This window comes from Gambusia affinis, linkage group LG12 (assembly GCF_019740435.1).
Source record: "Gambusia affinis linkage group LG12, SWU_Gaff_1.0, whole genome shotgun sequence".
Lineage (NCBI taxonomy): Eukaryota > Metazoa > Chordata > Actinopteri > Cyprinodontiformes > Poeciliidae > Gambusia > Gambusia affinis.
Window position 1 is genome coordinate 10,631,786 of NC_057879.1, and position 262,013 is coordinate 10,893,798.

A 262,013-nucleotide genomic window follows, 5' to 3' on the forward strand; every position below is an offset into this window, starting at 1 on the left:
TTAACTTTTATATGGAGATTTACCTTTGGAGAGGAGGAAGTTGGGAGTTATGTTGTCTGACAGGAGACCTACCAGACCAGCACCCTATGAGGGAATCTAAAAATGCTCGGTCATGAACCACAAGCACAAGCAAACGACTCCTTCTGACAACAAATATGACTCAAAACATTCAAATTCTTGTCAGATTCATAAACCTGTTTTCTTCAATTCGGATCTCATGTGAACAAGTTTTCACCAACAGCGCTGCCAGAATAGCCCACTTTCTAATAGTATTTCAAGGGTTGTGAGGACTCGATTTTCTCCTTATGATCAGCATCAGCATCCATTTAACTTGTTGTGGATTAACTTCAACACAATAATTATCTGTCAACATATTTTTCCAAACTATGTCTGCAGTTAGTTCACCCACAACTGGACAATGAAGTCAATTTAAGGTAATTATATTAAAGTACTGGTGCGCAATCAAACAATGTACTTAAGGATGTAGAAAATATCTATTGGAGAGAGCATATTAATCTTGAACTGATAGAAGCAAGATTTATATATATATTCAATTACTTTGTTTTTGAAAGGTTTTGCTACTAGGGCTTTAATTAATTTAATTGTGGAGTAAATGCTCAGCAAATTACTTATGTGCTTGGAAAAATGGCAATTATTTTATGATTTTATGATTCATGCTTTCAATATGTGTAGGTTTTCTACCTCTGCAATGTGACGCTTGCCTCTTATGCTCTGTGGGGCCATCGTTCACTTCTATGTGTATGCATGCAAATCTGCTCTTTTGTCCATTTCTCCTTGAGTTTCCACTGTATGAGCACATTGTGGAATACGCCATTCACGTCTGTTCTATGGTATTCATCTAATTTATGTATGGTTATGCCTTCGAGTGCATGAGGGGATTCATATTAGTGCCTGTAGATTTCTTTTTTTTTTCTTGTGTTGACTTTTAATTGTTCTGTTCTTTTGAGGCAGCATGTTTAGTTTAGTCTACAGCAATTGATCTGGAGAATATTGATTGGAAGAGAATCCCATGTCTCCAGAACCACTGTCTGAAACTCCTTGTAATTACCTTAGGGAACACGGGCAATGAAGGCAGAATAAGAGGAATAGCAATAATATGTGAGCAGATTATGAGGCCTAATTCTTGGCAGTGAAAAATACCGCTAGTTTCAAAGAGGAAAAGAGGGCTTCATTTGCCGTCATAGATAAAGCACCATTTTATTTTCCTGAATGAAAAAATGCACAGGTTTTGTTCATTGCTAAGTATTTAGTGTTTTAGTTACAGTGGACAAACTCAGTTTTGAGAATCAGATTGGCTTCAATACGACCAAACCAAGAAAAAAAAACACCAAACCTCATTCCATAAAATACAGTATTTGAATAATATTTAAACTTTTTCAAATTCCAACTACCTGTAATTAGGCTGCAAGTGATAATCTACCATCTCAATGCCCAAATGGAGAGCTCATCGTAAAAAAATATCAGTAAATTTGTTATTCCTTCTTGCATTATTCTGTCTCAACTACCCTTTAATGAGAAAACTTTGCATATCAAAACAATGAGATAAAGCAAATACATTCTCAGTGACAGCACTCTATAAAATAGGCAAATAAAGCCAGTCACCAATTCAAGCTGGGGGACTGAAGCTCCTCCAAGGTGGAGCTTTAAGTAAATAAGATGGACATGTGAACATTTTAAGAATATATTTTTATTGTCTCATATAATATTTGAATTTTTAGAGAAAATGAATTTAGGGGTTTTCATTGATACAAGGCAACAAAAAAAATCCCAGCTGACAAGAAAAAATATTTGAATTATGTTGTTATGCATTTGATGAAGCTGTGCAATAAAGTGTTACATTTTGGTTACATCAACTATTCTGCAGTGCCTGATAAGCAAGTATAATTTGTGTGTCATCCTGTTTCATATAGAACCCCTTAGTTTACATTATTGACTTACAGATTTATTCTGTATATGAATAGAGACTGGAAGACAAAACAATTTAAAGATTTGGAGTCCTTCCCATTAGTTGTTAAGCTGTTAGCAGAAGATCAGCCCAGCTGGTGTTCGTGTGGCCGTGTGTGTGTGTGTGTGTGTGTGTGCGTTGGTATATGTGATTTAGCAGGACATTTCGTCAGAATACACACCACACTAGAAGGACATTTTGAATTAGCAGGACAGGAGCGGTGTCCTGCTAAAACAGAGAAAAATCTAAAAACGTAGAAAGGTTTCTATTGGTCTATTAACCCCAAAAATGCAAAAAAAACGAGATGTCCGCTTAATACACATAAACCTGATTTTGTGTATAATCTGTGTATCACCACAGTGCCCCCTATGGCAGGTTTGTGTAATAGCAGGACCTCATGAATATTCACACAAGGTCTTAATCTGATTGGTTGTTTACCGGAAGGTCCTGCTAATTATTACAGTGTCCTTCTAATTCACGTCTTGCAATTTACACTGGGGATGAGTTGGCAATATGATTACTCTGTGCTATAAGATACAGAAATGAATATATATTTTGGTCAAATATTGTTTATTTAAAATATTATGACTAATAAATGTGTGACATAAGTGCATGGATTAAAAGAAATATAAACCATAAGAGAGCCATTTTTCACCAAACTATTTATACACTCCACTGCTAACATTTTGTTGATTCTGGCTTGCTCTGCATCCATAGAACCAGAACCAAGCATTTTGAAGCAGAATTTAGCTTCAATGCACCACAAATCTTGAATAAAGCTTGAAAACAGCTGAAACAATAAATTCCTTTAAATCAAGGCAAAAACACAACTATTTACAATTGTTTCTGAATCTTAATCAAAGGTACATGTATCATTATATTTGATGTATATGATTTTAATTTTGATTTTACTTTGAATTTAATTTCTTTGTTTTTCTTTCTTAAGGTGAATGCACACCATGTTCTAAATTATTATGCAAATTGGATTTAACTGTTATAAAGATTACAATTTTTGTTGTGCTATTAAATTTATAGATGGTATTGTGTGTCAGGGCTCTTTTAATCACTATAATTAATTTCGGATTAGTTTGTCTGGTGAGCTTAATTAAAGGAAATCTACTTAAGAAGGATGTTCCACATTATTAAGCAGGCCACAGCTTTCAAGCAATATGGGAAAGAGAAAGGATCTCTTTGCTGACCAAAATCATCAGATAGTGTAGTGCTATATGACAAGATATGAAAACATCAAATATTTTAACTGAAACTGAAGCATTATTGTACTGTGAAGAGATTTGTGGCTGATTTAGAACAAAGATGGGTTTGTATAGATAAAGGCAGAATGAGGAAGGTTTCTATTAGACAAATTCATCAAATTAAGAGAGCAGCTGTTAAAATGCCCTTGCATAGCAGCAAGCAGTTACTTGAAGCTGGAACCACAAGGTGAAGGGTCCTCCAGAGGCTTGCAGTGCATGAATCTACTATTTGGCAGCTCCTAACCAGAGCTCACAAGCAGAACTGGTCGCAGTGGGCCCAACTGTACATGAAGATTGATTTTCAAACAGATTAGTTCACTGATGACTGATGTGCAACCCTGGATAGTCCAGTTGTTCGCAGTAGTGGATTGATGATGGATGGCCACCAAATTCCAAAACAGCTGTGACATCAACAAGGAGGTAGTGGAGGCTGAAATCATGTGGAGAGAGCTGGTCAGCCCCTTCAGAGTCCCTGAAGGCTTGAAAATGACCTCAGCAAAGTATATGGACTTTCTGACTGATCACTTTCTTTCATGGTTCAGAAAGAAGAGCCATACCTTCCATACCAAAATCATCTCCATGCATGACAATGCATCATCTTATGCTGCAAGGCCACTGTGTATAGGCATGAAAGGGGAAAAACTCATGGTGAGGTCACCATCCTCCTCTGATCTCTGACCTCAACCCTACTGAGAACCTTTGGCGTTTCCTCAAACAGAAGATCTAAGGGTGGGATGCAGTTGATATCAAAACAGCAACTCTGGGAAGGTATTCTGACATCCTGCAATGAAATTCAAGCAGAAACTATCCACAAGCTCACAAGTTCAATGAATGCAAGAATTGTGATGGTGATATCAAAGAAGGGTCCTATGTGAACACGTAACTCAGTCTATTAAGAGGTTTTTGATTGAATTAGGTTTTGATTTTAGTACTTGTGATGCTGCACATTCAAATATTGATTAGTTCAGAGAACTGTTTGCAGTTCTTTATAATCCATAAAATGTTTAGAAAATCTGCTGTGCATATTAATTTGGAACAGTGCATTTTGAGTTTCTTTTTGAAAAAATACTGTTCTCCTTGGGAGCTTTGTTCAGTAAAATTTTATTTATACTGTAGTAGTTCTTGACTTGACAATCATACTGACCATCATTTCCATTGACCATTTAATACAATCTGAGAAGATATCAGTTACATAATAATTTGGAACACAGTGTATGTTACTTGTATGACTTCTTAGTTCTGTGTTTCTTTGATGTAAAGCACTTTCAACTGCCTTCCAGCTGAAATGTGCTATACAAATAAACTTGACTTGACAGCAGTTTTCAGATCTTGCCAAAGATTCTCTGTTGAATTTATGTCTAGACTTTGACCTTGCCACTCTAACATGAATGTTTTTTAAACCGTTCCATTGTAGATCTGGCTTAATGTTTAGGGTCATTGTCTTGCTGGAAAGTGAACCTCCGCCCCAGCCTCAAGTCGTTTGCAGACTCCGGCAGGTTTTCTTCCAAGATTGACCTGTATTTGGCTCAATCCATCTTACAATCAAGAATGAAGAAAAGAAATGTTTGTCAGTGGGGAAGGTGTGTTCAGAGTGATGTGCAGTGTCCATTCTCCACCACAAGTAATGCTTTGCGTTTTTGCCAAAAAGTTCAATTTTGGTCTCGTCTTATTGTTTTTGCTGTATCCCAACATGGCTTCTGGCAAATTGCAAATGGGACTTTTTTATGTTTAGGTGGATGGCCTTGTCTTGGTAGGTTCACAGCTGTGCCATTCTCTTTCCATTTCCAGATGATTCGTGGAACCTGTTTATAACCTAAGCCTGCTTTAAGCTTCTCCACAACTTTGTCCCTGAGTTGTCTGGTGTGTCCCTTGGACTTTGTGATGCTGTTTGCTTCCCAATATTCTCTTAACTAACCTTTGAGGCAGTCTTAGAGGAGTTGAACTTATACTGAGATTAGATTACACACAGGTGGACTATTTAGTCATTAGCAGTCATCAGGCAACTTCTGAAGGCAATTGGTCGCACTTAGGGAAAGGGGGCTGAAGATTTTGTACACTGCACTTTTCAGCTTTTATTTGCAGAAAATGTTTTGAATCATGTATAGTTTTGTTTCTACTCCACAACTATATGCCACTTTGTGTTTGTCTTTCCCATAAAATTCTGTAAAAATATGTTTGCGGTTGTAATGTCAGAAAATATGGAAAAGTTCAAGGGCTATGGATACTTTTGCAAACTACTGTACCTACAATAAGTAAGGCAAGTCCAATGAGAGAAACAAGGTCCAGCAATCAACAGCTATGCATTGACAGTTATCAAATACCATGCTGGAATGATAAGATGGAAAAGGGAGGAAACTCAGTCCACTGATATAAGAATTCAAATGCTGCTGATGATGAATGGAAAATTGTGCCTCAAGGTTGTAGCACATTGGAGTAGCCCTGTTCTTTCATTGAGAATTTAACTTTTTAAACTTTCATTCCTGCCTTTCTGGGGGAAATATAGCTTTTGTTTGGACAAAAGTTCCTTCTTGTTTTGGATACTGTGTATTTGGACTGATTTTTGTAAATATTTTTTATACTTTGCTATTTTGTTATGATGCATAATCATAACAACAGGGTGTTTTACAATAGCGAGCAAACAATACTACCAATGGACAAAAAGGCTTAGACTGAAACACAGCACAGAGGTGGTATTTATGGTGGCACACAAGCAGGTGCCTAGTACCGTAGCAATAGAGGCCAATCCACATTAGTGGATGACTTATTTTGGGCTGTCTAGCCCACAATAATAAATTTAGCTCTACATGGGATTGGGTGTCCATATGTTAGGTCATTATTTTATGACTTAGTGGTAGTGGAAGATTATTACATATTACAGGCTAGACCCAAGATGTTCAGTGTTTATTGTTGTGGTGTAAGTTTACAAAAGTTGGCAACTGTAGAGATTTACCATGGTGCTAAACATGGTGATTTAAAAGGAATAAATATTTTTCTGAGAAGAATTATGTCCACATATCATGTAAACAGATAACTCTTTGTTTTTGGAATCATTAGGGCCCAATCAGCCCCAATATTAAAGATGAATTAATAATGCATGCCATGCAAAAGGTTAAAAAGAGTGTGGAAGGTGTGGGCAACAGTAGTGCCTGTGGTCACTGAAACCCTTGGGGTAATGACCCCTAAACTGGAAGAGTGGCTCAAACAATACATCATCAGACCTCTTGATACAGAGAAGCACACCTTTGGGAACTGTTAATATACTGTGAAGACCACTCACACTCCAAGGCCTGTGGTAGAGGACCCAAGCTATTTTTAAATTTAATTTCCTTTTTAGGATCAATAAAGTATTTTTGAATTTGAAAGAAGGATAACCACTCATGGAGTAATACAGAATTACAAATATAAATATAAAAAGCATTTATTTAAAAATATTTAAAGTGCCAAAAATATTATGATTACTTATGTTACTGTTAGCACAAAACTTTAGATTGATATTTTGTCATTATCTCAATGTCACTACTCTGCATACATGCAGATTGTCTAGGTAGTCTAATTTGTCTGTAGGCAGGTACATAAGACAACCTTTTTCTGCTGGTGTTGTCTGCCATTAGACAACAGTTTTGTTTTTATGATTTAAAGTGTTTTGAACACTTTATATCATAAAGTGATCTAGTGTGTATATATATATATATATATGTGTGTGTGTTGAAATGTGCTATAGAAGTAAACTTAAATAATTGATTGAACAGAAATGATTAAAAGAAGTGACCTTCCTGATAAAAGATTAAACATTGCTGGTGAGAGATACCATCTTACTGTTGTTTCCTAATTAAAGAAAGATGTATGATAAACTATTTAACTTTGAAATATTGAATGAAAGTTACAAAATATAACTCAAATAAATTTGTTTTCTTGTTTCTGAAAAAAAGTCTGACCTTGTGTGCTTCAGAAACAAAATGGATTTCTCCTTTGTTGTACCCTCCTACTCTATCAACATGGTACAGTCCATCAAGGCCAGGTGCAAGCCATTAGTATTAATTGAACTTCTTTTGCGTGGAAGAAGAGGTAAGACTCATACAGAATCTCTTAAGACATTTAAGTACATATTGATTTGTAATTCTGAAGAATGTTGTAGGTTACTTGATGTTTGGATGCACCAAAGCGTCTGATTTGCTTCAGTTTAGCTAGTTATCACCAACCATCTTAGTCAGTGTACCAGAGTTTAAAGGGAAGGTGGCTCACTCCAGAATTAGACAAAACTGTATTTGGACATTTTCTGTGCATCAGTGAGTGATATTCTTTCACAGGCACAAATTATCCTTTGTAATAATCATTACTATTAAGATAATGTTTTAATATTTGAAGGTTTGAGAACCTGTCAATAGAAAGTCAATTATGTAATACTGTGTACTTCAGTACAGGTTTTTTGCATACAATAAAATCAAATCATATTGTGTACAGCAGAGGTGTCAAACTCAAGGTCTTGAGGGCTTGTATACAATAACTTTTAGATGTGTCTGTGATGCCACATGGCTGGATCAAATGAGGTGGTCATCAGCAGGTCATCAACTTGACTGCACTTAGATTAGCTAATTCAGTCATATAATTCAGGTGTTTTGGACCAGAGGAACATCTAAAAGTTGCAGTACACTGCCCCTCGATGCCTGGAGTTTGACACTCCTGATGTACAGCATCATGTTGTTACTCAACAACAAATTACTCTGATCTTTGCAGGAGATGTCAGCAACAAGGTCTCAGAGAGCAAAAGAAATCCCAAACATGATGCCAGCTATTATTCTCGTTGGGTGAAGATAAAGAGGGATTTGATGTAAAATACATCAATTCATTTAAAGGTGAGTTGTGACTTTTTTACGTACAGGATTCCAGAGTTTATTAAAGGATTGTTTTTGTTTACTTTTGTCTTGCTTTTTGACTTTTAAACTATTTTTATACTGCACATTAGCATAGATCATATATATATATATATATATATATATATATATATATATATATATATATATATATATATATATATATATATATATATATATGTATAAAGGAGGACTGTGTTTTGAAATTCCAAGTATAAAAGAATGAGTGACATTTAGAAGCACCACTCAGCTGAAAAAACAAATGTTCAAGTAACACAGAAAGACCTCAAATTAGATCAATTAACTGATTTTGAAAAAATTTTAATAATCTCATTTGCTACTATTTGAAAGATATGCATTGTTTAAAGTTTATTCAACCTTACTCATTATGTTTACCTGCAGGTCGGGGTGTGTTCAGCTGCCAGTGCTTTCAAAAAGGAGATTTCCTTATTGAGTGCAGAGGGGAAGTCATAAGTAGGAAGGAACAAGAAAACCGATTGAAAATTTACCATGATGCACTCCAGGCTTTTATGTTTGATTTCAAGTTCAATGGACAACAGCTTTGGTATGTGACTGTTTTAATGTTGTTTTTTATTTTATATTTAATCAAAGTGATGTAAACATTTTCAGCTTCATCAGTAAAAGTAGTTTTAGTTGGAGGAGGAATATTCTTCTGACATGCAAACACCAAATATGCAAAATCATTTCCCTTGCATGGTATAATTATTCTTATAGCATACTTAATATTTTAGTGTTGATGCTGCCAGAGAACATGGATCATTGGGGAGGCTGGTAAATGATGAAGAGATGAACACAAACAACAAAATGAAAGTTACAAGGGTGGATGGAAGACGTCATCTCTGTTTGTTTGCACTCAAAGATATTGGTCCAGGGGAAGAAATGACTTATAATTGTAGTGATTCTGACTGGCTATGGAGAAGAAGGGTACTAGTAAGTGTGAAAATACTATCACAAGTCATTCTACTAGCATTGAAAATATTTTTGAAGGAAATGTCAAGTTGTAGTACAGAGTTTCATTATAGTTGAAAACAAGAAGTGATTAGCAGAGTGCCTAAAAACCAGATTTTGGTGAAAGACTTAACCAGACCACTATTTCAACTTTTTCAGTGCTATCCAAAATGCTAGAAACTGTCATATGTAAATTAATATATTTTGACCTTATATTAATGAACATTTTATAGCAGGAGACATATTTTGCAGTGTCAATACATAAAATGTCTGTTTAACAATCAGCTGGACAGGTTCATTAAATAGGTGGATTTTATTTTTCTATGGACTCATTCAGTATACATCTCTTCATTTCAGATTTCCAAAGATGAATTGTGTCAGGCTGGTGATGTGGAAACATGCGATCCTGTTCAACCAACCCTCCAGAGGTAATTTTGGTGTCCAACGACCAACATATTATCTAAAACTAAGTCATTGAAATGATATTAAGTACTGTTCAAACACACAGGTATTGTCTAGTACTTGATATGTAAAGCTGCATTAAAAGGGAGGACAGAGGTTTGAAATTACAAGTACAAAAGAATGAAAGTTACATGTAGAAACGCCCATACACAGAGGTCCTGTGTAATACTCATCATGTAAGGTGCCAGAATAAGGAGGACATAGTTTTGAAAGAATGAAAGTGACATGTAGAAATGCCTATACACGCAGGTCCTGTGTAATACTCAAAATGTAAGGTCCCTGAATAAGGAGGACTGTTTTCTACATTGGAACAAACTCGCATTCAATGAGTGTTCTTTACATTTCAGATTTCCAAAGATGAATTGTGTCAGGCTGGTGATGTGGAAACATGCAGATCCTGTTCAACCAACCCTCCAGAGGTAATTTTGGTGTCCAACAACCAACATATTTTCTAAAACTAAGTCATTGAAATGTTATTAAGTACTGTTCAAACACACAGGTATTGTCTAGAACTTGATATGTAAAGCTGCATTAAAAGGGAGGACAGAGGTTTGAAATTACAAGTACAAAAGAATGAAAGTTACATGTAAAACGCCCATACACAAAGGTCCTGTGTAATACTCATCATGTAAGGTGCCAGAATAAGGAGGACATAGCTTTAAAATTACAAATACAGACGAATGAAAGTGACATGTAGAAACGCCTATACACACAGGTCCTGTGTAATACTCAAAATGTAAGGTCCCTGAATAAGGAGGACTGTTTTCTACATTGGGAACAAACTCACATTCAATGAGTGTTCTTTACATTTCAGATTTCCAAAGATGAATTGTGTCAGGCTGGTGATGTGGAAACATGCGGATCCTGTTCAACCAACCCTCCAGAGGTAATTTTGGTGTCCAACAACCAACATATTTTCTAAAACTAAGTCATTGAAATGTTATTAAGTACTGTTCAAACACACAGGTATTGTCTAGAACTTGATATGTAAAGCTGCATTAAAAGGGAGGACAGAGGTTTGAAATTACAAGTACAAAAGAATGAAAGTTACATGTAAAAACGCCCATACACAAAGGTCCTGTGTAATACTCATCATGTAAGGTGCCAGAATAAGGAGGACATAGTTTTGAAAGAATGAAAGTGACATGTAGAAACGCCAATACACGCAGGTCCTGTGTAATACTCAAAATGTAAGGTCCCTGAATAAGGAGGACTGTTTTCTACATTGGGAACAAACTTGGATTCAATGAGTGTTCTTTACATTTCAGATTTCCAAAGATGAATTGTGTCAGGCTGGTGATGTGGAAACATGCGGATCCTGTTCAACCAACCCTCCAGAGGTAATTTTGGTGTCCAACGACCAACATATTTTCTAAAACTAAGTCATTGAAATGTTATTAAGTACTGTTCAAACACACAGGTATTGTCTAGAACTTGATATGTAAAGCTGCATTAAAAGGGAGGACAGAGGTTTGAAATTACAAGTACAAAAGAATGAAAGTTACATGTAAAAACGCCCATACACAAAGGTCCTGTGTAATACTCATCATGTAAGGTGCCAGAATAAGGAGGACATAGTTTTTAAAGAATGAAAGTGACATGTAGAAACGCCTATACACGCAGGTCCTGTGTAATACTCAAAATGTAAGGTCCCTGAATAAGGAGGACTGTTTTCTACATTGGGAACAAACTCGCATTCAATGAGTGTTCTTTACATTTCAGATTTCCAAAAGGAACCGTATCAGGCTGGTGACGTGGATGCATGGGGATCCTTTAACCAACCCTCCTGAGGTACTATTGGTCTCCAAAGACCAACTTATTTTCTAAATGAAGTCATTAAAATGGTATTAACTACTGTTCAAACAAACAGGTCTTGTGTAATATTCATCATGTAAGATGCAGGTATATAGAGGACTGAGTTTTGAAGTTACAAAAAAAACGAAAGTTACATGTAGAAGTGCACAGACACACAGGTCTTGTGTAATATTCAACATGTAATGTGCAGGAATATGGAGAACTGTTTTCTACATTGGGAAGAGACTCACCTTAAGCGAGTGTTCTTTACTTTTCAGTTGATTAACCCCATATTTTTTATATGTTCTTTTCAGCACAAAGTAAACACAGATGGTAAGGGGAAAGAGCTCAACAGAAAACTAAAACAGAAGGACATAGAGCCCCGCAGAAAAAGGAACACAAATAAAAATTCTGGTAAATCACCACACCTACACAAGTCTTGAAACACCAAGCTAGTTAAGCTCAAAAGCACAACTGAAGCATGGTCAAAAGTAATGATCTACACCACTGAAAGGCAATAGGGTGACCATGTTCTTCTTTATGCATGATATTTTGAGCAGACATTATCCAATATGTCATCTGGCTTAAATTACCACACACATACCATTTAACTGTGCCTTGTATTAAAATGATAAACTTTCACACAGCCAATGTTCAGATGCTAGAAAATCTAATTTGGTGATCAGTAATGGGACTGTTTATACTACTTTCTCTATCCCAATCTTAATCTGAAATACATTCACATATTTATATTTTTTTCAAAATATCAAAGCACCACAAAACTAATAAGCAAAGTAATCAGAGTATATCTTTAAATTTGGTTAATTTTAAGATATTAACCAAATTTAACATCTTAAATTTGATTAATCTCTGGTTTTAGGAAACCAGAGATCTCAATAAATGGCCCTTTGCTGATGCTGCACCTGTACAGAACCTGTATTTTGGTGGAGTCAGTGAGATGGTTCAGAGTGGGATCTCCTTCACTGGAAAAAAGACTAGGCACCAGCATTAGAAGGAGGAACAAGTCTTTTGGCTTTGGATGGTTCTTCACCAGCTGCTGAGGCCTGTTTGTCAAACAAATGCAATTTTAAATTATGAAAAAAAAATTTCTAGAATTCCCTCAAATAATTAATCATACATACCAAGCAACCATACCAAGTGTTAACCTGTTTGGCATTTGCAGAAATTAATTTTCATCGATGCAACCTACATGCTCATTTCTGTAGCTTCTCCCACTAATGTATGTTCTTTATGAATGCTTATTTGAAAACAGGCATTACATAATTTATAACCAAGAAAAATTAACAATTGGAGTTGGTTTTCACTAATGAATTATTTCTTTTTTCTAGCATCTATGGAAAGTGCTAGGAGAGCAAAAAAGCATCCATGATCTCCCTGGAGATTGCTGCGGTCATGAGGCACTTTGGCGAACACATCAAGAAAGGACAACTGGCCACTATAATAGAATGCCAGCATTATCTTTTTGATTTAACAATAGACCCGTAATTCATTTAACTTTGCCATTCACAGATTTTCCTTTATGTTCACAAACAGAATTGTTGCTCTAGTTCTTAGTGAAGGTGCTGTAAATAAAGTCCACTTTCTGTGTAGCCATATTCCATATTTCCATGTTTGGACTTAATACATATATATTTCATGTTTGTGTATGCTGTGGTCCTGATAAATAAAATTGGCCCTGACAATTACTGTTGGTATCATGGGCGGAGCCAAGCACCTCATTATCGTCTGTCCTTCTAATACAGCATTGCATCAGGTTCTTGTATTTTGAGTTCTGATGTGTGTATTGAAGTTTTCAAGTGAGATCTATGTTGTGTAGCTCAAACAAGATTTTTGACAACTTACTAGGTCTTTCTAGCACAAGTGGAAAGGGGTGACTGTTTAGTGTTGCAAAAAACTGGTTTGAAAAAATTGTCCCTCTAAACCACCAAAACCCGTATGTGTGTGTGTGTTTTGATTCAGCAATCAGGAAACATGTTCTTACAGAGCAAAGGCCAGACACAAATCCACATCCTTCAGACTCGCAGCGCTAACAAGAACAGGGGTGCAGTGAGCTCCCAGCAGACCAGCTTCTTTTGCAAATCATTTATGGCCATTATTTTCTTCTGACTCCCTGAACCTGTCATTTTGATTGAGCAGTACAATGTTGTATTGACCCAAATCTAAAAGATAAAGGAGAAAATTGAATCACTCTTTATGTGATTGTATTCTTTTTTTGGATAAATGCACTAAAAGGAACACGAGTGAACAAGCATGCACAAGTGAAGAAACATTTTCCTGAAAACAGAGAGATAAGCATAAACAGTTACTCCGTCAATGTAGTAAATAGCAGTGTGTCTTTGTTAAGGTTTCATCCCCTCTTCTTCTTCGCACATCCACAGAACGATTACGTCGGAAAGAGCGTGCTGATAGAACCAGGGAGCAAGAGAGCATGGGGAATAAGAGATGGAAGGAGGGACGATGGCACAATGAAAACAGGAGATTACTAATCAATGGGGAACTCAATGAATATTTGATTTAGCCTTTTGTGTTGTCTTCTTATCTGAAATCACACAGTATATTTCTATCTTGTGTTAGGGGAAAGCAGGGTTGGAGTTAAATGCTGGATTTCCAGGTGGAGCATTAAAGCCAGCTCCTGCCAATGTTATGGGGCGTTTTGGAGTTTTATCCTAAATGCATGATTTCATTAATGGAAAAACCTTATCGATTTCGGTGTCAGTTTCTACTAAATCCTTTGAAGTACAAGACATTATTCATATGTATTGGAATTTTTGCAGTAAGTGCAATGACTACCATAGTCCCATAAAAAAAAAAAAAAAGTTTAGCTCCTTTACACTTCTTCAGTAAAGAACTGAGTTTGGAGTTCTAGAGTTTGGTGCAGTTTCAGTACCATCCAATAATGATGAGTCACTGATTACTGCCTCGTCCAGGTGGGTATAAAAGAACCCACAACTCCAACTGAAGAACTGACGGCCTCTCTTGCATCAGTGTTCATTGACTTAACATTAAAGAAGACTGAGCAAAAATGGGAAAGTTTAAGCCAAAAAGTATTACTGACCTAATGCCTAAAAAAAAAAACAACTAAAGTTTGACAAGTGGTCAAGTTTGACAAGTCCATTCTTGAACCTGATCAAAATTTAGAAGGATCTCCTTAAACAAGTGACTCATGCTTCCAGTTGCACCAGTGAAGCTGAATTGTAAGTCTGCAAAGAAAAGTTGGTCAAAATAGCTTCACAGCAATAAATAAATAAATAAATAAATAAATAAATAAATAAATAAATAAATCATTGCTGATTGCACGGAGGCGGTCGTTGCTGCCAAGTGTGGCTCAAACAGTTAGGTTTTGGCTCCAATTATTTTTTTCACAGAAGGCTCGGTTGGCTCGGATAGCTTTTCCTTTTAATAAATAAAATCACATTTTCGGAATTGAGTTTTGTACTTACTCAAGCTGTGTTTGGTCGAAAAAAAAAAAAATGTTGTGATCTGAAACTTCAATTTCTGACAGCGCAGCAGAAAACTAAAGGGGACCAGCAGTCAACACTGTGTGTGATACTATTTCAGAAGAACTCTATCACCATTCATGTGAGTATTAAAGCACTAATGTTTTACAGGCTCCTAGATAAGGATTATGTCCTTGTTCTGAAGATCATCAGTAAGCAGTGGTGCATGTCCAAGGGGCGATAACATTTTAAAAATGGATGCGACTTTGAAAATAACACATTAGTAGTTTAATGGCTTTGAGAGGTAGAGGCTGGCAGGTGTGTTTGTGTACACACAAACACAACCACGCACACGCACACACACACACCAGCTAGTCATTCCTACCCTTGTAATTGCTCCTCATATTGCCCAGAAGCAACGTGATCTGGCATATAAGCTCCATAATAAAGCATATTATGGGGGCTGGTAATGCATTTCTGCCTCTTCGTGCCTGATGACAGGCCAAATTGAGCTCTGCATGTTGCAGAAGGTGATCCACACTAAATTCCTTCAGGCAGCTTGGAGCACCATGTCACATTGCTGACCTTCCTCTGACAACTAGTATAATGAGTTTTGGAATAGCACTGTCTTTTGTGAATGAACAGGGTTGCTGTTTTAGGTATTACTTTGAAGTCCTCACACTGGAGTCCTGGACTTCAGTCCATTGCTGCCTATTTATGTTCATGCAGCTTTTCCCTCTGTTCCCAAGTTACAACCAGTAATCTGAATATTATCTTTCAGCTATATTATGAAAAAGATGTGTAAGTTGGTAGAAGTCAAGCCGTCTCGAAATAGTGACAGCGTTTTATTTCATCCGCTCCATTTTTCATTTTCAGCCAACTTTATTCCAAAACGGATTTCAGGGTTGTGGTTGTCTCCAAAGCCATGGCAAATGTCCTGAGTTTTAGACTAAAATAAAGAAAACACTGTAGGAACCAGGCTGCTTGTGAATAACAATCTCTTGCAGCCTTTTTAGAGGAGCGATTGTAAAAAGCCTGTATTTTGTTGTTTTATGGGAAAGAATACTTTTTTTTTATGCCATTCAAGTTGAAACAAGTTTAGTCTATTTACTAATTCAATGACTTCTGAATGGAGTTCATTGTGCTGTATTTCTTTTTAAATAGAATAATACAGTAAAAAAAAACTGTTATTCTTTTTTATGCATGAGTTTTCTTTTTTGAACAGTTCTTGTGTTTGTTAGCGTCTTGACTGCATGCAGTAACAGAATGAAAACGAAGATCACCACGTTTATTCTTGTCGCACCACAGGTGTTGTGATAAAACTGCATATCGCCCATCTATAGTTCTCCTCTGTAGTTCTCAGTACATCCCACTTTCTGCATCAGTTGTCCTCATCAGTAGAAGGCGAAGCGGCGTCCTGACAAACATCTCCTTTCAGGGAAGTCTCGCTGTCTAGCTCATCCGCCACAGACAAATCAGCAGCTCGGTAGGCGAACGCAAACTTGCCATTGATTAGATCTGTTGCGCACAACATCTGCCCGAGAAACAAACAAATGCATTCCACTTCTCCTCTCATCTATGTTTTACCTAAGAATCCATATTTTTAAGTCGATAACGAAGCCAAAATGAAAATGTGCTGCCACTCATTCTGAACCCAGCCGCTTTCTTTGTTAGCAGATGTGCTTTGAAACAACTCAGGGCTCCTCCAGCTGAAACAGGGGTCTGCATTCTTTGATCTGAGTGAAGGATTGTGTTTTTTCTTTTCTTTATTTCTTTTTTTTTGTGACAGCTGGAGATGATTTGGGAGTGTTAAAACTGTGAGACAAGTGCTGCCAGAAACAATGCCAAACACCTGCAGCGGTGCCATTTTTCTGCCTTCGCTGTAATTACATGAAGCATCCATGCTGTAGGAAGCATTTGAGAACATTGTTATTTTAGTTTACCAGTAAATGGTAATTAAACGGCCCGATCTGCAAAATTTGTAATGGCACAGCGCCACATTGGTGTTGACTGAATTTCAGAGATAATGTCACTATTGCCAAGAGGTTTCTCAATTTAGATATATTGGTTTTCCATGGATAAAATTTAGAGGTCTTGACCTTAATATTTGTAAGTGAACAGAGAGGATTGTTGGATTAGATACTTAATACATGAATTTAATTTAATAATTTTAATAAAATCCACAGATTACACTGATGTATTGAATACACAACACACACTTTTTTAAAATTTGGTTTTGAAATTCTTGTTGATTTAGTTGTCAATGTTTATTGGTTTATATTATTTTCTTTGTTGTCTGGCCGAACAAAGATAAATAGTTGAGCTTATTTTTTTTTTGTCAATTCCAATTATATCAGGCCATTATTAACTATGGAAAAAGTGCAATAACTCTGCAAATGTAAGTTGTTTAGTCTTGTACATTTAATTTCCTTTATCACAAAACATGCTCAGTATGAAAAACGTTTACATCATTAACATCATGATGTCCAAAATCATCGAGTCGGAAGTACGTACGGGCCAAACAATTAATATAAAAAACAAAAATGAAGCAAATGTATTCCTTTCTTGTAGTAAAGAGATGTTGTTCATTGAATATCTAAAAATGTAAAAAAGATTTGGCAAGTTTGCTGTAATTGAGAGAAATGCATCCATTTTTTTGATCTAAACTCATTTTATACAGGTTTTGGGTCACTTTCTTTCAAAATGGTTATTTTCAAAGTGGTAAAAGTCTCTTTTACTGAAAAGGCAACTCTTCAGTAAAAGCTTGGTTATGAAAACACTTATACTTTGTCTTGTAGTTGGTGCTTTCCATTGTAAGAAAAGCATTATAATTTCACTCTTACCCCAAATAAAAAGCCTTCATCTGGATCAACCTCTAGTGCTGGACAGGACAAATGTGTATCATTCTCAAATTGCATTTTTGCACAAAATCAGTCCAAGGGTGACAAATGGCCACTGGGCTGCTCTTAAAACACCCCTGAACTAAGGAAACTCTGAAGCTGGTTTAATTAAAATGGCACAGGATAAAATATTCCTATCTCTACCTACTGCCAGATTAAGTGAAGAACAAAGTAGTTAATCACAGCATGCTCACATCTATACTGGTTCACCAGGCCTCATTATCATCAACTGGAACACAATAATGCATATTAAGTGTGAAAGGTGTAAAAAAAAGTGACATTAACTATACATATATAAGAAAAGCTGGTTAAAATCTTTTTTCCTTGTTGTTGGGAGAGTGTGTATTTATGTTCTGTGAGGGTTACCATTGCACCTTGTGTTAAACTGACCTGGAGGTGTATTGTCGGTGAATATAAGAGAGAGGCTTTGGGGGACTTGCAGAGAGAGAGAGAGAGAGAGAGAGACAGGATTGTAAAAGAGAGCAGAGGTTATTTAATGGTGAGAGCGGTGTAATTACCTCCCAGTGAGGTTCATCCTTTTAGATGGATGATTATTCAAGGAGAGAAATCTCATTTGCATCTTGTACAGTAATATATAAAAGTGTTCATTCTACACTAAATTAAATTGCCATGTAGGGTTTTTTTTTCTCTCATTACAAGAAGCCCTTTTTTTTTGTCAGGTGAATTATGGTTCCACATCTAGCTGAATTTAACTGTAACAACAAAGAACATGATAGTGTTTCCGTATCCAGCAGATTTTCTGCTTCCTCTTGTCTCTTGTGCTTAACTAGCAAATCATTAACAAGGTGCCAGACATTATGCTTTGCACTTTAAGAGCTGAGAGAAGAGATGCCACGGAGCGAGACCGTATCAAGGCCTTGTTGCAGCTCGCTAAAGAGAGGCATAGAGTATGACTGTGAATAAACCTGTTCTTGCCATAATTATCCAGATATCTGCTACACTTGCATGTGCAATCTGCTTACTTTAGTCTCTCTTTAATGTAGCAGTTACCGTTTCAGATTCCACGCCGCTCGCAGACTCGTGGCTCAGCTTGACGAGCGCCTCTGCTGGCTGTCAGTCTCTTCAAAGTATGAAATCAAGAACCTTACTTTCATTCCCCGCACTACCAATTACAGTAGGAGTGAAAATAGCATGGACTGAGTGTAATGATGGCAATCTAAGCTGCGTGGGGTGAGAAGCCAAAGTTTCCTCTTGTCACCCTGCTGTACAGCACAGAGAGACGAATAAAATGAAATAAAGTGTGTAAGAATACCAATAACTGAAAAATGACTAAGTAGAAGTAAAAGGGGCATGGTGAGAGATTGAAGTAAAAGAAAGAGGATGACTGACATACAGCCATCTGTTGGGCTTCATGCTTATTTGGCTTGCATTGAGCCTCTCTCCTCCCCGGTCCCCTTCCTGGGCCGACTGCGGGTCAGCTGGGACTGATAGTTCGCGCTGATGTTTTTTTGGCTGACAGATGGGCGCAGGTACTGACACTGGTGCAGCCTGGAAAAGGATTCTCCATGCCTCTGTGTGCTGCCACAGCCATTTTACCCGGCTGTCAGTCACAGACAGCACGGCTGACGTTATCAGTTGTACTGCGCTTAGCGGTGGAGGTCTGCTGCCGGGAAGGAGTCAGATGGCAAAAGAGAGTGAGAGAGGGAGGGGTGGTGGTGTTGGAGGGGCTGTGGGATAGAAATATAAATTGAATTGGAAAGAGTGAGGGCAAAGAAGATTTTAGGATGGACTAAAACACGATGACTGAGGACAGGGGAATAATAATGTGAGAATGAAAGTCAGCATGTACATTTGACTCATGTAGCGACTTATCAGATTAAATTACTTTAATGCTATCAAAATTAATTTGGGTTTCATGACCTGCCAATGAGAACAATGCTGTCTGAAGCTGAATCCTGAATTTTTCTGTGAGAAATTTGCACAGCATTCAGAAAGAAGAAAATACCTCTTGGGCTAATGTTAATCAAAGTCTTCCTATCACATAAAGCCAAGCTTGCTAAGTGAAAGGAAATGATAAAAAAACAAAGGCTGACTTAAACATGACACCGTGATTTATTGAAAGTCAAAGTGGAATTTAAGCTCCTTTTAAGTAAAAACTAAGCATTTTAAAACCCTAAAAGATAACACACATTTGTTTAATTTTCAAATATCCAGAGGAGAAATGCTTAGAAGGTCTAAGTAGGCAACTTAGCACAGACATTTTGAGGGAAAAGAACTTGAGAGAGTAAGTGGGAAAAGCTTTCATGCGATAAACACCCAAAGGATCTGCCCATATTCACATGTGCATCTACTCAGAACAAGGGAGAGTGGTGCCTGTTGGGTCCAACGCCTATTTCATTTTCAACTAAAGGGGCCACAGCCGTGTGTTTATGGAAGCATTTGTTCCTTCGGCTTGAATCGATTCAGATAAATACTTTTTAAAAAGGACAGTGGTGGTGGTCTACTTTTTTGGGGTTTGGATGTAGATTATTTTGGTCATTAGTGCATAGAGATTGTTCTTAGAAAAAGCTACTAAAGGTTTAAACTAGGGCCAGGACTTTAACACAATAATTACAAGAAATTAATTACACAGATTTTAACTCATTAAGAGTTTGTAGAAAATGAAACGCTTCTTTTCCACATTTTTTTCTGGCTGTATAAAAAGGCTCCAGCCAGAACCTTTGTACTTGCGTGTTTCTGATACGCCCATAAACCTGACACACAAGCGACCTGCTCACACACACAGGAAACAGGTGTTTAAAAAAACAGTCTGATGGGACGATGGAACGGTTATTTTTGTGTGCAGGTTTTGCAAAACGGAGTTAGTCTATCACTGAAGCTAGTCAAGTCTAAAATATCATTTCATTGCAAACTATATTGCAACAAGCGCAGACCTCCCCAACAATATGGTCAGCATCCACAGTCCACTATACTAAAGAAGTATTTTTTCAAAGAAGCTACATGAATAATCACTAGTTAATAAAACACTTCAAAGCTCCACAGGTAGGATACTTTGTGCCAATCTGATGGTTGGATAATCTGAATAACAGATTAAATACAATAAATATGTTTGTTGTTGAGATAACATGTCTATTTTTATTCAATAATTTAGCAGCAAACAGGAATTTTGATTTGATTATATTGTTTAAATATGATTGTTTTGATTAAAATTCAATTAATTGTGATTAATCAATTACAGACTTTGCAATTAACTCCCAACAATGGGCTAAAGGCAATCTGAAATAAGCTAATTAGTTATTCCTCTGTGATGCCCAGGACTCTCAAAGATTTGTGACTCTTTGAAATATTTCCTCTTTTAGCTGAATACCTTGAATATGCCTTCCAAGGTATTTTAAACACTTTTAATCTTTGATGAGAATTATTCAGGCATTGGATCGCCACAAGTTTTCTTTACGTCCCTGGTAAAAATAATAATAATAATAATAAAGAGTACATCCTGAAGATGGTTCCTAACTCTTTTCTTCTTCCTCTTCCTAAATCTCTTCATCTCAGAGAATTACAAGGCAAGTTACGACTGCACACAGTAATGACAGCCATCTATTACGCCTGCCAACGAACAGCAAGAATCGAATCAACCACAGAACAAAAATGCTATTTATAATCTTTTTGTGTGTGTGTGTGTGCGTGTGTGTGTGTGTGTGTGTGCATTGAAATCCGCTTGTCATTGCCAAATGTGATTGTGGTACAATAAGTCTATCTGCTCGATTTATTGCTGTCGGTGATAAGATCTTGAGGATGAGAAGACTTTTATTGGAAGCACATTAAGAAAATAAACATCCATAAAAGAAGTGGTTTCAATCACTCAGAGATGAATTGCATGGATTCATGATTAAGAGATATGTTCCTAAACAGAAACCGGAGAAAATAATGAAAGGAAAAGAAATAATAATAATAATAATAACAACAAAAAAGCTCCTTGAGCCTGAGCATATAAAAGAGAATGACAAGAAAAGAGAGGAAAAATGTAGATGTAAGAAAAAGCGCAGCAAAGAAGATACTTAAAACTGGATAAAAGTGTGCATGGATCAATAGATATGGATGTGAATAGGGAGTCTTAAATAAGGCTCTCACTTGTGTCCTCAGATCCTGTTTCACAAAGAAACTCAAACTCTGCAGATCAATAGCCAGCTCATCTCTCTCTGGCCCCTGTCCTGTACAGCCTTTAGCCACTGGCTCCTCTTGAATGTGGGCCTGTTTGTCTCTTGCTGGACTTGAAACCTAGTCAAACAGTCTCTTCATCTCTGAGCTCCCTGGCTCAGTCTACATCTGAAAAACCTTTGCTCAACCGATACTTGGTTATCCATGTTCCTAATAAAGCAGCCATCATTCCAATCTTACAGATTTTACACGTGTAAAGATTGTGTACACTTAAATAAATCTGCCATTTATAGACCTGCCTTAGATTCACTTTTTACTTTAAACTGATTTCTTTCTAAACTGTAGAGTAAAACAATAAAAGTGAATATGTCAAGTATTGTGCAACTGCTCTATTCGTATGCAAGGTGTGTAGCATTTAAAACAAATATTGCTATAAAATATAGACATCTAAAGAAATAAATAATCAAATAGATGATCTTCGCAAACCCTGGAAACTGGCAGTATGCTAAGTTTTACCAGTGGGATGACCAATGAACACCCTGTCTACATTTAATATCTAACTAAATACAATTAGGCTTTAGTATGTAAAATTAGAATCACTGATGTAGAACGGTTGGGTTAATCAGTGTGTTGATTTAGGCTGTTTTTCAGCTCCTCCACTGGGCAGACATGTATGTGGCTTTAATGGCTATTTAGGGTTGGCCTATCCACCATATTGAAAATGGTGGATAGGCCAGTATAAACCAGTATAAACCAGTAAAAACCAGTCAGAACCAGTAAAAATCAGCCCAAGCACAGAAAGTCAGACTCTAGAAGAGCTATTGTGAAACATTGCTTTCTTGCCAATTTTTGTACTTCTATTTTAGTTTCTACTGCTTCTTGACAGCAAAAGAGATGGATGGATGGATGGATGGATGGATGGATGGATGGATGGATGGATGGATGGATGGATGGATGGATGGATGGATGGATGGATCGGTTGCAGCACAGACTGTACACATATTGGAATGTTTTCATCTTATATTCTTCTCTTCTAAGGTATTTCTTAACCTTTTCATCAGTTAGTTAGAGTAAGATAATCATTGTGTGAAGCATATTGCTTCTTACACACAGTTTTAATATTCCTGACCACCTACAATAAATAATTGAAAGCCCAGGGACATCTGTTATTGACAGACGGCAAGACTGCCAACAGGCATACCAGACCGGGACAAAGCTCGAGCTTGAATGAGTTACAATAGCCTGTGGTCAAGACTGTGTCAACAGGCAGAGAATACTACACCAATCTTCGCTGATGAGATTTTTAAAAATTGGCAGGGAAAATGTGTGGAAAGCTTTGCATAAATACACAGCTATACTTACACATTTTTCTTTGTCTCTTCCTTTAAGTAATGATTCATTTTAATTTGTCAAATTTCTGTCGCAGACGAAGATTTCATCCCCAACTCTGGCAGACTCTGCTCACACCCTGCTTTTGTTTTTTTCAGTCGTAAAATGCTGTGACCAATGGTTCTGACTGTGCAAATGTCACCAAAGTCCTCTCTCTGTGTCGCCTCTTTGTGTTCCCCGCCGCTCCTTGTAACACCTCTGGGAGCCTCTCTGCCCTTTCTCTGACAAGGAACCATGGTGATCTGGGTACATGGTGACCTCCTCCCCCCAACACACACAAAACAAGAGTGTGTGCAGACAAAGAAGGCGGCCCACGAGGTACAGAGATTATCCTGATAGATGACAGAGTTGGATAAAATCAGTGCAGCTTTGGACTTTTGCACTGTGTAAATATATTGCAAACTCTCCACTGAGCAGTTATCCATATAATTCAGCACGATTCTTATTTTATTGTATTTGTTTTCTTTGTATTAGACTCAGCTGAATGTGTGGGTTTCAACAGGCAATATATTTTATTCACTATGTTTTAATCAGAAGTTAGCTTTTATGTCATCAAAGTGTCACATTTTATAAGGAACATGGAAAAAGCACCGACTGTCACGTTGCATACAGTGGAGAAAGTTATGTGCAAACATGCTTCTTTCTAATGGGGTTATTCTCATTTTATTCACACATAAACTAATATTCAACAGTTTTATCACGTAATCTGAAAATGTATCTAAGAGCCTTGAAACGCTCAAGGAAACATTAACAAAGGCATGGAATTAACACAGTTTTTCTCTAAAAATGAATGAAATCATTTGTTGCCAAATTTAATTTTGGCAAAGAAAGAACAAAATCACCACCTCTTTTGTTTTGTGCAAAAATAAATGCATAATTCCGTTTAGGCAAATTAATGACTTGGGTCATTATTTTAGGAAGGTGGCAAAAATATTAGAGAGAAAAAAATCTGTAAAAAATGAGAACTAATCAATGAAAAGATACATGCAATGTGCTATTAAACCTCTGTCATGTAGGAAGCATCAGAGAAAGCAGATTTGTCTATTTTCCAAATATAGTTTTATTTTTTTTAGTTATGAGGCTTGAAAGACTCAGAGCTTTATAACACCCACAGTAAATGAAAACGACACTCCTTATGTTGAATGGCAATAATAATGGAGACTCCCACAACAGCTTCTGAAAGGCATAACAGATCCTTTTAACAGGAAGTCTTATGCTTATGAAAAGGGCCGAATGGGAACAGAGAAGAATCACCTAAAAATGCTCTAAAATAACAAAACAAATGCATGCCTTTTTAGAGAACCTATTTTAGCTTTTTGCACATACGATACTTCAAAATGTGAAAAAAACAGAAGTTACTGAAAGCCTTTTTTATATATGACATATCTAAAGAAATATCAGTTTTTTGAAACTATGAAGTTGGATTTATCAAGAAGTATTACTAATGTTACGGAGCACAAGGCTTTGTACTCTGACATCTCCTACAAGCTGAAGATACATGTTTCATCCAGGGAGCAGATCAAAGACTGGCCGCTGGGCAGAATGGCGCTGCTGAAGTAGCCTGGATTTGCCTTCCATCTTGTTAGTAAGGCTGCTGCTCAGGGCGAAGTACAAAGGATGAGGAAGACTGTAGGGAAAACTAGCGAGAAGATTAAGACGTCAGCTGCAGTGAGTTAGGAAAGCATGGAAGAGCAGGAGGAGACTGGGTTTTTGGCTGGAAAATATGACGCGGGGCATTTTAAACGCATGTAAATGAACAGCAGGAACTATGACTTGAAGAACTTTTTTATTTTTTTCAGTTATAATTTGGCAAGGTCTAAAATGGCTAAAATATCTACCATATTAGGGACAGCAACTTGTCTTTTACCCTTTATTGTGCAGCATTTTGCAGTGCAGACTGTTTCAGTGGACAGAGGGAGTTTGAAGAGAGTTCAAGTGTGTGTTGTGGAGTAATTAGTCACGTCATCCCTCTCTATCAGGGACCTTTGTCGATAGTCTCTCACTTTGCTCTACCATGAGTGTTGGTTTGCGATGAAAAAAATACAATGTCCAGCCGTCATAGAGCTCTAAATTGTTTCTTTATATAACTCTTTGCACATCTCTCCACAAAACACAGCCTCACAAACATTTCAGACACTAGGAGGGAGCCACCCCTTAATTCCATACACCTGGCTTTTAAAACAGTGCCTGAACTGATTAAGGGGCGGAGACAATTACCTTACCAGGTAGGAAAGAAAAACCTTGGTGTTAAACAATATTTCCACACAAATACACACAAAATTACAAACAACAATTTAACAAAACAAAAACAAGCTGGGCCCAAACAAAAAATAAAACACACACAAAAAAACAACACCACCTGAGGGATAAATCCCTCACACTTCCCTCCCCTTCAAGGGACTCGCTGTTCACAGCGAGACAAAAAGTCTGCAACTGTATTCTCTTTTCCTGGAATGTAGCCTATCTTAAACCGATAAGGTTGGAGAGACAGGAACCATCGTGTTATGCGACTGTTCGTGTCTTTCATGGCTTCCAACCATTTCAGTGCCCGATGGTCAGTTTCAAGAGTGAACTCTCGCCCCAGAAGGTAATATCTGAAAGAGTCAATTGTCCATTTGATAGCCAGACACTCCAATTCCACTGCCGAATATCTGGTCTCTCGGAACAACTTCCTACTAATGTAGGCAACTGGTTTCTTCTCTTCTCCCTGCAAAAGAACCCCACCAATCCCCCTTGCAGAAGCATCAGTCTGAACAGTGAAGGGTAAAGTGAAGTTTGGGCTCTGGAGCACAGGTTCTTGGCACAGTGCCTGCTTCAAATCCTGGAAGGCCTTCTCCTGTGCTTCTCCCCAAACAATTTTTATTTTTGATGACCCAGTAAGGTCAGAAAGAGGAGCTGCTCTAGCAGAAAAGTTCCTGATAAATCGACGGTACCAACCTACCAGGCCCAAAAAGGACCTGACTTGTCTTCTGGTTGTTGGTCTCTCTGCTGCTTTAATTGCCTCCACCTTATCTTTCACTGGCTTTATGACTCCTCCACCCAGGATATGGCCTAAATACTGGAGCTCTTTCTTTGCCAATGAACATTTCTTGGGATGAACAGTCAGGCCGGCTTGCTTAATGGTCTGCAGCACCCGTCTCAGATGAATCAGGTGTTCTTGCCAAGAATTGCTGTAAATGACAATATCGTCAAGGTAAGCTGCAGTAAATGACTCCATACCTGACAGTACCTTATTCATCAGTCTTTGAAATGTGGCGGGTGCGCCATGGAGTCCAAAAGGCATCTTTGTAAACTGCCATAATCCCTGCGGGGTCCTGAAGGCAGTTACAGGCTTAGCAGCATCTGTTAAAGGAACCTGCCAGTATCCCTTGCAAAGGTCTAAAGTACTTATATATTTAGCCTGGCCAACACATTCAATGAGATCATCCAACCTTGGTAATGGGTAGGCATCAAAGTCTGATTGAGCATTTACCTTTCTAAAGTCAATGCAAAAGCGGATGCTCCCATCCTTCTTGATAACCAAAACCACCGGATTGCTCCATTCACTGGTGGATGGTTCAATCACGCCAAGCTTCAACATGACCTCAATTTCCTCTTTTAACACAGGAGCCATCTTCTCTGGGATACGAAACATTCGTTGCCGGATAGGGACACTGGTCTTCAAACGAATATCATGCTCCACCAAGTCTGTTGAACCTGGTTGTTCTTTGAAGAGATCTGAAGGAATAATGGCCTCCAATTCCTGTTGCTGGGTGAAGGTGAGATGAGAGATATCAAGTGAAATAACAGAGTCTTTTACAGTTGGCAACTCACCCTCATCATCATCTTCCTCTTCCACAGCACGCACAAAGCACTGCTGACTAAGGGGCGGAGCCCGGGATTTCCACTCCTTAAGCAGATTGATGTGAAAGGTTTGCTTGGTGTTTCTTCTCTCAGGCATCTCAATCTCATAGGTGGTAGCACTTAGCTTCTTTACAACCGTATATGGTCCCTGCCATTTTGCTAGAAGTTTATTGTCAGATGTTGGAAGTAATAAGAGAACCTTCTGACCTGGTTTGAAGGATCTGCATCTGGCAGTTTTATCATACCAGGTCTGTTGCTGCTGTTGAACCTTCTCCAGGTGCCTTCTGACGAGGTTGGTTGTCTCCTCCATCTTCTGTCTCATATTTAGAATGTAACTGATGACATTGTTCGATTGATCCTTCTTGCCGACCCAGGACTCTTGAAGAACATCCAGCGGACCCCTCAGCTGCCTGCCATAAAGAAGTTCAAATGGCGAAAAGCCAGTGGATGCCTGCGGAACTTCACGATAAGCAAACAGAAGATAGGGTAACCACTTATCCCAATCCTTGCCATTGACAGAGATAAACTTCTTCAGCATACTCTTTAATGTCCTGTTGTACCTCTCCACCAGCCCATCAGTCTGTGGGTGGTAGGGGGTGGTCCGAATACCCTTTATGCCCAACAATCTGTAGACCTGCTTAAGATTGTTAGACAGAAAGTTAGTACCTTGGTCAGTAAGTACCTCTGATGGAATCCCCACCCTAGAGAACAACTGGAGTAAAGCATATGCTATCTGTTTAGCTGTTATGTCTCTAAGGGGAAAAGCCTCTGGATAGCGAGTGCTATAGTCGCATACTACCAGGATAAACCGATTTCCTGCCTGGGTCCGTTCAAGTGGTCCCACAATATCCATACCTATTCTGCTGAAAGGAACATCAATAATAGGTAATGACTGCAGTGGATATTTTGGGACATTTTTTCCCCCTGACAGCTGACACACTGCACATGATTGGCAGTACTCTTTTATTTGATTAAAGAGACCTGGCCAATAAAACTTGGCATAAATCCTGTCATAGGTCTTTTTAAAACCCAAATGTCCTGCCCAGGGAGCACCATGACCCAAATTTAGCACTTGTTCCCTTAGACTTTGTGGAACCACCAGCTTCTCAGATCCTGTTTTCCCCCCATGAAGGTAAAGCAACCCATCTCTAAGGATATAATTCCCCCCATCAGGATGTTTACCAATTTCTCCCTCAGTGATAGGAATTGCTTGATCAAAAAGACCCTTCAGTGACTCATCAGACTGTTGTAACCTCTTGAAGTCAATTTGTGAACCCACAGTGTCCCCATCAAGATCTGGCAAACCCAATGATGTTTGCCTAACTGTGCCTGCCATTTTATGAAGCCTTCTTTGTTGTTGGTTTGCGATGAAAAAAATACAATGTCCAGCCGTCATAGAGCTCTAAATTGTTTCTTTATATAACTCTTTGCACATCTCTCCACAAAACACAGCCTCACAAACATTTCAGACACTAGCAGGGAGCCACCCCTTAATTCCATACACCTGGCTTTTAAAACAGTGCCTGAACTGATTAAGGGGCGGAGACAATTACCTTACCAGGTAGGAAAGAAAAACCTTGGTGTTAAACAATATTTCCACACAAATACACACAAAATTACAAACAACAATTTAACAAAACAAAAACAAGCTGGGCCCAAACAAAAAATAAAACACACACAAAAAAACAACACCACCTGAGGGATAAATCCCTCACACTTCCCTCCCCTTCAAGGGACTCGCTGTTCACAGCGAGACAAAAAGTCTGCAACTGTATTCTCTTTTCCTGGAATGTAGCCTATCTTAAACCGATAAGGTTGGAGAGACAGGAACCATCGTGTTATGCGACTGTTCGTGTCTTTCATGGCTTCCAACCATTTCAGTGCCCGATGGTCAGTTTCAAGAGTGAACTCTCGCCCCAGAAGGTAATATCTGAAAGAGTCAATTGTCCATTTGATAGCCAGACACTCCAATTCCACTGCCGAATATCTGGTCTCTCGCGGGAACAACTTCCTACTAATGTAGGCAACTGGTTTCTTCTCTTCTCCCTGCAAAAGAACCCCACCAATCCCCCTTGCAGAAGCATCAGTCTGAACAGTGAAGGGTAAAGTGAAGTTTGGGCTCTGGAGCACAGGTTCTTGGCACAGTGCCTGCTTCAAATCCTGGAAGGCCTTCTCCTGTGCTTCTCCCCAAACAATTTTTATTTTTGATGACCCAGTAAGGTCAGAAAGAGGAGCTGCTCTAGCAGAAAAGTTCCTGATAAATCGACGGTACCAACCTACCAGGCCCAAAAAGGACCTGACTTGTCTTCTGGTTGTTGGTCTCTCTGCTGCTTTAATTGCCTCCACCTTATCTTTCACTGGCTTTATGACTCCTCCACCCAGGATATGGCCTAAATACTGGAGCTCTTTCTTTGCCAATGAACATTTCTTGGGATGAACAGTCAGGCCGGCTTGCTTAATGGTCTGCAGCACCCGTCTCAGATGAATCAGGTGTTCTTGCCAAGAATTGCTGTAAATGACAATATCGTCAAGGTAAGCTGCAGTAAATGACTCCATACCTGACAGTACCTTATTCATCAGTCTTTGAAATGTGGCGGGTGCGCCATGGAGTCCAAAAGGCATCTTTGTAAACTGCCATAATCCCTGCGGGGTCCTGAAGGCAGTTACAGGCTTAGCAGCATCTGTTAAAGGAACCTGCCAGTATCCCTTGCAAAGGTCTAAAGTACTTATATATTTAGCCTGGCCAACACATTCAATGAGATCATCCAACCTTGGTAATGGGTAGGCATCAAAGTCTGATTGAGCATTTACCTTTCTAAAGTCAATGCAAAAGCGGATGCTCCCATCCTTCTTGATAACCAAAACCACCGGATTGCTCCATTCACTGGTGGATGGTTCAATCACGCCAAGCTTCAACATGACCTCAATTTCCTCTTTTAACACAGGAGCCATCTTCTCTGGGATACGAAACATTCGTTGCCGGATAGGGACACTGGTCTTCAAACGAATATCATGCTCCACCAAGTCTGTTGAACCTGGTTGTTCTTTGAAGAGATCTGAAGGAATAATGGCCTCCAATTCCTGTTGCTGGGTGAAGGTGAGATGAGAGATATCAAGTGAAATAACAGAGTCTTTTACAGTTGGCAACTCACCCTCATCATCATCTTCCTCTTCCACAGCACGCACAAAGCACTGCTGACTAAGGGGCGGAGCCCGGGATTTCCACTCCTTAAGCAGATTGATGTGAAAGGTTTGCTTGGTGTTTCTTCTCTCAGGCATCTCAATCTCATAGGTGGTAGCACTTAGCTTCTTTACAACCGTATATGGTCCCTGCCATTTTGCTAGAAGTTTATTGTCAGATGTTGGAAGTAATAAGAGAACCTTCTGACCTGGTTTGAAGGATCTGCATCTGGCAGTTTTATCATACCAGGTCTGTTGCTGCTGTTGAACCTTCTCCAGGTGCCTTCTGACGAGGTTGGTTGTCTCCTCCATCTTCTGTCTCATATTTAGAATGTAACTGATGACATTGTTCGATTGATCCTTCTTGCCGACCCAGGACTCTTGAAGAACATCCAGCGGACCCCTCAGCTGCCTGCCATAAAGAAGTTCAAATGGCGAAAAGCCAGTGGATGCCTGCGGAACTTCACGATAAGCAAACAGAAGATAGGGTAACCACTTATCCCAATCCTTGCCATTGACAGAGATAAACTTCTTCAGCATACTCTTTAATGTCCTGTTGTACCTCTCCACCAGCCCATCAGTCTGTGGGTGGTAGGGGGTGGTCCGAATACCCTTTATGCCCAACAATCTGTAGACCTGCTTAAGATTGTTAGACAGAAAGTTAGTACCTTGGTCAGTAAGTACCTCTGATGGAATCCCCACCCTAGAGAACAACTGGAGTAAAGCATATGCTATCTGTTTAGCTGTTATGTCTCTAAGGGGAAAAGCCTCTGGATAGCGAGTGCTATAGTCGCATACTACCAGGATAAACCGATTTCCTGCCTGGGTCCGTTCAAGTGGTCCCACAATATCCATACCTATTCTGCTGAAAGGAACATCAATAATAGGTAATGACTGCAGTGGATATTTTGGGACATTTTTTCCCCCTGACAGCTGACACACTGCACATGATTGGCAGTACTCTTTTATTTGATTAAAGAGACCTGGCCAATAAAACTTGGCATAAATCCTGTCATAGGTCTTTTTAAAACCCAAATGTCCTGCCCAGGGAGCACCATGACCCAAATTTAGCACTTGTTCCCTTAGACTTTGTGGAACCACCAGCTTCTCAGATCCTGTTTTCCCCCCATGAAGGTAAAGCAACCCATCTCTAAGGATATAATTCCCCCCATCAGGATGTTTACCAATTTCTCCCTCAGTGATAGGAATTGCTTGATCAAAAAGACCCTTCAGTGACTCATCAGACTGTTGTAACCTCTTGAAGTCAATTTGTGAACCCACAGTGTCCCCATCAAGATCTGGCAAACCCAATGATGTTTGCCTAACTGTGCCTGCCATTTTATGAAGCCTTCTTTGTTGTTTGCTTTTCCTCACTTTAACCACACTCTCAAAAGGGATATTAAAGAAAGGCAGTTCTTGCAGAGGATTTAACTCATCAGCAGTCTCAGAGTTTATATGCTGGCCTGTCTCCACAACCTCAGGTAAAGGCTTAGAATCCTCATCCCCAGTTAACTGTTTAGCTCGTGTTTGTGATCTGGTTACAATATACACTGGCTTACAGGCCTGAATCAGTTCTGGTAAAACTGGAATATCCTGACCCAAAATAACTTTATAGGCAAGACCTTCCACTACACCAACACTTAAAAGATAAGTTTGGTTTGCCACCTCTAAATAGACTGCTGCAGTGGGGTAAGTTTTATGATCACCATGCACACAGGAAATATCAAGACCTGGGCCCCCTAAATAGCATTGATTTTTCAGCATAGAAGGGTGGACTAAGGTCTGTACACTTCCCGTATCTAACAGAGCAATGGCTGGCTTTCCATTTACTCTAACCTCCATGACTTGTTTCTTACCCTGAAATTGGTCTTCTGCAAACACTGGCCTTGGTACAGTGCAAAAATATGCTGATTTGGCTTTTCTCAATGGGCACTCTGGTTTTATATGACCCTCTTGACCACAGAAATAGCAGACAATAGGTTTTGTTTCTGACTTAGGCTTAGCTAAGAATATTTTTCCCCTTTGCTTCTCTGCAACTGCTATCTGACCTGGACCACCAGCCATAGCTACCCACCCAGACTTACCCTGCAGTAAGCTGGACTTCTGTTGTAGGTTGTATCGGAAGGTTTTTGGTCCCCGCCTTGCAGCCAGGAAATTCTCAACAAGCTCTGCTGCTTCTTGTGCCGCTGCTGGGTTCCTCTCTTTGACCCATACTCTCAGCTCCGGTGACAAAGAACTGTAGAACTGTTCCAGGATGAGAATCTCTCCAATATCCTCCTTTCTTCTCCTCTGAGGTTGCATCCACTTCAAGTAAAGGTCCTTCAGACGGTTGTAGAACTCTCGAGGGGTTTCATTCACACGAACCTCCGGTTCTCTGAATCGTTGTCGGTAAACTTCTTCATTAATCTCATACTTTGTCAAGATTGCTGCTTTTACTTCAACATATTCACAGGAATCCTCTGCAGCCATGGCCACATATGCTGCTCGGGCCCTACCGGTGAGATGAGGCACCAATCTTACTGCCCAGTCCCTCTCGGGCCACTGGTATGCCGTTGCTAACCTTTCAAAGGTTGTCAGGTATTGTTCAATGTCATCTCCCTCCTCAAACTTTGGAATATCAGATTGAGTCCATGCTCTCTGTACTGGCTCACCTCTAGATTGAGGCCTAGGGGCTGGCTCAACATCTGCTTCTGATGAGGAGCCTGATTGTGCTCCATCTTTCTGCTGCTTCTCCAGATCATCTCTGAGATTGTTAATTTCAACCTGCATCTGGTGCCATCTCCTTTCTTGCTTACACTCTTCTTTGTCCCATCTGTCAACAAAGTCACTCTGGAACTGAAGACATCTTTCCAACATGGCAGCAATGCTGTTCATATCCACAGACGCAGTTTCATCACTGGACTGCAAAGTCGGCTGACCTGTAGTTCCCTCCTGCTCTGTACCCTCCACTGGAGCTGCTTCTGCCACTTTGAGGCCTTTTGCCTGCTGCTTTGGACCCATAATTAGCTCTTGGAAATCAGCGTCGCATCCCACTCCTGACATCAAAATGTTGGTTTGCGATGAAAAAAATACAATGTCCAGCCGTCATAGAGCTCTAAATTGTTTCTTTATATAACTCTTTGCACATCTCTCCACAAAACACAGCCTCACAAACATTTCAGACACTAGCAGGGAGCCACCCCTTAATTCCATACACCTGGCTTTTAAAACAGTGCCTGAACTGATTAAGGGGCGGAGACAATTACCTTACCAGGTAGGAAAGAAAAACCTTGGTGTTAAACAATATTTCCACACAAATACACACAAAATTACAAACAACAATTTAACAAAACAAAAACAAGCTGGGCCCAAACAAAAAATAAAACACACACAAAAAAACAACACCACCTGAGGGATAAATCCCTCACACTTCCCTCCCCTTCAAGGGACTCGCTGTTCACAGCGAGACAAAAAGTCTGCAACTGTATTCTCTTTTCCTGGAATGTAGCCTATCTTAAACCGATAAGGTTGGAGAGACAGGAACCATCGTGTTATGCGACTGTTCGTGTCTTTCATGGCTTCCAACCATTTCAGTGCCCGATGGTCAGTTTCAAGAGTGAACTCTCGCCCCAGAAGGTAATATCTGAAAGAGTCAATTGTCCATTTGATAGCCAGACACTCCAATTCCACTGCCGAATATCTGGTCTCTCGCGGGAACAACTTCCTACTAATGTAGGCAACTGGTTTCTTCTTCTCCCTGCAAAAGAACCCCACCAATCCCCCTTGCAGAAGCATCAGTCTGAACAGTGAAGGGTAAAGTGAAGTTTGGGCTCTGGAGCACAGGTTCTTGGCACAGTGCCTGCTTCAAATCCTGGAAGGCCTTCTCCTGTGCTTCTCCCCAAACAATTTTTATTTTTGATGACCCAGTAAGGTCAGAAAGAGGAGCTGCTCTAGCAGAAAAGTTCCTGATAAATCGACGGTACCAACCTACCAGGCCCAAAAAGGACCTGACTTGTCTTCTGGTTGTTGGTCTCTCTGCTGCTTTAATTGCCTCCACCTTATCTTTCACTGGCTTTATGACTCCTCCACCCAGGATATGGCCTAAATACTGGAGCTCTTTCTTTGCCAATGAACATTTCTTGGGATGAACAGTCAGGCCGGCTTGCTTAATGGTCTGCAGCACCCGTCTCAGATGAATCAGGTGTTCTTGCCAAGAATTGCTGTAAATGACAATATCGTCAAGGTAAGCTGCAGTAAATGACTCCATACCTGACAGTACCTTATTCATCAGTCTTTGAAATGTGGCGGGTGCGCCATGGAGTCCAAAAGGCATCTTTGTAAACTGCCATAATCCCTGCGGGGTCCTGAAGGCAGTTACAGGCTTAGCAGCATCTGTTAAAGGAACCTGCCAGTATCCCTTGCAAAGGTCTAAAGTACTTATATATTTAGCCTGGCCAACACATTCAATGAGATCATCCAACCTTGGTAATGGGTAGGCATCAAAGTCTGATTGAGCATTTACCTTTCTAAAGTCAATGCAAAAGCGGATAAATCCCTCACAATGAGGGAGAAAACCCATCTGCCTTTGGCAAAGCAGTGCAACCCTATCCATTTATATCACAGCATTCACACAGAAAAGCACTTTGGCAGGGATTTTACACTGATAGGTGATTGGAGTTTTATTTTGAGATCAATGAATATAAATTCTGAAATGACGAGTATTGAGGATAAAGAATCCTGATGGCCAAATTTCTGCTATAGATCCTTGTAAACATTTAGTATACCACTAAACAAAAACTGAAAAATCCCATAATAAGGTTGACATACCGAATAGTTTCATGAAAACTCACATTTCACTCTAGGAGCTATCACTCTTTAATCATTTTCTCTTATTGCGAACTGTCCATCCAACTGTCATATGTACGTCTAAGTTGTAATTAAAAATGACAGGTTCAAATTATTTTGTAAAAATACAAAGACTCTTCAACATGACAGAATGTGCATGGACATTGATTTTAGAGCTGTTACCATTTGCAAGCTAGGTACAATTCATCGTCTAGTGTCTGCAGATTTTGAAGAGCTTTGCTACGCACACTGTCCTGCATTCACTCCCCTTATGTCTGAATTTATCTTCATAAATTGTTTACTGAAGTTTTGAGAACTTTTCACCCAATCCAATCCAACACTGAGGAAATTATTTATGACATTACCAGGGCAAAGACTCACCAAACACAAATAATCAGCACTCCTGTTTTATATCATATTGTTACTCCAGGTAGTCAATACTTGACGTTCCCTCTTACTTCATCAATCTATTAGGCAATCACTTCTTATTGATTTCTCTCCTATGATTGAAGCTCCTGTGAAATTACCACTGTAAAAACATAAAAAAACTGGGAATTGTTGGTTGGTTGAAAAGAGGTCAATTGTCCTTTGAACGGTGAACATAAAGAAAAAGGGGACAAAAAGCGACTGAGCTATCAGGGTTTAATGGTGTATTAAGATTTTATATAAGTCATTTAACCTTTCACCTGCTCACAATTATGAATTTGCTTGCCATGTTTCATCAATGGCGTTGATCACTGTTATTAGTTTTCTGTTAACTGGACTTATCAAAAGCCATAATCCTGGTCACCACGTGGCCACATTTGAACAAGAGAGGTTATCATCAGCTATCAGCATGGAATAGTAATGAGGGTGAATGGACGCAGGAGATAAAACCAGAGGCTGTGTGTGCGCAGCTGGTGTGTTGTCCTTCCCGGTGTGTACGCGTGGCAGGTCAGGGTGTCTGGAATTTTAATGGTGACACCACAAACAATGGAGAAAACCTTTATTCACAACAACAGACCTTTTATTGTGTGCATGTTGACTAATTGCTCTGTGCAGAAATATTTTCAGACTTGTAAACAAGGAGATGATCACCGCAAGGTGAACCCCCAACAAAACGGACTGACAGAAAAGGCACTGAACAGTCAACATATACTTGTAATTTTTTCCTTGAAGATACATATCATCTTCCACGTAGACAGTTGTTTTTAGGCAAACTAGAAAGTTTTTATTAAGTATCATTATGACACGACCATTGACAATAGTGGAGCACTATGGATCAGAACTTGTTACTATTATTAGAAATGTTTAAAACTGAATTCCAGCTGGGCAAGCGATTTGAAATGTAAGTGTATTGTCCAAGACATTTTGAGGTAAATCTGCAGTATGTTAAGGCTGAGGAGACACAAAGAAAGACCCAGGACATGCTGGAGGGTTGGCATATTTAGCTGCCCTGGGATTCCCCTGGAGGAACTGGCTCAAGTGACTGGCAAGAGGGAAGTTGGTCTCCTATGCTTAAACTGCAGCCCCTACGAAATGAACCCAGATTAATTGAGACAAAGAAAGGAAGAAGAAAGAAAGAGGAAAAGAAGGAAGGAAAGAAAGAAAAAAATAAACAGAGAGAAAGAGGGAGAATAGACAGATAGATGGATAATAAAAACCGAAAAGAATGTATTTACAACTTTTTTCTAATATCTCCAAAAGTAGAATTGCATATTTTTTTAATTTAAACTTTGATTTAAAATAATTACATTATTTGTCAGCTACTTGCAGGTGCATTTGGATTAATCATCCCTAAGATGTGTCCAGATCTTTACTGGATCTCACCAATGTCAAACTGAATTGATTAGTCACGAAGTAGAAAGACTTCCCTAAAGGCAGATAAAACTGTGGTGGATCATGAATCACTGCATGAGTATAAAACCATTTTTAGAGCGCTGAGTGCTCCCTTGAGTCCTGTGGCCTCATTAATTGTTAAATGGAAGCATTTTCTAATTACAAGGTGTTGATTTGACCAAAGAGAGTAACTGGAGAAAAAGGAAATGTATGGCAGTGGGGTTTTAGTAGTGGAGCGTTTAAAAGGACACAATGCAAAAATAAGAGATTCGCTTAATATGAAGTAAATATTTTTTTTCCTGATGCTTTTTAGTGGCTAGGATGGAGAGAGAGAGAAGGAATGTAAACAAATATCAAATATTCCTCAAATTGCATGAAAGATGCAACAAACAAGGAGCCTCTGAATCCGTAGACGACACCTTTTAGACACGAGAGAGTCTTAGGATAAATGTGGCAGTTCGAGGTCTACAAAGCTTGCAGAAGCTGAAATCAACTGTGTGTCATTTCCTGCAGGTTGGACTTCAATTGCTAAAGTTTAGGATATGAGGAAATAAATGCATCCTTCCATGTGTAAAAACAAAAACATCTGAATATCTAGAGAAAATTCTTACATATGCTGACCAGATAAAATGTTGAATAGGAGGATGTATAGCCTGTTGTGTTATTGCCTCCACACTCATGCACAGCCTCCACTGCGGTGGAGGCACGGAAAGGAACATGAGCACAGACAATAAAACACATAAAAATGCCTGTAAATTGATTTTCTTGTCAGTTGATCTTAGTTATGAATGAGAACAGCACATGGAACAAATTCACGGCCAAATTTAGGCTCAGAGGAAATGCTTTTGTTGTTGTGAGTCTTATCAGTTAGATCAAAGTAAGTGTTTGATTTTTTTTCTAGTTTCCCTCCTACAAAGGAAGGAGATGCCCAGATAGACAGAATAAAAAGAAAAATCCAGAAAAAATTACAGAAGCAAGGAGAATTAAAGTTTTATTGCATGAAGTAAGTATTGGATCCCATACCAAGCATGAATTCCAGCGCTCAAAATCCAGCTTTTCTTTTTTAAAAAAAAAAAAGGTTTTCCTATCATCCACTCATTACCTTCATGAATAGCAGCTATTTCAACTCATTACCTGTATAAAAGACACCTTTCCACACATTCCATCAATCAGACCAAATTTCCTGCTACAGTGACAATTGTGAACAAAGCTTTCTAAACCAAATATTAAATAAATGTATTTATTGTATCAAATACCCATTTCATGTACTAAAATGCAAATTACCTGTTAAAATAATCAGACAATGTGATTTTATTTTTGATTTTTTTGATTTTGTGCCTGCAATGAAAATTACAAATCTCTCCATTCTTTTCATATGAGAAAACATGAAAAATTGGCAGTGCGTCAAATAGTTATTACTTTAATAAGTTAAATTACTCTAAAACAAATTAACTAAAGACATGGTAGTGTGAATTGTTCCTCTCTAAAACTGTTTTCTTTCATTAAGTAGATTTTGGCTGTTTTCTCCTTCCAGCTGATCGCCTCTTTGAACAATATCTCCAGGCTTTGGTTGAAAATATGTTGTAATCCTGTAAAAGTTTGAACATAACTAACCAATTACCTTCAGCTCTATTGTCGTACGCTCAACTATTCACATTTAATTTGAGAGGTGATAAAGAAACGTTTTCTAGCTGAAGTCTCTCTAATTTTCTGGAGCTGGATGTGGAGCACAGAAGGAATGCCAGTTATCCTCTTAGAGTTCAACATCGTAGTCTTTTGCTGTTTTAATTTGGGGGGCAAAAAAGTGAAAGAAGTTCAAGGGGTGTAAATACTATGAAGGCTTGATGTAAATTCAAACTGGAAGACTCTCTAGCCCCACCTGCATCAACCAATCGGGGCGTCTCGCTCATCGTCGTCGACCTATCAACGCTGGACCAAGCCACGTCACGGACAATCACCGACCAAGCCCCAGTTGATTAGGACCTCCATCCATGGCATCTTCCCCTTTCCAGCTGGGCTCAACCCACCTCCACCCCTTCTCCACCTCCACTCTCCTGGCTCTTCGTGCGCCCATCTTTCTCCGACCTCCACCACCCGTGTATGAGACCTGGGGGGATGACATTCCTAACCAGCATCAGGAATGCTCATCCGAACTTATTGCAATTCACAGCTTGATGTCCTCAGCCGAGCGCCAAAGAACTTTCATTCACACACGTCAACAAACCTTTTTAATCCCTCTCTTTCTCCGTCTGAGTCTCTCCAGATTGAATTCCTAGTACAGCCTACAGTCTTACCTACAAACACCTTCTTTTTTTTTTAAAGCTCTTAAATCCCCACATCCTGCTGTGAGAGGATCTAATGTCATCCTCAGTTCCTGTTGTGTGGCTCTGACATCAGCGCTCACCATTCATCAGGCTAAACAGCACATCACACCTTCCAGGCTCGCAGCAGAAAAATATGCAGATATGGCGGAAATTCTTTCTCAGCTGTGAAGGGCGGGAGAGTAATAAAAGCAGAAAATCATGAAGAGGAATGCAGGGAGGATGGGAGGTATAAAGGAGAAAAAACCAGGGTGAGGAGGGGGGAGGGAGGAGAGGAGAAAAAAAGCCTCAACCTTTTCTAATCAATATCCATTCCCTCGAGCTGTCATGTCGTTGCACAAATGGCTGTTGCATTACCAAACAGAGAGCGTCTGATCCTAAATAAAATATCACCTTCAGTCCTATCCATCTCATTCATCTTCATTTAACAAACGCTCAGCTTTTGGCAATACCTTTTATATTCCCGCTCCTCTACAGACAGGATGAATATGTCAGAATGACAAGTCCTGGCACCTGAATATGGGAGCATTTCTCCTCAGAAAGACACTTGTCTGTAAGCGTCATTGTTCCACTGAGCACTGCAGATGAGCAATTCCGCAGGGACGGATTGCGACGTGCAGTTTAATTTGCAGTTTATGACTCATGGCCTTGTGAGTTGTAAATTGCACGAGGAGCGATTTTAGAACACACAGACATGAAATAAATCTAAAGAGAACGAGCACAATGCAGTAACACTGTTTCTGTGTAGTACAGAGAGTGGGAGTGTGCTGGCATTATGTTCAGTGGAAACCCCCCCACCTTTCACTTCATTCCCCCCCTCCGGTTTGACACAAGCACACTTCCCTGTATTTGTGCTCATGTCTGCTGTAATCTTGCAAAATCAGCTTCACTATGAGGCTTCGCATTCAGCCGTGCATGTGTCTGTTTGTGCATATTCATCCCCTTAAACAAGTGTAGACTGACAGCTGACCTTATCAGCAGAAAGCAGCACCTAATTTGTGCAATGATAAGTCAGTGAAAAATATGTGAAGGCAGAAACCGGCCATCTTTTTGTCCTCCCTCGGTACATCCCCATTCTGGCTGTTTCTGTTATTATTTCCCTTTGGCTCTTCGTTTCATCCTCATCTTTGGGTCTGTCATGAGTAAACAGACAGCATTAATTAAATTACCTCTGTCCATGAAACAAAAAGAATAACAGGAATATCATTGCATCTGTTCTACTGGCTTCTAATGTCTCAATGCTGTCTGTCAGTGGACAGACATGCAAAAGAGCAGATGTCATGTAAAGAGGAAAATATTTAGCCTATAAGCAACACTGAGTGTCACATCTGTGGGGAAAAAATATTTTTTTTTTGCATCTGAGAAGGTCAGAAAAAAGTAATTTGGACCTTCTTATTACCTCTGTTTTCTTGCTGATTAATTATATAACAGTGAATTGCAAACCTATGAATTCTCAATTTTTCTCACATTTTGTCATGGTACAGTCACTTGTACTTAAGTCAAATTGTACATGATGGACCAATAACAAAGTAATGCATAGTTGTGAAGTGGAAAAACTAGAATGTTTTCTCCCTCCAGCCCCCAAATAACCATAAAAAAAAGTGTAGCATGTTTCTATTCAGCCACGTTTAGAAGAATTCCCCTAAATATTTTGGATTTCATTGCTGTCAGTATTCTACAAACTGGTAAAACTAACTATGCATTTAATTCACAAAATGCAATACAACAGTTCTCTGAAGGCTTTGGAGACTGTGAGAAGCTTGAGCCAAAAATTCAGCTTTTTTTTATAACAACTGAGGGTAAATAGTTATTTGATAGCACATTGTGATGAGGCTATGTGCCTGGGAAATAATACTGCCTCTTTAATTAAAAAAACAATGAGAAATTTTGTTTGTAGTTTGCCAGAGGTCATTGCAATTAGTTGAACTTGTTCCAATTCTGTCTGCTAGTGGGTCAAAACTGTGGACCAAAACTGTAAGAATTCAGCTAGAACATGGATGTAAAAGTTTGATCAGAGCTTGTTCATGTGTTTGAATGGTCTAGTTAAAGTTTAGAACAAAATCCAGTTAAGAATCTGTAGTGTGATTTACAAATTTGAATACATAGAAGTTCTATCTAACCTGTACATAAGTTAAGATGCATAAAACTTCTGTTTTGTGTCATGTCTCCATGCAGTTACAGCTTTAATGCATTCCTCCTTTATTGCAGTGTCTATCTCAGATTGTTCTGAATAAGCAGGCGATCTGTCACAGGGTCACACAGAGACGCATCGGACAAACTGTTTTCATGGAGAATCAAGTCAAATGAATAAACTAGGAAAGAAAAATGATATGAAAAGGAAGTGGGAAAGGTCTCTTGTCATCCCATTTGCCTGTCTTTGACCTTTCTTCTCATGGCTTTCTGTTGCTCGGCACTCTGATCAGCGGCGCAGTGACAGGATCCCGATCCTCAGAGCTGCTTCTCCACTTCAAGTGCCAAGCCAAATGACCCGATACCGCACCGGAACAGCGCGAGCCGAGCCATCATACGCATGCACACACGACAGCACACAAAGCTGCAGCCTGTGAGGGCTTGGGATGTCTCTGCTTCTCCTTTGGGTCCGCTTGAGATGTCATGTTTTTAAGCAGCTGCTAACAGTCTGCTCTGGCCACTAACCCTGCCTGTTTTGGGCCAACACCTTACAGAGGAGCACTAATGATCCCTCTTCTTCTTTCTGTCTCGTTCGCTCTTCCATTCATCTCTCACAGTTTCTTCCACTGCCTTTATTGCTGTTTATCTATCTCATTTACACTGCACCCTCTCCCTCGGTTTACTACGTTTCCTTCTGATTGCATGTATTTATAATCCCGCCCGTCAGCACCTGCACCTGCTCATTATTTCTGTTTGTGAACACGTGTTGCTCATAATCGCGCGTGCTACTTTGTATTCGCGGTTGGGCATATCTGTGTTAACCCACTGTCCATTAACATTGCGTTTACTGCCTCTGTATCATTAAGAAGCACAGACAAGTGTCCTAGTAAAAGCCTGGGACATAAACTGAAGTGATGCAGCTCCGGTCAGACTCACATTATTCTCTGTTCTATTTCCATGGCTGCCTGGAAGCCTAAAAGCCCTCATAAATTACACTGTTATTTGGGTCAAACCTCTGTTAGTAAGCCCGGGCTTGATTTAGAGGCTCGGCATCCACCCTTATTTTTGAATTTGTGCTGTACATGTGTATGACCTGCACACCACACACATGCGCCAGCCGATGCCTGTTTTGTGGTAAAATAAACAATAAACATTTATTCACATCCCACTGAGTGCAGCGTATAGATGCAGTCAAACAGAAAGGCTTAAATGGGTTTTATTATTTGCAGATAGACCACAAGAGGGGTTCCACACTCCTTTTAAAATGCGTCTAGTGTGGTCAAACATCAGCTATCACAGCATGTGCGCTAATTGCACGTGGTTCTCCTCTGCATGTTAGCAAGGACATTAGCATGTTGCTAAACCGCTAGAGCTAAAGTCAGTTTGCAGAGACATTTTAAAACCAAGTAAAAATGGAAAACATGGGAACCCTTTTTTGCCTCTAGCTTGTAAGCAAACAGATCAGCTGTCCTTTCATTCCATATCTCTCATGATTAGCCTTTCTTTTTCTCAGCCGAGTTCAATTAGTGTACAGAATATACATTTACTAGTTACGAGGACCAAGGTCAGATTAGTCTGATCTGAGTTCTTACTCAGTGAAGAACTGAGTAATTGGTCATAAAAATTTAGGAACACCAGAAGAAATGAAATATAAAAAGTTGCACATACTTATGTAAAAATACAGGCAGCATGACCCACTCATGAACTCTTGCTTTTTGCCATACAAAATAAAGAAACTGCAAAATTTCCTTAGGCCTCAGCCAGTCAATGTCAAGAAGCAACACCCACTAGTCAATGGCAGTCATTATGTGGGTGGTAGTTAAAGCTGGAGGAGGAAATGGTTGGTAGGAATTTCACATTCCTCCTTTAACATCGGGTAGGTGGGTTTGGAGGATGATCTGATGATGGTTGACCAACAATTTTTCTGACATTCCTTTCAAGAACAATTTGTGCTTTTAAAGAGGCTCTTCAGATATCTCCTCAAATAGCAATATGATGCGCTTTTGATGAATTCATTTGTCGTTAGGTACTTTCGAATACATTTTCTTTACAGTATTTGTCTCCACTTGCCGTGTCCCTCTCTGGCCATTAAAGTGCTGGGAAAACATTTGCACATTAAAGCACAATGTAAAGATAACATATTTTTGGAAGCAACTCCGTTCAAGTAAAACTTGTCTATCTTACATTCCTAAAATTCTTTAGCTGACATTTAATATTTGTTGTAAGTAGATAGTAGTGAGTGCCTAGATTTAAGCCAACTACAGTTAGTAAATAAGACAGCTGAGATCATTTCTGTTGAGAGAAGCAGAATCATTGTAAAAACAATTGCCTTTTTCATAATATTATAGTTAATACTGGAAATGGTTAAATATTTAAATGTAGCCAGGAGCTTCACACTAATTTGCAGTAAACCCCCCCTCCCCCCGCCCAAAAAACAAACAAAAATAAAACAATTATCTCTACTAGCCTTTGAAAAGATATCCTGAGACAAAATCAAGTAAAACTATAGTCAAAACCAACATTTTTAAAACGTGCTCACAAGATTGGTCGTAAAACTCAGACTGGCCTTGATTACCACACATGACCGTGATCAGATTAAATGCGAGTAAAATACATGCCACGCTTTTCAGGTTTTTATTTAGCAAATTGTCAAAAACTACGTAGCTTCTCTTAGGTTCACAAATATTTTTAACTCAGGGAAGTTTGTGCTTGTAATTGAACAAATTCCAGATTAGATCAAATTTGTTTCCTTTTGCGTAGCACTGTGAATATCTATATTTGTAAATGAGGGCAGAGATCTTCAAACGTGGACGGATTTGCACTGGGCAAAAAACAGCACTTTGCTTTTGAGGAATTTAGATTATATAGAGAAGGAAATTAAATTATTATATGCTTATCCTCCAATGGGGATCAGAACAGTTGTCATAAATATCCTCTTACTTTTTCATCGATGTAGGCTACAGACATTCTGAATAATGACACTGATGTCTTCATGTTGAGACATTTCTAATCCTAACCAAAAGTGGCTGTTTTTCTAACTCGGCGAAGGTTCTCCTTGCATTCACAATTGCAAAGTATAAATGGAAGAGCCAGAACACCATTGCAGTTTGTATATTAGGGTAATATAAAACAAGTAGTACACAAGCTTCTTAAAGGCATCATTCCAGTGGGAATTGGATTCCTCAAAGATAACTGGAATCTCCTCTTTCTGCCTTTATTTAGTTAACATTTTCAACACAGAGAGTTTGGATATTGGCTTCTGCTGCAAACACAATTTCTGTGTTTTTCCTATTTGTTTTTAATATTTTCACAAATGTGCGGGTCTAATCCGAAACGGGAACATTGGGAAGCCATCAGCAGTTCAACAGCGTTCCACTGCGGGAGAGTGCTTGAATATGGCGTCTTTACTTCTCATTCTCTGCAAATGAGAAACAAAAGAAGTTAAGATGACTGAAACACGAACAAAAATATGAAACAATCAGGCTGCAGCTTGTTTTTTATTGCATATACAATTGAGAAATGATAAGCCAATCAAACAAAACATTGCAAAGTAATGTCATAGATGTTACAGTTCTAAACCTGACCATTATACTTGTGGCTGCAGGTTTAGTCTCATGCTTAAGCTGGAATGGGTTTTCTTTATGCGAGGCTTATATTTAGTGATTATCCTATTGTGCTATCCAAAGCATGATACCTCTACCACCAAATTTTTCGCCATAGATGTGGTGAGGTACCGTATTAGCTTTACACCACATAGCAGTGAGCTGCTTTTCTTTGCTTCTGTTGATGCTGTCTTTTCAGTAATTTTCTCTAACCGGCCTCTGAGGCTTTCACAAAACAGTTGGGTTTACAGTTTTGTGAAATGCTCAAGATATCCTGTCCTGTTCTCTGCTAATTTAAAAACACAATATTTAATACACCCAGACCATCACTCGTCTACTTACCAGAGGCCTGCACTTGTAGGAGCCCACTTAGGATACTGTGATGAAATTCTAGGGTTTTTGGAGACATTTTTTGCAGCCTGTTGTCATGGTGAACTCAGGTGGGTTATTACTTATCTAGCATCCCAGAATTAGGGTAATATAAAACAAGATTGTACTTACCTATCAACCCTGACGAGAAGTGTCTAGTTTTTGTTACTTGAGAACAACATCATTAGCTTTTTCTTCTTTTTCTCTTTCCTTTGGTTTGTTATTTTGTTTGTATTTCCTTTTAATTCCCGTAAAGCACTTTGTATTTCCTTGTTGCTGGAAAAAGTGTTATATAAATAAAATTACCTACCTACCTACTAGGGTTAGGTGTGTTTCTGATCTCTTTTTATATACTTTTCATGTGTTTTTTAAGAGGCTGATTTCTCAAAAGAAATCAGCCTCTCAACTACGTTGTTCATTATTAACGTAGTTTTTGGCACTGGAACTGAAACACTTCACTTTTTTTTATTACTGAACCTGAATAAAACAGATTGTCCTACCTCTGCGGAATGGATAAAGGTGGTTTCTCTGGAAATAAAGCTCTTGCTTCTAAAAAAATAAACGTTTTTCTGATAACACTAAACAGATTATACACATAAACATGCGGTTTGTACAGAAGAACGCTCATGTCTCTCCACTGCTGGTGATGTGCACACACATAATCATAAAGGGAGTTGGTGCAGAGAACCCTGCAAACTAAAACAAATACAGTTTTCATAAAAGCTCCATGGTGTGATATAATTTATGTTGATTCTCTTTTTGTTAGCAATAACTGGCAATGAGTATTTCTCATCTCAATAAACACTTTTTGCAAAGATTAGTGGACCAGAACAAAAGACTCATTGTTAGTTATCTCAGAATCAAAGGATTCATTTCTGTCCACTTTTCTTTAAGGCCAGCTGGAAAGTTCTCAGGTTTTAACAGCATGTTTCAGATCTTGACACTCCACCTTTAGTGTATATAACTCCATTCATCAACAGAGGACACTCCAAACCCATTTTTCTTTGAGTTGTTCACATTTTTAAACAATATTTGTCTTGCAAAATGTTAATTATTTCATTTTGGAAACAGTTAGTAATATTAAGTCAGCAGGCTGTGAGGATCATAACTAACATTCTGACCATTTCTCTTACTCTATTCCTTTTTGTACTTATAAGATTTTTAAAATTATGTTGCAAAAACTATTATATTCCACATGTTCATTTTATCTATCATTGAGTCTCTGCCAGATTTCTGCCAGTCATTTGCTTACTCAGTGTTATGACAATATAAAACTTTAACTTATTCACTGGGGAAATGGAACCTGATTATCAGAAGTTTTCTGAGAAATTATTGTTCTTCTGAATCTACTGAACTGCTTTGTCCAAGGACACGGCTGCAGCCTGAGTTGTGAGAAAACTGTCCTTCCTTTGATGAGCTGATGGGAAGTCCCATGTTTATGTAACTGGCGAATATTAAAAGTGATGCACTTTATCTTTTCTTAACACTCTAGGACTAGCCAGGGAGTCTCGTTTTCTTTGCTTGACCATTGAATAAATAATAATCCAAATGCATTTTGATTCATTCTTGACTGACTCAGTGGTTCCCTCTAAATAGGATTTATTCATCTCCATAATATCAGTTAATTGATTTCTCAAACCAAATTGATCTTGGTCGGTATTGAGAGAATATTCAAGCTGCTGGTTGAATTAAAATTTGCTCAATCGTATTTTTTCCTGTTAGTGGCCCTGAATGATACTTTGTAATTAAAGCTGTGTTAAAAAATCTTAATATTAAACTTTTTTTTTTAAATTATGCAAATTAAGAAAAAAATGGTTTTTATTTCCAATAATTGAAAATTTCCCTCTGTATTTTATTTTATGCAACCTTCTGCAATGTGTTGAATTCTGTTAGATGCAGAAAATCTCTTCTCAGCCATTGTTCCATCAAGTTTCACAATCTGCTCTCTCAAGATTTCTGTTTTTATTTTTATTTTTTGGCTTTTTAACTATACACGACTCCACTAAACTCAACCAATCTGCTATCGATTTGACACTAAAACAAATGCCAGAAATTGCTTCCACACACAGTCGGACCCAGGCGTATTCCCTCTGATGCTATTTGAACATTCTTCGCCACTGTCTGACTTTTCTGCCCCAACAAAGAGAAAGAAAAAAAAATAATAACTTGCATGAATCAAATCTCAACCCTGTCAGCATCCATTTTCCCGTTCCTCCGCATCCTCAAGAGGACACACAGCGACCGCGATTCTGACATGCACCCAGGGTGGCGTCTCATTCCTGCGGCTGATGAGAGCCGGCATGATGGGAGTGAGGCATATAATGTGATTTATGGAGCTCGGCTCACTTTTCAAATTCAATCAGGAACTTTGATTACTGATGAAAATTTGAGACAGGAAATCGCTTTGATAGCAAACGAAAACCTCATGAGACACAAGAGTACCGATGTGTGCAAGTGTGCACAGCCAAACAAACACTGAGCCCATCTGAACCTGACCAAATTTGATTAGGGGGAACACACGCAATGTAATCATAATCGACAAAGCAGGAAATCCTGAAAATCTAGCCAATAACTGATGAAATCTCTCCTCTGCTTTGGATCAGGGTGTCGGTAGACACAAAGCCAAACTGAGATATTCAGATATTATATCTGAATATAAATCAAATCCAAGCTGATGTTTCCATTTTTGTATATGAAGGCATACATAAACGATGCCTCCATCAATTGTGATGAACTTTTCTGTCCCTGTTGAGGAAAAACATCCCCACACCATGACACTGCCACTACCAGCTGGTAGTTGATGTGGAATTTTCTGCCACACGCAGCATCTTGTAGTTTTCTCATGGGAAACATCTTTTCCTGTTTTAATCTTTTGTTCAGCCTGCACTCATCGGGATCAAGAAAGCTTCCTTTGTACAGTTTTTCTTCCGTCCAAGAAATTTCAGCTGCAGCGAGCCGAACCATGCGTCTTTCTCCCCAACCCAAACCCTCGGCAAGTATCAGAGGAAACGAAAAAAATGCGAGAAAAATGATTCAAGCTGATTTACTGATGCCAGTTTTCAGATAAAATCTATGGTTTTCAAATTTCTGCATAGGTAAAATGTAAATACCCTTACAAAAAAATCACATGAAAATCACATGTGATCACATGTGGTTCACACAAATTTTACATGTGAATGATGTGAATCACATGTGAAAGCACATGAATACGTGTGATTTTCACATGTGAAATCACACAAAAAATCATGTTTTCACATGTGATTTTCATGTGTTCACATGTGAATCACATGTGGAATGTGTGGAAATGTGTGGGATTTTCATGGGATTTTTTCGTAAGGGTAAAAGATGCCATGTTTGTGAATGAACTGCTGTAGGGCTGTTTGTACACTGATGCTACTGCGTGAAGCAGACACTGCAATGAGTGAGAGTGAAAATAAATAGTGAAACACTTGAGACTCGTCAGTCCACAGCAATTTAGTTAATAAAGATTAACCCATTATGTCACATTTGAGTTAAAATTGGTTCTGGACAAAGGCACAGTTTTATATGTTTTATTCTGAAGTGTATTAAGGTTTTCTATCTTTATTATTATTATTATTTTACTTAAAAACATTTCTAGCCACTGTTAAGATTCATTGCTGTCATGGCTGATATTTATATAACAGTGAGACTGTTAATTGTTTATGTGAACGTCAGAAAGTTACTGTCTTATTTAAAGGCAGTTATTAACGGTTTCTATGTGATGACACTTATCTTCAGAAAGTGTCCCACTCTGTCACGATGGATGTCGAAACGGCTTGTGCGTCCATTAACTCCTGCAAAGCTAAAAGCAGACAGTTGGTGGCCTGATACTGCTTTTGTTTTGTTGATTTCCCTGTGAAAGGGGTCAAATGGTGCTGTGTGGTCCAAACATAAAACATGAGTGCACAAGAAAGGAAATAGTAGCAGGGATTAACACATAGTAAAAGAAACAAAATGTATCTTTTGTAAAAGAGAAATCCTACTCAGTGATCATTGTTTGTTACTCAAACTGGCTCCTGATTGCCAAATATTCTGCAAAAACAAGCCATTCTTTACACTTACATTTTTAGCTTTTGCACTTTCTTGTATTTTTTTTTAAAGTGCATCTTTGCACACTTCAGTTTAGGAAATAAAATGTTCTGTTGAGAACACGTCTGTGATTTAACAGGCTCGCAGACGATACGTTCCGGCCCTGTAAATTGGAACTGGCGATGGGTCCGATTCAGATTCTGCTTCACTCGCTCTAACACGTGCAATAGTTTCAGAACCCCAAGCATCACAAGCACACCGATGTAACTATCACGCGTCTCGCAGATGTGCACATATATGCCCGACTCCATGACAGAAGTTCTGGCTGATCTATGGCTGTTTGGTCTCTTGTGTTATTATAATGACTGCACATGAGGGGGACACTCAAAAATACACCTGACAGCATGACAGAGGGGCCCAATTACCTTTCCCCAGAGAGAGTGTGTGTCACACATGGAGAAAGAGCAGAGCGGAGGAACAGATAGGAAAGTGAAGGTAGAAAATGAGAGGCACACTGCTTGTGCATGTATGAGGCAGAAACACGACAGGCTCATCAGTCACCAATGGCCTTTTAAAGTGTTTTCTGTGGGGACATCTGACCTTTTCACTTGATGTCAATAGCAGCTGCATGATGAATCAATCGCCTAAGCCTGTGGCTCCTGGAAGCCGCTGTTATCCAAAGTAAACATGTGAGATGACATTCCGCCTGTTGAGACACCGGCAGACAAAAGCCGGAGGTAATGGATCGGCTTTTAATGGAGAAAAGGATTGAAGTGGTGGCTGCGAGGAGATCGAACCATGTAGTAATCCTCGTAGAGTTAAAACCTTTGGATGTATGACTCAATGTAAAGAGCTAGAACTGTGTAGTGAGTATAAAGCGAGGTAAATGAGCTAATGACGTAGTCAAGGTCAGAGAAGACTCTGAAACCTTACTGTCTATCTGCACAGGATGGATAGGAAAGGGGAGGAAAACTGGAGCAGAACGCAGTCAGGGCAAAGACAAAGAGGAAGGCAAGGAGATGAGATAGATACTGGGGAAATGGAGAACAGGGCCTGGATTTTTTTGCATGTCAAGCTGCGTGTGTGCGCGCGCGTGTGTTTGCCGAGGAGCCTAGGAGTGAGCAATAGGGGAATATGAAGCCTAATATGATGGGCTAAATGAGGTGGAATGGCGGTAACATAGAGTGACAGCAACTGAGCCAGTGCATTAATGGGTTAACCAAGGCCAGGAGTCAATGACCTCCCTCCTCCCCTGAGACCGAATTATCTTTCAGTATGACACACGCATGCACACGCACACACTATACACACACTGATAATGAAGATGTGGTTGCCAGACCACTATATTTTATCAATCAAGACTACTATGCTATTTTCATCCTTGCTAAAGCTATTGATCCAGAAAACCCGTGACAATAGAAGGAACTGGTCATTGCTTCACTGAACAGTTGCACTTAAAATTATTCAAACTCAAAATAAGTTTTGCTGGTGAACTTGCAGATGTTTGCATTAAACAAATCAGGCAAGCTCAACATAAATGGCTAATCCTCAGAACTGGAGCACAAAGCAGTGGGAAAAGGTGGCCTGGTGTTATGAACCACATTTTGAACAATGTCTAGTGCCACTCATGTGACTGTTACTTTGACATGTCTCACCTGAGCAACAGTGTTGCAAATTATGCATACCATTTCATGGAAACAGTCATTTCTCTTCTAACAGGACATTGCTCCCTGTCAGGAATGCTTTGAGCAGGGGGTGCTGTGGTGGTGCAGGGGTGAAGCACAACCCACGCTAAGGAGGCCTTAGTCCTCCACGTGGCCGTCGCAGGTTCGATTCCCGGCCTGGTGATCTTTGCTGCATGTTTTCCCTCTCTCTCATTATCCTACTTTCCTGTCTTAGCACTTTCAAATAAAGGCCACGAAAGCCAAAGAAAAACAAAACAATAATAAAAATGGAATGCTTTGAGAAGCACAACAAGCTTGAGGTGTTTACCAGAGATGCAGCGATTTGATATTAATATCGGTCCAATGTTGAAAAAAATTTTAGATTGATTATCGGTGACACTGTGCCCAATCTTTAAGGGCAGATCTATCCACTCTAATTCTATGCTCTGTGGGCTGAGCAACATCATGCTTTATTTTACATCATATTTAAAATTCCTAATTGCACCTTCTGATCCATTTGAAAGGTTTGTTGCAGTTTCTTGTTTTTTTACATGTTTGACCAAGCTTGTGAAGCTAATGGTGTCTGTAAGTGTGTACTGGTTCAGAATTAACAAATGAAGTTGTAATTAAGTACGTTTATATCTGTGTGTTATAAAAAAGACACACTTTAGTCAACTCAGCACTGTTTTTCTCTGTTGATAGATGCTAAACCTCAGATATCTTCCCTGATATCAGTCCCGCCAAGGATTTGAGAGATGTGCTGAACAAAAAAGTCAGATAAATGGAGGCCCCATACTTGCATCTTCTAGGTCTGAAAGGATCTGCTGCAAACATCTTAGTGCCAGAATCCATGGCAGAGCTTTTATGGCCCACTGTAGTTTATACCCAGACGAGTCCTGACTATTACTGAAGTAGGACGGACAACTATTAAAGCGTCAGTCATAATGATGTATAAACTCGAATCTTTGTGTAGGAGTTTGCAGATACTCAATGAAAAAAAAAAAGAAAAGAAATGTTCTCCAAGAGCTCTTATGTTCCTCTCATTTGAAGAGACATTTGAGTTTTATATCACTATGACATTTAAATTACTGTTCTGCATTGATAGCTGTTCTGAGTAAGTGTTCCTAAGAGAGACAGAAAAAAGAAAAAAACATAGATGAGCAAATAATGTGTAAAAGAAGAAGACAGTGCAGGCTGCAGGTGAGAAATTAGAAATATTAGCATATTTATTACAGCAACATGAAGACACAAGAATGCCTACACTCTTTACAACAAGCAATGCAGAGCAAACTGGCATAGGAACAAATAACCTTTATTGGTGGGCAACAAAAGAGAGAAGAGAGATGACCAAGGGAGGAGAGAGAGAGAGAGAGAGAGATTCGACTGAAAACATCAACTGAGAATCTGATGAACATTTAACGTACGTACCTGGTGAGAAACAGAAACAAACACAGCATTTCAGATCAAGAGAACCAGCCCACATAGCTTTAATTGGCAAGGTGCGGATTGACAGTGATGTGGGATTTAAGAAAAGGACGTGGGTATGAATTGGAAGTGCTAGATAAGAATACAAAAAGCACGCTAATGATTTCCTTCATTTTTTGAGGGATTAATTGAAGACATCTTCCTTGTGGAGTTTTTCATTTTTAAAACAATTATGTAATGAAGACTTTAAAAAAAAAAAAAAAGTCAGCCAATTATTTGAGATATGAAAAGAAAAGCCACTTCCTACTTCCTTCATTTGCTTTTCAGATTCTCTAGCATTATTTTAGAAAACAGCTGCTGTTCTCTGCTTAAAGGAATCCAAGGGGTGGCTATGTGGAGGTTTCTGCAATGTTACACAAGAAGGGTGCTAATGTGAGGTCACCTTAAGTAATGCAAATAAATACAACCTCTATATACACTTTACTCTTAATATCACCTCTATATGACCATGGAAAGTATATAACTCAGTAAATAAGGCATCTAAAAGGCCAGCAGTCCCAGATAGGCCGCTAGAGTGTAATTATAGAGTCAGGAAGAGTAGAATGAACAGTTTTACTTAATCCCATTTTCTAGGACTTTGACTCATGTTGTAAAAGAGTTGTGAAAATTGTTTGAAATGGCAGGAAAAAAATTGAAAAATTATTTTCTTTTATGGTGGAAAATTTTTATGAGCAGAAAAAAATGGTCACTTCACTGCCCTTGAATCCTCCATCACATTACACAATTAACTTTTAGGATACAGCTGACAGGTTTTTTTTGTTTGTTTTTTTTTAAGTGAATTTCTAATTTCCATCATAAGGAAGACAGAATAAGCCTTTAATTTCAAACTAACAAGCTGAACTTACATGAAATGTCCTATTTTGTTTTATTTAAGTTAACCCCTGAACTGGTGGTGTCCCATCCATGGGACACCATGAATGGGACAAACTATATAACATAACAAGCCGCCTTAGCTGCCAGTTAAGGGGTTAACATTAACTTGGAAATCTGCATGTGGTTTTGTTATTTATACAGGAAGCTGCATTTAATTTTTCTGGTTTCAGTATAATCCATAAAGTTACAGCTCCTATAATATTTTAGCGATTGATATACTTTTAATACTTGATGTAGCATACTGTTGTGCAGCTAGCAGGATTCTAATACTTAGTCAAATTGTAGAAAAGAAACATGTTCTTCTGTGCTATTTTCTCAAAAATAAGATTACATTTTCTACTCTATATATTTTAAGTTTGTTTGCAAGGCTTTCCTATGTTTTAAATGTGAAGCTGTATTACCCGTTGTATGCAGGGAGCTTCAGCAATAAATTTAATTTGAAGTTTTCTTTTTCCTTTTCAATCCCCATCCATTTTCAAAAGTGGTGTTTTGTGCAGTAATTGAATGATTAACAGGAAATGCTTCAAGTTTAAAGTGGATATGCAAGTAAGACAAGCTTGAAAGTCCATTCTACTCATCCTAACGCCGTCATAAAAACTGCAGTCACTGTCTCCTGTCTTTCAAAGCGGACGCTTTTCTCCTTGCTACATTCCATAATGGTTCGCCTCACCTTCACTTTTCACCTGTAGGAGCCGCCCCTGAACGTAAACCTCGAAATCTCTTTATCATATTAAAAGCACATCAAAGTCATTGTCATTGTTGTCATTACAAACATTCTAGTATTGGAAATTAACACTGTACATATTTTACACTATGGTACAATCAAATACTATACTTCATGTCACTGTTGGTCCTATGGATTACCACATGTATTAAAACTGAGTTTTGGAAAACATTATATCCAGGCTCAGTGCTATTAACACAATGAGCATGAAAAGGGTCCCTTTGAATCTAATTGTGTAATTAATGTCATGAGCAAAAATATCAACAGACGTATTGGCTTATTCTTGTAAACATTGTATTGTAAATTTGTAAGCAATGGGTAGTGACTGAAAATAATGATGATATAAACAGCTCTGTAACCAGCAAATAAGAAAATACACATCAGACAAAAAAAAAAAAAGTTTTTTGTTTTTTTTTTATATGCAGGCTTTACCCTCTTGTGGTGGCACATCTGAAATTCAACACTTCACCTTGTCAATAAAGGGACAATTCTATCAAGCAATGATGTTGGAAAACACAACTCTGTAATCGTGGTGAGAGTACTGTGTAGCCATCCAGGCATAAGGACAGAGGAAATGAAAGTGCACAGCTAGAATTAAGGTATGTCATCGAGATTGACTTTTTCATATTTCTGTACATGGCACAAACCCGTAAAATCAAGTTAGACGTCCTCAACAGTGTCACTGGCTTGCATCGCCTTTGCTCCGCACAAACACTTTGACTGTCTAAACACACCTGAAACACTGGAAGGCTTCATCTTAAGATGAGTTATTCCTTAAAGTATGTTGTAAAACAAATATTCTTTGCACGCCTTTCAAAAGGACTCAGACCCTTTGAATTATTTTTTCACATTTTGCCACATTACAACCACAAACTGTAATTATTTTCATTGGGATCACCACAAAGTGTAAAGAAAAAGAATTGTGGTTTTCAATTTTTATTTTCACAAATAGAATATGAAAAGTATTGTGGACAACTGTATGTAGCCTGCTTTGTATTCTGGCAGCTCAAAGTAAAATCCAGTTCATGTCTGTGCACTGTAGGCTCAGTATGAATTAAGCCGAGAACAAAAAGCCTAAAGAAGACAAATACATAAGAGATATTTGGAAAAAAGTTGTTGAGAAAGCAGAATAGGCTTATAACACCTCTGGAGGACCCGTAGAGATCCACAACTCATGGAAGAATCTATCTACAGGACAACTACAAGTCATTCACTCCACAAATCTGCCATTTATGAAAGAGTGGAAGAAGAAAGCTGAAACAAGTTTTTAGTTTGCCACAAGGCATGTACAGGAAACAGCAGATGTGGAAAGAGGCGCTCACGAAAGATGAGACCAAAATTTTGCCTTTTAGCCTACATGCAAAAGGCTTTGTGTGGTGGAAATCTCAACGCCGCTAATCAACCTGAACACCGCATTTTCCATTTTTTTTTTGTCCAATCTATTCTGAAACCAAATGAGGAATACCTTCATATCTACAAGTGTAAGACTGAAAGAGACCTACTGAAGATGAGTCGGAGATATAATTTTAGCAAGAGCTGATTCCACTGAGTACGTACTCGGTGGGGCTGAAGACAAATCCAAACAAAGCTTTACATTTTTTTGTTTTGAAAAAAGTAAAAAACCTTGTATTGTTTTCCTTACACTTCACTATTATGCGTAACTTTGCAAAAATCCCAATGCAAGACTCTACGTTGTGCTTAATGTGAAAAAATTTGAGGTACGAATCCTTTTGCAAGGCTCTGTAAACTAGGTTTATTTTCTCAAAGATACTGGAAGAGTAACATTTCGTCACGTTCTGTTATTTCTTTGCAATCTGTAACATCATACAGTATGTGCACGTAAACAGGCATATGTATATTGGATCTACTTTCTATGGAAGTGTGTCAGTCTCTAAGGAAGCCCTTTTCCTGGCCAAATAAACTTATTAAAACGTACTTCCCTCCTACGTACACAGGCTACATCCCCCTTATATGTCTACAGGTCCATTTATTTATCTCCTCACTCCCCTCACATTCATGTCATCCATAATCTCTTAGCTTTCTTTGAGCAGACACCAGTGGAAGAGTTCATACATTTACAACAATTGCTGTTAGCGCTGTGCAACCACAGATACAAACGTTAGGTCCATCTCTATGCTCGTGGCATACACCGCCCATATAAACATATATCTACACATATACACGTCTTATGACCCTTTTTGAAAACCTTCATTATGAAAACAGAAAACAAACAAAATGACAGTAAAGCCAACTGTACACCTGACAAACAGTGACAAGCATTATATTCAGTTTTTTAGTCATTATGTTAATTTTTTATTTATTTTTTTGCCTTTTCTTCATTTATGTTTACATGATGTGAAATGGTCTCTGCGTGCGGCTTTGTTGTCTCTGTGCTGCCCTGACATGGTGAACGGTGTTGGACAGATTCCGAGTGCCCAAGGGCACTTCCAGGATGGGGATTATCGGAGGGTGAAGGAGTCAAGAGTCAATGTTGTCTCCATCTTAGTGTGCCTCAAAGAAAAATAAAATAAAAAATAAAAAACAAAATCATTGGAGACCCAAGCACAAAGTATCCATTACAGCTCCATTTGAGTGGGGGGAGACTGTCCACAGGAGCGTCCAGTTCAACTATGTCTCTCTGTGCGTTTCTGTGGAAACTGTTATACTTGGACGTGTGTCCCCTGGGCTTGTAGGCTCTGCACGCTGGACAAAATCTTCTTCTGGTGACCGGCCAGCGTCACTCCCATCTTAGCCAGTTCACTAGATGAAAGATTTAGGAAAACAAAGATGTTATAATGCTGAAAAATTGTAAAGGATGCATATTGGCGTGCATTTTTTTTTCTTTCCTGATGGAGTTGGAGTTTTGTTTGAGCTCAATTAATTTTAATTTGAGGGGTTTTTACGTAGAGCTAAAGTTGAGGTCAACAAATACACTGTTATGATCGCTACATTGTACATCCAACACAAGAACACTGGAAACATTGAGGCCCCGAATGAGAGGTGCTTATTTGAGCAGGATATGGCTCCTTGTGTCTGTACCTGACACTGATATAGAGGATGGAGTCCAAGCTGACATATCCGGCACTGGAAAAGTTCTCCTTGTACTGGCCCATCTTGATGGTGTCCAACCAATCATCCACAGTGCTCACACTGAACTCTGGGGTGGGTGGGTCCTCCCTGCTGAAATGGAAAGCACATTTCAATCCAATGGTAGTTGTAGCTGCTCAGAATTCATGCCAAAAAAATATGCAAGTCAAGGCAGAGGAAACAAACTTAATAAAAACCCACATTTAAATTTCTCAGAAAAAAGTTATAATCATAATAAATAAAAACCAACTTTTAGGAAAGAAATGGTATGTTATGCTCTGTACAACCATGTCACTTCTGACTTGAAAGCTGTGCAGCAGACTCACTGACGCTCTCCGCAACGCCATGCAGACATCTGTGGTTTGCAAAAGTTTTAAGCTTGAGGTTCGATTTATATGATTTTAAAACCCGGCAAAGACCGGATCATAAACAGTAAAGTTTTCGAATTACAGTTAGTATAAATTTTTTTTTTCATCATATCTGCCCTGAATTACTTCCATCGATGAGAATGTAAGACGTGTTTCTGGTCCTGTGGTTTATTCAGTCTCTTCTAAACTCTCTGGGGGTTTAACTGAAGTAATTTTGAACTTCTGCTGTCTGTTGGTTTGTGTTTGAGCCTTGTTTTTTTCCCCCCACTTTCTGTTTAGAGCGTTTGTCTCTTAAAAAAAAAAAAAAAAAAAAAAAAAAAAATCATTGTATGCTGCACTGATTCTGAACATCAACTAAGCGCCTGAGGTGTAAAATGTAAATGTAGAAATAATGATATTCTCTGGGTGCGGGCAATTCAGCTGGGGATTCGGAAACTCTAAATTGAACAAGGAGAGGGAAGATACACCAGCCCCCAAACTTATATTCTTTCATTTTCTACTTTCAGAACTAGTTATTATGTTGGAAAACAGCTTTAAAGAATAAGAATATATTAGAAAAATAACATTTCCGGCTTACGGATTTCAAAAGCAGCCTCATATTTTCTTTCACATGTTAAACCTTCGAACTGTCACTACTCTCATCCGACTGTACTTCGGTGAAATCCTTTGTTTTCACTGACCACACTGAGCTGTTGGCCAGCTCTCTGAGACTGGCCGGGTTTCTGATGAGCTTGTCCAGGATTGTGACAATCTGTCCAAACTTTGGCCGGTCACTGCGCCCCTTTTCCCAGCAGTCCAACATGAGCTGGTGCAACACCACCGGGCAGTCCATAGGAGCAGGAAGACGATAACCCTCATCTATTGCTTTGATCACCTTCACAAGGAGAGAAATGCAAATCTATTGATCTTGCATTGATTGAGATTAGTAATCATTTTTATTCCTTACAGATGTCTGAAAAAGTGCAACGTGTCTGCATGTTTGGGACTCACATCCTGGTTGGACATCTCCCAGTACGGCCTCTCTCCATATGAAATCACCTCCCACATGACAATGCCATAGCTCCACACATCGCTGGCTGAGGTGAACTTCCTGTAGGCGATGGCCTCTGGTGCCGTCCATCTGATGGGGATTTTCCCTCCCTGTAAACACACCGCATAGACAACGTTCTCTCACTGAAATTGGCAGACGAAAGAGAGTCTAAATGCTTTTTCTTGTTTGTTCTGACTAGTTCAAAATTTAAGATGAAGCTGCGAACATGTCAGCATTAAATGGATGACATGTTGTTGCTGTCTGAGAGTGGAGTACACTGACTCATCAAACAGTTCAGTCCTGCGCTGTAGTGAAGTGCAGTTGAAACTTAAGAAGCAATATCCTCTAATAAGCAGTTTACCACAGCTAAAATTATAATGTCTTGAACTACTGACTAGTTCGCACGTCACCTAAAAAGATCCAACTTATATCCTGGGAAACTTAAGTTTGTAAGAATACATTCTTTTTTTTTTATTCACAAGTATAACACATTACACAAAGTATTCATAGCTCTTGTTTTTTTGTTGTTGTTGTTGTTGTTTCTTTTAAACACAAACTTTAATGTATTTTGAGATTTTAAGGCGATGCAGAAGGAACAAAAAGGACACTAATAAATAGCTTACAATTTTTTGTCAAATTTGAAAAGTGTCTTTGAAATTACACCCACTACGTCAAAACCTTCTATATCTATAAAGTTACATGTCTATAAACAGAAACTTTACAGTCTTGTCAGAGAGTCTAAGCTGGATTTTGGTCTTTTCCTGAGCCACTGTAAAATCTGGATATTTTTAATTTACACCTTTTCACTGTAACTCTGGCTTTATGTTTGTGACCATGTCCTGCAGGATATTGGACATCCACGCCATTCTGTAATCCTTTACAGTCTTTCACGGTTTTATTTAGGTGTGTGAAAGTGAAGGGGACTGGACACAAACTTTTCGGATTTTTATTCGTAGACAATTTTTAAATGAATGTATAATTTTCCTTCCACTTCACAAATAATGTATAATTATTCATCTGAACAATCTTCAGCTAAAACCCCATAAAATTCATTATTGCTTGTGTTTGCAAGGTGACAAATTGGAAAAAGATCAAGGCAATATAAATGCAGAGGTGATTTAAAGAGAAACACGTAATAGGAACATGTTTGAAATGTTGTAATAAGTGGTGTTAACCAAATATCTATCATTTTTTTTGGTGGTGGCATAATGCTGACACCACCAAGTTTTACAATGGAAATGACTTTCCACCCCAAATCCTAACTTTATTTACATCTAACCAGGCTACATTGTGCTTGTATGATGTCTCATTTGAGGATCAATGCAAACTTTAAATGACATTTCTTGTGAAGTCTTGTCGTGTACCTATTTCTAAATTTGCCTAAGAATCCAAATAACCAGTGAGTGCAATATGCCTAGCACTGTTAAAAACAATTAATGCTTTTTTTTTTAATTACCAAAGATTGTCAGTGTTACAAAGAAAACTGCGCATGATTACACAAGGGGTAACACAGGAAGCGAAAAACCCACAAATTTATATAATAGCAACACAACAGTTTCCTGGGTAAGTTTTTAAAATATAAAGCTTCTTCCATGTTTAGAATTGTAAAAATAAAACAACGCTCCACTATTGGTAGTCTTCTGGCTGTTCTGAGTGTGGAAAATGCTAATCCTCAGTTCTTACAGTCTGTTCTCATTTAATGAGAGAGGTGGCGGGATAAAGAGTGTGTATATCAGGTTTTTGGGATGAATTCCCTGAGCTCCCCCTGCCTTTGTTGTTGACACACAGATCAAAAGGACTCCATACAACCCCCTGTATGTATAGGCACCCCCACCCTCCCTGGTTCACTGACGCACGCAGGCATCGTACCTCTATAGGCTCGTCTCAGCTTTTTAACATGCGGAAGATGCCTCTGCACCACCTAGCATTCCCCACCTCTGCTCGGTGAAAGTCAAATGAAAGACAAAGCTGCCAAGTTGCTCAGCACTGTACTTTAGTTTTCCCCACCCCCCCTTGTCCACCCCTACCCAACATCATCTTTTCTTTTTTTTCTCTTAACTGCTCTCATTGGATCACTATTCTTCCCCTCCCGCTTCCTCTCTCTCCGTTTTTTCCTCCCTGGGTCTCTGGCTGTCTCTTCCCCATCTCCGCCTTTGCTACCCTCCTCCATCAGTGCCTGCAGCTCACTATCTAGGTCTATTGACATCAGTGGGAGTTTGTGTGTGATTGCTATAGAGCTGTCAGCGGCTGATCCACTCCTCCTAGGGCAATGCTAATGCCACATAAAGAATAACTTCCCTAACTTTTCTTATGAATATGAATAATGCCATCTCCTTGTGGACATTTTTGATGAGTTACTCCACAGTGGTTTAGCTCATTGATGTTTGAGTTTCTATAGTTTTACTAAGGGCAGGGAGACGATGCCGCAGTCACCAAAGACTGATTTGACTGCATAAATACAATGTTTTTTGCCTCTGTCTGCACTGCGTATATTAATTAGTTTTGTGAACCGTATATCTTCAATATCGATATTATATTTAAGTTAATACTCTGTAGAACCACTGTCGTCAGTGACAACATAAATTTTGTCACAAGGTTTTGATGGACATCCTTTAGGAACAACCATATTGTAAAAGTGCCACAACAAAAGCCAATCACATTTTGTGTCTGATTTAGTTTGTGTCTGAACTGTAACTTAGAAAGCGTGTTTTGGTCAGAAGCAAACAGCGAGTAGGTCTTACCCTCGTAGTGTAGGCGGCCTCGGGGTCGTCCTCCAGAACTCGGCTCAGGCCGAAGTCGGACACCTTACACACCAGGTTGCTGTTGACCAGGATGTTTCGAGCCGCCAGGTCTCTGTGAACGTAGCTCATGTCTGACAGGTACTTCATCCCCGAGGCGATGCCGCGCAGCATACCAACCAGCTGGATCACTGTGAACTGGCCGTCGTGTTTCTGAAGCAAAGCAGAAATAAACATGAAATGATTTGCGGAAGTCAGTATTTCTGCTGACGTCGACCAGTAACATGGCGGCACACCAACAACAGCTCCAGCAGTAATTGAAGGTTTATGCCAGGATTTGAGTTGCACTGGCAGTATTCCAGAGTCCCCAGAGGTTCCAGAGCATGACATCGTATCACTTTCAGCTCCTACTAACCCTGCGCTCTGACCTCAAACTGACGGGCTAGGGGGGCGGAAAAAAAAGATGAATTTCTGCATCCAAAGATCAAAGGGGGGGATCATGAGAACAAAAAAGTCCCACTTACAGCGGATTGAACCTGACACAGCAGACAAGACTTTCCTCTTTAGCACTAAGCTTGTGTCGACCCAGCTCTGCTTGTATTTCAGATTTTGAGCTGTGGTTGGCAAAGACTTTGCAGCCTGTTGATCGATGATGGTCCAGCTCACCTTCCTCTGCCAATTATTCCTGCCCTGGGCCAACGATCTCTGTTAAAGAGCCATTTATGTTATCAGTCATCCTCTCTCCTTCATATCATTTCTCCTTCTTCTGTCCCTTTGTAATCTCCATCCATCTCCTTCTCATCCTGCTCTCTGTCGCATAGAGGGGGAAGAACTCAGTTGCACTTTGATTCAGCCTCCGTCTATCTGTCTACGTTCATCTTTCTGTGTCCATGCACCCCTTCCCTCCCCGCCTGTCTTCTGTCTTTTTCTTTCTCTTGTCCCTCGGCAGCTGCGGAGTAAGTTAATTAGCCGGTGGTTTTGTGAGATGCTGATTGATTGGACTGTCTAACAAACCTACAGACTTCCTCTATCAATCTGCCCACCACACTGTACTGCCAGAAAGGAGGAGGCATGGCAGGAAAGAAAGGAGAAAGATAGGTTAGATGGCAAAAAGCCTCTTTTTATTAATTTTTTTTAATTAATAAAATGCATATCTAAAAAAAAACACTTCATGAGATGATAGATTGTGTTAGACTAAGAAGAGGGAAGCTGGTTTTGTTACTTCAGAGGGATTTCTGCTTAATAAATGCTCATAATTAAAGACAACTGTAAAGATACCACAGCTGAGCTGTTAAAACCATAAAAAGCCAGGCTCTGCAGACACTTTATGACCTTCCTTTCAACACGTAGTATTGTACAAAAAAAAAACAAAAACATGTATGTGGCATCTTTTTATTGTGTGTGAGCGAGTACGGACGGTTGGGAACAATGTACTCGAGTCGTTTTGTATCTTGTCTCTTCATTGTGCTTCAGTGCTACAAATGGGATCTGCACCTACTTAGAAACAGGCCCATCATCACAGCCTTAATGGCTGAGCAGCAGTGCAGTGATTTTACTGGCTGACAAACAAGGCTGAATATGAATCAGGGGAATGTCGAACATGAGGCGCACCAGGAACTGTGTGCCATTTATCTGGGCAAAAATGTGTTTCAAGGTTCCCCAGTTAAATCAATGCAGCATCTTTGATGATCAGAGCTGAAAACATATTTTGAATTTTCAAACACTGCAGAGAGCAGGACATATTTATCAGCACCCCTAGTAACAATGCATAAAAAGCCTGAAAGTAAATTGATAATTTTTTTTTTTAATTACAGCTGCATATTCTCGTACTAAATAAATTTAAAGGGTCCAACCTTTAATTTGAGTACATTTATTCAGTGAGTGGGAAGAAATAAAAGTTATTAAACATAATAATTGGCATCACTGCATTAAAAGTTACCAATTCTTGTATTTTTTTCTTTAATTATCCTTTGTTTTTGAAGTTAATAAATGTTTCTAAAGACTTCTAATTAGTAGTAAACTTCTTATTTCACTTGAGTAGGAAGCAGTTGTGACAAATTCAATATTTCAAAGGTCCTGGTCTAATTCAGAAAGCAAAAGTCCCCCCTTAAACACTTCTCCTGGAGGTTTGTGTAGTGTCTTTCTCATATTACAATCATGTATGTTCTCAGAGAGAGTCTTCAGTAAGTTTTGTCTGATGCTTTAGAGTTTTTGGAGACTTCTTTTAGCATAATAAAGTCTACTTTAAGGGTGAATTCTCTTGGAAAGCCTGATCTAAGCATGTAGGTAATTGTTTTTAACGTCCCTCCATTGTAAAGCATTTTTTATAAAGTGGAATGGCTGATTTTAAAACTTTTTGGGGCCTTTTGTAAATCTCTTGTAAGATTTGTAAGCGTCAACAATCTTCTTTCTGAAGGCTAGGATCTCAACGTGGTGTCTGCTCTTACACATTCAGGAGCACACATAACTAAATATCTGAGGTTTAAACAGAGGAAACCTTGTTCAAAATACACATTAACAGTGTTTCAGTCATATGACCCCACATGTGAAATAATTGCATATACATTTTAAGAGGGAATAAAAATTGTGGTGCTTGAATTTATTCCTCCACGCAAATAAATCATTTGTTCAAGTTCACAGAAAAACACAAATAAAATAAGGAAAACAATCATTTATTCTGTTTGCATTGTTTTGTTATGTTGATTTCAATTAGGCTTTTTTTTTTTTTCCTTTTTCGTTTTAACACTTCAAGTTACATTCAATAATAGCCTGAAACACTATCTCAGGGTAAAGTGTTGTGATGCTGCCATACGAGAAAATGAAAGTGCGGTCGCTCTGTCCTGCTGAGACAAGACTCACCTTCAGAAAAGTGTCCAGAGACCCATTTTCCATGAACTCTGTTATGATCATCACGGGCTTACCTAAAAGAGGCACAATATAGGGCAGTCGTTAATAAGCCACAGTTACAAGGGAGAAACGCACAAACTATAAAAAGACGAGGACGGAAAAGAATCAGAGTCCACAGCTGTGACCATCCTCTCTTTTCGTCTCTGTGCCTCTCTCAGGGGGATAACATGGTATGTCGTCATCAGTCACACTGACAGCTTCTAATCAGCCCTCTCCATAAACGCCAGGAGATAATTAGAATAGACCAATCCACCACCATATATATGTGCATGGGTGAGTGTGTGTGTGTGCATGGGAGCCTCCTGAGATCTCATGAATACTAATCAGCCTCGAGGGAAGTGGGAGGTTAGTGGGGGGGGGGGGTTGCGGTTTGATCGCTGTGCACCTGCACGGGTGTGTGTTTGTGTGCAACTTTGTGGGTGATGAAGGGGAGCCTGAGTGACAGACCCCGCACCCTATGATCCTCTGCTTGGCATCTGGTGAGGCTTACAAATGATTAACAAAGTACCTGCAATCACAAGTATGCACACGCACACACAAAAGCACACCAAAAACAGCAGTTGTCCCTGGTTTACAGCTACCACTCTCCCCCCCGCACTCCACCACCTTACCTCCACCCAGACGTCACCCCCTGCAGTCAGGCATTGCCAATCACCAAACAAACACTCGGCGTGCAGCTATAAATGACGGAGCATGGCTTGTAAACACACAGGCTATGTCACCGATAATGAATAGTTCGCATTTCCCAAATCAGACCTCTATGATGAGAGGAAAAGAAAAATCCTGGGGGAGAAAACCTAACATAAGGAGGAAGAAAAAAAGAGATGTCTAGACAGGGAGCGCTGTTGTAAATGGGTCTAAACTAAGACAAAGGATGAGCAGAGCTAAAAATAATTTGACAATAAATGGACCTAAAAAAAAAAAGCTGTATTACAATTTTGCTATGGAACCTCCAAATGCCATTTTTTAACATTTGTGGCCAACTTTTGAACACTGGTTTTTATACAGCTCTAACATGCTGGTACACTTTTCAGCTAATTTCTTTAGATACTGTGTGAAACAGCAAAAAAAAAAGGGAGTATCACACTATGTGTCTGGGAGAGCAGTTATTGAAAAGTAGGGTCATACTCATTTAAAAGATGAGATAGTTACAGTCAAGGTTCCTCCAGGGTTCTTGAGGTTTCACAATCTTCTGGATATTTACATGGGATGAGCCTTGAAATGGTTTTATAGTAAATGTATCATATATTTTTCCCAATGCGAAAGAAATCTCTCTGTAGCAAAGAAAACAGACTTTAAAATACTTCTGTAGTTTATAAATCACTGAATGGCTGAGCACCTAAATACATTACAGACTTGTTATTGTTGTGTCAACCTTCCACAACTCTCAGGTCCTTTAGGTCTAGTCTACCCAGCATTCCCAGAATCAGAACTATGTATTCACTTTAGAAGCTTGTTCCAATTTTCTGGAGAAAATGTCCAGAAAATTGCAAAACAGCTAAAATACTGAGTTCCTTCAAGACACGGCCAAAAAATGTACCTGTTTAGATTTGTTTAAAAGATCTGAAGCATTGTTTAATACAGCTGATGTATATTTGATGATGTTTATTCCTGACGATTTTGATGATGGCATTTGACACAATGTAATGTTTGTCACTTGTTTCACAACTGGTTGTTGTGTTATAAATTTTTAACATAATTCAAAGCATTTTCAACTTGCTTGTTGGTAAAATGTGCCACACAAATAAACATAACTTGACTTGACTCTCCAAAAAGGAATGCTCTGATTTTCAAAGTGAGGTACTGGGATATTTACACGTTGGTGACTCCGGGACGAAAATAAATCTGCTCCATTTCAAAATCTACAACTCTTCGACTTATAAATGGTTTTAAATCAAGATTGGGATGATCTAATTTAATGGGAAAAAATACTTGTGGAAGACAAGTGAGGAAAATCAAACATTTTCCATACTCATTTTTTATTTTATTTTTTTTATTGTAATCCTGACACGGAAATGGTCAAAGCAAATTCCATACTTTTCCATACCATTAGTGCTTTCTGCACTACTAAGTATAAAGATCAGCCACTTTGAATGAATTTAGACCGTTTTCCCAACGTGGATATTTCAAAATTCAAAATATTTCAAAAATATTTCAAAATAGGCTTATAATGTCGACACGGTAACGGGTAAATCGACTGAATTTGTATGGGGGTTTTTCTTGTCATGATGACCATTTAATGAAAGCGACTAATAATCAATGGTATGTTAAAAACAGTCACACTACATCCTGTACTACAAGATGGAATCTGACAAATGTTTTACTGTATCTACAAATCACACGCATTTATACACACGCTGTATGTCTTTGAATCAAAAGTGAAAGAAAGTTAGGACTACTATATAAGTGAAAATGTAATAAAATACTAAAACACATAAAAATAATGAGAAATTGAATATGTGAGAGAAGGTGGCAGTAAAAACATATGAAGTAACAGATGAAAAAAAAAGGGAACAATGACAAAAAAAACAAGAAGTGGCAAGAAGGGAGGAAGGGAGAGAGGAGAGCAGATGGATTTGAGGGAGGAGGCTGGTCACACGCCTGTCATAGATGGGCAGCAACAACACCACCAAGGCCTACAGTAAGATTGTAGGTAAAGACAGCAATACATCACTTTAAATGAATTCACTATCTTACTGCAGAAAACAGACACACACAGACACACACACACCACACACACAAACAGAGTCGCCTGGTCTCTAGTGGTGGTGTCTTCTTTGACAGTAACATTAGTCTCAGGGATAAAAGTGAAAGAGAATTGGATTTTCTTCTGCTGGGGGTGAGGACTGCTGGTCACATTTATCTCCACACAGAGCCTCTGTGAGTGTGCGTAGGCGTGTGCGCGCGTGTATACAGGAGAAGGAGAGCTGGTTTCAGGCCATGGCATGAGGGGACGGATGGTGCTATAAAGACAGGCTGATTTGAGCTCTGTTTAGAGAGGGAGAACATTTGTGTGTTCAGTATGCAAATGGAGCAGTCGATGGGTCTAATGCTGACTAAAAGGACAGCCGACTCCTCGCTGCTTTCCTGTCGGTATGTGCAGGTTTGTATCAGTGCTTGTCGGCATTCGGTAAATGTGGATACATGTGTTTTGTACTGCATGCACATGTTACACCGTACAAAGTTAACACCCATGAAATGGGAAAAGGGACGATAAAAAATACCTTAAAAACCAATTATGTGTGTGAGTGTGTGTTGGGGACTGCACGTGCATGTGACATTGGATATTGCCTTTGGGTTCGAGGTGTTAGATATGGTCAAGAGAGAAGGACAATGAAACACATTCATCCTGCTGTCTGGGCTTAGACAGCTACATGATTTGAGTGTGTTCTCACACACATGCTGTCTATAGCGACAATCTGGCATCTGGACTTAGCACAAAACCCTTAAAAGATAGAAGGAGCAGCAGATATCTGAGGGCTTGCATTAGTTTGTTTTGTCTTTTCTGTGTGGTGACTGCAAAATCACACTAATGCAGATGTTTTGAGAACATAGTCAATCCCTCATAGTCAAAAGATTCTCTCTGCTTCTAATCTAAATATCTCAAAACTTTTCATAGCTGTAAGTCAAGCAGTATTTTGAATGCTGTTTTCTTGTAGAGCAAATGTGATTTTTTTTTTTTTAAACTTTAATAAAGGGTACGTCGATGCACTACAAAAAAACTGAGCTTTGGAATGGGCCCCAAATTTCCGTTTAGTGGATTTTTAGTTTTGATGTTTTACCTGTTAGCTTGATTTGCAGTAGTCATGAAAGAAGCTTTCAGTGTGTCGCAGTCCTTTATCATGGTGGTCGAGAAAAAGCCTGCTGTCCTTTGATAATGGTCTAATCATTTAGGAGTGGCACCTATGTGTGAATGCGTTTATCAGCCTGCAGACTAAGCATGCAGTCCAGTAAATTACATTATGAGAGGCGGTTTTACTTTGCGTTGGTGTGAGTGTAAACGAAAGCGATAGAGTCTGTATACATCTTGACAATTACATTACGAGTAGATATCTGTGTGTGTGCCACTAGGCCACATTACTGCTTTATTGAATGAGGCGGCCCAGGGTACAAATGAGAAAATGAAATAACTTCTGCATTGATTAATGTTAAGGGCCTGGACTAAATGATACAAAGCTTTTAACACAGGGCAGATCTCTGTTCTGGGAAGTGCCATGTAAGGCTGTGGGGGCTGTGGAGAACACGGACAGACAGAAACTCAATAACCTTATCTTTTCTCCTCTCTTCACGTCTCCCCCTACTTCTCTTCTCCTCTCATTTCCTCACGTTTGTCTCCTCAGCATCTCCCCTCTTTCCGTGCCACCGCCATTTAAACTCAAGCCTCATCTTCTCTCAATTCCTCACTCTCGTACCTTATCTCATTCATCCATGCCCCCGTTCTTCCCGCCGTCCCGCACCCGTCGTCACCTTTTCCTCCGTCCCGTTTCCTGTCTCTGCTTTGCAATCTTCAAATCTCCATGTGTATTCAAAGCATGAATACTTTAAAACACTCTGACAGGAAACACTGAGACACTTATTGTTCGACGGACAAAGACACGCAGTTAAATCCAATCACTAGTTTCTTCAAACAGAAGACGCCTGGAAAACACGACTTTGCCAGTTTTAATAGCACCTTTGTAGACCAGCCCTGTAATGACGGCGTGCAGACATGCATGTGTGTGTGTGTGTCAGATGAGATTGAGTCCTGTAATTGAGGGTTTTCCAAATGAGCCGATTGTTGCAGTGATTGTGCGACACATAAAGGACGGATGGATGAAATGAGGAACTGGGGAGATAAAGGGAAGATAAGAAGAGTGAGGGGAGGAGGGGAGGGGGGCAGGGATGAGCGGATGAGGGCAGATTGCTGCACTTTCGTTATGTGTAAAAGGCCCGATAAAGAAAAGAGGGACTTTTTCTGCATGCAGTGGTCTAATTAGCATAAGAATGGCAACAATCAGGTGACAGACAGCGGAGTAGGTTATTAGAGCTGCACATGGCAGCGGCTGGGGGCTTATGAGGTTTTAAGCAGAAAACATTCACCCACCCACATGCACGCAGACAAGCAGAGCAGCTGGAAGTGGAAAATTCAGTTAAGAAAGAGACTCATGCATATATACAATCCTAGCACAATTACCAAAACCATTGCTCCAATAACTACTACAACTTGGTTATTTCAATCCTTTTAACACAGGCAAAAAAAGATTGAAAGGGCTGCATGTAATTTTACAGCCGCTATTAATACAATAAAATCTAAATAATAATAATAAAAAGGATTAATTCTGCACTACCATTAACAGAACTTCTTATTTAGTACACTGATTAGGTAAGTGGCCACACATCCAGCTCAAGAGGCTTTATGAGAACAATACTTTTGGAAAAACCTAGGGGAGGTTTTTATATTTTCATAAACATAATAAAGACTACACAGGTTGCAAACTGCATTTATTCAAAGTGGAATATTTTTGTCCAGGTTGGATTAGTCCACATATGGTTATGCCCTGAATTATACCCCTGACATTTTTAGATTTAAAGTAAACTTTTAAATTTACCAAGATGTTTCTTCTAGCTGGAAGCTTTTAATTACTAAAGGGAATCATTGTAGTGAGCTGGTAAGTAAAAAAGCTTTCTAAACTCAAACACTTTTAGCTCACCAAAGACAAATGTCAAAATTAAAGTGGCAACATGTAAAAAGCTTATCAGCAATATGAGAAAGATCTGACTGTTCTCATGCTAATAGAGTATTTTCCACTAATTGCCAAGAAAGATACATTTTTTGACATGCCATTTTTATTAAACTGTAAATATTTATTAGTATGTTTCATATTTCAATGCTTCATAATAATCATATCACACTAAGCCCTACTTAAAGTTTTATTGTATTAACAACAACGCTTTTCAGTTTTTTTTTCTTTTCACTTCACTTCGATCTCTGCTAGTAAGATCAAAAGTCTACTAGCGCCTCCTGCTTGATATCATATCAGGGCTACTTCAGCTGTTTGTTTTTTTTGTTTTTTTTTTTTTTGCTTCTTTTCTTTACAGCTTTTGCTGAACTAGCTTCAACGTAGCTCCTACTCCCACCACAGCAGAAAAGCAATTACTCCCAGTCCAACTTAAACCAATACTACTACGGCGTCTACTTCTACTCACACCTACACAAACCAATCCAGCACACCTGAGTCCAGAGCAATCAGGTCGGCCTGTCTGATTAGAGTGAGGGCAGTGTGAGAGGACCAGCTGGGGCCAGAGAAAAGGGGGCCTGAAGGAATTATTGACCCATCTCAACTCTCACCCCCTTTTGCCCGCACATGCACACCCTGAGCTGTGACCTGTGAAATTGCTGCTCTGCTAGTGAGATTTGTTTCTGCAGGGCTTTATCAGCTCGTCAATGTGCCGTGAAGGCAGGTGAGAAAGGACACAAAGAGACGCATGTGGAGAGGAGACAAGCACTCATTACGTATGGAGAAACAACAGAGACGCACAAACAAAAATAATCGCATTCAGAAAACACTACAGAGAACTTTATTACGCTGAAATAAATTGCTTGTCAAGTCATTTTTCAGTTATTTAGCTGTTTCTGCTGTCAACCATGTCATTGCTGTCAAAAATCTTCAAGCACTTTGCAGTAATTATTGGATTTATTTTGGTGTTTCAAATTAGACTGGTGAGTTATTCAAGCGACTTTGCCATAATTACATGTCTACGTGTTGCGTGCCTCTCTAATATCTCCAAGAAGAGGAAGAAAGGGAGTGAAACAATAGGAAGGAATTAATAAGAAGCTCAGTATGGTGTCATTCATGATACACATGCTGCTGAATATTCATGAGGCTAAAAACACAGCCAATTAACTTTCCCCACGTATAAATATTCATGGTCGATGCAGGCATATATCCGTTTGCTCTTTTGTTGTTTGGCCCGGGCGCTGTAGAGCACTTCTGCATGAAGGACTGAAGATCTGAGGGTGTGTGGCAGCGAGGTTGGGTGACGGGGAGCTTCGTTTGTCTGCCTGCGTGTTCAAAAATCCTGCTTCTTTGTACCGCGTCTTTCCATCCCGCTTTCTATGTTTGCGTCTAGATCCTCTCACAAACATCTGCATAACAAGATGTCAGATCAGAAGAATGATGGAGCGGTGCATACTGAGTAACAGGAAGAGCACAGGGATACAGAGAATGCACAGTACTTTAGATCACTAATCTGAAGAGAACGAATGTGCTCACACAAGTGGTACTTATTTCTGTGTAGTTTTTTAAGGGAGAATTGCATCATAATAAAGTAAAGCTGTATAACACCCCTTAATATATTGTTTAATAACTGGAGGCAGATAGGTATATTTGTTGGCAGATTTTTCATAGTGCACTTGTTGTACTGTAGTTACAAAACAATCCTTCTTGCAAAATAAAGTTACTTAAAGTTAAATGTTATTCACATTCAGCAGCAAAGTGCATTCCTTTAGCAATCTTATATGACCTCATGCGATTAAATACACCCATTTTTATTAGCAAAATGGAATTTCTTTTGGAAGTTACTTTAATGTTTTATTTTTAAACATTACACAAACATAACACAAATGTAATAATACTACAACATGCTTTTTTGTTTCATTGTTAAAGTCTTAAAATCAGATTAAAATATTGCCTGGTTTTGCATTATAGGCCGTTGTCGGTTGGTACAGGTGCAGGAAAGTGTGGAGGGTGCTGCATGTTTCATCTTTGGAACACATGAATGGCTAAAATTAGCACAAGCTAGTGATGTCAGTCAAAACGTGGAAACTTTCTTTGACTTTTTTACAGTTTAAAAAGCTCTCCAAAAAGCATTTGTCGTAAAAATAAGTAGTAATTGAAGCTGTGTGTTCAAAGGCCTTGTAGAGAATGGAAAGAATGACTGAGTGGATTGAAGTGAGGAAGAAAAGTAAAATTACATGGCAGGATTTTTTAGACTCTGGCCCTTTAAAGTTGTACTTCGGGAAATGTTATTTGTTGCATTCCAGCCCTGAACACAGAGTGGTGCTGTCTTTTTAGATTTACTACCCAATACGTTTCTCATTTTAACTCACATGCTTGCTTTTTGCAACAACTATCATGTGGGGTGGGTGTAATGGGGGCCACAAAATGATGGCTATAATTTCAGATCTATCATTATTTTCTGCTTTTTCTTGCTAAGAATCACACGAAAATTGGATCTTTGCTGATTCTGACTTCAGTTGGAAGGAGTACCAATTTATAAAACCATATTTTTTAGTGTTTTCTTGTAACTGGGCGAGATGTGGAGCCAATATTGAGTATTATGCAAAACAGGACAAAGACATTCGTATGTTGCCAACTTAGCATGCCTAGATTTGAAAATGCAGAAGAAACAGAACGATAAAGTGAGAATGGAAAAATTAGACAGAAGGAGACACAGAGAGAGAAAATGAGACAATCAGATGGACATTGGACTGGGAGAGAAAGCAGGAGTACAAGATAGCGGCATGAAAGCAGGATGGCTGGAGAGAGCAGCGATAACAAATCAGCTATCTTGTTGAACCAGGCCTGCGTCTGTCTCACCTGCTTCAGCAACACACACGCTCACTCTAATTGCTCAAACACAATCATGTGAAGTAAACAAGTGGCCATTTGAGTGGTGGACAGTTGCATCACGTGCACGCGGCCATGCCATGCGTCACCGCTGTGTTGCCATGGTAATGGGGCTTTTATCTGATCCAGGGTCAGCTCTTATTCACATCAATGCCACATCTGCTGTGTTTCAAACAGGTGTGTGACAGACAGACATCCACACCCACTCATATAGAGTAGAATTAATTAAGAGCTTTGCATGATTCGACCAAAATCTGATTAAAAAGAAAAGCATAATGAAGAAAAAGGGATTTATTTGTTTTTTTTTTAAACGTGTCCACTCACATTTTGTGACGACACCCTCCAGTCTGATGATGTTCGGATGGTCGAACTGTCCCATGATGGACGCCTCAGAAAGAAAGTCCCTCCTCTGTTTGTCAGAGTATCCGGCCTTCAGGCTCTTGATGGCCACATAGATCTCCCTCTTCCCCTGAACACGCAGGCGACCGCTGCACACCTCCCCAAACTCTCCTGCACAAACACACAAAAGAAAGATCAAATCTCAAATTGATTGTTTAATATTATACATATGCACGAGGTCCTTAAATGATTGCTTATGAAAGGACATTTTAGTTTAACATCCACAATTTAACATTTGTTTATTGACATTTCAGGCAATAAATAAATAATAAACTACACATAATTATGCCTAATTGTAGAAGTAAAATAGCTCATGGTTTTAAAAATACTTCATAAGACACAATTCTTAAACTGCTAGGTGAACTGGTATTCAGCTCCCCTAATTCAATACTGCAATAACAGTGAAAGATATCAAAATCTATTAGGGTATGCCCCAACTTGTTTTACACATGTAAAGGGTGACAATTTTGACCAACTTTCTTTGTGAAGCAACTCAAATTCAGTGAAATTGAATAGAAAGTGTCTGTATACAGAAACTCTAAAGCCCCGCAGCAGATTCTCAGTTGAATTAAGGTCTGGGCAGTGAACAGTTCTGAAAGGGACTGCATGTGCTCACAAAGTAAAAAAGCATGTACATATTGATTGTAATGTTGAACAGATTTCTGAGTAATTCTTCAATGCTTCGGTGCCAACTTACCAGCTCCAATGACTCTTTCTATGCGAATGTTGGAAGCATCTATCTCTTTGGCAAAGTCTCGGACAGCTTGGTTTGGGTCTTCGTAGGTGTGAGGATGAATGTATGTTCTGCTGCCTGGAAGCTTCACTGCATTGGAGGAAAACGAGAGAAAAACAAAGGCATTACTTACTTCCCAGATAAAAATCATCCAAAGCATGGTTTATAAAACTTCTGATTGATGTTACACACGGAGGAAAAAGCTTTTTGCTACTGCAAATCATGAATTCTGTGTTTTTCAAACAAGGTCATTCCATTTTGTTGTAACTGGAGCTTTATTGTGCATGCTCTCCATATGATATAACACATAATAACACAATTAGACAATTCATCAGCAATGGTGCTAAATTGACTCATAATTTTAACAGGAGCCCATATGGAACAGCACTCTGCCAGAAGACATTTATATAAGATTCTGTGAAAAACAATGACTTTGATTGAGCTGCAAAGTCTTTGCACTCAGAGATCCGGTGCTCGTTCTGTAACTCAATTATGATCAGCTACACGACAAGCAAAGAAAGTAGTGCTCTTGCACGCAAATAAACAGAGTCAAGTTGTGTTACCCGGCGTTCTCACATTAAGGTTTTCCTCCCTCAGTCAGATGCTTCCAGCTCCTCATGCAGCACAGAACTGATTCATCTCAAGTGGGTGTAAAGTCTGGTTTTAAAATGAATGTCACCGAGGCACGATTCCTTCATTTATTCATGAGAGTGTGATTGCATTTGTGTCTTTACCTCGGCCATGTTGGAATTGCATCTTTTCTTCATCGGGGTCCTGCTTGGCCTTTATGTATCCACAGTGTCTGAAACAGAAATGCATAGTTGCATTTTCCACCTAGAAAGTAATGACAGTTCTCCAGCCAAAAGCAGTTTGATAAGACTGAAAATCCACTTAAATGTTTGCAGATGATCCAATACTACATCATGTTTTATGTATACCTTTACCCAAACTATAGATCAAAAAGACTAGCAAGTAAAGCTTCCTACAAGAATCTACAAATATTTTTCATACATCAGTATTTTCATGTTGTACATACGTCCTTGTTCTGTTCAGTGTTTGAAACTGAAATAAGACTTCAAGACAGGAAGGTAATTTATGATTGATGCCAATTTGAGTTGGGTTTCAGTTGAGGCCATATTGCAGCTAAATGAAAGAGTGCTCTTCAATGAATTAAAAGCTAGTAAAAACATTTTTACAAAGGATGGCAAAGTAATGGTTACAGTGCAAGCTGACTGACAGATATGCATTCTGGATGAAGATTACAATTTTAGCTGGTTTTCTCTTCCTACGTGACACTTTCAGTGTGAATTAGTGCAAAAAAGGCTTCAAGCTGTTTTTGGCTGTTTTGGTTAAAAATTAAAAAAGGGAGTTTTTTATGATTTAAAGTACAAAAATAAAGTAATACATTCCTTGAATCATTGGTTAAACCTTTCCCTGACCTAGCACTTGTGATGTTTGGTTAAAAAGAAGGAATGTGTTTGCCACAAATTTGTGTGCTGAAAAAAAACAAACATCTTTTGTTTCACCAGTCTAACCACGATCATCAAATACACAAATACAGACCCACTAATGTGTGTTACGCACCTGCTTCAGCACACTTGTGCACGCCTTTGGGCATGGGTCAATCAAAAGATCAATACAGAAATACTGACAAATTGATCAACTAAATCCTGCAGTGCAGCTGTGAGGATGTGTTTAACTTATACTGTTCTGCAGACCTCGCAGTGGGGATCCATTGCCAGGATGTGTGTTTGTATGTGTGTTTTTTCTAGGCTTTTTTGCAGTTTCTCTGTCAAACACTGGTAAGAGGCATAATCAGCTAGTAAAATAATAAAAAGAAATCTCTAAGATTTAGGGGTCTGCTTTAAATTCTAAAGAAAGCATTGTCTTTTTTATTTAGGGAACAGAAAACAGTTTAAACTAACAATATGACAAAAGAGCAACAAGATAAGAAGGATAATGACTCAAGTTTGGACTCAAGTTGTGGTTAAGTCAACGACACGACACAAACAATTGTCTACTATCGCCATATGATCCAGGTGGAGTTAATGCTGCAAGTCAGTGACTCAATGAAATCTGTTGGTTTTCCTTGGATAGAAAACTCTTTAACTAATGTGAATGGTAAGCTAAACCTAATATTGTTTGATAAGTAGAATCCATTTGAAAAGTATTTACTGGACTTTTAAGCTGTCTGCATGATTGGACTGAATTGACTTCTTTTGAGATGAAGTGTATTGTGAATTGTTACTGTTTAAATAAACTGAGTAGATGTGAAAGATGCTTGTTTGCCATTAGTGCTTACTAGGTGGTTTATTCTTTATTTCTTAAAGGTCATTTTGTTTTATGTATGAGCAGACAGATGGTTTAAGGTTGCAGGTCTCCTTGTACAGGGAGAAAAGAATCTAGTCAGTATACCTGTCCTTCGAGAAGATAAATTGAATTGGGCTCAGGACCAGGGGTAACTGGGAATCTATGGTACACACAGTATGTGATTTAAGAAATCAGCAGAAGGACAGAGAGAGAAGGACAGTAGCGAAACCTGAGACTGAACGAGGCAGAGAGCAGAGATTTGATAAGGAAAAGGAGCGGAGAAATGAGATGAAGATGGACAGAAGAAAACGGAGGAGACGGAGGAGCCTGCTCTGACTGAGAACGAGATGGTGGAGCAGAAACAGGGAAAATCCGGGATCTTACTACGCTCAGCAGCACTCACTCATTTGGTGTTTAGTTCTTCTGTTGACTTTGCACAGCTGAAGGCCTGCTGTAGCCCTAACATCAATAAGCTGCATTGGGAATACACACACCCACACACGCACGCAGGCACATGTGCTTAATGGTGGAGACTGCTGGTTGGTGTCTGAGGATAAAGAGGCGGGGGGGGATAATGTTCTTAAGAAGGGCTCATTTGGTCCCACCTGGTTATCAGCTGAGATCAAGCTAGCCGAACACTAAGGGACTATCATTACCCCTTTGACTTCCACTCTCATAGACTCAGTGCTCTGGGCCATGTGTGTTAAAACATATGGGGAATGGGGACATGGGTGACACCTCTGCTCCGATTGTGAGAACCCCCGAGGGAGGCAAAGTCATACACAAAGACACACACACACTCGTATGCGTGCACATGTTCTGCAAAACCTGTCGGAAACAGCCCCCACCTCTACCCTCCGCCACTGCTGGGTGTGTTAATGTGTGTGCGTGACTCACTGAGTGCATGGCTGCATATGTATATGTGTATCTGATGGGAAATGAACACATTTCCATAGTAATTAGAGAGCAGCTCATTCCTCCTCTCCAGTTAGAAGTGTCATGACTCATTAACGCAGCAGTCTTAAACATGGCGCAAAATCTGACACGGACATGCTTTTCTGTTTCCCTCGACAGCTGCGTTTGGGTGTATACGTTCCAAACAGCTATTTAATACTTTTAACTGAATGCAGCTGACCTTTGGTTCATCTGTTAAGCACACTAGAATTGGACTCATGAGGACAATATGGCGATCATATATACGTACCAAAGTTCGTACTTATTTTCCTATTTCTATTCCTTACTGGAGCACAAGGTTTCAGCAAGTTTCAGAACATCAAAATTAAAACTGTGTTCTACTCTTTTAAGCCCATTCCAATTTACATTTAAGAGTTACGTGACTTACTAAAAATCAGTTCAATAATTTTAATTATTAGACTTATTAGTTGTATTTAGCTTACAACTAGCTTAAATACCTTAAGCTAGTTAAAAATAACTGTTAACTTACGTTGATGTTTTTGACTTTGGCATACGAGTCTTTAATTCAGTGTCGTCTTACAGTATACATACAGCCTCATAATGGTTATTAAAGCAGATTTTACCCAGCTATGGAAATCAGTGATGTGCAGTGAAGTGCAAAGCTGGTGAGGCACTGACTTAATCACAATCAGATATACAAATGTAGACCACCTGCATGTTATTGTTCATCCATCCATTATCTGTACACCCTTCTTCTCTAAATGGGGTCGGGAGGGTTGCTGGTGCCTATCTCCAGCTGCGTCCCGGGTACACCCTGGACAGGTCGCCAGTCAACACTTGTCGCAGGGCAACACAAAGACATACAAGACAAACAACCATGCACACAATTAACCTGACAGTCATGTTTTTGGACTGTGGGAGGAAGCCGGAGAACCTGGAGAGAACCCACGCATGCACAGGGAGAACATGCAAACTCCATGCAGAAAGACCCCGGGCCGGGAATCGAACCCAGGACCTTCAGTTGGTAGGCAACAGCTCTACCAACTGCGCCACTGTGCGGCCACGCATGTTATTGTTTACATTAGGAAATTTCGCACATGCGGACCACGCCGGAGGGCGAAAAAACAATTCCTTTACATGCATCCATAGCAGGGCTGTCGTGGTAGAATAATTCCGTTAAGTCAATCAAACTTGGAAATTTAGGTATTACTAATTTCGTGCTAGGAAAAACCGTTGAAGTACAACCCAGAACCACTTCTTTCTCGATCTCTGCATTGGCCAGGCTACGCAGACTCGTTGCCATAGCAGCTGACAACAACGCCCCTAAAAAACACTGAAATATTTCCCACACGAAGAGCAGAACATTCCGTCTGTTGCAATAGTATGGTTTTAGGCTTAATGTTTATTTTTGCAATTATTAATAAGTGATTGCTGTGGTACGAGGAGAAAACTATACATACATCGCTGCACTTGACTGTATGGCTAGCTTCATGGCTTGCTCGTTGTTACTGTCTCTTACTCTGCAGTTGTGGGGTCACAATGTCTGGCATCATGAGCGCCCCCTGCCATTAGGCAAGAGAACTGCTTGCCTGAATCTGTTCTCTGCCATGTATGATCGCTCCTCAGCACATGAAGCACGTTACCACACAGTTGGTGACAAAAAACAGTTTACATTATATACATAAGCTAAATTATGGAAAATCAGTTCATATATTAAATGTTTTTTAGCCATTTTATTGGTGACGTACAGACAGGAGGAGCATGCTCTCATAGAATGGCAGCCAGTGCAGTTAGCCAGAGGTTGCGCAATCCCAAGTGAGGCTCAGCCTCACCAGCTGTGCTTCCGAGTATTTGAATGGGAAAAATGCGAAAATACAACGATTTTGAAGAAAAATAATCAAGGTTGTTTAAACTAAATAAAAAATAAAAAATTTGCAGTACAAACCACCGGGTGAAAAGAGCAATAAAAAATATTTATTTCAATTACACAGTCCTACTTTGTCAGAATATGTTTATGAAATGTAGAAAACAGAACAAGCAGTTAGTTAGATTAGAGAAGGACTCAAACGTATCAACTACCAGTTTGAATTTTATGCTATGACAACATGATTAAACTTCAATGAACCTCTACCACAGAATTAAATATAAAACGAAGTTGGTAAAATTATGTCAAAGAGTTGTACTGATGAATCTCACTGTGTGCTTTTTCACTGCTAAATATTACTCTTTGAGCTGCTAAATATTACTCTTTGAGCTGCTAAATATTAAGCTTTGACCACATAACTGGTCATAAAGCATTACATGTTGAAGATTCATTTTGTCTTGAGAATTTTAACTTTTTCTTAATAGAAAGCTTAATAAATCTTGGGTATTTGTTGGGTATTTGTTGTAATGCCCATAATTCGCAATCAATTGTGGGTATCACAGCAAATGCAAATGCTTGATTGGTGAAGTAATCCACAACTGTTTCCAAAACAGACCAAAACTACCTTTCAGAAAATTTATTTCAGTGTCGGCATACATACAGTCTTGAATTTCCTCTATTTCTACCTATCTTTCTCCTGTTGTGTGATATGAAAACCACCAACAATAGGTGGAGAAATTATTGCCCCACTTAGTCATCACCCAGCTTCACGAAACTTAGCATGCTTTGCACTGCAAGTAGACTCACACCGCCCAGCGCCACCACACTTGCTATACATCCAACCCTGATATAAAGTACACGCTCTTGCACCAATGAGACAAAAACACACACATTAATAGTGATACACACTGCTGTATCGCTATCAGAACCCCAGCTCTAACCTTTCTCTCTGCCTCTGTTCTACTTCAGCGAGGACAACAGGCTATCCCTGTCCTCCAAAAGCCACACACTCCACATTTGCATATCAATTTACTTTTTAATATAATACTCTGTCACTTGAGACCCATTTGTCATTCCACTAGCAAGCCCCCATCCATATATTATCGTTACTGTTGCCCCTCCTCCATTTTCCTTTTCTTTTCCATCCTGTCTCACTGCTCTTTATCTCTCTTAAGTTTCCCCTTTAAGCAAAGTATTCCCTCACCCAAAAACCAGTCTATTCTCCTTTTATGTTTGCTGCAATTTGTTTATCCTCTTTAAAGAGGCTGTATCTGCTGCCCTTTTGCAGCTGTGCGACTGTTTTTCCTCCTATTTGTTATAAAGAGTGGACATGAGTGGCTGGGAAAAGGGATGAGGAGAGAGAGGGAGATGGAGGAAGAGAGTGATGACAGGCAAGGAACGCGCAATGGGGGTTCGAGGCTGCATACCAACTAACAAGCAATCAGATGGAGGGAGGAGCAAGGAGAGGTGGAGAGGCAACTAAAGGAATAGAAACTCCAAGGATACCATAAGAGATGCAGGCAGAAAGTGAGGCTTAACGGTGTTTGTGCTGCGACAACAAGAGCTGCAAGTTTAAAGGAAGAGGGGGGGGAAAGTGCGAGAGGGAATATGGCACAGTAGGAAGAGAAACAAACCAGGGATGTTAAATCTTAATAGGGACGGGTGAGACAAAGAAGGATGTAGAAGTCAAATACGAGCTGTGTAAATCGAGTATTAACAAGGACAGAGGGCAAGTACAACATAATCAGTACATAACTCAGCCGTGGAAAGGGAAAACGAAAAGAGGAAGAATAAATGAGAGGGAAGAAAAAGTATGGTAAAGAATTGCCTCTCTAAGAAACAGAACACTTTTTCTGCATCTACTGTGTTTTTTTAAAAGCCATTTATGTTCTTGAAACTGTTTAACATTTTGTCTCAATATAACAACAAACCTCTCTAAATTTTATTATGTGTTCATGTGACGCACCAGCTTGGGGTGCTGAATGATTGACTGTAAAGTGGGATCACTTATATTGGGCCCTGCTGACAATCTTTTGTTGCAGCTATTTGCTATTTTTGTTAGGCTCAGTTAGAGTGGAAGGAAAGAATAAAAAACATACATTATCAATTTCTCAAATCTGGTTGGATTTGAATCTAGTCTGGACTTTGACTGGGACGTTAAAAATAAAAAGTCCCAATTATTTATAATACAATTATTTGATAATTGTATTAACCACAATTATGAAATAAGTGCAGGGGACACAAATGACTCCCAGACCACATTTTAGTCACCGCAGGGCTTGTTTACTTTGCAGTTGTACCATACTTGTCATGATTTGCTTTGGTTTTTGTCTGACAGTACATTGAATATTTCCTTGTTGATTTATTTCAGCTTGCCTCAGTAGTTTGTTCATTCATCCTTAGTTTTGTTTTTTGTATTCTTGGTGTATTTTTGAGTGTATTAGTGTGAAGCTCTTTCCATTCCGTGTATACTTCCTCCTCAGCTTCCATTAAAGTTTATTAGCAGAGAACAACCGTGAGCCTGCCTGTTTGCTCCCTACTCTTATTTCACACATGCAACCATTTCCAATCAGTCATCTGTTTCTCATCCAGTAAACAGGATTCCCTGTACTAACCCCCTCTCTCTCCTAATGTCGCCTACCTTATTTCTTCCCTGTGACCTGCTCTGCGCTCGTTTCCCCTCCTGGCATTTTAGTAAGTCTCCTCGTTCTGATATTTAATAAACATTCACTACAACAAATTGTCATTTAGTGGGTTGAACAAAACTCTGTTGCTTTATGTTTAAAGCTTTTGATACTGTTTCATAACTTTATCCATGATCCTTGGTTTTTCATTATGCTGTTTATTCTCTAATATTTCCTAACAAACCTCTTGGGCTTTCATATAAACAGGTGACAACTGATGGCAAGTTGTTGAAGTGGATTTTATTTGGAGGTATCAGAGTAAAAGGGATGAATACAAATGAACATACATTTTTTTATTTGACTTTGTAAAATTACAAAAAAGACAAACCATTTTCCTTTCTCTTTACAAGTTTGCTCTACTTTCTGGGAGACTTTCAAGTAAAAATATTTCAATGTTTAGGGACAAAAAGTGAAGGACACTATTACATTTCTAGAGCATTGAAGGTACAGTGCCTTTACAGTCACTGTTGCATGAAACTGTGGAGGGTGAAACAAGCCACTGAACAAGCATTTAAAATCACACCTTCATTAACTCCACCTCATAAAACTGCATCTCTCAGTCCATGTTCCTACCCACTTACTCCAGCTTAAGATAACAGGAAGCTGCTGGATCTCGTCCCAGTGAGCACTACCCAGAAATCATGAAAACAACCCAGGCAGTTTGCCAGTCCATCATAAGACGAGCACCAGACTTACTCAACAGCACAATTGAGATTATTCAGTTAACTTGACACTGGGAAGAAATCTTGACCCAGTGAGGTCAACCTCGTGAACACGGAGTAGATAACGAACTTCCGTTTCTGTTGTCAAGTGATAGCTCCATGAAGGTCCAGCAATGGTGTCAGCTCTTACATATGTGAAACATTAAGACAGTATAGAGCTTGAGGTGTATTTTCTCATAAGATAAAGATTGTGCTGTTAAATCAGCTGCACAGCCATACAAACGTCTTCACACACCTCAAACCAATTTTATTACAAACATCAGGATATTTTTCTGGGATTTTATATGATGGATCAACACAAAGTATCCAATAATTGTGAAGTGAATGGAAATTATAGACAGTGTAGGCATACAATGTGAAAAGTGTGGTGCACATTTGGATTACACTCCCTTGACTTTGATACTCTTCAATAAAACTTTGTGCAACCAGTCACCTTTACAAGGAAGCTAGTGGACATTCAATCTTTACATGATGTTATTTCAGTAGAAACACATCTAATCTGTCATCTGACATTATCGTTTCATCAGATCTGTATAAATTAACCTTCTGCCATTTTGTGTGCTGCAAATTTCCCAGAACTCACCACCCTAACATGGTCTGTACTTACAAAGCGCTTTATCAAGTCCAGAAGACCCCAATGAGCTTTGCACTACATTCAGTTTTTCACCCATTCACATACATTCAAACACTGATGGTGGCAAGCTACTTGGGAAAAAAACCAAAACAAAACATAGAGCTACAATAGACTGCTTGCGCATATTTGTGTGCAGGAATGGCCTAGTTAAAGTCCAAACCTAAGTCTAATTGAGAATAGAGTTTATGTTGGCTCCTTAAAACCCCCAAAAAACACACTGAGGTTTGTGGTTGTAGTATGAAATAGTATATTGCATCTGAACACCTTTGGCAGGAACTCTATGGTATTTGTATTAAATATTTTAACTAAAGAGAGCAGAAACCTGCTGCCAATTTAAAGTAGAAAATTGAATTTGATAAAAAAAAAAGTTTAATATATTTCATTTTTTAGTCTGCATGGCTAAAGAAGCACAAGAGATAACGCTGGTTGTTTTTCTCTTTTGCTTGCATTTTCATTTAAACATCAGTTGACCTCGGGCTCTGAGGCTGATTTAGCTTTCCTCTCAACTTGTCTCTTGTTTAACCTGACAGTCACAACACGCCCCAGCTCTGACTTGTGTTGGCTGGCAAATCCTGTGATTATTAAAATCAGAACTCCTTTGTTATCCTCTTTTCCACTTTCTGCCCTCACCTCCTCCTTTCCTCCCCACCTCTAAAAATCTGCCCCCCTCTTATTTCCTGTCTGTCTACGTTATTTTCTTGCTGCTAATCAAAATAACTGGAAAAAAAAATGAAATCAGTTAATCATTAGTCACCCCTCTAGTACGACACAATAAACTGACACATCTACCCTACTTTCTCCATCGCTCTCGCCTCGCTCTCTCTCACACAAACAAGCCTGCGCCCTGCTGGGGGTATCTGCTCTCATCATTACTCATGAAAATGGTTATTCCATTTAATATCAAGCCATTGAATCAAAAATAATTACAAGGAATGAAATCAATGGCTTTAATACACTCTCATAATTCCACGGCAAAATTAAGCCTCCTTCATCACCTGAAAAAACTAAGCGCGTTTGCTGCTCGGGTGCTAAAAGGCCGAACGTGGAAGCAGAGGAGAATTACGCATGAGAAAAAAAGAATGGAAAAGTGACAAAAAGTCAGGCTGATGTAAGCGAGCCGATCAGAAGTGAGTGAGCTTTCTTTTCCCGGCCTTCTCCATCGCCATCCTGGCTCCAGTTCAGCACTCTCTGACCACAGTGTAAAAAGATTTACTCAGCTCAGCCTAATTATCAGGAAGGGGAAATGATTAGCTGGAGACTTATGACTAATAAATCTGTCCATGTTTCATTAACACCCTGTTTAGAAACATTTCATTTGGAAGCCGCTCATTAAAGAGAGTGGTAAAGCTAAGAAAGGAGGAAGAGGACTGGGGCCAGGGAAAGGAGCTACGTTGCGGTAATTGGTGTAACGTAGTAGAAGTTTTAACAACCTGGTTGAAAGGTCAAATGGCAGAAGACAGAAGGAAGCTAGGGAGGAGCATGTGATCTGTATCATTAACTGAAGTGTATCTTTATATTTGATCTGTGCATGGGAACCTGTGTGAAACTAATTTACCTAATGATGCTAGCGCTACTACACCCACACATCTTGATTAGGTCAAGTAACAAGTCCATCTGCGCTCGTTGGCGTGTCTCTCTGAATGCGTTTACAAGAAGCAGACAAATTACTTTCATTTTTGTCAGTGACGTTTGCCGGACATTTGATCCATTTTTCTGCAGCAGCTGCTCATTTGCATAGAGCATGTGTGGAGAAAAAGTTCTGCACCTGCTATTATTGCGCTGTTCCTTAGCTACTTTCAAGACATTCTGCAGACAAAGCTGTATTTAGCTACACCCTGCAGCTTAGCCGCATTAATTGAAAACACCATCGTTCAAGCAAGCACACACAAAATCTGGCTAATGACATTACACGCACCTTGCGGTCATTAAGTAAATGTGCACATACACACACACACACAACTCCAAACACTGGCCTGTTTTGTTTCTGAATTTGTAAACATGGGATCTTTTTAGCTGCCAAGTCATTATTAGTGCTATTATCAAGCAAACACCACCTAGAGGGAACAAAATATATTGGTAAATCTTTACTTTCACCTCCTAACGAATATCTCTCTCTTTATGTCTCACTTTCTCTCTCTCTTTTTGTTTCTCTCTCTCTTCTTAAAGGCATGTTTTCATTAGCAAGCTTCCCCCTTTTCAGTCTGCCTTTCCTTGTTTGTATCATGAAGTTTTTTAAGAATAACCCTGGGCTGTATGGCAGCTGCTGCTGAGGTAAAAGAGCTTAGACACGCAAACACGCAATCTCGTGAACAAGACTTGTTAATGTGTAAAGAAACTAGAGTAGTTGACATTCTCTATTAGAGAGACTGAGAAGTCTGACATTATTATAATCAGCCTTTTGACGACTTACTTTGCTCTGTATGTTTTTCCCTCAACCGTTTTCATGTTCTCCAATGAAAGTACATCTCAGTACGTTTTTATATAATAGATACAGTGGCCTGCAACTACAACTTTGATGTATTTTTATGTAGTACAGCAGGGGAGAATGCCATGTTTAGATGCCATGTTTAGACTCTCCACTGAAGCTTCTTTTTTATCATCCTCTCTTTGGCATTTCAGGCATACCATATAGAAGATGGTTGCCAGACTTTTTCTACAAAGGCATGAAGACGATATTCTAATTGCATAATTTACTTTACTAAACCAAGACTGCATCCTGCATTAAAGTGGGCAGGCCACATTGATGAAACAGTAACCTGACCTTCAGCCATTTGGATTATATGCGTGTCAGTGCCTGTGAATCTGTGTGTGTGGGTGGTCAGAGTGTATGGCAGAAATGATTACTTTACGCAAGCAGCACCCTACAACAGACCCCAGCCACTCCAATACTGCCGTCAGAGGCCCCCAGGTCGTCCCCACACCTCTTGGGGCATGAGCAACAGAGGACCACGACAACCCCCTCCAGCCCCCTCCAACCCCCTCTCTCCGTCCCACAGTGTTTGCTATTGTAACTGTGGCAATGTGAAGAATTAGGAAAAATGCAGATTTGTTTGTCTAAAGTGCTTTATAACTGGGATTGTGGCTGGGGTATGCGAGACTCTATTGCCTGCTGAAAGCAGGGTTTCCCCCCAACCTAACCCCGGAGCCCGAAGTGGCTAGAGCGGTTGCAGGACTCATTACTTGAGTCCTGCAACTTCTGGATGTGCAAATTTTCATTTGTAAGAAAAATCCTCTATGCCTTTGCTTCTACTTCCCAATTTTGCCTTATACTGTTTGGATGCATCACATAAAATCCCAATGAAATACTTTTGGAGTTTGTTATTAAACAAAACTTTTGGAAAAGTTCAAGGATGTTATTCTTTGCAGTTCTTTTCAGTTCTTGACCCTGTGGAATAATAAAAGCTATCCCTCAGCTAAAGAATTTAGGGAAAAGAAGATAAGACATTTAAAAAATGTGCCTCAGTTAAGGCGGAACAAATTAATGCTGACTTGTCTCCAAAACTCCCACATTAAAAAGATGCAGACAGAAAAACACACAGGAATCTGGCGTGTGGCCAAAGCCCACAGCAAATCAGAAAAGGAGATGTCTGATCGGCTGCAGGATCATTATATTCCAAACAAAACTACGCCCCGAACCTGTACACGCTGAGACGCACAGCCAAAGACGCTCAGAGGCAGAAGCTGTAAGATGTTCAACAAGGAGTGGGAGAAAGTGAAGACCAAAGGGGGAGAATGCTTCTTGAGTGAAAGGCCATCTGCTAAATCCATGGCAGTGCCAGTTTCCTAGTCGCTCCCCATCGTTTGCACCTGCCAGCCTGCCAAGGCAACCTCAGGAGGACAAAAGAGCAAAACTTCACATGCAAGCCACACATGCTTGCAAATGCAGACTCGCCGAGCTGAGCAATAATGGCATGCACACAGCAATAACTGGTGTGATTTGTCAGCAGCGTGCTGCGTCTGAGTAGCTTTGGGTGTTTTTTCATGTTTTCCCTCCCACCGTAACAATAGCATAACAGCACTTTATTAAATGAGAACAGGAGAGAACAGAATCGCCTGCAAATCAGCTTGTTTATGTGGCAGAGTTGTTCAGTACGCTGCCAGCGAAGGCCGCAGTGAGGGTGAAAGTGTTTGAAGGTGAACCTGGGACAGGAAATGACAGTGTCAAAAAAGTGTATTTATTTTTGTAAATCAATTCAAAAAGTTTAAATTATTTTTTTTCCAAAAAGAGTGACATATTTCTGGTGTAAATCTTGAAAATTGTGTTTTGCAGCTAATGAAAGTTCAATAAAAAAAGACGTTTAACACAGAAGTGTCAACTCACTGAAAGCATGTCCATGCCCACACTATGAAGATGTTTTACTTGATAAGGACCTCCTGCACAGATCACTGCATCAATGCAGTGTGGCATGGAGGTGATCAGCTTTTGTCAATGCTGAGGAAACCCAGATTGCTTTTATGGCAGTCTTCATTGTGTCTGCATTGGATATGGTGTCCCTGAGATTTCTCACACTGTTCCTCAAACAACATGGATTTGTTGGGATTCTTTTCCACTTTTCCTTTCTGACCTTGGGACTAAGATTTCCAAGTAAAATGCAAATTTACTTGAATCTAAAAAAGGATTTGGGGCCACTGAGCAATAGTAAAATACCCTTTTCTCTTTAGCACAGGTAGGGAGTGAGTGTTGTGGCACTATTTTAGTATTTAATGTTAACTCCACTTGTTTTTTCTACTTAACCTTTTATTAAAATGCTTGGACACTGAACCTTTAGGAAACTTATCCTCCTTGTCAATGGTGTTTGATGGACACCATTGACACAAACACAAGGTGTTTGGTGGAGGTAGAGGTCTTCTACATGGTTGTGTATAACATTTCATACTATAACCTTTCTTTGCTAAAAACCCCCTTTTAAATTTTGTCTTTATTTATGACATTCACTTTTCCAAACAAACTTTCATTTGGATCTGTATTAATTAGATTTTCGAAGACTTTAAATTCTGAGAAATACACATTTCAAATATATCACTTCCAGTCTAATCTTTGTCCCTTCTTTGAAACTATTTACTGGAATGAATTCACATTTGAATGCATTTTGAATTTCTTGTAATAAACTGTATCCTTCAAATACATAATTATTGCTCCAAAAGAACAACAACAACAACAAAAAAAAAACCCTCAGCACTATTATTCAGTTTAATGATTATTTAAACAGCTGGCATTTTGGAAGAGATGGGGGTCTTTCAAACGCCTAGTAGAAAATCAATTAAAACCTGGCTGCCTCTCAATGTCAATTTCAGCCCAATCATTGTTCATATTCAGCCGGTCACAGCGAGTACATGCGATTGTCGATAGATTCATCCAAATGCAAATTCCAAGAACAAAACAGGAAATGAAAGCTGGAGAGTCGAAATAAGAGAAGAAGGGGAAACATGTCAGAGAGGGTGGAGAGAATTTGAATGACAGATAAGAGGGAAGAGATGAAAAACAGGGAGGAATAGACAACACAAGAGGAGATTAGTTTTAGATATTTCCCCCTCTACCCCCAACTCCTACCAGCTTCAAGGATGACAGTCCTATTGCACCTAACAGCGCAATCGCCCACCCATCATCTCCCCTTACCCTTTTCTCTCCCTGTTTCAAACACACTCGCAATCTGCCTTTTCATCTTCTGCTCCTTGCACCTCCGCTTTCTTTCCCCTGGCTCTTCGCTTTCCTCCATCAATTTCCTCCAGGCCTCCACCTTCTTCTCTCTATCTTTCACATCATCTGAAAATGTGGCTCTCCAGCGGCACCATTATGCTTCAGATGTACCTCTCCCTCCCCCTCGGCTGCAATCCGTCAATCCTAGCACCTTTCTAATATGTTTATTCTCCACTTGTGTCTCTCCCTTTCTCTCGCTTCTGTCCATCCTGACCAAATTTCTCTAAGCACACACACCCTCACACGCACTCGTCGGCTCTCTTGCGATTCGGCTTTGATCTTTATACTCTGGTCACAAACAAGGCACACACTCCCACCTGTGAGCGCACACATTTCGACAGATGTGCTTTAATAGAAAGCAGCCATCATCACATCTTCCTCCTGAGTGTCCAAACCTCTCATCGGACGGAAGATAGAGACAGAGGGGCGGAGAAGAAGGAAGAGGAGGAAGGCCTGAAATTGATGGTACGGCATCGACCTGTCCGTAAAACCTAGTTAACACCTCCCCAGCCTGTGAAATCTGATTAGATGAGTGTGAGTCTGTGTCATCACATGTGTTCATAACACAAAATGTTTCACAGGTTGTTGTTTTTTTTTTTTTGCTTTTTGAGGGGGGCTGGGGGATGAACAACCCTGTAATCCCTGTTTGATTAAAAACATGTTGATGGGCTCCCGTTTGCGTGCCCTAAGTGCTGTGTGGGTACACGTGTGTGTTCCACAGCACCCAGAACAGTCTCTGCTGATTACATCCCTTCGAGTCAATAGTGAATAGAGCACTCAGCCTGATAAGCAATCACATAAATCAATACTAATGTTTTTTAGCGTGTGTACATAAGCATGCGCGTGTTTGCCCGTGTGTCATTCCTGAAATGCGGGTAATCTAGTCGGAGCGCAAGGTGGATAAACATTTGGTTACAGGTGTTGTGGTTACAGGTCCCCTCTGGTCTGTTACTTCCTCTCCAAAGAGCTTTTTCACCCAACACCTGATGCTTTCATCATGTCACCTCTTAGAGATCGGAGCTCTTTTTATCCCCTCCCCCGTCCCTCCTCCATTCTTTCCGTCTCATCTATTTCTCCTCTCTGGCCTCCATTGAGGCAGAGCATTAACAAACCGTCTAACCTTCAAAGTGAGTGACCAAAAAAGTCCACGCTTGTCACATTCAGCGGAGCCCAACCTTTAATCAGACTTTTTGGTAAATGTCAGTGATGGATGCACTCCTTTTTCACACCTATGTGTAATCTCTCCACAGACTGATGTTGAGAGGGATAGGCCTATGAGGGAAAATCAGATTATAAATAGGCAAATGCAGCTTTAGAATGCCAAGCATGGCATATGACTGCTCTTAGCAGTAAAATGAAGTGATCCTCGAAAAGCTTCCTGTGAAAATATGTCACAAACCTATTCACTCCTCTTGAACATTTCTATATTGAGTCACGCAATTAGTTTGGATTTTATTTGCCATGCCAACAAACAATAGTCCATTATTACGAAGCTGAAGTAATACTCAATACTTTACAGTTAAATTAAAGCAGCAATGTATTTAGTGAAAAGAAGTCGGTGCTGATGTCACCATTCTCTTAATTTTGTTTTACTGTGGGGATGGTTTGTTCAGGGTTATATGCAGTGCAAGTTTTCTCCCACACAGCAATTTGCATGCAAGTAAAAAAAATAAATAAATAAATAGAATCTTGATCTACCACTACAACACCCCATTTCACATTTGATGCGTTCTCTTCAAGGGTTTTAGCAAACTACAAACAGTAGTTTTTTATGGCTTTCTTTTTACAATGCCTTTCTTCTTGCCACTTTTCTTTGAAAACCAGATTCGTGGAGTTCATGACTAACAATTGTCCTTTCAGCAGAATGTCTCTGTAATTGTCCCTTAATGTTCCCAGTTTCAAATGGTGGACCAAACAGCGCTCGAAACATGCTTTAACTTCTCCACTATTCAATCCGTGACCTGTTTGGTGATTCTCAGTCTTCATGATTTTGTTTGGCAGTATCATGATGTGTCAGTGTGAGCAATGAAGCTAAACAGGAAAATATTGGACGTAAACCAGTCAGAGACTGTAAAACACTTGAAACATGGCAAATACCTTAAATATACAGCAAATGCTACAATGCAATTGCTGAGATCAAGGCATATTCATGTGTTCGTGTGGCATTGTCAAAGTTCAGAGCTGAATCCCATTGCAATTGCAAATCTGTGGCGTAAAAACTACTTAAAGTAAAAAGAAAATTAATGTACAAAACAGTTAAAGACATAAATCAAGAGATTTGCTGCTGTAATCGCAGCGAAAGGTGGTTCTAAAATGTATCTCACAGGGATCAAATACAAAGCAGCTCCACACTTTTCAGATTTTAGTTCTATAAAACAGAATGAATAAACATTACATGTGTCTCATTTTACTTGCTCTACTGTTAAATTGTACTTTCATATAAAATTTGGGGTTTCTGGGTGGCCATGTCTTTCCCTTACCTTCCACTAACAACGAAGCAGGTCACCAAGAAGATGAGGAGAACAATCCCTCCTGCAATGGACACAACCAGAATGGTGGACTGGTTTGGGTCCCCAATGGCCAAGACGTCTGCAAAACCAGGGGGGGGGAAGTGAACGTTATAAAAGTTTATTAAAGCAGGTCTTGGCGAGAAACGAATGAAGCCCACGGCATTTTCTGTTGGAGGTAAGGTGAGATTAAGTCAGGCTAGGAGTGAAAAGACAGAAAATGATACCACGGTTTTGGCGAGGGAAAGAGAGAGCATGAAAAATTATAGTATTAGAAAAGACATAAAAGACAGAGGCAGAAGGGAGAGAGAGAAAGAGAGAGCAGCAAACAGAGGCACAACAGAGGAAAGGAAGGTGGATGGAATAGTAAGTAAGGCTCTTGATGAAAAGCTTTCTCCCTCTCTGTATCGCCTGTGAGGGTACAAGAGGAGACATGAAAGCCATTCCTACTCGGCCGCGCTGTCCAAATGGATATGTTAACATTGTACATAACAAGGCTAACGCCAAGAACTTTCTGCAAAGACGCATCGATTTTTACGCCACACCAATCGAGCCATTACTCAAAACAAATACCCCCATTTATCTGGCTTAGCTGAGCATGAGCAGACATCCACGTCTGCAAGTGTGTGTGGCGCACATATGCATAATACGGCTGGGCGTCTTGAGAAGTCATAATAATCCAGGTATTGATCTCCTGCTACAGTCGGAGGCTCACATGTACACGCATCGTTCTGTGATGATCAATGCAGCTGATCTAATTAGATAACTGCACGTGATTGGTACAAGATCAGTCAATTTACATTTTACGATGCCTTACTTTGATGTGAACCTGTAGAACACAAAGACCCGTGCAGCATGTTGAGGCATCAAATTAATGATAGTTGTTGGAGTGCCAGAAAAGAAATAAGGCTCTGAAATACTTTTATTGACAACTGAATGATTTATAGGCTAAAGCATGCCTTTTCTGTGCTGCACAGTCAATGTACTTTGAAGCGCTACACATTTACTGATTCACTCCACTCTCCCTGCCTGTCTAGGAATCAATGATCGCTTTGAAAGCCACATTAAAGGGAGTAAAAAAAAAAACCCAAAGAGCTCATGATGAAGCAATATTAAAGGTGGCGAAATGGATACGTGACAGGGAGTTTGACAACTATATCATAGGGATTCCACATTGTATGCATAGTATGAGGCTTATCTGGTCTGAAATAACAGGGCTTAGAACAGCCAGCTCTGTGATAGGAGGGGTTGTATATTAAAAGATACCTAAATCCTTGTTCTCTGAATTCGTCCTGACTTTAGTTGGAGTAAACCTATTCTCTCCTTTCACTTTGCTCCAAAAGTCTGTTTGAATTAAGATCTCCAATCCAATCCCCTATTCACATATTTCCTTTTCTTGTCAGATTGATTTGTCTTTTTTTTTTTTTTTTTAACCGGAGAAAGTATTTCAGCACACTTTGAAGCCACTGACTCAAATGCGTGCACGACAACATGTGAGACTGCCAGGGCGCCTCTGCCTAACAGCCAAACCGAGGAAGGAACTGGGGTGAAAAGCAGGGAACTTTAAAACCACAAAGTGAATTCATTTAGTGAATTGGAAGGAATGACTCATCTGATAATCATCATGGCAGCATACATGTGTAAATATCTTGTGGCATGAGCTCTCGCAATATCAAAACATCATGTCAGACTTCACCGTAAAGTGGAGTGTGTCTGGAAAGGAGTGAATCATTTTCTGCCGGTGCTGTCTGCTTTAAGAAATATAAATAGATATAAATATGTTTGGCAATCCTAAGTGACCTTAAACAGTAAAAAAAAAAGTAGCCTGATTGTACATGTCAGAAAAATTACAGAAAAGCACAAATTTTTAATTTCTGTAAGGAGATCCAGAAAAGCTACATGTGGCACAGCCTCTTTTTTGTTCTTCTTTTATTGTTCCTTATGGATCAAAGGTTTTAATATTATTGGGAATTCAGTTTGAAGAACTAGATTATTATGAATGTAGGTACAATTGGAAGTTGCTGCCCCAAAATCATAGAAAAAACTGAGTTTTGAGCAGAAAGGACGATGGAAGGAAAACGAAAAAGACAAAACATCTAAAACAAAAAAAATCAATAAAAATGAAATGCAATTTTTTTTTTTTACCCTCATGGCTGGTTTCCAATTCAATCTCCCCACCGTACGTCCCGTAGCCCCCATCAGTTCGAGCCCTGACTCTGAACACGTAGGTGGTCCCAGGCTTCAGGCCGTCCACTGTCATCATGTTGGATCGAGTCTTTAAAACCGTGTAGTTCTGTTCCCGCTGGTTCTGGAGAGGAGCATTAAACAACAGGAAATAAAATAAATACTCAAAACAAGGAAGACATAAAAATGAAAACGGTTTTGATCTGGAGCTCTGGGCTGTGATATCAAGAGAGGCAGAATAAAAAAAAATGTTTAAATCTAATAGAAGATCTTAAATTGTTGAATTTAGCAGTCTCTCGGAATCTAATGCACTTCACATCATTTTCAGCACTGGTCCATTTGGCCACATTTATATTTGAGCATCTGTCAAATCCCAAATCTTATCTTCTCTTAACTCTGGGGCAATATTTGGTTACTAAAACTATTTCACTTTGTGCCTTGATTACCTTTCAGGTGTGTGCACACACACTTAGATGTGTGTGGGGGCGTGCATGCGTGTGTGTGTGTGTGTATGCAGAGGGATGATGAGAAAACAAGTTTGTCCGCCAGTAAGCTGATTCCCTGCTGAGAGGCTGATACTACACCTAATGGAAGACCTTCTACAATACGGATTAACATGATTTTACTGCTAATACATGCCACCACACGCAGACACACAGGTCTAATTTCATCACCTTGGCTATGTTTTACAAGGTTTGTTGGACAGATGTGTGGTTAATTAACTTGATGTGAGCAGTGGAGGGGATATGAAAAAAAAAAAAAAAAAGGTAGAGGAACCAGAGCGATAGCAGGATGTTTGTGATGAAAAAGTCATTAGAGACGTGGCCTTAGGCTAAACCCACATCCTGCCAACATGTAGGAGGAGCACAAGGAAAACAGGAATGAACATACTGTATTAAATCTGAAAAAGGCCTGCTGCAGTCATTTTGAAATAGTTAATTTAGAAAAAAAATAGAAACAATGAACAAATTTAGATTACTTGCATGCTACCTGTTATTGTCAAGACGTCTTCTAGCGTTAATAAGATCCCCAACCACATTTAATGTCTACATATGCTAAGATAATTCAAATCTTCTGGTGTAACCTTTTTTAAGAACCACTGTATAAAAAGTTGATAAATTTATGTGCACATATGAAAAATTTGAGAAAAAAATCATTTTAATGAGTTGCCACCAAAGGTGCGGAAGCAGCCACCAATTTCTCAGAGCATACAGCAATTTGGCACTCCTCCCTGAGCTGCTGCTGCACACTTTTGGTCAGCTGGCTGAAATCAGGCTAACCAAACCAGAGACTCTTTCTAAAAATCTACTTATATTAACTTGTTGCACTTGAGTTTTTTTTTCTTTTGATAAAAGGCAAAACTGCAAAAACATTTTCAGATTTCACAGCAACAATAAAAACAGATAGCAGATATTAAAGGATTTTTATTCTGTGCTTTTGTTTTGATCTAAAGTAAAATGACTACACAAAGTAGCACTGCCTTGAGATGAATCCCGAGTCATGGCTTGCCTCCACAATCAAAAAACAAATAAGCTGTTAATTGTTCTATTTTAAGTTGCCCTGAGGAGTGAATGTGTGCGTGTGTGTGTGCGTGTGTGTGTGTGTGTGTGTCCTTCGTGTCTCTGTGTTGGTCTGTAAATGACCGTTGACCTGGTGATAGTCACCAAGGATACGCAGGTGTAAATAAAGAATGGATGGATATATGGCATCAATAACCTTTTGAATGATTTCTAAAGAAGCTGACACTGTGCAAACAAAGTGATGTTTTTTAGCAAACCCTCAGCATAATATATAGCCTCGATGACTATAGGAAAGTTGATCTGTTGTATCCTTTGAGTGCTTAACCTGAACATCCAGGAGTTGAATATTTTTGCAAGCTTTTGGACTTTTCAGCTTTCTTCATTTTCTCGGGAACACACATATCATTTTTAACCATGTTAATGTAAGATGCTAAACCAAATTTTGGAGGTGTCCCAATATTATTATTGGCAGGTGAAACATGCATAAAAATAACAATTTGAAGTCTCTGATTGGTAAACGTCTACTTTAGAATCTTTAAGAAATATTTTGATGCAAATGTTTTGAGTTTCCAGAGAAAGAGGGGACATTTTTATATCATACCACTTTTTTTTCTATAACAGAAAAATCAAATTATTTTGTCTCTATCAGCAGAGAACAGTGCTTTTCAGTGCCTCCCTCACCTTCTCGTAGTAGATGACCTCATACTCCACGATTACCCCATTAGGTCTCTCCGGACCCTGCCAGGCCAATGTTACACTGTCCTTGCTTCGCCTTTCCTTTAACACAACACTCACTAAAACGACAAGAAGAAAGCATGAGCAGCAAGGAGAAAGATAAGTTAAAATGGTTACAAAAGAGGGACAAAAAAGCAGCTAGTTTGGCCAAACAAAGACATCAGAGAAAGCATGCCTACGACACTTTATTGCACAAAGCCATATTGCAGTGTGTCAGTCATACATTTTGGTAATCACACAGCCCACGACGTGTTATGTGCAGTACACGTGTGTTAGCAGCATTTAATGAAGCGCACATTTATGCTGCTCATAGGAACATTATGTGATCTAACCATTATCAACGTGAAACCACTAAAACTGTGTGATTTCCTGTGCAGTGTTTCCACACTGGGACACCTGCTCTGGTGGGATGACGGTGTGGGTTTACTCGCCTGCGCCTGTATTTGTGTAAATGTGTGAAACTCGGGCTCATAGCTGTGAATAGCATGTGCAGCACGTAATGTGGTTAACAACCTCCTCCACCCCTTTTCACTTTCCACTACACACATATCCACGCGTATAGTATTACTCATCAGCACCTTGTCATGAACACCTATCTTTTACACAAATTTCAGTCCCACCAAATGACAGATGCACATACTATTATGCCTACACGTGTAAGCATGGACGCGTCAGGGTCATTTTGTGATATCAGTGAAATTCCCCATTGCAGCAAATTAAGGTTGTCACATTTTTTTTTTTTTTCTTGGACGGTACAGTGCCTTGCAAAAGCATTCTAAATAATTTTACACGTTTTAATATTTTATCACTTGGCAACCTCAAATTTAAATGTGTTTTAATGTGATTCTGTGTAATAGACCAACATAAAGTTTAATGTAAGTTTGAAGTGGACAGAAAAATTAAACCTTGATACTTTAAAATTTGCAAATCAAAATTTGGAAGGTGAGACATGAATTTGTATTTGACTGCAGAACCACATTCTCTTGCCTCGAAAAGTGCACATCTTAGCATTTTTTCTGCACTATCTTTGCACATATAGAGATTAATTTTATCTCCTAGTTGAGTTAGATTAGTGGTAGAGCTTCAGCAAAAATGCACTTTTAAGTGTTACCACAGATTTCTGATGGCATTTAGAGTGAATTCTTCTGAAACGTGTTCCTCTAGGAATGTCTTGTTTTAGCGACACCATGAGGACACTGTGTTCAGGGTGATGTGCGCCATACATCCGATTCAGCATGTACACCAAAAAGTGCCAGAGTTTCATTTTCAGCATAAACTAAAAATGGGACGTTTGTAGTTGTCTTTCTTCTTATCACTGTTTCATTAAGGTCAGCTAGAAGAGAGCACAACTAATCGTTGCAAAGTTCTGGCTCTTTGCAGCTCCTCCAGAGAAACCGTGAACTTCTTTGTAGCTTTTTTGATTTATATTTTATTTATCAATTACATGTAATCCACGCTTTTGAAAGGCACTGTCAGTTCACAAGAAAAAGAGAATCTTCATTTTACACATTAAAACGTACTTTTTTTGCTCAGGAAATATAACAGTCTGACAGATTTCAGGTAAAAAAATTTTGCTTTTTGTGTTTTATTAACAGTCATGTTTAAGACCATTACCCCAGTAAATGTGCACATTCTCACCTGTCTGGGATGTTGTAACATTTATTACCACCGTGCCTCTGGGGGTCGGACTCAGATCTGAAACTCCGTTCTGGCTCTCGATCGTAAAAGTGTAGTTAGAATCCGGCTGGAGGTCAGTGATCAGCACGCTGGCTGACGAGAGCCCGAACTGTCTCGGGACAAAATGGACGCTGCTGCCGCACGGTGCGCACTTTTTGCCTTCACCGGAGCACTTTTTGCAGTGGAGGCTGTAGGTAATGTCCCCTCTGCCTCCTGTGTCACGTGGCGGCGACCACTCCAAGGTGACGCAGGTCTCGTTCACAGAGGAGATAGGGTTCTCTGGAGCAGATGGAGGACCTGATGGAAGAGAATGGAGGATGTGTTTCTGTACATGGAAAAACTTCATTCAGTTTGTAATTGGAAAAAGAAGAAAGCTAAACCTTGTTTTTTCTTCCCCCTCTTATGCTTGATACCTACTCCTCAGCTATTTCTTTTTGCATCCTTTTTGAACTCTATCAAATAACAGAAAAAAAAAATGCTTGAAAACAAAATTTTAAAATCAGAGGAGCAGAAATGCCCACAGCGAAATTCTAATGGAATCACCTTCAACAAACACTGCCTGTGAAATCTGATGTAGCCTTTAGCTTCTGCCCTGAAGCAGAGACGAATGGTGAGCTACAGAGACACTGGAAGCTCTCTCCCTCTGCAACACCAGTTTAAATACCAACATGTTGCTATTTTCATTTTGAAGATAAATGTTCACTTCCTGTTAAGTCAATTGTGGTCTTTACTGCTGAAGCTAAAACGCAGCCTCTTCTTGTCATACATCTAACCAGATGACAGTGTGTCCACTACTAAAGCGTATGAATTCACTCACATTGGTTACATTTGGTAGAATGTCACAACTTATTGCTTTGTCTTACACTAAATTACACGTCCCCTGAAGTATTAGCAGTTACTTACAAATGTATGACTCCAATGTCGGCCTTTTGTAAATTATTATAACGGCTTTTCCTAATGTTTTAGGATAGCTATATATTCAGATTCAAAACAATGTCACGTTTGTATATTACTTGTGCCTCCCAAACTAAAAAGACTGTCCCAAAAAAATGTTATCCATATTTGTGTGCTGCTGAACAAGTAGTTTCAAGGTAATTAAATGGGTTTTTTTTCAAAACATTTCACCTCCAGTTTCAATACATTTATACAAAATCTATAAATGTATTGATACAGAGATCTTCTTTATACCTTACAGCTTGTATTTCTGATAGGGGATTTGATAGTTGAGAACCATTGCTTGAGAGAACTCTGCTTAAATGACGCTCATTTAAGAAAACCCTTCAGGAAGTTATTCACCTTTGAATTTACACCAACAACTAAGTAGAGATAATGTCAATTTCTATTCAACTCAAAAAGATTTTCTTGTCTGTTTATTTCTAGAACAGTTCTGGAGCTGTTCTATGGCTGTCTGGGTCTGCTTTTGAGAAGATTCCAGCACATCATCAACGAACACTGAGCTCATTCAATGCCATTCACTTTCCATGGAAACCACTTGAGAGGAAGCCTCTGATTTTGGCTGCTTACAGCCCAGCGTGGTGCAGGGATCTCAGCCATATGAAGATTTTGCTGGACACAGATGCCAATTTCTCATGACATCTCATCAGGTCCCAACTGAGCAGCGAGCCCCAGGGGGCAAGGGGGATCAGCGGGGCCTGGGACCTTGTCTGATTGGTCTCCCCGATAGCGAGCGCCTCTTCGTGGTAGAGGACCGGTGGGTAAATGTTACTGAACTGCTACTCCTGCCATGGTCTTTTCGCCATCCCCCAACTTCATTGAGTGATACTCAAGTCTGTCATCACCATTAATACTGATCAGCCTTTTTTGACACTTTTATGACACTTACATTATATGACTTTCATAAACTCCTATTTCCCCCCACTGTTCTATTCTTTTCCTGGGTCTCAAGTGTCATTCTCCATGTCTATGAATAATTCTTTCACCTTTTCTCCTTATTTTCTAATTTTTCACTCTCAAACCTGAAAATGGTGCTGCTAACCACTCAGCAGAGCACATGTGTGCGTGTGGGTGTGCGTGTGCGTGGGTGTGCGTGTGTCTGTGGCCGTATATATTTGAACAAAACCGTTACTCATTTCCAGCTGATAACACCCATCATATCTCACCTGCTACAACGATTAATGAGTGTAATCTACCATAACCCGATAATGGGTTTGGGTATATCTGTCCATGCTTGAATATGTGCATGAGTCGTATGTTTGCACGTGTGTATTCCTCCGCACTTCCTTTATTCTCTCCAACATCTCCAACATGCCATTGTCGTAAATCCAAGTCTTATTGTTTACTTCCCCTGCGTGTTTTGAGAGAATGTGCAAAACATAATGTAACAAGATTGTTCATATTTCTTTAACTTTTTACATTTTGTCATGCTATCAACACCCATGTTAGTTTATTTAATTAGTACAGGAAATAATAATTTAGTGGAAGGATGACAAAAACCACGCTAAGGTACAACCGCTTTCCATATCTAGAGACATTTTTGTCCAGTCTTTGCTTTCTTTGTTACAAAATAGCTCAGTCATGTTGCCAAGACAGTATTTGTAAACAATAGGTTGTTAAAAGTCTTGAACAGATTTATAATTGGAAATACATACTGACTTGTAAATCTTGCATTAATATTTTTCCAGACCATTTCATAAAAATCCCTGCTCTATGTTTAGTGATGTCCTGCTGGTGGGTGAACCTCTGGCCCAGTCTAAAGTGTTTTGCAAGCTCTAACAGTTTCCTTTCAGTCTAAAGTGTTTTGCAAGCTCTAACAGTTTCCTTTCAGGATTGTGTTTCTACTCTGGCCAGATTCCCTGTCACTACTAAAGAACAGTATCTGCACAGCATGATGCTGCCACCACTTTATTTTACCCTTGGGACTGTTGGAGTTGAAATCAAAGAATGAAAATGTATTGACTGCAATCACAAAACTATACTCCTTGGGTGCATGTGTTCTGCACTGTAAGTGTGGCGGCTGGGAAGTGTATACATTTAAAATGACAAAGCAGCTATGCATTGCAAAGTCTTGTAAAAGTTTATCATCAACCTATTAAAGAAGATGAAATCCAATATTTTCATAACATTAAAATATACAAATAAGCACAGTAAACAAAGAGCATTAGGGCTGTTTGTGTAAATGACATGTTCAAAGTAGCAAAGTTTTATTTTGTTTTATTTTTTTCCAGTCTTTCTATTACTCACGTGTGCAAGCCATTGAGCGCGGGTCGGTCTCAGCACGGTAGAACCCTTTCTCACAAATGCACTCCATGGCCTGTTCATGTGGAGACGAGCTGTGAGGAGGACATTTGGTGCAGTAGGCATCTGTGGCTGAAGCTTTGTACGTTCCAGGTCTGCATGCTGGAGAACAGAAATAAAGAATTCAATTATATAGACTTTAAATATTAGCCACGCAATAGCTGCTGAAGAATTAAAAGCCTAGCAGCCCAATAACTTTATTCGAGCTTTTGAAATTATAATGTCCGCCATGTATATGAGGTTCAATGCATTAGTTTTAGAATAAAGTTATCCCTTCTTAAGTAAATATTATATGCCTTGTTTGTGCTGTGGGTGCAGTGATGCCCCTCTTGGCCAAAAATGCCCTGAAATAATTTGTATCTTTTTAGTCTCAATAATGATCTGAATAATTCTGCATTATTAAAATGTTTCTCCCACCAAAGCAATTACAGCAGTCTCTGTAGAAGTCCAAAACATAAAAGAAAGCCTTTGTGGCTCAGTTGCATGTTATGAGTTATCTTTTAAAAGTGGGAGCTTTTCATTTTTAATGATTCATAAATTAGAGTTCACTAGCATAAGAAAAATAAAAGGTTTGTGTCTATAATATGATTAAATTGATATCCAAAATAAGAAAAACATTTTTAAAAAGTGTTGCCTTAAATAACAGTTTAGGGTTTTTGAAATGAGGTTCTGTTAAAAGGTTATAATGAGTTAACATATTATCTTTAACATGTGACCTTTAAGAAGCCTTAGTGCAAGTCCAGATTCCTTGGACCCAAAGACTAAAGTTAATGGCTAATCCAAGAGAGGCTAAGACAAAATTTAACTTCTGGCATCTCTAAACAATTAAAGTCTGTCGATGTAGTTTTTGCAATGACCGTTCAGACCATCATCACATTGCCAAATTTAAAAAAATGTAAAGCCACTTAATTATTCACATGAAGTGCTATGATGTTCTTGAGATTTGAATTGTTCCAAGATGGTTCAATGTGATTTTATAATTGGCCCCTTAATGACTAGAAATTAGTTTTACTGTTCGCATGTAACTAATTGATTTAGACAAAATAAAGATGCCATGAGAGTTTTCTACTGAAAGTTAGAAATTAACTGCTCATCATCTTTCAACAGAACCACAATGAAAAAAGATTCTGTGCTAACAATTTAAGAAGGACGACTAAAATTTTATCATTGCTGCTGGTAACAAAGGGACTGTATCTGTGACTGTATCAAAGATATAAAATGCAATTAATACATAAAAAGATAAAGTCAGAGCAGTGATTAAAAGCAGTGATTTTCTAAATATGACACATAACAGGCTAGCTTTGTTTGCACGAAACAACAAATAACATTTTAAACTCAAAGAAGAAAGAATATGTCCACAGGTTAAAAACAAGAAGAAAAAAACAAACTGTCAGGCCGTTCAGAACCCACGGCAAAGAGAAAGCAAACAATGTTGGATCTAATTTATTGTGACATGAGTTCCACAAGAGATCCTTTCTCATCAGGCTAAAGGCTTGCAGAACTACAAGCCATTACACTACAATAACCCAACGCAACAGCAGATCAGCTGCCTTTCCTCCTATGTAAGAATTACATTTTGAAAAACCAGGAGAACAACAGTACACGGCCTCGGTCACAATAATAATCGCAATAACGTAGCACGACTGTTGCTCTTGGTGTTTCCGTGGTTGCATATTAGTCATTATGGGGAGTCATAAAAGTGAGGAGGGAAAACCCTGATATTGCTCAATGAAAGCAGCCCGGGGACTTGAATGATTTCCCTCTTGCATCCTAGGCAGGGAGAAGGAATTCCTGGCTTTCCTTTTGTAGCACCATGACTCCAGATTACACATGTATTTATTTACACATCTGCAGGCCTGGCAGTCCCATCCAGGCAAGCCTTTCTTACAGCTGTGCTAAAACACTCCAGCAGGATGAAATTGATGGTGTCTCCAAACATTGTGGACGTATTTACATATACTGCAGGTTTGCTGGTATATGTCTGCATGGATCAATAATGTGGTGCATTCCACCAGGTGCTGATTACATGTTTGTGTGCCAAGAAGGTGTTAAGTATGCAGCAGGTGTGTGAATGCAGCTGATTACTTGTACCGCTGGTGAAGGTCATGGATTTAATCAAGTGACACGTCACTTCTCGCAGGAAAGCTGTAGATTCTCACATAAGTACAAACACCAACCCACCCACGCACACACGGCCACACACACACACCAACACACACACATAAATTTGCTTGTTGTTTCTGTAAACCAAGGGGCAGCAGAATGGAAACAGGGGCCTAAAAGTAATGTGAAATGTCCCTGTGGCTGGAACTTCTTCCACCTGGATGATGTACTCTCTTGCATACAGACAGTATTTTTAGGCAAATCATTCATCATACAGGAGCCTAGTCCACTGGTGCAAACCCCAAGAGACCCAAAAGAACACCGAAAAAAAGGATATGTGTGCTGCCGGGGTGTATATGTGGAGGAAATAAAAAGGAGAAAAAAGAAAGGGAAAGGAGTGATAATTCTCAGGGGCTTTCAGCTCTTTCCTCCATCCTGTCGGGTTCTAAGGTATAGGGGTGCATGTGTGCTGTGCTGGTGACCGTGTTTGTGTTCCTGTTGGCTGGGCTGCAGGAGTGCGGTGGAAAAAGCAGCTTTTCTCTAGAGGCCATGCATCCGGAGAGTCCTGGCTGTCCAGCCAGAGAGGCACAAAGGATCCTACTGCTAAAGGACAGACATGGCAACACATGCCAGGCCTGGCGATCGTACAACCGCCTGATCTAAAACTTTTTGCAAGAATGGCGGCCTGGCTGTGTGTAGAGCCCGCTTTACCTTAACGGTTCTGCTTGCTGCTCTGGTGAACCACCTGACTCTCATGACAGCTTTTATTAGACGTCTAAGGACATCTTAGACTTTTAATTTTACACCACTGCACACAAAAGCTGGGTTTGCAAGCCGTTACACCTGTATGTGAACCGTTTCTCACAATATTTTATTTCAAAATGTCTTATGTTTCTAGCACAAATTTCCAGTGCTCTCTGACTATTAGCCCATTTTTAGGTATATATAAAAATGGACTGATGGGAGTAAATGGATAAAAAGGCCTGGATGGATGGACAGACATCTGATCAATAGAGGGATGGAATAAAACATGGTTAGGATGGATAGACAAACAGAAGAACTATACAACATTCAAACAAGGGGATAAGAGAATAATGTTTGAAAGTACAAATATTTTTCCAAACCCTCCTTTTGTTTTTGTTTGACAAAAAAATACTAGAATCACATTTCCTGTGTCTTCCAGGCTATATTTGGAATGCGCTCAATAAATTATTTTTCCTACAGTCCTGATAAAAATTGGCCTCAGATGCAGGGTCCAATTAATTATTCATGTGGTCACCAGAGAGAGTAAGTGTATTCATGCCAATCGATAGCTCTTAGATATGATGTAGTGCTGCTGTTGAAGACACACCCTCAGTCACCACGCTCTGATTGAGATGGGAACAGGACAACTTCCCTCGGGAAAACACTGCACATACAAACTGATTGGAGTCTGTTGATTCAATTTCTAACCTATTCTACTCTTTATAAGTCTGAAAATGGTTGCATTTACCTTTCGAGGAACATCAGAAAATAGAAACGCTGTCCCATAAGATTGGGTGATTTCACTGAAGGTTTCAATGGTCTTTATAGAACAGCAGGCAGATCAGGGGGAAAGTTGTGGACAACTGTGAAGCAGAGTTAGGTATGAAAACAAATTCTCAGTTTTGAAGAACTCACAGAGCTCTTCTCAATCCACCATCTGTGATACATTCATTAATGTAATGTAAAACAGTTTGAAAGTTTTCCCAATCAATGTTTTTGACTCTGTGACAGACTGGCGACCTGTCCAGGGTGTACGCCACCTCTCACCCGAAATATCTCGCTGGAGATAGAGACCAGCAACCCTTCTGACCCACTAGGGACAAGGATATATAGAAAATGGATCGATGGATGCTTTTGACTTTTACAAAACAGTTGACTACAATTTACTGTAACTTTATTTATCAGTTTAAGACCTTTTATTTTATTTCATGTAACAAGTTGCACCACAGTCATTCTGATATCTGGACAATTTTAACCACCAAGCGCTACAGAAACCCACAATATTCGTCTTAAGATAAAACAAAAAGAATGTTTTGAGATATTTTTTTCTTATTTGCCATATGACTTAAAATAACAAATTTATATCAACATTATAGTAACTTTTAGTTTATGGACAGGCCATAAACTAAAAGTAAATAGGAAACCAGAAAATGTTATAATACAACTGATGTTCTGAGCTTTTCCATAATCATCATGTCTCCTATCAATACATACCAGGTTTGTGTTTCAAACTCATTATACTCAACTGTATTGAAAATAAAATTCTGTTTTGTGTGTTTTGCGCATATGCCTGATCAAAATACCAGCTTTGTTCTACAACAAAACTTTATCCTTCATTTAAGTGTAACTCCTAGTTTAGGCTCTGATTGATCTGTTTTGCTGCTTTTCGTGGCACTTGGTTCAAGTCAAACATTGGCCCGGTCCCAGCATTAACATAAAGGGCAGAAAGCGGATGTCTATGTGTGTTTGTAAATTGGTGGGGGGGGGGGGGGGGGTATAGTTAGGTTGTTTATGTGCATGTAGGCGTGTTCAGTGAGTGAAGTTGTGTAAAGCTTGCTGGCCCACGGGAGATGAGCTCCATAATGGTCACTATGGCAACAGGCTTTCAAGATAGAACCCTTCGAGTACCCCTCGAGTGGCACAGCTCCTGGAGCACAGAGCAGTCTGTGTGCTTGCATGAGCGCGCATGTGTGTGTGTATACAGGCGTTAGCGGAGGCAAGCTATTTAAAAATTGATACATCAAGCGTCAGTGGAGAGATCTAACAAGATTGAGTCTGACGTCCTTCGCGCCCACCGAGGTCGCGTCTCCGCATGTGTTTATGTGTGTCTGTGCCCATGTGTACATGCCTGTGAAAAAATGTCTCGGATCGAATTGACATTGCACTGAATGAACTTTGCACAGATGCTAATGAAAGTTGCACTGCACCTTATGGGTAAAAACAAACATGCAGGTGAACCATTCAATGTGTAATTAACAGCATAAACCAACTCCCTACGCTGGTGTTTGCTCAGCAAAGTGGGGTCTTTAGATTTTGTGTCATATATATGTAATTAAGTTTCTGCTAGGAAATAAGAATTTATCTGTATGTAGAATAAATACCATATACAATTGTCCTGAATCAACTAGAAAAAAAAAATCTGTCAAATGTCCTGTTAAATTTGCTGCTTTTTTGGATGATTTTTCTGTTACCTTGACAGTTTTTTGATAGCAATGAGGTTCAGTTCTTTGGGTTTAAAAGGCCTCCTTGCCTTTTAAAGTCTAAAGCTAAAGATTTGACCCTAATCTTTAGCTCCCTCCACAACTTCTCTATGGAACCACTAAGTATTAACATTACTCCCAGTCAGAAGAAGCATAGTGATAAAAGAAATGAAGGATTACTTATGAATGGGTTATGAATAATTTTGGCTTAACGGAGCAAAAGAATATATAACTACAACGCAAATATTGTACTGCTGACAATGACGCAGCAGCAACACTGACCTAGAGCTGCGAAAAGCATACGCTAAATTCACCTGAACATCAGCATGCTTGACGCTTGAAGCTAGCTGTAAACTCCAGCTCAACCCATGACCCACCTTCCTATATCTATATCAATATCTATATAGATATACATATATCTATATAGATATATAGATATATGTATATATATATATGTGTGTGTATGCTGACTTTATGTCTTACGAAATCCCCTTCCTTTCCGCACGTTTGCACCCTCATGTCATGCACATATCATGCTGATTGGAAAACATTGTGACAGCAGCTTACGGGCACAAGATGTACCACAGAAATTACTTCTGCCCTCAAGAGGCCACTACTAGAGAAAGACAGGTTAGCTCCACGTGTGAAAATTGGACACGGGCAATGACCAGACGGACACTACAGCGCTCCATGATTGACATTTCAGAACTGATTGTAACGTTTCCTATGGAATCTTTTGAGTCCCCCTCCGCTTCACAAACACACTGATGCGCACCCCTGCGCGCACAGAGGGTCAGACCAGATATGAAATGCTTTATGATGACCACTACATGAACCACATGAGTACACGCCGGCTGCTTTCTGATCCACTCTGTCTTCTGGATACCAGCCAATTACTGAGAGCGACCAAGAGGAACTTAGAGGATTCCTGCCTACGAACTCTCTGCGTATCTGTCCATTCTCCATCTTTTGTCTGCCTCTGTTTTTTCCTTATCGCTCCGCTTTCTTCAATGTTTGTCAATTTCTGTTTGGTCTTTGTCTGTGCCTTCCCTGTGTTACATACTTTCTCTGCATCTTTAGTTGAGTCATGTGTCTGTGAGTCTGCTTTTGAATGCGTGTGTCTTTATTTCCCACTGGGCTGTCTGTCATACTTTGACCCTGACCTTCTCTAGAGCTCCTGCACAAATATTTACTCTCTTGCTGACAGACACACACACATACATAAACCTCTCTGAGGAAAAAAAAAAAAAAAAGAAAATCACAGGAAAATAGAGGAAGCTCAATTTCATTGCAATTACGTGTCGCACACATCCACACAGACAGACACTTTTCTAGCTGTAACCCAAGCTGATGGCACACTAATTTTGAGCCCGGGTGATTATCTTGCAGTCTAAAAACAGATTAAATTGATACCAGGTGCATGTGTTTGTGAGAGTCTGTGTGAAAAGGGTCATGGACAAGAGGTGGATGGTGAAGGAGAGACGAAGAAGAGGAGGGAGAAAACATGACAGGCCTATAGTGGCCCGCTGGGAGTTAGCGCCACAGTCTGAATAACTTATTATTCTGTTTGTGAGGCTATCAGGCTAAAAGGCCAGCAGAATGAAAGGGTAACTTGTCTCTTTAAGGAACTTTCATGGCTTTAAGATCTTCAAATCCACATGTACGCTATGGTCACACCGTTTCCTCACGCAAACCGTTGCAGTAAACGTGCCGACATCAGCCAGCCCCGTGACCACTGGAGTGCACGAGGAGCGATGCACCTCTTTTCCTCACCCACGTTATTTTCAGTTCATCACTCTCAATAATTCATCCTCTCGGGTAGAGAGGGAACGGAGAGCTTCATGGTTCTTTTCTCTGTCACTCGCACACACACACGCACACACACACACACTCTCAGTGTCAGAGGTAGCTACAAAGCCATATTCTCTGTGTCCTCAAGCTAAGGTTGTAGCCGATTGAAGCAAAATACAGTCCATGATTTGTTTCTTTTTATTCAATAAAGGTTTTACAGAGTTGCAGTTCCTGGTAGAAGCTTCCCAGCTCCTCAAACTTTTCTGACTTTTTTTCACACTTCATCTGAAATCTTTTAATTATGTTATAGTAATTTTATGTGATAGACCGACACTTAGTGTGTAGCTGTGAGGTGGGAAGAAATTGGATATGATTTTCGATATTTTTTGGTCATAAAGTTTAATTATGATCTCATCTGACCAGAGCACCTTGTTTGCTACGTTTTGAATGGATATTGTCATATCCTATCATTTTTCTCTGACATTCCACAATTAGGTGCAACTTTTTGTTGGTCTAACGCAGTAGTGGAAATTAAAAGTTTTCTCCACCAGCCACAGAAGCTGACAGAGAAAAATTTTTACCGCCCACTCAGACATTTCACCAGCCACTGTTTTTTTGTTGTTGTTTTTTGATTACAAACCCTACAAGTACAAGCAAATTATAGAAAATGTATGATTTATTCCCAACTCCATGAAAACCAATTTACTGACAATACGTTTACCATACAGATGTACATATACATAATAATTTAACATAAAGAATGGACACCTTAACAGGGTTGCAGTGCAATAAGTTAGTTTGAAGTAATTACTAACAGCAAACTTTAACTACATAACCCTAACAATCTGGCAATCATGTGTTGAACATTTCCAAATTTTGGCAACAACTCTCCCTGATAGTATTTATTAAAGATATGTCTAGTCATTTTGAAAATATTTTTAAATTCTATCAGTAACAGTTTTATTTGTTTCCCCTTACAAATTACGTTTTCTATTGAAATTAACAATCATTATTAAAATATCTCATAACGTGTTCATTATTAATTCCACGGGCCACTATCATTCTTGTGTTACTCCAGAGTTTTTCTGACTACCTGGAGCTTAGGGTTAGCTTCCCCCTCACACACAGCTGCCTTCCTGCCTGCATGAAACTGTTTCTTTATGAACATTTTCACTCCTTACCGGGCAGCAGCATCTAACCTGAACTCTTCCTCAATCTCATCATCCTCCTCCGACGACAATAATAAAGCCCCCCTAATTTCCTCTCCTTGTCCGCGACTGGATCTGCTCCAACGGTCAAAGTTAGTGTGGTAATTAACATCCATCCATCCATTTTCTGTTCACCCTTGTCCCTAATGGACCTTACCAAGCTCCGCCCACAACCGACCCACGTGACCACAAGTCTCACAAGCAAAGCCTCGTAGCGCGTTGTTTCTATGTAAAAATGACTCCATTAGTGCATCATTTCTACCGGATTTTCACAATATATCAGCTACTATAATGGACAGAGGAGGTAACAAGTTCATATCATCATCTGGGAGGAAGTTACTGGTTTCTCAGTCACAAGCTGGTTGCAAACCTGAGGCTAGCAGGTGTCAGTCAGTTATGGATGATCTGAACTTTGGTTTGATGACTTCAATATGAGAAGTTACAGACTGATAGAAGGATCCAAAGAGTTCTGTTAAGGTAAAGGCAAATCTTCTCAAGCTGGGATATAATTAATTTAATTTCACATAATTATCGCGGTAGAAGCCATTTGTTTGTTAAAATTTTATGAAATCTATTTGTTCTATTTAATATTTGTTGTGAATGACGTATAGTCACAAATGAGTCCAACGTAGTCCAACGTTTAAAAACTACAGCGGCTGTAATGAGCCACAGCAAAGGTAAACAAAGGTAAAATAACCCGAACAGGTGATCAACTCAAAACCACTCGTACCTTTTTACTCTCTCTCTCTTTGTAGTTTAAGCACACCTGTTACCGTGGCAACTGCCTGCGCCCCGCAAGACGAGCAAAGATTACGTTAATATTCAGTCCATTACGATATCAAGTTTCCAGGCTTGATATTTATTTATGGATTATTAATCAGCGCTTCCCTGAACACAGCGATGGTTGATTGACCAGCTGCACTTGGTGCTATTGTGGCTAACACGAGTAACAGTTTAGTCCAAAGCCTTTTCTGCTAAAATAAAATCTTTAGTGTATGTCACATACAGTATACATTGCATATTGAGCTGTTTAGCTAACGTAAGACTGTGCAGAAGTTGTATCAGTACTGCTATTATGCTGTACTTAGTTAACGGGAAGCGTGTGTTTGTGAGACCGCCAACCACGTGACCACGTAGAATGAGCATCAGCCAATGAAAAGCGGCCCCTCTGGTAAGGTCCATGGGGTCGGGAGGGTTGCTGGTGCCTATATCCAGCTACGTTCCGGGCGAGAGGCGGGGTTCACCGTGGACAGGTCGCCAGTCTGTCGCAAGGTAATTAACATATGGTTAGTTTGACAAATTTTTCTGAATGGGCTTATGCGCTTTTTAGCTTTTTTCGTAGTTTTTCTGACCCGCCCCGTCTCGTATCAACTCATTTTCTCGTACTCCGGTTAGCAGCAACCGTTGAAATAGCGCTATTTATAAACTTAGAGGCGAGGGGTGGGCCAAGGATTTCATTGGATACGCCCAATGTCCGTCAATAAAATCAACCAATGGGCTATGGCGGTCCATAAAAATTTGAATTAATATAATTTTTTTGTTAAATTATGAAAGCGTAGAGCCGCCAGATATGGACATTATGCACAGTCTGGACTCCAGAGTGTCAGTCCTTCCCTGGACATAAGTTCAAACTGAGTGAAGCTTTTTTTATTAACATTTTTTCTGTTCAAATTGTCAACCCGCGACATTGGTGGGTGCATTTACACGCAACTTCATACTTTTACTCGCATTTGGCCAGTGGTGGGTGCTAATTTCCACCCCTGGTCTAATGACTAAATGGCAAGTAAAAGTTTCTACTAGTTAAATTTGAGGAGAGAAAAAGTGAAAAACTTATTTTACCAAGGCACTTTCTAATTAGGATTGACAGTGACTAAATTTGATGGCGTTTATAATGAGTAATAATCAGACATTTGGTAAAAAAAAAAAAAAAAAAGAAATTGCAAGCTCTTGACCTTAAAATGTTGAGGTCTCGGCCTTGAGACCTCCTGAGTAAATCAGAGCAGCAAGACTAAAGCCATCATTAGTCAAAGCGTGCTTCTTGCCGCACTCCCAAGTGATGACATGCTGTAAATTTGTTTGCGCTCCCTCTAAAATGCAGTCCAACATATGCTCACCAAACCTTGTGATCAAAGCAGCGCTTAGGAATGATCTCACTTCCTGTATAGTAACTGGGCTGCCAATTTAATTTAGCGGTGGTGGACAAATGCTTTTGAAAAGCAAGGTTTTGTGTGGGTGCTCTTGGGAGGCTTGGTGTAAAGTTCTTTATTTTTCTGAAGATTAAAGAAAAATAAAGAACGAGGGCTGAAGATAATTTTTTATATATTTTTTTTCATGTAATCCAGTGGGGCTGAAAGTCCAATATTGAAAAATCTGACAGCACAGAGTGCAAACAAATAGATAATGAAAACATGACCTCGCTGGCAGAGGTAACTAACACGGAGGAAGCAGAAGAAAGTCACTCTGTCAGACAGCTACATTAGTGACAGATCAAGGGAAATTATCCACCTGGATATTACTCTAGAACAATATGAATGATTCTAAATCAGTATGAATGACTCTATACGTTTCAAATATTATCTTAACCCTCCAAGTGCAGAGCTGTCTGTCAGCGAATAAAGCATCCCATAAAAAAAAACCTTCCTACATGCATCTTTGAGATGCATGCCCCTGTGAATCCATTCAGAATGTCAAGGGTGTCGCATACAAAAGAGGAAAATTGCCACTTCAGGTAGCTTTTTGTGCTAAACAAAGTCCAGCAAAGGCTTTCCATCTGAGTAAGTCTTATCAAAATAATTCTGTCGATAATGCCACTTTGAAAGGTACAAGAACCCATCGAGCTTGATGCAACTCCTTTCACACAGCAAGGCACCGGCGTGAAAGCAAGTCATAAAAAGAAGCTATGGTGGTGGTAGACATTACTCTCATGAATAATGCTCCTGTTTCATTTAGAATCATCAAGCTAATCTATATATATGAGTTCAATTCAGCAAAGTGTAATTCCATTCCTGTTTGTGATTGACATCTACAAATGTTTCTGTCTTGGTTCTTGGTTTTGAGAATCTACTGTAGTATTTCATGCTACCTTTTATTCATGAACTGTTAAGTATAAACAGCAAAGTACTTAGGCACATGTAATTCTGAGATGTTCAAGAAATATATTTTTGCGTGGTTACTGATTACTCCAGAATATGACTAAAATGTTATACTGTTAAATTCTAGTTGTTTTCACAGCTGTTAATTTTAATTTACTGAGGGATGTTACCAAAAATCTAGCAAACTTTAATGCATTTTAAAAGTGTTTTATGTAACAAAACAAAAATGACGCATAATTATAAATTGTAAAGGAATAATATTTTACAATTAAAATCCTGTAACTAAAGTTATGCTTAGTTGTATGTACTGCTAGTTGTCAATATAAGTAACATTTTGGATGAAGGGCAAAACATTAAATGCTGTTCTCATTTGATCTGTACGCATCTACTGTGTCCTATTCATGGTTTTAATCAAACTGCAAATAAGATTTCTTACGCCAAAAGTGACAAATGAAGGCCACTGGTTGAGCTGCACTTTATTTTGTGGTATTTTAGTACATTGGGCATAGCAGAAATTTAAACCACATTGTGTAGATTTGCATGTATAAGGATTTTTAAAAAATTATACATCACTTTTTTTTAGCATGCACTAGTTTGGGTTGGTCCATCACATTAAATCTCAAAAACGTACATTGAGGTTTGATTGTCATGTAAAAAAGTAGGAGTATTTTTGCAAGAAATTACATAAAACAAATAAGCTAGCCATATCAGACCTCTGGTAGCTTTCTTTACACTTTACACACTTCACAAAACTAAGCAGTAAAAACAGAGCAAAACTCAGACCCAAGTTAAATGTACTCCTAAATATTTGCATTTTAGAGGCCACTGGACTCAACAGACTATTATTAATAGTGACAATGAATTTGTTCCATCTTTCAGCAGTCTTTGTGTTACGTTTGTTTCAACAATTTCTTTGTTCCAATTAATTAGTGGTTTCTTTTGGATGCAGAACAAAGGAGCAGCTGTAACATACTCAAACGCAGAAACAAATTGGATTTCAAACACAGTCACATCTGTTTGCATATAAAAAAAAAAAAAAAAAAATTGCCTGTTTACCGATCCAATCGTACATCTGGAAGCCATCCATGAACTAGAAAGAGAGTGGGAGAGGGGAGTCGAAGGGGGGGAAGGGTCAATGGCTGCCTTCCTGTCCCTCTATTTCCTGCCCAGCAATCCCACTGGCAGCCTGAACGTGTTCTCTGCTATCTGAATTAACACAGATTTAACACTGTGGAAATGTGAAAATTATTAACTCCCCCATGAGTACGTAGATATTTATCCCTAACTGGAGCTCAGTAGCATATGGAAGACAACCAATTAATGAGAAGTGTACCCAAAGGCAACACGCTCTCCCCTCTACACCTCTCTCCTTTTGTACCGCGTCTCCCTATAGGGAGTAGAGCTATATAAGGATGTGCAGAGCTGAAACATGCATGAACAGTTCTCCAGTCCTTGGCCTGCTTTTTCTGCTTTTCTCCTGGGGGTTGCTTGCACAGCTCAAACCACTGCGCCAGACCCAGCCTAGCTTCACAGTATCCACTCCCCTCTGAAGCCAACCTTTTTGTCCTCAGGTTTGGCTTAGGCTAACATCTCAATGAAGCAGACCCCCCCCACCACCACCCTGGTGCTAAGGGGGCAACCTCAGCTCACTGTATGCGCGGCGAGCAATCGGCCATGGAGTAAGAGGGACTTGTGCTTATGGAGAGTCGGTGTGAATTGACATTATCTGGGTCAGTGCAGTGTGGGTATGTAGACTGGGACTACAAGCGTAGGGAGGATACAGTGAGAGGCTTAGCCTTTTTGTGGCTTTTTTTTTGTCATTTATTCAAACACAAAAGAGAGAAGATGAGAATGAAAAGTGGGGAAAGGGATAGAGTTGAGGAGAGACATGTGAAAGAGAGGAGATAACAGGGAATAAAAGAGAAATTAGGAAGAAAAAGGTGGCTGTGATTAACCAAATAAATGAACCTGGACAAGCAGAGCAGCAGCAAGGCTCGCACAGGCAGGTGGAGGACAGACGACTGGCCTTTACGTGGACCATATATCCGTTTGTCCTTTAAGTACATCTGGCTTGTAATAACACCCTGCTGCCTGACACCTCAACAGCTTAATGCCCCAAAGCCTGCAGGAGAGTACACACCTACACATACATTCACACACTCCACAGACTGTATACAGCAAAAAAATAACATAAAATAAAAAAATAAAAAATTCCCTAGCAAGCTTTTTAGATCCTTCTGTTAGCTGCCCACCACCTTCCTACACACACCTCTGAGCTCTCAAGTTTCCAAGCTGTCGAAAAGAGAAAAGCGTGTCTGTCTTTGTGCATCAGAAGAGGCTACTGGAGGGCAGCTTTTTGCATCTGATCTACATACTGAGGGGCACACAGGTGGATCAATGCAGCCACAGCTACAAAAACATTTGTTGTTTGCAAAAATAGAGAATGAAATACACTCATCGGTCACTTTATTAGGTCTGCTTGCATTCAGCTTTCATTCTGTGGCTAGACGAGGTATAGATGAATTGCTGAAGTTGATAAAAATTGAAATGCAAAAGAGAGGCAATTTATACAGATTTGAACATGGCATACTTGTTGATGTTAGTCTGAATACTTCAGGAACTGTGGGGATTTTCCAGAACAACCATCTCTCAGGGTTAGAGCGTCTGGTGGAAAAGAGAAAAGTATCCAGTGGACCAAACTGCTTTTGTCATGGTTGTTAGAGGAGTAGTAGATGAATTAACCACTTCCTTCAGCCAACGTATGCAAAATTCTATTTCTAAACGAACAACCTGCAGATCCTCGAAGAAGGTGAGCTACAGCAGCAGACAACCAAACCAGTCATTCCTGTCAGGACTGAGAAGTAGTTTGCATGCATTCATGAAAGAACCAAAGCAACACTCCAGATATATTTTTGATGAGGTAAAAAAATCATAATATAAAGCTGTAAAAAAAAGTCTATTTTACATAATACCCTCCTTTATATCCATAATATTCCTCATAAAACTTTCAGTTTTCTCTGCACAAAGTGAAACTTTTCTCCTAGACAACAAAAGTTTTAACTCTAACTTCTTCCCTGCTGGGCTGCCGTCAGACCTTCGTCTGATTGACTGAGCAGCTGAGCAGTGGGCCTTTGATTGCTTCATGTTATATACTTCTTGACAGCTTTTTCTTTTTTTTTTTCATCTCCATCCCTTAAAGCACAATTTTAACACTGGGCTTTTTATTATGACTCACAACTGTTTCTTCATGCAAGAACTCCTGTGCAACTTTGGCTGGAGTTTTCTAAATGGAGCCGCTGAGCACATCATTTGGTTTAGATTTCTGCTACCGTCCAAGAAAATAAAAAAAATGCACACATAACCACTTGAAATACAATAACATGTGTTGCCATACAGTTTATACACAAGTTCAAGGATCTAGCGCAAACCTAAAGTTAATAGGTAATTTAACTCCCTTGGTTTGTTAAGCAGAACCACATGAAGAACTGACTGGTTTAGGAGAGTTTTGAAAAAGTTCAGTGCCTTCTGTCATTATTTGATGGCAGAAATAAGGAAAAAAGTCTCGGGATAAAACTTATTTCACTCCAGGAAAACAGTGAATTTTCTTTGAAATGTTTATTGTAAGAACATTTATTACAAAATCGTTAATGCCACAATCAGTGTTGCTTCCTACAATTCAAATAAAGTAAAGCTAGGTGGCAACTGAATTATGTTACATTTTAAGTTGATCACAACGCTTAAGAAGATTTAATGTGTGATTGCCATAAATGTGAACCCGTTTCTTTTAGCCAATCTTCAAAACTGAAGAAATAAGAGAACACACCCTTCAAGAAAGTCAAATGTCTTCTTACTGTCACGATACCAGAAAAATGGACACTAAACTTCTTCATATCTACATTTAGAACACTAAACTCTGACACCAGATGAGAACCCAATTTTATATTCTGATCAAATATCAGAATATTTGTTTAGGGAGTTAAAAGAAAAGATCAGAGTCAGAGAATTTCAGACGCCAAGACTCAACAACAAATATTTAGTTTCATGATTTGATAAAAAAAATGACTGTCTACTATAAAAGGGTTTTATTCAGTAAGGCTACCCAAGATTTGGTAGAGAAAAGCCAAGAGACAAACTTTTATAGGTGAAAATCCAGAAACGATCCTGGGTGTTAATATGTTGTTTCTTTCATGTTGTCCTTGTATAGCTTTAGTATTAATTCTGATATATTCCTTAGTTGTCATTGTTGATAGTGATCCTCTCCAAATCAATCTATTGTAAAATGGTCACAAACCTATAGGTTCTGTCACCAAACTGTAAGAATATTATTTTCCCAAAAGCTAAAAAATAAAGAGTTTCAACTCCCTGAATCTGTCTGACTTCATTCAGATTATGTCCATGGCTGAGCAGGTGATTCACACTAAACCAAAATGAACACTGGACTCATTCCTGAGTGGTTTGAACTTTGTGCAGTGAAAAGAACAGCGGGAGCGCTAAGTGGAATCAATGACAGAAAACTCTGAAAGGGTCCTCCGGTAAACTAAGCTCTTGCTTCATGCTGACAGCATCAAACAGACAAACGAGTAAGAACAAAACGAGAGAAGGGAACCCATTAGACAGCTGTAGCTAGCAGGAACAAGTACAGACAGACGTGTCATGCTGACCCACATTGCATTTGCCTGCTTTGGAAAAAGAGGAGATGAAAGAAGGAAAACTTGTGTTAAGGTGACGAGTGCCCGTCCTTTAAGTGCTCTCCTCCGTCTCTCTGGCATCTGATGAAGTAATTGGGGCTGTCAGACACACCAAACACACAAACATACACCTGGATAAAGGTTTATAATTTGACACACACACTCTAACCCTTCAGCATGAGCCCCTAGAGGCTTAAAGACAGAGAGGTTCTGCAGAGGCACTCACTACATTCCCTACCAGCTGTAAGAGACAGAGACAGCAGGAGAGGGCAGGGGAGTACCAAGTGGAAACGGAGGTGCTGGAGGAAACAGTGGCAGACAGACACAGAGAGGGCAAACAGGAACAGAATGCACAAGAGACACACACGAAGGGAAAAGAAAGCAAGAGAGAGAAAGAGGCAGAGGGCTACACCAGCACAGGGCGGGGAGAGATGGAGGAGAAGTGACAAGTGTGTGTGAATGTGAAAAAGAAAAGGATGTCTTTGATTTAGAGGGAGAGGAATAAATAAATTAAACAGCTCCAGAGGCAGCAAACAAAGCAGAGCAGTGTGATTTCAACAGAGCAGAGAAGCTATGACCTCTGAGTAACAGTGCATTCGGAATGAAGCTCAGTAAAAACAATTTAAAAATTGTTGCGTTTTTGTTTTTTTTACAGCACAGATTATGTCATCATTTCTTGTTAAATTAGTCTTTACAAATTGTCCTTTTGTGTGAATGCCGCTACACTGGCTCAGCAAATGTCAACCACTGCTTTAAGCCTGCCAACTGGCTGCTTATTTCCAGCAGGCTTGTTCCCTCCTTGCACTGTCTGCACGTTAACATTTTCAGAATCCCCTTTTCGCTCGAGAAACTGCAGCCTCAGAAAGAGCAACCTGGAAAATGAAAATGGCAATTGTAAGTAGATCCAAATCTATCAATCAGGCCTGCAAGGGGCAGTAATATGTATTTTTTCAGAAACACTGTGCCATTTTATAGAAAAATCAAGTAGCTATGTCATCTTCAGTTGTTATAAAAATGCTGCATATATAAATCATGACTTAAAAGAAAAATGACTGCGTGACATGACGCCTCTCTGACACCGCCTTCAGCATGTCATTGTAACAATGAGTCTCATGTTAACAGCTGTTGGTAGGATCATTGGACTGAGAAGCAGTTCATATGAAAAGCTCTGCAAACACACAGTTCCATCAGGTCTTATAGCACGATATAAAGATTTAAAAAGTCACTTTTACATACCACCTCCCCTTTAAACAACATTGATTAGTCATCCTGGAGTGTTGAACTGTACTTCACATAGTTAAGCGTTCTATACACTGCCGATACATGAAATCTCATACCCCCAACCATGGGGAGGTTCCAACATCACCATAGGTCAACACAGCTTAACATAGGACTTGTTACTGAGGTATTAGATTTAATTAGTTAACCATTTAGTTTGCATTTGATTGAGCTGAACCCAAACGCATAGCCAGTCTACTGATGGATCCACTCTGAAATACCTCAGAAAACACCAGGCAATTCGGTTTTAACCAAATGTCCCACAAGCACACTATTCAGGCAATACTGCAGAGCAGGCATATTAAAAAGTCACGATCTGATGACTTCAATCAATCAATAGCCATGTCGAGAGAAATCTTGGAAATGGAAACTCAGTTCAAAGAGACATCCTTTTATAAAATTCCTGCAGCAAAAACAGCAGAAATAACAAATGGCTTTAACCACCACTTGGTTGAAACCTATCCACTTGGATAAACAGTTCAGAAATAAATTAATATGGTTCCAAAAGTCTCAAGGCATTTCTATTTCCAACAGATACCTGTGTATCATGAGGTTCATGAAACACAGAACCTCTTGAACCAAACTGCGATAATGTGTGTGAGCTGAGTCCATTCTTTCCGGCTGCTAACCCACCTAAATATTGGCTAACAAATTCAGGACCATGAAATAGCATATACCATGCAAACCTTTTTATCAACCTATGTCTTTTTACAGTTTAATATCCGTCAGCTGGAAAGCTTGCACAGATGTTTTCTATGATAATCGTCACTAGGTCAGAAACCTCAGAGTTATGAGGACTGCATATCAAAATATGAGAATTTCTGACTTATAGTCTCTAATAAAAAATACTTCAAGCTGCAGATCTTAGATAGAAAACTTATAATCAAGGTCTATTTATTTTATAGAGAATTATTCATTTCGTCATTTTGATTTATTTACAAGTTGTTTCAAAAGATTATTAAATTTATTGGTATTTGTGTGTTACTAGTTTTTGCTTCTGTAACAAGTTAAAGTCTTTTCTGAAAGGCCTGAAGGCCACGATGGCTCACCATTATCTGAAGCAGTGAAGACCTCACTGCTTCAGATAGAATCATTGTTGATGATTCAGCAAAAACATACAGACAAGATCAAAAAAATAAATTGTATAAGCGGGAGAGTTCAATGGCAAATCTATTCCGGAATCTAAAGTAAAAGAACATAAAAAAACATCCAACATAAGCCAAAAAACATGTTTTTCTAGAAAACATTATCTGCATTGCTGAGAGAAAAGTGAAACTTTCTAGGAGGTTTGTGAAACATTATATTTGGTGCCAAACTAAGACAACATTTTTAGGAATAGTACATCGTGTTAACAGTCAAACATGGTGATGGCATTGTGATTGTATCGGGGTGCCTTTCTATTTAAGGAAATAGACAATCTGGAGTATTTCGTGGAACCATGACTACTGCTCTCCACCAGAAATCCTGAAAGATAAGATCAAGTCATTTATTTGTGACCTTACGCTCCAGCGTACTTGGGTAGCGTACTACTCCAAGACAATGATTCAAAGGTCACTGACAGGCCCATCTTTGAATGGCTAACATTAACAAGACAACAGGATTTAATCCAATTGCGATATTGTGGCAGGACATTCATGCTTGAAAAACCCTTCACTGTGCCTGAACTAAAACAATTCTGCAAAGAGGAGTGCACCTAAATCGATCAACAGTGATATAAGAGATTCATTTACAGTTTTTGCAAATGCTTGACAGCTTTTGTTGCCAACATGGTTGACATAAGTATTATTAAGGGTAAGGGGAAATTACTTTGTAACATAGTGCCAGATTATTTGGATAGCTTTTTCTCCTCAATTTTGAAATTATCATTTATAAATTGCATGTTGTAGTTGTTCAGACTATTTCCTTTATTTATTGCTTTTCAGTGATAACTGTTTGATAAAAAACATGCAAGTGTAACAAAAACATCACTTTACAACCATTATTGTCCTAAACAGTGATGATTTTTTTATTATTTTTTATTATATGATGATAAAAGTGACCATTTCTACTGCAGTCTTTAATTAGGACAGCACTTTCAACAAACTCTGCTGCAGCCCGTTCCACAGTCTGATGATTCTTCATCTGTTTACACGACAAAGAAAGAGCCAGTTGTGGGTTTTTTATCTTTGTCCATGCAACCATTCATCCCATCAACACACACTCATTTATGCACGTTTCCCTAAAAGGGATTATGAAACATTGGGTTGGAAAAGACAAAAGGAGAAAGATGAACCCATGATCTATAAATGTTTAACGAGAGCAGGCAGTGAAGATAAGGCATGCTTGAAGAAGGAGAACAGGGACAGAGAGAGGAATGGTGAGGTGAAAAAGGAAGACAGTGCCAGAGAAGATGAGTGAGAAGCAAAATGGGTGGCCGGTAGAGAGCAAGAAGTGGAGAATGGTCTAATTATAGAAGCAGACATCAGAGCATAGCCAGAAAGCAACAGACAGAAAGGGGAAAGAGCAGGGGATTTGGGGGAGAAAAGGGCCTTAATAGGAGGTGTCTGGTGTTTGTCTAACACAGTAAGGCCAGTAATGATTCCATTAGTGCTTCAGACCAAGAAAGAGAAAACAGAGGGAGAGACGGAAAGAGTGGAAGGGACGGAGTGTGAATGAGAGGCATGCTAAAGAGAGCAAGATTCACTAAGAACATTCGAAGACAATGTTGAGTATTGGAGTAGGGAAGTGATAGTGAGGAAGGAAACCTGGACCCACAAAAAAGAACAAGAGGGAGGAAACTCGGGCCCTCCATTAAGTGGCATGCTCACCTCCACGTTGATTATACAAATGAAACTCCAGGCCTTTCTGTGTTTCTCTCTCCCACACTCACCCCTTTGTGTGAAAGCAAACTAGAGAGGATCATTTGAATGCATTAGTGGCGTGTGTCGTCCCCATGGTAGACCTCCAGATTATGTCGGGGCAGGAACCTTTTGTTCGGAGCCGATGCAGAGCGCTGAGAGGAGCTCTTTAGAAGTGCAACCTTCGTTCTCACAGGGACACATTAAAGAGCAACGCACCAAGCTGCCTTACTGCTTTGCACCCTCTTATGTCTTTTATGAATCCTCTTGTAAAAACACGGCTGATTATGGATGCAGTTACATTAGCTGGCTAAGAGAGTTTTGACAAGAAAAAGAGGGGGAAAAAACACAAAAATAGAAACATTTGTATGGTTGGAAAAAAACCCCCAGAACAAGCACCATTGTTATTCAGGATGAAAGAAATTGTGTGGCATTATTTTATGAGCAACAAAACCCCTTGGGATTTGATTTGCTGACATATGCGGGGTACAAAATTCTTTTGCTTTGTGGTGGTGAAACTGCAGTTCTATGCAAATGTTCTCCAATAAATAAAAAACAAATACTTCAACAGTACACAGCTGTCAAATCCCAAAACCTTTCTCAAACCTAAATCCACTCTAAGGTGGCACGATACAAAACCCCTTCTGGTTCTCACCCAACATTATTTTTGGTCAGTGCATGTGCAAAGGTAAGCTCTCTCTTCCAGTTCAAGATGGTGCACAGAATAATAAACAACATATAATCTATATGCAACGATCTCAAAGTAAGGTGTTAAGCTTAGGATAAGGCAGCTGTTCCCAAAGTGTGGGGTGCGCCCCCTATTGGGGGTGCAGTGCCATTGCAGGGGGGCAAGCAGAAGCAGTATGGATGAAAAAAAAAAAGTTACACAAAAGTGCTTCACTGTTTTTTGCTTTTTTGGAGGGGATTTTGTTGTAATCCACAGGTGGGCCCAGAAAATCTTTGGGAACCACAGGGATAAGGCATTTGGCCATCAGAGTAAGGAATTTGTGTCTATTTCCCAAGCAACATTATCCAACTCATTGCAGGGTTTCCCAGACTCTTGCAGGCCATAAGTGATATATATTTTCATACTTGCCCAGGAGGCATCTAAATGGGATTTATTGCTATTTACAGATGAAGTAGAACAACAGAATGAAGGCAGAATTTCTCATCTTATCTCCAAGTCTAAGTTTGGCCCCCTATTTCAGCTGCTTGTATCCAGATTTTCCACTTTCTACAACCATTGGTGACAGTTTGAAACTAATATTTCTAGTAAATTGAGAGCTTTGCTTTTTCGCTTAGCTCTTTACTCATAACGATGGACAAGAGCACTTCGCTTGATTCGAAGGACCTTCACGCCCATGTGTCAGTTTTTCAGTAACTCAGTAGAAAAGGGCCGCATATATTTTCTGACCTCTGACCTCAGTGTCAATAAGACTGTATTATCTCAAATCAATCAAGCACAGAAATATAAACTAGCCATTGGCCATTGGGTTAAAAAGCAAGCTTGTTAAATCTCGGTCTATTCTCTTTGGAGTGATAACGCTAAAGGACCCAAGTGACGAATTCATGGAGGTCAACCGTTTCACACCAGAAAGCTGTATCTTAGTCCCAAAATGTAGAAAGTGAAAGTGATTCACCAGCACAGTGAGGAGAGTGAAATTATTTGAAAAGCTGTCAGTGAGATCACCTGATATAACCACAGCAGACAGACAGGCAGACAGGCAAGACAAGCAGACAACTCAGCAGTCTGTGCCTCATGATTGAGATGCAGCCAGCATTCTGCCACGATCTGTGCGCATTATCAGTCTGCAAACTGCAGAGCACATTTTGTTCTTATTCACTTGTCTCTAAGGACCAACTGCCAAGTTTCTGAGTGTTTTGGCGGCTGCTTCTCCAAAACAAGTGAAATTGCATCGTGTGCACCCATTTCTACTTTGTTGAGATGAATATCTGTGCTCCAATTTTCCCAAGGAAGTGAGTCCTTGGGGATAGGTGACAGCATGAGCATAATTCAAACGCACGCATGCACAGTATGCTTGCATGCACACACACACATGCTAGCACGCACTCATGTAACACACACACCATTTGAGAGAGCTTTACAACTCAATAATCTTCCTCCGCAAGGCATACCTTTTCCCTCTACAGCACACATCAATGAGCACTGCCTTAGTCTCTTTCTCTCTCTCTCTCTCTCTCTCTCTCACACACACACACACACACACGTGTCTATCTGTATTTACAAGGACTCGGCATTGATTTCCATTCACTTTTCATTCATTTCTATAACCTAACCCTGACCCTTCCCCTAAACCTAACCATCAACAGAGCAAGTTGAACCGTAAACCTAACCTAAACTCACTTCACACTGTAGTCCTAAACCCAACCCATAGCCCTAAAGCAGCACTTCATCTTATGTAAATTAAGGAGCAGTGGGTTGACACAATATAAGCAGCTATGGTAAAAATTGGTCCTTACAGGGTTAGAAATTCTAAAACACGCTCCTCTCCATGAACATTAGATATTCCCCTTTGATAAACAACACACAAAAAAAGACTTTATGCTTTAAAGAAATCCCTACCTGTTCCTCTCTATTTGCTGTCTGCTTTGTTAGGAGTAGTGACACACAAAGTATCATCCTCTCCGTTCTGGGTTAATTGTTTAACTTAGAAGGCAGAAGTTTATTTATTTTTTTCCCTTTGGGACTTTAACTTTTGTCTGTTTTGAAACATGTTGGATTTATAAATGTTGGTAACCTTTTGAAAAGAATCTTCATTCTCTCCATGCAACACACACTATTAATCCTTGATACATGTAATCCTTGATTTGATAGCAACGCTAATCAGTCACCATTTTATCTTCCTTTAAAAAGCATAAAATGCTCCTGTAAAGGATGATAGGAGATCAGAATTCGCCCACAAATCTTATTTGTGGATCTACTCTTAAATATTTTCTTAACTTTGACTGACTTGGTGACACCTTGACATGTTTATAAGGATTCCTTTACTTATACCGCCACAGAGAGCATAAACGGCAGACTTACTTTGACAAAAGGTGCGACTTCCCAGCAATAAACCATATGTGTTGTGTCTGCATTGTTTGATTTATGTCACTTTTTTTCTAAGACACACATATTTATCATCTATTTCCATTCCACTCAATCCTCGTCGTCCCCACCCGACTCACGTTGGCAGATGTCCTTGTTCTCCTCAAAGCCTGGTTTGCACACGCATCTCCCTATGGGGACCAGCCAGCCTCCGTCTGCGCTGCAGTACATCTTGGGCGGCTCAAACTCCTCAGAGGCATTTACACAAACTCCATGGACCTCCACCAGCGCTGTTTCTCCTCCTGTTATTGTGTCTGGAAACTGGGCTAAGTTGCGCACAGTCAGAGGACACTTCTTGTAGAAGACCCTGACGGAGACCAAAGCGATACAAGCACCCAGGTCTTGGAAGGCCAGGTAGAAACCCTTTTTACTCAAGTTGCTGATGTCTCGCACTTCTGTGTTCAGCTTCAAGACACGGTCACCAACGTCCACCTGTGAATGAACAATGCATTTTCTGTTAGTTTCTTTGAAAGACATCTGAGGTTAGCCACACCTAGACAAACAGGCAACAATCAACTGGCTACTTTAAAAATTTAGCTTCACTGATGCACCACAAAATCAACTGGTGACTCTAAATTGGTGACTTTCCTGGCTGCGATCAGTGACTAGAGGTTTGCAAGCTAAAAATCTTGCAAATTTTTTTTTACCATCAGTTATGACTCTAACAGGTTGTGTGAAATCCACACTCCTAGGTGTAGGCGTGTTACCTGAGAAAAGTTGTTCAGCTTTTTTCTGTATTATTGAGGTGTTTAAAAATCGAAACACATAAGAAGCCATTTAAAGGGAAAGCGTATTTACAGTTCATTCAGGCAGCTACTTTAAACAAGAACGATCTCCAGCAAATCAAGAAAAGCTGAAAATATTGCAGCGAACATGCACCGTCTTATCCTTTTGAGACAAGTTCGATCATGGGTGATACTTGATACGGAAATGTCAGCCGTCTTGGAAATTTTACAATTACGGTGAAGCAACGCTAATGTCACTAATCCCATTAATCATTTTAAATACTAAAGTAAGAAACAAAATATATGTTAAAATATCAAACTTTAAATCATTTTTGTTTTAATTCTGAAATATGTCACATTTAATTCTCTCCAGCAAATATTCAGTCCCAAATAAATAAGTAATCAGTCATGACAAAAGAGTCATAATAAACTAAGCCATGAAAGCAAAAAGAGTCTTTTTTTCACACAAGTGTTAAGAAGGAGACTGATTTTTTGTTGAATTGTTTTGTCATCAAAAATTTTATAATTTGTAGTTTTGCACCTTTCTTCATATTGAGGTGCAAAAAAGAGCTTCAGCATTGTCTTGTAAAGGAGTAATATAATTTAATTCATTTTAGCTGGATTCTTATTTTGATGAATTGCTCTGTCCCATAATTTGAGGATAATGTTATAAAGCAGCAAGAAGTCTTTTATTTTACTTGAAACATTTTGTAAAATGGAAATGTTTCAATTTATGTAGGATATGTAGTTTTTAAGGATGAGTATAAGCAAGTTGGTAGTCAACAAAGTTAGTAACTTGAAACTGTCCACAAAATGTCTTGATGTGTGAATTTTCAATTAATTGATGAAATCATACTAACTTCAGTTGCCAAAACAACAGCTCATCTCTACCGAGTGCTGATAATTTCCCAGCTAAATGGAGCAGAATACCCAAGTATAAAGTCCAATTTTATTTATTACTCAAGAAATGTTTATTGTTCAAAAGCCTATCTTATCAAGTTTCATTATGCAACCTTTCCCTTTTACGAAATATATTGTCAAATTTGCAAATATAATTTTTAAACATTTGTTCAATTTAAAAATAAGAATTGTTAAAGATGTTTATGTGGGTGGGCATAAAGGCTCTGGTATTTTTAATTGCATTTCATTGAATCTGAGGAATATTATCTGAGATATCAGTAATAAGATGGCCAACTTTTTTAACAGAAGTGTTAAAATTATAGTTTATCGATCATAACACTAGAGATATTCATAAATGCAGGACATGAGCTATTTCATTCCAGGTATGTGAGTGTGTGCCCATACCTGTGTAAAGCTCTCATCTGCAGCGATAGTGTCAATCTTGACATACTGGCTTTCCTTGATGAACCACAAGTTGGCATTGTTGGACTCATAGTAGTACATGTTGAAAGTCTGCAAAACAAAAGCATATGTCAATATTCAGGTTGGATAAATGTCAAGCAGGCAGACTTTTTAACTTTAACCAGTGATAAACTAGTATTTGTTCATTTGTTAAAATTCCTGCCAGTTGTCTGAATGTTTGGGAGTGTTTTCACTGTAATGAACAAGTAGCTGTGTGGGTGTGTTACTTCAAATTCTCACCTCAGTAACCACATTGAAAAAAGAAAAAAAAAAAGTTGTAGAAAAACATTCAAATACATGTAAAATTTTGTTTCATCCTTTATTTTCCTTTTCTTGTCTCATAATTCTTCATCTATTCAATATCTGACAAAGTGCACTTCAGCCTGTCTGTGTTTGTTTTTACTGCTTATTGAAGATAAAAGGCAGACAAAATGAAACAATGCTCCTTTGCTGCTCTGCAGCATAATGTGTTATGCTCAAGAGAAGCACTAATTTCATCCAAGTGATAATTAAATTACAAACATTTCAAGTCAACTCTCCATAAGCCTGACATGAATAAATATGTTAATGTGCTGCCTACGAGCAAATTAAGAAGGCAAAATGTTGTAAAATTATCCAGCATAATGAATTAAATGTTTATTTACTGTTGAGGTACTTCATTCAGTTCTATCATAAAAACACTAATCTTTTGTCTCTGAAACTTCCACTGCATGTGCTTAGGGATTATTTATTCCCAATTTATAAATGTTTCAATCATAAATATAGAATGTTTCCCCATTTTTAAAATGTCAAAAGTAAGTCAGGTTACTATGAAAAAAAAAACAAAAAAAACCTCTGATTCAAGTAGCCCATAGAGGCAGATTAACAAATGTTCCATAACTATGTTTCAAATCTGACTGTGATATTGATTCTGCCTTTACAAAAAACAAAAAAAGCTGTTTTTGTTTAAACGGTCTTCACAGTGAGCAGTCACAAAACAGCAGCAGCATTGCTGGACAATTTCCATGTGTTCAGGGGGAGCAAAACGTAACAAAAAGAGAAGATCAGGACACAGACGTTTCTTATATCTCAAGCTCGCATGATGTCCCTGTTATTGCCTGTGTGCAAAATGATGCAGACCTCTTTACAGGTGCCAGAGACCCCTGGCAGGCTGTTGCAGTCTCTCAGGGTGAATTTGATTTCGATGTAGACTCGCTGCGCTCCCTCCCGGCTGATGTGCCGCGTCCGCAGCCAGTTGTTTTGATTGGCCTCCATTACACTGCACACCTGGTAAGTCCTCATCGGGGTGTTCCTCTCATCCATCACACTGATCTCCTCCCACTGAGAATGATAAAGAGAGGAATGTGCTTTCTTACTCTTTCAATTACATTTCAACGCTGGCTTAAGGTTTTAGGACACTATGAGATTATTGTTTTTTTACGTACAGGTGTTTAATATCCATTAAAAACATTTTCCTTCAACAATTATCTTCAATAGGTGAAACTTGCATTATATGTATCTCTGAGTGATACGTTGTTAATTTTGATGACCGAGGCTTACAGTTAATTAAAAACTAAAATTCAGTTTTTCTGGAAATCTGGGTTTCTTGCAAGTAACCTAAGAACAAATGAAAACATTTATTTAATAAGGAAATGTTGTTTTATATCCTAGTTTTGGCTTAGAGTATCATGAGAAACACTGCTGACTTGACAGTTGTCCAGCAGACAGTAAATCACACCTTCCACAAGGAGCACAAGACATAAAAAGTTATTGCTGAAAACGTTGGTTATTCACAGAGTGCATATTAATGAAAGGTTAAGTGGAAGGAAAAAGTGAGAAACAAACATGCAGTAGGGGTAATCAGAGCCTTGAAAGGGTTGTGAAGCCAAAAGTTTAAAAGTTTTAGTGATTCACAAGGTCCAAACTGCAGCTGGGCTCAGTGCTTGAAAGTCGCCATACAGACTGGGGTACAACTGTTGCAATGTTTGAAGTCATCTACTCCTGAAACTATTACAATGTCGGAAATGTCTTGCTTGAACTTTTGATTTGGAAATTAAGGTTGCAGAGTCTGGAGGAACAGGAGAGGCACAGAGTCCCAGATGTTTGAGATGTGATGATTCCAGAGTCGATGATGACGTCGTTTGGCATATTATTTGCTGATATCAAGTCAAGAAGCTGCGAAGGAATCGGATTAGTCACAGAATACCTGCAAGCACCTGAATAGAAAGTTGAGTGAAAAAAAAAATGGGGGAAAAAAAGTAAAGCAAGCAACAGGAGTAACTATAGCCTTGTGAAGTAAAATCTATTTAGCTATGTTGGTTTAAAAATTAAACCAATACAAACCTGGACATTTTTTAAAGTTTATAAGGATGCTAATTTCTTCTTCTAGCATGACTTATTAACTGAACTAAAATATAACAAACAGTGCAGAGCAGGTTAACATTTCTGTAATAAAACTATTTTGAAAAATGTTATTTAATTTACAACTTTTAAGAAAAATTGGACTTTGGGCTTTTATCAGCTGTATGCCATTATGATAAAAAAAAAAAATAGAGAAACAAATGCTTAAAAGTATCACGACATACAATAATAATTACATGAGTTTCACTTTAAAATCAATAAATTTACTTTTTGATGACAACCCAGTTTCCTGAGAGGGGAATTAAAATATTAAAAACGAGGGACAAAAAAGTGGGGATAGAAAATAAGAAGGAAAAGTATGATGAAAGATGGTTTGGAAGACTGAGTAAATGTGCAAATGATGAAGAGACGGAGAGAAGAGCACAAATGGGAGAAAAATATGTGCTGAAGGGAAATCTCTTTAACTAAAATATAAATCTCTAATCAAAGTTGATGCAGCTGAAGCACAGCAGACGTACATTCAGCTGCTCACGACTCGCCTGACAACGGCTCTACTCATCTGTAATCTTGTTTATCATTGCTCAATACACAGAGACAATGTAATTCAGCCACTGCTGCAGGGAAAACTTGGCCCAAGCTCCTTGAACGGTGGTTTAGCGTAAACCAACACTGAGGCCGTATGTTCTGTTTTCCTGTCTGCATGGATATGTGCGATTATCTGAGTCAGGATAGCTGAAGGAATGTCTGTGACCATGCTCCACATTCGCTCAGACCTAGATAGTTTTTCTAGAAGGCGCGTCTTTCTAGAACGCTGATTAAGAACTTAAGAAGCAGAAGCAATTGAACAACTGAGACACAATGAGAGAAACCTGGAGAAGAAGGGAGAGAGAGGAGAAGGGGTAGGTAGGACAGAGCTACTTTGTCTCCTGTCATCTGCTACCATCTGTTTCCACTTCTGACTAAGGCTGTAATTGAGAACACTTATTGCATGAACAGAAAAACATTTCTATCCGCACACACACAAAGAGAACATTTCTGCTCCATAATGAATAAAAGGAGAAAAGGGAAAATAAACCAATGTGGTTTCAGTGACTTTAGCTATACGATCCATACAAGTGCAGGATAAATGAATTTTGTTCTGCACACACAGAACCTCTTAAACACCATCTGGACGAGTTCTGGTCTGTGGTGGAGAGAAGAGAAAGGACCACCATCTTTGTTCTGAGCTCCCATCATTGTCATAAGACTGAGGCTTTGACGTGCAAAGCGATGGGCACACTTCCACCTACAGCTGCAAATCTCCTAAATCTATTATGCTCATGTACATATGCATGCACCTGCAAGAGCTTAAATATACACAAATCAATCTTTCTCCCAATCAATGGAAAATTGAGCAGAATCCTAAGACATTAGATTATTACCTTTGTTCTGTGTCTTTTTATACTATGTGTACTCTACTGGATCTGAATTAAAGTCCTCACAATCAGGAGACGAAGGAGGAGGAAGGACAAGAGGAATTGGCTACTTACAAAGCCAAAGTGAAAAAACTACAATGTACTTTTGATGACTAACTCTAAAGAGATAAAAACAAAAAGCTAATATGCTAACAATACAAATAGCTTTTTAGGTCAGTCAAATTGAATATTTTGGAGTTTACAATTGTTTTTTTATAATATAGCAGGAGGATGAATGGGGTGAAACTTGTGATTATGCAAGTAGGTGTTTGAGCGGAAGATTTCAAACAAAAGGCTAGCATCCATGCTAATAAACTTAGAAATGAAAGTAATTTCTTTGTTCAAAATGTTTATTTCTCAACAGCTGTTATATTGTCTAATTATGTGTTTTGGATTATTTAGTCATTGCCTTTAAAAAATGCATGCTAATATCTGCTGCAAGTTAACCAAATAATTGTATAGTATATGAAATCCATGAAAATATGTATTTTTAAGCAAAAGGAAACAAGGAGATGCTGTGTTGGTTTCAAAGTTTCTAAAACATTTGAAAATGAATTTGTTTTAAGGCAACATAAGTCTACATTGTCAGATTAACCTGACGAAGAAGGGAGCCTTAACCTCTGCGTCTAACTAATATGGACTTATAGAAAATGGAAATTATATGAAAGTTAATCTCTGACAGGTAAGATATTGGCTGCTTTCAACCTGTTAGAAAACCTCTGCTATTTCTTCAAATAAAAAAACAGGGGTGCAATCAAAATTCGGAGTTCGGTGTAACAACAGGAAATGGGAGACGAGAATCAGACTGGACAAGTTCAATATTAGATAAAAAAAACAAAACAAAGGTTCTTATAATAAGAACAATCTCAGTCTAAAGTGAATAAAACAGCAAGGCTGCTTCAAAGCAACCATCCAACGACCAGAGTCTGAGCTGAGATTAAATGTCTGAAGTTAATCTGATGTGAGTGCTCACCATCACATCAAAAAATTTGATGCATTTCCCTTCTGAGTCCTTAGAACTAAAACACATCAACACACACATTTTGAGCTCAAAACATTCAGAAGCTTTTAATCTACCCAGCCTCCACTGCGTATGAGTTGGAGCTCAAACAAAACCGGCTCCGTCTTGATCCAACTGCTTTCCACCAGAAACCCAACAGTCTAAAGAAGAAGAAGCAGAAGACAGACACCAAAGTCAAGCAGCAACTTAAACATTTAAAGAAAACACAAATTATAAAGCCTGAACCACTTTGGACGCACAACTTTGATAGCCATTGTGATAAGCAACATGCCATTCAATTAAAAGAACGCAACGCAAGAAAGAGGAAGAAAAAGGGATTGACGGAGAGGAGGGGAAAATAAGAGTTGGTAAATTACAGGCGCCTGGCAGCTAAATAGACCCATCTGTGCGGAGCTGAGAGCAGTCGGACATCACAGGACGGTCACACACATCCACCCACACAAACGCAAGGAGCTGAGCCCCAAGGGATTGGTGATTAAAGCATTTATGAGAATAGTCATTGAGGGATAAAGAGGGCTTTATAATAATGTCTTTGTTTATTTCTTTGTAAGCAGAGTTTGGAGTGGCTGGATTACTGCCATTTCCTGGTGAGCGACTTATTTCCCTAGTTGGAGAGTCTGTTCATCATCACTTCTTTCTGGTGTGAAGGGCAGGTGTGTGTGTGAAGCAACTTTGTTGCCCCCAATATCGGCCACTGATACAAAAGCCTAAAAGCTAAAAGTACAACTGGGAAAAGTGTGTGGAGTTAACTCTCTTTTTGTTCTTCACGCCCCATGCCCACAAACGCTTTCAGTGTTCATTTTGTTCAAAAAAAGAGGAGTACGGAGCCTTGTGCCGGAAGAAAAACAGCGAGTGATTGAAGGTCATTGCGCGTAACGGAAACCCTGTAAATTCTAGACACTAACAGGTACCATAGAATTGCACAAAAATCAGTGACGGACGGCGGAGTCCCAGAGCGAAATCCTGTGAAAGAGGTGTACGGAGCCTGGTGCCGGAGGCCCGTTGATAGGCTGTTTACATCGTTCTAAACTGCGTGATTGTGAGCGTGAGTGGGAATAAAAATACCAACAGGTATTTTGGTCCATATAACACAGTAGGAGTGTAACCAGTAAACCTTTTATGGAGGCAAACTCGACTAAAAACCCACCTGTTTAGGATTGCATTTGAAACGTAATCATTTACTAATTTATTGACGGAGCTTGACTTAATGTCGTGTTTTGATTGTTGATTCTATTTTGCATCGTTTTTCTGTGTTTGATACGATATGAAGCACTTTGAAATGCCCTGCTGCTGAAATATGCTACACAAATAAAACTTAATTGATTGATGGAAAAGTCAATTAAAGTTGAGAATGGTTAAAAAAAAAGAAGGTCTGCTTGGTCCATCAGCCTGAAGCTCATCAAATTGCTTTGAAGTGAAGCAAAGATGTCAGATTGGGGTTGAAGTTCAACCATTCACCAGCTTAAACTAATATCCGTCCTTCTGCAGCCATCTGATGGCTACACCTACGCGGACATAATTGGCCTACAAGCCTTGGCTTAACAGAATGAGGAGTTTGGGAAAAACAGACATAGAGCCTGGGAAGGGAAAAAAAAAAGGCTGAGGAGCCTCTTGGGGAGTTGAGAGGCTGTGGGGGCTCCTCTTTTCAAACATCATTAGGGCGTCTCTGTTTTATGTCTCTTGCGAGGAACAACCCCCGCCAAACGGTGACAGAAGTGGGTCGCTCTGCTTAGTCTCGGCCATATCCGGCCCTACGCGACCTGGATTAACGGTGACCTGTGAGGGTCAAGTGTCCTTTTGGGCTAATTCAGGTAGACACTGGTCACATATTAGTGGGAATTGGCTCTCACTGGGAATAATCCTCAGGATTATGGTTCAAAGGTCAACTAGATAATCCTCTGATATGAAACACAGAAGCTTCTCACATCCCTGGCACCTCTTCTATCATTTTGTATCTCTCTCTCCGTAAGCAAACCTGGAGGCCATTTATTTTCGTTTACAGTACCTTAGGGAAGTTTTCAAACTTTTTTAACTATTTCACATTAAGTCACACCACAACAACTAACTTCACTGTGTATTTTTTGTTGGGGACTCCATGTGATAGACTAAGGCAAAGTAGTGCATAAACATAAAGTGAAAAAGCTATATGGCTTTTAAGTTATACTAAGAAAAGAAAACAGTGCAAGCCCAACCTGTGTCAAGATGGACTGGTATCTTTTGAGAACAGCAACTTTCCCAAAGGTTGCTGTTTTAAATTTGTAAAAATATAAAAATATAAAATATAAATTTAATTTAAGTATGTACTTTGACTGAGCTGCAAAGTGGTGCAGTTGGTAGAGCTGTTGCCTTGCAGCAAGAAGGTCCTGGGTTCGATTCCCGGCCGGGGATCTTTCTGCATGGAGTTTGCATGTTCTCCCTGTGCATGCGTGGGTTCTCTCCGGGTTCTCCGGCTTCCTCCCACAGTCCAAAAACATGACTGTCAGGTTAATTGGTTTCTCTAAATTCTCCCTAGGTGTGAGTGTGTGTGTGAATGGTTGTTTGTCTTGTATGTCTTTGTGTTGCCCTGCGACAGACTGGCGACCTGTCCAGGGTGAACCCCGCCTCTCGCCCGGGACGCAGCTGGAGATAGACACCAGCAACCCTCCCGACCCCATTAGGGAAGAAGGGTGTTCAGATAATGGATGGATGGATGTACTTTGACTGGGCCATTCTAACAAATTAAAGTCTATACTCCGGCCTCTAAAGCTGTGAATCGTCTGTCATGAAGCCGTCTGGTTGTGAAACATCTCTGGTATTGAGCTTGAATCAGAAACAAGTCATGCAGTCTTTCCTCTATTATGCAGAATAAGTATAAAGTTGACCTCGTACAGGTTGATGTGAGTCAAGTAATGGACAATTTTTGAAGTTGCATAATGTGTGCTGGGCTTAACAAGTCTTACAAGTCAGTACATAAAAAAAACACATTAAACTATGTAACTCACACTGTTTACACACAGTACTAATACACATTATCATAATAAAAACACATTCAGTAAAAATTAATCTAAAAGGAAAATCTTTTTCCACATGCTTGTTGTATCCCCTACATGGCCTGAAGAATACTTTAAGCAAGAATTAAAGTCCTGTCAATTTAGGTGTAAAGTAAATTTACAAGTCCTACAAGTACTGTAGTTCCCTCTCATCATCTTCTTGGCTTCAAGGAGTTGGCTTATTTGTGCCAAAACGATTGTTTTAGGGTGAATAATGAGGATTCAAGATGGATTTCTGCAACTAGACTCATAAATTACAAACCCTGTAGCCAATACATATCTGTTCTTGTTTCGTTGTTTTGTTTTGTTTTTTCCAGTCTAGCTTTAGTTTAGCAACTCAGGGAAGATGTTAATGGCTCATCTCTATGGGATAAAAGTGGACAAAGGCGTGCATGCACCCATAAAGGCACAAAACAGCAAACGATAACAGACACAGGAATCCTTTTAGCACAGCAGACCAGACTGCAAGACAGCAGGAATGTGTGCAGATGTTCCCATAACCTGGTTAACTATTAAAATCTTCATAAACGGTTCCTGACTCACTTGAGGTCGGTTCTACAAAGTATTCTGATGTCTAAATGGCTCAATTGCAGTTTTTGGCACAGAGATGCAACAACTTGGATTCTTCAGGGGGATGTTTGGGAGAAAATAATGGTCTTGGATAAATGAAAGTTATCCTAGGTTTCCCAGTCATCTAAACATAGCTTTGATCATTTATCTGTCAGTTTAGTCATTACATTTGGAAATCTAATTTTGCATTGTGCTTTATTCTGGTATGTAGATTCGGCTCCATAGTTCTCTGTGTGTTTTATCTGGTTTCTTTGGTTCAACTTCAGTTACTCACTTTCCTTCACAGCTGCACCCAGATTCTAATCAACCACCTGCTCCTTGTCCAGTAATCAAGTCTCCAGTTTAAATATCCCTCCGCTGGTCAGCTCATCTTGTTGCCTCTATCATGTCTTCTGATCCCTGTGGCCATTTTGTGTGTTTCTCTTGACTTGATTCTTTTAAAGTGTTTTTTTGTTGTTGTTTTTTTTAAACATGTGTCCTCTCTCCAGTTGGGTCCTGCTTTTCATGGCAGCTTAATTTTTGGGAAATCAGGAGTAAGCTTTAAAAACTAAGTTTATCAGAATGCATCATGTAAAAATGTTTAAAGAGAAGGTTAAAAAAAAATACTTTGACAAAGGTATTTTAATAAAGTAACACACCACAGCAGTTCTAATCAAAGTGAAGCTTGTCATGTAAGTAGCTATGTAGATGCTGTCAGCATGTGAATTTGACTGTACAAATCAGCTGTTGTGAATCAGCTTTAGAAAGTGAGTCCTTTAAAACTGTAGCCCAGAATCTGAGGGAAGAAATGCTGTCCTTGTTGTGCCTACAGTTCACGAAAAAAAAGCTCGTCAAACTGTTTAATAGAACTTGGACAAAAGGGCACTGAAAAAAATCTCCACCACTTCTATTGTTTGTGTTGAAGTATTTTTGTTAGTGGGAAATCTAAACATGAATTTTACTCTTCAGAGTTTGTTTTGGGGGAAACATTTCCGCAGTGAAAATTCCATTCCTAAATAAGAAATTGACCCTAAATGTTGACAACAAACTCAGAATTAAGTCAGTTATTTTTCAAAGTAGTTTGGAAACTACCTCCACACTCACCTGAATCTAATACATATTCTAAACTAAACCGAACCACTTATGCCTATCGAAGCAGAGTCCCAATCAGCTTTGATAGGGACTCTGAATGAAAGCACACACAAACATCCACAATATGGCCCAACAAATAGAGTATTCCACTGAGGAGAACTTTACACACTTGATTGCTTGGGAAAACAACATTGCTTGGCTTTTGTTCACTTTAGTCGTTTCTCAGCTGCACAAAACCATGAAACCGCATGTGGCATCCTGCAATTTAACACACCGATGCTGAATGGGTAAGTGAAGGATGAGAGGAAATGAAATTAATTCTGAGCCATTCAGCAAGCTACAGTGACGTACAGATCTCAGGCTATTGAATGTGCCCTTATGCTTTTCCCGCTGCGTTCTTACTCTTTTCCTCTCCTCTTGTCATTTTCTGAGTCATGGTGACTGCACTCTAGGCTCCCCTGGTTCCTGTACCTGGAAAAGGCCAGTTATGCAACAATCCCCTCCCCACCACTCTTCCCCTTGCATGTTGCACTTGAGCACCAGAAATCTGTACACACCATCCTTCCTTATGTAAGAATATTTACACCCTTACAGTGATCCCAAAAGTTACAGCACCACCAGGAATTGATGCTTCAATGTGAATGCATTTTCAGCACAGCAGAAATAATCCGTAAATCCCCCCCCCACCACTCAAATTTAGCATCAGGTGCCTAAGATCCCTTTGCTTTTTGAAATACTCCCCAGTTGAACTGCTAACGTCATGCCTGTTTCCCAAGAAGGAGAGCGCAACCTGCTTGATTTAATCAGTCATACTTTTGGTGGCAGCTCCAGCATAAAAATAGTTTGCGTGTGTGTGTGTGTGCAGAGCAGATACTCACCCCTTCATTAGGGTAAGCCTCCCAGCCAAGGTCGGCCAGTGCCGACATGGAGTCTAATAAAGTAACTGCAACAACAAAAGGGGGGGAAGAAGCAAAAACATTAGTCATTAATGTTCAAGAAGAAAAACAAGTAGATATTTTGAGTTTCTTTCAAACATTATGTTCAACTAAAAACAGCCACCTAAATGTTTTCATGAGTCACGCAATGCGTCGTGTTGCTTGTGAGTGTTTTAACGCTGGAATCACTATCAGTTTTTGTTTGTAATTTTAACTTCAGTCTAGGACAAAGCAGCACAAAAACAAAACCCTGTTTTCACTTAAAAAGGTAATGTCATATCTTAGAGCCTGAAAAGATGCAAATCTTCAAAGTGTAAAACATTAATAAATCACAAATTGACTTTCAATTATTTTTCAAAGCATATTACGGTAATTATTTTAAAATGCATTTTCTGAGAGTCTTTGGAGTCGAGCATTTCTACAAAATTACTACCATGTATTGATGATCCCTATGGATATGAAAATACTCAAATTAGTAGCTTCAAGAGGGTGAGCAACCCTATGAAGGCCAGATCCACAGGAGCTAGCATCCAGATTAGTACAGCAGTTGTTTGTGAGCATAAAGTTTAGCATGTAAAAAAAAAAAGAAAAGAAAAAGCACTAATTGCCACAGACATTACTACTTATTTTTCCTTTGTCAGCACATAATGTCTGCCAAGTGTCCTTTCAAATCAACATTCACTGACTCCAAAACTTCCTTTTTCTTGCTGGTAAGATAATTAGGAGCAGCTGTGACTGTTTTCATTCTTCAACGAGTCAAATGAAGGAGAAAGCAGACGACTGCTTTCTAATTCTCAGTCTATTGGCTTCACTCTTAACTTCTACATGTGTAGCATTAACTTGATGCGACTTTTAGGGCCAAAGTAGATCTTGTTACACCTTAACTAGTTTAGCTAGTATTACATACGGTGGCTTTAGAATAACATTTCAATGAGAAGTGAAACCTTCACATGCAAAATCTGACATGATTTTGTGTATAAAGGTGAGATTTTCTGCTGCATCTATTCACCCTTGCAGCAAGGCTTCTTAAGGTTCTATTCCTACCACAAGTTTCCATTGTGTTATATATTAATAAAGCCCTGAGCTACCTTGTACTCCTTTTCTTCCATATTTCTCACTTTTAGACAGAAAAAAATGAAACTCATAAGCAGCAAGACCAAGCACAAATAAAACAAGTTTTAAAATAAAGATGTATTCCTGTGAACACAGCATTTTCTATCAACGCAAATTAACAAACAAAATAGTTTTTCAAGGCAAAGTAAATCATTTAACTTGCGTAGAAACTTTTTTCATTTAAAATTCATTTTGAACACAGTTAAATCCTCTAAGTAGGCTCAATAGAGTAATGAATGCACAGTGTATTAGGTAAAAAAAAAAAACGAGTCAACAAAGCACCACAAAGACCCGCAGGAGGCGCAATAAAAATCTAGACAAATTGTCGAGGAAAGTTCAAGGCCAGTGCATGGGACTAGTTATTACCCGTTTAGGTGAGGGGATTTATTCAGGACTCACTCAGGTCCTAATCAGCACCTCTGACCATCAATATTTAATCAGCATCCATCTGCAGAGACCGCTGCGTCTCTTCCTTCAGTTTTCCTCTGTCAAACACAACGTGTCTTCATCCAGGTTACATGTTCTCTATTAAAAATCTTAAGGTTAATACCTTCAGTCCCCAGAACACTGATCAAATTTGTGAGCAAAGATTTAGCGCAGTTTAAAGTAGTAAACATTTAAAAGTAGAAATTTTTTTTATGAGAAGCAATAATCTAAATGCATTACACTTTTGCAAATGTGACTAAGTGCTCTTTGAGAATTAAAAGTGCCTGTACTGCTGATGTATGTAACTAAATTGCTTTTTTTGTTTTTTTTTTTTTTGCTACCTTCTGTCCCTCTCTGCTTCTGGTTTCCATGCTGTTCATCAGGCAGCCTTTTATTTTTCATCTCAACACCCCATGACAGCAGGGTGGGCTGCCATGCTGTGGAGATGTAAGCGTATGTGAATTTTGTGCGTGTGATCACCTAGTCTTTCTGCTTGTGTCTGTGTGCGCTCGCACATCGCAGTCAAGCAATATAATTTTACGCATTGTATAATGAAGCAGACAGAGACGCTGCCCAGCGGAGCTGAGCTGATAGATTAAATGAAAGGGATGAGACCGACAGAGCAGAGGAGAGGTGCTGTGCGGCGAAAGGTCAGAGTAGACCTCCAGCCTGTGCGTGTATTTAGAGCAGCTAAAGACTCTTTAGAGTGTTTTCCTAGAGTTCCAGGGCTTTAGAGTCCCATGCTGAAACAGGACATAATAGTGTAATCATATATGATTTTAAGAGAGTGGTGAGCTACATACTCCCCAGTATAATCATCTATCAGAGATGGACAGAAAAGAGATAAAGGCTTGTCAGTGTGGTGTGATAATGCTGTTTTAATGCTTTCACAGATTACAGCATTCTTGAAACGAAGAATGTTAACACTAGGTAGTTTAACACTACCATTTTTTTTTTCCTTAATTTTCCTTGTTGCAGCCAAATGCATCTTGTTGTTCTGATGTAAAACAGGATATGATGTATCACATTACGTTAAAAAAATAGTTGTAGACTAAATGTGTCGGGTCTACTTACATGAACTAGAGTCTTTGTTTTGACAAGTGTTTTGATAAGCAGTGGAGCCGGTTTAAATCTTTCATTCATCAACTCTCTGCAGTTGTCTGGCTCTGCTGGTAAATATGCTGTTCTCTTCGACATTTGGGCTGGTTAAAATAAACAAACGTATCATTTTCTCATGTCTCCATTCACTGTGTCGGGTCAAACGGTGCAAATCATACGAAATACTTTACATGCTTAATTGGCAACAAAGTTAATTTACAAAAACTGCTGGAAGGCAGCTACCTGGACTTTAGAGAACCGAACTGGCCTGCTTTCCTTTCCCATGAATCAAAGCATTTTGTCTTAGAAGATGGTGCTCCAGCTAAATTATGCAGCACAGATGGACACTTAGAAAAGAACTATGCATTCACACTTACAGACCCATTTAATTCTTCAAAATGAGAACATTTCTAAAGACAACCACTCACTGGTACTAACTTGCTGTTCCAAATCTGATGAGTCTTTGGCAACATGACGTCTCCAAGCTAAAGCATAATTAAAAAAAAACTTGACTGGGTGTTGAGCTGGTTTAAATCCACAAAGTGATTTTATACATATTGTAGTTCAGTGTAGTTTAACACTTGCTACAACAACCATTTAGTTTATAGCTTAAATCTTCTGTGTAGCAGTATGTTGTGCTTCCTCACACAAATTTATTTATTGATCATACAAGAAACATTCACCTCTTCCCAAAGCATGTTGTTAATGTTTAACTTTAACATATTACAGATTTGTTTTAATACACCAACAGGGGTAGCATCACCTTCTCAATTCTTTGGCTAGTCGATATTTTGCTCTGCACCGACTTTTTACAGTTCGTGTAGACGAGTTGCAATCACGTGACAAAACAGATTTTTCCAGGATGAAAAATGAGGAACTAGGTGGTGTAAACTACAAGACAGGAACCGCAAACGCTACCGAAATATTGTGCTGCAAGCTATATGTGCTCGATAAACTGGCAGCTTTACATTCTTATAAAAACACTGACAAGATTTGCAAACAGCAGCAGATGGATGCACTCAATTTAACTAATCACATGTGACTAGTTTTAATCCTTGGTGCCGTGGTTCAAAACGACCACATACTCGACCATGACCAGTCGATGTTTGAGAAAAAAAGTCAGACTTGACTTTGTGCAACTTTTTGTTCCATGGTGGCAGAAGTTAATATTCTGGTTTTTGCTCTTTTCATACAGCATAATAGACTCAAGTGTCTATAATGTCTTTAATGTTTGCTGTAAATAGATAATAAAACCTGAAAGTTGCTTTGAAGGCGTCTCTCCTGCACTTTAATGATGTCACAGGGACTAGTGGAAGTCAACTTGACCTGTTGGCCTTGACTTACAATATGAAGACATGCGACCCCTACTCACCATACTGGTTTGTGGAAATAATAAACAAACTTTTTGGTAATAAAATCCAGATAATCTGCACTCTTGAGCAAAGTGCAAAGCTTCCAAAAAGAGCTTAGAGCCACTAGCTAATCTAAAGTGCTACTAATGTCGTTACATATTCAAAAGCCATTTTGCAGCCTTTGCGAAACTGCAGCCTACATAAAGCTACACATAAACACTTTTTCTCCACTCTTCACCCTTATTGTCAATAGCACTTATTAGTTGCAATCAATGACAGGACTCATCAATAATGTATAACCTATGGTTTCCAGTCTGCTGACACAGCCAGTACGCAAATAGCCTGTGTGTGTGTCCTGTATGCGTGTGTGTGTTCAAAAGATGAGAGAAGAATGTAAAGCCTGTATTGTGTTTAAGTTTGACAATCACAAATCTAGCTGTCTGTTGCCATGTAATCGGATTACTTCACCTTTGTTCCGTGTGTTCTATAGGGAATTGGTTTAATAGGAACTATAAACCTGGGCAGAAGAGAAAGACTAGATTGAAAATTACTAGAGATAAAACAGATATCGGAATCAAACAGTTTTCAGCAATTAGACACTCAAATCTATTTTTTTTCTCTCTTTTTAAAAAATATTAAGGAAGTACTACAAAGTTGCATTGTCATCTCTGACAGGGAGGTGTGAAGAAATGAAATCAGAGAAAGAACGGTGATGTAAGAAGCTATTTATGGAAAAAAATGGGCAAATGTTTACATGCTGTGAGAGGCGAGACTTTGGCGGACAATGAGCCTAAATGTCTAGTTAGCTTAGGGAGCTAAAAGGTTAGCAGCATACACATCATAAATCTGCAACAAAACTAATCCATGGTTCTCTATTAATAATCTAAAACATAATCATAATAAACATAAACATAATAAAACTCACTCTAAGACATGCTTTGTGAAATCAAATTCCCAGCTTGAATAGCAGCCAAATACGACTTATTACATAATAATACGCTGCAGCTTCTTTCAAACGCTGCGGCTGTGAGATGGCATCAGAGTAAAAATGTGAGTCATGGACAAACATTACCTTCTCTTTCCCAGGCTCTTACCAGTGGAACTAAACGCTCAGCTCCGTGGATATACACATGTGACCTGATTACTGCGAAGGCTGTTTGGTTACAGAGAGACAAGCTGTCTCATCGATTTTCAGCATCAAACTGTGAGGTTTACATTCTGGAAGTGAAAGATGAGGAGAAGGTGGGGGTGGACGGTGTGAACCTTTGTATCACCAATTCCTCTACAAACGACACTCTAAAATTCTGAAACCTCAACATCCAAGTGTATTTTTATTTATTTTTTGTCTCCTCATCTCCCTTTGCGTCTATTTTTTTTTTCCTCAGTGCTGTTTTTTCTCTCTGGGGTGTCTGTGTCTCCCTTGTTGTATTTTTCTTGTTCCCTCTTTCTCTCCGCTCAATGTCTCTCCGCCTCTCTCTCGTTGGACGCCATCCATGGCTTCAGCTGGGCTGCGAGAAGCTGCAATCCACACGCCAGAAATCAAACAAAGCTGCCAACAGCCCGACTGGCACACAAAAGGGCCAGGACGCTTACACACAATCAGCCACCCGCACGCACACACACACTCGCACACTCACAAAACAAGACAAACACACACTTTAAGACGATGCCAGGGCCACAAAGACAAAGACCGCTCAATAAGACCACCACACAGCCTCAGCAGTGAGGACAATAAGAGACTACATAATGAGTTCATTAGATCTTTTCAGCTTAAATCCATGACAGTTAACGTAAAACAGGTAGATGTCGGCCGCCAGGTGGCTCAATGGTGGAGTTCGATTCCCATCTCTGGACCATTTACTGCATTTCTCCCCCTTCTCTCTCTGCCCTTCTTTCTGTCCCGCTACTTATTAAGAAGGGCTGCCACAAAAACATTTGCACCAGAAAGGAAAAATGAAGAAGTGCAAGAGTTTAAAGAAGTTCCACTATGTTCGTTATGCAAAGTTCTTTTTCCTTTGATTGACTTTCTCCTTCTTTAATAAAATTAGTTTTTTTCTTCAAGAAAATGCTAATCAGAGCGCCGAGTAATCAACGTCCTGCAAGGAAAATCTCCTGCAAACAGAAAAATGTAAAAGGAAATGTAAACGAGTTGCTGATCATTCATTTTGAGATAAACTGCAACACAGTAGTGGGTGTTTTGCAAATAGCATGAGTGTAATTACTTCCATTCGTATGGAGCCTGAGATTCATATTTATGCAGGGTTTTTTTTCAAATAAGAAATAACAAAACTTGTGGATTTCACTTTCACAAGGGAGCGATATTTAAAGTTTCTCAAGTTTGTATGTTGGAAACACAAAAGTTGTGCTTTGGTAATAATTTGACAAGCAGCTGTTCAATTTCTATATAAAGTTTAAAGTTCACTGCAAATGAACACAATCCAAGACAACAAAGCTATTAACATCAAATATTTTTGCCACATTTTGCTTCTTCTATAATAATAATTATTCACTGAGTGTCAGAATCTGTTGCTATTTCCATCTTATTAAAGAATCTAGATTTCTTTTAACAAACGCTGATTCCCATATTTTATGTCCTAAACTTAACAAAACCAGTAGATTTTTTTTTTGTTGTCAAATTGGGGAAGATAGTGATATTAAGAGCTTGAAACATGCCAGATGGGCTGGTATTGTTTGTGGTGTGTATATATCCACAGACACACACGCGCACACACTGAAAATCTAATAATTAGCCAGTCACTGGAACTAACACCATGATTGGCAATAATAACACCAATTATTGTCAACCTGTGGAGCAATCTCCGGGAAGTCTTTATCGACGGACAAATCCCTTACTCAACTGTTGCTCAATGATTTGAAATCCTGATCTGATATCAGGTAATAAAACACTTCAAAATCACTTTGACTTTGTCTGCTTTCACAGAATTTAGCCACTTTATAGTTTTTGGGGTTTCTTTTCTGGATCCCAGAATTATTCTTTTATCCTATTTGCACCATTTCTGCCACCTTAAAACACAATACCAAATCTCTTCAGCACCTAAACTCTGCTGAGTAACAGCACCAGTAGACGGACAGATACACTTTTAATATCTCTGAATATTCCCACGACACACACGCAAACCTTTCCCCCTTCCTCCTCTCCAGTGAGAGTGCAGTTCAACAGGCGCTAGTGTTGTCAGGGCAACAAATGAGCGGATGGAGAGCAGGATGAAGGAGTGGGAGGACTTGAGCTCTGAACTTTACGAATAAATGGGCATCCTACCAAGACAGCTACACTTGCTGTCTTTTCATCAGACTGCTCTCCACTCATCCACAAACCACCAGAGGCTCTCAATCAGTCCTTGAGCTCTTTCACTGTGCACACTCTCATCTTTTCTTCATCTAGTCTTATTGAAGCCGGGTACCGCAGCATATCCCTCCAATCTCAAGATGACTTTTACTATATGTGACGTTCTTTTTTTTTTTTTTGTCAAAATAAACCATTTTTGACAAAGAAATTAACATTTTCAAGTAAGTTTTATAAAATCTCAGCATGTGGGAAATGTGTTACGGTTAAATAAAATGCAGAGAAAGCAGCTGCAAAAAGATCTTGGCCAGCAAAATCCTTATTATTCCATAGTCTTCATCAAGCATTTTAGGTTCCATTTTTAAAAAGATGCATTCAAGACATTTATTCTCTTCATATTTCATTAAGTGAATTCTTATATATCCAATATTTCTATTGGAATTATGAATGGCTTTTTAAGTGTGTGGGAAGTTTTCTTTTTTGCAGTAATGATGCTCTTTTCATTTCCAAACAGTTTCTTTTCCAAGAAAACAGAATCCAGATTGATTTCAGAGAAAAAAAAAATATTTGAGCCTTACTGCCTTTTGCAAACTAATTATATGTATGAATAATTTAATTGGCAAAAATTAAAGTCTAACCCTACTTCTGCTTTGATTCACCACATATCTCATAGCTACCCAACTATCTATTCTCTATGATTTTGTAAACCTCTATAAAGAAAAAGTTACATTCATTTCATTTTGGCCTGGACTAACTTAGGAAAATTAAAATCAATTATAAGAATCGTGCAGGGAAATATTACTGGATTTTACGTCTATTTGCATAACATAGCAGCTGATTCTGCTGAGGAAAATTCAATTAGGTTTTACCTCGCATCCATAAATGATGGTTTCTGAATCATAGTTGGCTGACTTACAGCATCAGAGCAGAAGATAAAAGCTCTGCTTAGACAGAATTTCACCTTTAATTTTTTCCCTGAAATAGCAAAGTTACACTTGCAAACATCTGGTTCAACAATTGGCTCTTGTTTTGAGATAAATTACTTCACACCAAACGGTAAATTACATCATGAGACTAAATAAAAAACAATTTCTTTCAGGTAAATAAAATCTAAAAAAAAAATAAAAAAATGCATTCATGTTTTTGACAACTGCTTATTGACTGTTATTAATGGGGTAAAAAAAAAAACAAATGGATGCAAACAGAGAAATATTAGCTATGAGAATATTTCAACTACATATAAAGTCAAATGAATGGGACGTGTTATATGCCTTAAAACAGTGCGAGCCAGCTAACAGGTAAAAATAGCACTAGTCAAGCTGCGTCATTTGCAATATTCTACAAAGAAGCATTCAGCACTTTCAACAAGGCATTACTCACTCAAGAGTTTAGGTTCCCTAATATTCTGAGTCATAAGATCATGGAAACCACCAAACCAATGCTGCTTTAAAGTAAATACAATCAGCACAATGTATATGCCCATAAACTCAATAATTAAGAGAGCAGTACAGTGACAGTATACACTCCATCAGTATAACATAATGAACATAAGCATTATGATTTTGTTCCAATCTCCATTTTATAAACAAAACATTCCGAAGGACAGATTTAGTGTAGTACCTCAGCACAGGTCACCAAAAACGCTCTTACGGCACAGTCCATGGCAACAGTTTTTCAAGCAATACACCGTGATTTTTGAAAATTGCTAAATCTAGACACATGCCTTTTTTTGTAGTGTGACTGACTTTAAATGATAGGCAGTAAACCAACAGAGATCACAAGCAGAGTTTAGTCAAGGATGTGACTAACTGATGGCAATCTTTTAAAAATGTTATCATCTGGAGCACATTAACTATACTTACTTTCAAAGACTCTGACAGACACCTCTCATCGAATTGCGAAAGCACATCACCAGAAAATGTACCGCCACCCAAAAGACAAAAAAAACAAAACCAAAAAAAAAACTCTTTGGGAACACAAAATAGATCTTCAGGCATTAACTCAGCTCTAAACATTATAGATCGTAATCTGACTAAACATCTGTGGGAGGCCCTGGGCCAAACCACATCCACAAAGAACTCCCTCATGCACCCACCCTGTTTATATGCTCCTGTCTTTGCTCAAATCACATTTGTTTTAACATCATGAAGTGATGTAAAAGTACTCTGGACAGCTGGCTTGAAAGAGGTAAGGCTACAGTAAAATTAACAGGGATGTGGCTGTCTAGATTTTTGCCAACCTTCAATTTATTCATTTTAGATCTGAAAAAGTGAAAACTCTGAATATTCCTCACATGAAAAGCTTGCACCATTGGAGCTCCACTGCAGCAGAAGGCATATTAGCCTGTGCTGCTGACAGCCCTAGCAGGGACTGAAAGGAGGATATTCTTACAGACAATGACAGGAGCACTGCACTAGTTTGTCGCTTGAAGAGGCTCCGGAGTATGTGGGGAAGGGAGGAATTGGGTTTTCGGTTCGCCTGTGCATGCTTGTTGAATGCTTACAATGTTGAACTCTGACACCCCGTCAGATCCAGACACTTGTTTTTTTCTTTAATAAGCTTCTTCCCTCGGTACGTCCACGACTCTTCAAGGGAGCAGAGCAACAAACGCACAAAGCAGGCACAAAGAAACCTCTAGGATTCAGAAATAAGTTGCTGTACAAACCAGAGACTCACGCAGATACTGTGGCACGCTCTGCTCAGCTGAATTAAACAGCTATTGAGAGCAGAGAGCAGAGAATAAGAGGTAAGGCAGGTAATTCAGAGCTAATGGTTTAGGAATGTCTCTAATGTCGTTTACTTCAAATGTGCATTTTTTTCTGCTCTTCTTGACCTTTTTTGTTCTCTGTCTTGAGACATTCCGCCTGACAGAAAGAGCATACACACTCACACTCACGCACACAGGCACAGAGAGCTGTCATACAGTGGTTGGTCACAGGAGGGTAAATTGGCCTGGAGTCTCTGGAGTTGGCTGTAGTGTTGGAGGCAAAGAAGAAATCACATGACGCATGAAAGTGCGCCAAGGCCGGCTTCTGTTGTGGATTCTCACATCAGTTCAAAACTTTGTGTCCTGCACCTGCATCTCTAAAGTAGAAATTATAGAAAAGTATTGGTGCTGCACATGCAGATATAACAGGTAACATTTATATTTTAAAGAGGTACCGATCAAAGGTTCGTGGATAAATAGGAAGACCTTCCGAAAACTACTTCAGCAGATTACGATTTCGCTTCAATATCTTTATTAAACATTCAAAATAATGTTTTCTACTCTTTCTGAATAGTTAATCAATGTGATATTATATATATTACAAGCAGAAGCGACTTCTCACTGCCTGTGTGCGAAAGAGCAGTCATGGAAAAATGGGGGACAAAATGATTTGGACTCTTAAATTTAAATTGTGTTGTTCTTCATAGTAAAGATTAGCATGCAATAAATATCTCCATAATATTAACAGGCAGGGCATGTGAGAGGTTTTATTGTGAAACTCCGTTTACTCAATACATTAATTGTTGATGGGCATTTTGAATCAGTCAATTGTTCCATCATTCAAACTGTTTTGTGGAGATATTTTTTCATGCAGAACATGCATGTGTAACACAATAAACAGAAATAAAACACTAAATATATACAAGTAATTAAATGCTTGCCAAAATCGTGACCAACTTACATAGAAACAAGATAATAAACATGAGTGATTATAAGGTGTTTGCTAAAACTATTAATAAATTAAATGCAAATAAATGACGTTTTAAAATCACAAAACCATTTTCATTTGGAATTAAGTGATGAAATCTAGTCTTTTCTCAAGCATTTGCCCGCAGACATACTATACCCATAACCTAAATATGAAGCTGAACGCTACGCTATCATTCACAGGCTCAGCACAAAACAAGCCTGTACAACAAACATGAGAATAACAGAAGGATGGAAAGAAGGAAGTAAACAACATTTGATTCAAGCAAAAATGTTCAGGACTAGGTGGGGAGGGAGCAAAGGAAAAAGAAAGAGAAGAGGACAAGCTTGACAGCGGTCAAGGCCCACTGATCAGTGATTGGAGTAGCAGTTAAGGGCTTGTTCAGAGAGGGGGGAGGGGTCAGCAAACGTGCTGATGGTGAAGAGGTGGGAGCCCACTTACACCCAAACCTCAGCACAGCCATCAGACACCAGAAGATGACAGAAGGGTTTCTCTGACATTAATGAACTCTGCATCCTACAGGAATCATTCAACCTTACGAACTGTCAAGACGTACACGAGCCCCCTTACTGTGGGAACTGAAGTGGTACTTTAAGTTAAAGCTAAAACGATTCACCCCGTTTAGTTCCATAAAATAGCTTTTCTTTTTTTTTTTTTTTGTACATGAAAAGATTATTCTGACCAAGTGTCTTCCAACAGCACACATTCTACGCAGAAAATGATTAAGAACACAGATTTGAAGTAAAGACAGTCCCTGAAACATTGATGACATAAAAATGGCAGAAAAACACATTACAACTGGCACTGTAGTCACTACCTGTTAATTTGCTAATGAAAACTCAAAACTATGGCAATTCAAGGAGTTCTGTTGCAGGTACAGCTACAGGGAAGGGATATTACTACAAAAAAAAAAATAAAATAGATATGTCATTGTTGCTTTGGATTTAAAAGGAAGGAAACAGCTGGGATCTAACAATAAACAAATGTGTTTGATCACCAGTAGGACTGATCTCTTCCATAAATAAATGAGTTACACATTTTGTTGGTCTGGACAATATCACCGCAGTGCCAGGGAGGAAAGACACTGCAATTACCTTACAGAAGCAAAAGTTTATCCCCATCAATCTGGGAGAGGATATAAGTTACTTATAAACAATTTAAATTTGTAAGTAAAAACATTATTACTTTTCGTCACAAAGAAAAATAATATACAAGCTGTCAATCTTTGAAGCCCCAGCAAATTCATGCAAAAGGTTCAAAGGTCATGACAGTAGAAAAAACAGGAGAAATATGAGTTCTCTTCTCTCTAAAAAGATAATGACATCATCATTTAGGTTTGCATCAAAATGGACCAAACGTTTTTGGAACAGGGCAGATTACCAAAGTGGAGATGCTTAGGCACAATGCACTTCTCCACTTATAGCCGAAACCAAGCATGTATGGTATATCAGTACAAACACCTCATACCAACTGTGAAGCATGGTGAGGTAGGAGTGATGATGTGGGCTAATTTTACAGCACCTAGATTGTGAGTCATGGAAAAGAACAAAAACACAACTGTAAATCTACAATGAAATGAAAAGCAAAATGAAAAAAAGCCAACTGGGTCGGCCCAGACCTCAGCCTATTGAAATGGTGTGGTTGGGACCTTATGATAGCTATGCATGAACAAATACCCACAAAACTCAAGGAAGTAAAGCAATTCTGTAATGAAATGTGGGTAAAATGCCCATCACAACACTGTAAGACACCGATGAAGTTGTACGGAAAATAACAACATCAAGCTGAAGGCGGCTACTGACTACTGCGTCACTGGGTGAACTTTTCTTATGACTGTAGTCACAGTCATGGGAACTTTCTGTTCCTATCTTTGTAAGATAGCTGCTAAATTCTAAATGTTCACTTACTCACTACATCACATTTCATGCTTTTTATTTTACTTAATAAGGTACCCAATTTACTGTTCGGGTTCAGAAGGAAAGATTTAGTACACATTTCAACTTAATCTGGAAAAATTCATCTATCTCAGAAAAGTGGCAAAAAAAATATACATATATGGTAAATGACCAGACAAATTAAAATTCTGAGCCATTCACTTTGTGAGCTCTATTCTGAACGACCCAAAAGGCTCTGAATAGTAGCTAATGCTTGCACAAACACGGAGAAGAAATTTAATGGATTGTTTGTTGTTTTTAAGGAAACGTGAACCAGTCATGTTGGTTGCTATTTACCAGTTCCTGAAAGGAAATCTGGTACTGCCCCCTTCATTAACATTAAAAGAAAGTTCAACTCCTACCCTGCCACCTCAATGGGACCTAATGAGCATGACTAGTTGCATCTTTACAATATATGTTTTATGGGGACTGTTTTATCTTCAGTGCTGTTATTTCACAGCAACAATGACTTTGAACAGCATAAACTGCACATAAAACCACAAGGAGCTATTTGATGTGTTAATTCAGTGAGTGGATTAGGTTTTGTGCTTTGCTGTCTGGATTAATATTTGACGGTAATGTCATAAAGAGCATTACCAGGCAATGTTTACCAAGAATGCCACTACGAATGCTTACGCATCTTCACATTCAAACGGCTGCGGTGAAAAAGCTTGTGCCCAGCAAGACAACACAAAGGCTCAGGATAGAAGCTGTGCTGTTTATTTTATCTTGGGCTACCTGTCAGTCTTTGTTCTTCTTGTCCTTCTCCCGTTTGATTTGTGTCCCCTCAGCTCCACACTGTACCGCCCAGAAGCACACACACACACACACACACACCCGCACACGCATACACACACTCCCAAACGCACTATGAATCCATGATGAGGCGAAGCCCTCGTGGCAGAATCATTTTCTGTCACTGGCTCATATTTATAACCCTATCTATCAGTCAGCCCCCAGACTATGTGACACTATTCTCTGACCACCTAACTGCCCCCCAACCATACATTTAAACAGGATGAGTGGGTGGAGTTAAGCATGTGTGCCTTGATTCTGTGGTTTGTGCTGTTTTTGATTTTTATCTTCTCCGCGTCTTGTTTTCATTTACTTGTCTTGTCTGTGTTTTGTTTTTCATTAGTTTTGGTTTTACAGTTCTTTGTTTGTGTCCTTGCTTGACTTCCAGAGTCTGTGTTTTCCACTTGGTCTAGCTCGCTGCTTCCTGCACACCAGGATTCAGTTTACGTATTAGCAAGCTTCCCATGGTTACTCTGTCCTTTAGATTCTTGTCAGTCTGTGTGTTGGTCCTTTAAATGTCAGACTCACTTTTGTTTCTGCTTTGTTCTGGTTTGGACTCGTCTTAACCTGCACACGTCGGTGCATTCAGTGTTGTCTCGGGTAATAAAATGTATTTGTTGCACATCCTCCATTCTCATAAATACGAGGTGGTGCTTGGGTCTCAAACACACCAAGCTGACATTATGTGTGTCCTATGAACAGACATCCATTTGGATGTGTTTTTGGATGTGTTTGTGCAGAGAAGCAAAGTGGTTTCAATAGTTGCCTAGGATCAGTTGAACAATGAGAAACTCAAGAGTAACATCAACAGCTGATCAGCTAAAGCACTATTCCAAATTATTGCCAGGTCATCCAAAACAACACTCTTTAGTATGGATGCTACTGCTAAGTAGCGAACACTCGCAGCTAGTAGATTTCAGTTTGAGTGAAATGTTTAAAAATAAATTAAGAGATGAAAAATGCACTAAGGTGAAAGCAGCTATTTAAAAGAAAACTGTAGGTCAAAGCATCTGCAGCTCATTTAGATTCAGAGAAAGCAAGAAAGATTCAGAATCGTGTTGGAAAACTTTCAGGAAGCATTTAGGATTCCAACAACTCTTTCTCAAGAAAGCAACTTCCACAAATGAAGAACTTTTCCATCACAAGGGGCAACAAAGAGAGAAAGCATACACTTATTCTTGGGGAAGAATTCACTTGAAGAGAATGTACGAGTATCCAGAGAGAGAATATGTATGCAAGGGAAGAACATGCAAACTTCATGCAGAAATGTTTCAGGCTGGAATGTATCCTAAGATGTTGTTGATCGAAGGCAACAGTGCTAGCAACAACAGGACTGTGCACTCTTCTACGCTTTCCCATTAGAGAGAAATGGTAATGACCAGTTATAAAAATAAGTGGTGATATTATTTTGCAACTTCCACACACTTTAAAGATAGCCAGTAGCTACTTTCCTTACTAATGGTACAGAAAAATTGTAAGAGTTAAGATTAAGGTTAAGACTTTATCGACATTATCTAGAACACACAGGTACAAAAAAGAGCAATCAGAAACTGGCTATAATATTGATTGGTGTAGCTCTAAGTTCACCAATCAGTCTCATTACAGGAGCTATTTGTCGGCTCTGCCCAACTGCTCATGCAAAGTCACAATAAATGTAGCAAGGTTACCGAAGAGAACAAAAGCAACTAGAAGGTAAGAAATGGAGGGCACAAGGGAGGGCTGAAAACAGAAAACAGAGAAGAGCAGTTATAAAAAAAAGGGGGATTAGAGAGAAATTGGAGCAGAAGTTATAAAAAAAAGGAGAGGATGCTCATGCTTGCTGCTCCAGTCTGCTGCTCTCTGATGAGAGGGGAGATCTATATCCTGTTTGGTCCAAGGTCACGGCTGTTACATGGGAGCAGAGCAATCTCTCGGCCTCACTCACACAGACGCACACACGCGCACTGAGGTATGGCTCTGCCGATAACTACAAGCAACCATTATAGATTGAAGCAATTAAAGCAGATGAGACCTTTGACCCAACATTATACCTAAGTCAGGAACTTGTGAGAATCGCAGCGAGTGTGTGTACGTGTGTGTGGCTAAAATCGAGGGGAGGCTTAACATAAAGTATGCTTGCCTTTGCACTAAAACTGCTCACCCTCATGTTGACCCTGTGAGGCAATAAAGCAATTTCCCTGCACACCCTGAGGCCAGTTCAATGAAAAGCTGTATTTTCCAAACTGCGACTGAGTAACATTTTTTTTTTTTTTTTTTGTGTTGTGCTCTTTTTCTCCAGCCTCCTTTTCTTTAATTCAGTTTCATGTTTGCACATCCAAAATAAGCAATTAAATTATTCATCTGCTTTTAATTAGTGTACAGTCATCACGGCTCAGTTGCACGAGAGGAAATCAAACTCCTTCTTAGAGTCTCGTGCTTAGCAATTAAATTAAGCAAAAAGAACATGATTCTGCACAAAAGCAACAATATTGCCAGATAATGCGCTATAGGCTGAGGTAAAGAGGACCCAGAGATGAGGACACTCCTAGAAAAAAGGAAGACCTGTGAGCATCCTCCCTCCAATTACATCAGTAAGCCCTCCGGGTCCAGATGGAGGGTGTTTAGGGCTCCCTCTGCTGGTGCGCCACAGGTCATCATGTCCTCTTCTTTTTATCGTTCATAACTAAGACAGTCTGTAAATCACTCCCCCTCTCAACGTCTGAAATAATCCATTCCCGTGTGCCGTGGTACCTACATGGGAACAATTCTGTCGCAACAAATCCACCTTCAGCTTTAAAGTTCCTTGTAAATGTCAACAGTTTTGGACCAGATCAATGTCTGGGACTAAAGGAAGCTTTTAAAACTCCCACAGTTTTCTAATAGTGTTCCTGCTATCAACTCAGCCAAAGGGGGTATGTTTTTTGTTCTTTCTCATTTCTTACAACCCCATTTTTGCGATTACAGGAACTCAAAAGGAGGATTCCCTGAAATACAACAAACACTGAGAGGAATGAGTGTGAAACATGCACACCCACACAGAGATGTAAAAGGTATAAAGGTGTGGCCACAGCAATAACTGGGAGGCCAAATGGTGAAGCCAAAATGTGCTTTATTGAATTATTCTCCCACTGGACCAAATGAATGCTCGCTTCACTAGCACTTCTGCAAACACAAGATGAGCTATGGGATTTAAGGTGCAATTTAGCTCAGGAGCTGACCAAACACACCTGAAACAGATAAACACTGATATTTACTCCAGCTTGCATCATTTGAAAAATGTTTAAAAAAATGTGAAGCAACTTTAACCTTTCAGTGACCTCTAAATGTGTCATTCTGAACATGAACTGCGCACAGACCAAATGAGGGGCTGGGTTTCACACTGTATGATACTACTGGGTAAAAACACTAATGTCAAATTGCATCAACATAAAACTGGTTTTCATTTAAACCAGACAAGCTGAAGCGCAGACTTAAACTGATATAACATATTTATTATTATGTTTAACGTCATTTTGATACTGATAATCAGCCTTTAAACAAAAAACAAAAGTGTGGTATTATGTGAAATCAACTTTTTTAGCTTCATATCATATTATGTTATTCTCTCATCAAAAGCATACCTGGACTGTTGCTTTGATTCATTCAGGGATGCTTGAGAAATCATTGAATCTCCCATGGCAACCACTCAGGAGTGCCTAAACTTCTGCTCACCCAAAGCGCCGCCTATTTCCACGCAGCTCCTCCTTTGGATCTGCTGAGCTCAGCATAGAACTACTTCTCAGTCCAATGCTCCTAATAATGGGTGTAAATGGCATAATGAGAAGCATTGTTGTGAAGACGTGCTGAAGGCAGTTTCTTAAAGAGGCGGAGGCCACTTTTAATGCGTCAAATTTCTAAGTTGAATTTGATATACGCAGCATACGTGATTGGAAAATACATAATACTGACCCTTAAATAAAAATCCACTAATTTTACCCCTAGTTCTTCAGTGCTTGAAGTGCAGAAACTTAAATCTTTTGGCCATTCTGGTCTTCACAGAACAACACCAAATGCTATGAACCTATATTAGATTGTTAATTAGTAGGGCTTCCTGTTCTAGTAGTCAGTCAACTGTCCACTGCCCAACAAATTTGATTCTCATAACTTGACAACTAGACCCGCACAATATACTGAATTCCAGTCATCACTAAAATATCAAGGTGTGCAAATTATCTCATTCACAAGCCATGATCACATAATGTTTGCATGCAGTTTTTGTTAAGATGTTATAGGCATTTATGCTCCGTATATCGTTAATATATCTGGCCAGAAGAATGAACTTTTCTGTATCACTTTTAGTTTTGCTAAAGGAAAAGCCTCCTCCACTCCATGATGCTGCCACCATCGTGTTTTGCCACGAGGACCCATGATCCATTACCCTACACTCCTTTAAACCTGAGAAAACTATAACCATTTAAACATTTGGCAAGAAAAAAAAAGGACAATTCTGAAACTGAATTTTCAAACCGTCACCTTCAATAAGCCCTCGCCTACACAGACCAAAACATGGCTTAATGCTGTTATCTAAATCAACAGGAGTTTCCTTTGGCTTCCAGTTGGTTTCATCATACATGCTCGTCTCAATTAATATTTCAGCAGTGTTTTAGAGTCTCCTTCACGTGTTGTATCATCCTCCTCAACCACTCCTCCTCCTCTGTACCTACACATCCTCCTGAATCTTTGTTCTGTGTGCGCAGCTCCGGGCTGTGACATATGTTCAGCACAACGTATGTACAAACATCTTATACAGTTAACTCAGGCAGAGACAGGAGGTCCCATTACACCTTCCGCTGTGCGATGTGAGTCACTTGACTGTGACATCTATCAGTGAGTGAGCCTGGAGTTTATGTTTTCTGTGTGGTTGAGAAAGGAAAGTATCACAGGGATGGAGCGCTTTGTTGAGCAATCAGATCAAGAGTAACTGGAGATTTCAGAGAATATCAAATGAAAAGATTCACAGAGTGACAACTCACAGCTGTATCATCTTCAGTCAGACTGTCTCTTCCAGTTTCCATCAAGTCACCCAGAAAAAAAAGAAAAGAAAGAAAGAAAGCAGCTTCACTTGGGTCACGTTTTTTGGGGGGAGGAAAATAACTTCTGGATTTAGTTCGTTCCCGTGAAGGCAGCCCAGCTCCCATGTTTCATTCCAACAAGCAGTCAAGAGTAGTTAGAGAGTAAATGCATTGGCTAATTTCAGGCTGAGCATCGATGTTAATACAATAACCCGGAGAGGCTCAGCAGCAGCGTGTGACAAATTTAATGTAATTGCTGCTCCTCATTTGCAGACTGAGGCAAGAGAAGCAAAAAGAGAAAGAAAAGTCATCATTTATCTGTATTTAAAAATGAAGATATCAATAATTAAGAAATGTTTTGGCAGATATGTCCATGTTGTTTGGAATAATCATGATTAAGTTAAGTCGGGGGAAGATTTGTAACGTTAAAGAAAAGAGAAAAAAAAAACCTTTCTCGGTGTCAGAAAGTGAAATGTCTCCAGTCATCTCTAGCTGTCTCTCAGTGTACATACAATACAAATTTAATGCCAGCATGCTCGGGAAAGAGAAACGTGACGAACACTCCCCGCTTCTCTCAATGCATGATTTATAACCGAGACGAGCACTTAACGGGAGTTTGTGCCGCCGCGCAGCGCAGCGCTCCGCTCCTTCCCCGGGAAGCGGGACCGCCGGGATTATGGGGCTTCCCATCCGCCGCCGACACGGCGCGCGAACACCCAAGTCATCCCACTCAACTCCTTCCCGAAGGCTCGCACACCCACCTTCATTCTCCGGGTAATTCCGTAAGGCCGTGGTCGGCGGAGACGCGTGGAAAACGAGGAGAAGGGAGGACAGCAGGGGAAGGGATGGATAGATCCACGGGACGCGTGGTGGTGCCATTTTCAGGCTGCGCTGCGCCCTCGCTGCATCCCTGTTGGCGGTGTCGAGTCGTTGAGCGCAGCCTCGCGATTGAGTAGGAAAAGGAGAGGAGAGAGAGGAGGAGAAGCTGGGAAGGAGGGTCCACAATCAGCAAAGTCCTGTCAATCAGTCTGACTGTGGTGTGATCCAGAGGCCTGTGGGGACTTGACAGTTTTACACTCTAACAAATGATATTTGATTATCATGTAAGTTTTAAAGTTATATTTTATAGTTGATGAAAATAAAAACAATTCGGAAAAAATCTATACAATTTCTTAGCAGAACATTTTTTTAAAAAAGGGAACATTAAAAAATAAAAAAGGGAATAAGAACGGTTATAAAAGATAGATTTAAATTGGCAAACGTCAGGATATCTCCCAAGGAGTTATTATTTCCCCAAAAGACAGTCCCTTGAAAACATATTGCTACCCCTTTGGCTCACATTTCTCGGCACTACTAACACAAGGAGGCGGGAGAAGCGACTTTATGTGGTAGACTGAGTGGTGTCTGGTTGTGAATAGGATGGAAAATAATGGTTTGAAAAATTGTCTACAAATAATTATCTGGAAACTATGTTGGATGCATTCGCATTCAACCTCCTGAATTAAATTTCCATGGGACCAACATCTGCTGCAGCTACAGCAGCAGGTCTTTTTTAGTAATATCTCTTTTAGTTTTCTACATCAACATAAATTTCTTCCCATTCTTTGCAGTCTAAGTCAGACTGGATGGACGGTATCTGTAACACCAGTTTTCAAGACTTGGTGAGACTCTGTAATGTATTTAGCCATGTGATTTGACTGGGTCATTCCAACAAAAAGCCTGCTTTGATCCATTGTTGCCCTGATTGTATGTTTAGGATTGCTTTGCTAGAATCTGCTTCAATCTAATGTCTTTAGTAGCAACACATTTTCATCCAAAATCGTCCCGTATTTAGTCATATCCGTTTTCCCATCAAGTGTAATTGGCTTCCTCAGCAGATCAGACTTACGTATGGCCACCACCATGTCTACAATAGGTGCTGTGTGTTCAGTGTGATGTGTAGCATATAGTTTTCCAAGAACCACAATGTTTTGCATGTTGCCAGAGAGCCACATTTTGGCGTCACCTGACCAGAGCACATTTCCACATGTTTGCTGTGCATGGCTCACAGCAAATAGGACTTCATATGTCTTTCTTTCCTTCAACAGTGTGTTTTGTCTTATCACTCTTAATAAAGGAAGGGAAAGGACTGACAGTTATCCAATCACCAAATTCTTATGCATGAGCTGGTGCAATAGCTATTGTTTAGTGTCAGACCTAAGGGTTGTGAGTACAAATCGATACAACAAACCTTTTTGTTTTTTTTAAAAACTATTAATCTTTTTCCTGCTCTGTTGGTCTGTCCCATAAAAAGCAAACAAATAAAAAAAAAACTATTAATTGAAGATTATGCAACGTGACGGGATGTGAAAAAGCTCAAGGGGCATGATTTCTTTTCAAAGGCAACGCTTTTGACAAATTACATGAAACTATTGAATGAACAATTTAGCAAAAGAGCTTCAAAAATTGCAGCATTTGTTGTTTTATAAAAAAAATGTTCAGTTCACTAAAAATAAAATCACACCCACAGAACCAGAACATTGCTTGCCAGAACAAACCATGACAAAACCAGACCTCTCATTACCAATCCTCTGGGTTGGGATCACCTGGATAAACAGTCCCTTCCCACATTTTTCGAAAACGCTGTCAATTATTTTGATAAGTGACACGGCTCATGGCAATTACTGCTTGGCCTGCCTTGTTCTTCTCCAGGCCTTTGCCCAGCTGTTGATGCTGTTCCACTGGATACCAGCAGTATCAGAGAATGCAGATGCTTTATGGAGATTTATTCAACCCATGTTATATGTATGGGATAGCCTGCATGGCTGCATGTGCAATGCTTTAGTGAATGCAGCTGTCTTTTAAAAAGGGGGGAAAAAAAATAATGAGTGGAAGTTGTCTTGGGAAATGGAGGAAAAACTGAGGTTGGGAGGTTAAGTGTGCAATCTTCATCACACCATGTAAACACAGCTATGGTTAAATCTAAGGTTTAGTAGCAAAATAAACATGATGGTATGCTTCATTTTTGATGCAATATTACAGCAATTACTTGTGGAATACTTTAAATCAAGTTTTAAATGATTTAGTAGAAGTTTTGGATGCCAATACCATGCTACGCTTTTTGTAGATTTGTCAAAAGTATTTGACACTGGGGATCATAACCTGTTATGTCACAGACTTTGTGATATTGGCTGTTCAGACCAAACTATATACTTATTACTGATAGGTATTACAGATGGGTACAAAAGAAAAAGGTACACATGCAATTTGTGTCTGGTAGCAAATATCTAGGGATTTTCAATCAATACAAATCTTTCAAGTCATATATTGATATTTTTCTTTTTTTGAAAAATATGATATGTTCATTAATAAAACAGCCACTGATCGCAATATTGTGTTACTTTAGCTGTTCCTTCAGTTTGCACAGAATTTAGAAAGGCGGAATTTTCTTATAATGCTCCCAATAGTTGAAATAAATTACCAGAAGCCATGCAGGTTAATTTAAGTAAAGGATCTTAAACATATCTTAAGGTCAGTGAAAGAAACTCTTAATGTTTTATTAATTGCATATTTTTCATTCTAGTTCTAGCTGGTCAAGATAATTAGATGGATTTTAATGACTTTGTATGGTTTATAATGCACTTTTTTGAGTGTGGAAATGTAAAGCAGGTCTCTCCTGAAAATGAGACTTTATGTCTCAGTGAGATTTGCAGACATGAGTCAGGTGAAATAAAAAATCCAAACAGATGCATTTAAAGTACACTTTCATGTTAAATTTGTCATGTTTCTTGCTTGTGAACGTCCAGGGGGGGGTGTGTGGGGGTGGTGAGGTGGTGGGATGAAAGAATGTGGACTGACATCCCACAGGTCAGCTGATGCATTGGAATCTTTTCCCCTCATGCTGCCACCAGGCAAATGTGATGCATCCACGCCATGATTTATGGTAAGATCGTGACCACAATTATATTTGCCACAAGTAACGTTCTTCTATCATGCTTCTGTCCCAAATGGGGCTCCTGAAAGAGGAATAAACCTGTCAAACATTTTCTGATTTATGCCAGAATCCCATCTTAACCCCTCCCAGCCTCTTGTGTTTTTGCTGCTGAAGTGTGTTTTGGTCACTGTGTTTGTGTGTGTGAAACGGCCACCTTTACACACCTTTAAGGATCCAATTATGATGATGATTTGTTCCCAGCAATTGCTTCACTTAGGATGACCTAATTTCCTCACCAAGCACATGTTGAAGAAAAAAATGACATATTTTCCTTTTTTTCCCCTCCCCTTAAGCGCATGCCTTTCTCCTTTTTTTTTCTTCATCTTCCTCTCCTGCCGTGATGCTGCACTCATCCGTGCAGCGACAAAACACGGCTGTCATGCATTCCTCCAGAGACGTGGGTGACACGGCCCCTAAAACCCATGTTGCTCCTTCTACCGCTCACGCTCACACACGCATTCTGCATGGCTTGTTGAAGAATCTGGTTGTGCATAATGACTTTTTTTAGGCGACATACACACGCATGTATCTACAGTGACAGAGTGCTGACAGAATTGAGCGATAGCTCCCTGATAAACACTTCAGATGTGGGTGTTTCCTTATGCGTCTTTGCTTATTTTGCGCCATCAGCGTTCTCTAACAAGAAGGAATTCATATCCAGTTGTTGCTGGAGTGTCCCCAGCCTTTTCAATTATTTTGAAAATGCGACAGTTTCTTTTCTATTCACCTCTCAGCCTAACCCCTCACACTGCTTGGCCTGGTTGGGTCAACCATTCACTAACCATCTACACACTTTATCTTTTGTAAGTTGATTACATGCTACTGTGTAAATGTAGAGAGTTTCACTCTGGTGGTGGAAAAGAAAGACGGTTACAAACTTGTTTAGGTGCAACAGGCCTTGCAGCAGGAGTTTGTGTAAATGTGTGCGCCCGATGCATGCACCATTGATGCCGATCGGTAGTTTGACATGGGGCAGAGGTGATGACAGGGTCGTCTGCCTTGCCATGAGCTCCCCCATAGCCACAACACTCTGTATACACACACACCCCCAGCCCCATTCAGAGCCACTCACTCATGTGGTAATGTCTCTATTGTGACAGCCCAAACACTTTATGGGCAACAGCTTGGTGCTGGCATTTAGGCAGAGGCATGGGTCTGCATCTGAGCATGTGTGTTAGTTTTTGAGCCTGCGACTGACTCTCCCACTGTGAAATCTGCACATTTAGAGCCTGACTTGTTGAGACCATTAGTTTACTGCTCCAGGGTGGTAGCAAGACTTGTAGCAGAAACAAATGCAAAAAGTTGCAGTTTCAAATAAGTGGAAGGTCTTGAAAAAGTATTCATACACTATTAACCTTTTCACTTCAATGTGGTTTTATTTCCTTCATTTTCATGAGTTAAAACAGCACTAAGTGTAGTGTATGACTGTACAGAGGGAAAAATGGTCTGGTTAATTTTCTTTTTTATAAAATCAAATGCAGTGTGTCTCTTCCTCTTTATCCTGACACAGATTTGTGTGGCTCATTCTTAGTTGCGGAATAGTTTGAGCTGAGTTTGGATTGTTTGGGTAGCAACTTCGATAAATCGTTTGTCTTGCCACAAATTCTCATGTGGTCTGAACTTTGACTGGGCTTTTCTAACCCCTGGCTAAGCTTTAATCTATAGATTTGATTGCATATTAATGATCCTTGTCCTGGTGGACGTTGAAAGTCTGTCCTAGTCTCAAGTCTTTTATCACATTTATAGAAGTGTCTCCCCTCACTATGATGCTACCACCACCATGTTCTGAAGAGTGGATGGGGTTTTTAAGTAGATGTACAGTGAAGCCTGACACCATCATTGAATTTTATTATTAGCCAACTGTCTGACAGGTTTGCTGTGTTCTTTGCACTTCACTAATGTCTATTGCAGGTGGAATCTATTTTCTGATAGAGTGGGTGGTCAGTGGTCTTGTCTGTTCCTTCTTTTTGCTGGATTTTATTTATGGCCATCATTGTAAAGGGAGTTAATAGAAATGCCTTTCATACTTTTATATACGGTATTTATTTGTAAAAAAAAAAATAAAATAAAGTACATAACACTTTCCTTCCACTTCACAATTATTCGTAACTTTATGTTGGCCTATTACTTAAAATCTCAACAAAATACATTGGAGTTTGTGTTTGTAAGAGACAAAATGGTAATAAGTTCAAGGATTCTTTTGTGCAAGACACCCTAATATTCATCTTTAAATTGCACTTATTTTCCAGTTGCTGTTGACTCAGTTAAGCAGGCGGAGCGATTCGTCATGTCAGAGAGCCCTGGTCTTTCCTCACAACAAAAGGTGAAAAGGAGTGTGGGAAAGGGCGGGTGCACAAAGCCCTGCCTGCCCCCGTCTGTCTCATCGTCTCGATTGCATACGCGAGTCAGGGACCCGTTCAGCATCCCCCAACCAGGGCCAGACGTGGCCCCTGTCTGCAAAAACACAATCAATCTTCCCAAACCTAGATATAAAACTATATTTACACTCCGGGATGGAGTGGTTGTTTTACTTCCAAATTCTTTAAAGAAATTCTGAGAGTGGCAATATCTTAACATCAGAGCTTTTCAGCACTCACAAAAAAAAGATGCTTGAACCTCAATAGAGACTGTCTTTCACACAGGAAGAGAGGAAGAGAATGTTGGGTAAAGGGAGTGAAAAAAGAGATTAAAAAAAAGGCTATTCAGGGAGGAAAATCTGCTGGTATCTGCCAGCTCAGCCCACATAAATACGGGGCACTGGAAAGAGAAGGAGCCTCTCCTTGAGACTGAAGCCAGCTTTGTAGACATGGAGGCAAACAAACAGGGGAGACAGACAAACTGACAAAGGGTGAGAGAGGAAGACTTTACACCATTCCAAGCGTCCTCTCTTTTAGTGCTGCTCATTGACCTGCTAAATTGTTGGGGTTGTATACTTAAGTGCAAACCCACCGGCACCGGGTATAGATTCAGAAAATGCTGACTTGAGAGCACAGTGGATATTGTCCGTCATATACAGCAATGGAAGCATATTTATCATAAGTCTATTGTGGCCAGCGTCTTCCCTTCTCAAAGAGAAAAAATGATTTAGCAATCAATGAAAGCCAACCTTGCCTTCTTGTATCACACTCCCTCTGGACTTGACCTATTATCCAATGATGAGAAAAAGAGAAAACATGTAGATTTACCAGCTGGGAAGAGGCAAAAAATGTTTGTGCTAAGTAAAATGAGGTCAAGAGGAAAACATTCTTCCTGCTGAATCTACCTGTACTGTATGTTCCACACAAAGAATATTTTTTGAACGTAACAGTAACGAAATAGAAGCAAGTAGGGGCACTTTTCTTATCTTCTCACGTTCTTCAGCCAGTGTCGCATCATTTAAAAGGTGTTAGAGGAGACAGAAAAGGGTGGATTACAAAAAAAAAAAAAAGAATGTAGTCATCAGGATGAGTTGGAGCATGCCCAAGCCCTGTCAGTCTGTTGGCAGAGAGAGTTAGGAGAGATGCCCGGCTTGGAAATCTATCATTCTGTGAGTCCTTTGTGTCGAGGCAGTGGCTGAGATCAAGTAGAAGATAAACCTGGGGTCAGATTTTCTTTTAAATATATAATTGTAAAAAAGATATTTACACAAACTGTATTTAGAGCGAATTACCTTTCTTTCCTCATTGAGATTTTTCAAATCAGCATTTTTCTGTTTTTTGTCTTTAACTTTCTTTTTTCTCTATACATAGATTTTCTTACAATTTGATAAATTTTTCTTCTTAGCTGTATGCACTGGATCAAATGTTTGTTTCTTTTTTGGCAAATTTCATCAAGCGTCCGAAATAGTTTGCTAGAATTTTGGCCCACAGTTTTGACGTACACTGAGATGTTGCCTCAATATTCATATGTTTTTCAGGATGACATGTATGTTTTGTGGAGCACTAGTTCCTAAGACATAACACTGTCACTGATACTGTAAACATCAAAATACCAGTGAAGACATGCAAAGTTTGACAGAGTTTCATGACTGCAAAGTCAATAATGATAGTTGCATTAATGGTAACGATATACGTAACTTCAAAAATACCTTTTTTTCCAAAAGGTATATAAAACAAACTTTTTAAAGTAAAATAATGCTTATTTAACATTTTGTGTTTAACTTTAGTTTTTCTTAAAACAATCTGTTGCCGTTTGCAACAGACAATTCTTGTACAGTAGCAGATTTTCCATTTTAATGGCATGAAAGACTCTTTTTGAGTCAAAATATGTATTTTAAAATTTTCTCTCTGCTTTGGGGAAAAGAAAAACAGAAAAAAAGGCTAACTGTGAGTGAAGCATGTTTCTCGCTTTTAAGGTTTCTGGTTTTAAAATGTATTAACATTGGCTCTGTGGAAAGAAATTTTAACAGTGAAGGGTGAACTGCATGGCTTCTTTCAGCTTCTGAGCTCCTCTCAGTTACCCTTCTCCAAAAGTACAGGGCTACATAATATTATTATCCAAGCCATCAATTTTCCTGTTGTTTTAACTTAACTCAATAAAGTGGAGTAACAAACAAGAATGATCCAACCTGCGAAAATCACTTCGACTCTTCCAAACATTAAAGCTGAGCTCTATGTAGATGTAAGCTACAGGTATGCTGATTGAGAGTTAGAAATAAATGATTTTCTAATAGCAGACACTTTTCCTTTTACAGCCTATTTTCTCTTGCTTTATACAAAAAGATTCACAATAATGTGCACAGATCAGATACTCACGTTGGCTTGATTTGTCACCATTTCCCTTGGCACCAACAGCCTCTGTCCTAATGGACAGACACTCTTTGCCAGCTAAACAAATTAGCTCCATTACTAAGAAGCAGACAGCTAGAGTGAGATGGAGTCAGAAACAGAAGGGGGACTTTGAGAAGAGCTAGAGAAGTAGATGAATGTAGTGAAAGGTAAACGTGGAAAGACAGAGGAGCGGGGAAGAGAGACGTGTTCCTTACAGTTTACGGTGCAGAAGTTAGAAAGCCGTCTTATCTGACACAATTCTTCGAGAGTAATGTGTGAGCCTGGCCAGACATTCAAGCTCTCCCAGCGCTTGTGAGAGGGGCCAAATGTGCATTATCGTCCATCCATCACTCACTCATTACTGATTCACTTACTTACACCCAGACTCACACACACCCAAACGAAGACCATACATGAATGCTGATACGGCCTAATACGTGCACTTAACACCAGACTGGATGCGAGTGAGACACATTTATCTCCATACAGCTGTGTGGAAATGACTGTGAGTGCATCTGTTGATGTGTACGTACGTGTGGGAGCGAATGCGATCTGCACGGTTTCAGGTCAAAGCAATTCTCTGTCAAATGATTGGTTCATAATCTGATTGACAAGGAGACTCCCTCCTCGTCTCTGTCTTTTCCCCCTTTTCTCATCGTTTATCATCCATTGCATCCTTTTCTTATTATCCCTTCTTCCTCCCAAGCCCTTCTTTCACAACCTCTCACCTCTGCACATTCACTGCTTTAAATACTTCTACTCTGCTGCTTGCCCCCTCCTCCTGCTCATCTTCTTTCACCCTTGATGATGTAAACACATTATTCTGATCGCATTACCTGTGCTAACACGACTTACACCTCTGCCATCTGGAAAGTGAGTTTGCGTAAGCTTCTCCATTCTGACACACAAGGTTGTAAAAAAAAAAAAAAAAAAAAAAAGTGTTCTGAATGGTTAAAGTGAGTGGATACACGCTGTAGTGGCCTTGAATGTTTTCTAAGGGATTACTACAGTCACATGGAGTTGTGTGAAGGTGAAGGTTGATGCTTTCTGTTGACAACATGCTGGATAACTGCAGAGATGTAGCTCAGACCACATAGAAATTAAACCCCGCAGTGCAAACTGCTCCCATTTAGACTTGATTGGTTTTAAATTTTGCCATCAGAGGCTAATATTAACACAGATAAATAGGGATTTTCTTTGAGAATTGCCTTGGCATAAAAATAATTTATGATGTGTGAGAAAATGCCAACCAGTGGAATCAAGACGTTAACATTTTCTAGTGTGACTTTTGTCATTTATTTTCATTTAGGCTCATCCACAAAATTAGAATACTGATTCAGACCGACATGTCAACAAACTGCTGTCCAATAAAGATAAGAAACAATATTTTGTATGAATTGTTATGAATGCTGAAAATTCTGCTGTTATGATGTACAGTGTATTCCAAAAGTCTTCATACCTTATGAACTTTTTCCACATTTTGTCAGATCACACCCACCAATGTTGTTGCATAATTTTGGTTGTGTTGTTGTTGGTGTGGCAAAGATGAAAAAAAAAACAACCATGCAGGTTGTACAAAATTTCGGCAAACAAAAACTGGAGCAGTGTGGGCACTTCTGTTCAGACCCTTAACTCCAATACTTCTAAATGAAATCCCACGCAACCAATAGCTTTCATTAGAAATTCAATATAAGGCTCAGGGTCAGGCATACAATAAAAGTTCTAAAACTGAGGGGCAACATAGTGTACAAAAACAACATCGATAGCAGTCCATATGACAGGGAGAGTAGCAACAGTGTATGTTGCCATCAGCCAATAATTACGACCAACAACAGTAACATATGTGAAGCAAATAAAAATAAATATCAGCTAATCAAGCAACCAATCAAATTTAACTCCTCCTGTCTTGTCCTGTATTAAAAAAGGGAATTTGTTGGGCGTGCTGTGGTGGCGTAGGGGATAGCGCGACCCACATATGGAGGCCTTCAGTCCTCGACGCGGTCGTCGCGGGTTCGATTCCGGAACCTGGCGACATTTGCCGCATGTCTTCCGCTCTCTCCATCCCCCTTTCCTGTCAGCCTACTGTCATATAAGGGACACTAGAGCCCACAAAATGACCCACTGGTGGGGAAAAAAAAAAGGGAATTTGCTGTAGGGATGAAAGAGTGATTGTATGTCTTACTTTTCATACAGAGAAGCCCAAGTCGGAGGCCAGCAGGCCGAAACTGGAACCCTGTGTGTAATGGATGAGAACTGTCAGTAAGAATGGCACTAGTTTTACTGATTACCTTTCTTTTGAACAGTTCTGCAAGTGTGCATTGTTCAACTCCCAGAATCCTATTACTTACATGTAATAGGATTCTTAGTGCATTCTTAGTGCATTTTTTTTTTTTTACCCGATGTTGAGGTTGCAAAACCAGCAGAGGAGCGAAAAGGTCAGCACAGATTCAACATATGATCCATAAAATAAGCTCATCAATGGTGTATTGATCTGAAACTCCAGCTGTTCTGCAGGGGCCTCATAGGTTTGCTGGAGATCATTAATGAAAAAAACAGTATCATGTGATTATAGAAAACAGTCGGGAGTCCCATGGCAACTCTGGAGGATCCACAGATTATTAAAGGTTGAAGAAACTGACAAGTAGCAGTTGTTCACTCCACATGTCTGGTCTGGTGGTTTTATTGGGATGGGATGTGGATTTTGGTACGAGCTGATTTGAGAATGGTCTGAGATAAAAACATGGTAATAAGGGAAGGAAACTTGTCAGAGGCTGTCAAAGAGGTTGACCATCCAATAAGGCAATGCAAAACTGCTAAAGATTCCATAATTATGTCTTAGTTTGTGTTTTGACATTAGTATAAATGTCAAACACTATGCCTTTCTTTGGCATAGCAAAGCATAGAAAAGTGTGTGACTTATTAATATATTTGCATCTTTACAAAGCACTAAATAATGCAGCTCAAAACAACTTCTCATATGATAGTGAGAACTTTGAATATATATTGCAAAGCAGATGACAGATATATTTTTAGGAAATATTAAGAATTTGGGGCTGCACTGATGAATGTTTTATATGTCACTTTAAGTTGATTAAATTTTTTGTTAAACACATCACTCGTTTACATTGAACAGCAGCCACTGCAACGAGTAGAAGGGTGTTTTTACCAGTAGAAGTGTTCAAAAAATGGTTAATAAGAAGAACTAGAAGCCCTGTTAAAGATTTTTTTTTTAAACCAAGGCCAGTGCTTGAATACTTTCATAAAAGAATTGTCCATATCTGACGTCGATGAGCACTACGTTTCTAGTAGGTTTTTTAAATTTTTTTTATGTAATCTTGCTGACAGCCAAAAACACAAAAGAATTACACTCAGAGTGCATCCTTTGCCAAGGCCACTGCTTTATCTCCCTCTTTTAAAGATACAGTGATCTGTATCTGCAGCGATATGCGATAGATTTTTCTTTTGGCCAAGTTCCATCTCACTACCAAGGTACATGAAATTAAATTTGGACTTACGGTGTAATCCTGCTGACAGACTATTGGCAATAAAAAAAAGCCTTCAGTCCTTTCTCTCCTGGAAAAAATTAGGAAACATATGTTGATCAACCTAAAGACAAGGTGCTATGACTCAACATAAATCCACAGAAAGTTCAGAGATGCAGAATGAAGCTTTTTTTCTTTGTGAATGTGCATGAAAATCTTTAAGAGCGTGAAGTGACATAATATACTGTCTGAGTATTCTGACAGCAATCAGCAGGGCTGTTTTACTTGTTCGGAGATACTCACACTATGAAAGCAAGGTGAGGACGGTTTGTAGTCAAACCTAGAAAACCCCCCAATTCTTCTCTTGCATCTACTTTGACGTTATCACACCATTTTAATTATATGCTACGGGCCTCATTTAAACCCCTTTACAGCTGCTCGAGATCTATACCGCCATGACACTCGACAATCAATATCTCTTATTCACACACAGACCCCAGGAGGAATTTCTCTTATCGGGAAACATCAGATCAAGCAGATACACTTGAATGGCTATTGGGGCCAGATTGACTCACAGTGAAGGGACTGTGGATCAATGTTTTTGCTTGCAAGCCAAACTCCTCCTGTTGTTTTCTTGTGTGCTAAAGTGTGTGTCGAGGGAGCTGCTTCTCCAGCTGGTTGCTTAATCAAGGCATGTTCACATTAGAATGGAGGTGGCAAGAATTAGTCGACACACGGCAGCTCCGGGGCAGGCCGAGTACGTCTGTGGGTTCTCAGAGAGACGGAGGCCCCTGGCCGAGGTCTCCCCCATTCCGCTTCACAAGACAAAGACAGTCGACTGTGTTTCCAAACATGGGCCCCTCTTACTTCCCGGAGGTCAGGAACTTGGAATAATCTCGCCAAAGCAGGAGGGACAGCGCTTTCTCATGCACACAAACACACACGGACGCACATTTAGGGATTATATGACCTGCTTAACCCAGGAGCCAATGGCAAAATCTCGCAGAGGGAAGAGAAGGGTGAAAGAAAATTTTTTTTTAAGGGCTAACGGGGTCATTGTGGGCAAAAAGACAACAAAGTGGCGGTGGTTGGAGTGACGAGGTTGAAAAACAGCCTGGTGATCAGGTTTTAGTAGAAAATACATTTAAACCAATGTGTTTAAATGTATTTAAACACATTGGTTTAAATGTGTTTAAATACACATTTAAACACATGTGTTTAAACACATGTGGTCGACTGATATACACTGAGGGAGAAAGAAAATGTATAAATTATTAATTTTGAGTGAGAATAATTTTTGATATATACAAATTTTCTTAGGAAAAAACAACCTGGGCAGCTTAGATGATTCAGCAAAACTTATAATGCATGTTGTTTCCATCCTCTACTTCCTTACAGTCACATTCAGCAAAAGTTAGTAAAGTTAGAATTTCCATGAGACTCATTTGTTTGAGCAGTAGTACCTTTTGAAAAGAACCTTTAGTCAGGTGTTAAACATAGTTTTCATTAGGCCTATGTTCCTCTATTACAATGTTTTTATTGGTCTGATGTAATATTCTAATCTTAAATGTCATGTTTTCATTAACTAGGTTGAAAATCAACGTAATCCACAGAAAGCAAGTTAATCTATGTAACTGTGCTTCACTTTGTGAACTGTGTTACAGGAATAAATGAACTATTTAGTGATATTCTGATTTACTAACTGGGTCTGTGTGTAAATATCTTTTCATATTTGCAACTATCCTCATTTTTAGCTGATATGTGAAGCCATATGCAGTATTTTATTATGCTATTATCCACTTAAAACGATGGAAAAAAGGTGAAAGTTATTCACTTTTCTGTTAGCATGATATACAGATCTAACTTATCGTGACCACTTTTACACCAGGGAGTTTTGCTCAAATGCAACATGGATTTAAAATTAGATGAAATATGTAGATCTAGATCAACATCGAGGCTACACAGATTTACCACATCTACTGTATAGCCCTTTTTGTTGTAAAATATTTAAGCCAGCCAAAAAGGAACGCCATGAAGCAACAGAGGGAGCCTGCATTAAGATATGAATGCACTTTTGTGGTCTAAGGAGGCTGTTTGATCTCACTTTAATGAGGTTTTTAAAACACAGCCTCATCTGATGCATCTCTGCCAAAAGGAGACAAATGGCCAACAAGCAGACAAATCAGTCAAATCATCAACGTTTCAACAAATTTTGAAGCACGGCTTCAAACTGGACGTCAACAGTTTAGGAGAGTCTTTCTAAAATGGAAGCCTAAATTATTCAGGACCAACTGATATTTTATTGCTATGAAGCACAGAATAATGTCAGCTGTAACCTCAGGGTTCCAGTCGTTGCATTTTATGTCCTTTTAACTGTTGGGTTAAATCTGGTTGACTTTCTCTCTGTCACAGTGCCAGCCCTCCTTTACTCACTGTAGGAGAAGTGCGCCATCTAGTGCTCCTACCTTAAACTCCATGGAAGAATGAGGGGTCACTCACAGTGGTAGTTGGTTCAATCTGTATCAAAGGAAATCTTTTCAAAGACAACATTTACAGAGGCTTCATGATCACATGAAGCCTGTTTTTCCCAAAACAGAAAAGAAAAAACATGGAAATATCTGGAAATATGAGCTACAGTCTAACTTTAGAAGAACTTCATAATGCATAAAGAACTGCACTGAAAAATGGGTGGCAGCAGATGATATTTTTTCATATCTGTAATAGTTTTAAGGCAAAACTTTGCAATGCATGTCAGATCGTAATATTCAGCTTCATTTTCAGGAAGAGAACGGTCTTGTTGCCAAGTTGGAAAAACCTTTTCTTTCTCAGTAAGCTATAACAATTTAAACCTTCTCAAAATTTCAAATAAATAATGGAGACTTTTCTTTTCATAGAGTGCATGCACAGTAGTGTTTGCTTATTTGCCTATGCATAATATTAAATTCAGTGTACTGACAAAACTCCTAACACATTAGACGTGTCAGACGCTCTCTGATAACAGTTGTTACTCGAGAACAACAAACTATAAACTGGAACAATAAAAACAAGCTATGAAACCCATATTGGAAAATACCAGACCGTATCTTCAAACATAGTTTTAATATGCTACAGTGAATACTAACAATTCACCATTAGGACAAAAACTGTGACCCAGCAGATATTTTGTGATAGTTTTGACAACTCCAGTCTGATTCTTATGATAAGAAGAGGCCATAAGAAGAAAGTATGTAATTCATTTCACAGGCAACATATCAGCAACACACACTCACACACACGCACACACACACACATTCACACAGAAAAACAACTGCCACCTTACTACTAATGGGCCCATTTTACCAAATCCATAGAGAGGAGTGGACAATTTGCTGTCTATAATGGTGTTGGCCAGAGACGGGTTACTGAAGCGCTGAAAGAGTCACTCTATCTGAAATGATCATGCTGGATCAGCTGTGCTACCGTGCGTCTCCCAACCGTGAAGAGCCGCATGCCGTGGGCCGCTATAATTAAAGTGCTTATTGATTAAACTTTGTGCGCTCCTGCGTCCCCTGAACCGTGAGTCGGTCACTCTCACAGACATTCAAATCACCTCAGAGCTGAGAGAGCAATGTCTATGCTAATGCGTATGGTAATGTTTCCCCCCTGTCCCCGGTTTAAGTCGATTATTGACGCCTTCCCTAAATGGACGGTTGATCCACAATTCAAGCGTCATAGAAAAGTGTCAATATGAGATTGATACTGGGGCTTGAGGTCAGCTTCATCTGAACTCCACCCGTTTCAGGTAATGAATTGGGCATTACTTACCTAATTGAAATATTAATTGGAAAGTAAATGACAATTCTCAACTCCATGTGGGATTTGAGTTTATCCATTGATATTGCACAAGAACAGACAAAAGCCACACGTCAGGGGCCTGGGAGAAAGGTCAAAGGTCTTTATCTGTTGAGAACCATCCACTCATCATTTTAACAGCTGGTGTGTATGTCTGTGACGTATAGTCTAAAAGAACAGTATTTATGGTAAATTCCACACAAGATATATTGCTTTGAACCTGACAGTATCTTTATGCTTCACACAGACAGACTTAAATGTTTTCACAGTTATTTTTCGTGCCAGTCCAACACAAAGTAGTGTGTTACAGTCCATGTTTGTTCAACAGCAAACTCTAGCTGTGATATGAAGGGGCTGCAATTTTTTCTTTTCAAATTAAATAGAGTGCATATGTCAACATAAAATTTCATATCTTGCCTCTAATTTTTAATTGGATTTGGGCTCTTACTTTGAGTATGCCATTCTAACATATGGCCAGGAAATTTTTTTTCCCCACCTACACAGCTCGTGGCAGAAAGCAAATTAAATTTCTCATGACTCTTCTTGCCACTCTTTGTTGAAGACCAGATTTCTGGAGTATATGATTGATACATGTATTGTCAACTCCCAGTTGAGCATCTTTGCAGGTTCTCCAAAGTCAGCTTGGACCTCAAAGCTGCAACCCAGATTATTTGTCTCTTGCAAGATATGCTGGATTAGGTGGCTGATTTATATTTGTTAGACAATCTTTCCATTTCAGATGACAGATAAAAATTGCTCTGATACGTGTAAAGGTTGGAAACTGTTAGAATCTAATCCTGGTTCCACATCCTTCCTATCTTGATCCCTGATCTGTCTGCTGTGGTCTTCACTCAAACCTTTGCAAAACAACTCTGCATGAGTTCTGAAGTCAGTCGGTGGCAATGAATTTTGTTTGGTAACACTAGAATTAAAGGGGCTTAACATATGTCATACCACACTTTGTTAAACAAAAAGCTATGTTATTTATTCTTTTCTTTCAACATACCATGTACATTGTGTCAGCTTTCAGTTAAAATCTCGGTAAAACATCAAAATCTGTGGTGAAAATGTTTTATGGGTGCGAGTACTTTTCAGGGCATTGTAAAAGTCAGAATGAGACATGGTCATACACACATTTTTATTGGAGAACAACAGTGGGTTGTATGTGTTGGTGGTGAGAGCAGAGTAGAACATCACGCAATAACTCTGGGAAAGGTCGGTGTATTGATCGGTGTGCATGGCTGCACTGCACCCACCCAACACTTCTCCAGCTCTGACACTGACCCGCTTTGCTCTGCTCTTTGCAAAACCAGACATTCTCCTTGTCACGCTGAGACGCCATCATCATCCGAACCTAAACCCTGACATATACCTTGCTCACGTCTGGCCTCTTGGAAAGATTTTGTGAAGACAGATGTCTGATCCAAGTAATTTCATCTAAGGATGAGTCAATCATTTTCCAGAATGTTGGACACAGGATAAAATTAAACATTGATTCGCGTGGAGATGATTCTTCACCAAGCAGAATGTGCAGAAATAGTCGGCCAAATATGTTCATCCGATCAGGCAGTACTTTAATTACTTCTGACTTTTACAACATGCCCCTCACAATCCATCTCTATTGTATGGTTGGTGTCATGCGTTCAGTACGGTAGAAACCGTTTTACAATATGGTGCCACCTCTCTGCTACGGTCCAACATTAGAAACCGTGTTCCTGTTCTAATGAACTGGCTCAACCACGTAGCCACGCTGAAAGCTAAGCGACTCATCTTCAAGTAGAAATGTGTGAAGCGTCATGGAGTTGTGGTCTGAAGTGAAAAGCGAGACTCCATGAAAGGTGATAAGGAGGTGTTCTGTGTCAAAACTAACACATAATGGTTTTCTGTGAAAGTCAGTGTGCGAATCATGCTGTCGAGTCTGCCCCTGTGTGTCTGCTGGGCTTGACAATGTGCGTCTCATTTCCATTTGTGGTTGATGTAGCATGAGGGTATGAGAGTGCGTATTGATTGTAATTTCCTGCAATGCTGCGTTCCACTCTCTTGGTTTTTAAGGAGACTAATTCCTATCTCCTACGCTGTCAGCCAACCAGTGGCCTTGGCTTCAATCCTTGACAACAGATAATGAATAAAAGAAGAATGAATACTCGGCCTGATATTCCTCCTGCAACAAATAGTTTGCTGGAGGGATGCTGTCATTTGGTGGATTGCAGTTTCTGTGCATGCTTTAGATGCTCTTCATGTTATAATGTAGATACCTGCTCAAGTGTCTTTTGACATGCATCTTTGGATTTATCTTTATGTGTGCATTTTGGGTGAGAAATTGCCAGGAAAAGACTCTGTTGACATGGACTTGACTTGTCCAAAATCAAAACATACAGACCTTTGCACTGATCTGGTGCAATCCCAAGTCAAATGTAGAAGAATCCCTCCTGCTCTTTGAACACAACCTCTTTTCAGAGCACTTCCAGACAGGATGTACATATTTTCTCATATTTAGCATCCTTCAGTGTATGATAGATGCCAACTAGAAATGATCCTCCAGGTCCAAGATATATAGTTGCTACAAAGAATTATGTGCTCTGTCAAACATTCCCTGGTCAGTGCTCTGAACTCACAACGTATGAGGAAAAGGACAACCTAAGCTAAGACATAGTTGAACTTTCCTGGTTTTAATTGAGAATATACTCAGATCAAAGTGGTTGTGAAAATCAGAAAAGATGGAAAAATGGTATTCAAAAAGATTAATGAGGATAATGGGTGAGATGAAAAGATGTCCAAAATCTTACTGGTTTTAAACAATGCACACATGGACGTCATCAGCCTGAAACATGAATCAGGTTAGAAGAAACAATAAAATCTAAAGAACAACAGGAAAAAGCCTATTGGTCCACTTTACAAACTTAACTTGATGAGAAGTCAAATGTAGTATTGGATATAGAGTATTCCTCAAGATAAGTGCTAAAATAAAATAGTAAAATTTAGTTTGTATCAGTTATAAGTAAGTTTGCCAAATGATTAATGTCAATAGTCTTTCTCCGAAGCCTAAATTAACACATTAACTGCATAAATATGCAGTCTTAGAAAAAAAAAAAAACTGTTTCATTGTGAATAGTATTTATTATGGGGGAACTTTTGAGGTCATCTATGACCATGCATAGTTTCAAGTTGACTCAGGTTTTCCTTTCTGATTCACAGAAAGTAGGTTTGCGGTGGGTTTTAACAGAGCAACCGAAGGTCTTTAAAGACCCTCCTCCATGACCACCCATAATTTCCTTTTTGAGAATTGTACCCATTTGTGATGGGTAAAATAATATTGTCTAACTTCAGTTTTTACGACTACACAAAGACCATTTGGTTGAAGTGTTTTGGCTTATTTTTATCTAAACATCTGCAGTCTGCCGTTTCCGGTCTGCATGCACATTCACTTTCAATACTACAGACACATTCTCTCTACTGTGCTGGCAAATGGTTTTTAACAACTTTCTGTCCTGTCTTTGAGCTATCCTAAAAATTCATCTCCAATTTCTGAAAGGCCATGCACAGATCCAATGACTTCACTTTTTATGAAAGTGAAATTGAACCATAAAACGTCACAATCAAGTGATTGTCCACCCTCAGTGCATGTTAGACTGGGAGGAGCGAATTCTGCAAGTCAGGCACTGAAAACAATCTATTGGGTTTTCTTAGACTTTTCAAACTTCTTGAAGCAATTTTGGAAGTAAACTGAATTTTATTGCGTTGGATAATAACTAGGATCTATGTGAATATATTTGTGCTTGGAGTGAATTAACTTTTTTCTTTTTTGCAAAGTGCCTTGAGATCATGTAAATAAATTGAATTGAGCTGAATGGAATTGAAAACTTTTTGTGTTGAAATAAAACTTCGAAATATTTAGATATAATTCTGTCAACAAGTGAAATCATGATATACAGTCTCGGAAAACTTTGCTCTTCAGTACAGTACACAGAACTGTAAAAAAACAAAAAGATGAGTTAAAATGACTGCTAGAACTAAACATAGCTGGACCAATTTTACTTTTCTGACAGAATCAAATATGTACACATCTATTTTGTCTAAGTGAGGAAGTCCACTGTGTGAGTTCAGATGAGGTCATTTCTTTGTCTAGTGAAAAGATAAAACAAGGTTTTTACTGATAGTAAGGTATTTCAAAAATAACAGGTTAATACTGAAGTTAAGCAAATAAAGACTAGATTATTTTTTAGGCAAAAGAGCAACAAAATATTTCAAAGTGTGGGTGGTGTTTAATGCAGTGTGGGCAGTACGGTGGTAAATGGACTGATTCACATCTTTGACGTGTGAAAGGTCAACTCGTTGTTTCCTCTCCCCACCCTGTGGCTGCCGTGACAACCCTCTTTAGTAGTGGTGGAAGGGTTTAGGTGGGAGGCAGAGGAGCTTGTAGTATAGTATATAAAGGACTGAGATCAAAACTCAAAGTTTCAGAAGAGTGAAAGCACCCTGCTGATTGAAAGTCGAACACCTGCTGCTGCCTTAACAAGACTTGCCGGATTCTTTGCTCTTGTATACATTTCGGTGTATGGGGAGATTGTTTATTAGAAACGGTGCTCACTGAAAGGCTTGAGATCTACTCATTTAAGGGCAAAGAGTTATCCTGACGATGCAGTTCAGCTTGATCTTAACGTCTTTTTTCTGTTTCACAACATGGATGAACTTGGTTCAAGCAAGTGAGTACAAAAAAGATTTTGATAAAGTGGTCTGAATATAGTGATACTTAAATTATCTGTCTCTCTCTTTCTTTTTTTTAAATATGTTTTTAGTCATCAGATCTCCTAATGGTTGTCCATGTCGTACTTTCTCTACAATAAGACTCCATCATTCTAATATTGAGAATTACACCAATCAGATGGAAGGCATCTGTTTCTTTAGCGCAGTTGTGTAAGTAGTCTATATTCTTACTCCATTTTGATCAATTGCATCTGTTCTCATTGCAACATCGCTGTTCAGTTCTGCAATCTGTCAGATATTTATATAAGGTTTTTCAGAGAATTTAGTTTTTTATCTTTGCAATTTGTTTTAATACACTACAGCATTTCATTTGATCTCCCAATCATTAAAAAAAAAACCTAGCAGTAACAATTGTAACAAAAATATTAGAAAATAGTTATGTGTAGCCCTGCACTGAAAAAGAAAAACAATGATAAAGCTGAATAATAATAATTTAAACAACTGACAATACATTTCAGGTTTCGTACAGTGGAAGGAAAGACAATTTGCTCCAATCCCAATGATCAATGGGCAAAACATGTCATTCGGCAGCTGGAGAAAAGACAGAATGAAAAACTATCAAAACGAGGAACACCACCACAGTCGACACGAACATCAGCACAATCACCGTCAACATCACCACCATGGTCCGGACCATCGTCAACATCAAGCCCCGCATCATTGTTAGGATCCGAACCAACATCAGACCAAACATTAGCACCATCAACCAAAACATCAACCTCCTCAACAGCACCATCCTCAACACCGTCGTCAACAACTTTAACTTCAGTATCTACCCAGTCAACTCCAAATCCAAGATCAGCACCAACATCATTATCAAACACCATTGCTGGTACCTCTGGTACCACCTCAGCAAACGATCGTATACCAGCAACATCCATGAAAATAAGAAAAACATCCAAACGAAGATATCAAAGAACCAGGAAACAAGCAAAAAGGAGAAATATGAAGAAATGGCAGAGAAGATGTACAAGCAAATCAAAGTGACTGCTGACAGCAAAGTTTCTTTTAATAAATTTAACATGCAATACTTAAATACTGTGGCTTTCAGTGCTTTGCAACTCACGGGTACAACAAACTCAGGATGAACAGTGGCAATATTTGCATATTTAATATTTCCTATGTGCATGTTTTGTTAGTATTTTTTCCTTCACAACTATCTAACATTTAAGATTGTCTTTCAACTCCTCCAGAGTGTCCTGACCAGCTTGAATATCAAATCGTTAATGTAGCACAAATAAATAATTGTGAAACTATGCTTTATATCTGTACTATATGCATCTAAAGATTTTTTTTAATATAAATTTGTATGTAAAGCAAAAATAAACTATATATTTTAATTGTTTTAATTTATAAATAAATAACTGAACAAGCACATTGTTCCTGTGAATACATAATCCTAACAGAAATTAATTTAATAAGATTTTTTTTTATTTGCTTATGAACACAATCAGTTTAAATTTTTTTTTAAATAGTAAAAAAAAATTGTTTTAAATAGTAGTTTTTATTTTCCAGATTGTGTCTTGGTCTGTTTGCATGTGCAGAAATGAAACCAGGACAGATATACAGCTGATAAGAAAGACAGCAGTAAGGTTGTAAATAAATGGCAATGTAAGAGATGCAGGTTTTGTGAAGACTAAAGAAGAAAGATGGAGCACAACCTTGAATAACTTTGGCTAGAAAAATGTCTGTAGAATACTAAATTATAACTGCAGTTTAAATAAGTGAATTCCCACAATCATCCATTTTGTGATCCATGCCATCGATGCCGTCTCTCCTGTCTTGTTAATAAAGGACCATGACAACAACAATGTGAGCTCACTGGTTTGATCATAAAAGAAAGGATGAGCTGATGCATCAATAAGAACCATGTTTTTTGTAAGGTACATGCAAATGAACAGATTGTGACAAAGATGTTAAAAACTTAAACTGGGTCCAAGTTAAATGTGGGTCCCAGAAAAAAATTTTAAATGGCAGCTTCATGTTTCAGTGTTTACATGTGAGACGACAATTTTTTCTTATCATTTACACAAATTTTGTGTTTTCATCTCCATGTTGACTTTACTTAAAAGTATGACCTACAAAACTCCCTTTCTGAAGTTGAGTGTACTATAGTTGACATAAATATACCAAAAATTGTTCAAGTCAAACAAGTTAGCTAAATGAGTAGGCAGAAGGGTCAAGGAGGATGAGTGGAAGGGGTCAAAATGATGGTGAAGCATGATGGGTGACAACAAAAACAAACTCCACAGATTCTCACTTTTCATAAAGGGAAAACAAACACAAAAAACTTTTTGTAGTAATAATATTTCATAACATTTGGATATAATTTTGTAAACTGCTTACATCATAAAATACAGTCTAAGAAAACCTTCTATTTTGCTGTAGTATAGTTTGCAAAAACCCTGACAAGGACTGATCGAACAACCCATATCTGGGTCAATTCTTTTTTGACTGACAAACTTAAATTACATGAACACTTGTACTTTGCTTAACTGAGAAAGTCTACTGTATGAGTTCAGATGAGCTCTCTTTGCCTGGTGAGAAGGTAGAATGTAAATATTCAGTAAAAGAAAAAAACCCTAAAAAAATGTGACATGGGGTAAATAAAGGCTATATGGTTTTGTGCATAAGGGAAACAGAATGATTCAAAAAGTGTGTGAACTAAAAATATGAGGCAAATCAAAATTTTCAGAGTGAGTGTGGTGGAAAATTATGATAATTAGTGTATAAAGTGTGTATATATAGGAATGTTTAGGCGAAAATTTAGTGCAGTGTGGGCAGGACGGTGGTAAATGGAACGACTCCCTTCTTTGATACTGAAAGGTGAATTCGCTGTTTCCTCTCCCCGCAATGTGGCTGCTGTAGCAATTTGTTCTGGTCGTGGAGGAAACATTTACGTGGGAGGGAGAGGGTCTTGTAGTATAAGAAGAGCTGAGATCAAAACTGAAAGTTTCAGAAGAGTGAAAGCACGCTGCTGCTTGAAAGACGAACACCACGTGTCTGTCGCCTGAACAAGACTAACTGGATCCTCTGCTCTTGTATACATTTCGGCGCGGAGATTGTTTACAGAGAAACTGTGTTCACTGAAAGACTCGACAGCTACACATTTAAGGGCAAAGACTTATCCCGAGGATGCAGTTCAGCTTGATTTTAACTTCTCTTTTATGTTTCACAACATGGATGAACGTGGTCCAAGCAAGTGAGTACAAAAAATATTTAAAAGTCATTGATTAAGTGCTTTGAATATTGATACTTACGTCTCTGTTGTTTATCTTTTTAGTCAACTGTCCTTGTACCGCGGTCTCCGTCAAGAAAATCCGATATTATAAAATTAAGACATACACCTTTCAGGAGGAAGGCAAATGTCCCTTCAGTGCAATTGTGTGAGTAGTTTATATCTTTTCACTGTTCTACACTGTCAGTTACATCTGATCTCATCGCAACATCTCTGTTCATGTGTGCAAATTTTTATTTCTGGTGTGTAGGAGATTTATTTTTACCTTTGCATTTAGTTTTAAGGCACTACAGTATTTTTCATTTAATCTCACATTCATTACAGGAACAACAATTTTGCAAAACAGGCTAAAAGATGTATTATTATCAGTGTAACCTTGCATTAATAATGAAAAACAATGATAAAATTGAATAATAATGATATTAACTAAAAATCATTTTCAGGTTTCAGACAGTGGGCAGAAAGACCATTTGCTACGACCTCAAAGATGACTGGGCAAACCGTGTTATTCTGCAGCTGAAGAAAAGCCAGAATCAAAACACATCAAAAGACTCATCATCAGAATCAAAATCACCATCAGCCCCAGCATCAGCACCAGGATCACAACAAACAACAGCACCAAGATCAGAGCAACCATCTGCACCAGCATTAGTACCATCAATGTCACCAATATCACCAAGATCAGAACAAACAACAGCACCAAGATCAGAGCAACCATCTGCACCAGCATTAGTACCATCAATGTCACCAATATCACCAAGATCAGAACAAACAACAGCACCAGGATCAGAGCTACAATCTGCACCAGCATTAGTACCATCAATGTCACCAAGATCAGAACCAACATCAGCACTGGAATCAGAACCACCATCAAGACCAGCAACTTCACCAAGCTCAGAACCAGCAACAGTGCCATCAACACCATCAATAGCACTTGGATCAGAACCACCATCAACACCATCAATAGCACTTGGATCAGAACCACCATCAACACCATCAGCAGCGCCATCAGGCCCAGCATCATTATCAGGATCAGAACCAGCATCAGAACTAACGTCAGCACCATCAACCAAAACATCAACCTCTTCAAAAGCACCATCAACAATTTTTAACCCAATATCTGCAAAATCCTCTCCAAATCCAACATCAGCACCAAACACCACTTCCGATGCCTCTGGTTCCAGGACAGCACTTCACCGTATTCTAGCAACATCCTCGACAACAAGAAGAGCATCAACACAAAGACGTTTAACACTAAGGAAATGACAAAACAAGGAAATGAAGAACTGGCAGAGAAGATGTACATAGAAATCTAAGTGGTCGCTGTCAGCAAAATTACTTCATAGACATATGGCATGCAATATTTAAATACAGTGGCTTTCAATGCATTGCACCTAATGAACACATAAAATAAATTCAGAATGAAGGGTTGTGATATATGTACGTTTGATATTTCTATTTCTTTGTTTCTTCTTTGTAATTTTAATTCCTCATTTATTCAACTCCCAAAGATTGTCTTATAACTCCTCCTGTGGATCAAAGCTTTAATAGAACAGCTATATACTTGTAAAATTATGCTTTATATCTGGACTGTGTGCATGTAAAGATGAATGACTATTTATAATTTATATGTAATGCAAAGAAGCTATAATTATTCTCACTTAAAATTAAAATCATAATTCAACAAATGTGTTTTTGCTGTAAATAAACTAAAAATCTTAATAGGACCTCAGTTTGTCATTATTTCTTAGAATTGCTTATGAACACAAAGAGTTTAATTGCTGGTTTTCGTGCATCAGATTCTGTGTCAGTGGCCTTGCATATGCAGGCAGGAAACCAGCTCAGACATGCAGCTGATAAGAGAGACAGCAGCACCAGTTTAGTTAAATGCCAACGTCGGAAATGCAGATTGGGTGAACAGTTAAGAAGTAAGACAGAAAAAAAACTTCAAACAACACTCGTCAGAAAAAAAATATCTATTATATACTAAAACATAATGAAGCTAAAATAGTTAATCCTCACAATCATTATTTTTAGTAGCTACGTTCTTCTAGGTGTATTTTATCGTCATGTTCACAGAGGCCATGACAACAATGTGAGTTCACTGGTTTGATTGGAGGAGAGAGCATGAGCTAGTGCATGCAGTAGGACCACAGTTTAAGTGGCAGACAAACCAAGATCAACTGATCATGCTGCATTTCATTTACCTCATGAAGAGGCATGTTTAAAAAGTTTAATGCATGTGGCTTGTACAGGAGAATAAGAAGGGATGAATGAAACTAAAATGTAATGTGAAAAGAACCAAAACAGATCAGTTGTGTAGAAAGGGCTGATGAAAAAGAGGAAGTGATGGTGAGAGGAAATGAACAGGAACAAATGCATGGTAGACCTGGACGATGACGTCGCTACACTTGACAAAATTTGCTCAATGGGTCAGCCAGCCGTACAGACAAACATAAAAATTCAACAAATTTCTTGCAAATATAGTGTAATTACAAAACAGCTAAGCAAAAGTAAAGTATTGATGTTAAATTCTACTATTGACAATAAGGCCTGGAAAGCCCATATGTGCTAAATCAAACCTCTGAGACAATCTGCAGTGATCACTATCCCTAAGCTTTTTAACTCCGATGTTACTATGATTTATCTTCAGTAACTTTACACAACGTTCCTGTTTTCACTTTTGCATTGTGAAATGCCCTAAGTAATTCAACATACTTCCATTTCTTTCTGGAGGTTTTTATATCTTCGCAACCATGCCTTTGATTAAAACAGAGATCAATTATCAATCAGGTTTTATAATGACAAATCTGAGGAATAAAAAAATTATCAGTACTTACTTGTTACTAAGATTTTGCAGTGAGCATACATACAGACAAACAAACAAAAAAAAACTGTAAATGCATTTTACTCTAATCTTCCTCATTTCAGAGATGAGGTGGTTTCTGTTTCAACAAGGAGCTCCTTAAGACGTCTTTAGTCTCTTTCTGGGATTTTCTTGCATTGCACCATAAAGTACTTTCACAAGCACTTTAACTGCAGTAATTAACACTGCAGGTAATGACGATTTAAAACTTCCTGACTACGCAAACTTTATTAAATGGAGATAAGGAGTTTGTGTGAATCCTCAGATAACTGATCCCAAATGGTTGGCAAAAGCACCCAACGTGAAATCAACTAAGCCACCCACAACTGTCAGATCAATACCAACTATTTGAAAGTGAAAAAACACATATTCTTTAAAGTGGTGCATTGTAGCTAAATTTTTCCGTGATTGAAAAGTTAATGAGTAGCACATCAATGAGGAATAAAATGCTGATTCATAAGGTTACTTTCCTGATGAGTGTAATAAAAACAAGAGGATGACGGTCTAAAGTAATGAGTACATGTTATCAATATGGAACTGCATCCTACATAACCAATCAATTTTGAAATTAACAAATCTACCGTAGCTCTGTAAATAGGTCTGGGTAAAATTACTCAACACCTCAGAAACTTTCCATAGTCTTGGAGGAAATGGCCAAATGTATGTATTTATTTATTGGGTTTTACATTTGTGTCTTGATTGAAGAAGATGACTATATGGTTTGCATATGATTTATTAAAGTGGACGGGGGTCTTCTCGGTAAGGGTGGTGGAAAATGATGACTCTCTGTATTCAGGAGTAGGAATGTTTAGTCTTGTGTTTGTTTCACTCTCACTGGTTCTGTGGTTAGTGGACTGATTGTCATCTTTGACTTTTGAGAGGTAAAAAAAAAAACCCAAAAAAAACCTCACTATTTCCTCTCCCTGCTCTGTAACCACGGTGACAGACTTCTATGGGGACCGGAAAAGGTTGATGGAGTAGAGAGGGGCTTGTAAAAACACAGAAGAAGAGCTCAAAAATTAGATTAATGTGATCCCTCGATCTCAGAAAGATCGATACGCTTGATACTTGCCAACTAAAAGCAAGGTTTGACTCTGAAGATGCAATTCAGATTGATTTTAAATGCTCTACTTTTTTTAGCTGCATGGATGAACTTGGTCCAAGCAAGTAAGTACAAGAAAATATCAAAATGTTATTGATTGAGTGGTCTGTGTGTATTAATACTTAAATAATTTGTCTCTGTGTGTTACCTTTGTAGTCGGTGGACCTGGAAATGACTGTCCATGTGTTATGGTGTCCAGTAAAAATCTCCCTTATACTAGGATTAAGGAATACACCATTCAGAAGGAACATGACTGTCGCTTTAGTCTAGTTGTGTAAGTAATCTATGCTTTTTCACTGTCTTGAACCTATCAGGTACATCTGATCTCATAGTAACATCTCTCTTTATTTGTCCAAATTAATCATTGTACAGATTTGTATTTATAGTGTTTGTTTTTAACCTTTTACACATTTTAGTGAATACAGAATGTTTTATGTGATCTCCCGGTCATCCAAAAAATACCTAGCAATGGTCTAACAAAATTATAAATGTTAACAAAGCTATAGCAAAAAACCCACAAAAAAACTTGATATGTCATTAGAAAGAGAGAAGAAAACTCAATTTACATCCAGTGGAAGAGACTTGGGGTTGCAAATAATCACCGTCATCCCTTTACATTGCCGCACAGTTAAACATATTGTTGTGGCCATTTATGCCAAGTTTTTGTAGTTTATAATTTCTACCAATTTAGTTTTATTCTTTGGGTTGTTAGAATATGTTTAAGCTAATTTAGAACCAAAATTTGTAATTAATATTTGGAATTGTTTAGATTACGTGGCTTATTGTTAGACCCTTCCATTAATTTGTGTAATTAAGAACACACAGGGCTCTTGGTGGAGGATTGTTTGGCAAATGTCTGGTGTGGACGGGAGGTTTTGTAGAATGATTTTTTGACCACTTTTTCCTACATTAAAAACACTTTTTCATATTTTCAAACCACTTTTTTTGTACCGTCAAACATTAAATTGAGATTATTTTTCTTTTCGACTAAGCTACAAGACGTTTTTAGTTATTATTTTGTCTCTACTTTTACAATAAATAAATCAATACAAAAATGCATACAAATCCAAAACCCATGGCCTCTATTGGAAATTTTGGTTTTTTGGAACAAAAGGCTGTGACACATATTGGTTGGTGAAAAACAATGAGGCTCCTTCCAGCCCATTTCATTGCTGATTGTTTCCAGCCTGTTGTGTGATTGTGTCCTGCAATCTGAAGCAAGATTTCTTTGAGTTAAAAGATTTCAATATGTATATATGATCAAATAAGGTTAAACTGAATTCCAGTGTCATTTATGCTTAAAAACATTTGCAGGTTTCGGACAGTGGGTGGAAGGATAATTTGTGCCGACCCCAACAGCAAGTGGACAAAGAATATTATCCGGAAGTTGGAGGCAAAGACAACAATTCAACACTTCAGCCATGCCACCACCATCGGTATCCATGAAGTCGTGGAGAACCATCACAACAGCACACAAACCTGAAAGGGATAGAAAATGAAGCAAGGCTAGAAGAGTAATAACATGATGTAATTTCAGCCTATTCAAATCACGAGCCTAACTGAATAATTGGATGATTGGTCCAGGCTCTTGCTACTCAGAGATGCATATAGTAAATCTTTGGTAATCAGAAAACACACACAAAAAATGTCACTTCAAATTAAATTTGAAAATAAGCAAATAATGTAGAGCACAAGACACTTCAGTATTTGATATGTTATAAAACATTTATGCAATTTCCACTTGGTGTCCAAGTCATTAGGTTGCAAGTCATTGCTTCAATAATGAAAAAAGCACAATAATTGTGGGAAACAAAATCATGTATGGTAAATCTGCAATATATCCTAATAAAGCTTTGTAGTGCTGATAATGTATTACTATTAGCTATTAATCTGGTATGCAAATAAATAATTTATTGAACAAATGTGTGTTTATTCTGACAGTACAAGACATTGCTGCAAAATGAAATCCATCTGCATATAAAAACGGAAAAAGGAAACAACACAGAGCCTTTTGGGAATAGAGCAGTTTGACTGTTGTTACAGTAAAAACACAAGATCATCTTAAAAACCATCACAATTAAAAAAAAAGCATTCAACAAACTACTTTACGACCAAATTTTAATCCAAACAAGTCATCCAATTAGATGGACAGTGATGTTCATACGTAGTGAGCTATGAGGCCAGAGATTAGGAAAATACAGAGGATTTCCCAAAATTTAACACACATCAGAAACTAATACCAACAGGACTCATACGTGCCGAATTGGATTTTGGTGTCTTACAGCCAGGAACACTGTATGGGGGGGAATTTAGGACAATTACAAGGGCCAAGTTCCAAGATTACCGACAGACCCCCATTAATCAGGACTCACTGCACGTCTGGTGACTCGTGTTGTGCTGTGATGCAGCGTGAATGGATCACGTCCTGATGCTCAGCTCACTGTTTCGCTCATGTACTATGAAATGGTTTGTTCCTGCTTTAAGACAAGGATGACAGTGATAGCCATGCTGCCTAGACAAATAATAAAATCATGAGATATTGTGAAAATTCAATATTACGAGATCCCGTGCCTCTAGTTCCACCATCTAACGGTAGCTTGCTGTTTTAGATTTGGTCAAAAGTTAGTCTTAGAAAGTAACATTTATTCTGTCCTGCAAGCAATGGAAAATTCATCATCATGGCTTGACTCAAGACTCAACATTTATGGTACATCAGAGCAGACTTTTCAGGGTCACCAGCTACTATCAGCAGCTGGGATCAGCCGTGTAATGCCAGCTTGCGTGATGTACTGAGGAAGCTTGTTCAACCCACAAGGCCAAGATCTTTCTTGAGAAATTCAAAATCGCACGAAAACTCTGCATACAACACATCTAAAACAACAGCCACAAGCATTCATGTCACGTATAGGACATCCATCTATATATTTTATGGACACACACACTATGGCTGTTTTATGTCTAACTTGGCATATAGTGGTCTTCTGTATTTACAGTAAGAACTCAATGCATTGTCATGTAATTTAAAAAAAAAATCTTTTCTGGGTGCAGATTGTTGATACAGTATGTATAAGATGTAAGCCCTACTTACTTTAGATGTAAGTAGGGCAAAGCGGTCGTTTTTTAGCAGCGCTTTATCTTGTTTATTACCATCCTACCAGTCGCATCGCAACGTCTGTTTTTCCTGTTTACTGTGACGCAAACAAAATACCACAAAATCAAACCTTGTGGTTGCTGATTACAATATAAGAGCATGCATTAAGACAGATAGTTGGCTCAAACTCTACCATTAAAAATGATGTGTAGCTTGGCTGTTGTAAGATTGAATCGTCAATGTACTCTATACTTTGAATTATTACACTTTGTCTTTCAGGGGAGTTTATTTTTGAGGTGGTGGACTTATGTTACCACACCAATTACCACATCCTGTGTGCTGAGTTGAGCAAATGTGTACAAACATGCATATGCTTCTGGGGGTCTGATTTAGAAGAATAGTATTAGAGGGGCTATTTCCTCTCTTCTAAGAATTATACAAAACATTTCAGAAAACCTGACGAGCTGATAGGCAACACTCAACATGTAGCACACGGGTGGTGTTTTTAAAAACTTGTTTTGGAGCCGCGGTAAGTACAACCTGACAGTATGCAAGCAAGTTTTAAGGAAACGTGTTGTATTAATATAGGTAGAAAATCATCTATTCTCAAGAGATGTTTTTTTTTTCCCCTTTTTAAAATGTATTGCAATATAATATTATCGTGCACACCAGACGGAAGTGCCTATGCTCTTTGTTTGTTTGGGGGAGGGGCAAATATATAACCTTTCATTTGTATTGTGGTGCCTCCTGGCAGAAAACCATGTCACCCATTTGAAAAACCACAACTGGTGTCAGTATTGCTCTAAGGAGAAAGGGGTAAGAGCTGTGGCAGTGGAGGCAGGAGAGCGTATTGAGCCTTGCTTATTGAAACAAGGAACAGAAACAAAGCTCTGGGCATTACTTAACAAGAACAGAAAATGAGCTATACGGTTTTTCACTAGAAACATAGCAGCCAGCATGAGCCGAACTCTTCCGGTTCCTTTTATGCAGAAGACTTGATGTGCTGATGAGCTGGGAGAGGACAGCAGCTGCACTGTCCACACAATCAGAGGAATAGGACCACAGGGGGAGAGAGAAACAGACGACATAGCGGTCCAAGGTCCTGAGATCTTGTCCACAAACAGGATTGGTGACAAAGGAAATCCCTGGCAGAGTCCGATACACCCCGCAAAACAGGCCCAACATTGTGCTCAGAATACAGACACAACTCTCACTTTAGTACAAATTCAACATGTAGCAATATAATGAACTTATTCTCCCATTTCTAGCTGAGTACATAACTCAGCTTCAATGTTACAAAAGAAGAAATTGCGAAGCAAAAATACACACTATATATCCGCAAAACATTCAAGAGTTAAGAACTCTATGATTTTATTTAATAAACGCTTGTGTCAAACCAGTGGCGGAGCCAGAGGGGTTGCATTTGCCACCCCCAACAGAGCCCTTGCCACCCCTACTGCCACCCCACTGGAAATGGTCATTTTAAAATATAATACTTATGAGCTCGGCAAAGATTTGCCAGGAAAACTGTAATTTCCGACTGTCCCTGAAGGCAGCCCGATGCAGTAGCAGCTCAGAGACCGCCGTATGTGTGGCGGTCTCACAAACATACGCTTCCCCTTAGCTAAGTACAGCATAACGGAAGCACTGATACAACTTCTACACCTTGAAGCCTGTCTGCTACACAATCTTACGTTAGCTGAACAGATCAATATGCAATGTGTACTGTATCTGACACACACTTAAGATTTTATTTTAGCAGAAAAGGTTTTGGACTAAACTGTTACTCGTGTTAGCCACTGTAGCACCAAGTACAGCTAGTCAATCAACCATCGCTGTGTTCAGGAAAGAGCTGATTAATAATCGACAAATAAATATGAAGCCTGAAAACTTGATATCGTAACGGACTGAATGTTTTGTTTTTAACTAATCTTTGCTCGTCCTGCGGGGCGCAGGCGGTTGCCACGGTAACAAGTGTGTTTAAACTACAAAGAGAGAGAGAGAGAGAGTAAAAAGGTGCGAGTGGTTTTGAGTTGACCACCTCTTCGGGTTATTTTACCTTTGTTTACCTTTGCTGTGGCTCATTACAGCCGCTGTAGTTTCTAAATGTTGGACTAATTACCTCGTTCATTTGTGACTATACGTCATTCACAACAAACATCAAATAGAACAAATATATTCCATAAAATTTTAACAAACAAATGGCTTCTTTACCTTAACAGAGCTCTTTGGTTCCTCTTATCAGTCTGTAGCTTCTCATATTGAGGTCATCAAACCAAATTTCAGATCTACCATAACTGACTGACTGACACCTGCTGGCCTCAGGTTTGCAACCAGCTTGTGACTGAGAAACCAGTAACCTCCTCCCAGATGATGACATGAACTTGTTATCTCCTCTGTCCATTGTAGTAGCTGATATATTGTGAAAATTCGGTAGAAATGATGTACTAATGGAGTCATATTTACATAGAAACAATGTGCTACGAGGCTTTGCTTGGAGACTTGCGGTCACGTGGGTCGGTTGTGGGCGGAGCTTGGTAAGGTCCATTGGTTAAGCTGACATGTGGTTCCTGCTTGATCCAAAACACACCCGCGGCGTTAGAGTACACCGTTGAGGAGTTTTGCAGGTATTTTCAACATTTTACCGCTCAGCGGTAACCGCTGTGTTACCTTCCTAATGAGAGGCGGCACTTGTCATACATTTCTAAAAAGAAAAAAAAAATGGTTGTGCACCGCTCCGTAGTGCCTTCTTTATTTTATTAGCCATGCTAGTGCTTATAGATCGTGTTTTAGACAGATTCTTTTAACATATGTTTTAGTGCACATGCTGCCCTGTTTGGGGGGCGCATGTTTTATTTATTTGGCCAGGATATATCTCCCAGCTCTTGCTTGAAATGTGTGTGGTAAGAATATGTGAGAAACCATTGTTAAGTTTTATAATGACTGAATTGTAAGTAGGCTATGTCATATGAAAGCTTTGAATTATAACCTAACTAGTTATATTAATTAATTTAATTAATCTACTTTTAATTTAGTATTATTTTAGCTAGCTACAGAAATCAGAGATCCCCCGCACCAAGGTGTCCTGGTTTTCCCAAGTGAAAATATGGTCACCCTATATATGGACCCCTCTGATAAAGCCTTGCTCACCCTTTGGCAAAAAAAAGTCTAGCTCCGCCACTGTTTCACGGTCTGGTTTCGAACAGAACAAGCTGTGAGAATAATTGTTTTTCCTGTTGAATTTGATCTCTAGGGGCCATTTTGTGTTAATGTTGGTGACATTTTCTTAAAGTTTGCCATCTTTACAATCCAGCGTCATTTTTGACCCCAATCCAGCTGAATGAAATGGGTTTAGAACCACAAATATAACAAAAAACACCAACTATGTGGCAATAAATCAATTACAATACACATATCAATAAACATCTGATAGAATAATCACTGCACAGCATTCTGGGAGATGTAGTCAGAGGAAAGGCTTTGGCTGCTAAGCATGGTGGGTGGAATCAACAAAATGACTCATTTTATGGTTACCTAGCAACTCACACATTCTATGGTTACCTAGCAACCATTGAATAAGTGGAATCAACTAACTTACTTACTCTCAAGTTTGGAAGTATTTCAGACATTTAAAACTAATCAATAGTTATTGATATCGACTAATATGAAATGGTTGCACTGTAGTCATGTTTTAGCGTTCAATATAAAGAAAAAACACATTACTAATACTAATTATAACAAGATAATGTTGTTATAATGATAATGTGTTATATTATCTGATAATGTGTTATCTGCACGTTGACACACACGCACCCCACACACATATAGGTGTATTTTTATATATAAAATACATAACACACATATGTATATATTTATTTATATATAAATATAAATATATATAAATAATCTATTTATATATATGTATATATATTTTTTTTTATATATAAAATATATGTGTGTATATATTAATTTATGAAAAAATTAATAATATATATTAATTTATGAATAAAATATAAAAATATTTTTACATTTTATTCATAAATTAATGTTTGTATTTATGGTTAAGGAGAATTTAGAGACCAATTAACTAAAGAGCCGTGATTTCAGACTGTGGCAGGAAGCCGGAGCACCTGGAGAGAAACCTGCAAACTGGAAATTACTTTTTGATATCTATGAAATTTAATTACAAAATGTATTTTTGACATTTGCTCAAAGTAGTTTTTGCCCTAGTAGCCAAAACTACTTTAAGCAAATGAGATGAGAGAAGACATGGGGCATAGGTCAGCTAGTTATCTTTTTGGACTATGTGAGGAAGCCGGAGAACCCGGAGAGAACCCACAAAAAGAAATGTTTTAATCACACTAACAGAATTTACAGACCAATTAACTACAGAGCTGTGATTTCACACTGTGGCAGGAAGCCGGAGCGCCCAGGGAGAAACCTGCAAATCTTTTGACCTTTTTGTCCCATAAATTTTAGTCCTAATCAAATTTCTCCAGCCTCAAGATGGTCACTAATTAGGTCGTCTAAGAATTTTTCATCTTCCAAATTCAATACTTTTGGCTCCTCTCCAAACGCACCTTTATCGTCTTCCAGAGGAGGGGCTGGAGAAACTGTAATATCTGTTGTTTCATCATGTCTCACCTTCTCGTAAATGAAGATAAGTCCGTTTTGAGACATGTCTTCACTGCAGTCGCTGTCTGCAGTGAAGACATGCTCGTCATTAGCCTTCACGGTTTGTTCTCCTTTGATTAAATAGGAGTAGAACTGAGCCGGCTTTGAATCCCCACAGATGACTGAGGACAGGTGGTACCTCTCACTAACACCTTCACAATCTGCAGGGAGATCTATAGTCTGGTTGGCGACCACTGGGTGAATCCTGGTCTGCCTTTGGAGAAGAAACACCACCACATTGTTATCTGTTAGGCAGTGTTTCTTCTCCAAGGCTGACCCGCAGCCCGAACAGTGACGTCTGCCCCCCGAATCCAACCAACTGTTAAAAAGATCGATTATGTCGGTTGGATAAGTTGCCGATGGAAGGGCAACCAGGGGGCCGCTGTTCAAAAGCTCAAGGAAAGTGGTCCCACAGTTCGAGCAAGAGTTTTGGTTGTACAACTCTCTATCTGTGTCTCCGCCAAAGGAATCCAACCAGACCAGCGCAGACTCCAGCAAACATTTTATATCATGGTCCTTTCCCACGTCTGATGGCAGCTTCTTCTCCTTCAGCTCCATCAGAACTGGGGAGAGGTCTTTTTGACAAAAATGTTTGCCGGGCTGACGGACAGCTGAAAGGATGAGACTCGCACACACCGGGATGGACGATGCCTCCAGAAAAATCCTTTCCTGAGCCAGACACCTGCTGGTGACGCTCAGGTTCAGGATGCTCTGGAAGGCGACATTCACCCAGCTGTTCTGGAGCTCGTTGGAGAACCTGAAGAAGTTCTCCTCCCTCTGTCCGCGTCCTGCAATTGCTGTCCTTCTTACATCTGTGATATCCAAGCCAACTCTATGTTCAGTATCAACGTCCGGAGAACAGTAAACCTCGATGGCAACGTTGATCCTTGCATTTAGAGAGGCTCCATTTTCTTGTGCAATACGTTCCTCGTCCGGGGAAGTTGAAATTTGAAAAGCACTTGTGAAAGTGCTCTTCAGAGAACTCTTGTCTTGAAAAGAAAGAGCTGGAATCCATGAAACCAAAGCTTGCGCTAACTCTTCAGCCACAGCTTTGGCTGCGAGGTCAGTCGCAGACAAATCCTCCCCAGCCGGGTCAGATTTTTCTGCGACTGTTCTCTCCACCTCACTGTGTACGGTCATCTTTGAACGAACCTCCCCAGCCGGGTCAGTTTGCTCAAAGACAGTGCAATTGTCCTCGGTACTTTCCCGTCCAGTCCTCATCGGGTGAGAGTCTGCGGTTCCACAAACCTCCGTTGTCTTTTCAGAACAAACCTCCCCAGCCGGGTCGGTTTGTTCTTTGGCGTCAGATGGAAGACCTTTCCAAAACAAATCGTCTTCATTGTCCTGATGGTGATCTTCGTCGGAATCCTTTCCTGGAAAGTAATTGTCAAACACTTTCTTCAACCCCGTGGTTACAGCATATCCTATGCCCCAACCAAGTGGGATAAACAAGGGAACAAGCGCCTTTGTAACACCAAACATAGTTGCTCTGTACAAATCTAAATCTCCAAGGACCGTCTGGATCTGACTGATGCTTTGGGATTCAAGCATTCAAGCATCAGAACTTCTTTGATCTACTGTGATGTACATGATGTCATCATGATATCATCTATGACCTCGTTAGTAAGCTTACTGGACTTCTTGCTTCTGGTCGTTGCTATGGAAACGATCAGATCAGTTCTGCATGACTGAAGCTGACATAAATGCTTAAATAAAAAGCAATATTTATTTATTTATTTATTATAAAGAGATGAATAGATTTGTGTATGATTAAATTTTTGCATTTGTGGTTTTCCATACCTGCTGTGGTTATGATTTACAGTCAGAGGAAACTCAAGAGGCAGCTTGTCTTGGCATGTTGATGAAGGAACATCACCCTATATATGGACCCCTCTGATAAAGCCTTGCTCACCCTTTGGCCACCCCTTAATAAAAGTCTAGCTCTGCCACTGTGTCAAACACAAATGTAGGTCTTCTTAGAAACCTATCTTAAAATTAAAACCCTTTTTGACAAAATGTCAAACATAATGCTACTGATAATGTATAGTCCTACTGGAAAATAATTCAATGTTCTCTCCATTGTTTACCTGGAAGCTTAATCACTGGTTCCTGTGTTTTGGATTGTGCCTCGTTGTGTTTGCATGTGTATGAAGGAAACCAGCACAGACAAATATCTACAACAGTAAAAACGGTCTAAATATTTAGATAAAAGAAAAATGAAGAACTTAGTTTAATTCTATATTCAGAATTTTAAAGGGAAAAGAAAATCATTTCATTGTCTAAATACATTTTTGCCTATCACTACATTACGGTACAAAGCAGTGTTCTAGCTGAATCAAAATGCCCTCTTATCTCACATTCAACTATCGGTTTCAGACGGCTCATGGAAAGAAATATCTCTGACTCATACAGCAGCTGGGCAAATAGGTCATTCAAAAGCTGCACTCTGACTGAACATGATGTGAAGTAGAAAGATATTCATTCAGGAGAAATCAGTGTTGTGCAAGTGCACTCAAACAAGCTCAGTTCAGTTCACATGAGTTAGAACTGAATGAAATTATATCCATATTTCACCACATTCACTGTATAGTTTAAAAAAACTATACAGGCCACATTATCATTTGCCAGTTAGAGTTTATATTATGGTGTGCAGCTTATGCAGACTTGGCTTTCCTAGGTTATGTCTGTTTAATTCTCACTTGCTCATTTTGATTTGACCCAATTTCAAGTGCAGCTCATTTTTCACATATTTTCATGCTTTAGTTGACAGGCTAATCATAGGATGCTTTCCACTTTTGTAAAATCTGCATTTTGATTCCCTCTCCCAGAAAAATGTTATTATTTGTCAAAAAGTGTTTGCCACCTTCTGAAAGTGTTTTTACTTTTTTTTTTTTTTCTCTCAAGTAAATCTTTCAGATTGTTAAACAAATATAACCCGCTATATGTCAGGAAGAAAACGTATTCAAACCAAATTGGCTCTACGTGAAGATATTGTTGCCCTTTTTTATATCAGAAGTTAATTTAATAAAACTGGGACATATTTTAGAATGCTAACCTCTGTTGTATTACTGCCAGGGTTATAGTTTCATAGTTTATGTTGGCTAAAGGATCTCAAACAGCAGCACATCATCCCAATGTTTATAAAACGGTTAAGAACAGATCTGGTCAGTGACAGCTACCGCTCTGAAAATACTGTGACACTCCTGTTAAGCACCATGAGAGCCAGTATCCATAAATGGAGAAGACATGGAACAGTACTGAACCCTCCCAGGAGGGGGAGTCCTACCAAAATTCCCCTCTGGTAACCAATCCAGAAGATCACAAGTTACGCTTGCCTCTCTTTATTTTATTTTTGGGAAAATATTCTTTGTTGGACGTGTGTATCCTGCTAAATCCTGTGTAAAGCTAGTAATATTTCAGAAAAGGAACAGCATACTGATAAACATGATGATTGTAGTGTGGTGGTCTGCAGTGATGTGTTGGTAATGAGGAAAAAAGTTTATTTTCCCCACTGTTTTATTTGTTGAAGCTGCATTTGAACTGTAGTAGTGTGTCTGCAAGGAGCAGGAAGGGGAGGGGCAGGCAAGAAATACCAGAGCAGGTGAGAGTAAGGGGTGAGAAAGAGAGAGGGACAAAATAAGAGAGGGTCATGTTGCTGTACATGCGAGATATCAAAAAAAGAAAATAAACAACAAAAATACTACGCATTTCAGTTAATTTAAAGGCAGAAAGCAATGTGTCTGATGTTAAAATCTCCCATTAAACAAGTTCAACAAACAACCTGCTCAAATAAACAGTTTTTGTACAGGTGAGATGAATGAGCTAATCAGCAGGTAGGGAAGAGGCTGTGAGCAGTAGATGCAGGAAACAGGGAAGGTACAACAACAGAATCCATGATTACATTTATTAAGGGGGAAAAAAACTGCTCAAGCCCTCCTGGTCCTATGTACGACTGTCTCTTTTTAAAATCATTAATTAACTTTAAATGATCACACTTTTTAGATAGATAACCTGACGTAGATTCAATACAACTTGTCTCAAAACAGGCTAATTATTAAATAGTAAAATATCAAACCCAATGTTAAAGAGCTCCTATAAGAACTTAAAGGAAACAAAATCATTGACCCCTATCCATTCGCAAAGGGTTACAAATTGATTTCTAAGTACTCTGGTTAACCATTCTTTTTTTTTAAATATTTATTTTTTATGTGGGTCGCTCTACCCCCTACGCCACCACAGCAAGCCCCTCTGGTTAACCATTCTGAGAGCCATTAGATGCACATGGAGATGACCTACAAAAGGTGAGGGTGAGAGTGTTCTACCAAATTTTGTCACGGTGCTCCAATCCAGAAAGTCACAAAAGACCAGAGAACAGAACATAATGCACTGCTGGTTTTGATTCTGCAAAGGTCAGTGTCCAAAGTCTAAACATTAAAGAGATTGGATAAAGTTGGATTGTATGGAAGATTTCCAAGGGTAAAACCTCTGCAGGTCTCTAATCCCTTAAAATATATATTTGAACAGAGATGGCAAAAGTTGAACTTTCCTAATAGTTTGGGGCATATTAGATCCCCCTGTAACACCATAAAGCACCTTTCTGCTGGAAGCAAACAACATTTTTATTTGAGTCAGTAGTACTCTGGGGATGGAAATAAAGATGCACAAAATGGAAACCGATAGCTGATAAACCAACAGTGACAACTGCAAAAGAAGCAACAAGTGTGTCAGCTGAACAAGCTAATATTAAGTGCAGAATGTTCCTCCTTGTTACTAGGTCAGTCTCATGCAACTACAAATTTAGTACAATTCAATGTTGACCCAATATTCATGCTAAATATTGTTGTTTTTTTTTTTATTATTTTCATTGTAAGTCCACTAAGCACTGAGGTCATCCCTGTAAAGACTCTTTATGAGACATAACTTTTACTTCTGCTTCTCAGAGGTTGGAAGCCACAGTTTACCATTTTAGCTTCAAACCACACTGTGTAAAACTAGAATAATCTACACAGCTAGAAGTACTGTGTTATCTCAGTCAGTCTAATCTTTACATGGCTTCTTATCTATTCAAGCTCCCACTCAATCTAACTTTCCCTGGTTTTGCAAAGCGATGCGTACCACATCCTTTGCATAATTTTCTCATTTTACCCAACAAATGCTCTGCAAGACTAACCTGTGTTTGATGAAAGAATTATTGTAACAAATAATAGAAAAAATGTTCTAATACTCTGGTTGTTTGCCCTTGCTCAAGCATTTCAACTAAACAATAATGGATGTCAGTGTTGAGAGAATTAGAAGGATGTTGTCATTAGGAATAAAAGCAGCATCTACCAGTACAAAAGATGTCTTTAGAACTCTTTTTGATAGAACCTCTTTGTGGAATGAATAAGATACGGCAAAGTAAATGTAAACACAGAAAGAATTTTACTTCCCTGTACACGTGTGGACCTCTCGAGGCAAATTAGATCTAAGTCGTTTATGGTGGATCATATTGACTGTAAGGCTTGATTTCACAAGCTTTATCTTGTGAAAAAGATATTGGAAATGTGTCTTTATGTCTGAATTTGTTATTTTATTTGTACTTTTTTAGCATCCTTCAGAAGAATATTAAAAATATTCTTTAGAATTCTCTAGAATTTATCAATCAGTGATTGAGACTGTTAAATGATCGATTTCTTTTCCTTTCATCTCATCTCTTTAACTGGTTCCCACAGATGGGTTATCTGGTTTAACACCTTTGTCCATGGGTTTTCCACAATGGCACACAGGAAGTTAGCAGACATGTTGTTGCGAACAACCATTGAAGATAACATTAAAGTAAGACAACATATCACATCTCTTCAGTGAAAAACCCACTCAAAACTGCCCACTTTGGCCCACTCCTCTTCCAAACACCAGTCATTACCTTTGATGGGTTTGAATCCAGCTGATGGTCAGAGGCTTTGTGGTGTTTTCTGGAACATTTTGTCAGCTGAATTTCCTACAAGTGTCCTCCAGAGGAAGGAGAGACAGGGACTGCTCCACAAAACAAGTTCTAAATACATGCACAGTATAAGGAGTGTCACAAACCATTTAAGTGAATATTGATTTAAAAATGTTTTCATTGTCATAATCTTTCTACCCTCAGTACATAGCCACTACTAAAGTCAAAGAGAACTTAATATCTTGGTAATCTCTTTCAACTGACTAATCATACAAGAACACAGATCTTTTTCTGTATACAACAAGCTTTGTTGAGTACTATAACAGTAGCTTTTATTGCAAATAAATGGCAGACACAACGTAATTAAAAGGATATTTATTTATAACTCATGAGGTAAGTCACCTTTTGCATTCAGATTCTCCATCATACACATAATAATAGGGGTGGGCTTATAATTTATACAGGGGGTGGGAAAAACCCATTACAGTTTGGTTTTAGCAAACATTGCAACAACCTCAAATGCTCTCCATTCTCTGCACCTTAAACATCCCCCAACTGCACCACACTGACACACAGCTGTACTTTCTCTCTCAGCCTACTGAGAGCAAACTTTTTTTTTTTTTTTTTTTTAAACCTTCACACATCATAGTGTTAGAACACCACTGGAAATACACTGGCTGACAGCCTCCATCTGGTTAGCCTAAAGTCTAAAGTGTCAAACCGTCCTGCGAGGGGAAGTGGAAAAGAATGGTCATTGTTGTGGGCAAGAATTCATCATATTGCCAGACCGCTGATGAGTTGGATTTTAAATTTGAGATAAATTGGGTGCTATTTTTTTTTTTATGTAAAAAATAGCACCATTTTTTAACATAAAGAAAATGGTGCTATTAGTGTATACTTTGTAGTTTTCAATTACCGGTAGTTGAGTTTTTCTCACTCTTTTGTCCCATGAATGTGAGAGCTTGTGATATTACAGAAATCAAACACGTAGCAGCATCAACAATAGGTGAAGCAAAAGTGACTGCAGCTTTGTGCATCTATAATTTGCCCTGGTTTAAAACTCAAGATCAGGGAACTGCAACCATTACACTGCGACTGTCCTTGGGTTGAATCCATGATCATTTTGTAGTTAAAGTATAAATTTTCAAGATTTTCAGTGGCAACAAAACTTGTCAAAAGTCAAATGCACTGCAATAGATGATACAATTTTACCAAAATGTGGCACACTGCAAAGCTGATGGGTAGTTAAACTAAAACAGCAGGGAAGAAATCGGCATGCCATGATTGTTTCAATAGCGGGATTAGTTTGATCAATTTTCCAGCTTCTTTTTGAAAGTGGTTTGTCTTTGCTGCCAGTTCTTTCCATCCAGATAGGCCATGCTGGTCTTTGTCCATATAGTGTTGGGGTAAGCACAGAGTTTTTTCCTTTTCACTGTGATAAATCTTTTAAAAGTAAAAGACAAAATATTCAGCACATGTTTGTGTTATTTACTTGTTTAAACAAAGTATGTCAAATATGACAAATTATGATCAGTATTTTTCTTGAACTTACATCACTGAATGTACAGAACACAATGTTGGATCATTTTGTTCATAGTAACTCCTCAGCAAAGTTCGATGAACCTTCATTCTGGTGTTTCGCTGACAGCATTTAGAGGTGCCTCCTGGAAAATTGAAATAGAGGAATTTTATATTAAACAAAATTAAAAGCTGAGTTATTTTTATTTAAGATGGAAATGTTGATCTTACCCTCAGCTGAAAAAGTTGCTGTCATCAAAGTTACCAGTAAGAACAGGATGGTGAGACTCATCATGGAGAGTACAGATGTTCAAGGACAGTTCTTTTACTTAAGAACTGTTTAAGATGACCAACTCAGCTTAATTGTATCTATATGGTGTACAACTGAATTTTTTTTTTGCACCACAAATATACTGTTGGAAAGAGGAAGCATGAAGCCGCCTCTCGTCAAAGCTTTACTGCCAGATCCTCCTCCCACCACTTTTCGTTTCCCCCAAAATAATTTAACGCTAATGACAAATACTGTTGAGATATTTAAAATACCTTTTGAGAGGTATACCTTACATTTTTGTTGCATTTTTTTCCACGCTTTAACCTGAGACTTTGATGTATTGTCAGTGTAGATACACATGTTCCAACCTCTGAGATTAAGGCCTCAAAGCTTTGTTAGAGATTATAGCAGAATAATTGCTCTTGACGTTTGTCCAAGATTGAGTCCAAAAATCTAATAGCGGGACCAAAATAGTCATAATACACTAACTGAACATAGATTCACAATCAAACATTCATGCATTTTTATTTCACTTCTACTTAAACAAAGTGATATTAACATGACTTAGCAGTGTCTTACAGTTTTACATGACTCCTATAAATTTATACCAAAACAAGAAAGTGAGATTTATTCCTGTCCATCACCTGATGTACCAGTTATCGTAAACATTCTCAGGGCCATTTGGTCGTCGCCTACGCAGTTTTTCTTTCAGTTCCTTCTTGTAGCTCTTCTTCCATGAGCAAAAGTCCTTGATCCTCCAAAAACATTGATCTTGTCCTCTGGCAACAACTTATTGTTGCATCCCAGCATATGCAGAGAGAGTAAAACGTTGTTTTTAATAGAAAAAGAATGATTGGTGCTTGTTTTTATGCCACTAAATTTTTTTTATAGAAGGGTGGATGTTCAAGATTATATTTCCATTTTCTTTTTTTGGAGTTGGTTATAGAACAAGGTGCAAACATACAGTTTGTGCAAATATTAAAAAGTATACTGAGACCTTATGCCGGGGCTAGTTTTACTTGAAATGCTTTTAGTTTTTCTAAGTATTTGCTTTACAAGAGATGCTATTGAATAAAAAGTTCCTGTTATTTACATAATAGTCACAAGCAGACAGACTTTTTATAAAAATACACAGATATAAAAGTGTGTATTGCTACCCACATTATTCTGTAAGGCTAATTCTAAATCGAACCCCTAATTTTCCAAAGCCCTGACCCTAATAAGTTGGTCTGCAGCATAATGACTGCAGACCATAATGCTGCATCCCAATGACCTTCAAAAATGTTGTTTACTTGAGTTTCTAAATAGAATGGCTAAGTGAGTACACACCACAGTTGTTGTTCTGTTCACATGGTTTGTGGTTGCAAACGTTTGTGTAAGTGAAAAAGTGTCAGAACTATTCTGTGTTCACAGTTTTCCGATGCAATTTATATATTACTTTGAGCAACAATGAAAAAATTGTTGCTCAAAGTAATATATAATATATAATATATTATTTTCCAGTAAAAAATAAAATGACAAGAAAATACAAACTGTCATAACAATACATCTCAAAGTAGCATTGCCTGGTCAACTGCAGTTTTGTTACATGACAGCCGCAAACTTTAATTATGTAGTGGAGTTTGCTTTGGAGGAGGTTCTGGCTTTTAAATAAAAAAAGTAAATAAATAAATAAACATGTATGGTTGTTTTCTACACACTTTGATTCTTTATCTTGAAATAAAATCCAGTGCAAGAAATTTGCTTTTAATGTCACAAAGAAAGAAAATATAAGTTTATGGAGGAGTGGCAAGAAGAAACCACAATAAGTCCCATCTGTTGTTTGCCACAAACCATGTAGGGAACACAGCAAGATGTGCAGGAAGGTTCCCTGAGTGGGGTGGAAAACACTGCTCATCACCACAAACAGCACCTGCCTCTTGGGGGCAGCATCATACTGCGAGGGTCCTATTCATACTGGACCAGGAGTCCAAAAACACCTCAATTCGTCTCTAAATTCCACTTAGGAGTGAGTGTGTGTAATCATGACTGTTTGTCCTGTTTGTCTCTGTGTTGCAACCTGTGCAGGGTGTACCCCACCTCTTTTCTGCTGACCCATATTGATAGTCACCAGCATCCCTTACAACCCTCCAAAGATAAGCAGCAGATGTTTAAATTCTGTCTCTGTGATCCTTTCTAATTTCTATTACGGTAATTTTTAAATATTTCTAAACTTTAGGTAAAGGTCTAGAGACTGATTTAAAAGTGTGTTGCTACATGTTGTTCTTAGTAATTCTTTGTAAAACAAGGAGACCATCCCTAAACTGACAAAATGTGTTTTAAAAGTAATTTGTGACAATAAACAATAAAGTTCACATTAATCTGCTCAATAATTTTAGATAATGGACTACAGAAAATCAAATTCAATAAACAACGAGCTAGACTTGTAGTTATCTCTGAATTGGAAACTGTCAGGTGGTTGGAGGTGGTAGAGTCTTTTCTTTTCCTCCTTAAGAACCAGGCAGGGTGGAGAAGGTGGATGTATACATGTGCCAGCGCCGTTTTGCTCTAACAAGACTGCCTCAAGATGGCATCTTAATTGTCTGACTGATTTTATTGAATCAAAACTGCATCTGGCATCACATCGTATCAATGAATTAGGAGCATGTGTTTGTGTCACCATCAGCTACTTGACTACTATGCATGTTTGTGTGGGTTTATGGTGAGATGGGTAGAAACCATGCAACACTCAGTGCTTAATCGCAACAAAGGGTATGTAGCTTCAACCGCCAAAAACCAGCTGTGACTCATAATCTAACTTTAGCATCATAGACTACTTACACTGCATCTCTATGTTTTACAGTGCTTACAATGTACACAACACAGGCCCCGCTCGATTAAGAGGGGCTTTTTGTATTTCTATCACTTCTGCCGACCCCATCATTATGCATCCCTGTAAGGGGAGCCATGTTAAAAGTCTAAAATTAGCTGCCACTAATTGTTACTGAAAAAAGTCACATGTGAGGGTTTATGGTAGATTTCAGCTTATTTCCTTCCCAGCTTGTTTTCTAGAGAAATAGGTCTAGTAACCCCACCTCCTCCACACAAAAAGATGACGGTTTCAGTAACATAATTCAGTGGCTATGACCTAAATGCCACTTTAGTAATAGTAACCTTTTAAAATTATTGACATGTTGGACTTCATATTAACAGCTTAAACGGGTGAAACACACTTCCTAAGTTAACTCCATATTTTCAACAGCGTTCCCTTCCTTATACAGGCAAAATGATCTAAGAAATTCAACAACATAAAATGATTTTTGCAATATAAACCAAACTTTAACTTTGATGAACAGTTGTTTTTCAAAATTGCTCACCTTACCTAAGTGTCATTATCTCAAATACCTTCTGAAGCTCTGACTTCAAGCACTTTATTTTCCACTTTAGTGAAAGCAGTTCATCCACCACCATTAAGATCTGATAGTTATCAGAAAAATCTCCTCTCTGACTCAAAAATCTGAGCTACTGCTGCTGCTCTTATCTCACATCAGTGCAATTACTTAACATGTTGTATTAGAGAGTTGAGTAACAATGAAGACAAGAAAAGATGAAGAGTGGGTGCTGAGAAAGAATAGGCACCAGTTTTATTCAGATTTGAATCTTAAGATCACAAAGTTTTACTTTTTGATAATATAACAAGCTTGAATCAGTTAGAAAAATAATATTTATTTACATTTTTACAGTAGTTATAAAAATATTAAATAAACAAACAAAAGTCACATACAACAGATGTGTAATTTTTATTAAACTGAGGTATGTTCTGAAGTTTAAATGTGATTAAACTCAAACAGCTTAAGATGAGAGATGGAGCGATTGAGTCTCAATAGGATCAGGGTGTCAGTGACGTTCCTTTCTGTTGGGCTGCTTGTTGAAGTCTGACTGTCTTTCCCAAAAGTTCTTGCCATCCAGAAAGGCCATGCTAGTTTTTGTCCACAGATTGAAGGGGCTGGAACAGATTCTTTTACCCCTGATTGTTGTGAATCTGTTTGGGAAAAAAAAAAAAAAACAGAGACCATATAAGAATCAGAAGACATAAACCTTCCATCCATAAAGATATATGTAGTAGAAATAATAATGACTATCACTGAAAATAAAAACATATGTAAAATGATCCAACCTAGGAGTAGATTTTTCTGACTCACACAACTGCTTGTAGACGGCATGATGATTTATCTTCATGGTAGTAGCTCCTCAGTATTTCTCGATGAACTTTTGTGCTGGTGAATTTCTGACAGCAGGCTGAGATGCCACCTTCAGAAAGGAAAAACAGACCAGAGTAAACGACGATTGCCATAAATCATTAAAAAGACACAAGAAACAGGATGAATGCAATGAAACTTGCTTGAATTCTGTATTTCGCTTACCTTGTGCTGAGGCTGTCTGCACCATCACGGCTACCAATACAAGCGAGATGAGGAGGATACTCGTCATGGTGTTCTCTCCAGGACAGATCGATGTGATGTGATGTGAACCCTGTGCCTTGAGCCGTTTTAAAGACCACCAACTCATTTTGCATTCATTCAAACCTCTTGCAGTGCAAGGTTTCCGCACCCACAGAAAACACACACACAGAGTTGGAAAGTACAAGTAATGCTTCCTCCCACAAAAGCTCACCGGTGCCGTCCTCGCCCCTCCACTCTCCTCACTGATGGTCTGGAGGTGTCGAGACGTTTTCCACCGTTGAACATCTTTGCTTATTCTATTTTTAAATCAGGTTATTTTATGAAAATTACACCTGTACTGGAAACGTATATAAATGATGCTATGCGTATATTTAGACTAACATCTTACAGCAGGTACCAAATATTCACAGGAATTACTTTACTAAGCAAGTGAGGTGACATTTTACAGTAACAGCTCAGCTTTCGTTTTAGCATCGTCTCTGTTGTTATTGTGACTGTAAGTTGATTTTAGTTGATCTCAAAGAAAGCAGTCTGGAAATCAGTTTCAAAACTAAAGTCTGGAAAAGCTTATAGCTTGTAGATAGACACTCAAAATCAAATAGAAATGAAAATGTTCATTGACTTACACTACTCTGAGTTTTTCACTTTCTAACACGGAAGCTTCCTGTTCGGTTTTGAGGTAACTGCTCTCTTGTGCTACTGCTGCTGCTGCTCTACTCATTTCTGCAACCACACACATGCAGACCGATCAAACTTGCCTTTCCCTTTTGATCTCATGGCACATTTACAAGCACATGGGGCATTTAAAAGCTATGCTCAGTTACTCCGTTCCACTGAAAACCACATGGTTTTGGTCATTAATCATTTTGTGCGTGCAAACATGGCATCATGAACTTTTGAACTTACAAACAATACGCATTTGACCACTTTGTTCGATACACCTATCGCTGGTGAAAACAAATAGAAAATCAATCAATTTCATGGCAACATTTTAATTAATGGATATTGGTATTGAGATGTAGCAAAGACGGCTTGCTAAAGTTCAAACTGAGCATCGGCGTGGGGAAGAAAGGGCATTTAGATGGCCTTGAATGTGAATGATTGCTGGTTCCACACAGGTTGATGTTAGTATTTATAAAAACATCTAAACTTGCTGAAATTTTCACACTCAACTATCTGTAAACTTTGGGTTTAAGGAGAATAATCTGAAAAGGAGCGTTGGACAAAAATGTCTTGTTGAAGCCAAAGGAGAATGGTCATACTGGTTTGAACTTGGGATAAAGCAGCAGAGAACATACCACAGACTTCTGTCAGCTAAGAACAGGAAATTGAGGCTACAGTTCACAAAGGCTTACCAGCGTTGAATGACAGGTTGGCAAAACTTTTTTGTGGTTTCATGTGTCTTGGTTACATCTGCTAAAATGGTTTGTTCACAATTCCATGTTGTAAGCAACAAAACATCATGAATCCATCCTGCCCACTTCAGTTGTGAGTAAATGAGAATTAGATTTCTAATGTGTTTAAATTCATTTGTAGCTACTCGTGTTATTAATAGTTAAAAAGCTGCTCTGCCTATTTCCTGAACATTATAAAAATTTAATGGCCCCCTGGTAGATGCAGAAAATCACCCACAGAAAACAGCTTGGTTCAAGAGTATCAGTACAAAATTTTTAAAGGGGGTTAATATGTAAAGTGTTTTGGCTTTATATAACTTTATGATGATTCGCGCATCATAAACCTACCTGGAGTGTTTCTTGGATCCTGAGGAATCATTGAATCTCGCGTGGCAGTCGTTTGGGAGCGCTCTCACCAACATTTAGCACTGTAACAGATTTAATAGAAAACACCAATAGTACTCAAATCAAAGTACTTCCTACCTACTCTTAAACAGTTTTTTAAGCCTATGTAGCTTTTTTCATCATACTATGAATCTACATGTTCAGCACGCCTCAATATAGTATCCATATTTATGTTTTTAAGAGTCAGCTGGTTTGTTTCTGTTCACCTCACAGTCACATCATAACATGTGATGAAACAGTAATCCATGACTGCTGAACATTTTACACTGTGACCCCATACTATAATCTCAAGAAAAGACGGTAGCTGCCCTTGAGTCTGGAGTCGCAAGAAGATAATTTGTCCTTTTTTCTCTAATCTGAGAATTATATTGATCAACAGAATCCAATGTCGGGCTGAATGTATTTGAAGAGCCAGGAAGGGATTTGGAAACGCAGGTGCTCTGCCAAATGATAGTTCACATTATTGTTGAAATGTCCCATGTACATTGTTTACATGTGAACTCAAATTCATGCTACTGAGTTAAACAAAACACCACTTTGATTCAAGCAGCTCTGCAGTTATGCTGGATTGTTTTGTATAATGTGAATCACAAAATGCTCCATGTGAGTAGTTGATGATTTTTGGATTATTCTGGGATCATGACATAAAAGTGCCTTCAGTTTATGATCATTGAATTAGTGTAAGGATTCTTTCAGCAATTATAATCCACTTTATTTTAATCCTCAGGAATCGGGATGTAGTCAAGGACCAAAATCGCAGCCCAGACAGCGAAAGTAAATCTAACCAATTACAGAGCTATTCTTATAAACAAATTACTTAGACATTACTTAGATAAAAAGAAGAATCGGTAATTTATTTAGTTTCAGATTGCTCGATGCGTAGATAATGGCTGGCTACAGTGTACATGACACATGACCACAGAAAATATATGAGACAATTTTATCTTTCACTCCTGCACAGGCAGAAATAAAAAAATAAAATAGTTCTGCTTAAAGTCTAAGATGACATTAAGTCTGCAAAGCTTCTGTTGGAGTTATCTGTTCGTCCGTGAAAATGTCTGCTGCTGTCATTTCCTGGCTTTTAAATAACATTGCAAGTGGGAATCTTTGTATGGGTCCATTACATGTAATTGATTTTGTCCTTTCCCTCCTCAATGACAGTTTGTTATTAATGCATGACTTAGTAATAACAACGGGTGCTCTCTTTTCCTGCCACAAACTGCTGAGGTCTGCAGTGCAATTATTCACGTTAAGATTGCCTCATACAGGAGTAAATTTGTATCCCATTTGGCAGAACGTTGGATCGGATAAAGATAATGATAAGAAAGAAGTCATTAGTCGACAGCAATCTGTCTGAATTAGAAAATCTGGCAACCCATCATGAAATACCCTTTCTTTTTGTCTAGGAATTTTAAAAACTGTATTTCATCTCCACAGTAAATATGAGGGAGCAGTATATTTTTTTCAAAATTTATTTTTATTTTGGTAAACTTATCACTTCATTTATGTCATTTCTCCTTTCCATGAGGCCTTCAAGAACCTCATATCCTCTGAAATACACTGTTATTCAGTGATTCCTCTTTCATACAGTAACTGCTGAACAGTGTATTCATATGTAAGCGTAAGTTGTGTCATGTACTCTTTCTTCACTTCCCCTTTTTAACATTAGTTTCTGTTCCCAGTGCAGTTTTGTTAAAAACGTTTTATACTAATATACAGTACAGAACAAAAGCTTGGACATACGTTCAAGCGTGTCCAAACTGTACTGTATATGGTTTAGTAATTTGGGAGATCTTCTCCAAATGCATTTTGCCGTAAGTCAAAATTAATTTATGGAGAATTTATAGAAGCAACAAAAGAATCTGGTTAGCCATAAGCGTCAATTCTGGGATGTTACAGGGTAACTTTTCAGTAAGACAAAGATGTGCCTCCACAGTACGACATTTAAAAACAAAGATATTTTCAGTCCTTTTAAGGTCAGATCTAAGTTTTTCATAGATAAGTAAAGACAAGTTCAACGAGAGCCCAGAAGAAGAGAAAGACCCCCTCCCCCGCTTCTTATGCCCAAATACAATTATTTCAGTCTTAGTGATCCTATTCAATCAGTCAAATAAACCATGGCTGAAGCTGTGATTGGGAAGGTAGATCTGGACATTGTTGGTGTAGCACTGAAAGCCTTAGATTTCCCTGTGATGGACTGGCAACCTGTCCAGGGTGACTCCACCTCTCGGCTGTTGACCAATGGAGATAGGCACTAGCACCCCTGGAGACCCCAAAAGCAATAACCATGTAAAGATGATGGATGGATGGTTTGGTTGATGGCTGTAAATAAAGGTATAACATTTTGTTACTCCCTGAGAAAGTTTTTCTCAAAGCCTGTAACTTTGGTGGAAAAACTGATGTTTTGTTAAATAATAAAAAGAGAAAACAGCTCAATAAAATGTTTAATTTATTTCTACAATCACAATCACAGTATTAATACAGTATTCTAGATCTAAATTTCTGACACTAGAATCTTATATTAAAAAAAAATCCATCTAATGGTCAGTCCATATGTCAGCTTTGGATTTAGAGCAATGTCTGGGCAAGGGGAATATTGTAACACATCAATTAGCCACCCCTCCATTCAGAAACTGAAAAAAACAGAAACTGTATTATGATAAAAATAAACTTTTGCTTTTCCTTTGAAAACATTCCGGAACCATACCAGCGGCCACCAAGAAATCCACAGACAAGATAAAATAAGGTTGAGTGACTAGAAGTGAAAGTGGGAAATTTTCTGTTGTCACATCTTTTTTTTAAGCAAAATTTAAATTAATTTCCACATTATAAAAAATAAACAAAAATCTGCAGGTAAATTACTACTGAATAGCTACAATGGAACCTACACACTTGTAAAGGTACATCCTATAGATTCATGATTTTACCAAAATTTAGAGTGAGTATCGTTTATAGCTAAGATGAAACTTCTGTGGTAAGTAGTCTCCTATAATTCAACCCACAAAACCCATAAATATATTTATAAAAGGTTTGGAGGCCAGACCAGACAAAAGCAAGTTATTATTGTACATTGTGTATTCCTCCGTTAAAACAGATCTTTTTAAAACAAAGATTTCTAAAAACATTTAAGGTTAAGAAAAAGAAATATGGATGGATGGCTGCATTAGAAACCAAGGTCTTGATTTGTTCAATTTCAGAGACCAGAAAAAGCTGACTAATGGATTAGGCAGGAACAAATGACCAAATATGGACGATGATGCTCGGAAAGCTGTGGTTTGTGGTCAGAGGTCTTCCTTCCCCCTTTTTTTCCTCTTATGATGACCATGACTTTCAGTGACAGAATAGAGAAGTAATACTGTGACCAACATGTGGTGTTTCCTATAAAGTATTGATGAAATCAGAAATAGTGAACATTTTGTAAGGCATGATATAGCTGGCAGGAAAGACCACCAGAGTACAGACCTGCCTGTGGTCCTGATGAGATGGTTGAAAAACAAAGACATGAATAGAATCATTAATATAGTGTTGTGAAAAAATATATATTTCCAAGCACTGTTAGATGAAATCACTCAATCAGGTTTAGTTGTATATTGTGCACAATACAGAGAGCTTATAAGACAAACAATCATAAAGAAGTTCCAAATGAAAAGCTCTACCAGGCGGAGTAAACACATGAGTTTTATACCAAGGATAAGGGATTCAAAACATGGAAAACAGTCTGTTTCCTTTGCAAGTGCAGGAAAAAAAAACTTCCAACCTTGTGAGTGTAGCATAATTAAGTTCTTACGGTGAGAGTTCACAAGGATTTAATATAACATGATCAGGAGATGTTAACTTCTGATAATTTTTCCACCACAATATCTATCTATCTATCTATCTATCTATCTATCTATCTATCTATCTATCTATCTATCTATCTATCTATCTATCTATCTATCTATCTATCTATCTATCTATCTATCTATCTATCTATCTATCTATCTATCTATCTATCTATCTATCTATCTATCTATCTATCTATCTATCTATCTATCTATCTATCTATCTATCTATCTATCTATCTATCCATCTATCTATCTATCTATCTATCTATCTATCTATCTATCTATCTATCTATCTATCTATCTATCTATCTATCTATCTATCTATCTATCTATCTATCTATCTATCTATCTATCTATCTATCTATCTATCTATCTATCATCTATCATCTATCATCTATCTATCTATCTATCTATCTATCTATCTATCTATCTATATATATATATATATCTATCTATCTATCTATCTATCTATCTATCTATCTATCTATCTATCTATCTATCTATCTATCTATCTATCTATCTATCTATCTATCTATCTATCTATCTATCTATCTATCTATGTCATATCTGTACCTAGAGAAAGAAATTTAATGCAAAATCTGTCAGGGGGATGTGTAATGTTGGATTTATCTATCTCAATATCTGTATTTTAAATAGTTTAGAAGTTCAACAAGATAAAACACACATGATGGAGTCAAACTGGGTCAACATCATTACCAAGCCATAAAAAAGGGAAATGGGTGTCTTCAGGAGAATCTGGTGCATCACTTCCTCCACCCGGATGCATCCTTGTGATGCTCTTACGGTTCATCCGTTCAGTTTGGTTCCATTTCCCCTTTTTGTGCAATAAAACCCAGAGACTGGTCCTTAGGATTCAACAACAAACCTCAGGTCCAAATTTCAGTGACTGCAAAGAATCTCCGGAGCCCCTCACACAGCGACCATGCAGATGTGCATCAGAGGACTGACTTGTCTGGCCTTTCTGGCCGGAGTGATCCTGGTAGAATCTGCTTCGGGTAAGATTTCTGTCCAAAAATCTTCCTTCTATGTGTAAACAATATAACAATATAAATGCCACACACTTTAAAAAATATATGTAAATGGTCATTTATGATGTTTTTTTTTTCTCATTTTGTTATATAAAACAGAAATGAAGATTACAGCGTGCTGTGAGAAGATCAGTGAGCAGAACATCACTTCTCCCATCATTGGCTACAGGATGCAGAGGAAGGACCCTCCTTGTATTCGTGCAGTCATGTAAGAAATCGTTTCTGTTCAGTTAATTGTTGTTAGTTTTATTCATACTATGATAAGACATTCTCCAAGGAAAAACAACTGACATAAAATCACCATCCAGTCAAAACACATAAGGTCACATTCAATCTAATCACATACACAGGTTGAAAGACTAATATAAACTTTCCAATTCGATTAAAACAATTTAGACAATTTCAGTTTACTTTTAAAAATAAGAATGTCATAGGTTGCAGGGGAGCTATGGTCAAAATCTGTATTTTATTCAAGGTGCTGTATTTTTGTATTTTAATTGAATTATATGTTCCTAATAGATTTCAGACATTGGAAGGAGAAGTCTGCAGCCACTGGAAACAGGACTGGGTGTTTGAGAAGATCAAGGAGCTAGAGTGAGTAGACCCTCATTCTCTCTGTCAGCTTTTCCATTTGCACTTTTTGCAAATGGCTTTGTTGAGAGGCGGTTTGCTGCGCAGTCTGGTATTTTAACAATCGTCTCTTGATTGTGTGTTTCTCAGGCAGATTCGCAAAGCAAAAAAGACAACTCCTGCCACCACCACCACCAGCAGCACCACCATGAGCACCACTACGTCCTAGAAGCCTGTAGTCCAACTTCATTAATTTAAGATAATTAAAAATTCCAGGGTGTTTTTTTTAAATATTTAATATTTATTACCAGCTGTATTTATTCTTCAGTTTTATCTCTGCTGCCTGTATTCACTAAATCCACCTGTTATGTGCAGTGCAGAGTAAAACACATGAGGTACTGTTTAGTTTACAAGAAGAAATAAAAGAAACACTTGTCATCCATCCAAGTTTGTCATCTTTTCAAATATTATGCATGCTCATGTAGGAGACAGTATGTCGACTCTGTCAAGTTCTGTTGTTTTTCTCCATTTTTCTCAAGCTGATCTGAGTCATTAATTAAAATTGACAGAGGTACCAACATTTTTAAGCTCCACCTTAAAATAGAAAGGACAAGAGAGTGTGTCATTGGAGCAAGATGGATATGTGTTGAACTTTAAAAGTCAAGAGACTGCTGCAAGATACTAAGCCTCCCTGTATTTTCAATCAGATCAATAAGTTAATCATTCAAAACAACTGAAAGTGTGACAAACCATGCTGGATACTGAACACTAGCTTGTCTTGCCATCATGCACTGAAACGATGAACATAAGGGAGATTTAAAAAAAAAATAAAATAGATATTGATTGTTCACAGTTAAAAGAACTGCAGCAAAGAGCTCCATCTAGAGGTCACAAAGTCTCCATAAAATTCAAGAGATGCTATCGACATACCGACCAGCTGTTTGGGAGAGATGCCAGAAAAAAAAAGAAGTCTTTACTAGAATGGGATACTAGAACTCTTTGTTTCAGTCAAATGAGACTAAGAAGAAGTTGCATCTCCGTTTGGCTCAAAACAATGGGCAAATAAGTGGAAAGATATGTCATATCCACAATTAAGTCAGCTGTGAGCCTGTTTCTGTTTAAAGTCTCATAAAAAGAGAAATTTAATCAAAGACATTTTTAGACCCTTTTTAGACAGCAATCGTACAGATTGTGCCTCAGATCTTATTATATTATATTATATGGGCCAAGCTTCATTTAGTTCACAGTCATCTTCTCTCTGACTACCACGGTAATCAAGATAGGTTTATTAACTTATGAAGAACTTTAGCGTTTGTGTATTTTACTTTGCTGGCTCTAGAAAAAGTATCCAAACTCTTAGTAAGCTTTATTCACACACTTAGTGTTTCAGGGTAAGACTGATTAGCAGTTATTGGGTTATAGCATCCCTGTGTTGTAGCTTATAACGTGGTTCCCATGTTTGTTTTTTTTTTGCATGGTAAATTGAATGAATTCAAACATCCAGTCTTCATTATTTTCTGTTATTCAAATTTTCACTATATTTGTACGTGTCTCATGGTTTCGTGTGTGATGTGTTTCATCATTTGAAATACTTTAAATATCAAATGCTGGCCAACTGAACCATGTATCAAAGTAAATTTGTCCTTAAGCATGAATTTCTTTTTCATTCCGAAATTCCAAATGATTATTACTATTAAGGATGTCAAAAAAAAAAAAAAAAAAAAAAAAAAAGAATCATAATCTTGTGACTGATGAATTAGCAGCATATTGTGTTAAAGAATTTGTCTGCCATCTGGTGGCTGCTCCACACAGATTACCAGAACATCTTTGTAGTGTCACCTTGTCAGTCTGGGACTCCAACCCCTTTGGGTGTCAAGCTGAAATAGAAACTACCTTCTTCTCAGTCCTGTCATGCTTTTGCAGCAGCTCAGAGGTCAGAACGCGTCACTGAGAAGTTTACAGACACCTTCAGCAGACATGCTGGCAGCTTTCTTTTTTAGGTAACCCAGACAGTCATGATGCCTTTAAAATATTAACCACCTGGAGCAGCAGCAGTTTCTGTATTTCAGATGACACAGAAACGTTTCACTAATGCTGTTAATTCTTTTGAAAAACAGAATAAAGGCTTTATACACGTTAATATTATTGTTAAAAAGATTTTTTTAATGTTATTTTAACTTCACATTCATGTAACAGGTAATTTTCTGTAAATATAATGGAACTGTTAAAAATAAATTCCCCTTCATGTCATTTAAAACCAAAGTGAAATATCAAAACTAAGAACTCCACGAATTGTATTATGAGTAAAAAGCTGAAATGACAGGAAATGATGAAATAGTAACACATAAAGAGGATGAGGCAAAAAAAAAAAAAAAAAAAGAAGACATGGAAAGGCAACCCTGCTCTCCTCACCCTGTCGCCCTGTCTGTTGGGAACTGGAGGTTTTGGGTTTTTGTGGGGAGTCTCTGTTGTCTGCTGCTTCCTTCATCATCCACTAGATGGTGCCAAGAGGCTGCTCCTACCTTGGATTCAGCACACCTGTGATCATCCTACTTCGTCAGCTTGGAGTACTTGAGGAGCTGGCTGCCAGCACTTCAACACCTTAGTGTTTGCCTGCGAGTACCATAACGACGACCCCGGCTTCCCACCCACAGGACAAGAACCACACATTTCACAATTCATCTTTGTTCCTAAATAGACTTTATTTATCTGATTTCATAGACTCTTGTTTGTGTTCTGCATGTGGGCCAAAAGACCCACCATGACACTGTGTCTCTGCTCTGGAAATCTGTCTGTGTTTCAACAGCAATCTGTTGCCTTACCAGTAGAAATGATCACCTTGTTGATCATTTCAGAGCAATCAGAGCATTGCGAAGGAACTGTCATCGAACAGGTGCTGACACATTTCTAAACTTAGAGGTTACAATGAAGACTGCAGCATTGATCACAGTCTGGCAGTTTAAAGGTCATTAATTCATCATAATCCAGCCACAATCAGGAGTTGCAGACATGCAAGGTTTCAGTCAAAGCAGGCAAAAACTTTACCAGAAAAATTGTCCAAGAGAACAATAAGAATTTGCAAAGAGTGTAAGAAATACCTGGAATTTATAGGAATATATAGGGTATTTCCAAGATTAAGAAATCTACTTAACCACAATGGCAAGGACACTGCACAAGACTCCACTTCAGAAGAAAAATCAAAGCATGTTGAAACTTTGCTTGAATTTGGCTGAAGACGTCTTGAACAAGTCAATGAAATGGTGACAGAACACAGCACAGTGAGACGAGATGAAATTTGGCTATAACTGAGAGCATCATGTCTGAAGGAGGAATGCTGCTGGATATCTCCTCAAAAACACAACACAAAAATGGAAGATTAGTGGTGGGAATATCACCACTAATATTCCCACCACTAATGGGAATAGTGGTGGGTTCCTAGACGGTTCCTAACCGTCTGTTTTTCAGACAGTTAGGAACAGGAAGATTTCAAGAATTTCTCAATTTCTCAAGATGTTTCAGTAAAACATTGAGCCGAAAAACAGCCATGGTCACTCTCAATTTGTTAAAGAAAATAAAGCTGCTAGAATGGCACGGTCAGCTCCCAAATGTGAATCTAATCAGTTTCAAATCAGCGTCTGAAAAATGTTCAAACTGCATAGAACATAATTTCAGTTCTTTTGAAACTCAAAACAGAGTTTAGTGACAGAATGAGCTGAATTCACAGTAATACAGGTTACTAATTTCTCCATTCATGAGACATGAGAAGTTGTACTGAATAATATACAAATTTCTTCAAGGGTGTTGAAATAATAAATATCTGTGGCTGTTCAGTTTGTTACCATATAACCTAACTTAAAGAAAATGTGTTTAAATTTCTTTTTATATTTTGGATTTCTTGGGTGGTTGCTGACATTTCTTGTGGATTTTATGATAGTGTAATTATTTAAAGAAACTATTTACTAAGGAAACAATTACTGAGGAAGATCTTGACTTCTTTAGTACCCAGTTTCTTGGTGCACTCATTTGCCCTTTGTTGTTATGATGATTATATGTTTCAAACATTGATACCAAAACACTGAGAAAATAAAGTGAAATTAAGCTAGAAATGAACGTTTTTTTCAAAGTTAAAGTTAGAGAGGATCAGCTAAACAGAAAAAATATATATATTTAACTTGTTATAAAGGCTAACTGCTGAAAAGGCAACACTCAACAAATCAGTAAAAGCTGCTAAATTAAATTACAGTAATTTGATACAAGAAGAAATAAAATTTTTAGAATTTGAACACCGGTTCAGAAAAACACAACAGCATTAATCCTTTTATAAATCTTTTATTTCTGTTTCATTATTAGCATGTTTACTTAAGCAATTATTTATTACAAGAATCAAAAAGCATTAAGAAAAAGACAGATATATAAGGATAGTTTCTAAATTATGAGAGAAATGTAAATAATTGATCTATTTAACTTTTTTATTTTTTTGCTTTATCAGTTTAACTCTGACATAAATGAACATTATTAAGCCAGCACCAGTAAAAAGCAAGCAAATGCACATCCAGTAAAATAGAATATGGGTTACAACAACACTCATTTGTTTGTTTTGAAAATAAAATCCCTTAAGCAGTTGTTAAACATACTTTTCATTAAGCCCATATTTTTCCAATAAACATATATATATTTGCTCCGATGTAATACTTTTTATTTTAAGTGTTTTTTTCATGAGCTGTTAGTCAAAGCTTATTATAATGATCAGAAATGAATGATTGAAAGCCTCAGAATTTGTAATTAATAAAAAAAAACATAAATTGAGTTCCTGGAATAAATAAATGTTATTTCTTAATATTCTAACTTATTGAACATGAACGTATTAAAATCAATACTAAAAGAGGTTATATTCTCATAAAGGCTTGATTGCAGAAGAATAGCATCTCTAAACTTTATTGGTCTAGATGATTACATAAAAAACCTTATTTTCTTATTTTAAATCAGTAAATGATTTCTAAGTTGTGAAGAATTAGAAACTGTTCAGAAATCCACTTGCACAATGAATGGAAGAGTTTGCAGGCTTCACATTTTTTTACTGTTTGTGTTCTGGGACATCATCTTCAGTTTTGAGCTGAAAAAAAAAGAAAAAAAAAAGGTTTAAATCAAACCGTTCCTGAAATCAAACCCTTTATGTAATAGCATGTTTCTGCAGAGTCTGGATCTAAACTCAAATCAGATATTACTGTAAAAACCAAGTCAACCAAGTCTCCTACCTCAGTGAGTTGAGAGCTTCCTTCACCCAGTCATCATTTGGACTTGCACAGATTTCATGGTTATTGATGGTGAGAAAACTGTGATAAAAAAAAATTATATATATATATATATAAAATAAGACACATGAACAGCTTCTGAATTTATTACACGAGTCACTTGTTGGAGAAAAAACATAAAACTATTTTCTAAAAAAACATGGATGTTTGACTATTTATTCAGAGAAAATATCGCTGTAGCAATTCATTCTGGAGAATAAAAAAATCAATTTGTAGAGAACCATTTGGAACATGATTTATTTATTACATTATTTATTTAGTATAAATAAATAAATTATTTAGTTTATTTGTTCTGGAGAACAGTAAGAACGTCAATGCTTTTCTAATCCAAGAAATGGACTAAATTCTCATGGTGTACATTTGAATATCAAAGTAACATTCAGTTAATTTGAACCCAATGTTTGCATTATTAGAGCAGCTCACAGTTTGGAGAATTATAAAATTATGTTCTGCTTTTTTATATCGGACTTTGCTTAAACATTATTCATTTATCATGCATCTATATTTAAGATAAGATATATAGCAGCACTTATTTCTTCACCAAGACAGAGTGGCAAGTGAAATTTAACCTTTATACATGAGCAATATGATGACACTTTTGGCAAATGAAATTAAATATATATATATATACATATATATATATATATATATATATATATATGTATATGTATATGTATATGTGTGTGTGTGTGTGTGTGTGTGTGTCTGTATTTTCTTTGGGAAAAAAATCCTTATTGTCTTAGTCAATAATTTTGTCATTTTTAGAATAAAAGCATGCTATTCCCATCAGATAAAATCTTATCAAATTCTTGCAACAAAGGCAAATTAGCACTCTTACTTTCGAGCAATTGAAAGGATGCAGAAAGTGTAAAGATTAGTGGTAGGGGGAGTCTTACATGATTGCACTGAAGCGGCAGTTTTCAAAAGGTACTTGCTCTTTGTAGCCTCTGATATTTTGGAAGGGAAATGGCTTCTTACGGTGCGTTCCACAGCAGCGTTTGCTGGTTTGGAAACCTACAGACGGAAAAGTCACACGCAAAGGTTGACTCACAACATGAGTTATGCATTTCAGGCTAGCTTGAATAAAATATCCAATCTTCAATATATTCAGTGTTCTTGATCGAATTGAAGAAGTGATAGAAGAAACTCACCGGCAGCTGGATCTGGGCTCAATATCCCCACTATGATGAAGAAAGGGATCGCGATCATGATGATGCTTCTGGGAGTCATGATGAGGATCCAGCAGATAACAACTAACCGCTTACTGTATTTGTACAAGTTTGGTCAGACGTCTGCTTTTATAGGTCCCACATTGAGGACAGGAAACCCAGCACTGCATCATGGAAGCCAGAGTTCGAGATCTTCGTGATAACACATTTTTTCTGAATACCACAGCAAGACATGGCATTTGAACATGCATGTTGTCCTTTCACTGTTTCTCATCGCACAATAACACACAGAACATTCTTGGGTTCCCTTCTCTAAAAATGATTTATTGATTAATTTTGTTCCTTTTAAATTTGTACGATTCATTCAACATTCTCAGTTCTTTTGGTTGTCATTTAATAGGGTTACACTTGTATTTCTTTTGCCCTTTAAACTATTGCATGTTTTCTTTTAGCCTAATCTGATTCTGAGAAATTTGCTAATAACCACTACCACAACTTGACCTAGAAGCTTCAGTAGAAATAGAAATATTTTGCTGTTTGCAGTATCTGTAGTCTTGAGATTGCATTGTAATGAGCGAGCAGGTGAGGTTGTGTGAAAATCCCTTCGCTAGTTACGCTGACCTATTTGCTCGTCAAGAAGCTGATGAATCTCCCACCACCTTGTCTGGCCTAGAAAGACGAGACTTTCTTAACATGTAAGCACATCCTGTTCTCATCAGAAATGGTGTACAACAATGTGAGAAGTGTTTTGTTGGATTTTTGTCACTCTTAATGTTTCAGGTGGTCAAACTGATTTTAACGTCAGGCAAAGTAAACCTAAGTAAATACAAAAAAAGCCATCCCTAACATCTATGAGGGTTGTCAAGAGTTTGTGGTAGCTGTTCTTTTACTTGACCCTGAAGGGACTTCTGCCCACTGTGCTTTGCAGAATAACAACCGCACTTTAAAGGAAGTCGAGGGGAAGGGAGATTCTGAGTATGAACAGGATACTTGCAGCCACCACAGCTCTCTGACGCAGTTCATTTCCACTCTGTGACCAGACTAGTCAAAAGATATCAACACTTTTCAGCCATTCAGAGATGGACTAGCCAGTTGCTGCTTTTCTTTTTTCTTTTATTTTTTTTAAAGCTGATGAGCTGTGTGATGCACGACTTTATGTTCCAAAACATCATAGAGGGCAAAAACTGAGATGTAATTGCACATTATTCCCCGTTACTAAATAATTTTTGCTCTGCCTTTCCTTTGCAAACACAGATGTTTGCATTGAGGGACCAGCTGGAGAGTAAAACTGCCATCATTTGTTTAAGTCTCACCACTGAGAGTGTTTCAAACAGGGATTTAAATACTGCAAATATTTGCGTCTGGAGCTGACTGTAAAGATTAATTGGATGATAACCATCAGATATTGTCTTCTCTAGATTAATAGGCCACCTTTAGTTGTTAGAAGCTGTTCCATCATACCAACATGTAAACAACAAACTTATAGGTCTGTCATTTAAAACCCTCAAAATTATGTCATCTCGGTTCAGGTTCATACACATTTTTGCAACAGACTGTAAGAACTCAGTCTGTTCCTTTTGTGCTGCTGCCTCAGTAAAGGAAGGTTGGGTTCTGTATAAAGTTTGTAGATATATATGTGGGGGATATACTTCAGTTCCCTCTCAAAGCCGATAAACATGAATTTGAACCCTAACCCTACCCTTTGGTCTGAATAGTAGTGGTGCTGGGTGTAATTTATATATCTCTTATATGTTTGTTTTATTTTTATGTTGTTTAAACCAATGAGATGTAGAGAAATTACACCAAAAGGGAAATAACATGCAAACATCGGCTTTAGACAATGTAATGCAAGTTTTTTTTTAGTTTTTTTTGCTCCCTTTCCTCATATGAGGGCAGTATTGCTAAAGGCCAATTAAAAAAAAAGGAAAAAAAAAACACAGTAGTGATTTTAACAAATGTGACTCTGAATGCTTTATAGACAGTTTCACTGACTGTCAGAAAATCAAAGAAGTAAGAAAAACCAAAATATCAAGTTAAAGAGCCGATATCATCAATGTGCAAAGCGTGTTAACATTACAAGACTACAACCTGGTTTTAAAATCTTGCTTTCTGTTTCACTCCTGTGTAATCCTGTCTGTATCTGTGTGACCTGCTGCACACAAGGATAAAAACAAATGTGATGTGATAAAAGGGATAATTGTCTTGTTCGAGAGACTAATCCTTGTTAATCCCTTATGAAACATCCTCTTATCTTACCGTCTTTCACCGAAAGACAAACCAACACCCATTTTCTGGGAGGAAACAGTTTCAGTTTTATTATTGCTTTCTTCAGGTTTCCAGGGGCAAGTTAATCATTAAATGAAATATAGAGATAGATTTATTTCATAAGAAAATGTCATTATTTTTAATAGAAGTGACTTGTTTACTTTTTGCTTAAGAGGAAATTGTTAACTGTCAGTTTTATGTTTTAGATCATTTTTTTATCAAGTTAATCACAAAAAATAGAGATGGATTTTCTTTAAAACCTATTAATTAAGTATTTTTTTGCTGCTGAAACCCAATTCAGTGCATCAGACATTCCAAAACTGATGCAATGTACATGCTTGTCAACTCGGTTGCTTTAAGATGCAGTAAAATAACACAACATTTCATCAGCATTTCAACTCCAATAATATTTAAGAGGCTGAAATCTATTCATTTTTGTTGCACAGCCACAGACATTTTGCAGTTGCCAGAATTTCTTCAGTTCTTCCCTCATCTGCTGCCCCAACAAACATTAACTTGTTAAAGAAGAAAGCTCTAATCTTCTGTCAGTGCTTCACCAAAAACAATATTCCAAACAGCAGGAGTCAGATCATCTTCACAATGAACTCCCAGTTAGTCTTACCAGCTGTATTTGCTTCACCCTTACACTTTACACAGTGAGTAAAATTAGTTTAGAGTCGCCACTGCTACATGGCCAGCTTGGAAAAAGACAATTAGTCATTTTTTAATAAACTCATGTTTTCAGTTTGGTGTAATCACCTTTTTAATTTTCTGTTTAGGTTTTGAAATTAAGAAAAACAAACCCTTTGCAAAATAAGTATGAGCATATTTTCATTTAAGGGATACTGATATTTGTGGTAAGGAATGTAAAGAAAGCACATTGTTTCCACTATTAAGTAAAGATAATGATAATAAATGTATGTATTCTATTGTCATTTTGTGTTGTGAAGATTAGTTTCCATTAAAAAAACAAAACAAAAAAAACTCAATTTGGTTTTATTTCTATTTAAAAATGTTTATTTATCATTTTAATCAAAACTATTATTTAAAATGACACATTCTATAAAAAAAAAATTACATAATCAACTATCTGTAGACTCTGTCCTCGTGCTTTTTGGAGTTTTTTTCCTTCCTTACATTTCAACCTTACCTGCTAATATTTCTTGTTATTATTATTATTTTATCAAATGTTGCTGCTCCATCAAAAGTACTGCGGAGTGAGTCTGTAAAAAACTCCCTTGATAAAGAATAAAAAAATGAATTTGATTTCTTTAAGTGGAAACAGTCACTGCCGTGAGCCGTGAGAGTGCACTGAAATAGTAGAGCTGCAGGCGGTAAAACCACCATGACGCCTAAAAGACACTTAAAAAGCTTGGCACGGTGGAGGGGAATCGGTTGTGGGTTTATCGCTAAGAGTAACAGCTTTCATTACGCATCTTTTCTTTTCTTTCTTAATATAGTTGAGTTACTTCAGTTTTTTCTCATAAAACCCCCCCCCAAAAAAAACATAAAAATAACTCACTCCAGGCAACTTCCTTGAAATCGCTTCCGCTGAAATTAAAATATATGCATACAACTTAGTACTAATACGATTTTACTTTGGTTCTTTAAGGAATCATTTACTTGAGGAAGAGGGTGAGGAAGACTTCTCTTTGGTCCCTATTCTCATTTGCAAGCTCACTCTGCTGGATGCAGGACAAGAAAAGAGATGTGGGGAGGGGAACGAAAGAGGGTGAGTAAGAGTAAGGAGAGAGAGGGGGGGGGTCACCATTGAGTTGTCCACCCACACAATGCCCCACTCTGGTCACCTGCGTGGGTGTGGGCCAAGAGAAAAGGCGAGGATGCGCACGTACGCTCGTGCACGTAGGCACAAACCACAGCAACGAAACCGGCAGCTTTCTAACCCTAAATGTCAAACGTGGCAGAGCAGCGTAGAATAAAAGCATTTTTAATTAGCGAGAAACTTCCTCGAGCCCACATGAAGGGGTTTTTGTCTGTTTCCTCAAAAGCACTTTTACAGCAGAAGAGTGTTAAAAAAAATATCTAAAAGCAGTTGGCTGTGGCATGATCTTTCTAAAAGATCCTTTTGTTTATCATAATAAGCATTGTTCCCCACTGCCAGAGCAGCGTGGCACCAAAACTAATGGCCTCATCTGTGCTTTATTGAAGAATCATGGTAAACTACTTGATATATAATTATGTGAGCCCAGCAGATTCGCCCTCACTGTTTCCTCCTACATGCCATCTGCCCTGCGTGTCCAGACTGTGGGTGACTGAAGTAGCTGAAGGAGTTATTGTGGAAGATTATAGGCAAACTTGTGATGTAACAGCCTTACTAACACGTTTCTTGTTCAAAGCAACACAGCAACATCCACGGCCTCTGACAGAGTGAGCATCAGATGACGAATAGAGGAGAAGATACCGAGTTAAAAGACCCCTGTGACACCAGGAGGCGCCCAGAGGTGTTTCAGTCTGGCAGCGCTAACTCATGGCAGAGAGGGAGATCTCAGAAGATACATGGAGCCAGAGGAGGTGAGGAGAACAGAGGGGACTGGAGTGGTAGAAAGAGGAGTATTTTTAGGGTGCTATGTTATCTGCGGAGAGGAGGCTGCGCCGTATCACAGTCAGGTCACATCGCTGAGGGGGGAAACAGCACAGGAACTCCGCCGAGACGGCAGATAAGAAGGAACAGAACAATGATTTTTCTCTCTGAGTTTCTCATACGTACACTCATATATGTCCACAACGGCACAGGCACACACAACAAAATATACTCCGCATCCACAGACAAACGCATTGCAGCTTCTCTCTCATGCTGAAACCCTCCTCAAGACACTTGAAAGCCCTGATCTGATGTAAAGGTTTACAGGAGAGAAGAGTCAAAGTCTAGTCCAATCACATATAGCTGATCTCTACTTGTGCATTGCAATTTTGGAACGTTCTCCTTCTGTTACTTACCCAGACAAAGCATTATCTTCGCACTTGATCTCATTTAAGTATTTTTCGCTTCATTTCAGGTCGATTTGTTTTTTCCAGCTAAGCATTTCCATGAATTATTGGTCGATCAAAATGTTGTTACAGGGCACCTTTTGTACATGTCAGTGCTTTTCCATGAGTTAAACAAGCAAAATGTATGCAATCATCAAAAATAATTTTGTACACTTGTAAATTAGGTTGGTTCATACAACCGATAGTTTGAGATATATATATTTTGTTTATCTACTGTACAAAACAAGTAACATATGCCAACAGGAAGTCAGTTAGAGTTATTTTAATTTGTTCAGGAGTTACAATCTCATATAACTCATTATAATAGAGTGTAAAAAAAACCAATACAAATTAGACTACATATATGATTTAAGAATTTTTATGGGTATATTGAGGTAAATAAACTAATCTCAATTAAGGGTAATGGAAATGTATAATATTTAAGAGGGCATGTTTATGTGTCTTATTATATAAAACATGATTTTTTAAATTATTTCATAACATAGATGACACTCAGTATGACTATGGGCCGTGGTGCCATAACCACATTCCTTTACAAAAATGCTGAGTAAAAATTCTCAATAGCCAAAGCAAGTACTAAATTTCCTTAAACGTAAAAAAAATGATTCAAGCTTATTTAAACGCAATCTGTGATAGACGGCGCCATTCCATGCTCAAAAAAATTACGTGCGAAACAACCAATGTAACAAATGCATTATTAACGGACGAGAAGAGATTGGGAAGATTTTGTTTTACTCCTGCAAAGCACCCGATTCTCTTGAACTCTTCAGCAGAACTAACTACGGTGACACAAATAGCCAAAAAAAGGACAATTCTCCCTTCTTGCAACCATGTCACCTCGACCTACAGCCACGCCCCACCCAGCTGCGATGGTGCCCCACAGGCCCTCATCAGGCGCTGCCTGATGCGGGTAGTTAGTTGGTCCCTCAGCGAAGTTGGTGTTGCTCTCTTGACTAATTGAGATTTTGTGACCTTTAGGGGGGAGAATGAAATGTGAAAACTGTATTGTGGTGGAGGAGGTGGTGAGGAGTGGCAGATCGAAGCTGAGAGATGTTTCTGTTTTGCCTTCCCAAAGTGCCAGATGCTCCTCATCAGTTGAGTTTTGTGCCCTATACGGGCCTTAAGTACAATGACTGAAACTGCAAAGGGGAGCAATGGCCAGCAAAGTCTTAGAGCTCCAAAAGGAAACACAAACATATCCTGACTCCAGGGACTGACAGACAAACCTGACGACGTTGTTGAATTTCTCCACAGCACTGTTTATCCTTCTCGATCTGTCTCTCCTCCATTGTAGTGCTCCCTAAGATGTAAATGCCAGCAGAACAGATGGATAGAGAGAACATCTCATCACTCTGACACCATGTTTATGCAATCGCACACAAACAAAGCACACAAACACTCCCCACGTGAGCACACACAAATACTGTACACTCCCAAAGCAAGGTGCTGATGGAGATTTCTCCAGTCATCAAAGCTTAGACACGTACAGGCACACACACCGTCTGAGGAGGGGTGTTTTTGATGTAACCTTCCCTCTGTCTCCTCCTTTGTGCATTCTCAACACGGATGCACGTTCAATCCGATGCACACATGAACTGAGTAATTTGCCAGGCTAGCAGCTGCTACGGAGGGAACTGGGTACCCAACAGAACGCCTCTGACATGCTAATGACGCTGTGTCGACCCGACGAGTTCGACCGCACAAACTTCCACAGCGCACATTTAGAAACTCTATTATCTGCAATATATCCAGGAGAATACCAGTCTGGCTGTATGAATATTAAACAGTTTAAGCTCTCTGTTTAGGACTGCAAGCCAAATGAAACCCTTGCTCGCTCCAGGAGTATCTCATAGATCCTTTGAGGGATCATCCTTTTTTTTTTCCCAACACCCCACTCCACGCCACCGCTAACCATCCTCCCACCCAATCAAATCCTCACTGGCAACGTGCTGCTCCTCATCTCTCCTTCTTTGCTTCTATTGTTCTCCTCTCTCAGACGCCCACACACCTACCGTCCCTCGGGCTTTTCTCTTTACACTCTCACTCACATGCACAAATTTACATTTGTCTACTTTGTTTTTACTTTTGGGGAATTTTCCGCCGTCCTTTTCCCTCACCTTAGGTTCATCAAGCACAAAGAGAATTGGTGCAAATGGTAACGTAATGCATGGGCAGGTGTAACAAATGCAGCCTATATTTAGAGATTTTCCTTTCAATACAGATGTGTGGGCAGCAGCCATCTGGGGACCCTAAAACGGAACAAAAAGTCTGTGCAAGATATGTGTTTGTGTGGCACAGGGCAAAGGGCCAAACTTACGGGTCCAAGAAACCACCCCCCTTCTGAGAGGTGGGAATCTCAAGGGAGAGTGGGAAAAACATCCCCGAGTATCATCAATCAAAACTTTGGTTGACATAAATGACCAGAAACAAATGGCGTGTTCTCCATCCATGTCACCGTGTCACCATGTCCCACCCACCTGCGCCCGCGGTCCCATAGGCCCTCGTCGGATGCCGCCTGATGCCATTGGCTGTTCGGTCCCCGAGCAAAGTCGGCGTTCCTCTCTTGGCTAATTGGGCTTTTGTGATTGCGCAGTCTATCGTGGCGTGGAAGGAGAATGAAACGTGAAAATGGTATTATGGTGGTTGGGGGGTAGATTGGCAGATCGAAGCACGGAGATGGTTTTTTTTTTGGCGTCTCAAAGTGCCAGATGCTCTTCCTGGGTCCATTATGGTGCCTTACAGGGGACTGAGATGGTTTTAGCGTAGCAACTGTGAAGACAAAAACACAAGATGGAAACCAACAGGGATCGACACACAGAAACTCCTGGCGTGTACACACTTTCGCTCACCAATACACTTGCTTGTTCACACTACTCCCCACAAAATCGGGCAACTATGTAGTGCTGTATGCTGGAGATTTTCAACAGAGGTTATAAAAGTCTAACATTTGTAGATGTTCAGCAAGTCTCTGTTTCGAAGGAGAGTGTAGGAGGACGAGTCACGTGCCTTGTCTTTCTTTGTCCCCTCATGCTTTTACACAGAAACTATTGCTCAGCGTACATTTGCTTATCCCTGATGTTAGATTAAAGATGCTGTCAAGTGGCAATTTTTTTCCCCCAATAAATAAATAAATATGTCTGGATAATGACAATAAAGTAAGGATTTATTTTTCTTTGTGTGTCTTGTGAATTAAAACATTTATGAGAGGCACACCACATAAAATGATCTATTTTATGAGTCCTATGTTTGCTATTGTAATCAAAATTACATGAGACAATAATCACGCTAATCAACTGACATTAGTATACTCAATGGTGAAGGAATTTTTTCACTTCTGATTGACATCAACAAAATTTCTAAAACTTTCTAAATCTCCTTTGAGTTACTATGTGTTCATCTTACCAGCCTGAGCTCAAGTTTGACTCCAGCAAGCCATGCTGGTCACAGCTGTCGATGTTTAAGCTTAAGCAAACAGTAAGGAGTATAATGGTTGTCTTCTGAAATTTAATAGGTAGTGTTCCTGTTTGTGTTTTTCCATTACTTCGAAATGCATGTTCAGTTTCATTTTCACCTGGTGTCACACTAAATAGTTACATAATTTGCCAGCACAAAGGTAATGCACACACTTTAGCTTACCCCAACAACTTGAAGACTGCAGAGAGAAGTTATTTCTTTCTTATCTCCTCCATTTGGTGTTGACTGGAATAATAATGTTATAGGATGTACTGGAGATGCATGCATGCTGGGGCTAACTGATGGGATTATTAGTCTACCTAGTGATCATATTTGGCTGTTCTGATCCATCAGTTTTGCAGGAAACATCACTGAGACGTCATCATCACCAAAGCATGGACATTTTTATAAGATTTGTGCGCACAATTGACAATCCCAATATCCATTTCGCTCCTGCTCCTCCCTCTCTGTACAAATGTTACGTACAGTAACATATAGAATGCCAAATTGCTTTTTATATGCAGATGACACTGTAAAAATATGCTTACCTCCAACCCTAATTGAAACCTAGTTACTTGCAGAATTAGTTGTGGTTACTTTGTGTTTTTTGCTATTATTATTTTTATTTATTTATTTTTTTGAAAATTTTGTCTATTAACTTGTTGTGTTCCTACTACTTTGTGAGTCACATAAAGAAAAGCATTTTGATCTCAATAAGACGTATAAACTGAGGGGTAAAGTATCAATGTAATTTGACCTTTCCAGTTTTCCTTGCCCCAGTTCCCATGCATTGCTCTCAGGTGTACTTGATTCACTTTACTGCATGCTGTACACAACAAATACTTTTAACGGTATATCTGTAATTGTAAAAAAAAAAAAAAAAAAAAAAAAAAAAGTAAATGAACGAACTAAACACTCAAAATGATGAATCAGCTGTTTTAAGCCTCATCACCTTGCATGTGCTCATGCCATGGGTTGTTTTTGGAAAGATTGTATTTATTTTAATTAAATAACACATCACAAAGCAAATAGAAAACCTAAGAATGACATGTTGTCCTAGAGATGAAAGCCCATGACTATAAATAAAAATACGCATCCGCAGAAAAAGTATTTTTTCCCTACACCTCTTTTTTGAAGACGAGTGAAGACAGTAGGATTTTTTTTTTTTTAAATAGCTCAAGTGGTAAAGTAAGTTTGACTAATTTTACAGAAAAGTTAGCGTAAAAGCTTTAATAAAAGGAGTCAGCTTATTTTATTTCCTTTATTACGCCCATATGGAATTTAAAATATTAGCAGCTGACAGATGTCTTATTATCCTCATGTCATTAGCACGCTACCTAAAAGCCCCCGATTACGCACTGAGGTTCCCATCCGTCAACAGGTGGCGCTGTAGTCACACTCTGCAGCATTGTGTTGTCTGCTCATGCGGACAAAGAGCCTGGGATAATTGCAGCCACATTCATACAGCCCCACCAGTTGTGGGGAACTTGAGAAACATTCATGTTTTTGGAATTATTCAGCACAGTGCGGTTTTACTTTTTCAAAGTGTAGATCTCGTAACGTTAACCTCCGGCCTCCTTTGGATTACCTCTATTTATTTAGGCAGACGCTTGGTTGCGTCATGTCCCTTTAGATATGAGGATATTACAGATGGAGCAGGTGAAGCTCGGTGGGGGTTTTCTATAATTTAAAGTTTCCTTTATTTCTTTTTGTTATTTCATTACGTTTCATCAATTTTGAAAGCTCCCGATCATCTTCTGTCACCCAATTTCCTAATAAACCTAATTTATTTTATCAGCGACTTTCTCACTAAGATGTGCTCTGAGGCACTAACAAATATTATTTGAGTGACTGACGCTAATATGAGCCTCAGCGCTGTTTTGCATTAACTTCATGTCATTTACCACCAAGGGAAGCTTCTGAGTGGGAGACCGCCCCTGAATCCGCCGCAGCTCCTGCTGCTGCATCCATCCCAACTCGCTTTCACACTTGGTTTCATTCACACGGAGTTTTCCCACCGGGATGGAGCCGCTACAGCCAGCGCGCACAGCCCACGGAGAGCTCGCAGGCTTCCGCACGGCACACATGGCCGGGAATCTGTTGCGAACATTTTTATCATCCGTCTGGATAATAACGCTGGTTTCTTGCGCTAGGACGAGGATCTATCTACCCAATGAAGGTGAGTGTGCGCACCGGGGGTTAACCGCTGGAAGAGGCACTGCGTGCGCTCAGGGCGCATCCGAGGACTGGAGAGGAGGGCTGAGCTGCGCGGATCATGAACTATTAGAGAAAAAGTTAAATGCTTATCATCTTATAATTTCTGTAATGATTTATGATTGATTTCCCCATTTGAGCTTAGCTGCATAATTTTGCGAGTGTGCTCTGTAAAGAAAAAAAAAACCCTTTTGTTATGGATTGGGGTGACAAAAAATGGCCATTATAGCTTTTACTGCATGTTATTGTAAAACCTTTGAACTTAAATTTAAAGCTTTCACGCTTCGATAATCTCTTTTGATTAAGATAGAAGGTTAACACTCATGAAGCAGTTGATTGAAATCTTATCGCAACCCAGTGCAACACAAAAGGAATGCTGCTATTGCAACTTACAAACTAAAATAAAGTAACACAAACCTCGCTATTTATTTTTGGTTTTCAAGCGGTAAATGAGCAATGGCCAGCTCTAATGTCTATTCATTGAATGACTGATTAATTGAACGAGTGATTGACTGATTGATTTTCATTAATATGCTTTCCTTTTTGTCTTTCATAGTGTCTCTTTTTAGATGCATGCCACTCAGTTATGGTCCCGCCTTCAAATGAAACAATTTTTACATATTCATTGCAAAATCTTATGAGAACTGCAGTAGATTTTTAAACCGTGGATGGTGTAGTGGCTAAAATAAAGCGTGTTTTAGCAGCTTGAAAACATGAATTTGCACACCACTAGGCTGTTGTGCTGCAGCAACATGGGAAATGGTACTCTAGCGGATTAAAAGTTGTCTCCATCTTATAAAACTTTCTGGACATGTCCCAGTATTTTGTCTATTAGGATGGATCAGTATCAGCAACAATGTATATGAAGGATATTGGATATCATGTTGTTTCTGCTCACTTTTTATTAAATGCCAGAAAATAAAAATAAAATACATTTAGAGAATGCCACAGCTTAGTGTAATGCAGTGCAAACCCTATACCTGTTTATGGGCACTGCCTGTCAGCTGGCTGAAAGGAGCCCTCTGTGCTTTTCCCTCAATTGGAAGGAAGACATAATTTGGTTATTGGAAAAAAAAAGTCTAATAAAAGCCAAGAGTGTTGATGTAATGGACTAGACAAGCCTGACTTTTAGTTTAAGCTAAATTTCAAAAGGTTAGCATTTGTTCTGGGTTTTAAAAAAAAGAATATAAATTGGTCAAAAAGGAAAAAAAAAAAAAAAGAGAAAATCCATAGATGCCCAGTGTTTGGAACTTATTATTGTGGAAACAAATACACACTAATATACCACTTGTATACATGGTATTATTCCACATATTTTACATTTTTCATCATTTTTAAAATTGATGAAAGTGTAGACCCTAGCTTATTCTACAGTTGTCAAAATCTCAGCCAACATATACTGTAGCCAGAACAGGGTTTTCTAACTTATCCAGCTTAAGTTTCATGGCTTATCAATGTTGTTGTGAAGCACTGTACACTGTTTGTTCTTAAACTATTTGCATGTGTGTGTGTGTGTGTATCTGCGATTCCAGTGACCCTTCTGGATACCAGGACAGTGCCAGGAGAACTGAAATGGGCAGCCAATCCTGCAGAGGGAGGGGTGAGTGGGAGACTTTTCTCTCTCTCTTTCTCTTTCTCTCCCCCTCTCTCTCTCTCTCTTTACAGATACACTGTTTACAACCTGCTCTCTCTTCTGAAAACACAATCTCTATCTTAAGCACATGCACACTCACACACACTTGCGCGCACTTGGTCTGGAAAGCTGTAAATAATCTTCCCACAGATTTTGCAATGTGCTGTTGTTCACCAAGACTAAGTGCTAATATGAGATTGCTGGCGTTTAATTTGGCACAGGCAAAGGCACAAACCAGCTTGATGGTGGGTGTCATTTTTTTTAGGGATTTATACTACCAAGCAATTGCCAGAATAAATCCTGGAAATATCTGTTTTATATTTTAACTTACCAGTTTTTTTTATTTTATTTTGGTACTTTTGTTGTCACTATGATGTAAAATTGTAGCATAAAAGTTATTGGTGAACTTGACTTCTATTTCTTCTGGGTTACCATGCTCTTTTTCTATTGCATGCGGCTTGATTGACAGGGTCCTGCTCTTCACGTACTGAGCTTTAGGTTAGAGGCACCCCCCATCATCCTCATCTTTCAGAAACACACACACGCACACGCACTCACACAGATAGAAAAACTCAGCTTCTTTATGGTTGGGACAAAGACACTTTTTCCTCTGACAGCTGTGATCTCTGTCTGCCTTAAAAGAGGTCATATCAAAAAGGTTTCTGTGTCTGCTTTTACACAGTAAAGCAAGCAGAGCAGGAAGCAGCGTACAGTTAAAATAATAGCAGACTAGTATTTCAGGACAATAAAACTCAGATAAGGTGTATGAGTCATTGCGTCACCATAAAACTTAGCAGTCAGATATCACACTTACCCAGTGTGTTTTCAGTATTTTAACTGCCCTGGAAATGAAAAATGATGAAAGAATTAAGTTTTATTACAAACTGAAGGTCAGAGTGTGTCACATGTTTGCTGCACTGCGGGTTCTTTTTGCACATCTACTAAAATTTACATCACTAGTAATTTATCAGCGTTTCTGCTGTAACCCTCCACGCGCCACTGATGACATATTGATCAGGTTAAGAAAACTCTTTACACACTCACCCTAATACACGCACGCCAACACACGCACGCACACGCACACACACGCACACACACACACACACACTCTATCACTCTCCAGTTCACCCTCTCTTTTTCTTTCTCCGGACACGGTAAATTTAGCGTGTATACAGCTCTCAGTGGTATGGAGAGAGCAAGATTATTATTCAGTGGCAATAAAAAGCCAATTTGGAGCTGGAAGGCTCAGCGGTCATTTAGAGGGTCACAGTACAAGGCAAATAATCGGCCCTATTGAGATGGATGGTGCGGTGAAGGTTGAGCCCGCCTCGCTTGTATGGAAATGCGCCTGCAGAAAGCCTTGGACTCTCAACAGATCGGAACCGCTGGCCGCTGCAGAATATTGATGCCGGAGTGAATGTTGGATGGCGAAGCTTTAAATCACTGCTGTGAATTAGAGGACGCAGCATTGGAAATGGTTTTGGACCTAGTCTATAGCCTTCATTGGGACAAAGAGGTCCCGATGAAGTGACCACTTTCAGTTTATGAGGGCAGATTATGTAAAAACCCACCAAACACTGAGTCATTTTCTGAAAAACAATGGCTGTCTAGATGGTTCCTGACAAAATTACAAAATTAGCTGCAGCTGGCAGCAGGGATCCCTCTCTGTTGCTCCATACAGTATTGCCACTGAGAATGATCACACTGAACAAGCATCTGCTTATTAAAAGTTTGTCTTGTTAGCCAGTGTGTTAGCGTTTGCATGGGTAAAGTCTAGCAGTTTCCTGCAAAGCAGGGAAGCAGCTAAAAGATGTACGGCATGTTCACTAACTCAGTGAGCTGTAATTATACACAATTTCCTTTATTCCTAAAAAATGTAAAACTTTCATTTCTCCTGTGGAGTAACAGAATTGTGTGTCTGTGTGTGTTTGAAGTGGGAGGAAGTGAGCATTATGGATGAGAAGAACATCCCCATCAGGACGTACCAGGTGTGTAATGTTCTGGAGCCCAGTCAGAACAACTGGCTGAGGACAGACTGGATCCCACGGTCCGGTGCCCAGCGCGTTTATGTCGAAGTCAAGTTTACTTTGAGAGACTGCAACAGCCTGCCAGGAGTCACCGGTACCTGCAAGGTAGAGAGCATTCTGCATGATGTGAAAGCAGAGGGGAACTACAGGACAATAGGCATTTTTAATTAAGATTTTACTCTATTTCTCATGCTAACTTTCACCATGACCACAGACTTTTCCAAAGATAACTTTCTTATACAAAACCCTTAATAGTTTTATATTTGTTTTAACTAAAACCACAAGTTTTATTGCCTTTTGACTATATTTTTATGTGCTAGATCAACAAAAGGCAATTCATAGTTGTGAAGCGCATGGAAAGAAAAAGATATATGGTTTGTGAAGGCTGCGAAAGATTTGATACTTGGTGGGGGTTCGCTTTCCAGCAGGGCTACAATAGACTGGTGGAGATTAACAAGTCCTGATGTGCTAAAATGGCCCAGTCAAAGACCATTTTGGTCGCAATATAGCAAATTTTAAAATGCATGTATATGCTATTGCAAGGCATTGCATTAGCTTAACCCAAACCTGAATTTGACCTATTATCTTTGAGCCAAAATAGAATTATATTGATGTTATTCTCAGCCACTGCTTTCTTTAAACCCATTTCTTATCTTGCAGGAGACGTTCAATCTATACTACCACGAGTCAAATGAAGACAGAGAGAGCTACATCAAAGAAAGCAGCTTCATTAAAGTGGACACTGTGGCAGCAGACGAGAGTTTCACCCAGGTAGCACCAAGCAACTGAGTCAGGCTTTCAGTTGTTTATCCACCCACCTCATCTCACTTTAATTTGCTGCCGTGTGGAAAATAAAACCTTCTGGCACTTAGCTGTAATTTTCTGACTTGGTTTACAAGCACTTCGATCTTGGATGTCTGTTTTTCTGTCCTCTAAAAATTGGCAGTGTGCTTTTGCTTAGCCGTTCCTAAAATGTCTGCTGATTTATGTGTTGCAAGCATTAACGGTTACTCTACCTGTGAAATCGATAAAAGTTCACCTGAATGAAAGCCAAGTGCTGAAAATGGAAACATCGGCAATAGTTCAGCTGAAACTCTCACATTCAGGTTGAACAAGTGAACCGGACTGAGATGCTTTACCGCGCGTTCCATTAAGATTATTCCATCCTCTTCACTTCCAGGTGGATGTTGGGGACCGCATCATGAAGTTGAACACAGAAATTCGAGATGTGAAGGTCACGACAAGGAAGGGCTTCTACCTGGCCTTTCAGGACGTGGGCGCCTGCATCGCTTTGGTTTCTGTCCGGGTTTTCTACAAAACCTGCCCGCTCACTGTCCGGAACTTGGCGACCTTTCCCGACACGGTCACCGGTGCTGACACGTCTTCCCTGGTTGAGGTCAGGGGATCGTGCGTCAACCAATCAGAGGAGCGAGAGGAGCCGAAAATGTACTGTGGAGCAGATGGAGAGTGGTTGGTTCCTATCGGCGGATGTCTCTGCAAACCGGGATATGAAGAGCAGGGCGGCGCGTGTAAAGGTAGGTAACTGCTGCTGGGTGCAGTGATTCCTTCCAGGCAGCTTCTTTTGACCGAATGCCTGTCAACTATAGACATTAGATTATTTTATGCCAGCATTTGGAATTCCCACAGCAGCATTAATGACAATTTTTAGCACTCAGTCCATCAGTCTACAGAAGAGTGATGGAAAACATTGGGATTTATCAAATGAAGTCTGCTGATTTTACATAATCGCTATACATTTCAAATGAATTTAAAAATACATTTAGAAACAATTGTGACTGTTATAGGTCTTGTTAACACAGTAATAGTGCTGTGTAAACTCACACTTAAAACACCAATCTCAATCCAAAAGTTGTTGTAATTCTTGGGACTTTTCTTAACTCAAAATTGTAAGAAAAAGATTTTCTCCTTCTTTAAAAAAAAAAAAAGAACAATCATCGTTACTCATTTGAAAGAGTTAAACAAAACAAAATAAACAGTGTGTATGATTTGCATGTTTTGTAACTTGAATGTTCAAAATACTACTTCTGTTACAGTTGATGAACAAAAGGCACAATGCTGAATTAGAATTTGCAAATTATTAACTAAAATTAGTGTGTACAGTTGTTCAGTAGAGCTGCACTCCAGCTACCATTTGTTTTTGTAAGGCTCTAACTGTATGCAGTGATAAAATATTGGGTTGATCTTTAGATTAATTTTGTGGTTGCTTTAATCTCATCCCCAAAAATACTACAAAATGCAACGATAAAATGTAAAGACCATTCCCCCATCTCTATTACCTGTGATTATATAGGGGGCTGTGCCAAGTAAAAAGTTGTTAAACGGCCATGATAATTTTTTTTTCCGTCTGTTTGAAAGCCATAAAATCTGCTTTGCAGCATCCTTGCTTTAAACTAATTAATGCGTTACATTGACAGAGTTTGCCCTGGTGCTTTCTTGGCAAAGTCGCAGCGATGAGATACTTCCACAGTCGGACTGTGCCCAGTCAAGAAATAATGTGTGACTCGCAGTTCAGTCGCAGAACAAATTCATCAAATGAGTTGGAACTTGTTAGCATGTTCCTCTCAGAGCTTCTCTACTGTTAATAAGCCGGCTACATGCTTTCACTTTGGAAGCTCTTTCGTGTAAGCGTGAGCGTAAGTTGCATGTTTGACCGTCTGGCCGGCGACATTGGTTCATGTTCTTGTGGAGCAGTTCATTTGAAACGTTTTGATGGTGCAGATGTGAAAACATGTGTGCAGTTTTGTCTCAATGTGGGGAGCTCGGAGACAACAGACAGAGGAGAGGCGCTTTTTTTTTACGACAAGATTTGACTCCCACGATTCAGTCCCACATGGAACAGACACACAACATGTCAGCTCAGACACATACATACGCAGATGGACCGGGACCAAGAGAGTGAAAGGGGGCGGGGGGGACAACTTGCTGATCTACACCCTTGGCTTTATTTATGGTGCCCATCCTGGCGGGCTAATTGTATAACAAACAGAACCATAACTCAAAGAGAACAGAGGAGACGCTTGGACCGGGATGCAACTCTGTGCCAGTTGGCAATAAAAAGAGAGGCGGAAAAAGTTGACATTTCATTCTGTGCAGTGAGAACAACTCCGCCAAACCTCTCTCTGTGTGAGACAAACGCTCTCTGAAACCTCCATCCTGCCTGCCCCGTTTGTTCCCCCTGAAAGGAGGAGGAGGGCTGCGGCGTCGTCCTTGAGGACTGAAATATGTTCCGAGATTTAGGAGATCCCCCCTTGACGCTGCTGAACGTCCAGCAGATGTGAAGTGCCATCTATCTATCTGCAGCTCTCTTCTCTCGTCTTCCTCTCTCACCGCCTGTCAGGTTGTTGGCTTGGAGCAGCTGCATCAGGGGAAATCCATCAAAGTCCGGATGAATTCGTAGCGCTGATCCGAAGAATCTCTTGTCTCAGCAGCCAGAGATAGAGACCTGAACGTTTCTAATTGTTTCCGTTAAAAAGCTGCGGAAAAAAGGGGAAGCGGAAGGCAGATTTGGATGGAGGGATAACTGATAGAGAACGGTCTTAGTCTTCTCATGTCACCGAGGTTATAAAGTTTGAGAATATTCTAACCATAGACAAACAAGTTCTAGTAGCAAGGCAAACACTTATTTAATTTTCAGAGATTTTTCTTTTACTTTACAAATGAAGCCACTTAGCTCTACTTTATGAATCATTCTAGCATAAGACAGTTCAAGAGTTGAACCAGGCTTTCACTCTGGATCGTTTGGCTCTTTCACTACTAATGTTGCTAGTATTTTATTCCAATATTGTAAGTGGAATCTATTAAAACTACCAAAGATCACAGAATTGAACAGACAGAAATTACTATTTTAGCACAACCAAGGGAATTGCCAAAAACCTGTTCGCTGAAAACTTGGCACACATTAGTTGATCAAATGACGATGATGCATCGCTCTGGTTTTCTGTCATGATGTCTATTCTTGATTTCTTCTCTGTTTATCAAGGATTTCCCTTCTGCATTGTGTTCATAATGTTCATTCACCTTGTTTTAGGTGTGGCGCTTTCTCTTTTGTTATCCCCTTTCAATAAAACAATGCATCATAACAAGATATCCCAGTTCTGCTGCTAAAAACTAAATGGTAATGCGTTGTTTTTTGTTTAGTTTTTTTACCTCACTGTATTAAAAAGTAAACAAAAGCTTTTTGGCAGACTGGTTAAAAAGAACTGTAGCTTATATACCTTTCTATCTAATAAATAGGCTGGTATAAGTAAATGTGGTCAAAGAAACGAAACTAAACTAAAAATTACTGACAGAGAAGGCAAACTCCACGTTCAAAAATAAAAAGACAGACCGCCAGGAGAACTGGAAGATCTATTAAGACCTGTTTAATAGACAGTCAGAAAGTCTGATTTCATAGATGCAAACTCCAAAAATAAATTAAAGGTTGACGCCAGACCATTTCAAATTACTGTGTATTTAAAGGGGGTGTTATGTAAATTCAATATACAATGTTATTCCCTCATCAAAAACATACCTGGTTGGTTGTTGTTCTGTTATGGATGAAAGTCTCAATCTCCCATTTCAGTCATGTGGGGGATTCGGTTCACTACCTAATTACCCAGCACTCATCCTCCAACTTCTCCCCCTCCTGCCACTCTGCTCCTTCAGACTAGTGGCAGCAATTGGCAAACACTATTATCAGTGTATTTGTCCCCATTGCTCCCACCAGTTTATCGTACAAACTGCTTGTCAGTCCTACACTGTCAGTCCATCGGTTGTAAATGAGAAGCATTGTCGTGATGAAGATCTGCAGGGGGAATGTCTGGAAGAGTACACTTACGTTGTTTTCCAGCCACAAACTTAAACCACATTCTGAGTGATTATCCTGCAAGGGGGTTAACTCCTCCTCTTGCAGTCTTTTTGCAACTACGGTAAACCTGGATTTCTTCCAGCATGTTTTGGGTTAGGGTTAGGTTCATTTAGCTCCATTAGTCTTCCAACTTACACAGACCAACTTTGCTATCTCTGCTGAAGATAAGATTCCCTACAGCATGATGCTACCACCACCATTCTTTGTGTTTTTTGCACATTTTACATTAATGTGCAGTGTTGGTTTCTTAGCTAGATATTTGTTGTTAATTAAACAAAGCACCCATTTTCTTGGTTGCTGTATTCAGTGAAAAGAGACTTCTTAAGGCTTCCTTTCAACAATGGTTTGATTCTTGTCAAGCTTCCATAAGAGCCAGATTTTTGTATTGCACAACTAATAGTTGTCCTTGACAGATTCTCCCAACTGGGCTGTAAATCTTAGCAGAATCTTGGCTGCTTCTTCTCTGGTTAATGCTCTCCTCTCCCAACCAGGCCGCTTAGCTAGACGGTCATGTCTTGCTTGGTTTGAAGTTCCATCATATTATCTCCAGTTTTAATATTTAAGGGTTTGAAGACTTTTAAAAGGAACTGTACATGAGGGTGATTTGGTTTTAATCAGCTTCACATTCTCCTTGTGTCACATTCTCTTGATCTTGTCCATTCCACGTTCTAGACTGAGCAGTGGGAAATGTGAGCCCACGAGGTCTCTCTATGTTGGTCAGCCACATTTATCTGCACCAAGGAAATCACTTTCTTAAAATAAAAACTCCCAGTAACAGAGAACATCAAATTGTTTCAAATTAGAGTTTTAACAGTTCTGCTGCAGAGGCTCTTAGGAAGATGAAATCATGCAGGTTTGACATTTAAAAGGCTTCAATTTGATAAATATCCCCAAATTCAGTCAGCAATAGCTCCACACATCTAAGGCCAAAGTAGAGACACTTGTACTCATTGGAGTGTAAGAGCCCCTGTTCTTATTCCCAGGGTAAGATGTGAAAAACAGCTTCAGCTTCATCAAAACTGTAAATCAGAGTTAATAAAAGTCTTGTTCAGTAAGTAGATGACTGCCAGCGCTGCTCATGTTCCACAAATCTCTGCCGCAGGTCCGCAATATTTATTACCAAATAAAATTTTAAAAAATTACAATCGCTGCATCCATTATGCTCATAGCAATAAGCAGCCTCCTAAGTGGATGCACCATGCTTGTGTTTTTATAAGAAACACAGGCAGGCCGAGCACAAGGGCCTCCAGGGAGGAAGAGTTTCACATGCTGGTAGGCAGATTCTGTTACCTTTGAATGGACACAGGGTGGGTCTTTCTTCCTGTTTTCATTCTTCCTATTAAGCTACAGTAATCTGTGTCTAGCTTCAGTTGGATTTGTAAGACATGTATGAAAGCCATAACAGGATACCCACCTAGAAACGGAATATACATATTTACAAAATGTTAGCCTCTGTATTAAATTTAACTCTGGATGCTTTAAGAAAAAAAAAAAAAAAAACAGTCTCTGGAGTAAAACTTTAAAGAAGATGTTAAATCAAAGGTGTTGTCATGCAAGTAATGCTGAGTTGTAAGTTTAGCACAAGGCAGTAAATAATTTGTAAGTGGTAAGAAATGTTATGCATTTGTATCCAGCCTCCCTGAGTAAATACTTCATAAAAGCAGTTTCCATTGCCAGCTTTGTATTCCTGGGTTCTGTTGAAGAAACGTATCCTCAATGGAGGATACCCTGAACTTCCATTGCTATGTTTTATAGTTGGGATGGGGTGTGTAGGGTCATGTGCAGATAGTTTTCCATTCTGGCAAAAAAAAAAAAAAAAAATCAGCTTTGATCTAATCTGACCAGAGCTCCTTCTTCTTTTGCCATCTACCTTAAACTGCTTCTGACAAGCTTTAGGCATAATGTTTTATGACTATTATGGTTTCCTTTTCATAGTGTTGCATAAAGACCAGATTATTGGAGTGCTGACCAAAATATGTACAGATTCTTAGACAGCAGCTGTGGATCTCGGCAGCTCCTTCAAAGTTACCATGGGGCTGATGGCTGATTTACTAATTAATGCTCCCCTTAAGTGACAACTGCTCCCAATACAGTTTTAACAAACTTCTTCCATTTCAGATTATGGAGTGAACAGTTCTTTCTGATTGTTTTTTTTTTCTCACCAAACTCTGCTCTAAGCTATCATAACTTTGTTGCTAACCTTTCTGGTGTGCCTCTTGGTCTTCCTGATGCTGCTTACTGATTCTCTACCAAACCTCTGATGCTTTCACACATGTGGACTTCTAAAGGCAGCTGTTGTTATTGGCATGTGTGTGAAGTGGACTAAATTTTTACTCTACATTTTTAGATTTTACCTTGCGAGAAATATTTGAAACCAACAAACATGTTTCTTGACCGATCACATATTGAAGAATGTGGATGTGGCATGACAAAATGCCTAAAGGGTCAAGAGGGAGTGAAAATTAAGCAAGTCACTGTTGATATTGGCAAAGTGTAATCACCAATTACTCCTGCAAGGGATCCAAAAACTTGCTGCTAAAATGAGCCGAAATCCAAGCAGATTCAGACAATGTGGTGATGTGAAAAGTTCATCTGGAGTGTTGACGCAGGGTAATGAGGATGGAGAAGAGAAGCTCTGGAGAGGAAGAAGGGATTAGATGTTGAATGGGGAAAGAAGGGGGTGAAAGAAGGCCACTGACAGCAGAAGGCATCAATACATGGGCTGCTCCTCCCACAGTGGTGGAGGGGTCCATCACTGGGAGCAAAGGGGACAAACACAGAAAACACAAGAGAGAGGGACCTCCCTCATCTTTTCTATAGCCCTGGTTAAGATCGAGGTCATGACTGAGCCCGATGAAGATGTCAAAAACCCTGAGTGACAGCCGCTCACACGCACACACATACACTGGCAGGTTAGCTGCAAAGTGCGGGGTCATGACCGAGGCAGATGAAGACGTCAAAAGTTTGACAGCTGCGCTCCGTCTGGGATGATCGGAAACGAGGAAGGAGAGACCACAGAGAGCATCTGAAATGTGAACTATTGGGGAGGCGGAATGAAAGAGGAGCCTTCTGCTTTTTGTCTCTGCTCCTCTCTGCCGTCCTCCTCTCGTTTTTGTCGTCTGATTCTCCTCGACTTGCAGCCCGGGAGGGTTGGAATGTTTCTGTGTGTCTGAGCATTTTTGCCTGTGTGCTCACTTCCATCCAGAGAGATTTCATGCTTGTGCTTCCCTCCAACGCACCTGCAGTGTCTTGTAAACAGCAGAAAGCGTTTGAGCAGAAAGGCAGCCACAGTGAAAGAGAGATGATAGAAAGAAGAACCAAGCAGATGATGGAATGAGTGCGTAATCGCTGCATTCAGCCTCTCTAATTATTGCACGGCGTTTCTGGACTCAGGACATGTTGGATTGCTAACATACAGTGTGTGTGCGTGTAATCGAGTGTGCGCCTGTGCATCGTATCTCTGATTTTCTGCCCAACAAAGCCTTGCCTCAAATGTACTTGCTGTTTGGAGGAATGCCCAGGAATGCCTGGAGAGCAGTGCTGAGGGGCAAACGGAGAAGGAAGTGTGTGTCTGTGTGTGTGTGCGTGCGTGTGCAAGGGTGTGTTTGTGCACAGCAGGTGACAGTCTGAGGAAAGACGCTGGAGAGTCACGAGTAATTGTCTGAAATGAGCCAAACTCAGGTTGGGGGGAGTGGTTTGCACTCCTCCAACCAGAATCAGACTGCATGCATGTGTTTGTGTGCTATTGTCTCCATCTCCCAGGTTGGTCTTAATGTAGAGGAGCTTTGCCAGTTCCACCAGGCTGTCTATAGCTCTCTGGCATCGGCTCCGGCGTTTTTTTCAGTTTCTCTCTGTCTTGGTCTCATTATCCCTCCTTTCTCTTCCTGAACTCTTCTCTGAGATTTTCAGTCAGGAGTAGGGGGTTTACTGCCGCTGGTGGTGGGGTAGATGTGTGTCTGATAGGGAGGAGGGGATATTGTTGTAGACTGCTTTTCAAATGCTAATGTATTCACCCTTGGATTTGGGTAGGCATACACACACTCACCAGTCTTTACACATTTCTCTTTAAACCTCAGAAATTTTAAGCCAGATTTGTGATTTTTCCTTTTATTTCAATGAGATGGAAAGCAGCCACCCTCATGGTGGAAAATCTAAAGGTTTCAGACAGACGGTCTGAAATCGCAGATGTACCAACCAAAATGTTGAGGCTGATTTGAAATTTAGATGCTGGTTTTCTCTTAACTCTAATGCATGAAGATGTACGATTAGCATCCAGAAAATATTTCTAGCTTTCCTTCTGTGGACTTCCATTGAATATTTATACTGGAGTAGAGGCGATGTCCCACCATATGTGTGAGGGAGCACTTCTTGTAAAACTGGGTTTTACCATTTTAGAACGAAGGCAAAGTGATTGAGGAGTTGACATTATTCATGCATTGAATATCCACTTGAAGACACAACCAATTAAAGCATCTCGCAGTGATGGAAACTTCAGAAACTTAAAAAATTTATTTGCAAAACAACAGTTCATTTTAAAATGGGGCTCCCATAGCCTTAGGTGCTTGGGCTGCTGCCCTGGTAAGCCCTTTATTTAGTATAGCCATCCCTAGAACAGTTGTTCCCAAATATTTCAAGTTCTTCACCTACAAAAAGATGGAGGTAAAAGAGACCTGTGATGTCAAATAAACACTGGAGCCTAAATTTTAGTAAAATCAAAATCAAATCAATCATCATTTTATTTGTGTAGCACATTTCAGCAGCAAGGCATTTCAAAGTGCTTTACATCATATCAAACACAGAAACACAATGCAACATAGAATCAACAATCAAAACACATTAAGTCAGGTTCCATCATTAAATTTGTAATTGATCACGTTTCAAATACAGTCCTAAACAAGTGAGTTTTTATTTGAGATTTAAAGGAAGTGTTATATGTCTTTAGAACGATTCCTTCAGTCATTTATAGCAAAATGTGCACTCTCGATAATTTTTTTTACTATTTAGCTTGACTTCTGAAAAGGGGTCTCAGTTCCCCCATCCTTGTTCATTTAAACCCTCAGCATGGTACTGATTCCACCCCTAGAGAATTTAGGTCCTTACCTGGTCCCAAAAACTGCTATTATATCCAAATCCAACATGTTCCATGACAAAGAGAGGTTGATACTTCCTGGTAGTATTGAATTTGGCCACTTTTTATTCCTAACTGCATAGGTTATGTGTTTATACTAATCTGAGCTCCAAAGTTCCTTAAATCTGACCCCATTTCACCAAGCAAAAAGTTGTCAGCTCCTTCGCCATGTTTGTACACAAGGAAATGATCATCTGCATTTCTACAGGCTTTAATTAAAAGGGGCATGACCCCTGGCAGTCAAAGTGTTTTTCTTTCTTTTGTGGCAGTGTATCGGCCCTTTCATCCATCAATCCATCCCTGCCTCCATCCATCACACAGACAGGTGTCAGACCAGAGCAGTAAGGGGTACTTCCTCCATCTCCACCCCTCTGCTACGAAGGAACAAGGGATGATGACAGATAACAACGGGTCAAGGAGAATCCGCACACACACCACCACACATGTGCAGCATACAGTGTGCCGACCAGGCTCTTGCTCGGATTTGCAATGAGCCGCATTTGCATTTTAGGTAGCAGAAGAATGCGTATGCAAATGCCGACAATGCTGATAGTAATCAAAGGGCACCTTCCCCTCCGAGTCCCTCTCTCCTCCTCCTCGTTTTGTCTTTTTCTTCTCACCTCTTTATCTCTCGCTCCAAGTCTGTCTTTTTCTCCCCTTGTGTTGTCTTTTCCACAACCCTTTCAACATCCCTTACAATTTCCTAACAGCTGATTTCAGTGTAATTATTGTCTTTTTGTAACAGGCGGTAAAATAACGTGTCCACAGTCAGACAATTCCACTCAAGTTTTCACCTTGTATTATCGGGACCTGTGTGTTTGTCCCCATTGCTCCCACTTTATCGTCCAACTCAGGCACTTCCTCAGCCCTCGGTAGCGCAGGGTTAATGTCGGGTTAATGACACCCTCATGAGCTCTTATTCCAGGTCACCAGCACTCGCCCCCTCCTGTCAAAACCAGTGCTAAAGAAGACACAAAGAGCTACAGAAAACAGAAAGAATAGAGACATGAGAGGGTGCTGACAGAAGTTTATGGCTTCAAATACCTCCCTTTCTTTTCATCCAGGCAATAAGGACTGGAGAGGACAGAGACAAAAGCAGAGTGTTCTCCTCCTGGCATTCCCGTTGGGTCCTGTAATCAACCTTGAGGTCCTCAACAGTTTAAATGCTTCCATAAGTCTTTTTTTTACCATTTAATTCACCTTTCATTCCCAACAATGGACTTTTACATCGACGGCTGCAAACAAAGGCATGTATGCAACAGGCGAATTATGACTACGCTGCATTTTATCTCTCAGTTGTTTCTATCACCTGATGCGACGGGATGAATCATTCACAAGATGAAAGCCCCTGTTATCAGCTGTAAAGCTGTTTATGAATTTACAGGTTTCGGATGTGTGTTTACGTGCGTTCTGGTTTCAACTGGTATCGCTGTGGAGCACGTGAATGATGCCTCAAATGGAGCTTGATGAAGACGCGTCCAGCAAGTGAGAGTTAACAGAGAGGAGAACGCCAGTGAGTTGGAGGTCGAAGAGGAAGTGAAGAGGGAGAAAATGGGGGAGAATGTGAAATGTGAAAAGGACGGGCAGAAGACTGTGTGAAAGAGCAAATCTGTGGAGCCGAGCGCAGATGGGGCAGGATAGTTGGTCAGAGTAGATTACAGGGAAGACTTCCTCCCTCTCATTTAGTGATGCGAGCGTCATAAAGCACACTGACACATCTGAGCACACACATCATTCCCGCATTCCTATCCACTCCCACTGGGATGTCTTTGAGCGCCTTGGAAATGTGAAAGGGTTGTAAAACAAAGGATGGAACTGGGAAAGCCGGTGAGACCCAGATAGAAGGATGAATAGGAACTGATGATGAAAAAGGAGGCGCTGAAAAGAATTTCAGCAGCAACGAGCAAAGGTTTTCCTTGTGAAATTAAACATGCAAATAAAAAATTGCTTGAACCCACCACGCTTTGCGATGTCTTCTGCTTCAGCAGTAGATGTCAAGCAGTATAATTATGCACTCATTTATTGCATTGTGGCTCTGTCAATGCATGAACTCCTTGGTATATGGAGAGAAGATTTCCCTCCCTCCACTACCCCTCCACATCTCTCTGTCACCCTCTCTCTTTCTCTGTTTCTCCTCTTTCATGTATTTAAATGTCAGTTGTGTTTGTGTGGGCCGATGGGACTGTGCAGTTTTGATGTATTCACTTCCACTGTTTCCGTTCTCCGCGTGTGAGTGGGAGCCGATCAGTTAATGTTCTTTTAGGTGCTTCTTTCTTCACTCATCAAAAGCCAAGATAATGGAAGTCAAAGTGCCCCTCCCCCTCGCACTGTATCTTTTTCTTTCCTAAGATCTTCCTCTACAGTTGTTTGTCCTTGAGCCCTAAAACTGCAATGGCTGACTAACATGTTGACCAGGATGTCAAAAATAAGGATCAAGGATTATCTTGCATTTGAACCCATGTCAGGAATGACTGTCTGCACATAATTTTCAAAGTTTTCTTTTCAGTGGAACATTTTGCTTTTGTTGTGAGGCATATTGTAACTTTACCTTCCCACATTTGACTTACACTCGTTGAGTAAGAACTTTCAGTAGCTATCACTGGCATCTAAAAACCTCTTTCATCCCAAGGAAAAAAAAAAAATCTTTTTGGAAATGTTGTCAAAATTTTCTCAGAATTTGCTGAACACCTGGTTGAAAATTCATTCTGTGGGTAAACCTTTTGAGGGATGGTGTGTACCAACAGACTCAAAAAAAAAAACGATGTAAAAAAAGACCCTGGTAACAACGTGAGTATGTGAAACCTCAGTAACAACAGACAAAGATGTCCGTGTCAGATAGTAAGATGCTCTAAAGATCAAAGACCCATTTGAAGAATCTAAACCAGAGAACCTTCACATCGCAAACTGGAGTCCAGATCTAAACCTAAACGAGAACTTATCTAGAATAATTAGAAAAGAATCAGTCGACACTGGATATGTTTAAACATAACATGTTATTCCCTCATCAAACACATCTGGAGTGCTCCTTTAAATCATTCATGCATTTTTTGTGTGAAAATTCCTTAAATGTGCGCCCATTTACCCATAGATCCACCTTGGAGCGTTAGTCCCCTGCCGAGCTACCGCCACACAGAGCGGCCCTCCCTCACACCTCCCCTCCAGACCTCCATCTGGCTTGGTGGTAGCAGAAATGATCAAAAATCTGGTGAAACTGCACGTCTACTGAGCTAATCACACAAACAGTCCTAAGAATGGTAAACGGGATCGATGAATGGCACGGAGAAGCAATGTTCTTGCCATACGTGGAGACGTGTTGTAATGTCAGAAAAGATAGGAGCTTCTTAGAGAGAGTCTATTTTCAAGGCGTCGCATAGGTTTATGATGTGAAGTCAAATATCATGTTTTGGTACATAGACGATTTTCATAACAACTGAAGTTAACATAGCTACTTGATTGTGGTATAAAATGATACTATACAGCTGGAAAATAAATAATAGTTCCTCTTTAAAGAAGAAACCATAGGCTCTCTTTATGTTGGTTCCTACAAATATTCTTTCAGATAGGACCAGTTGCAAAAGCTCAAAAGCAACTATGTAAATTTAAATCTGAGCTATTGTTACCACTGCAGCTTACAGACCTCTTTGGTGTTCTTTATCGACATTATTTTAAAGAAGTAATTTGGTGTCTTCTGTCATCTCTCTGCAGCGTGTTCTGCTGGTTTCTACAAGTCCAAGTCTTCAGATCCTGGCTGCTCCAAGTGCCCTCCTCACAGCCGCTCACTGAGGGACGGTGCTAACGTTTGTGATTGCCACATAGGATTCTTCCGTGCAGATTTTGACCCACCCTCCATGGCCTGTACCCGTAAGAGCACAGACACAAAAATGGTTAAAATGGAAGTAACTAATGATGGGTGCGTGCAATTCTCCCAAATAAAAAAAAAGGAAGAACATGCATTGTTTCCCAAACTCTCTATCTCCTCCCAACAGAAGGCTAAGCAAACATATGTGAATGCCACCCCTGTTTTATAATCCCATTGCTTATGACTAAGGCACCATCTACATCCTGTCTGGTAGTGATAACTACCAGACATTGAGGACTGAATAAATGCTCCTACTCTTTCTCTGAGTCTGTGCGAGAAATTTGAAGACGCTGCTCTGTGTGTCTTAAACCTAATTATGCCTATATACAGCACATGGTTTCCTTCGCCTGGGAAAAATGAACGCACACTTGTTCACGAGTCTCTCATACACACACACATAACATTAGATGCCAAAAAAGAAAACAACCAAACCATCAAAAGCATCCCAGAGCCATATGGTTTTCAGCATAATACCAGATGTCTTCATGTTAAACCAAGGACAGCCCTCTGAAATACCTCTCTGCCTTCTTATTGTTCCTCCTTCCTTTTGTGATGTAGATGTAAATATAGTTGGTTTTGGTTTTATGTTTATCTCCAGAGCCTCCCTCAGCACCACAGCAGCTCATCTCTGTGGTGAATGAAACATCGGTGGTCTTGGAGTGGGCACCCCCTCGGCGGCTGGGAGGCAGAAGCGACATCAGTTATAGTCTGGAGTGTCTCATATGTCAAACCGGAAGCCATGGTCAGCCGCCAAGAAATCACACGGTTTCCCAGCCTGAGGTACAGCGCAGCAGCATGGGAATGCAGTCAGACCAAGGCATTGTAGGACCTGAGGTTCAGCTTGGCAGAGGGGTTTTCCAGAGCAGGCCCGGTGAATACCCGTGGCCCGGATCAGAGTCTGCCTCCAGCACCCAGCTTTGTCTCCCCTGTGGCTCAGACGTGCTCTTCTCTCCGGACCAGACTGGCCTTCAGACCACCAGGATGGTGGTGAGCAGGCTCCGGGCCCACACACACTACACCTTCATTGTCTACGCCCGCAACGGGGTTTCCCTGGTCAGCGGTGCAGGGGCATCACAGAGTGCATCGGTCAGCCTCACCACCAACCAAGCAGGTGAGGGGAAGAAGTGCTGCGTGTGACAAATGTGTCAGATTGTTGACTCCAGTAATAACAAGAAATCTGCTTATAAAGATGTGCTCCATAAGTGGGTCAGCTGAGCACAAACTGCTGTTTGCTGCGTGCCCAGAGGGAGGCAAGATCTCATGAGTAATGGTCAAAATTGTGGAAGCATGAAACGAGCAAACCTTTCAAAAAATAGTGTCAGTGTTTGGTTTTTTTTTTTATCTAGTTGTGGTAAATATGTTTGAGAAACATTGAAAAAAACTTGTATGCTAGAATTATATTTTAAGGCGTAGGTTTATTTTTGATTATGTCTTGTTGAAGTGACCTTGCTGACTGTAGGCCTACTCTGATTTTAGTAGTAGTTGTATTTTTTGTAGCCTCTTTGATTGTTTGGAGCCAAAACTAAAATAGTATGACTCCACAGATACTGGCACGGATGCCTTCTTTTCTTTGAGTACTTTATCTTACTGATCCTGTTGTTGTTTGCTAAAATCTAAACATTTGTTACATAGGTGGGTGTCCAACATTTGTAACCAGGTGAGAAAATCAGAGCGCCAGTGTAGGCGTAGGTTGCTCACTGTTTTAATGGAGCATCTGCAGGTGCAGGCCCTGTTTTTTTCCACCAAGAAGAGCTTCAACCATGTGACTTAAATAAACATAAATGCATTATTGGTGTGCCGGCAACATTAAGCATTTAGGCCTTTGTTTCCATTAGCAGGTAAACGCTTGTGGTTTATAACTGTCACACATTTGCATCGAAAAGGGTAAACAACATAATAAACGCATATGGCTTTGAAAGGTCCTCTTACAACTAATCTTGTTTTAAAAGTGTTAATTGTATGGAAATTGAAATCAAATTGTGTACTTCCACCTAAAACAGAACATTACATTAAAAGAAAAAAAATAAAATAAACATGAATGTAAACGAGTTTTTATGTTTTATAAGTTGGTCAACCTTACCTTAAAGCCAGAACAGAGGTAGAAATTATAAAACCCCTCCACAACAGACAAACTTTACAAAGATCTAACAAGGTACAGCCTGGTTCATGCACAAAGTTAAGTTAAACTTTGTGCATGTATATATTCCGTACTGGGAATATATATATGCACACCTAATTTCCGTCGTTGGCATACTACTTGTTACAGGAAGTAACAAGTAGTATCAAGGTTTTCCCCAACTTGCTAAGCCTGGTGGTTGAACGCTACAGGGCAGTCATTCATCCAGTGGTCTGTCGTGTTTTTGAGTTAAAAAAATTTTTTAAAGTTGGCAGAAAATTTGAAAATATCATTAGATAATTATGTACTTAGATTGGAAGATTAATACCTGAACACCAACTATAAAGACTTAAAAATTGCAAGCATTTAAAACAACAACAAAAAAAGACTTAAAGCCTGTTTTTCTACCTTCTCTGGAGTTGCTCATGTGTGAAAAAGTAAGTGCATCCCAAACACATTGGATGTACACAAACGATATTAAACTGTAAAATTTCAATGGGGTGTGCTTTATTTTTTTATCACAGCCGTATAAAAGTCAAGCTAAAGCATAGTTAGCTCGTTAAGCGAACTTGCATGGCGTTGTGGCTGACAGCGGAAAGCCTTTAGCATTCATATCAACTGCATTTTTGCCTCCTCTGGAAACTGTTGTCCCTAGTATCACCATTATGTCGTTCATAGTTATTACTTTGTCCTCCCACACCAAAAAACTGAATTAATTACAGGGGGGGGGGGGGCTCTTGAGATGGTGTCAAAAGTATTCAGGAAATCACTGACTTCAATACAAATGAAAAAAAGTTGACGAGGTGGGGAAAAAAAGCAAATCGTGACGGTCAGGAAATAACTGAACAACAGCGCTGGTCCAAGCAGAGCTGAAGCTTTTCTTACCCTCAGCACGGATCCAAAGAAGCCTTAGAAAATCACCCACATTTTATGAAGTGTTTCATTTTACTTGTGAAGGAGTCAGCCCATGTGTGGCGTCTCCCTTGCACATGCTCTTTATTAGTTTTTAGTGCAAGCCTTTTCCCTTTTTTTATTGGCTTTGTTTTTGCGTGCTGCTACATCTGAAGCGTCGTTGCTTCAAGTCTTTATGGTGGCATTTAGATACCAGCACACCTGCTTAGTTTCAGGTGCCTTGGGGAAATAAGTTGCTGTGTCTGCACAGCACGACAGTGTGCCTGGGATGTGTCAAGTCCAACCTGCTCTGCCATATGGTCCGATATCATGCGAACAGGCACAAAATAAAAAGAACGAATGCGGATAAAATGATGGAGAAATGGAGAGTCGTAAGAGTAAAATGAGGCAGGTGTCGAGGGAATAGAAAGTAATGAGGTGCACTGGCTCCCTGAGACTTCGATTAAAAAGCTCAGTGAATGCGCTATTAGCCGCATCCAAAACAGTGAAAGTATCATTTTTACAATTTCAGACACGCTTCAGAATAATAACAACAACAAAAAAAGATGTGTCAATGTTTAATCTCTACTCATCTTTCGCTCCCTCTCAGCTCCCTCTCCAGTTTCATCCATCCAACTCACCGACGTAACAAGGCACAGCTTGTCGTTGGCATGGCAACAGCCCGACCGACCAAATGGGGTCATCCTGGAGTACGAGGTCAAGTTCTACGAAAAGGTGAGCGGCCCCATAGGTTAACGCGGCCCGGACAGCTGCGTGAATATCAATACGTAGGGACGCTGTTTGTGTTTCACTCCTGGTGTGGATGGACTTTGCTGTCAGACATTTGAAAGAGACTGTTTTTTTTTTTTTGTTTTTTTTTTTGTCTCGTCTAATCAGGATCAGAGGGAGAGGTCATACCGCATAATGAGAACCTTCCTACGGAGTGTGGATGTGGCGGGCCTCAACCCGCTCACTGTGTACGTGTTTCACGTTCGCGCTCGCACAGCTGCGGGATACGGCGAGTACAGCGCTCCGTTTGAGTTCTCCACCAATTCAGGTGCTAATCCTGGAATGCGCTGTAGCTTGGGACAACATGTTTAATCAGTAGTGTTGATTTTACAAAACGTTTATCCCTTTCTGTTAGATCCCTTTCCACTGATCGGAGAAGGTGTGAACTCTGCCTTCCTGCTGCTGTCTGTCAGTGGGGTGGGAGTCTTACTGTTCATATCGGTGGCTGTCTTCATCATAAGTCGCAGGTATAGAAGCACACAAGGTCACACTTCAGTCAAAACAGTTGTATTTGTCCTTTTTATGTTACTTAGACTAGTTACAATTAGTGTCTTACTATTTTATGTTAGTCTAAGTGTGATTCAGGGGGACATTCTAGAAGAGTAACAGAGGAGTCCTATTTATGAAGCAAATTTCCATTATCTAAAAACACTTTACTTTGGCAAGACATCATTGTTAGCAGGGTTTAATGCACCATCTGGAAAGGTCTGGAAAAAACATGGATTTGATTGATATACCGTTAAACTGAAACTCTTTCCTTTTTTTCTTTCCTTTCCTCCTCTCCTTCCTTCCTTCCTTCCTTCTTTGCTTTCTAAATCTGCCCGCTGTTGTTCCAACTGTTCTTTCTGTTTATGTTCTGGCTCAAAAAGCTCCTCCTCCTCCTATTCCCCCTGAAAAAAAATATAAAAAATGTTTCTACTCTTTAACAATCAATAAATGTAACCTTCTTTTAGGATTAGACTGTTGGAACAGCTAATCACTGCAGATTACCAAGAGAATACACCCAACAGGATCAATGCACGCAATTACATGCTGAAACACAGACAATATTCCACTGAGAAAGTAAACAAGGGTATGACACAAAGGCAACAAGGTGCAGCAGCAAAAACTGTTCGTGCTGGTCGGAAATGTTTTAACTTAAGTTGGCAAAGATAGTTTAAATTTACTTAGAACGCCCTCATTTAAACAGGACTACACATAAAAGTTTAATAAGTATTGATTTCTGTAAGCATCTCTGGAGTCAACATGTTTTTTCTTTTATAACCAATACGCAGCAACACACACACACACACACACACACACACACACAAGTCTCCGGGTTCTCCGTCAACAGTGAGATTAAATAACGTGTGTTACCTGCAGGTTTTTTTTTTTAAAGGGGATTAGAGTGGAGACAGTGATTATCCCTTTTGTCCCAGGCTTGCTGTTAACGTGTTCAGCTGCGCGGTTTATATGTTAGCCAACGTGCGCGCGCACAAACGCGCTCCGGCGTCCACGACCAAAGTCACTGACACACACACTCACACCTGTTCAGAAGAAAAGGTGGTTTTGACAGTTTCTTTGTTTAATAGAAAACACCTTTTTATCTGTCGCTACCTGAGGCGTCGCCCCTCCTCCCTCTGTGCCTGAAATGCTTTCATCTGGTGCTTCCCTGCAGGCCGTCGCTCTCTCCTCTCATTGTTGTCGCATTCTGCTTGCTGCAAATCCTTAAAAGAAAAACTCAACTTAAGAGCAGCTCTGAGAAATGACAAAAATATTAAAAACAAATGTAGGACACGTTTGCTTTTGTCAGGCGACGTCGCTCCAATGCTCATACGAGACTCTTGGGAATTAATCAAACTTTTAGTGTTTGTTGCTGCTCTTTGTGTGAAGAATGCCTTGTTTTTGACTCTTCAGGAGGAGCAAGTACAGCAAAACCAAGCAGGATGCGGAAGAGGAGAAACATCTGAACCCCGGTACTGAACACGCACACAAGAAGCCAATACAGTGCTTTGTAAAAATATTCATGCTCCTTCAATGTTTTCTTGATAAGTCTCTTTACAACCACCTATTGCTGTGGGGAATGTCTCCACCAGCTTTGCATTTCTGTAGAGTGAATGTTTCCTCCATTCTTTCTTTTGAACCGGCTCACATTGAACGGAGAGCATCTGGGAGCATCATTTTTCAAGTCTTGACACCAATTCCAAATTGGATTTAGGTCAGGGCTTTGACTAGATTATTTCCTTTGACCTGAACATTTCTGCTGTAGCTCTGACTGTAAACTATAACTGGTTTGTTGCCCTGTTGGATTGTAAAACTCCACTCAAGATTCGAATCATTTGGAGCCTCTAACATTTCCTACAATGTCCCTATATGTATCTCCAGGTGTTTTTAGCTCTGGGTTTCATGATGCGGTAGTGTGGCCATGGCAACAAGCAGGCTATTTATCCCTCATATAGCAATTTTTGACCACATTGTACAATTTAAAAAACATTTTTTAGGAGTTTCACAACTTTTATCAAGTTTTCAATTTTGCTAAAACAATTCTAAAACATTATATCCATTTACCTGCTCTCCATACTTATGGAGTACTTTCTTTTTATCTACCACATAAAATCAGAACAAACGCACTAAAGTGTGCGGTTGTAACCGGAGAAAATTGTACAAAGTTTTACAGCTCTCCCTTCTCTTTATTATCGCTCAGATTCTCTTTTGTTGTGCACACTTTCCTAAACACTCTTACATAACATGCAGTTATACAACTCGTTTTTCTCGCCCTCCTCTTCATTCAACCATCTCCTCCCTCGTTTCTTGTCCACTTCCGCCTCCCTTCCATGGAAGGAGTCAAAATCTATGTGGACCCGTTTACGTATGAGGACCCGGATCAGGCCATCCATGAGTTTGCCAAGGAAATAGATGTTAGCAATATTCATATCGAGAGGGTTATTGGCATAGGTAAGTCTCGCTTTGGCGCACAAGCACACACAAACCCACACACACATGCTGGCTTGGCACTGACATTGGTGTTTGCTGTGCACATGTAGGAGAGTTTGGGGAGGTGTGCAGCGGTCGGCTGCGTTCGCAGGGGAAGAGGGAGATCTATGTGGCCATCAAGAGCCTGAAGGCAGGATACTCGGACAAACAGAGGAGGGACTTCCTGTCCGAGGCGTCCATCATGGGTCAATTTGACCACCCGAACATCATCAGACTGGAAGGTGTCATCACGAGGTGTAAGTGGTGCTATTGTTCTGGTTTTGTATGAAAATGTGAAGCACAGTTTAACTGGAATATTTCAAACTTTTTTCCCCTCATTAGGCAAGCCTCTGATGATAATTACGGAATATATGGAAAATGGATCTCTGGATGCCTTTTTACGTGTATGTTGATCTGTTTTCTTCTATAAAATGAATATAAGCATAGTTTTAAATGGTTGATGAAGTATCTTCATGCGCCGTGAGTTAATCAGACCCCATTTTTCCTGTGATATTAATGGTTCAGAAACACGACGGCCAGTTCACAGTGATCCAGCTGGTTGGTATGCTGCGCGGCATCGCCTCGGGGATGAAGTACCTGTCAGACATGAGCTACGTTCACAGAGACCTGGCGGCTCGAAACATCCTGGTCAACAGCAACCTGGTGTGTAAGGTGTCCGACTTCGGCCTGAGCCGAGTTCTGGAGGACGACCCCGAGGCCGCCTACACCACGAGGGTAAGACTTGCGAAGTGCCTTGCAAAAGTATTCACAACCCCTTTTCCGTTTTTCTACGTTGCAATCACAAACAGCTGATGTCCTACATTAATTTTAATTTGTGATTTCAATGTGATAAACCAACACAAAGTGGTGCAGATAGAAATTATTACAAGGTTTTCAAACATTTTCACCTAAATATGAAACTGTGTCTTCTGTCTTCTGGAAGGCCTTATTCAGGTTTACATATTCACATTATGATGCCACGACCATTTTTCACCATAGTATTGCTCTATTCAGGGGGATGTAAAAGTGAAATAAAGCAAATGGTTGCACTAGATTTTTTTCTATCTATTTTTTTGCGTTAAGACTATTTCTAATTAAAAATTATGGATGCAGCAAATTCTTTTCCCTCATCTTTGCAATTATGCATAACTCCTTGGTCTATCACTTAGGTTTACAATCTTTAAAGTCCAAAGACACACTTTTATCCTTTATAGAGATTTAAAAAAAAATTTAAGTCACAGAAGTTACACAACCTTTTAAAAGAAAGACATCCTCTCATTTCTTGTGTATATCTACTGTATTTTCTGCAGTAATTTTGAAAGAATCAACATTTAATTTTTATTATTGGATTTTAAGACATGCCATATATCTTGTCATCATATGCAACTGCTTTTTTTTTACATCATTTTCTGCAAATGTGAAATTCTCCTTTTGCAAAGCATTTTTGTTTTCTATTTTATTTTAACAAATGCAAAATGTGCTTGTAATTGTTACATTTACTTTTAAATATTTGTTGTTTTTTTATCATCTCAACCATAGTTCTGAAGAGTCATTATGAAAGGTTCAATGATCCACTTAGGTTGCAGACCCCTGGTCTATTACATAAAATCATAAAACATACTATCAAGTTTGTGGTTTTTGGCTTAAATGATAAAATGTAAAAAGGTTTTAAGGGGAAGGAGTACTTTTGAAAAGCTCTTTTGAAATTGATGACAAACCAGTTTCATATCCTCCATTGTTTATTGAGTAAATATTTACTGGCTGTTTTATCACATTTTCACTCACAAAATCGCACGTACTCCAATGCTGCCAAAGCTGTCTGACTAACTGAAACACCTACTTTGGCAAAAATTGCCAAATGCATGGACATCTGTGCAAGAATTAAATTAATTCGTTTGAAAAGCCCTTCTTCTCCTCTAGTGAGATGAAATGAGCAAGTGAGTCATACTGAATAAATTAGAAAACAAAGGTATTCAATCATTCAGTGAATCAATTACGCTGCTATTTTAGGAGGCAACTGGGTCCTATCTGTCCCCCGGAGGGAAGATCCCCATCAGATGGACGGCTCCAGAGGCTATCAGCTACAGGAAGTTCACCACGGCCAGTGACGTGTGGAGTTACGGGATAGTCATGTGGGAGGTGGTTTCATATGGAGAGAGGCCATACTGGGACATGAACAACCAGGATGTGAGTAAACGAAGTAGCAAGATAACAAATTGGCTTTCCTTGCAGCACTGACTTACGTTTACCATGTTTCAACTTCACTCTTGTCCTCACATAAAGGTTTATATGATGTGTTTTGATAGCACATGTGGACTCGACCTCGTGCAAAAAACAATTAACCCATATTTGAGGTTAGAGGAATGTACAAATATAGCGCTGGTTTGGGGAAAGAAACAGCCCATCAGTTCCCGCTTTTCAGCAACTGTTAATTGCTCCTTCGTTGGGCACTTGAGGATTAATGTTGAAATGAACAATTTTCTAAACATGATTTAAGTCCTGTGACTTTGTATGGCAGTCCAATTAAACTTTTACCTCTCCTCGCTCACCAAAAGGGATTTAGCCTGAGCCAATTTAAATAGCAAAATAAATTAAACAGATGCTGCTTTTTTAGCATATTGGAGGGCTAAATAAGTTGCACCCTATCCACTGCATTCTAGCCGCTGTCTTTGAACGCCGCACTTATGTAGAAATTACTTTCAAATTGTCTCCAAACACCGCTGAGGCCAAGTTTGGATTGCTTTTGTGCACCAATCTAATTATTCTTAGGATATTTATGAAAGCTGTAAAGTGTTTTCTTATATATATATATATATATGTATATATATATATATATATATATACATATATATATATATTTTTTTTTTTTTTCATTCTGCAGCCAAGCTGCAACTAAATTTAAATTTAGATGTGATGTAGTCTAGTATTTTTTTTATTCTCCTAAGTGTGTACCGTCACGTTTTCAGCTTAGAAAAGAGAAAGTCAATCTAGTTGGTGAAGAAAAATCTTAAGTGGTTTTATATAAATCATATTCACACTTTTTAGTCTGCTGTTGTCTTTTGGGATTATTTTTTTATTCCCTTCACACTTGTCTTAAGTGAGTCTGCGGCAGAGGTACTCATTATATCGACTTGTCATGCCTCATCAGACTCCGATCTGAGAACTTGAGCACACTGTCTGAAATCACACCCTGGGAAGCCACAGAGGAGTTTGTTTGGCTCATTGTTCACCACTAAAGCAGATATAATGATCACTGCCTTTATGGGGAAAAGCCCTGAGGCTTGCACCAGAGTATACATTTGTCTTACTAGCAGAGGGAACTAAATCACCTTTTTAAAAATTTTTTATTTTATTTTAAGCTTTTGTCTTAATAGTTTTGCATTTAGTTTTATTTTGGATTCTTATTGAATTTACTTATGTTACTTTTTTTTTAAATTTTATCTTAGTTTCTGTTTTTTTGTTTTTTTTTTCGTATTTGATCGTTTCTTTATTTTTAGTATTTATATTATGTATTTTATTTTGTGGTAAAGTATTTTTTAAATTTCTTTTGTTAGTTGATGTTATAACAAACATTAGTAAAAGATTTTCTGGGTGTGGTATTGTCATGACTGACCCGGTAGGTCAACAATAGTTACATCCATCCATCCATCCATCCATCCATTTTCTAATCACCCTTCGTCCCTAATGGGGTCGGGAGGGTTGCTGGTTCCTCTCCAGCTGCGTTCCGGGCGAGAGGCGGGGTTCACCCTGGACAGGTTGCCAGTCTGTCGCAGAACAATAGTTACAAGACACATACATATCACTAAATTTGAAATGTACTGCAATTCATGGGAATCTATTATGTGTTTGTGCTCTAATAGTAGTGATTCTTACCCCAGAATGTGTAGCCTGTGCTACTCACTTTAATCTGCTATATTTTGTGACATTTCTCTCAAGTATTCAGGTGGTAGTTAAAGGTCAAAGCAACCTGCAATTTGTGCAATTAGTTTATCATTCAAACCAAAGATGAACATATTGAACATGCTGAACGTCTGCATGTTTTGATTGCCATTTGGCAGGTCTTTGCATAACATTTAGCCCAAAGCGCAGCTGCATCAAACTGCTGCTGGCATCTCTTCCAAAAGTACTCATGTTTGTTCAATAATTTAAAGATGGCTTAAGTTAAAAAAAATTATCGGACAGGCGTAAGAGTTCAAAAATCATCCTTGATCTCTGCCCTTTTATAAAGGTGATTAAAGCGATAGAAGAAGGATACAGGCTGCCTGCTCCCATGGATTGCCCTGTGGTGCTCCATCAACTCATGCTGGACTGTTGGGAGAGAGAGCGAGGAGACAGGCCCTCCTTCAGCCAGATCCTCAACATGTTGGATAAACTTATACGGAACCCTGGCACCCTGCGGCGCACAGGAGGGGACAGGTACATAGTGCGTGTGAATACACACAGATAAAAACAAGCATGTGCGCCAAGGCAAATACTTGCACAGCTATGCATGAACTCCCATATCCAATTTATCACTATTGCAAGTAACGGTCTCCCGCAAAATAAGAATAACTCTATTTTCCTACAGACCTCCGGGGACCATGCTGGAGTCCAGAGTGGGATCAGAGGTGTGTGTGTCTGTTGTTCCAGAGGTGTGTGTGCCACAGTGGTCGATGTATGATTGGCTGCAGTCCATTGGGTTGGAGAGATACAGAGACGTCCTTGCAGCTGCAGGATACTCCAGCCTTGAAAGCCTCCTGGCTCTCACACACCAGTGAGTGCAGCTTATTTTAAATGTGCTTTTACTGCATTACACAGAGATATAGTGTTGATGCTGATTCTGCTACATAACCAAAATGACCTGATGCAGCTTGTAGGAACAGTCTCCTGCTAAAGCATTTTACGACTTGAACTATGAGCACATTGTGTCATGTTACAAGCATATCTTTGATGTGTTGTGGCTTAATGTAATCGATCAACAAAAAAGTAAAAGCAAAAATATATGTTTTTAAAATGATTACAAGCGTGGCATGCTCTTGCATTCTGACTGTATGTTTGGTGTCATCGTACGTCTGAAAGCTCTGCCTGTCTTCTCATGAAACTCAATCAGATTTCCTGATTCTGCTGAAGAAAAGCATCACCATAGCATGATGCTGTCACCACAATGTGTCATGCTGGTGGCATCATCATGCTATATCACAGAATGTTTTGCACTTTGGCCAGAAAGTTCAATTTCAACTGGAGTACCTCTTGCTGATGGTTTCTGAGTGCTTTGAGGCAAAATACCTACCAGACATCTGAACCATATGTGTGTTTGTTTCTCCACAGGGAGATGGACAGACTTGGAATAATCACACCGTCACATCAGGACATACTAATTGCAAGTGTACAGCAGGAAATGTTGTCCCAAATGCAACACATGCAACACTCTATGGTCCCGGTCTGAACTGGTGAGCAGTTACAAACCTGTTTTTTGAGAAGAATTTTATTTACCTCATCTGTGCACTTTAGAGGAACTGTTCACCAGTGAAAGTACAAGAAGTGAAGGCAAATAAGAAGAAAACTATAACGAGGAGCACTTTTGTGAACTTCCATCCTGTGGAGCTTTCTACAAACCCTGAACTGGACGTGGGCACAGACAGCACTGAGCTTCTTAGAGCTCAGTCTGATGCCTCATCCAGTTTTTCTAGCTCTGATTTCGCCTCTTTTCTTTTTTTTTTTTGCCTTATCTGTTTGGTGAAGGCTGACATGTGCATAAGCAGAATGGCTTCCAAGTTTGTTTTGGGTTTTGTTTTTGCGCTTCACTTGAATTAAATGTATTTCTTTTTGTTTGTTTGTTTGTTTTATCTGATGAATGTGTGTGTGTGTGTGTGTGTGTGTGTGTGTACACTGTGTAGCATGAAACCATTCAACATGAACTCTCCTTGTTAAGATGTGTCGGCTGTCTTCATGTAATCTTAATATGCAAAGTTTAAGAGATAGCGGGAGGACTCAGACAGAATGTATCACTTTGAGCTCTTACTGATTTCACACCAGTGGATTGTTCTAATCAAAATCTGATTTAATTGTTTTTTTTTTATCTTTTTTTTTTTTTCAGATTGAACAAACTATTGCTTTTGTTGATTTAGACCGTTAGATTAGAATGTCATTCATCTGTGTCCATATATACACACACTCTTTGATGCTGAGGATTAGCTACTTGAAGCATTTTGTTTATTTATGGTCCTTTTTTTATCAAGTTTGTACATTGTAAAATAGAAACGCTGAGGAGATGTAATGAGTGCCATATTGCGTTGCAATAAATGCCAAACTCATTGGTGTATGTCATGCTCAATTGTCTTTGAACAGCAGTGCAGAACAACAACAACAAAAAAAGCCTTTACATAAATTAATCTTTTATCACAAAAGCCGATCCTCAACCTGAAAAGTTTTAGAACGATTGGATTTATTGGGTCAAGTACGTTTAATTTGTGCAGGAAAAAATACCACATAGGGAATTAACTGTTTACCAAAAACCCTGGTGGAACAACTGGTGGTACTCCAAGGTTGATGCTTTTAATGACTTCAATCATTTTTTGGCGATGATCTTTTCCTGTGGCAATCAGCATGAGGGATCTTCAACCATTCTTCTTGACAAATTCATCCAGAATCGTGGATCTTTTCTGATTCTGTCTTTTGTTTAGATAAGGCATATGTTCGGTAAAGTTCGGGCTTGGGAACTGAGATAGTAAGGGAATAAGGTGGACCTTAAGTATGAACTTTGTATTTAATACATTTTAAAAAGCATTCAATATGAACTGTTTATCTTTGTTAGCAGTATCAGTGATTGTGCCACAAGTAATTTTGCAGAGTAAAAAGGGATTTCTTTTTTCCCACTCCACAAATAAACTCAAAATAAAAGATGAATTTATAAATATATATAGATATATGTGTGTGTGTGTGTGTGTGTGTGAGAGAGTGTGCTGCAGCCATAAAAGATCCATTTATTTTAAGGCTTTTTACACATTGTCACTTTGTCTGGTGTAATGACACACAGAGTTGGGTTGGTGTTTGAGAACAAACACAAAGAGAAAAGAGAGAAAAAGAAAAAAAGAGGAGGCACAAAAGTGAGGAAAAAAGACGGGCTTGAACAGAAAGGGGGTAAAAAGCAAAAACGAGAGAGTGAGATGTCATCTGTGTGTGGCATCACATTTTTTGTCAGCTAAATCGGGCTGACTCTGCAGTGCAAACCTGTCGAATCAGCAAACATCTGTCTCCCACCACCAACCACACACAGATATATTCACAGCATACATATAAATGTATCTTACACACACACACACACACACACACACACACACACACACACACACACAGAGAGAGAGAGAGACGCCAGGGAGTTGATTGGAGGAAGCCTTTGATATTTAAAGAGCGAGAGGATATGATCTGGTTTCTGGCAACATTGTCAATGTTTTTTCAGCCTAATGAGAGTTGCTAGCTTCCACACAAGTGCGTGCACACGCATACCCTCACACACTTTCAGACCCCTGCCTCCCTCTTACATCCAAATAACACGCTGCAAACGAAATGCTGATGGTGGTTAATGAGGCAGAAGCCTCTGAGTAAGAGACACAGGAAGAGAGATGGAAGGATGAAGCCTTGCCTCAAGGCAATGGAACAGAAAGCTTCTGTCACTTAATGAGATACTGACACCACATTATGCAGGTAGCTGAATGTGGTGATACGACACACTGAACCCTGGTTGAAAATATGCACATTGGCGCCTTTACAGACAGGAAGTGTAGAGCACCTTATCCCCATCGGCTGCTTCTAACTTCTTTTAAGTTTTGTCCAAGCTAGCATCACGAGGATATGGATGCTGCTATTAGGTCACTTGGTATTAGCTCCTTTAGTTCTAGCATTTTAAAAAGAGGAAGTTGTAAAGTTGACCTACACAAATGCATCGAGTGGAGGCTGAAGCCATTTTCACTCATGAGACCAGTTCAGTCAGATTTTAGATACTTTAAGCCCATCTACTTTTCATACTAGCTTGGTCAATACTAATAGGAACAAACTGACTGTGACGTAGAGGATGACAGTGAATGGAGGAAGAAATGCTGGAGACTACTCCCGGGGTTCCATTAATGGCTGAAGTTGGAAGTTAAGTTGACATAAGCCCAACCTAGCCTTTTCCAAGTTCCAAGTTTGAAAAATAATTAGAACTTCTAATTCAGGCGTTCAGTGATCAGGCTAATGACTGGTACTCTTTTACAAGCTAATGTCCTTTCTGCAGCAGTTTAGGGTTGCAATTCAGCTCCAATTGAACAGGCACTTATAATAAAACACAAAAACGATGTTGAAAACAAACAGAAGAAGTTAACGAGAAATGGAAAGCTACCACAATAAATATACTGCTTAGATTTTAACGCAGAAATGTAAGCCCAATCAAATGTCCATATAGTATTGATGAATATACTTTATTAATCCCAGAGGGAAATTCACATTTCAGTAAAACATTTCACTAAACAATTAGCTGTGACTGATTGTGTATGACTGACAGAATCAGTGTAAGGTGGCACAGACAATCAGCGAGAGCTTAGGCTGCCGAGGTATTAAGTGTAATGGAAGGGGTGCAGAAGTTGTCTTAGATATGTTTGTGTGTAAATTGTTTAACAACTCTCAAGCCAGCAGTCTGTATCACAAATCGTGAAAGCTATAATGTAACAATTCTGTGTTAAAACTTATTTTTATTGTTCATAGGTCACCCTCAAATTTTAGAAAACAGAATATTTGGGTTTTCATAAGCTTTAAGTCATAGTCCTTAGAATAATAGTATATGGCAAATGTGTAGACAAGAAAGTTTCCTACTAAAGTAATTTGGTTTAGAGGCCAGATGACATAGTCGCCAATTTAATGTAACTAAATACAATTGTTTTAAAAGCTGTTCTGAAGGAGTTCCACATTGTCATAAAGAGTATTAATTGTTGAGATGAAAGGACAGAAAAGCCACACTGACTGATGGTAGAGTGAGCAGTAGTCTATTTAACCTTAAAAGCCACTCTCGTCATATTGAGAAAGGCCAGATCAAATTGAACCTTTCTGTCTTCGTCTCTCAGTGGGAGGCGGTTGTGGGGTTTTGTTCCTAGATTAGGGCGGGTATGGAACCGGTTAATCCTGCCAGCGTTTCCATGTGGGAGTGGCAGCAGGGTGTCTTTACTGTGCAGCCAGCCATAATCTAAAGGCTGCGAGATTAGGCTTTATATCGAAGCACGTTCACCCGCACAGACAGAGGCGCACTGCACAAAGTCTAGGTTTGTTTCAGGATTAAAAGCATCACCTCAATGACTGATATAATGCTACAGGCATTCCCACGGTAAGCATGATGAGGATGTCTGTTTGATAGCTGTAAGTGCTGAGTGTGTGTGTAGGTATTTTCAGCTGCTCCTGATGAGACATGGAGGTAGAACAGAAGCTCAGGCAAATGACAAGAGACAAATGTGTTTTTTAAAAAAGATGTGCCCACAGTTATGTATGCATTAAGTTACAATACCTTTCTTCAGAGAAGACATTTGGCTCCAGAAGAAAATTTACCTTCATTTTTTTTTTTTTTTTTTGTTTATTTGAAATTTCAGGGTTTGCTTTTGTCTTTTGACACAAAAAGCATAACAAAACATGCAAATAATGTGGCGGCTTAAACAGATTTGGGTTCCTGCAACCAGATAATATTTGGATCTCAAACACACTCAGACTCTCTTTCTCTCTCACACACACACACACACGCACACACACACCACTCCAGTGCCACTAGAGAAGCAGCTGCCCAAGCTGGCAGGCCATGCTCCCCTCATTATGCTGGCCACTCACTCATGTCCTGGCTCTGTTTCCTGTCCTGCTGCCTCTGCTGCTTCTGCTGGACAGGTAGCATCTGACTCACATTAGGCTGCTATTCATGGCTTTTATGGAGGCCATTATCAAATACTTACAC

The 262,013-nt window shown here is 39.1% G+C and overlaps 6 protein-coding genes and 3 long non-coding RNA genes across 17 annotated transcripts; 5 read left to right on the plus strand and 4 right to left on the minus strand.

The window, feature by feature from the left end:
* The first annotated feature begins 7,198 nt into the window (after nt 1-7,198).
* On the plus strand, nt 7,199-9,462 carry LOC122841171. 3 transcript variants are annotated; one of them, XR_006372347.1, is made up of 5 exons: nt 7,199-7,284; nt 7,954-8,072; nt 8,493-8,655; nt 8,843-9,041; nt 9,417-9,453. It is a non-coding gene; the product is annotated as an uncharacterized LOC122841171 (long non-coding RNA). The 3 variants fall into 3 exon arrangements; XR_006372346.1 differs by lacking the exon at nt 8,843-9,041 and having other exon boundaries at nt 9,417-9,462; XR_006372345.1 differs by lacking the exon at nt 9,417-9,453 and having other exon boundaries at nt 8,843-9,325.
* Nucleotides 9,463-11,667: 2,205 nt separating this feature from the next.
* LOC122841172 lies at nt 11,668-13,098 on the plus strand. The gene is made up of 2 exons (XR_006372348.1): nt 11,668-11,729; nt 12,665-13,098. It is a non-coding gene; the product is annotated as an uncharacterized LOC122841172 (long non-coding RNA).
* Nucleotides 13,099-31,712: 18,614 nt separating this feature from the next.
* On the minus strand, nt 31,713-33,293 carry LOC122841362 (neurotrophin receptor-interacting factor homolog). Its single transcript, XM_044134628.1, has 2 exons — nt 32,289-33,293; nt 31,713-31,738 (listed from the first exon to the last, which is right to left on the minus strand). The coding sequence occupies exons 1-2, from the start codon at nt 33,244-33,246 to the stop codon at nt 31,713-31,715; spliced, it is 984 nt and encodes a 327-aa protein (XP_043990563.1). The 5' UTR covers nt 33,247-33,293.
* An 18,891-nt stretch (nt 33,294-52,184) lies between these two features.
* Nucleotides 52,185-156,197, minus strand: epha4b (eph receptor A4b). 6 transcript variants are annotated; one of them, XM_044134202.1, is made up of 19 exons: nt 155,986-156,197; nt 136,421-136,485; nt 127,177-127,377; nt 126,001-126,108; nt 124,051-124,402; nt 100,587-100,742; nt 97,347-97,682; nt 95,655-95,767; nt 93,415-93,577; nt 91,243-91,351; nt 74,670-74,737; nt 73,900-74,025; nt 73,128-73,313; nt 64,147-64,208; nt 61,291-61,500; nt 58,510-58,659; nt 58,200-58,393; nt 57,104-57,244; nt 52,185-56,824 (listed from the first exon to the last, which is right to left on the minus strand). In XM_044134202.1, the coding sequence occupies exons 1-19, from the start codon at nt 156,101-156,103 to the stop codon at nt 56,725-56,727; spliced, it is 2,958 nt and encodes a 985-aa protein (XP_043990137.1). In that variant the 5' UTR covers nt 156,104-156,197; the 3' UTR covers nt 52,185-56,724. The 6 variants fall into 6 exon arrangements, 5 of the variants coding, with proteins under 5 accessions (XP_043990137.1, XP_043990138.1, XP_043990140.1 ...); XM_044134203.1 differs by having other exon boundaries at nt 52,200-56,824; nt 57,104-57,241; XM_044134205.1 differs by lacking the exon at nt 155,986-156,197 and adding an exon at nt 136,911-137,142 and having other exon boundaries at nt 52,200-56,824.
* A 22,720-nt stretch (nt 156,198-178,917) lies between these two features.
* LOC122841133 (predicted GPI-anchored protein 58) lies at nt 178,918-180,926 on the plus strand. Of its 2 annotated transcripts, XM_044134177.1 has the most exons (4): nt 178,918-179,224; nt 179,306-179,408; nt 179,704-179,883; nt 179,965-180,926. In XM_044134177.1, exons 1-4 carry the CDS (start codon nt 179,158-179,160, stop codon nt 180,524-180,526), a joined length of 912 nt encoding a protein of 303 aa, XP_043990112.1. In that variant the 5' UTR covers nt 178,918-179,157; the 3' UTR covers nt 180,527-180,926. The 2 variants fall into 2 exon arrangements, with proteins under 2 accessions (XP_043990112.1, XP_043990111.1); XM_044134176.1 differs by having other exon boundaries at nt 178,919-179,224; nt 179,704-180,926.
* A 2,167-nt stretch (nt 180,927-183,093) lies between these two features.
* Nucleotides 183,094-185,146, plus strand: LOC122841193. The gene is made up of 3 exons (XR_006372352.1): nt 183,094-183,293; nt 183,385-183,502; nt 184,543-185,146. It is a non-coding gene; the product is annotated as an uncharacterized LOC122841193 (long non-coding RNA).
* A 17,145-nt stretch (nt 185,147-202,291) lies between these two features.
* On the minus strand, nt 202,292-203,808 carry LOC122841148 (C-C motif chemokine 2-like). Its single transcript, XM_044134217.1, has 4 exons — nt 203,771-203,808; nt 203,106-203,440; nt 202,884-202,992; nt 202,292-202,723 (listed from the first exon to the last, which is right to left on the minus strand). The coding sequence occupies exons 2-4, from the start codon at nt 203,248-203,250 to the stop codon at nt 202,579-202,581; spliced, it is 399 nt and encodes a 132-aa protein (XP_043990152.1). The 5' UTR covers nt 203,251-203,440; nt 203,771-203,808; the 3' UTR covers nt 202,292-202,578.
* Nucleotides 203,809-214,716: 10,908 nt separating this feature from the next.
* ccl20l (C-C motif chemokine 20-like) lies at nt 214,717-216,954 on the minus strand. Its single transcript, XM_044134283.1, has 4 exons — nt 216,850-216,954; nt 216,595-216,712; nt 215,642-215,719; nt 214,717-215,499 (listed from the first exon to the last, which is right to left on the minus strand). The coding sequence occupies exons 1-4, from the start codon at nt 216,926-216,928 to the stop codon at nt 215,451-215,453; spliced, it is 324 nt and encodes a 107-aa protein (XP_043990218.1). The 5' UTR covers nt 216,929-216,954; the 3' UTR covers nt 214,717-215,450.
* Nucleotides 216,955-227,027: 10,073 nt separating this feature from the next.
* LOC122841344 (ephrin type-A receptor 4-A-like) lies at nt 227,028-258,371 on the plus strand. The gene is made up of 19 exons (XM_044134600.1): nt 227,028-227,773; nt 229,341-229,408; nt 231,376-231,573; nt 232,129-232,239; nt 232,649-233,003; nt 245,169-245,324; nt 245,921-246,433; nt 248,940-249,064; nt 249,227-249,386; nt 249,474-249,585; nt 251,015-251,073; nt 251,939-252,052; nt 252,142-252,327; nt 252,413-252,474; nt 252,596-252,805; nt 254,081-254,257; nt 256,299-256,486; nt 256,638-256,823; nt 257,378-258,371. The coding sequence occupies exons 1-19, from the start codon at nt 227,617-227,619 to the stop codon at nt 257,493-257,495; spliced, it is 3,255 nt and encodes a 1,084-aa protein (XP_043990535.1). The 5' UTR covers nt 227,028-227,616; the 3' UTR covers nt 257,496-258,371.
* The last annotated feature ends 3,642 nt before the right edge of the window (nt 258,372-262,013 follow it).

Bases quoted from the DNA above. Each gene is read 5' to 3' on its own strand.
- LOC122841362 (XM_044134628.1), bottom strand. From the start codon at position 33,246: ATGTCAGGAGTGGGATGCGACGCTGATTTCCAAGAGCTAATTATGGGT. The intron at 31,739-32,288 runs GTAAGTCTGGGT...TATTGTAACCAG, and splicing joins GAAGTCCAGCTTACTGCAGG to ATCACAAACACGAGCTAAAC.
- epha4b (XM_044134202.1), bottom strand. From the start codon at position 156,103: ATGGCACCACCACGCGTCCCGTGGATCTATCCATCCCTTCCCCTGCTG. The intron at 136,486-155,985 runs GTGGGTGTGCGA...TTGTTGTTGCAG, and splicing joins GAATTACCCGGAGAATGAAG to TTACTTTATTAGACTCCATG. The intron at 91,352-93,414 runs GTAAAAAAAAAA...CTGGTTTTGCAG, and splicing joins ATTGGAAACCAGCCATGAGG to ACGTCTTGGCCATTGGGGAC.
- LOC122841133 (XM_044134176.1), top strand. From the start codon at position 179,158: ATGCAGTTCAGCTTGATTTTAACTTCTCTTTTATGTTTCACAACATGG. The intron at 179,225-179,305 runs GTGAGTACAAAA...TTATCTTTTTAG, and splicing joins GATGAACGTGGTCCAAGCAA to TCAACTGTCCTTGTACCGCG. The intron at 179,409-179,703 runs GTGAGTAGTTTA...AATCATTTTCAG, and splicing joins TGTCCCTTCAGTGCAATTGT to GTTTCAGACAGTGGGCAGAA.
- LOC122841148 (XM_044134217.1), bottom strand. From the start codon at position 203,250: ATGAGTTGGTGGTCTTTAAAACGGCTCAAGGCACAGGGTTCACATCAC. The intron at 202,993-203,105 runs GTAAGCGAAATA...TCCTTTCTGAAG, and splicing joins GCAGACAGCCTCAGCACAAG to GTGGCATCTCAGCCTGCTGT. The intron at 202,724-202,883 runs GTGAGTCAGAAA...TTTCCCAAACAG, and splicing joins TGCCGTCTACAAGCAGTTGT to ATTCACAACAATCAGGGGTA.
- ccl20l (XM_044134283.1), bottom strand. From the start codon at position 216,928: ATGACTCCCAGAAGCATCATCATGATCGCGATCCCTTTCTTCATCATA. The intron at 216,713-216,849 runs GTGAGTTTCTTC...TTCCGTCTGTAG, and splicing joins GAGCCCAGATCCAGCTGCCG to GTTTCCAAACCAGCAAACGC. The intron at 215,500-215,641 runs GTAGGAGACTTG...TTTTTTTTTCAG, and splicing joins GAAGCTCTCAACTCACTGAG to CTCAAAACTGAAGATGATGT.
- LOC122841344 (XM_044134600.1), top strand. From the start codon at position 227,617: ATGGAGCCGCTACAGCCAGCGCGCACAGCCCACGGAGAGCTCGCAGGC. The intron at 233,004-245,168 runs GTAGGTAACTGC...ATCTCTCTGCAG, and splicing joins GCAGGGCGGCGCGTGTAAAG to CGTGTTCTGCTGGTTTCTAC. The intron at 249,065-249,226 runs GTGAGCGGCCCC...TCGTCTAATCAG, and splicing joins AGGTCAAGTTCTACGAAAAG to GATCAGAGGGAGAGGTCATA.